At 43.3% G+C, this 288358-nt stretch overlaps 1 protein-coding gene across 2 annotated transcripts; it reads right to left on the minus strand.

The window, feature by feature from the left end:
• Nucleotides 1-16691: 16691 nt before the first annotated feature.
• TMEM164 (transmembrane protein 164) lies at nt 16692-178302 on the minus strand. 2 transcript variants are annotated; one of them, XM_060087409.1, is made up of 7 exons: nt 177853-177910; nt 176852-177521; nt 101845-101894; nt 76371-76437; nt 46390-46468; nt 19062-19162; nt 16692-17429 (listed from the first exon to the last, which is right to left on the minus strand). In XM_060087409.1, exons 2-7 carry the CDS (start codon nt 177239-177241, stop codon nt 17223-17225), a joined length of 894 nt encoding a protein of 297 aa, XP_059943392.1. In that variant the 5' UTR covers nt 177242-177521; nt 177853-177910; the 3' UTR covers nt 16692-17222. The 2 variants fall into 2 exon arrangements, with proteins under 2 accessions (XP_059943392.1, XP_059943393.1); XM_060087410.1 differs by lacking the exons at nt 176852-177521; nt 177853-177910 and adding an exon at nt 178243-178302.
• Nucleotides 178303-288358: the final 110056 nt, after the last annotated feature.

Raw genomic sequence — 288358 nt, forward strand, 5'->3', positions numbered from 1 at the left:
AGAAATCTTTTCAAGAATCGGAAAAGAAACTGCCTTAGGGCCCAAGCCAGTCCACCTCCTCATTCCAAGAACTTGGTTATAACCATGTTTAAAATGACACTTAATATATTATGTTCCGAGTAGATGGACTATGTATCTCAAATGGTTTCAATGGACCCACCCAGAGGGCTGGTGAGGGCATACGTGTTATATAAAGAAACACTGACCTGCACTTGCAGATTTCCATCATGACGGATGACCACATTAGCTCGATAGAGGTTAGATGTAGGATGCACTAAGTCTGGAGTGCGCGCTGGGTGGTGGCTGCATTACGTGCCTCTGTGCTCACAACTGCCCTGGCGTCCTTGAGTTCCTGCTCCCACTCTAAAAGGATGCAGCCAAGTCACAAGGGGCTGGTAATTTGTTTAGCCTTTAGTTTCCCTCCATGCTGGAAGAACCTCTTTGCTTTTTAATCAGAATCTTAGCTGGCACCTCATTAAGTTACAAGTACGAGACTAAAAACAGTATTTCACTGTTATAAAGTACGAATGCATACCAGTTACTTATAAAGTTAATGAGAATGACGAGGCTGTTTGGGTGACTAAAAATTTGTAATTGGGGTGACAGATGACAGTTGTAGTTATAGTCTCAGCGCTCCATTGATTGTTTTGGCTGTAGAGCAGCAAGAAGGTCCTGATTTGCAAAGAAAAAGAGGTGGTATCTTAATATAGTTTTATGAAAAGTGAGTACATATTGGCCTAAATTATAAAACCCCGGTGCAGTCACAACCTTCTGAACCAGGCCTGACAAGGGAGGCCTGCAAGAAGTTCAGGCAGGAGAAGCATCACGCCTGAGGTTTGAACAGAATGTGCCAACTTGATGGCTCCTGCTGACCCACTGGGTGGTCTTCAATTGCCATTCTGAATGTAACACATTAGATGTTTTGGTTAGGTGTTTTTTTTTTTTTCAGTTTTTATTACAGTGTTTAAATATTATACATTTAAACACACACGTTTTCTGAATCAAATGTTTATGGAAACTTCGATCAGTTCCAACAGAATGCCGGGTCCCGCGGGACAATCTGAAAACCACTGCTGCCGCCCCAACGTGCCCAGTTATTTTGAGAGCCTTTGGCAAAGCATCATTTCATCTCCTTTTTTCCATTTGGCCTTTTCCTCCCAAATGTCAGGCTCAACGTGATCCATCAATATTTACGGAGTGCCCGTCCCCCCAGAGGCATGGCACCGTGCTTGGTTTCAGAATAAAGATAGTATCATTTTGTAAGACAAATTAACAGTTCACTCTGAGCTAAGAGTTGTGAGTGGCGTACAAGTTTGGTCTAGCTGGCGAAAGTCATTCAGACTGGGGACCAGGTGACACTGGGCTGGATTTACAGTGTTTCCCTTAAATGGCTCCCACCTCAGAGTGGCATCAATGAGCAGAGCTGTAGCGGCCCTGTTGGGAAATGGCATTTCTTTGGCCCTCCAACGTGTTAGCAGCAGAGACCACCCAGAAACCGGGCACGGTCATGGTTCCTTGAGCGGAGGAGAGGATTTGTTCCCACAGTGAGGCTATCTTGCTCCCTAGCAGGAATGCCACGGTGGTTGGGAGAGAAATGATCAATACATGACCGTATAAGAAACAGGTCTGTGTACATGCAGAGTGGCATTTGGTGGCTCAAAGTTTTGTTTTTTTACCACAGATCTGCCCTCTGAAAGGTATCAGGCCCTTCCCATGACCAGGAGAGAGACCAGCACAGAGAGAGACTATGCTGTTTGCTCTACGAGGCTGCCCTGAGGCCTGAAGAAAGGTTATAGTATGCTGACTAATGGAAAAACCCATTCATGAGGCAGGAGGAGAGATAAGATAGTGAGGGTAACCCACCCAGAGAGGGAAATCAGAGTCACTTTCTGAATCACCCGCTACGTAGAAAGGGCAGGAAGGCAATATTAAATTTGGATATTATAAAACAGGAAACACAACTGGTACACAATAGAATGTTTAAATCACATTTTAACTGACAGGAAGCTGCGGAGACGCACAGTCATTGCCTGAACACCAGGCAGATTGGAAACTAGGAGTTGCTATCGTCACTTTTCATCAAACTAGCATTTCCATCTCCACCATATTCTGGAATGTTCCAACGTTAGCGTATGTGTCAACATGTGTAAGTGGATTTGTGTGCATCAGCACAGGAGACAGGGGCTGGCCAGACCATTGGATGGGGCAATCAGAGTCCCCACTCACACACAGCCTGGCAGGGTAGAAAGGGGGTCTTGGATTGGAAAGAGCAGAAAACCCCCATCTTGTTTGAAGGACAGTATTAGTGTGAGTAACGCAAACATTTCCCTTAACTTTCTCTACTCAAACATTCACATGAATTCCAGGAACTCTGCATGGAGATATTGCCGCCCCGCTGGCACAGGCCTCAGCAAAGGTCCCTTTCCCAGAATTGTGGTGGGGGACAGTGGTGGGTGGCCATAGTGACCTCTGTACATGAAGCCATGCCCCTCAGTGCCTAGCCTATGTGGTCCATGGTGCTCATGAATCATGGGTTGAGAAGAGGAACACGGGGTTAATCCAGTTGTTCAAATAGGTTGGGACTGCTCCTGCAGGGTATGTTGGGCCCCTCCTCCCCCCTTTGGTTTTGTACCACTCCAGAAGAATCTGTGGCCTTGGAGAAGATCAAATAGAAATTGCTAATGGTCAGCCCTAGGCTGGGAAATTGCAGGCAACACATTTGCTCTTGGGAAGGTTACCCAGTGAGTCCTGTGAGCAGGGTGCACAGGGCACTTGAGAGTTAAAAAGAAATTCTTTTCACCTTTTGTTGACTTTTTTTGAATTGCGGTGAAATCCACATGACACAATTAACCACTTGAAAGCACACAGTTCAGTGGTATTTAGTGTATTTGCAATGTTGTGCAACCACCGGCTCTCTCTAGTTTTAAAATTTTTTCATCACTCCATAAAACACTCCGTCTCTATTAAGAGGTCATTCCCCATCCTCCTTTGGCCATCACCTAAGTAACCTCTAATCTTCTCTCTGAATTTGCTTATTCTGGACATATCATATAAATGGAGTCATACAACGTGTGACCTTTTGTCACTGTCTTCTTTTACTTAGCATAATGTTTTCGAGGTTAATCCAAGTTGTTGCATGTTTCAGTACTTCGTTTCTTTTGATGGCTGAATAATATCTCATTGTATGTACAGACCACAATTTGTTTATCCATTCGTCCACTGATGGACATTTGGGCTGTTTCAATCATTTGGCTCTTACAAATAAAGCTGCTACAAACATGTGTGTCTAAGTTTCTGTGTGGACATTATGTTTTCATTTCTCTTGGGTAGATACTTAAGGATGGAATCACCAGGTCATACGGTAATTCTACGTTAAGCCTTTTGAGAAACAGTCAAACTGTTTTCCACAGTGGCTGTACCATTTTACATTCCCACCAGTATGAAGGTTCCAATTTCTCCACATCCTCACATATACCTGTTATTATCTGTCTTTTTGATTATAGCCACTCTAGTGGGTATGAAGTAGTATATCACTGTGGTTTTGATTTGCATTTCCTTAATGACCAGTGATGTTGAACACCTTTTCATGTGCTTATTGGTCATTTGTATATGTTCTTTGGAGAAATGTCTATTCGAGTCCTTTGCCCAATTTGTAATTGTGTTGTCTTTAAGCTTTAAGAGTTCTTCATGTATTCAGGATATTAAGCCCTTATCAGATATATGATTTGAAAATATTTTCTCCCATTTTGTAGGTTGTCTTTTTCACATTCTTGATAGTGCCCTTTGGTGGACAAAATTTTTTAAATTTTTATAAAGTCCAATTTATCTATTTTTAATTTAATTAATTTTAATTTTGTTGCTAATGTTTTTGGTGGCAAATCTATGAATCCATTGCCAAATCCTATGTCCTGAAGATTTATCCCTATGTTTTCTTCTAACAATTTTAGCCTTATATTTAGGTTGTTGGTCTATTTTGAGTTAATTTTCCTACATGGTGGTGTACTCCAATGGTTGATTTTCTTATGTTGAACCACCCTTGTATTCCTGGGGTAAATCCCGCTTGGTCATGGTGTATAATCCTCTCAATGTGTCATTGGATTTGCTTTGCTGGTATTTTGTTGAGGATTTTTGTGTCTGTATTCATAAGGATACTGGTCTGTGGTTTTCTTGTGGTATCTTTCCTTGCTTTGGTATCAGGGTAATGTCGGCCTTATAGAATGTGTCAGGAAGTGTTCCTTCCTCTTCTATTTTTTGAAAGAGTTTGTATAGGATTAGTGTTAAAGGTTTAAATGTTTGGAAGAATTCACCAATGAGGCCTGTTTTTTTTTTTCTTTTTTTTTAAGTTGGGAGGTTTTTGATTACTGATTCAATCATCTCTTTACTTGTTCTAGATCTGTTCATGTTTTCTATTTCTTCTTGAGTCAGTTTTGGTAATTTCCATGTTTCTAGGAACTTTTCCGTTTCATCAAGACTAATTTGTTGGCATACAACTGCTTATAGTATTCTCTTATAATCCTTTAAATTTTTGTAAGGTTGGTGGTAACATCCTTGCTTTCATTTCCAATTTTAGTTGTGTCTGTTTTTTCTTAATGAGTCTAGCTAAAGATTTGTCAATTTTGTTGATCTTTTTAAAGAACCAACTATTGGTTTCATTGATTCTATTTTTTTTCTATTCTCTATTTCATTTAACTCTGCTCTAACCTTTATTATTTCTTTCCTTCTGTTGGCTTTAGGTGTAGTTTGTTCCTTTTTCTAGTTCCTCAAGGTGTAAAGTTAGGACGTTGACTTCAGAGATCCCTTTTTAATACAGGTGTTTAAAGCTATAAACTTAACTCTGACCACTGCTCTCACTGTATCCCAAAGGTTTGGTACGTTGGGGAGATTGGGATTGACATATACGCACTACTATATATAAAATAGATAACTAATAAGAACCTACTGTAAGGGAACTCTACTCAATACTCTGTAATGACCTACATGGGAACAGAATCTAGGAAACAGTGGATATGTATAACTAATTCACTTTGCTGTACAGCAGAAACTAACACAACATCGTAAATCCACTATACTCTGATAAAAATTAATAAAAAATAAAAGTAAAAAAAGCATATTGCAAGAAATATATGCAGAAAAAGTTTTTAAATGGTACATTGTATTTCCCTTTTCATTGATCCCGAAGCATTTTCTAATCTCCCTAGTGATTTCTTCTTTAGCCCATTGGTTAAGTGTGTTGTTCGATTTCCACATACTTGCAATATTAACAGTTTTCCTTCTGTTTTTGATTTCTAGCTTTATTCCATTTGGTCAAAGAAGATACTTTGTTTAATTCCAATCTTTAAAAATTTAGTGATAATTGTTTTATGGCCTAAAGCATGATCTATCCTGCAGAATGTTCCAGGTACACTTGAGAAGAATGTGTGTTCTGCTCTTGTTGGGTAGAGTACTCTGTATGTGTCTTTTAGGTCTAACTGGTTTATAGTGTTGTTCAAGTCTTCTATTTCTTACATATGTATTGTCTAAGTGCTTTATCCGTTATTTAAAGTGGGATATAGAAGTCTCCACCTATTATTGTAGAACTGCCTGTTTCTCTTTTCAATTCTGTCAATGTTTCCTTCATATCTTATGGAGCTCCGTTGTTTGGTGTGTATATGTATATAATTGTTGTAGCTTCTTGATGAACTGATCCTTTTATCAATTTTATTTGTCTCTGGGTCCAAATTGAGTCTCTTGTAAGTAGCATATAGTTAGATCATGTCTTTTTAAAATCCATTTTGCCAGTATCTGTCTTGTATTTGGTGAGTTTAACCCATTTACATGTAAAGTGATTACTGATAATGAAGAATTTTTTTCCTGCCATTGTGCTATTTGTTTTCTACATGTCATATCTCTTTTTTTCCTCAATTCCTCCAGTACAGCTTTCATTTGTGTTTGATGGACTATTTTCTAGTGTACCATGTTGATTCCCTCTTCATTTCCTTTTCTGTATCTTTTATTTTCTTAGTGGTTACCATGGGGATAGAGTTAACATCCTAAATTTACAACAATCTAGTTTGATCAACTTTTTCTTTTCCTTTTAAATAGACTATAATTTTAGAGCAGTTTTAGGTTCACAGCGAAGTTGAGCAGAAAGTACAGAGACCACCCATATACTGCCTGCCCCACCTCCTCCGCCTCACACACACACAGCCTCTCCTACTATCAGCATCCCATACCAGGGTGGTACATTGGTTGCAAGTGACGAACCTGCATTGATACCAAAGTCCAGAGTTTACATTAGGGTTCACTCTTGATGCCGTACATTCTATGGGTTTTGACAAATGTCTAATGAAATGTATCTACCATTATAGTATCATACAGAGTAGTTTCACTGTCCTAAAAATCCTCTGTGCTTCACATATTCATCCCTCCCCCCAACTCCTCCTGGTAACCACTGATCTTGATCACTCCTTTTTAAGAATTATAATAGCCAATATTTATGGAGTGCTTACTGCACAAAAAGGACCAGGTTATACACTTTTCAACAGCCTTATGAATTTTCGATTTTACAGACTCTAGATCAAAGATGTTATCAGTTACCCAAGGCCACCTAGCTACAAAGTGGCAGAGCCAGGATTCAGACTATGTTTTTCAGGCTCCAGAGACAGCTTTCCATCATTCACTCTGCTGTCTTAATGAAGATGAAGATGATGGTGACAATGGTGGTGGCAGTAGTGGTGGAAATGGTAGTAATGATGGCATCTAACATTTATGGAAGTAGTGCTTACAGTGTGCCAGGCACCATGCCAAGTGTCTTATCTATTCACTCTTCACACCTGCTCTGTGAAGTAGTTATTATATTTATTATTATTATTATTGCCATTTTATAGACGAGCAAACTGAGGTTCAGGTTAAATAGCAATCTCCCTCAAATGCATAGAACCTACTAAGTAGAGGCTAGTGACTATGACTGAAGACTTCGTTTTGCCTATCCGCCATCTCTAGGGCTGAAGATGGCAAAAACATAGGACAAGGTCTTTCCCCGAAAATTGGTTGGCTTGGTCTTTGAAGTTCAAAATCCAGGGACTTAGACTTGACGTTCCTGGGCTCTTTCTTTTCCAAGGACACATGAGGTCTGACAGCACTGCTCTCCCGCGGGCAGGGCAGACTCTGCCCTTGGCTGTCCAGCCTTAGTTATTGTCTTTCTTGTCACAGGAGGACTGACCCCAGGCTTCTCGGTACACAACTAGGGCTCAGAAATAGCCCCCTAATCGGCCTCATCAGCTTTGAAGGAGGCCACTGCAGGAGAGGCCTAAGTAGGCCAACACTTTAACCCAGTTACATGAGGGCGGCTGTAATCCGGGCTGATCATGTCTTGCTGAGCTCCCTCGGGGGGCGGTGCAGGACGGGAATGTCCCAAAACTGCTTCCTGTGCCCAAGTATCCCTGGATCTCACTGCAGACACTCCTTCCCCTTCTGGAAGAGCCTGGCCTCAAGTCTACAAGGGCCGAGCTTAATCAGAGTGGCTGCCAGGACTTGAGGGAAGGCTGGTGGCAATTTCCAACCACAGTGAATGTGCATGGCTTAGGCTACCCTAGGTGCTGCTTTTCCCCAAAAGGCCCACCACCTAACCCTTGTTCCACCTTGTTGGACGAGGTGAGGAACTCATTGTCTCCCTCTGCGTGGGCCAGACAGCCGCTTACATCAACCCAGGGAGCTCAGGACAGGCTGCGCTCCCTTACCCTGCCCCAGCCCTACCAGCTCATCTCTGGCAATGAGCAGCCCTGGGAGCTCCCCAGGGCAGCAGGCTAAGCCTTCTGGCCAGGCTCTGGTTGGAAAATAAACCAGAGCTACTGGGGGCAGCTGGCCTGGCTTGTGTGGCTCCCTCCCTGTCAGTTGGCATGGTGGGCTTCCCTGCGCAGGTGCACTCGGCTTCCGTTCTCTCACATCCCACGGGACATCTGCCCCAAGAGACAGCCCAACAAAGGGGGCTCCCTCTGGTCAGGAAGCAGAAAGCTTGCCTGGCCTGGGTAGATGCCGGCAGGGAAGAAAGAGAGGACGAGTGTTAGAAGGAGACTACATGCTAAAAGTTTAGAAGTTTTTTCGAATGGCTGTTCTCTACCAGGAGGGTGACTCTCGTGGAGAAGAGGAAGAATCAAAATTAACAATGACGGCCCTTCAGTGGCTCTAAAACACCTCAGATTGGAAGATGTCTGCTATTTGATGTACTGCTGAAAAAGAAAAAGAAAGTTGTCGATTCAATTGTCATGCCACTGACTGGTAAGGTGCCTCTCAAATTTGGGGTTTTTTTTTATAACGCCTTTGTTGGAGTAGAATTGCTTTACAGTGGTGTGTTAGTTTCTGCTTTAGAACAAAGTGCATCAGCTATACATATACATATATCCCCATATCTCCTCCCTCTTGCGTCTCCCTCCCACCCTCGCTATCCAAATTTGGAGATACTAAAATCTTTTTATTTTTTTCTGCAGTACGTGGGCCTCTCACTGTTGTGGCCTCTCCCGTTGTGGGGCACAGGCTCCGGACGTGCAGGCTCAGCGGCCATGGCTCATGGGCCCAGCCGCTCTGCGGCATGTGGGATCTTCCCAGACTGGGGCACGAACCCGTGTCCCCTGCATCGGCAGGCGGACTCAACCACTGCGCCACCAGGGAAGCCCTAAAATCTTCTTTAAAAAGTGTCTTAGAGTCAATGAAATACAGAAAAATGCCTTAAATCTGAGGTTAGCACCTCTCTCACACACCTCAACCACACAGGGCACAGGAAGGCGCAGTGTGTGAGTGTAGTCAAAACCCCGACCAACTCCTGTGCTCGGAGAACAAGCCTAGTAACCACACTCTCTGGAAATAGGACCCCCTTACATTGGATAGGACTTCGCAGTTTATAAAGCCCTCTCACACCCATTTATCTCACTGGATGTCTCCCACTGCCCCAGAGTTCAGAGAGGTCTGACTTTGTCAAGCACACCTGGGACGTAAGAGCGGACGGAGGGCTGGGACCACGGGCCCCGTCTGCTGAGTCCTACCGCAAGGCTTTTCCAACGACTGCAGGATGACCACTATCTCAGAGAGGGTAGAGACAGACTAGTGAGGGTGGAATTCAGTGGCTTTTAAACCCTTTCCCCAATGAAACTATTTACAGAACCTCAGTGTACAAAGTGGAATAAAATTGGAGTTGTTTTGGGTGGAGCAAGGGGAAAGGCCGGAACCTCACCCACTCCGCCTCTACCCATCCCTCATCCTGAGGTGGCCCCTCAGACACCTCCCCAGACTCCCTGAAGCTCTGAGGAACAGTCTGGAATAAGGGGGCTTCAACTCTCTTGGTAACATTCTTTTCTCGAAGCTGGACTTAGATATTATTCTTCATACCTTTGGGTATGTCTTAAAATTTTCATTAGAAAACGGCACTTGGTGTAGATGGGCAGGTCAAAGACATGACTTCCAACCTGGAAGCTTAAAGTCAAAACAAAATCAAACAAGAAGTTTGCTTTGAACTATGAGCTGGGGTGAGGCCTGGGCATTGAGAGCCTTTGTAAAGTTCCCCAGGTGATTCTAATACGCAGGAAAATTTACAAGCCCCTGTATCAGCGGCGTCCTGTCATCTCCAACACTCTAGAAATCTCAGAGGGAGAAAAACTGGAGAGCCCAGGGTCTTTCTAAACATGTAAGGAGGCTGGGGACTCTTGGCGACTAGGGAAGGAGCAGCTGAAGGGACAGTACAGCAGGCAGCACCTCTTACTGGTCCCTGGATGGAGAGGGAAGGGGGAGGGGAACGGCGGCGGAGACCAGGGAGCACCAGCGGCTGGAACAGTGGTACAGCCGGGGATGGGTCGTTGGAAAGCAGAAAACCGACGCGGCCCATGCTATTGGCTATATCGCCTATCAGAGCTTTGTTAAGGAAGCATCTACCCTCCTTGCTATGACCTGCTGTGTAGTGAGACTCCGAGGCCACCGGCCGGCCGGCCGCGATGCAGGCAGAGCCCCACTGAAGCTAGGAAGCCAGCTGCGGAGGGCGGAGCCCTTTGGGTCATCCGTCAGCAACAGGAGTAGCCTTCGCTACTGCCTTCCTGGGAGACGCTTCAGCCCCTCCGTCGCACAGCTGAGACACCCCAGATATGCAGTGTAGATGCTAGGCGAACGCTGACTGGGAGAGAGGCAGGTACAGGCAGTAACAGAGTCCTTGACTTTGGACTAGGCTGGCCTTACTTGCTGCCAAGGTTAGTAAACCACATGGCCTTTGAGTAAGCCACTGCATTTGTCAGCCTGGCATCTGTGGATCTCTGTCCCCCCACTGGCCTTGGCAAACCAGGACAAGGGGAAAAGTCACTGGGGGATCAGGTTGTAACCATCAGCTGCTCCCTACGCCTCAGAAGGGGTAGGTGACACATTCCATGGGCTGGTGGGGCTTTTGCCACGTAAACACCAACTCTGCCTGTGTGCCCCCGGGGAGCGGAAGGGGGACCCTGGAGGGGATAAACAGCTACCAGGGATGCAGAAAAGCAGTTGGCTGCCTCACCCACACCCTGCCCAGAGGTCTAGGGAAGGGTCAGGCGGAACAGATGCTGTCTGTGTCTGTTCTCTTTCCTCACAACACGCCTCCTCACCCTGGATCCCAGCTACCCAGGGTCCCGCAGAGAAAGAGGATGGAGGCCCACCGGCTGGAGCTCGAGGTGCCCGGGCCATCAAAGGCACGGGGCCCCATGCAGGAGAACTCAGGGGATGGGCGACAGCTTGTGTGGCCTCCCACCATTTTGCAGGACTCTGGGATAAGAGCATCGTTCACCGAACACCTTCCAAGGACCAGGTCCTGGGCCAGGGGCTAAAGGATGCATCAGACCCCTCTCTGCCCTCAAACTGCTCAACGTCTACAGAGGGAGACAGCGCCCTGATGACTTCCTAGGAGGCAAATGGGGGCCCCAGAGTGAGCACCGGGGACAGTAGGAGCCGAGTGGAGGGGTACCTAACGCATACTGGGGCTCAGGGAAGACTGCGTGCAGGAGCTGACACTTGAGCTGAGACCTCCGGACAAGCAGGGGGAGCGGGGTAGCCGAGAAAACAGCGCGAAGAACGAGGCAAAGAAGCGGGAAATGGCAGGGCATGAACAAGTGGAGTTCAATATGGCTGGAGCAAACGGTCTGCTATGGATGGGTCTTTGTGGGACGTGAGGGGGAGGAGATGTTTACAAGCCCCCGGGGCAGTGAGGCAGTCAGGTCTCCACTGGAAACTGTTGCCTGCAGTAGAGGGTACAGACTGGAGCAGAGACCTTCAGCAGGGGCAGATACACAAGCCCAGGGGACAGGGGGCCGTGGCCTAGGTCATGGGTGTTTAGCTCCTTCTGAAACGGGAGACACACAGAAAGGCCACGGGACCAACTTGCCGCACATCCTTCCGGCAGCTTCTCCCCCCAGGGCCGGCCTTTGCCTGGCCCCTTGCAGCTCCATCCCGTTTACTTGTAGGCCTTTCAGCTCTGCTCTGCAGCTCACCAGGGTCAGGTTTGCTGGCAGCAGAAGAAAAGATGGGCTTGACGCCCTGCCTCGGCAGTCGCGGGGCCCACCCTCCTCTCTCTCGCCTTCCACCTCACTGCCCTGTCCTCCTCCCGTTCCCCTCAGGCCTGGGGGCCCTGGGCGAGGGTCTGCCCAGTCATGCCAGCACCCAGACAGGCAGCAGAGTCAAGGGGAAAGTGCTGAGCACCGAGGCTCTGGAGCCTCGCCAAGCTGGCTTCCCAGGCCAGCTCTTCCATTGATTGATTAGATCTGAGCCTCTTCTCACTTTCTGCCTGTTCCACAGGGACAGCATGAGCAATCAGCTCACCGTGTTTTTGAGGGGATTACATCCTGTAATGCACATGGAGGGACCTAGCACCATGCCTGGCACACGGCTGTAGCTATAGCTTTACTGATGGAGAAGCTGGGGTCACGGGCAAACGAGTGACTTGCCCAAGCTGGTGGTTTTGTGGCCCAGGATGGCAGGGCCCAGCCTCTCCGATAGCCTGGGTGCCCAACTACTGGCCAATGAGGAAATCCACCTGCACTGGGGACCGCTATGGCTAGCTGTATCCCTTCTAGAAGCAGCCACAGCGGCAAAAGTCTGAGTAGGGCCTCTTGTCTGGTGTAAAGGCGGGCTGGGCTGATCACAGTCACCACGGGCTGCTCAGTGGGGAGCCCTGGACAGCCGGGTCCGACTGTTCCCCAGGGGCAGGGTTACCTCCACACGGGACGGTCTGACCTGTGTCAGCCTCGCACCTCTGCTGAACAGAGCCCGCCCTCGGGAAACCTGGGATGAGCGAGCCTGATCACGTCTGGTTTTACAGCTGCCACCTCTAGCTCAGTCCTCCAGCCCGGCCCAGCGCACGTGGGGCCCCGCGAGCCCAGCAGATGCCCCCAGCAGACAAGCCCTGCTAAGAGCACAAGGCCCGCTCGGTCCCTGGCAGCACTGGTGGAAGCAGGCAACAGCGTGGGGGAATCCGTGGGGATTCGTGGCCTCACGTCCGGCCACGCGACTCCCAGGGCAGAGCTGTGCTGAGTGCGCCAGCTGCTCCTTGGTGGTCCTCCACGGCCTGGACGACCATCGGCCCCTTTTGTCTACTTTTCAAAGCAGAAGCCCTTCTGAGAGGGTTCTGGGAAGCAAGGCCAAGACTCCTGGGTTCTCATAAACCTTTTAATAGCAGTAAATGAAGGAAACATTTAACAGTGAGTCCCATGGTGAGGGTTCCTTTTCACTCAAGGATCTTCAACAACAGAAACGCCTCAGACTAAAATTCAGAGTGCTAAGTACACAAATTAATGACCATTTATTTCCAAAGGTGACGGCAGAAACCACTGTGGTACAATCAAAAGGTTTTACAAAACAGAGAAAACATTACAAAATGCCCCAAGAGGCAAGCAAACTGGTAGGGGCACGGAGCACCCAAGAACCAGCTTGGCAAAAATACTCATCCTGCAGCTATTTATGGGGATGACAAAGACCGGTTCTAAGGGGAGCCACTGCGGGGACGGGGGCCAGGGAGGGGTGTGCCCAGCGCATAGCAATCCCACCCTGGGCATGAGGAAGGATCGGGGTCGGGGCGACGACAGAGGCACTGCCAATTTCCCGGCAGAAAGAATTACAAGTCGGACTACCTTATTCTCTCTACCACAGTAACACCAATAGAAATGAAGACTTCCTCCAAATACAACACAACACTGACACTGAAAGAAAGCGGGTTTCCCGAACAACAGCTCGGCTTGAAATGACTTCTTTTGTTGTGTTTGTTTCGTGCCACGAGTAGCAAACCAGTGTACAAAAATGTCACAAGAGCAGCAACAAGCGACTAGGTTTTCCTGAGCACAAGTGGCTCGCTCTATATACAGAAGAGGAAGGTTCGCTCCCTCTCATGGACCCTACCCACCCACCCCCAGAGGGCAGGGCAGGGTATGCAGTGAGGACGCCCCTTCCCGGTAGTCCAAGGAGCATGCGAGGGCCTGCGGGACAGACATCCTCCCTTACGCCTGGCTCCCGATTTACCAAAACCTGCACCGGTGTCTTGTCTTGTAGGGGCCACACTGGCCCTTCTCCCCTGGCCCGCCTCCCCATCTCCCCTTCAGATGACTCGGGATCAACACGTACACAGCCATGGAAGTCTTTTTTTTTTTTTTTGGCCAAGGGAGGGGGAGGAAGGGTCTTCTGCCAGCCTCCCCCCAACACCAGCGCGCAGAGATGTGCTGCCAACCTGCTCTCCGTGGGCAGCTGTGCCCGCTCCACTAAACACTGAAGTATCGACGAGCACTAACAGCAAAACCCCGATGGAGGCTGCAGCCGAAGGCATGATCTGAGAGCCGGACGTGAGGTACCAGATGGGAAAGGGCCCCGACGCCCCACACATCCCGGCCACGCTGCAAGCAGCTTCTGTGAATGCTGAGAGGTCCCAGGAGAAAGAGAGAAGGCTGACTTTGGGGGACAGAAGCCGTGGCTTCCTCGCAAGCTGACAGAGAACACATCACTGGGCCTCCGGGAAGAAGATGGGCCAGATCATCTTTGGTGTATAGAAGCAAATACCACGGAGAATGGAGAAGAGATGGGGGCCTACGAGCAGGCATGACCATCTGTTATTCTGAGCTGATGCCCCAAGTTGGCCAGCTGAACACACTGATCTCACTGGGCCAATCCTTAGCCAAGGCTACCTGGGGGCTGGAGGGAACACTCCTTTGCCTTCCTGGGGCCATTTTAAAAGAAACTGTCCACTTCCACAAACACTCTCCCAGACACACACGGAGCTCTCACATGCTGGCAAACGGCATATGGAAACTTGGCCAGGATGGCTGGGGAAGCTCCTTGGCACTGACAGGAAAGCCCAGGGGATGTGCTGGGCAGCCTGGGCCCACCGCTGCAGGGGCCACCCTCCAAGGCAGGCCGCCGAGGGTCTGGCCAGGTAACCTCTCCGCATGGGCCTGGCCCAAGGAAAGAGTCAGGTAGAGACCAATTCAGATGCCCGCTGCTGCCCAACACTTCCAACACGGGCCATGACTCCCTGTGCAACCCGTGGACGGGACTTGCTCTCTGTTCCTTCCCCCTACATGTTTCTGAGCCAACCTGGCCCCCAGAAGCCCTGCATCTCCCCTTCTCATCCCCCTCCCCTGGACAGGTGCACCTGCGTCTGGCCTGGCCAAGCCAGGCACATAGCTTCCACTTTCTTTCCCTCTAAACAGCAGAAAGGTGCCAGCCAGCGTGGTGAACTTTTAGAGGCACGCCAGTGCGAGGGAAGCTCGAGCTGACTGGCACCCCGCACCAGACCACGGAGACAGGGAGGAAGAGAGCCCCTTACCTTTTGCAAAGAGGCCAAGGGGCACTGAGGTCTTGCCTCATCAGCCACGCCTACACGCAGCCAGTGGGCGGGGCGAATCCAGCCCCTCAAGAGCTGCCTCTTCCGGAGGGCAACCCAGGGCTGAGAGGCACTAAGAAAAATTCGGCCAAACCCTCAAAGATGGCAGAAAATGAAGGTCACGCATCTTGAGGAGCTCACGGGGAGCCAGAGCATTCGGTGTTCCCCCTTCCTGCAACCCCACACCCTGGGGACTGATGACCTCACTGCCAGCATACCTCTGCAAAGGGATGGGCCCCGCCGTGGTTGCTTCACTGGGCCTCGCCTTGCTAGGAGAGACTTCCCCATCCTGCTGCCTCCTGTAGTTCCACTTGCTAAAATTATGACCACTGAGTCACTGAAACTCAATCTAGGTCTGATACAGTAATACCTGAAATATTGAATGGGCCCAGGGCAACTGGGTTTTGCCTAGAGTGGGAGAGGGAGGGGGGCCCATCAGAGGAGGTCACAGAAATACCTTTTCTGTTATTAAGTAATCTATTCTTAGTAAGAGCCAACAAGGAGCCAGCAAATGGCACCACCTCCCTTCTTGAGGTCCATGTATGACTGAGGCTGCCTTGCAACAAAATGTCTCCCTTTCAGAGCACTTGAACCTCCACCCACGGGGACCTGATTTTTTGGTACCTCCCTTTCAACCCAGACGTGGGCTTTCGGGGTGGGGACCATGTGATGCCCCCCACGCTAAACAATTCAGCTCTGAGTCTGGCCACAGTGATGACACCTGGCCCTAGGGAAACAGCACTGCAGGATCTGTATCTTCCCAAACCTAGGATGCCAGTACATGCTGTAAAACCACGAAACGGATCGACAGGTGTCCCTCCAGAGACAGGCCCTAATGCAAGGATTCTCCGAACTCAAACATCCAAAAGCAAATGAACAGATGAATACACAAAACCCCAAGAGCCAAAAAACCCAACTCTAGCTCATCCTTCCCTGAAGCTGCCTTTAAAAAAGAGAGAGAGAACATTTAGGGGCACTCAAAATTAAAATGTCATCTATTATCAACATTAAACTAAAAAGCAAGCATGTGATTCAAATCACAGTTTTCTCAAGTTACCACTGCTGTTGACTAATTTCTATGCTCACTTCTGGTTGGGATATGGGTCAGTTCTCAGCTCTCAAGCAGAATTTACCCAAGGTCCTGCCTAGCATTAGTTGTGGACATTTCAACCTTGTGCACTTTGGATTTGCCATTGCAATAGTGGAATCTAGCCCCTGGGCTGGGTAGCGCCCCACACCTCCCACCTCTGGCAGCATCCTGGAGGGAGTGGCTGGTTGGCTGCTTGCTTTGAGTCATGGGACACCAGTGGGAAGAATCTGGCCAGCTCTCTTTTGGCCATGAACTGGGAAATCCCTTGGCTCTCGGCTTGCCGCTGGTATAGAAACAAGGCCTCAGTCCCCTTATGGTGAGGGCTGTGCTGGAGACAAAAGGGGACCCCAGCATAAGCCTGGAGGTCCCTGGCAGTGGAGGAATGAAACACAGCCCAATCTCATCGCTTCAATGCCAAAACAACTACTGCTTGTTGTTCCCTTTCTCCTCAACCAGACGTTGTTAAAGCAGCAACAAGCAGAGTGAAAGCCACTGACTACTGTCTCGCCATTTAAGGCCACGAGGAGCAGGGAGAGAGTGGCGAAGGGAAGGAGGAAACGTGCGGCCCTCAGCACTACAACCCATGCTCCAGGACTACAGCCCAGGCTCCAGCACTACCGCCCAGGCTCCAGGACTACCGCCCAGGCTCCAGGACTACCGCCCAGGCTCCAGGACTACCGCCCAGGCTCCAGCACTACCGCCAAGGCTCCAGGACTACAGCCCAGGCTCCAGAACTACAGCCCAGGCTCCAGCACTACAGCCCATGCTCCAGGACTACAGCCCATGCTCCAGGACTATAGCCCAGGCTCCAACACTACCGCCCAGGCTCCAGGACTACAGCCCAGGCTCCAGGACTACCGCCCAGGCTCCAGCACTACCGCCCAGGCTCCAGGACTACCGCCCAGGCTCCAGCACTACCGCCCAGGCTCCAGCACTACCGCCCAGGCTCCAGGACTACCGCCCAGGCTCCAGCACTACCGCCCAGGCTCCAGGACTACAGCCCATGCTCCAGGACTACAGCCCAGGCTCCAGCACTACAGCCCAGGCTCCAGGACTACAGCCCACGCTCCAGGAGCCATCCTGGGGGAAGAGCCAGGGAAGGAAGAGTGGTGGAAGAAAGGGACAGAGAGGAAGGAAAAAGAAACACACCAAACGTCCTCCTGCCCTCTCCCATGATGTCATCAAGAGCTGGGTGTCCTCCAAGTGGAGTCAGGACTTGTTTCCTCAGGGGCAGAAGAAAAAAAAAACCCCAAAACAAAACAAAACAAAAAAACACAAGCACCTTCAGTCTATTTTCTTGGCTGGAAGCCGGAGCAAATCCAGCAGATATTTACACAAGGGCCCAGCCATGTATGAGAACAGGATGACCAGCTTCCCGTGGGTCATGGTCATGAGAGTCTGGTGTCCCGAGGCCCAGATGCGATACCAGGGGCCGTAGAATGGGTCTGAGATGGCCGGACACAGCATGTTGTTCAAATTCACTTCGGTGACCTGCAGGGACAAGGGAGGCAGAGTGAGCGTTCACCATCCTTAGGCTTTCTCTGGCTTCTGCCAGTTCAGCCGTGTCTACCTAATGGGGACTAGACAAGGAGGGATTGACAAATCCCCACCTGTTCATAGTGGGATCTTTCTCCCCTAGGTTGTCTGAGTGGGTCAAGGCTAGAGCCCTTTGGAGGTGATGGGGGAGGCCGTCCAGTGGAAAAGCTGGTCGGTTTTGCTCAGTCTTGCCTTCCGGTGGGACCCAGTGGCCGTTGCCATTCCTAAGCATTTACTAGGTGCCTAGACCCGGAGGGGTGTCATGGGATAAAGGCAGTCCACGGCATGGCCCCTGCCTGCATCAAGGTGGGGTGATCGGTCTACCACGTGTGACCTCAAAGCAGACGGTGCTCACCAGCTCTTGCCCACCATGGGAACTGAGGGGTGTACAGGATGGGGGCTGAGTTCTCGGAGAAGATTTCACGAGGGCAGTGACACCTGAATGGACTCATGAAGGATGGATGGGGGTCATGGCGAGGAATGGAGTGAACAGAGCCTTTCCTTGTAGGAGGCCCAGAGGTGAGACCGAGCACGGTATGTATGGTGACATGAGCACACTGACTCCTCTGGAATTGAGGAGTCCTGGTGGAGAGCAGGTGTGAAGGTCATACTGCTCCCTCCCTAGAGCACAGGAAGCATTCATGCTATTGGCAAGGAGCTCAAACTAGCCCCCAGGCCAACCAGAGCAGAGCAACACGCCGGGATGGGGAAGACAAAATGACTGAGTGCTTCAACAAAGGCGCTGGTGACATCGGTTACACGCCCTAGTCCTGCCAGGTCCACGCGGCTAACGCTACATCAGTGCAGCTGGCACACAAAACCCGGCACGCCGCTCCAGCCTCGAGCACGGCCACGGTCCCTGCCTTCCAAAGCCCTTCAAGCACGTTCTCCTTAAAGACAAGTCCTCACCACCTCTCAGGGTCGGGGTTGCAGGCCTGTGCCGTGTCACGGAGGGTGGAGAGTGCACTGCACTCGAGAATGAGGTGACTCACCCAGAGCAGGGGCAAGGCCAGGACTTGAACTTGGGTCTCCCGACCCCAGCCCCAGTCCCAGCCCCAAGCTCTGGCTACTCACTTCGCCACCACTAGACACACCGCCCACACACTCAGCAACCCTGGGCTCTGGATAACTCGACTACTGAACATCCCAGAATGCCACGGGGATCACCCGACACCACACTTTCACTGGACACACAGCTCAGGGCCCGGTAGTAGACCCGGAATGGACCCAAGGTCAGAAGCCTCCCCCAGGCCCAAGGCCAGGGCTAGCATCCTGCCTCGCGTGGGGTCCACGGCAAACCACTTCCCAGCGCAGCTCTCTACCTCCGATCCAAGCGGCCGTGAGTGAAGGGCCTCCTTGCCTCCCCAGGGACGAAAGAAACAGTCATTACTGAAGGATTCAGAAAACTCTTTGGAGAGGCCAAGGCTGTGGATCATAAATCAGCAGCCCAGACACAACACTCTGACAGCCTGGCCTTTGGCATCTTGTATTTTCAAAACAAAACGATACACCAGCGCCAACCAGGATTATCAAGATTTATGAAGAACGCCAAACAGAAGGGATAGAAGGGGATAGAACCAAACTTACCAGGCCCAGGATCTGCAAGACGCTGAAGTGATAAAAGAACATGAGGCCAGTCGAGAGAAGGGCCCAGCGGAAACTGCTGAGGGGCTCCGGGGTATAAGCACCTGGAGGAAAAGTGGAGACAGTGAGACAGCATGTTTGGTGACCCACTTCTCCTCCTTTGTCCCACGAGGGTGCAGGCGCTGCGGCCACAGCTACCGCCTGCTGTTTACCCCCTTCTGCTGCCCTGCCATGGCTGCTCAAGAGACAGCCCCAACCGATTAGCTGGGTACTCCTATCACCCCTTCCAAAGTCTGTTCTGCCACGTAATGCTGGGGCCATTACAAAGAGGGATTTTTTTTTTTTACTGTTATTATAAAAGTAATACAGTTGGCCCTCTGTATCTGCAGGTTCCACATCCACGGGTTCAACTAACCGGATCGGTCCATGGTTAGTTGAACTTGTGGATGCGGAATCCACGGATCCGGATGGCGGACTGTACTACACCGTTTTCTATAAGGGGCTTGATCAGCCTCGGATTTTGGTCCCCGCAGGGGTCCTGGAACCAGTCCCCCCTCAGACAGTGAGGGATGACTGCACGTGCTCACTAAAGGAAATTTAGAAAATGTTAAAAGGTAGAAATGAGATGGAGGAAACGAAGAAAAACACCCCCAGCACTCTACTAGCTGAATGTGACCACTGCTAGCACGTGGGTGTGTCTCCTTGGTTGCTGTATGCCTTGGGAGTTTCTTTTCTTTCTTCTTTTGATTACTAATTGCAATCTTACCGTATATATAATTGTATAGCCTTCATTTCCACATTTATGTTAATCATTCCCTCATGTTTCTAAAGAGAAATGTCACTGAGGAAGTATGGCGTGGTGGTTGAGATGTCACACAGATTTGGTTTCAAACCTGGATTCTACCACTTACTGGCTGTGTGTGACCCTGGAAAAGTTGTTTCAACTCCCTGAACCTCAGCTTCCTTGTCTGTAAAATGGGGCTACTTCTGAGAGTTGTTGTGAGGAGTAAAGGAAAGAGTGTATTGAGAACTCTCAGTACAGGATCTGGTACAATCAAAGTGTTCAATGCGTGTCGGGTACTGTCGTCACCACATCGTTATCATCATTCAAGTAACTAAAGAATGTGCCATATCCAGTTGTTGTGCCATTTCCCAACCATTAGACAACTCTCTCCCCTTGGAACAGCAAGAATGATGTACTTTCCCTCTATCGTCACTCAGGAACTCCTATCCCAGTAGGCTTGGATGTATCCTAGACCGTGCAGAGCAGGGGAGTGGCTTATAGGATGCGATGGGTGCATACATCAATGGGGGTGCTCTGGAATGGAAGGAAGCTGGAACCCTCCCCCTCAAGCAAGCAGGCGGCAACGGGACATCCTGGAGTAGTGTTTTCCCAAGTCAGTCTTTCACAGATTCATCCATTCATTCACCAGTTATTAGGCACCTATTATATTCCAAGCCCTGTGCCAAACTTCGGGGATAGGAACATAAAGAAGACGGGCTCCCTGCAGCCTCAGATGCACAATCTGGCGGAGGAGGCAGGCAAGCTGCTAACAATGAGAACCGGTATGATGGGTGTGATGACCCAGGTCTGTGCCACATATTATGGGAAGACGGAACCCAGCTTGGGGGGCAGGGGGGGGAAGACTGATGATTTTTGGTGGAGGGGGCACCGAGCAGAGTCCTAAAGGACAAATGGGACTAAAAGAGGGGCCTAGGCATTCCAGAGCAGCAGCCTGCAGGAAGGCAGACATCCGTGGGAACGAGCCAATTCACAGAACTATGGGTAAGAGTTGAGACCACAGGGGACACTGTGATGGGGCAGTGAGCAGGAATAGGACTCTGAGGTTGGCAGGGCTACGCTGCTCCCAGCTGGGTCAGGTAGGACCTTAGGAGCCAGGCTGAGGGCTTTGGGCTTCATCTTGTGCCACAGGGTCATGACCCCAGATGCCTCAAGCCTCAGGCAGGCAGGTAACTGGGAGCAGGGGGTTGACCAGACAACAGGGATGCTGGAGATGGGCCAACTGGAAAGCCCAGGCCCCTTCTGAAGAGGTCAGCCACCACTCAGTTCCACCCAATCATTGCCCTATGGGGACGTGGGCCTAGAGTTGCCAGTGTTTTCACTTTTGCAAGAGAAGCCAGAAATGGGAACTTTCATATGGAATTTCCTGATTTTTGAACGTCGGCAAATAATTCAAATTGTTTTAAGAACGCTCAACGGACCACACAAAACATGTCTTCTTGGATGGCTTTCAGCTCATTGGTGGCCAGCTTCGAGCTCTGCCGCAGAGCCACAGAAAGCGGCAGAGGGGTCTGAAGTGGGAAAGTGATGTGATCAGACGTGTGCTTGAGAAAGATCAGCCTGGCCGGGGTGTGGGGTGTGGGCTGGAGCAGAGAGAGTCGAGGTGGGGGACTGAGACGGAGACTGCTTCAGGAACCCGATGACAGAGGAGGATGGATAGCTCTGAAGATAACGGCGGTGGCCCTGGGTTCTAGCTGGGCATCACTGGGTGGATGGTGCCATTTACTGAGATGGAGAAGAGAGGAAAAGGCAGATTTGGGACAGAAGGTGGAGAAAGGAGGCCAATTTTAGACATGTTGAAGTTGAGGTGTCCGCGAACTATCCAAGTAGAACCGTCTCTTAGGTCGCTGCCTGCACTCTGGGAAATACAGCGTGATGGGTGACAGTGTGGGCACTGGAGCCGGGCAGACACAGGTTCTCAAATCCTGGCTCTTGTTGCTTAGCGACCTCAGGGCCTTGGGCAAGCCTCAGTATCTCTTGAACTCAGTTTCACTCGTCTGCAGAATGGGGTGCCGCCGCCTACTTCACAAGGTCGTCGGGTAGATAAGATCATTTAAGCCATGATTGGAGTGCCATATCTGGGATCTAAGAAATGCTGATTATTTTCATTATTATATGAATCACAAACTCAGTGAAAAGGACGGGGCCGAGCGTCCATATATAGGTGTCATCGGCACAGGACAGTAACTGGAGTCACGGGAGCATATGCAGACCGAGTGAGGAAGAAGGCCAGAGGCAGAACAAGGAACACCATGGTGGGGAGTGTAGAGGGAAGGAGAGCAGTGAGATGGGGGTGACTGAAGCCCCCCTGGGTCTTCTGGGGGAGAAGCTCAGGCTTGCTCTGTGAACAAGAGGCGGGCTCACCGTACATCTGAGTCAGAAGGCCCTTTGCAGGGATTGGACTCATCCGTCCACTTTGTAGATGGACAAACCGAGGCTGGGAGATGGGCAGTACCACAGCCGAAGTCAATGGCAGAGCACTGGGCTCTCAGACACAATGCCAAAGGGCTCACTGCTCAATGCCCCCGCTGCCACTTGTCGCAGACCTCCATCACACCACGTTGTACCAGCTCTTTGTCTCTCTACCCGTCTAGACGAGTGCCTCGGGTCGAGGACTGCGTGGGATTCGTTTCTGTGTTCCTAGCAGGTATCTAGCACAGAACTTGGAATGCGCTTATACTGTGTGCACTTGCCTGTCTGCTGGATGAGTGGGAATTGGGTACCATGTTGTCACCCTGACTGCTGGGGACATAAAGGGGAAGAGGGCACCTGGAGGACCGACAGGTGCTTAGAGCCCTGAGCAGTTTTCCCCAGGTGTCCCTTCCCTCCAGCCTCTGCTTGGCTCCCCCTGGTGGCAGCCGGGCAGTAGTGACAGACCCCATGGGCCTGGTGGTGGCTGCAGGGGGAAAAAAGGACCAGAGGGGGAAGTATCCTCAGCCAGACTTCAGCAGCCCCCCCCCACCCTCCCCTAAAGCCCCTGAACCCTGTCCTGCCCTATATATGGGGGGAAAGGAACGCTCAGGCACTGCCAAGGGGCACATTTCTCTCACTGCCACCTCAGGACCATTCATTCTGTGTTACATCACCCGTCCCACGTCAAGACAATTAGTTCTCTGAGGGAGGGGCCATTTCTGAATCACCTCTTCACCTCCAGCACCGGATGCACGGTAGGCACTCAAAAAATCATCACTGCTTGGGAGATGAATGGGACAGGCTTTCTGGAGCATCTATAACACTATAACCCTCTGGCTCAACAATGCTACTTTGAGGACTACCGGCCAATACCTCAAACACCCAACACATGGCCCTTATTTGCACAAATATATTTACACCTGCACTACCTACTATATTGAAACACTGGAAACAAACCAATTGGGGAGATAAGTTAAGTAAACTCTGGTCCCTCAGTATTGTGCAACAGTCCACTGCCATTCAAATAACAACTAGACAAACTATATACCTGTGTGGCAAAGTCCCTGGCTCGTGATGGCAAGTGTAAATGACAGAACACCAAACAGTACATCAGTGATGGAAAATACAGCTTAGTGGTTTAAAACAAAGGCCTTGGGGTCAGACAGCCTTGGGTTTGAGTCCTGCCTCTGCCACTGCCTAGAGGGGTGACCTTGGGCAAATTGTGCCACCCCTCTAAGCCTGTTTCCTGTAGCAACGTCTATCTCTCAGGGCTGCTGAGTGGAATAAGAGATATAAAAAAAAGTAAATACAGCAGCTAGCCTGGCATACAGATGGCAGCTGCTATTTTTATCATGGCAACCACAGCCATCCAAAATCTCATAGAAGACTGGAAGATGACAAGGAATCTCATAAAGAGATGATCTTTTTCTATGAAAGGGGACTTTGTGGTTTCCTCTGCCTTTTCACTGCTGTTGGTTCTTTTCATTGCAAAGGTGATCAAATATTCAATCTCTTTGAAAAAATAAAGAAAAAAAAGAAAGCACCATGAGAATAGATGACCCAGTCTACACAGATATATGCAAATTGTATGCAAATGCACATCATTCTTTTTTTATATACCTGGATGTGGCCCTTGGGAAAATCTCAGTGAAAAACCAGCTTTCTTTTAAGAGAAAATAGAAACTTAAGCACTTTCAGAAAAATTAAACACATAAAACTTTTTTTTACTTTAAGAAAAAAATAAATGTGACATTTTCTGTTAGCATCTTCTACCCCAGGAGGATAGAAGCATTTCAGCTCTAAAGGTAGGGGGAAACCGAAATAATAGCTTTTTCTGAAATTGATTTCTGCCAGAAGGAAGTTTTATGAGTGCTGGGAGAGACATCAACTGTGCCACCAGCAGCCAAGACCGATCCCCAGAGGCCTCTCCCAAGGGCCCTTTCTCTCATCCTCTAATCCCACTCGAGAAGGGCTTACACCGAGGAGATGAGACTGGGCAGGACGGCATCCTATTCTCCAATCTTCTTCCTGCTCCCTTCAAGTCATTCACTTTTACATATTACCCATTCACTCAACACGGACTGGCTGCACGCTGGGCAGACTCCATGCTAGACAGTGGGGAGACGGAGGTCAAGACAGGCCCTGCCCTTCAGAACTACCCTGCAGCTTACCCGTGAGCAGTGAGATGGTGTGATAAGGTAAGCGCGCTAAGTAACGGAGACACTGAGGAAGGCGAGCTGAAGAACATGACAGTTTGGGTGAGTTTTGAAGAACAAGAAGGAGATGGCAGCAGGAGCTTAAAGGAAGGAAAGGCCATTCCGGGCGGCAGGGCACAGCCTGGGAAAAGGTGTGGAGGCATGAAACAGCATGCCATTTGCATGTAATCCCAAGCAGGTCTGTGTAACTGGAGCATCAAGTGGGAGGGGACACGTGCCCAGAGATGAAGCCGGAGAGACCGGCTCAGGTCATGAAGAGCCTTGTCTGCCGTGCCCGGGACCTTGGCCTTTATCCTCTTCACAACGAGAAGCCATTGAGAGGTTTGAAACAGGGGAGTGCAAGGTCAGGTTTCTGTTTCAGCTAGCTCGACTGCTCTGGCAGCAGTGTGGGTGATGGACAGGAGAGGGATAAGGTTGAAGACCAGTTCGGATGCTTCTGCAGAAGTGGATGACTTGGCAATTCGTAGGACACAGAGGAGGCACCTAGGGTGACTCCCAGGTCTATGAGTTCAGTGACTGAGGGCAGTCGATTCAGGGGAGAGGGGAGTTCAGGTTGGGGGTGTGCTGACACTGAAGGCCTATAGGATACCCACACGGACGTCTCCAATAGGCTGTGCAAGTCCAGGTCTAGAGCTCAGAAGAGGGAGATGTCCCAGAAACAGAGCTTGGGGTATGGATAAGATCAGCACAGAAGAGTCCACAGAATGAGCTTAAAGGACCAAGGACAGAGCCTGGAAAACAGCAATAGTTGCCAGGAGAAAGACGAGGTTGAAGACTGCCACGAGCCACACGTGGCAATTTACATTTAAATGGGTTAAGATGAAATAAAATTAGAAATCTGGTTCCTCAGTAGCCCATCACATCTCAAGTGTTCGATAACCACACACAGCTAGTGGCTACCATATTGGACAGGGCGGAGAAAGAACATTCCCATCATCACGGAAAACTCCACTGGGAACACGCTTCTTTGGAGAGGTACAGTAAAGACAAATACTTCCACTGGTTTTGGCAACATGCTGGTCACTGGTGATCTTTGCTGTAACAATTTCAGGAAAGTAGCGATGCAGGAGCTGGGTTGTAAACAACTGAAGAAAAGCTTTCCAGGTGCACAAGGTAAGGAAGGGAATGCCAGGAAAAGGGAACAGGATATGCAAAGTCACAGAGCAATCGTTAGCCAAATTCCCAATGTTTCGATCACTTCTCTGAATGTTCCCTTCATCCTTTATGCTCTTCCCTGACCTACCTCTCCCCACAAGGAGCCCTGCTTCACCTCTAGCCCTCTGAAGTAGTCACTGGTTTATTTCCCCCCTGGGCCCATATAGGGAGAGTAGGGAACTTCTTTCTTTGCCTTGCCATTTCCAACCTACTACCCCTCCGTTTCACAGTTGTCTACAGACTATGGGTCATGGTCCTTAATATTCCTCAGGGATATTAGTACCTGGCTCGGTACCTTTCTCTCCAAAAATACCCCCATCTTATCTCTTGATCTTTTCAACATATGCCTAACACGAACCCTCCAGTACCCTGGCCTCTCAGCTCCCTGGCCTCCTCTCCTCAATGATTTTGTCCCCGTCTCACTTCAGCCAGTCATTCTCAAGCTTGTGCCTGAGACCTTATAATTATGAATATCTGCAGCCCCTCGTTAAGTCAAGCATTCCCTCTTCACCCACCATGTCTATCTTTCCAGCTGACGCCCTCTAACCCTGACCCCAACACTTCTTTGACCCCCCCTGGAATCTGTGATCCATTGGTCCTCCCATCTTTTTTGCTGTCCCTCATGGCTCCCTCTTCTCTCCTTCAATTCCATGGCCCATCACTCGAATTATCCCTGGCATACACCGTTGACTTCATGGCATCTCTCATTATCCCCGTACTCATGTTGAAAAAACCCCAGCCCTGGTTAAGTCCCAACCTCCTCCCCCGCCTTGCTTGCAGTTGAACACGGCTGGAGAAAAACATCTGTGCTGACTGTTCTCACATCAGATTCGTGATGACAAACCTCAAGTGCATCTTTCATGTTGCCAGACAGTCATACTACACTTCCCCAGCCCGTTCACTCTCTCAGGCCACAATTTAATATTGTCTTCTGTCTTCTCAGATCTTTAACCCTTCTATCCCATCCTCACTCTCAGATGATGACCCTGATTCCTACTTCACTGAGAAAAAAGGAATCAAAAACTTCCAGGAGCTCTCATGATCACATCTAACCACTTATCTGCATCGGTGCCCAATGTGCTCTGCCTTCACCCTGTTCCCATGGATGAACTGCCCAGGACCCCAGCCAAGGCAGGCCTTCCCTTTTGTATCCCAATCCCATCCGCTCTCACCTACTCAATATCACTCCAGAAACGGTTTCTCTTTCTCTTACATCGAGGAGTTCTTCTTCTCTACTGGATTATTCCCATTAGCATATAAACTAAACATACTGTAACAGCTTCCATCGTGAAACAAACAAACACACACACTTGACCTCACTTCGCCCCTGCAAGCACCTCAGCCTCTGCTCATCTTCACAGCAAAACTCCTTGAGAGAAATGTCTATACCTGCCCTGTCTAATATGGTAGCCACTTCCATACGTGGCTGTTTAACATTGAGATGTGCTACTAGTGTAAACTATACTACTGTATTTCAAAGGATGTAAAATACCCTGGTAATAATTTTATATTATTTGGGGGTGATAATATTTTAAATATAGTGGGTTAAATATCAGAGATATTATTAAAATTAATTTCACCCCTTTCTTTTACCTTTTTTTTAGTGTGACTACCAGGACATTTGAAATTACATGTATGGCTTACATGTTTTTATTGGACAGCACTTGTCTATATTCCGCTGTCTACAATTCCTCTCTTCCCATTCTCTCTCAACACGAGCTAATCAGGCTTCCATGCCTACCTCCCCACCCCTCCCTCCACCAAAACAACTCCCATCAAGGTCACAAATAATCTTTTCATTGCTAAATCCAGTGGCCAATTCCCAGGCCTCATCTTATGCACCCTTTCTGTCTTGAAACGTTCTTTACTTGGCTTCTGGGATGCTGCTGTCTTAGTTCTCCTCCTGCCTCACAGCCTGCTTCTTCTCGGTCTCCTTTACTGCTTCCTCCTCATCTCCTTGACTGCTAAATGACGGAGAGGATCAGGTTGCAGAACTCAGAGCTTTTCTCTTCTCTAAATACTTTCATTCCCCAGGTGATTTCAACCAATCTCATGGCTTTAACACAATGTGCGTGCTGACGACTCCAACATTTACATCTCAGCCTGGACCTCTGCCTTGAACTCCAGGCTCACATAGCTCACAGTCTACTCAATATCTGCACTTGCATATCTAAGTGGGCATCTCATTCTTCAATGCAGCTTTTGATTTTGTCTCCTATGGTAGACTGTTACAGTACTGGCTCCCAGTGAATCACACCTTCCCAGTATCCACACCCTCATGTATTCCTCTCCCACGATGATTTGGCCATGTGGCCCATCTGGTTCAGCCAGGGAACTTGCTTTGGTCAATGGGACTTCATCAAAAAGATGCAATCAGAGGCTTCATAAGCACTTATGAATTGGGACTTGCCCTCTTGGAATGCTGCCCTGAGACCCCCATGCCATGAAAGGCCCTGTGGATAGAGAGGCCCAGCTATCCCAGCTGTACCAGTTGAACCCAAGCAGGACCAGTAAGTAGAAAAAAAAAATGTCTTAGCTCAGGCAGCCATAACAAAATACCATAAGCTGGGTGGCTTAAACAACAGAAACTTATTTCTCACAGTTCTGGGGGCTGGGAAGTCCAAGATCAAGGTACTGGTAGACTTGGTGTTGGGTGAGAACCCACGTCCTTGTCCATAGACAGACATCTTTTTGCCCTGTTCTCACATGGTAGAAGGGGCTAGGGAACTCTATGGCCTCTTCTTATAAGGGCACTAACCCCATTCACAAAAGCCCCACCCCCATGACCTCATCCAACCCTAATTACGTTCCAAAGACCCCACCTCCAAACATCATCACATGCGGTGGCGGGGGGCGGTTGTTAGGACTTCAACACAGGAATTTCAGGGGAGGAGACAAACATTCAGTCCACGACAAAGAATGACCCAGTCAACTGACACAACTGTGAAAAATAATAAGTCATTGTTTTAAGCTACTGAGTTTTGGGGATGTTATACAACATTAGATAACTGAAAGAGCACTTCCTCCCCCGACCCAACAAAAAAGCAATAAACAAGAACAAAACCCCTTCTCCTAGTCTTCCTTATCTCAGTAAATGGTAACTCATTTAAGTTACTAAGGTCAAAAACCTTAGAGTCATCCCTGACTCCTCTCTGTCACATCCCACATCTGATCCATCAGCAACTCCTGCTGGCTGTGCCTTCAGCATGTATCCAGAATCCAATGGCATTTCTCTGCTGCTACTGTTAGTACCCAAGCCCAAGCCACTAGCATCTCCTTCCTCTTTTATTGCAAACATTACTTATAGGTGTCCCTATTTCTATCCTGTGCCCGTACAGTCTAATTTCAGCATAGCAACTGGGTGATCCCTTGAAAGATTAACTCAGATCATGTCAGTCCTCCGCTCAAAAGCCTCCAGTGGCCTCCCATCTCCCTAAAAAGAAAATGTCAAGTCCTTACAATGGTCTATGAGGCCCTATATATGATCTGCCCCTCACCTATATCACACCTCTCTGACTTCATCTGCTACCACTTTCCCCTTCCTTCACATGGCTCTAGACACACTGACATACTTGCTATTGCTAGAATATTCTAGAAACACTTCTGTCTCAGGGCCTTTACACTCGTTATTTTCTCTGCTTGGCATATTCTTCCCCCAGATATCCAGAAGCCAGCAAGCATTCGCTCAGATGTCACATTCTCAGTGAGGCCTTCCTTTACTCTCTCCACCCATTCAGCAACACTATACCCGCTGCCCTGCTTTTTCTCTTCCTTTATACACTTAACATCATCTGACTTACTCTTACTCTTACTTATTTCTATGTACTTATTTCTTTACTGTCTCCTGCCACAAAAGAATGTAAGCTCCATGAAAGCAAAAATACATATCCGCTTTACTCGCTGCTTTATCCCCAGCAAGTGCCTGACACAAAGGAGGGGTTCAATACATATTTGCTGAAAGAATGAAGTGAGCAGCCCAGTATGTTTGAGAACTTTATACAGTTCAGTAGCAGTGGACTATCATGTGGGAGAAAGGGATAAACAAGAGACGAGGGCCAGTTCTTTAAGAAAACTGTTTGCAACATTAGATATTTTGGACTTTACAAATCATCTTGAGATCTTGTTAAAATGTGGGCTCTGATGCAGTAGGTCTGGGGTGGGGGCAAGAGCGTCTGCATTTCTAACTAGCTCCCAGGTGCTGGGGGTCCTCAGACCACACTTTACATTGTAAGGGATAAAGCTCCCCATCTGGCTGCTGATTGAAATAGGGCAAGACTAGAGGCAGGGAGGCCAGTGTTGAGGCTATTGGAGTAGACCAAGTCAGGGATGATCAGACGTGAGCTAAATAAAATAGGAGTAGTAGGAATGAATTTGAGAACTGATCAGGAGATCAGATTGACTGGATGTGGTGGGAGTGGTGAAGAGCCAATGGTTATCTTAAGATTTCTGGCCTGGATAATGAGTGAATGGTGGTACCAGTCAGTGGGATGGGGAGCATCGGAGAAGGTGCAGGTTTGGGTATGGGGGGAGAATGACAAGTCTAGTTCCTGACAACAATGCCATCCCATCTTTGGTGCCCTCTGAATGAGACACCCTCATTTACCCGGAAGACAGAGCTCTAGGTGGTGCAAGCCCAACACGACCACAGATGTGGTGATTTCCCATCCTCAGCTGTTGAGTGCAGGCCCAAGTCAGGCTGCTTTTCATCCAGGCATTGGATCAAATGAACTGTACCCTCTAGTCTGCTTAATGTACAAAGCTGTCCCAAGTTGGGTGTCCATGTGGAAGGTCCACCTGGTTGACCTTCTATCCTGAGCGGCTGGGGAGCCCACTCAGGCCAGGCTTCACCCTCGAACTTCCTGGTGGAGGCTGACTGGGCCACCCAGCCTATGGCTAAGGCAACGTAAAGACCCACCTTCATCCATGAGGATTGGAGAGCCAGTCCTCTGCCAAAAGCACACAGAGTGAGGACCCTGAGCTGGCAAAGACTCCAAGAGGTGGACCTGGCCTAGCAAACAAGCACTGCAGTCCAGAGACCCAGGTCCCAGCTTCTGCTCTTCTCAAGTTGCTGTGTGACCACCTTTGTGAATCAAAACCCCTCTAAGCGTCAGCGTCCTGCTGGCAGGGAATTCTCAGGCTCTCTGCTCCTTGCGGGAGCATTGTAGGGATAGAAGAGCTAAAGGAGCGCTGAGATACTCCAGGGGAAAGTGCTACTAAACATAACCCGCCCCGTGCCTCACACATGTTTTACAGTTAGTACTTGCTGGGTCTCTGGTGAGCTTTCAGCAAGGGGGAGCCAGCTCTTGGATCATTTGAGGCAATGAGGCTAAACCTTCAGTCTGTATCAGAATCCCCTGGCGGGTGGCTCGCAAGCATGAGCTGGCATCAGAATCCCCTGGAGGGCTTGTTAAAAGGCATCTTTGCTGGGTCCCACCCAAGAATTTCTGATTCAGTAGGTCTGAAGGGGGGCCTAGAATCAGGAATCCGAGAATTTTCATTTCTAACAGGTTCCCTGGTTAGGCTGCTGCCGCTGGTCCAAGGACCAGACTTTGAGAACCTTTACCCTAGAGAACCTATGGAAAATGTACATTCCTGGGCCCTGCACCAGAGACTAGAATCCAGGAGATCTGGGTGGACCCCGGAATTTCCATCTTAGTAACAAGCACCTCAGGTGATCGATGCGAGGTCCTCCAACCACACTGCCTTAGGGGGAATTCTGGAGTTGCAAGAGGTACCAAGAGGTACCAAGAGGTCCGGGGAAAGCTACCGGTAGAGGGGCAGATACTGCTCCTTGAATTAATTAATTCCCTGCTCCCACAAAGCACTCCTGAGCTCCAAATACTTCCTCTTCAGCAGCGAAAATCCCACAGTCTTCAGAAACTCGCCTACCCACCCTCCTGCACAGGGATCAGCCCTGGGCCAATTTCTCAAATTCCCCAGATTTTCCCTCTAACCCCCTAACCCAACAGGAGCCTTCAGAATCTACCTGAGTCCCTTATCCTTTCTCCTGCCCCTCGCCTGACCAGCAAAGTGGAACTGGGAAGCCAGTGAAAGAGAACCTTCCCAGCATCCTAAAGCTAGACAGACAAGTGGGTCAGTGGGCTAACATTGGGTGGGAGAGAAACAGGGGCACCACCTAGAACTGAGGTCGGTATGAAAACTTGGGGACATCACAGGCCAAAGTGCTCTGGCTTTAACTGTCCTAGAAGCTAGCACAGGGGCTGTATCCCAGCCCTCATTCTGCAGGAGATAAGTGTAAAGCCCACTCAAGAGAGAAGTGGCGGGCTTCCCTGGTGGTGCAGTGGTTGAGAGTCTGCCTGCCGATGCAGGGGACACGGGTTCGTGCCCTGGTCCGGGAGGACCCCACGTGCCGCGGAGCGGTTGGGCCCATGAGCCATGGCCGCTGAGCCTGCACCTCCAGAGCCTGTGCTCCGCAGCGGGAGAGGCCACAACAAGAGTGAGAGGCCCGCGTACCGCAAAAAAAAAAAAAAAAAAAAAAAAGAGAGAGAAGTGGCTTGCCCAGATCAAACAACACTGGGGTTCTTACACCCCAGTTTCCTGAGGTGTCCCCAAAGGACATATGATTTGCTTGGACTTCAAAACAACCTTGTCACCTGGGTCAAGCCTGAGAGTCCACTGTTCTCCAAGTCTGAAACAAGAGCGCCCTCTAGTGAAACCTAAAGGGGTTTCCAAGCAGCCTGGAGGTGGGGCTTGTTAGCCTTCCTGTGCCTGGCAGGGACCCCTCAGGAAACATGAGGACACTGGTGAATCCCTTCTTAGAACAAGGTTTTATATGCATAAAATAAAAGGCAAAGGGTTATAAATGAAGGCAATGACGTTAAAACACGGTTATCAAAATATTTAAACAGATTTGTAATATAGTACTTATGTTTCTTTATTAATGTGTTTAATAATAAGAGCTAGGCAACTACCGTAATTTCAAAGCAGTGATGAGCATAAACAGTATTCTGAGTTGTCTGCCACGACTGTAACGTGATAGGAAGCCATCTGCGATTGCTACTGACAACAAATCCGCAGGTATGGCTCATACCTACATTCATGTGCTGCGTTTCTGCTAGAGGTTAGTGAAAACAAACATGTGATTATTTTTCTCATCCAAGTTAATGGACCCCTTAATTCCTATTTGTGGACCCCAGATTAAGAAACCATGCTTAAATAAAAGCCAACCAAAAAAACCCCACAGGGATGGAGAAAAGGGAGTTCCCAGAGTGGGGAGTTGCACCACCAGCCCTACAGGTCCTCAAGTTGGCTGCCGTCCAAGCCATCCCGTTGGAAACCCACGATGGCGACCCTACCAGCAACAAATCCCTCTGTACCTGCTGCCCTTGCACAGAATGGCCCTTCCACCTCCTCACCCTAAGGAGACCTGACTCTCCTCTGAGGACACTGCTTCTCCCTCTGGCTGTTCTGAGCAGGGACTCTGCCTGCTGATCTGCGCCTCTACTAAACCTCGCTCCCCACAACTGGCTTCGGTCAACACCGCCAACTGCCCCACCTCACACAGGAGCATCTGACCACAGCTGCCCAGAGTTTCAGCTTTCACATCCTCATTCCTACCGTGCACGTGCCCGTGGACTTCCTCGTGACCTCCGACCCCTTGGTGCCCCTTTCCTCCCCCCAAGGATTTCTTCCCTGCTGGGCATAGGGCACTCTTCATCCCCCCCACCCCACACTTCTACCTCCCCACTCACTAGCTCATCCCCTGGCTTGCTAACGTGAGAAGAAACCGCGCAGACCACGTTTCATAGGTTTGTAGGCTGAGTCCTGACACATTAGCAAGAAAGAATCATGCTAACGACAGCAAACTTATGTAGTAAGAACTAAGGGGCAGGCACTTTTAGAAGCGCTTTACATACATTAAGACATTTAATGCGCATTACAACCCTCTGAGGAAGTACAGCCGAACCGGAAACAACACGGGTTTGAACTGTGCAGATCCACTTATACGTGGATTTGTTCAATAAATACGTATATACGCACTGTAAATGTATTTTCTCTTTCCTGATGATTTTCTTAATAACATTTTCTCTTCTCTAGCTTACTTTATTGTAAGAATACAGTATATCACATATATAACATATAAAATATGTGTTAATAGACTGTTATCGGTAAGGCTTCCAGTCAACAGCAGGCAATTAGCAGTTAAAGTATGGGGGGGAGTCAAAAATTATACATTTGACTGTGCAGGGCATCGGCACCCCTAACCTCCATGTTGTTCAACAGTCACCTGTACTATTATTCTTATTTTACAGATGAGGAGACTGAAGCAGAGAAGTTAAGGAACTTAGCCAAGGTCACACAGCTACTAAGCAACAGAACCAAGACTTGAAACCATGTAGTCTAGCTTCATAATGGGCAGCACGTACTTTTCATCATGCACATCTCAGAAGAACCTGTCTCTCTGGGCACCCAGGCCTATTCACCTTCCTCTCTACCCTAGCTTCTCAGCTCCTTTGACTGGGTGGGAAATAAGTTGAGGCCTGCTCTACAGACCTGGCCACCTTAGATTCTTAGGATCCAGAGGAGGAAGCTCACTTAGGTGTCCAGACCAAAGCTGCAAGCTCTAGCCCAGCCCTGCCTACACTGAGGTCCTGGGTGCGTACTCAGCTAATATGAAAGCGGCACTCTGTTTCTCATTCTTACTGTTCCTTGGGTGACCCACCCTTGGTCGGAAACCCAAAGGCACGGTTACTAAAACTCTGACCCGAACATCCCTTGCCTTCTGGATCTTCAACACCACTGACCTTACTTCCAAAGCCCCAACCTTGAATGGATCCCTCAAGCCAGATGTTCTGCTTCTGCACTCAGGCTGCTGAGCCCTCCTGGAGAAAATGGGGTAACCGGACAGACCAGTACTGGAAGAATGCAAGGAAATCTGTTTCAGGAGGGGTCCCCTCAGTGCTAGCCACCAACCAGAAGGTTGAAGAAGAGCTACGCTGTCCATCACAGCAGCGGCTATTTCAACTGCAATTCAAGTTCCTTAAAGTTAAATTCGAAATTCCCCAGTCCTAGTGCTTCGACCGCACGAGCCACATTTCATCTGCTCAGGAGCCACCTGGAGCTCATGGCTGCCATGATGAACAGAGCAGATATAGAATACCTCTGGCATCACAGAGCATTCCATTGGACAGCACTGGAACAGTCTAGACTTATCTCCTTCTCTCATTTCCCACAGCACTTACTCCTCTTGTCATTACCCTTCTCAGTCTACCATCAAGCCCTTTCACTCTCAGCGGTTGTCATCACCTAAGTCATTCACTCCCCTTTCTCCCAGTGCCTTCAATGTGCCCTCTCATGACCGGCCTTCATCTTAGCACATGAACGTGCCCCAAGCCATGGGCAGAGAGGGAGGGGGAAGAGGGGAAAGCAGGGGAGAGGAACCCCTCCCTGGACTCTGCAAGGCCCTTCACCCCTCCTTCCTTAATGCCCTTAAGTGCTTCCGTCCCATCCTCACATCTCCAATGACCTCACTTTCCTGGAACCCTCTGAAACAATGTGGCTGGCACTCTGTATCACTAGTCCTTTGATGACAACTTCTAGTGCCTTCGCTTCCAGAACAACTAGCCACTCCTCTGTTGCTCTGACCATTCCTACAATTTCCTTACCTTCTTCTTCCTGTCTATTATTTACAGGTTCATGTCCCATAAGGCCTTTTTCAAAGTTCTATTTCCTCCCCACCTACACAGTTACCCTGGATCATCTCATCATTTCCATGTTTATATCCATCACCTTTATACCAAAGCTATCAGAGTCAGCCTCTAGCCCAGAATCCCCTGAACAGCTCCAGAATATTCCATTCAATGGCCTCCTGGACATCTCAACCTGGAGAGCCTAGAATTGCCTTAAACTCAAGTAAACTCACCTTCCTCCTTAAAATTTGCTCCTTCCTTCTGTGCTCCCTATGCATTAGGGGCAGTCAATCCCCCCGCCCATGGCTACCCAGACCAAAATCGTGTGGCCTCAGAAGACTTCACCCTCTCCCTTGCTCCTATAGCATCTTAATTATAATAAAACACTATTATTAATTTAATGATTCATTATTAATTTAAATTACAATAAAATATGATTTTAATTCTACTGGGTTCGCCAAAAAGTTCGTTCAGGTTTTCCCCTAAGATGTTGTGGAAAAACCCGAACGAAACCTGAACACACCTTTTGGCCAACCCAATACAGCTTCATCTCCTGAAAAGATGAAAAGACGAGACTGCCACCTAGTGGCGAAGCACAGATAAACAATTAGATATGGAATATAAAAAGTATAAGGAACTTCCCGGAAAATATGCCTTAGGCTGCCTAGGAAAGTCAGACACAGATCCAGAGAGGAGGTAGCACCTTTGAGCTAACTTGTAGAGGAGGACGCTGAGTTTGCCAGGTTCAAGTAGAGAAGCTGGTTTGTGTATTGGGCGGGGGAAGGGGTGGGGGGGGCGCGGGTATGACTTTGAAGGTAAAAGCAATGGGAGTTGAACTCTTAAGTGATGGGAAATTGGGTCCAAGAGAAAGGCAAGGGTCAGATTGTGAACAGTCTTGAATGCCACATAAAGGAGTTTGGCCTTCATCCTGTATGGGAATTTTAAGCAGCAGAGTTAATTCTGATCAGATTTGCTTTCTTTAGAAAGGTATTTTGGAGACTGGATGCAGGAGAGACTGGGTGGGAGGTAGGGGCAATCAGGGGGCAGGGAGATGAGAGAAGAATCAAAGTACTAGTCCCAGCAATGGACGCTGAGAGCCTGGACTAGGACAGGGGGGTGGGGGCCAAACTGGCAAGCATTTTGAGAATTTGGATCCTGAGAACTTCTGAGCCGATTGGTATAGGGGATGAGGCAGAGGAAGGGGTCCACGAAGCTGCCTTGGATTTTGGCACTGGATGGTTGGTGGAGCCAGTAAGATAAGAAACAGAGGAAGAGGAAGAACAGCAGGTTGGAGGGAGGAGCATGGAATTGAGGAAGCTGATTGCAGATGTTTAATCTAAAGTACCTGTGGCGTTTCTCGGGCCTGCATCTATAGATGGGGAATGCCAGGATCTCGGGCAGGCAGGGCAGAGGAGCCCACGGAGAAACAGCCGGAGGAGGAGGAGAACCTGGAGACAGGGGTGTCATGGGGCTCGAAGGAGAAACGGGCGTCTAAGAGGAGGGGTGTCAGCAGTGTTAAATCCACTGACAAACATGCACTTTGTATCTGCAAGCCTGTGGCTTTAGAAGTCAGCAAGGTACAACCCTGACCCCAAGAGCCCACGGTCTAGTTGGAAGACAGATGTGAAATTAACGAGAAGCAGTATAAGTGGCGAATAATAAGAAAAACAATACACACCACTTACCATGCGTCAGGCACTGTTCTATATACTCTACATATATGAGCTCCCTGACCCCTCACAACACACCTACTAATCCTCATTTCACAAACAAGAAAACAGACACAGAGAGATGAAGGCACTAGCCCAAGTGCCAGAACCAGGATTCGAACCCATAGTCTGTCAAATCCAGCAACTACATGCAGTGTGGTCATGACGTCTGCCTGCCTGGTTTCAAATGCCAGTTTAAACTCTAGTGCAGGGGTGCCTAACCTTTGGGTACCTTGGATCCCTTGGGCTGTTTGGGGCCCTTTCTCAGAATAAAGCTTTTAAAATATAAATATATAAAATATATTACATATTAAATATATTATATTTATATATTAAGTAACTATATTTTAAATATAAATATCTAAAAAGATACAGGGTTATAAAAAATACTATCAAAATACAGTTAGTAGAATACTTTTAAATAATAAATGTCTTTAAATATTGAGGTGATGATGAAGTGAAAATGATTTTTCAAGATTATCTGTAGCAGCTGTAATCAGTAGAAAATATCTGTGATTTATATTAACGACAACATGCCAAGTACTGCAAATGCAACTGTGGGTTGCTGTCTGCGATTCAGAACTGAAGGAAATGCTGTATTTCAGTTGGAGTTAATGCAAATGAAAACGTGATTTTTTCCCCCACATCCAACGTCATGGGCCCCGTAAGTCTCGTGAACTTTGTGCGGATTCAGTGAGATCAAGATCACCTTGTAAAACTCTTACCCAGTGCCCACTTCATGGAAAGTGCACAATAAATGTTAGCTTGTAAGATGTATAACAGGATATGTGCAATGCATAGTGTGTGGATATATAGTCATTCATTCATTCATCCCTCAGATATCGAGGACAAAAGAAAAATTCCTGTCCTTAGAGTGACGGGCATGTAAACAGACACCTGCACTGCAGTGTGACAAGTTCAGCCACAGAATAGTTTCAGAGGGCTGCCTGGAGAAGGTGACTACAGAGGTGAGTTTTGAAGAAGGCATGCTTTCCTGGCCAACAAGCTAGACATGGGGATTCCTGCCAGAAGTCATGGCATTTTCAAGGGCACGGAGCCATGAAAGTTGCACAGTAAACTCAGGGGACCCTAAGGATTTGGGTATCACCAGAGTGCAGAGAACAAGGAAAGGAGGAACACGAAGGGAAAGGGGCAGGGCCAGGGCACACAGGGTCTTGTGTGCCCCTGGGAGGACGCACAGTGCTCTGGGGACAAGGGGGAATCACTGAAGGTTTCCGAACAGGGAAGTGCTATGAGCCAATGTGGGCTTTAGAAACAGCTTTGGGGGTTGCCAGGACCAAAGAGCTGTTAGGAGGAGCGGGGGAGGCTGGGGGCAGGGAGATCACACAGAGCCAACTGCCATGGTGTCTCAGCCCAAGGTTGTGGCCCTAGAGATGGCAGGAAGGGGATGGCCATGAGAGCCATCTAGGAGGTAAAAGTTTAGAACATGGTGGTCTCTGTACACAGCACCGGCACGATCTTTTCCACAAGCAGATCTGATCAGGCTGGACTATTTGATAAACAGTGTTGGGACAAATGAGAGACCATCTGGAAATAAAGCTGGTCCCTTTAATACCAGGATAAATTCCAAGTGGATAAAAGACTTAAAGGTAAAAAAATAATAATAAAAAATAAATAAGTGGAACTACTAACACAGCAGAAGAAAATATGGGATATATTTTTTATGACGTTGGAGTAGGGAAGGGCCTTCTACCCATGACTCAAAATTCAGATGCTGTAAAATAATAGATACATTACATGGAAATGTAAACCTCCTACCTGGCAAAAATAAATCATGAGCAAAGTTACAAAACAAATGACATAAGTGGGGAAGATATCTGCAGGTCATATCACAAAGGGCCAACTCCTATTTATAAAGAGCTCCCAGGATTTAATTTTGTAAAAAACAAAAACAACAGTGAGAAGAATGAGCACATGAGAGGAACACATAATTCAAGGACAAGGAAATCAAACGCCAATTTAAACATGTAAAAAGAGGCTCAGCCTCACTCAAAGTAAGATAAATTCAAATTAAAACTAGATCAATAAACCATTAGTTTTACCCATCAGATGGGCAAAAAGTGGAAAGGTTGGAAATAAGCCAAAAGCCTCTTTTGGTGAGGCTGTGTGGAAACAGACACTCTTCCACATTGCTAAGGAGCATTTAAATTGGTATAACTTTTCTGAGTTTGGAAATATCCATCAAATTTACAAATGCATATACTCTTTGATTCAGCAATTCCACTTAGGGGGATTTATCCTTTAGACACACTTGCACACCTGCAAAATGGCATAGGTTCAAGGTCGTTCAGTGCAGTGTTATTTATATTAGTGAGAGATTGGAAACAACCTAAATGTCTATCAAGAGGAGATGGGATAAATAAATTACAGTAGAGTGTTGTAGCCTTGTGTTGTGTCTAAAAGCTGCACCACCGAGTTCAAATCCTGGTTCAGCTACTTGCTACCTGAGCATCAGTTTCCTCATCTGTAAAACGGAGATGACAGTAACACCTACCTGAGAGGACTGTGGTGGGGATTCAATGAGTTAATGTATGGGAAGAGCTTGAAACAATGGCACATCACAGTGCTACATAAAGTGTTGCCATTTTTATTACCCTGTATCTTATCATCCACCCAACAGAACACATGCTGCTGTGAATGAGAAAGCTTCCTATGGGCTTACTTGGAAAGCTCTTTAAGACAGTGCTAAGCAAAATAGTAACAGCAACAAAACAGTTGTGTGGTATGCTATTTGGGGATGTGTGTGTTAAGAAGAAAATAAAATATTTTAAAAACTTACTTATATATACAAAAAAAGAGAAATTCTGGGAGGATATGCACAAAACAACAATGGTGGTAACCTGTGGACTTGTTGCTGTGAATGGGGGAAGGGGTGGGAAGGTGTTTTTTCACAGAATGGCTTTCTGTATCTTAGATACAGAGCTATATAAATGAATTACACAAGAAAAGAATCAATAGGAAAAACAAGCTGATGCTATGCCCCTTCTTAAAACTTTCACTGGCTTTCTACAGCTCTTAGAATAAAGGCCAAAGCCCTCCATATCTGCCCCTCAGGCCCAGGGTCATCTGCCCTCCCTCCAGTTCTCCCTCCTGCTGAGGTGCTGGCGTATCTGCCATTTTGTCCAGTTACAAGGGTTCACCTCCCTTAACCCTACACATACCTAGTAAACTCCTACTCATCCTTGAGATCGCAGTTGAAATGTCACTTCCTCAGGGAACTCTCCCCAGAACTTCCATACTAAGTCAGCTTGTTTTGTTCTAGGCTCTCATAAAAGCATGTTCCTTTCCTTCAGAGTACTTAGCTCAGTTCTAACTATACGTCCATTTGTGTGATTACTGAATTCACATCTGGCTCCCCCCACTACATTATGAATTCTATGAGGGAAGGGGTGGGGTCTGATTTTCACTCATCAGGGCCCCCCAATGACTAGCACAGAGGCTAGCAGAAAGAGGGCACGTGTAAATATGTCATATGGTTTGAATGTTTGTGTCCCCCAAAATTCATGTGGTAAAATTATAACCCCCAATGTGAACGTATTATGAGGTGGGGGCTTTGGGAGGTGCTTAGGCCATGAGGGTGAAGCCCTCATGAATGGGATTAGTGCCCTTATAAAAGACACTCTAGAGGGATCCCTCATCCCATCCACCATGTGAGGGCACAGTGAGAAGGAGCCAGCTAGGAACCAGGAAGAGGGGCCTCAGAAGAAGGTGACCATGCTGGTGACTTGATCTCAGAATTCCCAGCCTCCAGAACTGTGAGCAATACATTTCTGTTGTTTAAAAGCTACCCAGTCAGTAGTATCTGGCTATGGCAGCCCAAATGGATGAAGACGTATGTGTTAGATGAATGGATGAAATAGATGCGAGGGTAGGGATGATTCCCAGGTTCTACCTGGGGTGACTGGTGGTGCTACCTGTCAAAAGCCGCAGGAAGAGAAGCAGAGCTGATGGGGAAGATAATGAGTGTGCACAGACAAGATGAGCTTATGATATCTTGACTATCTTGATATGATATCTTGAGTATCAAGCATATCTTGAGTATGCTTGAGATATTCAGGTGGAGATGCTTGAGTTAACAACATGAAAAGGAATCTCCTAAGATTCCGGGCTGCAGAGGGCAATGTGGTGGCCATCGCTGCACAGACTGGTGGCTAAATTGTGTAAGCACGTGAGACCATGCCGGGAGTAGCAGAGCAAGAGGTGAGGCCAGAAGAGAACTCTGGGGGAAATAACAACTCGGAGGACAGAGGAAAAAGAACTTCTGCAGGAGACTTGGGAAGGCATGGCTGGTGAGGTGGGCAAGCCGGGAGAGGCGGGGGATGTTGGAAGCCCTGAGAGAAGAACATTCCAAAAAGGAGTGTTCAACAACATCCAGTGTAGCAAAGAGTGCGGGCAGGATGAAGCCTGAGAGACGGCCATTAGATTTGGTCACACAGTTGTTGGTAATCTTTAGAAGTGCTGTTTCCACGAAGAGGTGGGCAGTGTGGGTAGACATCAGATGGCAACATTCTGATGAATGAAACGTAACTAAAAAGAGGGCTCATCAGATGCAGACAAGAGTCACTCAAAGTTACGTCCTACAAAGTGAGAGAGTGGCATGGACATACATACACTACCACACGTAAAACCGATAGCTAGTGGGAAGCAGCCGCATAGCACAGGGAGATCAGCTGGGTGCTTTGTGACCACCTAGAGGGGTGGGATAGGGAGGGTGGGCGGGAGGGAGACGCAAGAGGGAAGAGATATGGGAACATATGTATATGTATAACTGATTCACTTTGTTATACAGCAGAAACTAACACACCATTGTAAAGCAATTATACTCCAATAAAGATGTTCAAAAAAAAAGTTATGTCCTATTCATGAGGTGATTTCGGGTAGTAAACAGATAAACATTTTGTTTTTAATTTGAACGTTATATATTTAAGGTGTATTAAAATAGATAACCAGTGTACTGAATCCAGGATTTCACAGAGAGTATAAGGCTTCTCTTAAAAACAAATATATCTTAGGGAAAAAAAATCAACAGATCAAATATTACATACATAATAATACAGGTGATTACAATGAATAAGGCAAAACTTATTATGTCCAAAGAACTGAAATTCAGGAAATATTGTTTGGACTATTTTTTAAAGATGCTTAGCTGACAGGGAGGATGAAAGATGGAGTTGTGTGGAGTTAAAGTTTTGTAGAATAGGGAAGACTGAAAAGCCAGTAGTGAAGCATTGAAAATCCAGATAAACAAGGGACTTATTGATGGGATGAGGTTCCAGAGGAGGTGGAAGGGATGCGAGGCAACCACACCAGGGTGTGGGACCAGCCATGTGCAGGAGGAACACCACTCCCTCCTAGACGGGAGGGAGGAACCTAAGGATGGGTGTGGTTAAAGAAGCTTATCAAGTGGAGAGAGGTAGTTGAGGGAAAATTCACATCAGCAAGTCTATTTCCCCAGTCATTTGTTGGGAGAACATCTACTGAAAGTGGCGAGGACTGGAAGTTTGAATAGACTGGACAGGAAGTTTGGGGAGGGCGGTAAAGCTTTCGCATATGACTTCTGAGGGTAGGGTGTGGAGGAGCCGGTGAAAGAAAATAAGTGAGCGATGCTGTTGACAGCACAATTGTGTAACAGAGACCATGGGATTTCTGCAGCCCAAATCTGAGTGATCTGAGAGATTTTCTCAGTAGACCAAGACTGGACACTGGGATTAGACACTAATCCCAGTGGATGGGACAAGGGAGTGAGACAGTCTCAGGAGCTGGTGAAGGGAAAGTTCCAGTAATTGGTCATAGTGGCACAAGCTGACTGGGGAAAAGGGGAGGTTGAAAGGAGTAGATATTTGGGTCAAAGAAAAGGACATAAAGGCTTATGATCTCAGATAGAAGAGCTTTAGTGGAAAGCAAGGGCCAGGTGGCTAAAGGGGATGCAGAAGTCACTGCAATTAAGAAGCCCAAACCTTGAGAAACTGGGGGTGGGATGAGTGCCCCTCACCGGAAGGCTCTCAGGATGCTGGCTAGAGTTGTAATGAAGACAGTGAGAGAGCCATGGGCCAAAGGCATGGCGGGATGTGGGAGAAGTGACCAAGAGGTTTAGGTGGTGGTGGTGGTAGTGAAAAAGAGAGATGGTAGAGGAGAAAGCACTGTCACAGAAGGCAGAGATGGAACAGTGGTCTGGAAGAGACAGTGGACAGCCAGGCGGCACACAGGGCCAAGCGGAGAGAACAGCCTCCATTAAAGGGAGTTTCAGGCAAGAGCTGGGAGGACTTTGTGTTCTGTGAAGAGCTCGGGGGAAGGGTGCAGTTGCCCACGGCCAAAGTCAGAGCTGGGAGGAAAGGAAAGAGAAATAAAGAGCCCGACTGGAGGAAGAAAAGAGCAGTGTGGACAGGGGAGGTCACGTTTACTGTGGTGGTGCCGAAGGGCTGCAGAAATGAGGGGGGAATGAGATTCCCACTCAGCACCCCCCAGGCACCCCCAAACCACAGGAGAAGCGGGACCTTGCCTTTCAGGGAAACAGGGTTCCCGGGCATGGGAGGTACCACAAGGAGAGCTGTCTGGCCTTGGGTAAAAACTCCTGAGCCAGCTATCTCTGGAAAATCACAAGACTTTTTTTTATTAGGGAAGAGAAGCCCCAAACTCTCAGCTTTTTGGTTTTCAGGGAATACTCTTCCCACTGTTCACTCCAGATCCACGCCCCCTCTGCAAGGCCTACATCCAAGGCTCACGTGAAGGTAAAACCAACCTCAGGAAATCCAGATTTTTTTTTTCCTCTATATGCTCATAATTTCCCCTAAGTGAACAGCAGATGACAGCAAAGAGCCGGAAAGGAAGTCACGAGCACACAAGAGCCCAGAAATGGTAAAGCAGGGAAGGCGAACAAGGCTTCGGAAATCCTATCACGCTCTCACAGTTGCACCTGTCACGCTGTATTACACCTCTCTGTCTTCTCTCTCAGACAGGGACTCCCTGTGGAAGGACTGGGCCTTTCTGGTTCATCTCTGATTCCCTAGCACAAATGCTCTGCACATAGTAGGTGTTGAACAAATCCCGGCACACCTCGGAGTTACTGCGGGTTTGGTTGCAGACCACGGCCATAAAGCGAATAGCGCAATAAAGTGAGCCACATGGTTTTTTTGGTTTCCCAGCACATATCAAAGTTACGTTTACATTATACTGTAGTCTATTAAGTGTGCAACAGCATTATGGCTAAAAAACCAAAGTACATACCTTCATTAGAAAATACTTTATTGCTAAAAAATGCTAACCATCCTCTGACAATGCAGGGTTGCCACAAACCTTTAATTTGTAAAAAAACAAAACAAAAACAAAAACAAAACACGATACAGCAAAGTGCAATAAAATGAGGTACGCCTGTCTGTGTTGAGTGACTGGCTGAAGCAGGGTGGGCTGGAGGGCTGATTCCCAGCCTGATGTGGTCAGGAGACACACCTGTCTTTTAGGACAACATGGTGTGTGAGAGAATCAAGGCCAGGCTTTGAATCCAAGCTGTGGGGCAAGGTACCTAACCTTCCTGAGCCTTGATTTTTTTTTTCCCTCTGTAGAAGGAGGATTTTTCACCAGGTTAGCTGTGATGGGGACATACACAAAACATGCCTAGCACAGTATCCTGCACAGAAAACGGTCAACAAAAAGTAGGCATTGATAGTTACACTGTGGTTGCCATTAGTGTTACTACTATTACAGCCTCTTTTCAAGGCCAGGCACCAGACGAGAGGGGAAAGAGTCACTCACAGTAAACAAATAAGTAAACTGGAACTAAGACTCTGGAATCCCTACTTCCTTAGCTCAGTTCCCCCAAACAGTGCAGCAACAGATTCAACAGAAGGCTGCAGTGGAATCAGCCACTTCTAGAAAGTGTAGCTTCCCAGATGGTGAGATTTTTTGAAGAGGCGGGGGACGTAGAGGCTCCTGGGTAATTTCCGTGTCAGACCACTCTGGCTCGGCCAACTGACAGACTTTTATGGCACCTCAGAGCACAGATAGGTTTAACTAACAGCCATGCACATTTGGCCAGAACTTGCATCCCACACCTCAGAAACCAGGAACCATGAGTGGTGGGGCTCTGGAGCCCTGGGACAGCTTCCTGCCTGGTTCCCTTCCGAATGAGTGTATCTCTGAGACTTAACCTATTATTAGGAAGCTATTTCCTGTGCCACAGGGGACAGACCTGAGAAATGGCACAGGTCACCTAGATATTGGAACGTCAGACCTCTCTTAAAGCTCAGTGGGGAAAAAGAGTGTGTTTAGTGCAAATTAAAAGGAAGTGCTCTTTGACAGTGTGCGACCCCAAGTGGCTATACAGGGTAAAGACAGCCTCAAAGAATATTTAGAGACAGGTCCTAAGAAGAGTCCTAACTGACAGAAACCAGGGACCCTTGACTGTAAGTAGACTCCATGGAGAGCAACAGTTCCCATCCTCCAGCATGTCCCCCGGTTGACTGGTCCTTGAGGCTCCCGTGTGCCAGAAGTTCTTAAGATTTGCTAGAATTCCTGAGTTAGAGGAAGCACAACTTCCAAACGACCTCCCAGTGGGTTTTAGGGTCCATGTGGCTTCACGTGATAGAAATGAAACTCTTGCTGCCTGGGGTGAGGTTGGTCTCCCAGAAAAGTCCCAGCAACCAAGATAGAGAGGCTGGTGGCTCTGACTAGAAGAGGATGGCACAGGGCCTTCCGGGAAGGTCAGAACATCGAGAAGGGGGCTCTCACAGCCAGTCTCCCCTTCTCGTTTGTCTCCTACACAGTAGAGGGAGGGGATAATTTAAGGGTCATTGTGAGGTCACAAAGAGATCAGCTTCCTGACCAGGTTGGTGGTCTCTCCCCTCATGATCAAATGAAGATTTTCGATGCTTTGTTTTACATGAAGGTCACTACTCTTTCACCTGCCTCTTCCCTCAATCCCATAATCCCAGTTTCTGGACTTCTTGCCCCTTTCAATACCTTTTTTAGTTCTGAGAGGATGGGTATAATGAGCAAAAGCACAAGGTCCTTCTCTTCTTCTACCCTATGCTGCACACTGAGGCCGGGAGAAGGCACAAGCAGAAGCGAGTGACAGAGTGTGTGAGGCTCCGCAAAAACCCAACGCCACCATGGACGAAGAGCCCGAGGCCTCGGCCCTAGGACAGGCCGTCAGTGGCACCGAGCTCACCCACACAAAGGATGGTTCTGGAAAGCCACCAGGCTCTTTGCGGGCCTCATCTGTGCCTGTTTTCCCACTGCCTGGTGTCTGCACAGACACAGCAAGGCAGCACCTCAAGATCCTGATAGGCACCCAAGAGGTTGTGAGGGCCCCAAACAGAAGGGTGAGGCTAGGTGTCGGGATGGCACAGGGGCGGGGCTTGCTGGCCTTACCTCCTTTCCAGAGCAGGTAGATGGGTACCACGTAGAGCATAACATGCTGAATGTAGTAAATCTCCAATTCAAAGGGGAGCTGTAAGGACAGGAGAGAGAGAGGTGTTTCAGAGCAGGAAGCACTCATTCCAACAGATTCTGAAGTTGAATGCGCTCGCTCCCAAGGACCCACATCTTAGCAACCCCATGCACTTCAACCAGTTCAACTCCCTTCGCAATTAGAGAAAAAAGAATGAAATGAATATACCTATGACCTACGCTGGCATCTTCCAAAGTGTATTTTGCAGAGATGGTACTTGAAAACTGCTCCACTGAGAAAGTTTGGTGAAAAATTTAAGAAACGTTACCTACAATCTATCCCCTTGGAGATTCACCATGTATATTAGTGGTAGATTAAGGACCTGTGGGGTCTGTGCAAAGAAGAAGGCTGCTTGGGCTTCTCTGGTGGCACAGTGGTTGAGAGTCCACCTGCCGATGCAGGGGACGTGGGTTCGTGCCCCGGTCTGGGAAGATCCCACATGCCGTGGAGCGGCTGGGCCCGTGAGCCATGGCCGCTGAGCCTGCGCGTCCGGAGCCTGTGCTCCACAACGGGAGAGGCCCCAACAGTGAGAGGCCCGCATACCGCCAAAAAAAAAAAAAAAGAAAAAAAAAAAACGCTGCTTAACACTGTTTATCCAAATAAGTGTGGCCCAAACTTATTTAGCCAGTGCCTTTGTAAAAAAATAGCACTTAATGTTCTGCAGAAATATACTTGAAGAAACACAAGCTTGCGTCACTTCCTGCTCCTGGTGAGTAGCTGATGGACTACTTAAAAGCTCATTTCTCATTTGACATGAAGAACATATGGGGTAGGATTTATTATTCCCATTTTGCAGATTAAAAAAAATTGATTGCCAGGTCTGGTTAGGTCTAGATCCAAGAATAAGAGTTTCTCCACTGGATACTTGGGGTCAGTCCAGGGTTAGCCCTAATTTTGGGTGAAGACCAAGCAGCTGGGCCAGTTCTGGCGTGGCTTGCCAAGAAGAATGTCCCCACCCTCCTTCCATCCAACGTGCCCACTCATTCACTCCTGTTTCCCATCTCTCTCAAAATGGAAGCTCTAAATTACCAAAGCAGAGCGCGCTTTCAACCTGGCACGGGGACCGTGCTGCAGCGCTTGGCAGTGGGGGGAGAGTGGAAACAGCTGAGCGTCTAACTCAATTTTGGGAAAAGAACTGCAGCTGCTGGCAAGAGGCCTGGCCTCCGGGGCTTACACAGCCCTACACAGACACACACACACAGATACACAGACGCACACCCACACACCTCCCCCCCCACACTGCCAAGGGGAAGCCCAGAGAAACAAGGACACCCAGGGCAAGGGTCAGCTGCCTCACTGTGCCCAGCAGGGTGAGCGCAGAACCAAACCTGTGAGCTCATGAGAGGACCCAGTTCTGGGCTCCCGACACCCAGGAACCCAAGGGCCCAAACCAAAAGATGGCACAGCTCCCAGAATGGGAGCTGAGATGACTGCAGACCCTGGACAGAGTCACCGGTTTGGCTCTTGAAAATAAAAACCCACGCAGAAGGAAAATTTCCCAAGGACCCAGATGATGCTTGACTATTAGTTTATGCTCGCAGAAGGAAATGTAAAATCCCAGAAAGAGAAATGAGGTTGCAAGCGTCTCTGTAGACCTCGCTGGAGTAGCTTTAAGGGGTCATGGGGTTTCACAGTGGAGGAAACCACCAGCAGGAGGTAACTTTGGAGGCCTGAGAGGCCCACGGGGACCCTCAGAGTAACGTGGTCTGGGACCACTCTACTATCTTAAATTAACTGACTGGACTGCGGTCACACAGAAAGCAGACAAGAAGGCAAAGGTCTCGGGAAGGCTCAGCTCTCTGGCGCCTAAGGGACTAGACCTCTCCTTGAAACGGGGCCTGGGGACCCAGGCTGCTCTCCCACAGCAGGGAGCAGAGAACTGGGCTCACCCGGGTCCCAGCCAGGTCCCCAAGCAGTATCCCCCTTGCTGAAGTCTCAGACTCCAGCCACTATTTACCCACCTAGACTCACGGTGCCCACTTGCTTTCCCTTCCCTCACAGCCCTTCTAGAAAGCAAACTCCCCACCAGGCAGGTCCAGGGAGGCAGTTCAGCATTGCGGCCCCAAGCAAGGACTTTCAAGTCTGCCAAATTCCTATTCTAGATTTGATTCTGTCCATTAATATCCCCGTGGCCTCGGGCAAGTCACTTAACCTCTCCATCCCAGTTTTGGCACCAGTAAAATTAAAACAGTTACGCTGTTATAAGATTGCTGTAAAAACATTTTAAAAAAATTTTACTAAAACAAACATTTGTAGAATCCTTATTGCACGCCAGGAACTATTAAGCATTTTGTTAACTATCAGTTCACCTATTAATTCACCTGTACTGTTCCCATTAACTCCACTTTACAGATGAGAAACTGAGGCACAGAGAAGTTAGATAACTTACCCAAGGGCACACGCCTCACCTGGTGACAGAGCCAGGATTCAAACCCAGGCAGTCTGGCTCTAGAGTTTATACTCTTAGCTTGTACCCTCCCCTACCCCATGCCCCGCTCCTTCCCTCCCACAAAATCCTGACACCTGGGAGATGCGCAGGGGAGATGCGCAGTGGAGCTGAGCCCCTGTTAACAAGGGAAGTGGTAACAGAAGCACATTAGCAACAACAGGATCAGCAATTGCCCTCCACCTGGGGACTGGGCCCAGTTCCTCCCTGTTTACATGATCCCCGCCCTCACAGTGGCCAAGCTTGGCCTGCAATACAGGTCTCTCAGCTCCCACCGGGACTCTGGAGGCACCTCAGTCACAGATCTCAGCTGGGGTGGCCAGGAGACGGGCCCCATCAGCAGCGTCTTTCCTCTGAGGGCGGCCTCTCCCCATATTCCAAGAGTTCTCTACCTCAGAAGGATACAGAGAGTGTTCAACTAGGTGTGGGCATCGCTGACAGCTAAGGCCAGGGAGAGGAAGGGAAAGGGATGAAGGAGAAGGAGGGCAATATAAGAAAACCACACAAGTGGCAGGGAAGGGAGCTGAACGCGAGCAAGAACCTACCAGTGGACATTTAATAACAAAGAATATTTAGAAGGTACTTATGTACCACGCATTGCGTTAAATACTTTCATGTGTCTTATCTCACTTAATTATTGCAAGATACCCGTTCCATAAACACTATCTGTAAAGTGTCTTACTTCCCCCAGAAGAAGTTCCACTTGGCTAATTCGTCTCTGCCCTCCAGAACGCGCGCATCTGGAACTCGAGTCTAATGTACATATCTGGGCTCCTTTTCAGCTGGGGGATTCCCGAGGCTTTAGACAGAAAGTCCTACATCACTGCAATTGAAAGCCAAAGGCAATAAAAACATTTTAAGCTACATAAGTCATAACTTCCTTCCCACGTCCAAGTCAACATCTTTTTTCAGAATCAAAAGAGTAGACTGGTAAAGTTCTCCAGGCCTCTGGAATCAGACTGGCTGAAATATGAAGCACACAGGTTCCATCCATGGCGAGATCCCCGACCTCCTTCCTACCGACCCTCCGCCCTCTGACAGCCACACCACCACACTCTGCTGTGAAGACCGCCTATCCCAGTGTGCCCTATGTCCCTGGTTACTTCCGTTACCATGAGAAGCCCAAGACTCCCAGGTCCCCGCCCAACAGCTGAACTCTAACCTCCATATGGCTCTCTACAAGCCCGAATCTGAGACCGCCTTCCACTGCTCCCCAACACTGGAAACCCTTCCCCTCTATCCTCTGGAACCCACTATCATTTGAAAAATCCCCTCCATCTTCAAACTCTTCTCTGAGTGGTCCCTTGACCTTCTTAATTTGATGAAAACCTGGTCACCCCTCTGAGGACACAGCTATCCCTACAGCCCTCTCAAGTGGTGGGTGCTTTCCCTCCCATGTCACCTTGTACCCCTGGGCCAGGAGGGGTCCTGTCTGCCCCTCAATGCTGTCTCCTTCCTAACTGCTGCCCTGATGTGAACCTTATGTTGTCAGTCCCTCCCACCCGCTACTCTCCTTGTAGAATTCTGGACCCTCCCTGTCACTGCCATCCAACATGCCTTTGTCGAAATTCCCGTGTTTTCAATATTTAGCACACACCGGTTTCTAATGCCTTGAACTCCATTCCCCGCGAGGGTCTCACCTCCATCTCACCTCAGCCCTTTATCCCCAGGTCATACCTGTCCTGCCAACACCTCCAACGCTTCCATAAACTCTGTCATGCACCCCACTCTCCAACCACCACCTCCTATCTACCCAATCACTCTGCGCCCCTCACATCTCGACTAATAAACCTCCACCTTCACTAGGACCCACATCTCCTGACCCTCCACTGTTTTGCTGGCCCTCACCTACCTCATGTCCTCACTTCTATACTTGCCCATCACTCCCTTCCATACATTTTCAACCCTTTTCCGTGCCTCTACCATGCAAGTAAGCACGGCTGGAGAAAAACGTGAAGCTATGCTGTTAACCCTTGAAATTCATGACTGCAAACTTTGAGCGGGCCCTTAATGCGACCTTATAATCCAACTACATTCAAGTCCGTTCACTCTCCTCTCTCCTGGACGACTCCTATCACTATTTCACAACTTCTCCTGTGTTCCTCAAACGTTCCCCCATCCTCCCCCTCGGCTGGTGGCATGGCTTTCTAGTTCATTGGGGAAAAGGGGGCAACCGGAAGAGAACATCAACAAGCTCCCACCTCCACATCGCCCTCCTCCCTGCACCGTCCCCACCCATGCTGCTGGCTAAGGCTAGTCCCCATTCTTGCACTAGATCTACTCGGGGATGCACCACCAGCAATTTGCCTCCTTTTTCACTGGATCATTCCCATCAGAAAACAAGCTACAAAGTCGTTCATCTAGAGACAAAAGTTCTTTTTTTTTTAACTTCTCTATTGGAGTATAATTGCTTTACAATGGTGTGTTAGTTTCTGCTGTATAACAAAGTGAATCAGCTATACATATACACATATCCCCATATCTCCTCCTTCTTACGTCTCCCTCCCACCCTCCCTAAGAGACAAAAATTCTTGATCCCACTGCACCCTCCAGCTATCACCCCCATATCTCTGCTTCCCTTTATAGAGAAACTCCTCAAATGGTTTGTCTCTCCTCACTGCCATCATTTCTTCTCCTCTGAGTTATCCTTCCATCTGCTCCAATCAAATTTTCATACCTACTACACCCCAACCCCCGAAATAGTTTTGATTGACGTTACCAATGACCTCCATGCTCCTAATTCCTCTACATATTGGAGGGGCCCAGAAACAAGTCCTTGGCTTTCTTTTCTATCTACTGTCACTCACTAGATAATCTTATCCAGGCTCCTGGCTCTAAATACCATCTATATACTGATGACTCCCAAATGAATATCTCCAGCCTAGAGTCAGGCTGTTAAGACTGAAATTCTAGCTCCATCATCTAGTTGCTATGCAACTTTGGGCAAATCACAATCTTGCTGAGCTTTGGTTGGCTCATTTGTAAAGTGGGAATGATAATAGAAGCTATCTCATCAAGTTGTGATGAAATTAGGTGAAATAATTCGTGTAGAGTTCCTGGCCCAGTGCTGGCATATAACATGTACTCAATAAATGCTAGCTGTTATTATCATCCTCCTCTTCAACATCAATGCAGCCAGTGAGTGGTAAAGCCAGGATTTCAACTCCAGCCATCAAGACTAATACCAGGTCTCTCTGGGTCAAAAGCTGGACCTCATTTCACCTCACTATTCTGCCCTAGCAAGAGCCTCCAGCAAGAGATGGTGGCACCTGGGCCTGCCCACAGCCCTAAGTCACAAATCACTATTTTATCAGACGACTACTAGGATAACTTTAGCTTCCCAGCTCAATCCAAGAGAGAGTTTCTCCTGGACACTTCTTTAGTTCTCAAAGGAGTATCAACACTGTTCTCCTCTTCTCACCCATGACAGTCTCATTCTTACTCTCGGCCAACCAATTAAAAAAATCATTTACTGAGACACTCCTAGGTGGCAGATAACGTGTCTGGCTCTGGGTACACGGCAGTGATGAAGACACAGTCCCTGCCCTACAAGAGCTCATAGTCTGGTTGAGAAAGCTAACAGATAAAGGGATAACATCAGCGCAGCAAAAGAGCATGGAAGGACCTGTATATCAAGCACTGGATTTGGTTTGATTCTTCTTTAAAAGTAGGGATGGTCCTGTACAATGTACAGTTGTGCAGAGCTCCAGCTGGTGGCTGTGTGTCAGGGACTGGGAATAGAAATGTCTAAATCAAGCTTGAAGGCAGAGGCAGAGAGAGAACAGAGGATGTGCAGGTTTGAGAGAACCTAAGGAAGTTGAATCACCAGGACTGAGTAACTGACACAGACGGGGGGGGGGTAAGCAGGAGTGACAGGACAGGTCAAAGATGACCCCCAGGCTGAAGGCCTAGCTGGCTGGTGGGATGTTGGGACTCCTCCCTAAGTTGGGGTCGACAGTCAAGGAAGCAGGTTGGAGGACGAGGGGCATAAGAAAAGCTGAGACCGGGCTGAGTTTGTGAGCCCTGTGTGAGAACCTCGCAGAGATGCCCATAAATCAGTGGGAATGGGGGTCTGGATCTCAAGGAGGCTGGAGAAGATGAGAAGAGTTGAAAGGCAAATGATATACATGTATATGAAATGCAAACAGAGAAAAGTAAATGGATGAAATTCTAAAAGGCTTAGAAATGCTGATATTCTCTTTATGCACCCAAATAGAACACCTTATGCAGCCCACTTTGCAGACCCCTGTCCATGGTACTCTTTCAAGAGTGAATGGATGGCGAGAGATGGAAGTCGTAGCTCAAGGAGAGTATTGATAGAATTGGGAGAGACTTGAACATAGTTATAGATGGAGGGAAGGAGCCAGTGGGGAGAGGGAGGCTGAAGAAGCAAGAGGGGCAGGAGGCACTGGATGGTGAGAGGTTGTGAAGCGGAGAGGAAGGCTGGGAGCCAGAGCACATAGAGAAGCATTAGCCTTGGGCTCCAGGAAATGAGGGAAGGACGAGCTGAAGTGAGAACAGCTGCATGGGGGAGGGGTGTGCTGGGAGTGGGGGAAGTTCACAACCCAGGAGCTTCCCCTAGCCAGCTGGGGACTTGTGTTACCAAAAGGGTCCACGGCTGCTGATGAAGTGCAAAGTAAGGATGGGTGGTTACAAAGAGAGGACCTTGCTCTCAGCTGAGCCCCAGACTGTAGCCTCTCCAAAGAAATCAGAGAATCAAAACAGATTATTGCTATGGTCTGAATGCTTGTGTCTCCCTCAAATTCATGTCCGATGGGATGGTATTAGGAGGTGGGGCCTTTAGGAGGAGATTAGGTCCTGATGAAATCGGAGGCCTCAGAGAGCTCCCTAGCCCCTCCTGCCCTGTGACCCGGAAAAGGGTCTGCACTTGACCCTGCTGGTACCCTGATCAGACTTCCAGCCTCCAGAAGTGTGAGAAATCGATTTCTGAGGTTTATAAGCCACACAGTTTATGGTATTTTTGTTATAGGAACCTGAACAGACTGAAACAATAATCTATCTCCCTTCAAGGGGAAAGGATGCAGCCTTTGGTAATCTCCTGCCAACCAAGTTTGGCTTTGGAACACTTTATTTTCATTAATTGACCACAGACTTCTACTGTGGCTACCGGTGCCTCAAACTCTTTGGGACTAAATACCACTTGTTAGAGGAGCCACAAAAGGAATGCCCGCAACCTAAAAATCAACCGCAATACATTCACAGACCAGAATACCATGCTGCCATGAAAAACAACAAGGTGCCACGGAAAACAGACAAATCCCGGATGTGGAACATTCTGCAAAACAACTGGCCTGGATTCACCAAAATGTCAATGTCATGAATGAGAGGGTGGGGGAACTGCTCCTAGCTTTTAAAAAGTGAATAAACAAAACCTGAAGACAGAGAACAAAAGCAATCTTGAAACCTGACTGGATCCTGATTTAAAAAAAAAAAAACAACTTAAAAACCACATTCCTGGGATAACTGGGAAAATTTGAATATAAACAGATTATTAGATAAAGGAGACAGTATTAGAGGATTGTTGATAATTATCTTGAGTGTGATTATGGTATTGTGGATATACAAGAGAATGTCCTTTTCCCTAGGAGCTGTAGGCCGGAAGTATTTAGAACTGAAGTGTCAAGATGTCTGCAACTTGAGGGGAAATGATTCAGCAAACTTAGAGAAAGAGAGAAAGAAAGTGAATAGGGAAAAACAGTAACTGTTGAATCTATATTGAGGGTATACAGTCATTGTTCACTATACTTTTATTTCAACTCTTCGGGATGTTTGAAAATTTTTATAAGAAGTTGGGAAGTTTTTAAAATGTAAATAAATTTAAAAAAGGTAAATCTATATGAACTAATATGGCAAAATCTTAAGGTATAATTAACTGGAAGAAAAAACAAGGTGCAATCATTTTGGTTTTTTTGCTTGTTTTTGTTTTTTTTAACATCTTTATTGGAGTACAATTGCTTTACAATGGTGTGTTAGTTTCTGCTTTATAACAAAGTGAATCAGTTATACATGTACATATATCCCCATATCTCTTCCCTCTTGTGTCTCCCTCCCACCTCCCTATCCCACCCTCCCTATCCCACCCCTCCAGGTGGTCCCAAAGCACCGAGCTGATCTCCCTGTGCTATGTGGCTGCTTCCCACTAGCTATCTCTTTTACATTTGGTAGTGTATATATGTCCATGGCACTCTCTCACTTCGTCCCAGCTTACCCTTCCCCCTCCCCGTGTCCTCAAGTCCATTCTCTACGTCTGCATCTTTATTCCTGTCCTGCCCCTAGGTTCTTCAGAACGATTTTTTTTTAAGACTCCATATATATGTGTGTTAGCATACGGTATTTGTCTTTCTCTTTCTGACTTACTTCACTCTGTATGACAGACTCTAGGTCCATCCACCTCACTATAAATAACTCACTTTCGTTTCTTTTTATGGCTGAGTAACATTCCATTGTATATATGTGCCACAGCTTCTTTATCCATTCATATGTCGATAGCCACTTAGGTGGTGCAATCATTTTGGAGAACAATTTGTCAATATTTATAAAAAATGTTAAATACCCGTTCACTTTGACTCACTAATTTCACTTCTAGAAATTTATACCAACAGAGACACTTGCATGTATGAACAAAGCTATATGTATAAAGATGTTCACTGCAACATTATTTGTAATAACAAAAAAATATCTAATAACAAAAAAGCTAGCTGAATGTCCACTGGCAGGAGAGTCATCAAAAAATACTCTGGAAGGTTATCTCTGCAACTATTTACAAAAAAGGAGGTACAACCATTTGTAGGTAAAACAGAACAAATCTATATCGAACACAGCATGATCCTTTTTGTAGAAGAAAAAGGCCAAATTAGTCTTTGTACTTTTAGATGACTATAAATGCACAGGAAAAGGACTGGAATGATATTTACCAAACTGGGTGGGGGAATAGGACTGGGGAGGACAGGTTGGGATAGGGAAGGGGAGAGTTGGATTCTATATATTTGTATAGTTGGATTTTTATGATAAATTAATGCATTAATTTATTAATCATGTAGCCGAAAGTTTAAAAGTAAAAAAAAAAAAAAAAGGTCACAAGAGGAATGTACACCTTAGCAGCAATTATCTCTGGGGAGTGGGTGGAGGAGAACTTTCGTGTTATATTCTTCTTATCTCTGTATTGCAGGCATCCTTAACCAAGAGGATGCATTAAGCTATTAAGAATGATTAGTGTGAATTTTTTCTAGTTTTTAATCTGAGCACATTACAGACCCCCTCCCAAGTCCCTTGTTCTCACTGTATCTTCCTTTGTGAGCCCACTCCCAAGCCCCAGTACAGACAGATGCCCACAGTCCTACCAGGCACATGGAATTCCATCTTACACTCAAGGTCTGATGTGGAGGGAGGGAGGGGTGGGCAACTGGCACGGGGGAACTGCTCCTTCCTTTTGGAGTCCAGATCCTATCAGGCCTACTCCTGACTTCCTCCTCGGTGCTCAGAGCCTTCCAGAAGGAGAGCAGGAGAGCAGAGTTGTGGCTGCTAGCCAGCTCCCTAATGTCAAACAAAATATTCTGAGCCCATGAAAGACGTTGTTTGCTCTGGTGGTGCAGTGACTTGTGTAAGTGTATTTCCTGGTACAGCAGCCCAGGCCTGGCAAGCCCACAGAACTTTACTGAGTGGCAATTTCGGGGCAGTCAGCCACTGGCTTGCCTGCAAGGCCTCCCTTTGCTTGGTTAGTTTCCTTTAACCAAGGTGACAATGAAACCTGGTAGCTCCTCTCCTCTCACCTCTAACAGACTTAGGAGCTGCTGTCTATCATCCTGGGAAACCACAAAGTGCCATTGTTTAGTACTGTTGCTGGTATCGAAAGTCATTTCTGAAAAGGCAGGGAAGAAAACTCCGGGCTTCTGACCAAATAATAATAATGATGATAATAATAGTAGCAGTAGTAGTAGTGAGAGCTAACTTTTGAGTACTGCCAGGGGTTATGTCATAACAAGTCTGTTGCATTTTCCTGAGCTGTAATGATGAGGAGGAGGATGGAGATAATGACAGTCATAATAGCTTATACTTACGGACCATTATGGGCTGAGTTGTGTCTCCCCAGAATCCATATGTTGAAGTCCCAACCCCCAGTACCTCAGAACTTGACTCTTTGGAGATCCTTTACAGAGGTAATTAAGATAAAATAAGGTTATATGGGACCTTATTACATATATATATATATATATATATATATATATATATATATATATATATATATATATACTGGTGTATATACATATACACCAGTCTGACTGGTGTCTTTATAAGAAGAGGAGGTTAGGACCAAAGAGGGAGGCCCTCAGAAGAAAGTAACACTGCTGAAACCTTGACCTTACACTTGTAGCCTCCAAAACTGTGAAGAAATGTTTCTGTTGTTTAAGCTTCTCAGTCTGTGGTATTGGCGATGGCAGCCCGAGGAAACGAATACACTGGCCAAATGCGTGCTATGAGCCAGGCACTGTTTTAAGCACTTCACAAGTATTAACTCCTTTCATCTTCATCACATACTTATGAGGTAGCTCCTATTTTTATTCTCCAATTTTAAGATGAGGAAATTGAGGACAGGCCAGTTTCTTGTAATAGCAAGATACTGGCAACAGCCAAATGCCCATCACAAAGGGAATGAAGAAAGACACTGTGGTATGTTTCTGCGATGGAATGTTATACCACAGTGAAAATATAACTACACTTATACTCAATAATAGGGATGCATCTTACAAATAGAATGTTGAATAAAATAGGCAAATCCCAGAAGACTACATACAACATAATACCCTTTTTATGAGGATCAAAAAGCAAGTACAATTAAATAATACCTTATTTAGGACTGTTTTACATATATAAAATATTACATATTTTATTATATATAATGTATATTATATATATATATATTTTTTTCTGTGTACATGAGAAGAGGGATAAGATTACTTTTAAAAAGAGAAAAAGAATAATAGCCAAAATTGAGGCTAGTGGTTCACAGTGGTGGGCATGGACGTAGGGAGCAGGGTGGGGGAAGCACACAGGCTTACATCTGTAAGTTATTATCAACGTGGCTAGTTGTTGGGTTGAGTTCATAGTTGTTTATAATACTCTCCATGAATAAATAAATGTACTCATGAACAAAATTAAAGCATGCCATGAATGGACCAATGCTGAAACTTGTTATGAATAGAGAATTATAAATATGATTTATGATTTAAACAGACCTTTGCACCAAAGGTCTGTTTAAAAAGAAAAAGCGATAGGGGTTTCACTCAATAACTTGCCCAAGGTCTCAAGGCTGAGCCAGGAATGTGAACCCAGGCAACCTGGCTCCAGAATGCATAATCTTAACCACTGTTGTCTATTATATATCAAAACACCAGGCTGTTCCCCTGATGGAACACAAATAGGGTCTACTATGAAGCCTGAAGGCCTGACCCTACACCCAGCTACCCCAATATGGGCCCTAGCCATCCAAGACCCCAGGGGGACTCCGAAGTCACCAAATCCAGATTTACTACTTCTTCAGACTGAGCCAAAGCTCGAATTTCATGTGGAAAAAGGAGAGAAGCTTTGAGTACACAAGAAGGTACTTCAGGACATAGAAGTCCAGCCCTGAACACGTTATTTGACTTTTTACTCGAGGAGGGAAAGTAAATATTTGTATGGCTCTCTCCACAGAACTCAGGGGAAAGCCTAATGACAGAGATTGTTCAAAAGACCTACAGAGGAACCAGGGCAGCTACAAGTCAAAAGACAATCAGCTTGTGTGTGGAGGCCAAACCACACCTGCGGAATGACTGAGCCACGGCTGGCCTCCCTGCTCAGGGTGTGTGACAAGGGGACCCATGAGGGCCTTTTGCACCACTGACAGGACCAAGGCCTCATTCTCCTCAGCCTTGGGTTACAGATTCCACACAGAAAATGTGAGCCATGTAGAGTGGAAGGGATGAGAGGAAAGGTACTAAACTTCCAGTCCCTCATCAGCCCAAGCAGTCTGTGATGCCATCTGGCTCGATTTTAGCACCTTCAAAGGACTTGAGCATCAGATGGCTTGAAATAAGGCCAACCCCACACTAGCACTAGAGCAAAGGGAGGGACAAACACATCTGAGATTTGGCTCTTAGCCCAGTCAAAACAGCTCAAGGGAACTCAGTAAACAGCCCACTTCCCTCAACCAACCAACCATGGAGTCTGGTTAATCTTCTACTCATTGGGGGCCCTTGCTTGAAGGCAACCATTGTACCAGGCAGCCATTTGTAAGGCAGGCCTCCCTACCCTGTTGTCTCCAACACCAGGCTACAAGCTACAAGCTGGAGCCAGGTTCAGGAATCCCTAAATCAAGGGGAGGCAAATGTCACATGTCCCCTTGAGGCATGACCCTTGAGAAGAGGCCAAAAGATGGTATTTGCCAACCTCCTGACATGAGTAGACTCTGCTCACTTCTCTTTCTACTTCTTTTCTTCTCTTCTGTTTAACTCTCCCATTCTCAATCTCTTACCAGTCTCCAAGCCTGCTCCCAGGTTTTCTACAAGCCCTGAAGTGTGATAAACTTAAGACTCACAGCAGCTCCTGGCTAATCCAACACACAGAGAATGTGCAGAATCTTTATTTTCATCACTAATTTTTAGAGAAAGAATCCTTTCGACCTACTAGGAGGATAGGGCCCAGCATTCTATATTTTAACATGGCTCCCTAAGGTAATGTGGATGCAGGAGTGCTTAACTTACACTTGGGGAAATACTACAGTAGGTCAGCCTCCAGAAGTCTAAATGGTAGGTGTGAGATTAGAATATTTTCTCACAGAAATGACAGGCAGTTCCCAGGAAAATGTACTGACAAGAATAATGATGTGACTAGTGTTCAAAACAACAATAAAGATAATAATAATCGTTAATAATTGCTGGTACATAGCACTTCTCGGCTAGGCATTGTCCTAAGTACTTGCATTAACTAACACTTAAAACAACTCTATAAGATAAATGCTATAATCTCCTTTTTTTGCATGAAGGAATTAAGACACAGAGAGAGTAATAACTGGCCCAAGGTTAGTTACAGAGCCTGGATATAAGCCAGGCAATGTGACTCCAGAGTCCATGTTCCTACCCACTGACCTACATTATAGTACCCTGATATGTGCTGAGGCCCTTTACAGTACAGAGGAAACCCTTGATTTACAAATGACTCAAATCCATGATGGTTTGATCCCCTGCTACTGAAATATTATCCTCTCTCTTCCATCCCCACTATGTGAACCCAGACCTGGAATCTTCTAACTATATTGCCAAGGGAACTAATCAACACTGGAATCTACCTCCATGACCTCCCAGACACCAACATATTCATTCATTCAATCAATCAATCAATCAACAAATATATATTAAGCACCTATTATGTGTCAACTATTATGAACAAGATACAAACGGTCACTGCCTTCATGTACTTACACCCACCTCACTCTAAATGCTGATTTCTAGGGTTTAGAGGGGCTAAGAAATCAAAAGATGGTTTAAATCAGTGCCCCAAGGGCTCATGACCTCTAATATTAATGTTTTGTTAGCTACATGACAGGTTAAATAGCTACCAGATACCTCATAGAACTTAGTACAATACTAGACAGACATATAGTAGGTATTTATCAACTTATATAGAGATATTTCAGGAGAGCACTGAGAACAGACAGATGGCCAAACCAACGAATAGAATTAGAACATCCTCCTGACTGCCCCCAACAGGAAGGAAACAGACATAAGAGGGCTGGGAAACAAAACCCGGACTTCCATTTCTGGTAATAACAAAAGCTAGTTAGTACTTAAAGAGATCTATGACCCCAAAAAGCCACACTTCAGTGTAAAGGTGTACTGGAAACACAAATTACCCCACCCCTAGAATGGTAAGGAAAATCCAGTCTCAAATCTTAACGATGAGTTGGGGTAGTAGGGGAAGAAACTAGTTAGTTCACTAAAATCTTGGAACCAGAAGCCAGTCCTCGTGTGGGTTTGCACTCTAAATTTATACTACTTGGGTAATCCAAAAATGTTAGGCTGAGAGTTTTATTTAGCATGATTCCAGACTGGTAGCCCTCAAGTGCCTGGCAAGAACAAAGACAAATCCTCTCTGGAGAAATCCAGGACTCAAAAAATTCCCACAAATAACATTTTAAAGAAAATAAGCAATGTACAATAAAAGAACAAAAACAACAGTATTATTTAAAACAAAACCTAAACACACAAGTAAATAAGCCAAGAGCCAGTAAAAACAGAGCTTTAAGGACCTCAGAATAGTTATAGACTATGTTTAGGTTTGGAAAAGGGAAAAATAATTGAAATTAAAAACTCTATTGATAGTTTTAACTGATATGTTTAGTTACTGATTAGACAGCTAAAGAGATAAGTGGAATATAGAGCTGAAGAAATTATCCAAAATGCAACATAGTAGACAAAGAAGTGGAAGACAGGAACAAAAAGGATTAAGAGATGTGGAAGACAGAGTAAGACGAACTAACATAACTCTAAACATAGTCCTAGAAGAAGAAGAGGAGACAGACAAAATAGCTGAAGGCATAATAGCTAAGAATGTTCAGAAACCTGAAGAACGACATGTACCCACAGACTCTCAAACAGAATAAGCCAGAACAAATAAACATTGAAACAAACCCTAGTAAAACTGCAGAACGCCAAAGACAAAGAGAAGATCTTAAAACCAATCAGAAAGAAAAGAGATTACTTTCCAAGGAGTGAAAGTTAAGACTGACCAATGACTTTTCAAGGCAACAGTGGAAGACAGAATATAGTAAAATTACATCTTCACTGTGTGGGGAGAAAAATAATTATGAACCAAGAATTTTATATCCAGTGAAAATATCTTTCAAGAATGAAGAAGGAATACAAACATTTTTAGGCAAAGAAAAACTAAGAGGGTTTGTCATCAGCAGATCATCTCTAAAGGGAATTCTAAAGGATATAATTCCAGCAAAGGCAAACTAATGTCAAATAGACACAATACAGGGCCTCCCTGGTGGCGCAAGTGGTTGGGGGTCCGCCTGCCGATGCAGGGGATACGGGTTCGTGCCCCGGTCTGGGAGGATCCCATATGCTGCGGAGCGGCTGGGCCCGTGGGCCATGGCCGCTGAGCCTGCGCGTCCGGAGCCTGCACGTCCGGAGCCTGTGCTCCGCAGCGGGGGAGGCCACAGCAGTGAGAGGCCCGCGTACCGCAAAAAAAAAAAAAAAAAAAAAAAAAAAATAGACACAATACAAATTAATGAGCAAAGAAAGTGGTAATTATGTAGGTAAATCTAAATGAACATTTTTTCATAAAATAATAATGTCTTATATTATTTTTAAAAGAAAAGCTAAAATAATACAGAATTAAAATGTATGACAACGTAAGCATATAAGTTGAGGGTGACGAATAGGGTTAAAATATTATAAGGTCCACATGCAAAAGAATCGGGTTGTAACCCCATTTCTCAGCGTATACACTCCTATGGATATACCCAAGAGTAAAAAAGAACAAAAACAAAAACATGTCTACACAAAAAGTTACACATCAATGTTCACAGCAGCATTATTCACAACAGCCATAAAGTGGAAACAATCCAAATGTCTACCAACAGGTGAATGGATAAAAAAAAATATGGCATATCCATACAATTGAATTTTATTAGCCAATATAAAGAAATGGAATATTAATAGATGCTACAACATGGATGAATCTTCAAAACATTATGCTAATGGATATATGTATAACTGATTCACTTTGCTGTACACCTGAAACTAACACAACATTGTAAATCAACTATGCTCCAATAAAAATTTTTAAAACATTATGCTAAGTGAAAGAATCCAGACACAGAAGGACAAATATTTTATGATTCCATTAATAGGAAATGTCCAGAACAGGCTAATCTATAGAGATAGGTATTAGATCAGTTGTTACTTAGGGCTGGGGGCGGGCAGGGGTTGGGGAGTGCTGTAAGGGGACAGAGAGATGATAGCTAAGCAGTTACACTTTCCTTTTGGGGTTGATAAAAATGTTCTAAAAATTAATTGTAGTGATGGTTGCACAACTCTATGAATATACTAAAAACCTTTACATTCTACACTTTAAATGAGTGAATTTTATGTTATGTGAATAAACTCAGTAAAACTATGACCAAAAAAATGTTATAAGATCCTTGTATTATCTGAGAGAAAAAGTCTGACTGACTCTAGATCTGGATATTTATGTTAACATTGGTAGGATAAACATTAAAAAAACAATAACTGAAATAGTGTGTATAACTTCTAAACTAGTAAAGGGAAAATATCCAATAAATCCCCCCAAAAAGGATAGACTGAAGGGAGAAAAAAAGACAGAATGCTCCAACCTGGAGTTTACAACCTGTATCAAATGGTGGCAGACCAAGTGACATCCAGCAGTCACATCTGTGCTAAGAAGCAGACTCTCCTCTGTGTGCTGGAGTTTGGGATGAGTGGAGGCTCTACCCAACCCCCGTCATCAGCAGGGTCCCTGGAGAAACAAACTCCTTATGGAAGGCCTGGACCCTCCCAGAAAATACCACCTCGGGATGAGACAGCTTCCTTTGGTCACCAGGGATCAAAATTATTCCTCCAATGAGTTGAGGCCCATAGGTCTTAGGTTCTAAAGGAGAATAAGTAATTCTGCGCTGAGAGGTCATCTGAATTGTGACACACAAACTAGTTTGAACTATTAAAAGAGTGTAATGGGTGGATGACTTGTACACGTAGCCCAGTAATCCCTGGCTGCTTCAGTAAGAGCCATGAGTGCACCTCGTGTATGCCATCATAGACAGGGTCCCTGCGTCTCCCTCTAGGTCAGCCTGTTGTCATAGGACACGTATTTGTGCTGTGGTTATTCCATGTATTGGAGCTGGCTGATGGGAATGCTATCTAGCCCCTGACCAGAGGAGGTGGGTGCTCCCCCAGTTCTGGCTGGAGAGTGGGGATCCTAGCTCTCCCGCTACCCTTGCCTCTCTGGTCCTTCTTCCCTCCTGCGCTGGCATTGCAGGGCAGGGGAAGTAAAACTGAAACACATGTGGAACGACTCTTCTTGCCTAAGGGCCTACTCAGCTAAAGGAAAAAGAATCTTCTCTGGTTCCACCTTTGGAACTAAGAGTTTAGTCTTTAACCACATGAAAGCAGCCTGCCAGGATAAAGTTCCAGGCCGTATTTTACAATGGACAGCTCTGGCCCTGCGTCTGCCAACAGCAACCCCCCTGGTCTCTGCTCCGCAGAGCAAGTCGCCATCCCTTTGCTCAAGATTGGAAACAGAACACGGCCCATCCCTTTGGCCCAAGTTGCAGCTGACTTCTGGCCTAGCTTGGAGAGCAGGAAAACAGCAGCTACATACAGTGAATGTGGTACAACACCCAAGTGGGAGTGGCCCAATTCTTCTGACACAGTCTAGATCACCTACAAACTAGCCCTCTTTGTCATCAGCTACACATGCGCACACACACACACATCCCTAAAGCCCTCTTCATCAATTACAGTATCCACTGGCTGCGTTTCAGTGTGCCTCAGGAAAATGGAAATCAGAAAGCTACGGATAAACCCCTTTCCCAGCCAAAGATGTCCTGGTGGCTCCTGGAGCCACCAGTCTGTACCTGTCACAGGGAAGGGAGCTGCTGTGAATCCGAGAGTTGAGGGTTTCTCCTGCTTTGAGACTCACTGCCCTCGAAGGAGGCAAGGGGTGGGCTCTGGATCAGCAGGGGGAGGGAAGCAGCATTCTCCCCACCCTCCTGTGAGCCAGACCTCTGCTCCCATGGGATGGTCCCCACAGAGGGCAGCCTGTGAGTCAGACCAGAAGCAGGGAGGAACCAGGCAGCTTCTGGAAGATTCATGGTCTTCTCTTCCTCTCCATTCACCCTCCAAATAGCCATTTCTAAGTGGCTGTCATCTTCAAAAAAACATACTCCTTGGTCTATATGGACATGTTCCGCTTCTTTAGAGCCCCCCTCTACATCTCCCCACCCCCGCCTATTTTGGGCCAACATAATTTACAATTCCCAGAAATGCGTGAGAAGCAGTGTATGCACTTCTGGTGCCAAGCCTGACCGGTTTTACAGATTTTCATTTAGCAGGTGTCTGTTGCTAAATCAGTAGCAGCTGCTAATTGCTTTTCCTCCCTCAAACCTTCAGACAGAATGAAACATCTGGCGTTCTCTCACTTTGGGTTAAAATCAGATACCTTATCATCCCTCCTTTGGGTTCCATTTTTATTAAAAAGCTGTCAGCTGATGCCTGGAACAGGCAGAAGAGAGCAAGCCCGCCCCAGAAGCAGGGGAATGATTCTAAGGGCAACCCAGCAGGATGAGGCTGCCTTCCATTCCCAGACCTCAGGCACAGACGCAGGGTAGCTTGGGCACCAGTCCCCACAAGGTGGAGCTTTAAGCCCGTGGCCGCCCAGGTTACTTGGGGCTTCATTTCTTGAGCAAGGAATCTGAGGACCTCACCCACCTCTTGCTGGCAGTGCCCCTCCCCTGCCCTGAACCTGTTCCAAAGCTGGCACCCTACATCCCAGCCCGCTCACCTCTCTCTTTAATATGCACATTCTTCTACCACCATGAATGGGAATCTCAGGGGGAATAAACTATATATGCCAGTGTTCTGTAGCTTTTTCAGCCACCTTTTGGTTTGGGTTTTTTTTTTTCCCCTAAAAAAAAATCTGTTGGCAAGGCCCCAAATCTGTTTCTTGATTCTAAGCCAAAACCATTCTTAAAGGTACCTTAATAGCAACTCAGATATGTTACATTATTAATAAATAATAATCTTAGCTAAACTTTATTGAGCACTTACTATTTTTTTTCAGGAAAACAAAGTTCATCATACTCATAGGTCAGAAATAGGAGGTGGGGCTTCCCTGGTGGCACAGTGGTTGAGAGTCCGCCTGCCGATGCAGGGGACACGGGTTCGTGCCCCGGTCCAGGAAGATCCCACATGCGGCGGAGTGGCTGGGCCCGTGAGCCGTGGCCGCTGAGCCTGCGCGTCCGGAGCCTGTGCTCCGTAACGGAAGAGGCCACAACAGTGAGAGGCCCGTGTGCCGCAAAAAAAAAAAAAAAAAAGAAAGAAAAAAGAAATAGGAGGCACCCACGCCATGCAGAGCCACATGAGGAAGCACCAGTGTTGGTCAGGAGGCAAAGGGTCAGGAGCGAGGGGAGAGCCTAGGCCATGGCCTTTATTAGTTTCTGCATTTCTGCAGGATAGTCAAGGCAGGGCAGGGTAACCAGTTAGGACTGGTTAGTTTGAATAATTACAGCAGGCTCTAAGCTATAGGACTGGTCTCTGGTTGCCTCGTACCTGGTCCTGGGATGATTAAGGCAGAGGAATATTGCTTCAAGGGGGGTAAGGGCCAGACAGTGCAGGTATGGCTCTGGATTGGTGAGTTTTGAGCACTTACTATTGTGCAGCAGGCATTGTGGTAAGCACTTTATATGCATTACCTTATTGAAGATTTAGGAATTATTATGACAGTCCTCATTTTACAATATGAAACAGGCTCAGAGAAGGGCTATTGATGTTGTGGAAGCAAGACTGGAACTGTGTTCTGGCTGGCTTAGAAACCCGTGCTCCGCTGACTGGGTATTTGATAATATTAAGGAATTACTGATAACGATTATAGATATAATGGAATTGTGATTATATATATACATATATATATATATGTCCTTATATTTTAAAGATGTATAATGAAATATCTATAGTTAAAATTACATGAAATTTCCCTAAAAATCATCCAGGTATAAGAGTGAGTGGTGGGAGGATGGGGGGGAAGCAGTTTGAGGTAGAATAAGGTCCACTGATTAAAAAAACATTGGCTATGAGTCGATAATTGTTGAAACTGGGTAATGGATGCACTCGGATAGTTTTCTTTTTCTACTTTACATATGTCTCCATTTTCTTTAATATAAAATTACAGATCTATAGAATTATACACATACTATCCACTACATTTTAGAACCTCCTGACTTAACATTTTCCCTGCCCCAAACTTCTTTGCTGGGTCAGCTCCTCTGGCCGGCTCCTATCATCAAAGTTTCCTCAACTGGTACCAGTGCAGTACTGGGACTCAGAAGTGACCACCCTCCCCTTGGACTTATAAACCCTCAGTTTGTCTTCAAGTCTCCAGTCACTTTACTCAAGGTCCTAGGTGCGTGGGACATAAAGGGAGGCTGGGAGGACAGCTGCTTTGGGAAATAGTTTGGCAGTTCCTCAAAAGGTTAAACATGGAGTTACCGTACGACCCAGCAATTCCACTTCTAGGTATATACCCCAAAGCAGTCAAACAGATACATTTACAGAAATATTGACGGCAGCACTATTCACAATAGCCAAAAGGTGGAAACAACCCAAATGTCCATCAGTGGATGAATGGATAAACAAAATGTGAGATAACCAACAGGACCTACAGTATAGCACAAGGAACTACACTCGATATTTTGTAATGACTGATAAAGGAAAAGAATCTGAAAAACGGAAGCACTGTACTGTACACTTGAAGCTAGCACAACATTGTAAATCATCTATACTCCAATCTTTTAAAAATGTGGTATATTGTACAAAGGAATATTATTCAGCCATAAAAAGGAACGAAGTACTGATACATGCAACAACCTGAATGCGCTTGAAAACTTTATGCTAGGTGAAATAAGTCAGTCAGAAAAGGCTACATATTATGTGATCCCATTTACATGAGATGTCCAGAACAGGAGATTAGTGGTTGAGAGAGAGAAAGGAGATTAGTGGTTGCCAGGGTCTAGGGAGGGGAGAGCAGAGAGATGTCACTAATGTTTTTGGGGGGAATGATGAAAATATTCTAAAATTAAATAGTGGTAATGGTTGACAACTCTGTAATACACTAAAATTAAACATTGAATTGTACACTTTAAAAGGATAAATTTGTATTATGTAAATTATATCTCAATTAAACCCCCCTCAAAAAATGATTAAAGGGAGAAAGAAATAGGCAAGCATTCATTTGTGGAGTGCTTTTAAATGTTCAAAGCTCTTTGCTAACTCTTCTTTGTTATCTTTTGTTGTCTGCTATCTTTTCTTCCATAACACATCTGTGAGGTAGAGAGAGCAGATGTCACTAAGCCCATTTGACACATGGGGAAACTGATGCTTGATGAGGTGAAATGAACTTGGTCAGAGCCTCAAATCCCAGTCAGCAGTAGCGTGGGAGTGGGACAGGGCACCGAGCAGCACTGCCCCAGCTGCATACTGGAATTGCCTGGGGTGCTTTTTGAAAAGCTTTACGTCTTGAAATTGGCTCTGGTCTTGAAATTGACTCTGGTGATTCTACGGTACAGCCACGGTTGACAACCACTGGTCCACAGACTGGAGAGAGTGAACTCACCCACTAGCTAAGACTTTTACTGCATAAAGAAACACTGCTTGGGGGAGTGGCTCAAGATTGAACGAGAAGTGTTGGTTGGACGAGCCAGAGGCTGTGCCTTCTAATCGCTTTTTAGGAATAGAACCAAGGCAAAGAACTATTAAGCTCTGGAGGCAGAGGCTACTGCCTGCCATTCTCATTCACGGCTGCCACCTTCCCCATGGGTTGGGGGGGCTTGGGCGTCACTGACAAACCCAAAGGTCTCGATGTTTCAGTCAAATGGGAAGAAACACCAGGAGTGGGCCTAATTCACCTGTCATGAAGGGAGGAGAGAGAGCTGGCCAGTTCCCTAATCAAACAGGCTGTCTGGGAAACAAATGCAAAAAAAAAAAAAAAAAAGCAAAGGCGCTGTTAGTCAATGTGGAAAAGAAATCCTGCCAGGGAATTTTAATCTCACTCGGCAAGGCTAATTCTGAAACAAAGCCCCCTTCACTTCACCATCACCCAACCAGGAAGCTGGGGCCAAGGCCCTGAAGGCTAACATCAAATAGCACATGCCAATAGGAACACGCCTCAACTTCTAAGATAACGTTAGGAATAGTAGTAACAACGACAGCATCTGATACTTACTAAACACTTACTATGTGCCGGACACTGGGCTACGTGCTTACCCCACATATCTCAATTCAGCTGAGCACCAATCTACACATAAAAAAATGAGGTCACAGAAATTTGTAACTTACCAAGTTACACATGAATAAAGGCAGAGGAGCCAGCCACAAAAGCAAGGACAGGCTGGCTCCAGGGCCAGCAACTTGACCACTACATTATGCTAACTCTTAACAACCAGGCAGAGACGAGAAGACCTTGAGAATACGCTGCAAACAATGTGAACAGTTGTTACTGCTCAATGTTTTCTGCTCTATTTTGGTGTTTTTTTGTATCTTCTTTTTTTTCCATTATGAATATATTACTTCTGTAAAGAAAACATTTATACAGTTGTAACGGCAGGGGCACAAAAGCCTCATGCTTTGTGGTGTTCTTTTTTTCTTGTTAATACGTTGAAAAACAACCACTTTTGCATTGGTGGTGATTATTTTTTTATTTCTACTTTTCTGTATTTCACAAATTTTCTTCAGTAAATATGTCTTCTGCTGTAATCAGGAAAACATCATGATTTTAAGTGGTTTAAGAAATAATTCACCTGTGAAAAATATCATCTATCATCCCTCTGTCTTCATACCTAAGATTTTATCCTGGACATGTGTGTGAAAGATCCCTGGAATTTCTCTGAGCAAGACACAGGTTCGAGTTGATTGACTAATTCACTTACACTCTCTGTGGATACCTACCATGTGCTGGGTGCCCTGCAGGGGACAGATACCACAAAAGACACTATCCTTGCCCAAAGACACAAGTTATGATGAAGTGCTGAGAGCCTGGCAACAGGCTGAATATACAGTCCAACCAAACTATGGAATGCTAAGCAGCTATTGGAAAAGAATGAGCTACAACCATACCTGAAGAGATTACAGATTCTAATGTTAGGTTAAAGGAAAATACTCTGGAGGGATGTTTATAGTGCAATGCCAGTTGTGTAAGAAACCTAGACCCAAACAAACCAACAACCCTAGAAATGTGAACATCTTTATCTGCATTTATGAGCAAAAGAAAAATGTGGCAACATATACAAACCCTTAATACAACTTACCCACGGGGGGACAGGACTGAAAGTTGATGGGGTTAAAAGATTGGCTTTCTCTTTATACTCATCTGTTTAAATGATATTTCAAGGAGCGTATATTATTTTTGCAAAAAAAATTCTTGAAAGTATAATCAATCCTCCAAATCTCTAATGGATATTGTATAAAATTTCTGCAAAGACTTGACTAGGCTTAATACTTGAAAATCAATCTAAACAATTAGGAAAGAGGAGGAAGGAAGCCCATGAGTTTTGGTATCAGAAAGACAGAAGTTCTCAGGCCAGTTCTGTCAATTCCTATGTGTCCCTGGGCAAGTTATTTAAACTTTCCAAGGCTTAGTCTGTAAAATGGAGACACTAATGAAACCGAGGGTGGTCATTAGCTAGATTCCTTAAACCGTAACTTGTTTAATAAATAATATCCTGTAACCTGCCTTCACCGACCAAGCTCGCCTTAACTGTTTTTACAAACTGTATACCCTCCAAGCTGCATGAAGCTTACAGATTATATCACAAGACTCCTTTAACCACCCCCTACAGAGGTATTAAGTTGTTTTTCAGGAACGTGGAACTAGTCTTGCCCAGTTCAAACTGGTCGAGACCACCAACCATTCAACTGGGCCTGAGAGTGCCTGATGCATAACCTTTTGATATCACAGGGCCCAAAACTTCACCCTCAGATCATGCTAAGGTCACCATTTTTCTGAACATGCAGTCCATGAAGAAGCATGTAACTCACATACACTTGCACAGAACACGGATTACTTCACCTTCTTGCCACCAATCATTTTACCCCAGGCCTCGGACCACCCTCCTTCCTTGTCCCATAAATATCCTGAGCCCCTCGCCTTGGGGGAGGTGGATTTGAGATTTGTTCTCCTTGCTTGGCTGCCTTGTGAATAAATTTTTCTCTGTGGCAAACCTCAGCATCTCAGCGTTTGGCTTGCTGTGCATCAGGCAAATGAAGCTGGCTCAGTTACACTAATACCCACCTCGCAGGGTTTCTGTGAAGATCAAAGACTAATAATTAACAACTAATGCTGCTTGAGGGCTTCCTATCTGCCAGGTGCTCTGCTACATGCTTTACACATATTAACTGATTTAATCCTTGGAACAGCTTTAGGAGGGAGGCACCCCCATATCATAGATGAGAGCACGGAAGCCCATTCAAGTTAAGTAACTTGGCCAAGTTCCCTTCCTCCCTCCCTCTCTCTTACACACACACACACACACACACACACAGGCACACACACACATATGAGTAGCACAGCCAGGGTATGAACCTACAGAATCTGATCCCTGAGTCCATACTGTTAACAACTACACTAGGGTGACATATTTATATTTGTGAAAGCTTTTGTGGTTGCAAGGTCCCATCTACTTGCAAGGGATTCTTAGTAGTGGTGGAAAAGATACGAAATACACATAAAATCTAAACACTACAAGAGCTAGAAGATGTGACAGAAGCAGTGTCACAGGATGTCTTCTGGTGATTGGCAAATAAGGGGCAAAGTCTATATATACGAACTGGAGTTCAGGACTCTCCATCCTGCTCTTCAGACTCTCAATGAGGAGTTTACTGGTTCCTACCTCCATGCCTCTGGCCCTGGCATTCCTTTGGTTGAACTACCTCCTTCCTCTGCAATTTGCACGCACATTCTAATAGCGCTTCAAGGTTTGGTTCAGACTTTACTTCTCCATGAAGCCTTTCTGGACCACTGCATCCAACAACCTCTCCAGGAGACAATGCATTAGAGTGTAAAGTCCTCGGGTTTAGCTTTAGCACCTACAAACCATGTGACCCTGAGCAAGTCATTTAGCTTCTTTGAACTTCAGTTTCCTCATAGGTAAAATCGGGTTCTTGTGAGAATTAAATAAGAACAACCATAAATTGCCTGGCACATGGTAGGTGCTCAAAAAATGCTGCTAATATTAATCCTCTTCCCATTTTCTTAAGAGGTCGGAACAACTGCAATTTAGCGATTGAGCCTGAATTGCCTTGCAATTTTCCTTTTTCACCATTTTGACTCTAACATTGCCATCACCTCTCAGGCATTTATGCCTCATCTTTCTAACTAAACTGCAAGTTCCTTGAAGGCCAGGAATGTATTCTGGTTGCTTTTGCATCTCCTGCAGCATACGGCACAGTACTTAACACAGAAAAGTGCTCAAAAAAAATCTGGATTGACTGGTATGGCTGGCCTGTATTCATGGAGGATGTAAGACCCTCAAAGGTTAATCTTGAAGTACAGGCAGCAATTAGACATATTCTAGGGTAGTCCCTAGAATTCGGTGGAAGCCCAGGCCTTCTCAACACCTTCCACATCCCTGCACACTTGGCATTCATCTGATCAGAAACACGCTGGTCTTTGTAGAAGGTTGAGGTGCAATTTTGCCCAAATCAATTCTTCAGAAAGCTAAGGCCTCTTTTGAAAACAAGCTTTTTCTATTTTAAGTACTATTAAGAAAGCAAAGGGAATTATAGTTTTACTTCTTTGAGCTTAACTAAGAAAAAGAAATCAGATAGCTAAAAATTACCTTAACTTATCGGTCACATTACTTTAAAAAAAAAACCCTCAAAATTATCCTAGAATGTCTTGTATTTGTAATGTACAAATTTTCTGTTTCAAAAATAAACTCTCAAAAATGCAAAAAAAAAAAAAAAGAAAGAAAGCAAAGGGACATTCTGTCCCTAGTTCAGGTCCAAAACCCAAACTATAACTTTTTAAAATAGCTCAATTTGCCACTCACAGAAATAACTTTTCTAGGTCAATTAGCATGTTTCAATATGCCAATCAGCAGAGTGAGAGCCGATTTGCATTGGTGACAGCAAAGTTTTCCCAGGAGCCCACATGGGTACAAGGTGTGCCGGTGGCAGTTACATCCCAAGAACATTGAGATAATAATGATTGTGGATGGGGAGTAGTCACCCCAGTAATGAAAAAATCATTACTAACCTCTTCCACTCAGTCTGAGAGTTAGGGACATTCAGGAGAACCATCTAACAGAGAAAAATAACTGGGTAAAAGGGGAGGGGTGGTAAAGGAGGAATAAAGGAACTAATGTAACAGAACAACATGGATACACAATAATGGGCAATTTTGATAATGAGATAATAATATACTTGAGGCTTTGAGCCTTGAAGAAGAAAGGAGCTTGATGAAAAGAATCATTATTCTTCTTCTCCTTATTATTCTAGTAGAAGACAGATGGCCGCAAACATAAATACTGGCCAGGCTAGAGTCTCTGGTCTGAGAAGGGGGCTGATACAGTGTCTTAAGTTTCTTTTCTGTTTCCAATCTCCCTTGCTCAGAACACATCACATTTATAAGAAACTGTCATGGGCATTTCAGGGCAAAAGGCACAGGTCTGGGGATGCAGCTTGGGCCCAGTGCCTCATTCTGAGGACCAGACCACCAGCTTTGCAAGGTAAGAGCTATAACTGAAAAGCTAATATGCAGCCGAGTTCCATGGGCACCCTACTTAACCCCCCCCCCCAACTCTTGGCTTGCACTTTCCAGAAGGTGGTTTAGCTTGGCATGGATGATATTCTTTGCAAAGTCCCAGGCATAGATAAGGAACCCCATCACCATCAGACCAAAAAGCCACTGGCTATAACAAGGAGCTCACAAAATAGGCAGCTCATCTATTCTCCAAGCCATGGACCACTGACAGCTTGGGCTGGGGGGATCTTAACATGGGATCCATGGATGGGCTTATGGGCGAAAGGGGCAGGAGGTGGCAGTCTGTATCCCCCCTGAAATTGTATGCAAACTTGTCTCTGCGCATCTGGGAAGAGGCTCTATGGTCCTCATCAACTTATCAAAGAAGACTATGACCCAACTCTTTTAGACGGAGAGAAGCTAAGCAGCATCTCCAGCATCTTGACTCACTAGTATTCAAACTCACACTGAATTTCAATCAGACAACAGGAAAAGGGCTCTGAAGTCTGAGTCAGGAGACCTGGGTTCGAGGGGCACCCACCTTGGCTTTTTAGGCAAGTCATTTATCCATCTAAGTTCCCCTCTAGAAGATTAGACCAGACAAGCTTTCAGCTCTCTGCTGATCTAATAATAGTTCCATGATGCATTTCCCCTCCTTCCCTCCAAGAAACAAAAGGGAAATCGCCCTTGAGACACTTCATCTGAAGCCAGAAAGAGACCTACTCTGAAATCCTGGAGGCAAAGAGCACTTACTTGTAATATGGGCCCTTGGAATACACGTTCCTTCTTCTAAGGTGTCAGCTTCTAAGATGAAGAACCAGGAGGAAGTTGGATCTGGGTATTCTCTAGCTGGTCTGCAAACCCCGGTGCCAATGAGGCACAGGACAGGGTACTACAGCACATGGAAATTCACTGATGACCCAAATCCTTTAGCTGACTGTGGCAACTTCCTCCAACTCCCTCACTCTCTGTCTTTATATGTGTAAGTGTATGTATGTCTGTGTTACTGGAATACACACCAATTAGTTCATTCTGCTTTCCTTGTTTCCTCATTATAGCTAATTAGAAAAAAAAAGGATTAAAAAGATCAAGGGCCAAGAAGGAAGGAAGGGCAAAAGAGAAGTCAAAAGCTGACTTCCTGCCTAACTGGATCATCAGGCTTGAAGAGTTGCCTACCTTCCTGTGTCTTATTTTAAGTCAAATAAGAGGTCTGAGTTCAAATAAGGGGTTGCAAAGCAAAAAGTCTGGAAAGCCAGGGTAACCCAGGAGGGGTCCCAACCACTTAAAATAACCAGACCAAGACCAAAGCCAATTGTCAAGACATATGCAAATGGAGCCACCACCTTGAGCTTTTATCAGCTTCATTTTAGAAAAAGAGGACCAAGATTATTTACCAGAGTGATTGGAATTGCTAGTTAAGAGAGAGCTCATCAAAGAAGTTTCAGTGTTAAGGAAAGTTACTTGGACATTCTTGATAAGCTGGCTGGCTATAGCTTGACATTTATTTGGAAAGTATTAGGTGTCATAACAAATAGAATAGCAAATCTGCCATTAGAGAGGGAAAGGGAGGGAGGGAAGGAAGGAAGGAAGGGAGGGAGGAAGAGAGGGAGGGAGGGAGGGAGGGAGGGAGGGAGGAAGGAAGGAAGGAAGGGTGGGAGGGAGGGAGGGAGGGAAGGAGGGAAGAATTTCTACTGATGTATATATAATATGCACCTAGAAAAGTATAACAATCATAAGGGTATACATGAGTATTTGTGGAGAGGGAGTGACTAAATCCTCAGAGAGAGTGAAGTGTAGCTGTGGTTGTAGGATCTGAGGCTTAGTCTCCACTCCCAACTCTGCCACTTAGAATTTGTGTGTCTCCCTGAATGTCAGTTTCTTCTTCTATAACCAGAGGCCATAATACTCACCCTCACCCAGCTTAATATCTAGGTTACACGACTGTTATTTGAAAAGACCTTGTAAACTATAAAATGCTATCCAAAGAGGAAGGGTTATCATTATGAAATTTAAACTATGATCTTAATGCATGAGGCAAATTTAAGTCATGAAAACAGAAAGCAGTAGGAAGGATTTCACAGGTGATTTCTTTCCCTGAGCTTTCTAACTCAGCCTGCTAATCCCTCTGCAGCCCCACATATGGGAGTCGGAGGACGGGGCCCAGCCACTCCTATAGCTTCTGCTTCCCTCTGCACTGGTTCATCACCCAGCCACCTGCCACAGGGGGATTCTACCTGCTAGCCACTGGGGGAATGTGTGGGCCAGACTGCCCTGTGGGTTTCGAGGAACAGGGAAGAAATCCAGTTCTTGCCCAAAGGGGCCTTTGGCAAAGCAGATTGGCTTTGAGGCTTCCCAGCAGATTATTCTGGACCAATGTGGCTGAGTCCACACTAGAGGCCCTTAGAACACCTAGAAGCCTCTGTCGAATGGGTGGGGCCCCTTTCTCTTCACCAAACCCTTCCAAGAGCCTCTGTAGGCTTTTTTGGTCTGTTTTGGTTCTGGCCTAAAATAAACCCTTATTAAAGCCCTAGAGTTCCATACAATAGTCTCGCCCCCATCAAGCTCCACTGCATCCAAACAGAGCTGCATCAAACCTCAACATTGAATGTGTAGGTATTTTAAAACTTACATGGAGGGGTAAGGGGTAAAAACTACTATGTGTAAAATAAATAAGCTATAAGGATACTTTGTACAGCACAGAGAATATAGCCAATATTTCGTAATAACTTTAAATGGAGATTAATCTATAAAAATATTGAATCACTATGTTGTACACCTGAAAGTGATATAATATCATAAATCAACTATACTTTAATAAAAAAACATAAAAAAATTAAAACTCACACGAGCACATGAGCTAAGGATGAGCAAGCAAATACCATTTTGTATGTTGCTGGTATGTTCCTAGAAGAGGTTACTTACCAGCCGCGTATTTACCACAGGAAACAGCAGGGCAAGAAGAGCTCCATTCAACATGTGCATCTGTAGCCTGGAGAGGAAAAGAGATAAAGTGCAGGTCATACCCTGACTCTGATGCAGAGGCAGACAAAACTGTCAGGTTATGCCATGCCAGATGGGAGAGCATGTAAACAAGTGGCTCTCTGTGTAAAACGGCACTGGAGTTGGCACACGTGCATAAAGAAATGAAAAGCAGTGTATTTTGCATTAACTGAAATATTCTGAAGAGCACCACCACCACCTCAAAATCCCCCAACCACTTTGTGAACACGCTTTGGTGACAACACTTCATTGCATAATGAGCTCTGGGTTCCCTAAACATGCGGTCAGTCCCAATCTCAGCTCCAACTGCTGCGGCTCAGGCAGCCTTACAAACGGGAACTGCGGGAGCCAGGTGTCATTACACTAGTGTGTTATTACAGTAGAGACCTGTTTCTTAGAGCAAGGCTGCTTATTTCCACAGCCATGCCCAAGGCTTCTCCCTAGACAGAGACCTGGGCATAAAAAGGCTATAGCTAATACAACCCAGGGAGCCAACTGCAGCATTTGCAAATGCGCTCTCCCACCTTAGAAACACCTTCAGGGGCTGCTGCGGGAGGTGGGGAGGGCAGAAGGGGCAGCCTTCCACACTTTCCTTCATCTATTTTACATACTGGGTTCTGTGCTTTAAAAGCAAAACACAAAAGAAAAAAGAGACAGAGACAAGAAAACCACGGGTCTCCAGCATCGGGCAGGGATACCGTTTCCCAAGTCCAGACTTGTTAAAACCCACACTAGGAACCCTTTGTAAGGGGGTTCCTGACTTGCTCAAGAACAAGCGAGTCAGGAACAAATTCTGCTTGTGCGAGCTGTGGGGAGGGATTTAAGCAGCTTCCTTCATCCAGGCAACTGGTCCTTTACTACTGAGGGGGAAGCAAAGAACGACAGTCTGATCCTCCTGGAGAAAAGCTAATTTGACGGGTCACGAACAACCATCGCTGAGTCAACGTGGCTTCTGGACCTCAAGCTCACTCTCGCGCTCTCTCACACCCACACTCACAGCAGCCTCGTGATACCAGGATCTCTGTGATGCCCTGACTGGGACCTAGAAGAAGTTAAGCTCTTCTCTTGGCGCTCACAGACGTGTGCCTAAGGCTAAGAGACAATGTTATAAGGAGCCCCAAGGGAACAGCACACAAGCCCCAAGGCTGCTGTTTGTTTCTTTCTGCTGCTTGTTGTTACCGATGCTGCGATGACGGTGATGATGTGCACTTAACATATTCCAGGCAAGTATCAAATTAACTGCTGTAAGTAAATTCTCTCGCCGAATTTTTACAGCAATCTTATGAGATGGGTACAATTAGTGTTTGCATTTTGCGGATGAGGAAACCAGGCTCAGAAAAGTGAAGTGACTTTGTCAGTGCCACACAGAGGACAGTAGAGCCACAATGCAAACCCAGGTTTATCTGACTCCAGACCCCTCTCACTGTCCTGTATCAGAGCCTGCCTCCCTTCCTCCATTGCAAATATGACCTCAGGTAGAGAGTCACACGGATGCTCCATTTTCTTTCCTTTTGGTTACAGGGGTCTCTCTTACCACCTCCTTGGAGGCACACCAATGCAATGTCCCTCCCCGGTTGGCCAGACTACCAGGCTTTTACAACAGCATCCTTCTAGGGGGCACCCCATGCTCTCAGAAAGTGACTGTTGAAAACTCTGGCTCGAGCCTCAATGCCTGGAGCAGGGCTCATTAGCAGACGTTCCAGGGCTGGGGTGAAGTAACGTGTGGCCTAACTCTGCCCCCAGACCCTCCTAAGTGACAGCCACAGCAGAAACACTCGCCCTGGGAGAGGAAACATCTCACTGATAGTTGAGGTAAAGCTGAACTCTAGTGCTAGGCTTTGCCACTGACCTTGAAAGAATGCTGGCATTTACACAAGGCCAAGTAGATATTTGGGCAATAAAAGTTAAATCTTGAGGATAATGGAACTGATCCCAAAGGCCCATGGAAGGCCAGAGATAAAGAAGGTAGAAGCCAACATCAAGATTCAAAATAACCAATAAATTCCTAGATAAAGACAAGCCTTGTTCTGGGTCCTCAAAATTCAGTTCCACAAGCTACATACAGGCCAAGGGGTGAATTATACTTAATATATAAAAGGGTCTTGCATATCACTAATTATAAAAAATATCTAACATATATTGAGCACTTTCATGTGCCAATCACTGGACTAAGTATTCAAATTCATCACCTTATTTAATCCTCACAGTTTTTATTATAATCAGTATCATTTTCAATTTCACAGCTGAGAAAACCAAAGCACTAAGTGATTAAGTGACTTGCCTAAGATCAAACAGATAATTAATAAGTGGCAGAGGGAGAAGTCACACTCACCAAGTTTCAAGACCGTGTTTTTGCTGCTGTACCCTGCACTTCAAATCCATGATATGAACATTACACGTTGCGTGCGTGCATGTGTGTGTGTGTGTGTGTGTCAGACAACAGACCAGGTAGGAAAAAAGGTTCTGGGATGCCCATGGGGCAGGGAAGGTCATGCCTAAGAGTGACGGAACACCTAATGTGTTCTGTTGCAAAATTACACAGCTTCACTGCCCTCTACAGACCCAGGCCACAGCCCAACAGGTAAATGACTGACCACATCAGAAGTAAAGGCTTTTGCTTTTGCTTTATACCACCTCCAGCCTGCCACTCAGATTTCTATTGGGTATTGCAAATAGAAAATGAGCCACTAGAAAATCCAGTGAGAGTTCCCTCATCTGTACAATGGGAATAATAACAGTACCAACTCACAGAATTATTATAAGGAGTTGATATGTATAAAGTGCTTAAAAAAGTACATGGCAGGGCTTCCCTGGTGGCACAGTGGTTGGGAGGCTGCCTGCCAATGCAGGGGACGCGGGTTCATGCCCCGGTCCGGGAGGATCCCACATGCCGCGGAGCGGCTGGGCCCGTGAGCCATGGCCGCTGAGCCTGCACGTCCGGAGCCTGTGCTCCACAACAGGAGAGGCCACAGCAGTGAGAGGCCCGCGTACCGAAAAAAAAAAAAAAAAAAAAAGTACATGGCATACAGTAAGACTCAGATACATGTTTCTTAAATACATGGTGAAGAGCTCACCTAAAAGCCTCATATTAAAAGGGGAGAGGGATCATGAACCATGTAGGAAAGTCGAACTGTTTTAAAAATTCAAAGTGTGAGAAGGAGATTGAGAGAGAGCAAAAGGACAGACTGAAGGCCAGAACCAAAGAGTAGAGCTTGGAGATGGATTCCAGGTCAGTTAGTCACACTTATAAATCTTCTTCTTGCCGGTTAGAACACTTGGCCATTACCACTGTCACAAATATTCTGTCAGCTTTTTTTGTTTCTGTGTAGGATACTGTACTAAGTTACCTTAGTTGGTAACAACCTGGGGCAATATGGCAAGTTTTATGGGTTTGATTCTCTTTCAGGTCAGTTAATTTCATTAAATTTAGTCCACACACATTAGTCCATTAGTGTGTGTTTAATATCGTTCCTGGTCCTATAGAGAAAAGGAGATCAATATAATTAAGACCTAGTATTTGCCTTCAAGAAGCTGACAAGCTTATTGAGAAGCCAAGAAATAAATTAACTAGAGGAAATGTAGTATAATGGTTAAGAACTTGGTTTGGAATCAAACCTACATTCAAATCCCAGCTCTACCACTTACTGGCTGAGTTGACTCTGGACAAATCACTTAAAATCTGTGATTCAGAGATTTCCCTGGTGGTCCAGTGGTTAAGACTCTGCGCTTCCACTGCAGGGGGCACGGGTTCAATCCCTGGTCAGGGAACTAAGGTCCTGCATGCCCCATGGCATGGCCAAATAAATAAATAATAAAATTTTCAAAAATAAAGAAAAAAATATGTGATTCTGTCTCCTCAGTAGTAAAATGGGGCTAATAACAGTACCAACTAAAAGAGTTGTTGAGAGAATTTAATGAGGTAAGACCATGTAAAGTGATCAACATAGTGCCTAGGACATAGTAAGCACTCAATACATGATAACTATTATAATCCTTAATAAAGCAAGGTAAACGAATATCACGTTATTATTCACAATGACAAATGAAGCTGTTAAAAAACCCTCATCAGATGACATATTTGAATTTAGCACTTGATTATAACCAAGAATCAAAAGACATGGAACAGATAAAGTTCTCTGAGTGCCTGGAAAGGAAAATTCATAGAACGAAATTCTCAAAGGAAATTATAAAATATTTTGAACTGGACAAAAATTAAAATACGATATGCCAAAATGGGTGAGATGCTTATAACATGAGATTCTTATATTAGGAAAGAAGTATGGTCTCAAAGCAGTAACCTAAGATTCCACCTTAAGAATCCAAAAAAAAGAAGAGCAAAATAAACCCAAAACAAGCAGAAAGAATGAAATAATAAAGAGCAGGAATCAATGAAAGTAAAAACAAAAACAATAGAGAAAAATCAATGAAACCAAAAGCTTGCCTTTGAAAAAGGCAATATAACTGAGAAACCACTAGGCAGAATGACATGGATAAAAAGAGAGAATGCAAAAGTTATCAATATCAGGAAGGAAAGAAGGGATATCACTACAGTCCCTCGGGAATTAAAAGGATAATAAGGATATACTATGAATATTTCTATGCACATAATTCAAGAACTTAGAACAAAATGGAGAATTTCCTCTAAAACCACAAACCACTAAAACTCACCAAAGATGAAATAGATAACCTGCACAGTCCAAACCTTGCCATTTGTGACAACATGGATGGACCTTGAGGGGATCATGCTGAATGAGGTAAGTCAGAAAGAGGAAGACAAATTACTGCATGATCTCAATTATATGTAGAATCTAAAACAAACAAATAAACAAAACAACAAACTCATAGATTCGAAGAACAGACTGGTGGTTGCCAGACGGCAGGGGGTTGGGGGTGCGTGAAATGGGTGAAGGTGGTCAAAAGGTACAAACTTCCAGTTATAAAATAAATAAGTCATGGGGATGTAATGTACAGCATGGTGATGATAGGTACTGTACTGTATTATTTGAAAGTTGCTAAGAGGGCATATCTTAAAAATTCTCATCATAAGAAAAAAATATGCAAATATCTGTGGTGATGGATATTAACCAGACTTATTGTGGTGATCATTTCACAACATATACGAATATCAAACCATTATGTTATATACCTGAAAGTAATATAATGTTATATGTCAAGTATATCTCAATAAAAAAGAATCTGTAGTCAAAAATCTTCTGAATAAGACTCAGATGGCTTCAGTGATCAATTCTACCAAGTATTTATACAACCTGGTCCAGAAAATACAACAGAAGCAAGCATTTCTCAACTCATTTTATGAGGCTATTATTACCCAGATACAAAACCTGGGGGGCACAGGGAGGGGAGGTGGGAGGAGGAGGAAAACTAAAACTAAACTAATATCCTTCATGAACACAGACCCTAAAATCCTCAATAAAATGTTAGCAAATCTAATGTAGCAGTATAAAAAGAACACTACTCTACAACTAAGTGGGGTTTGTCCTGGTAATGAAAGGTTGACTCAGTATCTGAAATTCAATTAATGAATTCTACCAAATTAACAGTGTAAAGAATAAAAAAGTATATGATCATATCAACTGATACAGAAAAGGCATTTGTCAAAAATCAACATCTATTTATGATAACAAAAATACCAACAAACTAGCAATAGGAGGGAACTTCCTCAACCTGATAAAGGACATCTAAAAATTACTATGCCCAAAATCATACTTAATGATACTGAATGCTCTCCCCATTAACATCAGGATCAAGACGAGGGTGCCCACTCTCAGCACTCCAATTCAACACCATGCCAGTAGTCTTAGCCAGTGAAATAAGGTAACAAAAATAATAGAGATTGGAAAGGAAGAAATAATACTATCTCTGTTTGCAAAGAATGATTATATTTGTAGAAAATCCCAAGGAATCATAAGAAAGTTCCTAAACCTAATATATGATTTTAGCAAGGTTGCAGGATTGCAAGGTCAACACACAAACATCATAACATTTCTACACAATAGTGGTGTAAAACTGGAAACCAAATTTTTTAAAATATATACTATTTACATTATCTTCCCCAAAACTGAAATACTTAGGTATAAATCTAACAATATATGTACAGAATCCGTACACTGAGAACTGCAAAAGGCTGATTAAGGAAATCAGAGATCTAACAAATAAAAAGACATACCATGTTCAAGGATTAAAGGGATCATCATAAGAAAGATGTCAATTCTCGCCAAAATTATCTATAGATTCAATGCAATTCTGATCAAAATCTCAGCAGGATATTTTGTAGATACAGGCAAACTGACTCTAAAATGTATATGAAAGGGCAAAGAAAGAATAGCTAAAATAATTTTGAAAAAGTAGAAGGTAGATGAAAGAATCACACTACCTGACTGTAAGCCTTACTATATAAAATTATAGCAATCAAAACAATGCAATCTGGCCAAGAAAAGACATATCAAACGACAAAACAGCATAGCCCAGAAATAGACCCACACTGATAGAGTAATTTGATTTTTCATCAGATTTGGAGGCCAGAAGGCAGTGGGGCAATGGGCAGATACATATTCAAAGTGCTAAACAGGTGTGTGTTGGGGGGGGTTGCCTGTCAACCAAGAATCCTATATCCAACAAAACTGTCCTTCAAAATTGAGAGAGAAATTAAGACATTTCCAGAAAAGCAAAAACTGAGGGAGTTTGTTATGACTTGACCTGCCCTGCAAGAAATGCTAAAGGGAGTCCTGCAGGTTGAAATGAAAGAACACCAGACAGTAACCCAAAGCTGTATGAAGAAATAAAGATCTCAGTAAAGAAAAATACATGGGCAATTATAAAAGCTAGTACTAGTGTAACAGCAGTTTGCAACTCTAATTTTCTCTACATGATTTAAGAGATTAATACATTTTTAAAAACACAATTATTAGTCTAAAAGCTAGTGTTACTGTAACTTTGGTTTGTAATTCCACATTTTGTTTTCTACATAATTTAAGAGACTAATGCATTTAAACAGATTAAGTTTGGGGGCATACATATATAAAGATATAATTTTGTGACATCACTGACAGGGGTAGGGATGAAACTGTAAAGGATCAGAGTTTTTGTATATTATTGAAATTAAGCTAATAAATTCAATGTAAAATGTTATAACTTTAGGATGCTAAATGTAATCCCTATGATAACCACCAAGAAAATTGTTGGAGAATATATGCAAAAATAAATGATTAGAGTATTAAATTGTTACACTACCAAAAAAAATCAGCTAAACACAAAAGAGGACAGTAATGCAGGAAATGAGTGACAGAAAGTTATAAAGCATATAGAAAACAAATAGCAAAATGACAGAAGCCCCTGCTTATCAGTACTAACTTTAAATGTAAATGGATTAAACTCTCCAATCGAAAGACAGAGATTGGCAGAAAGGATTAAAAATATATATATGATCCAACTGTATGCTGGCTACAAGAGACGCACTTTAGATCCAAAGACAGAAATAGGTTGAAAGTGAAAGGATAGAAAAAGATATTCCATGCAAATGGTAACCAAGAGAGCAGAGGTGGCTATACGAATATCAGACAAAATAAACCATCAATCAAAAGAGTTTACAGGACTTCCCTGATGGTGCAGTGGTTAACAATCTGCCTGCCAACGCAAGGGAAACAGGTTTGATCCCTGGTCTGGGAAGATCGCACATGCCACGGAGCAACTAAGCCCGTGTGCTACAACTACTAAGCCTGCACTCTAGAGCCCATGCACCAATACTACTGAAGCCCGCATGCTCTAGGGCCCGCACACCACAACTACTGAGCCTGCGTGCTGCAACTACTGAAGCCCGTGCACCTAGAGCCCATGCTCCGCAACAAGAGAAGCCACCACAATGAGAAGCCCATGCACCGCAACAAAGAGTAGCCCCCACTCGCCACAACTAGAGAAAGCCTGCATGCTGCAACGAAGACCCAACGCAGCCAAAAAATAAATTAAAATTTATAAATAAATAAATAAATAAATGTCTGCCCAAATAAAGAGTTTATAAGACGAAGAAGAAAATTATTTACTAGTAAAAGGTTCAATACAGCAAGAAGATATGACAATTATGAACATGTTGGTACCTGATAACAGACCATCAAAATATATGAAGAAAAAATGACCAAGTTGATGGGAGAAATAGACAGTTCTACAATAATAGTTGGAGACTTCAATATTCTACTCTCAGTAACAGATAGAACAGTCAGACAGAAGAAAAGCAAGAAATTAGAGGACTTGAACAGCACAATAAACCAACTAGATCTAACATATAGAGAACACTTTACCCAACAACAACAAAATTCACATTCTCTCAAGTGCATTTGGGACATTTCCCGGATAGACCATATGTTAGGTGGCAAACTAAGCTTCAACAGATGTTAAAAGATAGACATTACACAAAATATCTTCTTTAACCATAACAGGATGAAGTTAGAAATCATTAACAGAAGTACAGTTGACCCTTGAACAACATGGGCGGGGGCTGGTTTAGGAGCACCAATATCCCAAGCAGCGGAAATCTGCATATAACTCTATAGTTGGCCCTCCATATCCAAAGTTCCATGTTCACAGATTTAACCAACAGCAGATTGTACAGTACTGTAGTATTTATTGAAAAAAATCCATGTATAAGTGGACCCATGCAGTACAAACCCATGCTGTTCAAGGGTGAACTGAAAAATGGGAAAATTCACAAATTTGTGAAAATTAAATACATTCTTAAACAATCAATGGATCAAAGAAGAAACCACAAGGGAAAGTAGAAAATAAAATGCAAATCAAAATCATAATGAGATACTATCTCACACCATTAGAATGACTACTATCAAAAACAGAAAACAACAAATGTTGGCAAAGATATGGACAAATTGGAACTCTTATACACTGTTGGTGGGAATGTAAAATGGTACAGCTGCTGTGTAAAACAGTATGGCAGTTCTTCGAAAAATTAAAAATAGAATTACTATATGATCCAGCAATTCCAATTCTGGGCATATACCCAAAAGAATTGAAAGCAGGGGTTCTATGGGATATTTGTACACTGATGTTCATAGCAGCATTATTTACAATAGCTAAAACATGGAAGCAACCCAAGTGTCCATCAACAGGTGAATGGATAAACAAAATATGCTATATACATACAATGAAATATCATTCTGCCTTAGACATAGTGACACATGCTACAACATGGATGAACCTTGAGGACATTTTGCTAAGTGAAATAAGCCAGTCACAAAAGAACAAATACTGTATGATTCCACTTGTATGAGGTACCTATCTAGAGTAGTCAGAATCGTAAAGACAGAAAAGCTGGTTGCCAGGGACTGGGGATAGGAGGTAATGGGATTTATTGCTTAATGGGTACAGAGTTTCAGTCTTTGCAAAATGAAAAGAGTTCTGGAGATGGATGGTGGTGATGGTTACAGAGCAACATAGATGTACTTAATGCCACTGAACCATACACTTTAAAAAGGCTTAAGATGTTACATTTTATGTAAAGTGTATTTTATCATAATAAAAAAAGATCTCATAGAACTGTATGCCAAAAAGTCAACTCTACTGTATGATAATTAAATAAAATTCAAAAATATATGAGAAGCAAAACACTCAACTCTCCCAGCCTCAGCTTTTACACCTACAAAATAAGTGTTCCTAGATTCTAAGCCTTTTAAATGGTGCTTTTTCCATCTAGTTTTAACACTAAAGTTTTCCAACATACAGAAAAGTATAAAAATAATACAAAAGGAACCTTTGCATTCAGCATCCCACTTTAATAAGTTTGAACATTACTGATTTGGTTGAAGTTCCATGTAACCTTCCTGAATACCATTCATCTCCTCTACTCCCTAACCAGATGGAGCCTTTATTCTGAAGGAGTTGGAGTCCTTCCTATGTTTTTATACATTATTACATTTGTATATATCCACAAACCATATGCATTGTTGTTTCATGACTATCTCATTAAATAAACGATAAATGATATACTGTGCGTGTGTGTGTACATGCATATCCATTCCCTTCTGCAAATTACGTTTCATTCAACATGGCTTCTTCTAATTGTCCATGTTAACACACTTAGTCTGTTTTTCACTGCTGTATATTATTCAATTATATGGAAATATTAGAAGTTATTTATACATTGTCATCTTGATTGAAGTCTGGATAGACTTTTTTCCCTTCAGCTAGGAACTACATGAAGATTTGCTTTCTGTAATTTGTATTATAAAAACAATAAATATATTTCTATCATCTCAGACCCTAGGGTCCTTCTACTCTGAACTTCTGTTTCCGTAAGCCCTTGGTCTCAGAGTATATACGTTTTGCCCACTGTGTGAGGCCCCACAGCACAAGCCTGTCATGTAGCAGGGAATGCAGTTAGGATCTTACATCTTTGAACTCACTTATCAGAAAGCATGCCAAAACCCGCTGAATCTAGGTGGAGATCATAGCCATGCTTGATGTACCGCCCTGTTCACCTTTCCATAGGTTTGAAAAATTTCAGAATAAAAGTTGGAAAATAAAAAACAAGTAAAGAAAACCAAACAAGTACAACAGGAAGGCTTGGCTGGCTTTGCCTGTGGGCACGAAGATAAACTTCCTGGTTGCAACTGGTGGTTTCCCACTTCCTTGTTCTGGACCAAATGGGGCTATACAACTGCAGGGGCTCCAAAACCTTTCTTCCTGTGAATTTCATGAAGTTGGCCAAAGGCCCCATCTGGAAAGTGCTCAACTAATGAAAAGGGTTACTTCTCCAAAGGCAGTTTTCATCCTGAAATTCTACTTATCTGCATGAAAGCAATTTTCCTTCCCTGGGATCCTAATTCTAACAGTTAAGTTAGTACACAGATGGTGAAGCGTAACGACAAGGATAATTCTATATATTATTAACACCTATTGATTACTTAGTCTATGTTAGGTTTCACGCTAAGAGATTAACATGGATCATCTCTCATCTAATTGTCACCACCAAAGAAGTAGTTACTATTCATAGCCTTCTTTGACAAATGAGGAAATAGATGCTAAGATTTAAGCCTTGCTCCGAAGGCTTAAGAAATAGCAGAACTATAACCTAAAGCCATCTACTTCCACTGCTCTCAAGATTCCACAAATCATATCTATCCAACAAACCAAATGTCGAATAACAGGGCACGGTTTAAATACATATTATGTCCATTCAGATGATGAAATACTATGCAGTCATCAGAAATCATGTTCAGAAGAATATTTAATGACACTGGGAAACAATCATAGCATATTAACTTTTACTATATTACAAAGTAGCATGAATAAAATAATCCCAATTTTGTTTTTCATAATGGGCATATATACACAGAAGATTGGGAGGAAATTATACCAACATATTAATGGAGGAATTATCACTTATTCTTATTTTCTTCTTTATTGTTCTGTAATGCTTGATGTTTTCCTTATAGTGACTGGATTACTTTTATAATGAGAATGAAATGTCTATTTTTTTCTTTTCTTTTTTTTTCTCCTTTTTCTTTCTCTCTCTCTCTCTCTTTTTGGCCGCACCGTGCGGCATGCAGGATCTTAGTTCCCCGACCTGAGATTGAATCCGTGCCCCCAGCAGTGGAAGCACAGAATCCTAAGTACTAGACCGCTAGGGAATTCCCCCTACTTTTTCATTACCCACTGAACAGCTCCTACATAGCTTACCCAAACCTTATCTATTATCCTGTACTGTTTTTCCCTCCTGGAATTACTTTTGCCCAATAATTATTATTATTACTTTTTTGCCCAATAATTAGCACTGTAGATTCTGAACTTGGCTTCCAAAAGGATTAGGTGTGCTGACAAAGTACAAAGAGGCCCAAAACAATCAGTCCCCGCTCCTCTGCTGAGAACTCCTTTTCATGCTTCCCCAGATGGGAAAAGTCATCTGTATCTCCAGCCTTGCTTTTACCGGGAAATTGTGTACATTCAAGCACATGTTGAAAGCAGAACAGCCCAACAAGGGAGAAAAAAAAAAACAAAAGCAGTCCCTGCTCCAAAAACCTTCAGAGAGACTTCCAGGAGAGAATTTGGGGAGATGAAAATACTGAATCAGAATCCGTGGGCCAGGGACTTCCCTGGTGGCACAGTGGTTAAGAATCTGCCTGCCAATGCAGGGGACACAGGTTCAAGCCCTGGTCTGGGAAGATCCTGCATGCCGCGGAGCAACCAAGCCCATGTGCCACAACTACTGAGCCTGCGCGCTGCAACTACTGAAGCCTGTGCACTCTGGGGCCCATGCTCCACAACAAGAGAAACCACCACAATGAGAAGCTCGCACACCACAATGAAGAGTAGCCACTCGCCGCAACTAGAGAAAGCCCGCGTGCAGCAATGAAGACCCAACACAGCCAAAAATAAATAAATTTTTTTAAAAAAAGAAAGAAACTGTGGTCCAAGACTGTAGAAGTCAAAAATTCCCAGCAGAGAACAAAACTGAACATGTACACGTGGGGAGAAAGGCTGCTTCTGCTGTGTATGGAAGGGGAGGGGAGGCCTGTGAACAACCTGAAAGCTTCTTCCCTCTTCTATGCATTAAGGGAGAATACGTATAGTTGCAGGCAGCAACCTGGCAGTGGCTCAGAGGACCTCAGACACCAGAGCAGCTTCCGTATCAGAAAGGAAATTAGTGTCCTTGAATTGCTGTTTATTTACTACGGATTTTAGGTTCCCGGTGTCTTTCCCTTTGAAATCTACAGCATTCATATGTACAGCTTCCTCTCCCGTGCCAAGCACAGTCTTAATAAAGCTGCTCAGGTCACAGACAGTCTCCCAAATACCCTTTTCAGTAATGAGTCCAAAGCTAGACCAAAAAGCAGCTACCTCTGAGGTGAAGATGCCAAAAGGCTGCTCCTTTGGGGGTTCCAGAGCAGCTGGTCTGTTGAGCACTAGGAAAGGGGGTGCTGAGACAGTGAAACCATTAAGACACAGCAGCTTCAGCCTGAGCCCAGCTCATGAACTCAGGACAGTCCTAGAGATATGAGTCTCCCTGGGGAGAATACTGCTGTTTAAAAATTTGAGTGTATAAAAAAATTGAGTGTATAATAAATGGGATCTAGCAAAAGAGAGGGTCATGGGTCTACTGAACTCTCATAATACCATGTGGCCCCAAGGCCAACAGGGCATCAATCGTGCAATGCCAAGATCACATGTCAGGCTGTCCTAATTGCCCTCACACACCCCCATGCTTCCCTCACCTACCTTGGCTCACACCCGGCCTCCAGACCTCTTTCCATCCAGCAATGCACCCCTGCTCTCTGTAGCACAGGTGAAATTTCATCTCATCTCCTTCAAAAGCCTCTCCAGATTGAGTCAGCAGACACTCATGACCAAATAATACTGCTTGCATCACAGGTCCACTCCCTTCCATGGGTACATGAAAATAAGCAGATTTAAGGGGTTCAGCGTTGGGACGTGGGGGTCCCCGTACCCTACACTTCCTGTGGCACAGGATGTAAACCAGCTCTGGGCTATGCACTTTTCTTACCTGGGGTGGGGTAGGGGAGGAGTTCTCTGCCACGGGTGCTCACAAGACAGCTAAGCTGGCTGATCACAACCCAAAGCTAGTCACTCCCTTTTCCTCCATCTATTCCTTCAAAATACCCCAGCTCAGAGAGAGGAACGTCCCAAAAGGCTGGCTTCTCTAAGAGGTTCCTAGGCCCTTGTGAAACCAAGAATCCCATCCTTTTCTAAAGACAGTTTTCAGCTTGCTCTTCGGCATCTTGGCTGCTAAGAGGCTACTGGCACCCAGAGCCCTCTATGGTGGCGGGATCCATGGAGACAGAGAAGGGGGAGTGAAAGCTAGCTACCAAGTGATGATGACTTCTTCCTTCCAACAGAGAGCATGAAACTCCGAGCTACCCAGCGCTGCCCAAGGCTGCTCCTGGCCATGCCTGCAGTTCACATGACTGGTGGGCCTTCAGCACCAGCCCCGCCTTTCAGGTGCAATAGAGAGCTCTTAGCTCTTCAGATGGGGCACGATCATATAAATGGATCTGGATATGCTAACTCTGCTCTAAGAACAGCATGAAACACACCAGCGACCTGCTTCCCCCAGGGAGATGGGAGGCCACGGTTAGACTTCAGGCTCTTTCCAGGTCTTAGAAACACTGAGGGCTGCCAAGGCAAGAGCTGGGAAGTTGGAGGATGTTTTCCACACCACTGAGAGAAATGTGGCTTGGGGTCCTGAGAGCAGCATTGCTTCCAGAGGTGAAGGGCCCAGGTCTCCAGCGGACAAGTAAATCCTAATGGCACAAGAATCTTGGAAAGGAGTTGCAGCAACAGCTGACTCAGACTAGCGGCTGTTCCTTTTTGTCCAGTGAACCTGTTGTGGTTAATAACCAAAAAACTAGGAGTTTCTAGCCTTGCGAAGAGACCAGATCATCTACAGGAAGCATCACCAGTCACCAAGAAGGAGGGATTGGCTGGCTTTTCAGTTGCATCTGATATGAACACTTGTGACAGCTGCAGAGGTTCCCCAAGCCTCGGGAGGAGAAAATCCCTGCTCTGATCGTTATGCCAGAAAGTGTGACTATAAACTCTGGGTACCTCTATCCCTAAAGAGCATGGGATGATATCACCAGGATGAACTGCAGCTTTGCAGAACCCCACCCCACTCCAACTATGATATTCCTTTTAAATACTCGAGAAATCTGTCTCACTGCCTTTGAGCTTTGAGCAAAGTCCCTGTACACATGGAATTTCCTCCTCCCTCCTCCTCTCTCTGTGTGCTAGATCGAATGGCTCTAACCGCAGGGTCAGCAAAATATGGTCCTCCTGTTACGTTTGGGTCGGGAGGGGGGTGATTTGTGTGGTAAAATACACATAAGATAAAATTTACCCTCTTAACCATTTTGAAGTGTATAGTTCAGTGGCACTAAGTACCTTCACAGTGTTGGGCAACCATCACTGTCATCCGTCTCCAGAACTTTTTCGACCAGTCCTCCTGTTTTTGAAAAGTTTTATTGGAACACAGCCAAACTCATTTGTATACATACAGTACTGTCTATGCTGCTGTCATGCTACAACAACAGGTACGTAGTGAAAACACAGATCATATCACCTACAACATCTAAAACATTTATGGTCTGGCTCTTCATAGAAAAAGGTTGCCAACCACTGCTCTAAACCAAAGTATAGGGAATTCCTTGGCAGTCCAGTAGTTAGGACTCTGCGCTTTGACTCTCAAGGGTGTGGGTTCGATCCCTGGTCGGGGAACTAAGATCCCACAAGCTGCGCAGCGCAGCCAAAAATTAAAATACATATATATATATATATTTATATACACACACACATATATACATACATACACACACACTGGGTTTCTAGTTTAAAATAGCATTTGCTTAACCACCACTAACACAGCCTCTCCCAGCTTTCCACTAAAATACCTATCAAGATACAGAAAATGAGAAAACTCCCCCAAATTACTGAAAACTTAGACTGATGGTCATCCTGTTACAATAATCTGGAAGAAATCTCCATTAACAATAAACCTAAGGCTGAAATGAGAAAAAAACAACCTGGGGCCAATTCGTGCAGCAGAAACCTGAAACAAGATAGTAAAACACTGAGACCTTACACCACTGTCAGCCTCATGGCTTAGCAATGGAGAGTTCATCTAGTAACCAGCAAACTGGACAGCCGTGCCTCCACTACAGGGCTACTGTTTGCAAGGGAAACCAACAACTCCCAAAGCTGGTCTATATCCGTTTGGAGACTCCTCCCATAAAGCAAAAGGGCTGAAGTGATGGCTTTGGTACTGTCACACTGCATTCTGGGAGTGGGAGACTTCACAAGTAAAACTCAGGGACCAATGCATGTTGGAGGCTGTAGTTTTTCACATACTTTATATGTTCAGCGTGTCAGAGAATCTAGTAGTAGGACTAAGTGATTCCATATGCGTCTAGCAGAACCTACCAGATGAAGCTGCTGGACACTGGGAAATGGGTTGGAAGCTCTGTGCATCAACCTGGCCACCAGGAGTGGAGCTGAGAAGGGGTTCTAACCAATACCAAAGAGAATATAAGGATACTCAAATGAAATCCACATGCCCTGTGTCTTTAACAAAGAATAAATAAATCTTCCTTCTAATATGCATAAACATACCCCTAAAGACAGCATGCTTCCTATGAAAACCTCTAGCAGCAGAAGGGAAATGCGTATCATTCTGAAGACTTGGAGGAAGCACAAAAGTCTACATTTAGTGTCTGAACCAGAAGAAATATTTTAGAAAATGGCATCTCAAGAGAACACAAGAAAACGTGGACTCTGTGAAACAGGTATAGAAAGCCACTGGAATAAAAACATATTGAGAAGGAAAGACACCAAACTGGAGTGAAGAGAAAGCTCAGCAAACCAAGGAAGAATTACAAAGAAATATTGTAGCAGCAGAATCAAATTTCACATTGGAGATGGCAAAGAGAAGAATCTATCAAATTCATAGTATGGTGGTCAAATCTGAACCTCTTCCAAGTCTGCAGAGGAAAAGGAAAGCTGACCTTAGAAATCCAACAAAGGTTGTTATTAGGAAATCTATTAACGTAACGCACCAAATGGGGAGGTCAAAGGAGAAAACCCAAATGAACCTCTCAATAGATTCTCAAAAAGCATTAGCTAAATTCAGCAACTATTCCTGATTTTAAAAGGGGGGGGTTGATAATTTAAGAATAAATTCTTTAACATTATAAAGGATGTTTAATCTTAACCAACAACCAACATGAGAGTCAACAGAGAAAACACTAGGAACATTTCCACTAAAATCAGAAACAAGGCAAGAATTCCTGCCAGTACTACTATTATTTAACATTGTCCTGGAAGTTCTAGCTAATACAATCAGACTTGAAAAAAGTTTTGCTCTTTGAAGGGAGATAAAGTTATCATATGGGAGTTGATACTATTAATTTCCAAAATAACCCAAGTGAAGCAACTGAAAAACTACTAGAAGAGTTAAGCATGGTGGCCAAATATAAAATAAACATATAAAAAATCAAAATCTTTCCTATGTACCAGTAATAATTAATTTGAAAATATAATAAATAAATGATGCCATAAACTACAAACTGTCCAGGAATGACGTTGATGAGAAATCTGCAGGATACACAATCCACACACACCCCCTAGAATAAATTAAGAAATCTACCATATGTCTTTTCCTTGATAGAGAGACTCACTATGGTAATGACATTAATGAAATTTTAGATTTAAAGTAATTCCAATCAAAATAACAGTATTTGAAGGAAGAGTCTGACAAAAACATTTTAAGTTCATTTGGAAGGAAAAAAATGGTTTGGACTAGCTATGAAAAAAGTGTGAGTAAAGGAACAGTCTGGGAAGAATGGTGAAGAGAAATCTGGCCTGCTGGCTGTTACAAATACAAGAGTCTGAAATTGGTGGCAAATTCAACAGAGACATCGATGGGATAGTATAACAAGCCACCCAAATAAACCCTAGTGTTGAGGAGGAAGAAATTTTCCTCTGCCCTTCTAGGTTCTTCTGGCTGGTCTAAGAATTCAACTGACGTGAGACAGACTAACAGAAAATCATACGAAAGTTTAATAACATGTATACATGGGAGAGAGCCAGGAGAACTGAGTAACTTGCCAAAATGGCTGGAACCCTCAGCTTAAATACCATCTGCAGCTAAAGACAAAAGAGGATGTGGAGAGTAGATACTTGGGACTTCAAAGTTGAGGAGGGTAAGATGGGAAAACAAATGTTTGGTAAACAAATGTTTGCTGGGCCATGCAGAGACAATAGGACACAGAGAGGACTCTGACCTCTAGAGTCTGCCTAGAGCTTCCCCTGCCACACCTAGCCTATACTCGGCAGACAACTCTGGTGATAGCTTGGTTTCAGAAATAGGCCCTTTATCTAAATTCTTTAGGCAGCTAACGGGGAGGTAAAAAGAAAGATTTCCTGAGTCTTCTGTTCCTTAAAAATAATCAGCCGAAATTAATCCTCATGCCAAAGAGACACATTTAGGGGGTGGCAAATTTTGCTCCCCTATGCTAGCATATATAAGAATTTATGCTGGATAAAAATGTGACAGCAATAATCACAGGGAAATAGTTAATCAACAAACACTGCTCAAATAAATGACAATTCAGGGAAAAATGTTATATCCCTACCTCATACTATATACAAAATGAATTTCAGATAAACTGACAGCTAAATATTTACAAAACATTAAAAAACTAGATTGTCGATCTTATCTTAGAATGCTAAAAGTCTTCAAGCACAAAAGCACTTGAAGAAATCACCATGGTCTGTAGGTGGTGCAGAAACCAATCACCGTGACGGATAAAAATGTAAAATATACATCAAAAGCATCATCAACGAGTTAGAAGGCAGTCTGGGAAAAACATTTACTACAAAGGTGATAAAGGATTAATATTCTTTATATGGGGACAACTCATGCAGATCATCAAGAGGAGAAACACCTTTACATAAAAAAACTGAGAACACAAAAGTGACAATTCACAAATTAAAATATATAATGAGTAATAAAGCATAGTATGCATACATTTGGAATTTTCTATAATGAAATTTGAAGGGAAAAAAAAACTGAGGAGGGCCTCCCTGGTGGCGCAAGTGGTTGGGAGTCCGCCTGCCGATGCAGGGGATACGGGTTCGTGCCCCGGTCTGGGAGAATCCCATATGCCGCGGAGCGGCTGGGCCCGTGGGCCATGGCCGCTGAGCCTGCGCGTCCGGAGCCTGCGCGTCCGGAGCCTGTGCTCCGCAACGGGGGAGGCCACAGCAGTGAGAGGCCCGCATACCGCAAAAAAAAAAAAAAAACTGAGGAAAAGGGCAAGGAGAAAGCAAAAGAAAAGCAACCAGTGAGATGTGGCGGGGAGCTGGGGAGTACCTGCCCTCTTTCCTTTCCCTTGGGTTGCAAAAGGGAATCTTATTTATTAAGAATCCAAGAGGCAGGCTGGTTCATATTATGTGACGGGGTATTTTCCCTAAAGGTAACTGAGACAGGTACCTTTTTTTGAAATTAGTAGCAGGACAATAAGCACAGAATGTTCTCTTAAGGATATATTGGTTTTACTCAAACCTGAGTGACAGAAAGAATCTGTGGCTTGGATACTGAAGATGGTAGATAGCTCTTCAGATGAGAACCACTCAAAACAGCCAAATGAATAAAAAGGAAATGGCTCAGACTCAGAGACACCCAACAACACTGCCTGTACAGACACAACACAACGAGCAAGTCTGGTGCTGCTATATGAGCATCCACAGCACGAAGGAGCCAGGAACAGGAGACGGGGATAAGAGTCTAAAGGCTGCCAGGCCGGAATTCTAGGAGTTGGAGGTCAGAAGAGCACCATGCCCAAGTTGCTGCAGTGGTGGACCAGGTAGAAACCCCTTCCAATCTTAGCTCCACGTTCTAGATGCATGCCTTTCCTCTAGGCAGCCAGTTACAGCAGCAGACTTAGCAAGTCACATGTCAACTGTGGGCCACATAAATGAAGCACTCTGGGATCCAGCCAGAACACTGGGGAACCGTCATTCCCAACTGTCAAGTGCAGCGTGGGAACCCTGTGGACAGTCCCACCCCTTCCCCACCCTAAAGAGAACTGCCAGCCCTTGCCCAGCCATGGCGCACCATAGTCCTTTCCTGCAGTGACTGGGCATCCCTCCATGAAGAGCATGCCAGCCCCTGCTTAGCTGGGAAGCAGACAAACTCATATGTGGCTGGCACAGCAAAGGGCCGAAAGAAAAACAAGAGGTGGGTAAGACAGCGCTAGTCAATGAACCCACAGTAGTGCCTGTCTGTGTACACTGAAATTTATGAAATTTTAAATAGGATGTTGTCATGGTTTTTAACCCTTTCAATAGTACCAGAAGAGCCAAAAATATTCACTTCAGCGACATAAGGCAATGATTAGGAGCACTGGCTCTGTAGTCAGAGAGACATTGGATCAAATCCCACCTATACCACTTACATGCCACTTAAATCACATAAACTTTCAGAGCCTGTTATCTTGATCTAACTGAGGATACTATCTGTACCTCCCACATAGGTTTGTTGGAAGGATTAAATTAGATGATTCATGTTAAATGTTTCCCGCCTTGACTAGACACACAGTAAACCTGATTATGAGCATTAGCAGGAAAAGGAAGAAAGCCAATCCTGACTCTGCCACTGTGTAATTTTAGCTAAGTTATTTAAAATCTCTTGTCCCCAACTGCTTTATCTGTCGTGTGGATATAATGTATTCCTTATCTCATAACATTATTTGAAGGATTAGATAAGATCTTTTAAGACAAAGTACTTTGAAAACAGTAAACAGAGCTATACTAATATAACATGGAGTAATTCTTTTAAGAGCTGTCTACTTTCTAAAACACTGATTTTCAATTAAATTTTTATTTTTAAAAAGGCAATCCCATAGGTGACATACCGTATGATTCCATTTATATTGACATTCTTGAAATGACAAATTTATAGACGTGGAGAACAGATGAGTTGCCAGGGGTCAGGGACAGGGCACAGGTGGTAGGGTAGTGGATGTGGCTTTAAAAGGGCAACAGGAGAGATCCTCATGGTGATGAAACTATTCTTTGTCTTGACTGCACGGCTGTGATATCATACCACAGTTTTGCAGTAGTTTACAACTGGAGGAAACTAGTTAAAGGGTACATGGGATCTCTCTGTGTTTTTCTTACAAGTGTTTCTAAATTATAATGATATATTTATTATATAATATTTTATATTTATCTCAAAATACAAAATTTAATTGAAAAATTTTGTAGACAATGTGAGTTCATGATAAAATGGGGGAAAACCTGGGATATCAAGTGAACAAAGTAGAATAGAAAACTATAATTAAAGAAGACAAAAAGTAAAGAAATAAATTATATAAATCTTGAGAGATTAGGAAAAAACAGGAAAAGGAAATCAATAAAGATAAAAAGTTGAAAATTAAGTGTATATATATACACACACACACACAAATAAAATAAGGTAAAAAGGATAAATATATCCAAAACCAGGTTCTATAAAACAACCAAAAATAGATAAAAGTGCTTACTAACCTGACTAAAATATAAAATATAAGACAGAACACAAAACCAGACAAGGTTAAGCCCAAGAAAGAAAACATGACTACAATGAGGAGATAGCTTTTTAAAATTATAAAATAAGAGGGTAGCATATGCTCAATTAAATTCATGGCAACATTTTTGAAAACTTAAAAGAAATAGATATCTTCCTAGCAAAATACAAATGACCAAAACTGACCCAAAAAGATTTGAATAGATGAATTACCATATAAAACATTGGAAAGGTAATTAAGGATCTACCAACTGAAAAAGACATTGAGACTTCATATTTGGGCTTCACAGTTGAGTTTTATCTGACCTTAAAAAACACACACACACAATTTCTAAGGATGGTTAAAGTATTCCAGGCCAGAGAATAAGAAGGAAAATTCTGCAGTTCATTTTACATAATTTACATAATTTAATCCTTAAACTTGATGGAAAGAATCCAGTAAAAGATGACTCCAGGGACTTCCCTGGTGGTGCAGTGGTTAAGAATCCACCTGGCAATGCAGGGGACACGGGTTCAATCCCTGGTCTGGGAAAATCCCACATGCTGCGGAGCAACTAAGCCTGCGCACCACAACTACTGAAGCCTGTGCACCTAGAGCCCGTGCTCCGCAACAAGAGAAGCCACCACAACGAGAAGCCCGCACACCGCAACAAAGAGTAGCCCCCGTTGGCCACAACTAGAGAAAGTGCACATGCAGAACGAAGACCCAACGCAGCCAAAAATTTTAAAAAATAAATAAAATAAAAATTTAAAAAATGACTCCAATCTCACTTATCAATACTAAGGCCAAGTTCTAAATAAAAGACTGACAAATAGAATCCAACAATATATTACAAATAGTAATATTATTACATTATTTCAGCAATATAAGAGTAGTTCAAAACCAGAAAATCTAATGGCATAATTCACTATATCAAAAACTTAAATTAAAAACAGGATCAAAAACATTGAAAAAGCATTTGATAAAATACAGAACCATTTCCGTTTAAAATATCTCCAAGTAAATGTGGAAACTATTTAAATATAATAGACTATTTGACAAATACCAACAGCAAATATGGAGAAACACCATTTCTATTTGAAATTAGTTATAGACAGAGTGGCCCACCAGCATCATTTTTATTTAACATTGTCTTTGAGTTTCTAGCAAAAACAGAAGAAAATGAAATAAATGATATAACCATTGGAAAGAAAAGATAAAACTAAAATAAAAGTTACCAGAACTAACAAAACAATTAGGTAAGATAGCTAGATATAAAAACTATTTTTAAAATTAATAACCTTTTTCTATTCAAGCAAGAGGCATTTAGGAATGGAAAGGAGGATAGTATTCCACTCATAACAAACAAAAAAGTTCTTAATTCTTTTAGAATAAATGTATCAAGAAAGGCATAAAACAAGATCTGAGCAGATGGAAAGAAATGCCATTTCTTAGACAAAAAGAGCTATAGGTTTTAAAAGATCAATTCTTACAAAACTGAAATATAAATTTAATGCAATTCTAATTAGAATCCCAATAGGGTGGGGTTGGGAGGACTGAATAAGTGATATTAAAATGTGTAGAAAAGAAAAAATACCAAAGAATAGCCAAGAAAAATATTATTTAATCTAATGTAATCCAATCAACATGATTTAGGTACACAAATAAACACACAGATGAAACAGAACAGAGAATCCATAAATGGATCCTCGTATATAAAAAGTTTGATGACAAAGATAGCAGTTCAGTTCACAGGGGAGAGTAAGGATTATTTAACACATTATGCTACTGTCACTGGTTATCCATCTTTGAGAAAACAGTCTTAACAAAGACTGGGAACCCAGAAGCTATAAGAAAATAATCATATTTGGATATGAAAAAATTATGTGGAAATATATACCATCAGTAAAGTCAATCCATACAGATTTGGGAAAGATATCTATAATAAAGATGGTAGACCAAGGGCCAATATCCAAAATATACAAAGAGGCCTTACAGGTTAAGAAAAATATAAATAACCCCTAGGAAATGGGCAGATAATATGAACAGATAATTCAAAGAGAAAATCCAATTGGACCAAAAGAGAGAGAGAGAGAGAGAGAGAGAGAGAGACAAAACCAAAATGCATTAGTAGCCAAGGAAATACATCCATTAAGTTGTCAGAATTATAAAAGAACCATAAAACCTTATGCTAGCAGGGATGTGAAACAAACAATAATCTCATATGTTACATATAAAAGGGAAAAGTGAATTATAACAGCCTGCTTTTGTAAATCAATATGGTAACAAATATTTATTTATATATAAACACTTGTGTCTGTGTGTATAAATTGAAAGCACCAGTATATAAGGGCATAAGCACAATGATGTTTAATTCAGCATTGACTATAGTGGCCAAAATCTGGAAAGAATGTAAATGTTCATTAGTAGGGGAATAGCTAAATAAGCTGTGCATCCATGAAATATTTTCCAGTTTTTTTAAAAGAATAAGAGCCATACCAAGAGGCTTTGATAGATTTTCATGAGATGAAAAAAGTAGGATGTGTTAAAGTATATACAGAATTCTATTTTTGTAAAACAATTAACAAGGGGCTTCCCTGGTGGCGCAGTGGTTGAGAGTCCGCCTGCCAATGCAGGGGACACGGGTTCGTGCCCCGGTCCGGGAAGATCCCACATGCCGCGGAGCAGCTGAGCCCATGAGCCATGGCCGCTGAGCCTGTGTGTCCGGAGGCTGTGCTCCGCAAAGGGAGTGGCCACAGCAGTGAGAGGCCCGCGTACCGCCAAAAAAAAAAACAATTAACAAAAACAACAGAACATTCCAAAACCTGTGTGTGTGTGTGTGTGTGTGTGTGTGTGTGTGTGTCTGTGTGTGTGTATACCTGTGAGCATGGAGAAAAATATGGAAGGATACATACTGGTTTGGTAATATACAGGGATGATGTGGAAAGGTAGAGGCAAGGGACAAACTAAACAAGGAAAAGGACAGGGTAAAAAGACCACTATAAAAAAATAAATCCAGCAGTTATATTTATGTATTTTATATGTACAAACACACATAAATTGAATTAAATTTAGAAAAGATACAGTAAAAAAAAAAACCTAAATGTGGTCTCTGCTTGTTAAAATTTTTAAAAAAGCAAAAAAGAAAGGAAATAACCAAAATAATCTCTTGGTAGGATTAGGGGTGGTGTTTATTTTCTTCTTTATGTTTCTGCATTTTCTATAATGAGAACTGTTACTCTCATAATAATGAAATAAAACCAATAAATGTTACTTTGAAAACATTACACTGAAAAATTGAGCCCATTTTGGGAAATCAAGGGGGGAAAACAGGGTTAAATACACCTTCCGCTTAGGAGCTGTCCAAGTAAGAGCTTATGAAATCAGGATCCATTACCCCTCATCTACCAGAAAGTTATTCACCCTAGGCAAGAGACTAAGTGGCTATTCCAAGGAGCTATCTGAAGCAGCAAATAGGGTATATTTCCTCCTACCTAACACTTTAAAGACTTAACTAAATCAGAAAGCCATTTACGCCACTCTCAATGATCTAAGGATCTGCTGGACTCTACTTTTTGCCCCCTCTCTCTGGCTTGCAGCCATTTCCCTGCTCAGAAACAGCTCCAAAATGGGGGCCAGAAGGGGGAAAGAGACAAAATTAATTGGGTCGATTTAGCTTCTCATTAGCAACTCTAATAAAAGGTTTGATAAATGAGATGGTCACAACTCGTGGTTAAAATGAGGCTTCTGGGACTCTTGAGAATTTCATTTAAGCAAACTTGCCTTCAGACAAACATGATTTGCCTGCAATACACTTTAATGGATCTGATGCTTTCTATTTTAAAGAAAGTCAGGACTTGTAATAAGGCGATATTTTTCTCTCCTCACTTTAATTTGCACTTTAACAACAAAATAACCCCCATAAAAACACAAAGTCCTTCAAAGTATCCTCAGTGGAACAGCAGGACCACAGTACAAAGATTCGCTAAAGGAGGGGACCTGTCTGGCCCCCAGCAAACTCAAGAGAAACTTTACGAGGTCGGCTAACTTCCAAGGGGGAATGTCTTGGCCATAAAACACCACCACAAAGAATCGCTAAGAAGGATCTGTCAGGGCTTGACAAAAGCACAAAGGTCAAATCTCCACATACAACATTTGCCTGTTTCATTGGACCCTTGAAGACTTTTGTCCCTTGGGAAGCCCAGACACAAAGCATTGCAGGTTCAAGGTGGTCACAAGCAATGTGTTCATCATCCTTTGTTATCAAACAGACAAAGCAGTTCAGCAATGGCAACAGAAAAACAATCTCCCCTTACTTGAAGACGACGACAGCTCCCGGACACGGAGGGCAGGCCAGGAGAAAGATCTGCAATGGCAAAAAAATTAAGTATGGTTATCAAGAGAAATGCTGGACACAGTGAGACAGTGTTATTTTAATAATAATAATAAAAATAATAATAATAATAATAATTAATAACCAAACTCTTACACAGAAAATGTAACATAAAAGACTTTAAAAGACAAGCAAGTGGTGTTCCAAACATGTTTGCGTTTGCACATGCATCTATGTGTGCCTGTCTGTTCCGGCTGTGTGTGTGTGATGGGGAAGGGGTAGGTCGGGGAGAGAGGGAAAGAGATGGATGAAGAGCGGAAGAAGTAATTGGTGGAGGGGTAGGAGATGGGGAGAGCTTTTCTTAAGCCATTTCAGCCTCTAAAACACTTCCTCTTAACCTCTAGAAGACTCAATTTTTCAATCCTTCAAGTTCAGCATGACACGAGTAGCCAGTATGACAGGTTTCTAACTTAGGACAAGGAAAAATGGATTCTGAGATAGGACAAAGACACAAATGCCATCTGGTTTGCCTCCCATGGGGGAAGGTGGGTTAATCAATACCTAGCTTTGCCAGATTTAGAAAGAAAAATACAGGATGCCAAGTTAAATTTGAATTTCAAATAAACAATGAACAATGTTTTAGTATAAGTATATCCTGAATAGTGTATGGAACGTACATACACTAGAACATTATTCATTGTTTATCTGAAATTCAAATTTAACTGGACAGCTTGTATTTTATCTGGCAATCCTATCAATATTGCCACCCCCCAGGCTCTTAACCTCCCTTTGATTTTGAAGAGGAGCAGAATTTGCTACCCCGAAGTTTGTTTTTTTGGCATAAGAATTACTTTAGGCTGATTGTTTTTAAGAAACAACAGACATAGGAAAAGCTCTGAAAACTGTGTAGAAGTTACCCTTCTGTAAGAGACATCTACATTTATAAGGAAAATCTCTATTTGTTAAGGTGTCTCCCTCTAGGAAAAGAAGGAAGACTCTAAATCTCTAGAAACTCTCAACAATGGAGAAGGCAAGGACCTAAATCTGCCTAACAACCTTACCCTTGTTCACTGTGCTTTTCCTGGTCACCTCCAGGAAATGGCCTTCTCCTCCACCTCTACCCACCAACCGACACTCAACATCTTTCTTTTATCTTTGGCTGGAGATGGTATTTAAGGTGGTGGCTTGGGCCATTTCAGGGAGTTAGTCACTTTTCCTGGGTCTCCCTCATGTATACAGGAGGTATACATGTTTTTAAACTTCCATTGTTTTTCTTCTATTATTATTATTTTCCTCCCTCACATTTGATCGGTTTGTTTCGAAGCATGACTAAGTGGGTCCCCTTCTAGTTTCTCTGCTCAAACCAAACAAAAAGAACCTGGTCCTTCTAAGAGACCATCAGTTCCATGCTACTTGGTTTGAACTAGGCCTGGGTTACAGCCTTCAAAAACCTACAGCCGTGGCAGTCTGACTGCACCAAAGCACTGGTTCTCAAGAGGGACAAGGAAAGCCCTGCAGAGCACTTATAAAATGTGCAAATTCCTGGGCTCCCCCCATTAGGAATGCTGATTCCAGAAGTTCGGGGTTCCAGGAATCTGTGCATTTTAACAAATGCCCCAGGAGATTCAAACACTCCAGGCAGCCAGATGTGCTGAAGGTTTGATCAAAGACATTCAGAAAAAAAAAAAAAAAAAAAAAAACAGACATTCAGCAGGAGAAGGATTGACAAAAGAATGAAACTCATGTTTATGGAGTTACTTTACCTACAGTGACTTAATGGTGAGGATTTACAAAATCATTGACATGTGTCCCTCTCTTGTGGTGAGCATTTATGAGCAGACATTATTTGCATTATGGGCTAGTTTGGCTTTGTCATGAGTATATTCTTTATATTCTGTCCTTCAGTTCTCTCAGAATCTACACTTAAGAGAAAAGGGTACTATAAGGAAAATCACTATAAGTAGAGACACCTGCTTGAATCCCTGCCATGAAGAAGAGAAAGAATGGAAAAGAAAAAGGGTCTTGAAAGGAACACGGCCAGGAGTCCATTACCCACACAATACTTCATCAGAGAACCCCGCCAAGAAAATATCCATCGAGAAAATGCCTTTCCCCTGTGGATCAATTTGATTAAAACTGCAAAACCAATGACAATTGCAGGTCCACAATCCCTTATCTGCAATCGCCAAATCCAAAAAGCTCTAAAAACCAAAAGTCTGTCTTTTTTTTTCAAAACTAATTTGGTAGCAGATATGACTTGAACTGAGCTGAGGCTACTTACAGACTTCCTTTATTCCATTTATGGTGAGTACTCACACATTTTCCACAAAAAGAATGTATTTTGAATACGGGGTGCTGTCCCAGACCCCACTGGGAGTGTCTGTAAAACACGTTCACTGGGGTTTCCCTGGTGGCACAGTGGTTGAGAATCTGCCTGCCAGTGCAGGGGACGTGGGTTTAAGCCCTGGTCCAGGAAGGTCCCACATGCCACGGAGCAACTAAGCCCATGCACCACAACTACTGAGCCTGAGCTGTACAGCCCACGAGCCACAAGTACAGAGCCCGCATGCCACAACTACTGAAGCCCACGCACCTAGAGCCCGAGCTCCTCAACAAGGGAAGCCACCGCAATGAGAAGCCCGCGCACCGCAACAGAGAATAGCCCCCACTCGCCACAACTAGAGAAAAGAAAGCCTGCACACAGCAACGAAGACTCAGCGCAGCCAAAAAAAAACAAAAACAAAAAACACGTTCACTGTATTGCCTTTCTAAAATCCAAAAAAATTAGATTTATGAAATACATCTGACCTTAATGGTTTGGGACAAGGATTGTCAACTTGGAATTTCAATCATCCAGACATGAACTTAACCCCACTCCTCAACCCCACGTGTCAGGAGCAGTCCAAGAAAGAAACAAAGCTGGTATTCTTTACCACTGACCCAGCAGTAGAGTTACTCACCTTAGGCAAGGGACCAAGTTGGAGGCTGTACATAGTTACCCAGCATCAGGCCCATCAAAGGCTACATTCAGAAGCTACAGTATATAGAAAGCAGACAGGGGCCCCTAATCACCTTGGAAAGAATACTTCTGCAGTCACCTAAGAGCCATGCCAGCAGTCTTCCTGAGCTTCTGGTATACCCTAGATACTTCCAACATGCGAAAACAGAGAAGCAAAAATGCGACACTGGGCCCCACTGTTCACTCTTACTTTTCTATACCCACAGCCAAGAGGAGATAAGCATATTCTTGGGGGCCGATTTCCCTGTAACTGCTCCATTTGGCTGGTTCTGATCCATGACAGCCCTATGCCAGAGGCCCAGAAACCTACTGAAGAAAGCAAGCCTCCAGTCCCAACTCACTCATGCATCTGATTTCTCTTCAAGTAGCTCTGCTAGTCTTGACTGTAACTGAGTTTTCCAACAGTTACTTTCCTGCGGCCATGTCATTTCCAATCAGCATGTTGGCCTTCCTCGTCTTGCCTGTCTATTCCCAACACCAGGATAGAGGCTATCTTTTTCAAGCAACCTTTAAAGCAGATACATGTAGACACATCAAAAAATGAGATTTGAAAAATAATCCCAGAGACTTCCCTAGTGGCGCAGTGGTTAAGAATCCGCCTGCCACAGTGGTTAAGAATCTGCCTGCCAATGCAGGGGACACGGGTTCGAGCCCTGGTCCCGGAAGATCCCACATGCCACGGAGCAACTATGCCCGTGCGCCACAACTACTGAGCCTGCGCTCTAGAGCCCACGAGCCACAACTACCGAAGCCCGCGTGCCACAACTACTGCAGCCTGCGCGCCTAGAGCCCATGCTCCACAAGAAGAGAAGCCACCGCAATGAGAAGCCCACGCACCACAACGAAGAGTAGCCCCCGCTCACCGCAACCAGAGAAAGCCCACATGCAGCAACGAAGACCCAATGCAGCCAAAAATTAAAAAATAATTAATTAATTAATTATTTTTTAAAAAAGAATCTGCCTGCCAATGCAGGAGACACGGGTTCGAGCCCTGGTCCAGGAAGATCCCACATGCTGCAAAGCAACTAAGCCCATGCACCACAACTACTGAGCCTGTGTGCCACAACTACTGAAGCCCGCGCGCCTAGAGCCTGTGCTCTGCAACGACAAGCCACCGCAATGAGAAGCCCGCGCACCGCAACAAAGAGTAGCCCCAGCTCACCACAACTAGAGAAAGCCCGCACTCAGCAACGAAGACCCAACACAGCCAAAAATAAACAAAATTTAAAAAAAAAAATTTTTTTAGTTTATATGAAAAAGGATCCCAACTCCATCCTATTCCTTTTCCAGTAAACTCACAGTCTCCTGTGGCAACTTCATAGATTTATGACACTAAACCTCTCTGCTTTGTCATGCTGGAGCCACATCCATAATCACCATTAACCAAAGGAGAGGAGTGAAGATAACATGTTAATTCAGAGGCCCAAAGGCCCCCAGCCTTGGCCCCAATACGTCTGCTCTCTTCTTTGATTGGTTGCCAACTGCCTCCAAATTTTGTTGGCATTTGTTTCAGCCTAGCAGACTTCCACTTACCCATCGCCTGGGAGGTAAGCAGGGTGTTGCTATGAAATCCCATTTTACAGATGGAGAAACCCAGGAGGAAGGTTCTGACAAGGTTTCTGGCAAGAACCCAGGTCCCGTAACTCCCGGATCAACACACTTTCCACCTCACACCTGACATGGTCCCAGCCTCATGTGGGCTTCTCTTCTTTAGACTCTAGCCCTGCCCCTTGACCCCCCCAACAGAACACATGGTGCCACCGCAGGAGCCCCACACCTGTACCACCACACAAAAATCTACTCCTCACAAGGCGAGACATCTCAAAACACAAACCTGCCCGGGCAGCAAATTGTATTTACGCAGATGGATTTCAGAGTCCAGCGGTCTCTAAAGACAGGGTCATCTTAGCTCCAACCTGCTTCATTCCCAGATCTGCTGGGTGCTGGCAGTTCCTGAATCCTTACAAAACTGGACTCTTGTTTGGCTGTTTTTTCCTGGAAAAAACCTTCAGGTTCCATTCAAAAACCACTCTCTCAGCTTCCCCAGGAGACAGTGGCTCTCTAGCATCTTGCCCACAAACTCGAAAATTCAGGTTTTTCCTAAGCACCTAATCTAGGCACCAGCAGCTATTCCAGTTCATCCTCTACCTCTGAACAACTCTGGTTCCAGGTTCCCACCTTCCCTACCCAAGCTCTCGGCATCACTTGACCCACTCCTGTTCCTGTTTCTGTTCCACAGTCATATCAGCCCCAAGTTCATTGGCATCAATATCCAGCTCCCTGTCAAATTCTGCTCTACCCAAACACTAGATTCAGTAAACCCCCATGATCATAACGTGGAAAGAAGATAATTTTTGTTCACAGGAGGAAGTGGTAACACTATGAGAAATGTAGTTGGGAAGGACGGCCAGTCATCAAGACCATCCTAATTGAGGGGCTAGCCAGGTTAAGCAGTGAAGAGGGATGGGAAAACGAAATGAAAGGGAAAGTGAGTGAGAGAGGGACAGGAGAGTTGTATTTGGCCTGCAACACAATCTTCCGAGGCCCAGCCCTTGCAGTTCCAATTCTCCTGGCTCCACCGCCTATGAGGGCACCCGACTATTTGGGGGTTCCTAAAGAAGAATGCTTACAAACATTACCCACCATAGCAAAGATCCATTCCTTGGGCTGCCCAAAGTCTTTCCTAGGCTCTGTTCACCAATGTTTATACTCTCGGGTCCTCATCTTCTCTCTCCCTGGACCACTGAAATAATGTTCACTGGCCTCTTGCCTCCAGACACATTGCTGCAAGAGGGATCTATCTAAAATGCAGCTCTGATCTACCCTTTAAAATCCCTTAATGGCTGGCCAGTAACTACAGGAAAAGCTCAAGTTCCTTAGCATGGCAGGCAAGACTTTCTCTACTCCGGACCCTGTGGATCTCTCCAGCGTGGTGGCCTCATGCATTGTCCCAAACTGTATCCTGAAATACTCCATGTCATAAACATGCTTCTACAACCTCATTTTCTAATAGCTTCATTTTATTCAATTATATGGATATGCAACAATTTACTCAACCAATCTCCTCCTGTCGCACATGTAAGTTATGTCTAAATTTTCAGATCCTTCTCTATTTAGCCTCCATTTGTAGAATAAGAATTTCTAGGTCTTCAAAGGGAATATACATTTTAAGGCTTTTAACCGATAATTCTAAACTGCCTTCCAGAAAATGTCTTTGAATATATACTCCCGCCAGCAACATATGAGAATGTGTTTCTGCTACAGCCTGGCCAATAGGTCATTATCACTTTTTAAAAGGCAAAACGCTGAAGGGGAGCAGAATTTGCCACCCCCAAATATGTCTCTTTGGCATAAGGACTATTTTGAGCTGGTTTAAAACAACAACAACAAAATGCAGATACAGGAGAAGCCCTGAAAATCAAGTATACAAGACTCTTTCTGTAAGAGACATTTACATTTATAAAAGAAATCTCTATTTGTAAGGGTGTCTCTCACTCTGTAGAAGAGAAGGATGACTCTGAATCTCTAGAAACTCTTATCAATAGAAAAGGCAGCAACTTAAACCTGCATAACAACCTTACCCTTGTTTACTGTGCTTTTCCTGGTCACCTTCAGGAACTGGCTCCCTCCACCCTTTTGTCTTTAGCTGCAGTTGATATTTGAGGTGGTGGCTTGGGCCCTTTGACAGAGTTACTCAGTTTTCCTGGGTCTCTCCCATGAACACAGGAGGTATACAAGTTATTAAATGTCTGTTTGTTTTCCTCTTGTTATTCTGTCTTTTATTACAGGGGGATCTCAGCCAAGAATTTAGAAGGGTAGAAGGAAAATTAATTTTCCTCCACTACAACACACACACACACACACACACTCTTTAGTGCTTTAATTTGCATGTCTCAGATTGCCAGAAATATTAAACTATTTTCTAACATGTTTTTTGGCCAGCCATATTTCTTCTTTGGGGATGTGACCATCTGTGGCCTTGCCTATTTTTCAACTAGTATGTTCTTTTTCTTATTGGGTTATAAGAGCTATTTACATTTTAATGACATTGAATACAGACTATTTGACATTTACTGCAAATATTTTTCCCATGTTGCCATTGTAGTAGCTCTGGTTATGGTAGTTTCGTATGGAAATTTTTATATCTTTATGTAATCAGATATACTCGTTATTCCCTTGATGGCTTCTATCTTTGATGCCATGCTTTGAGTCTTTTACAACCCTGGGACTAAAAAAAGAGTACCCGATTGTTTTCATAATATTTTAAAATTCTAAATCTCCAAATCAAGAAATTGTATCACTGCTAATCCTAGTCACTCTTCCATGAGAATGGCCTTCTCATCTTTCTTCTTTTAGCTACCTCTTTTTTACCCTTCAAATAACAAAAGAAAGCATCATTTCCTCGATCCTCCCATTAATTCCTTCTGTTTACCTCTTTCTGAGAAATTACCATTTTTGTCAGTATAAGGAGCTGACAAAGAGCCTTCTCTCAAGAATTTAGACAAAAGGGAAATTGGAGTACCTACTAACAAACTCTCAGGCTTCAAAAATCAACATAGATAGATTTAAAAGATTGAAAATTCATTTTAAAGCCAGAATGTTCCCAGACTTGAAAGACTTGAAAGACCACATTGTAACCTGTTTGAATTATACCCAAAGAAAGAACGGGGTTGGCCAACAAATGAGGTATAGAAAAAGGAGAGTCACAAAGGCATATATACTTGGCAATGTCCACATCCAAGCACTATCCAGGGACCAGAGAACCTTAGCTTAAAAACATCAAGTTTTCTGGTCCCATTGCCAAATTCATCCCTATTAAGAGAGTGGAAGCAGGATAGGGAGCGTTGCTAAGTGGTTAAGATTATGGGCTTTAGAGTTAAGACAGACTTGGGTCCACATGCTGGCTCTGCCACTCACCAGCACTGTAACCTTGGACAAGAGACTGGAGGAATTTTCATCTCTAAAATAGGGATAAAAATAGCACCTATGTCTCACGAGGTTTTGGAGAGGATCAAATGAGATAAAGCAAGCAACGCACTTGGCACAATGTCTAGCACATAGCTAGCACTCAATACATAGTAGCTATAATTATTCTGATCTCAAAAGAAAATCCATCCCTACTGTGAGCTGCATCAGCAAGAGCTTAGATTAAACTTCCAGTTCATCTAACTACACTTGTTCTATGTCCATGCTTGTACTATAATGTGCTAATATATTACTTGGCTTCCCTTGTCCAGCTGCCTACAAGGAGAGAATCCTTAAACACTCGAGGCTCAGTTTCCTCGTCTGTCAGATGAGAATTACATTAGTACTATCTCATAGGGTAGAGGGGAACATTAAAGCACTTAGTTTGAAGCACTTAGTTCAGTGCCTGGCACATTGTAAGGAATAAAATAAGTATGAGCTATTGGTAGCATCATCCTTCTTGGATGCCCTTTCTGTTCTCTGCTCACTGCAAATTCCATCCAGGCCCATAGCAAGTTCTAGTTCCCGCACAAAGCCTTCTCCAATAACTCCAGATAACACCTCTTTTTTCCCAACGGCCTATACAACTCATTAGGTACTTAGACTTTATTTAATTGGGGATATTAAGCGGCTCCCTATGGCTGCACACAGTGCTATCCAGAGCTAGGATCTGATTATCAATTGTTCCCTCCTGGCAAATTTTAAATTGGCACTGGTGAGTCACTGAACAAAGTCCAAAGTCATCTGTCGGGTAATTAAGGCTCTAGAAAATGTGGCCCTCAGCTGCCTTGCCAGTTTTATTTCCCACTATGCCTCAGGTTTTCACCCTGAACCTCAGTTTCTACATTCTAAAACAGAAAATAATAATAGTGCTTGCCTCCAACATCTTAAACTCAACTGTTGTTTGATGCAGATAACAAATGCTTTCTGGATATTTCCATCTGTATGTTATACAGGTATCTCATGCCTACCATGCCTAAATCTGAACTTGCCGTCTTCTTTCCCTAACCTCTTCCCTCGCTTAACTGCTCCCACAAAAAAATGGGAGAGAAGGGACAGCTCTTCCAACAATAGAATTCCCACTGATAAAGGCAGAAGGCATGAGGGAAGCAAAATTAACATTAGGCAAACACTGCAGCAATAATTGTAGGCAAAAACCATTGACAGATGCTGATTAGTAGTGAAAGATGATCATTTTTGTACGGAAAGTACTTGTTAATTACAAAGGGAAAATAGTAACTTTATGGTGGAAAAATCTGGCAAATGACCAAGGTTAACATCACCAGAAATAACATATATCATCATGTACCCCCTGATATGATACACCAAGAAGGGGAGAACATCACTTCTGTGGTATTTTTGCCAAAATTATTCAAATCTAATCATGAAAAAAAAAAGCAAGTTAAGCCCAAATAAGGAACACTTTACAAAGTAACTGACAAGTACTCTTCAATACTGACAAGGTAATAAAAGACAGAGACTAAGGAATTGTCATGGATGGAGGAGACTAAGAAGACCTAACAACCAAATGCAATGTGGGATCCTGGACTGGATCCTGGAACAGACAAAGGACGTGTGTGGAAAAACTGGTGAAATCGGAATAAAGTCTATAGTTTAGTTCAAGCACCAATGCTAATTTCTCAGTTTTCAGGATTTTACCATAGTTATACAAGATGTTAACACTAGGGGAAGGTGAAGGAAGGGTATATAGAAATTCTCTGTAGTATCTTTACAACTCTTCTATAAATTGAAAATCATTTTAACATACAAAGTTTTTGCAAACTACTACATATAAAATAGATAAACAACAAGGTCCTACTGTATAGCACAGGGAATTATATTCAACACCTTGTAATAACCTATAATGGAAAAGAATCTGAATATATATATATATATATATATATATATATATATATATATATACACATGAATCACTTTGTTGTACAACTCAATCTAACAAAACATTGCAAATCAACTACACTTCAATAAAAAAATTTTAATAAAAATAAAATAAAATACAAAGTTCTAAAAAACAGCACTGTTATCCAATCAATTAGCCTATCTTCAAGCCTCAGAGCTATCTTTGATGCCACCCCTCTTTCTCAGGCCCCATATGTAGGTCAGTCCCCAAGTCCTGTCATCTTGACATTTAACCTTTTCATATATCTCAAATCCACCCTCATTATCTTTTCCTAGTCCACTCCCTCTCGTTTTCTTCAACTACTATAACAGATTCCAATCTGATCTCAAGGCCTCCAGTGTCTTCCCTTCTTCACTCTAGTTCATACAGTACTGCCAGGTTCCTCTTCTTAAAACAGATCTCTGATCATGTTATACAACTCACAAATTCTGGACGATAGATTCAACACAATCTCTATCAAAATCCAACTGATGAGGACTTCCCAGGTGGCACAGTGGTTAAGAATCCGCCTGCCACTGCAGGGGACAGGGGTTTGAGCCATGGTCCGGGAAGATCCCACATGCCGCAGAGCAACTAAGCCCGTGCGCCACAACTACTTAAGCCCATGTGCCTAGAGCCCATGCTCTGCAACAAGAGAAGCCACTGAAATGAGAAGCCCACGCACTGCAATGAAGAGTAGCCCCCACTTGCCACAACTAGAGAAAGCCTGCGCACAGCAACAAAGACCCAATGTACACATAAATAAATAAATAAATAAATAAATAATTTTTAAAAATCCAACAGATGTCTTTATACAAACTGGCAAGCTAATAATTCTAAAGTTCATATGGATTTGCAAGGTACCCCAAAGAGCCAGAAAAATCTTGAAAAGAAGAATAAGTAGGAAGATCCACACTGCCACATTTCAAAACTTACTACAAAGCAACAGTAATAAAGATAAAGTGGTGCTGGCATAAGTATAGGCATATAGGCTAATGGAAAGAATTCGAAGTACAAAAATAAACCCTCCCAACTGATTTTCAACAAGGGGAGCAAGACCATTCAAAGAAAAAAGTTTCTTCAACAAACAGTGTGTCGCCTCGTAGAGAGCCTCATCCACCAGAGGGCAGACAGCAGAAGGAAGAAGAACTACAATCCTGCAGCCTGAGGAACGAAAACCACATTCACAGAAAGATAGACAAAATGAAAAGGTAGATGACAATGTCTCAGATGAAGGAACAAGATAAAACCCAAGAAAAACAACTAAATGAAGTGGAGATAGGTAACCATCCAAAAAATAATTCAGAAATAATGACAGTGAAGATGATCCAGGCCCTTGGAAAAAGAATGGAGGCAAAGATGGAGAAGATGCAAGAAATATTTAACAAAGAACTAGAAGAATTAAAAAACAAACAAACAGAGATGAACAATACAATAACTAAAATTAAAAATACATTAGAAGGAATCAATAGCAGAATAACTGAGGCAGAAGAACAGATAAGTGACCTGGAAGACAGAATGGTGGAAACCACAGCCACGGAACAGAATAAAGAAAAATGAATGAAAAGAAATGAAGACAGCCTAACAGACCTCTGGGACAACATTAAACGCACCAACATTCACATTATATGGGTCTGAGAAGGAGGAGAGAAACAGAAAGGACCCGAGAAAATATTTGAAGAGATTATAGTCCGAAACTTCCTTAACATGGGAAAGGAAATAGTCACCCAAGTCCAGGAAGCACAGAGAGTCACAGGCAGGATAAACCCAAGGAGAAACATGCTGAGACACATAGTAATCAAGTTGACAGAAACTAAAGACAAAGAAAAATTATTAAAAGCAACAGGGAAAAACAACAAATAACATACAAGGGAACTCCCATAAGGTTAACAGCAGATTTCTCAGCAGAAACTCTACAAGCCAGAAGGGAGTAGCATGATATATTTAAAGTGATGAAAGGGAAGAACCTACAACCAAGATTACTCTACCCGACAAAGATCTCATTAAGAGTCGATGGAGAAATCAAAAGCTTTACAGACAAGCAGAACCTAAGAGAATTCAGCACCACCTAACCAGCTCTATAACAGATGCTAAAGGAACTTCTCTCAGTGGGAAACACAAGAGAAGAAAAGGCCCTACAAAAACAAACCCAAAACAATTAAGAAAATGGTAATAGGAACTACATATTGATAATTACCTTAAATGTGAATGGATTAAACGCTTCAACCAAGAGGCAGAGACTGGCTGAATGGATACAAAAACAAGACCCATATATATGCTGTCTACAAGAGACCCACTTCAGACCTAGGGACACATACAGACTGAAAGTGAAGGGATGGAAAAAGATATTCCATGCAAATGGAAATCAAAAGAAAGCTGAAGTAGCAATACTCATATCAGATAAAACAGACTTTAAAATAAAGAATGTTACAAGAGACAAGGAAGGATACTACATAATGATCAAGGGATAAATCCAAGAAGTTATAACAATCATAAATATATATGCACCCAACACAGGAGCACCTCAATACATAAGGCAACAGCTATAAAAGACGAAATCAACAGTAACACAATAATAATGGGGGACTTTAACACCTCACTTATACCAATGGACAGATCATCCAGACAGAAAATTAATAAGGAAAAACAACCATTAAATGACACAATATATCTCACATATTTAATTGATATTTATAGGACATCCATCTGAAAACAGCAGATTACACTTTCTTCTCAAGTGTGCATGGAACATTCTCCAGGATAGATCACATCTTGGGTCACAAATCAAGCCTCGGTCAACATAAGAAAATTGAAATCATAACAAGAATCTTTTCTGACCAGAACGCTATGAGATTAGACATAAATTACAGGAAAAAAATGTAAAAAACACAAACACATGGAGGTTAAACAATACGTTACTAAATAACCAAGAGATCAATGCAGAAATCGAAGAGGAAATGAAGAAATACCTAGAGAAAATGACAATGAAAACACGACAATCCAAAACCTATGGGATGCAGCAAAAGCAGTTCTAAGAGGGAAGTTTCTAGCAATACAGTCCAACTTCAAGAAACAGGAAAAATCCCAAATAAACAATCTAAACTTACACCTAAAGGAGCCAGAGAAAGAAGAACACACAAAACCCAAAGTTAGCAGAAGGAAAGAAATCATAAAGACCAGAGGAGAAATAAATAGAAACAAAGAAAACAATAGCAAAGATCAATAAAACTAAAATCTGGTTCTTTGAGAAGATAAAAAAAATTGATAAACCTTCAGCCAGACTCATCAAGAAAAAGAGGGAGAGGACTCAAATCAATAAAATTAGAAATGAAAAAGGAGAAGTTACAACAGACACCGCAGAAATACAAAGCATCATAAGTGACTACTACAAGGAACTCTATGCCAATAAAATGGACAACCTGGAAGAAATGGACAAACCTTAGAAAGGTATAACCTTCCAAGACTGAACCAGGAAGAAATAGAAAATATGAACAGATCAATCACAAGTAATGAAATTAAAACTGTGATTAGAAATCTTCCAACAAACAAAAGTCCAGGACCAGATGGCTTCACAGGTGAATTCTATCAAACATTTAGAGAAGAGCTAACACCCATCCTTCTCAAACTCTTCCAAAATACTGTGGGGGAAGGAACACTCCCAAACTCATTCTATGAGGCCACCATCACCCTGATACCAAAACCAGACAAAGATACTACAAAAAAGAAAATTACAGACCAATATCACTGATGAATATTGATGCAAAAATCCTCAACAAAATACTAGCAAACAGAATCCAACAACACATTAAAAGGATCATACACCATGATCAAGTGGGATTTATCCCAGGAATGCAAGGATTCTTCAATATATGCAAATCAATCAATGTGATACACCATATTAACAAATTGAAGAATAAAAACCATATGATCATCTCAATAGGTACAGAAAAAGCTTTGGACAAAATTCAACACCCATTTATGACAAAAACTCTCCAGAAAGTGGGCACAGAGGGAACCTACCTCAACATAATAAAGGCCATATATGACAAACCCACAGTAAACATCATTCTCAATGGTGAAAAACTGAAAGCATTTCCCCTAAGATGAGGAACTAGACAAGGATGCCCACTCTCGCCACTTTATTCAACATACTTTTGGAAGTCCTAGCCACGGCAACCAGAGGAGAAAAAGAAATAAAATGAATCCAAATTGGAAAAGAAGTAAAACTGTCACTGTTCGCAGATGACATGATACTATACATAGATAATCCTAAAAGATGCTAAAAGAAAACTACTGGAGCTAATAAATGAATTTGGTAAAGCTGCAGGACACAAAATTAATGCACAGAAATCTGTGGCATTCCTATAAACTAACAATGAAAAATCAGAAAGAGAAATTAAGGAAACAATCCCATTCACCACTGCAACAAAAAGAATAAAATACCTAGGAATAAACCTACGTAAGGAGGCACAAGACCTCTACTCAGAAAACTATAAGACACTGATGAAAGAAATCAAAGGTGACACAAACAGATGGAGAGATTGGATTGGAAGAATCAATATTGTGAAAATGACTATGCTACCCAAAGCAGTCTACAGATTCAATGAAATCCCTATCAAATTACCAATGGCATTTTTTACAGAACTAGAATAAAAAATCTTAAAACTTGTATGACGACACAAAAGACCATGAATAGCCAAAGGAATCTTGAGAAAAAAACAAAACAAAAACAAAAAACAGAGCTGGAGGAATCAGACTCCCTTACTTCTGACTATACTACAAAGCTACAGTAATCAAGAGAATATGGTACTGGCACAGAAACAGAAATATAGATCAATGGAAGAGGATGGAAAGCCCAGCGATAAACCCATGCACTTATGGTCAACTAATCTATGACAAAGGAGGGAAGGTTATACAACGGAGAAAAGACAGTCTCTTCAATAAGTGGCACTGGGAAAACTGGACAGCTACATGCAAAAGAATGAAATTAGAACACTAACACCATACACAAAAATAAGCTCAAAATGGATTAAAGACCTAAATGTAAGACAGGACACTATAAATCTCTTAGAGGAAAACATAGAAAGAACACCCTTTGACATAAATCACGGCAAGATCTTTTTTGACCCACCTAATAGAGTAATGGAAATAAAAACAAAAATAAACAAATGGGACCTAATGAAACTTCAAAGCTTTTGCACAGCAAAAGAAACCATAAACAAGATGAAAAGACAACCCTCAGAATGGTTAAAATATTTGCAAATGAATCAACGGACAAGGGATTAATCCCCAAAATATATAAATAGCTCATGCAGCTCAATATCAAAAAAACAAACAACCCAATCAAAAAATGGGCAGAAGGCCTAAATAGACATTTCTCCAAAGAAGAGATACAGATGGCCAAGAAGCACATGAAAAGCTGCTGAACATCACTAATTATTAGAGAAATGCAAATCAAAACTCCAATGAGGTATCACCTCACACCAGTTAGAATGGGCATCATCAGAAAATCTACAAACAACAAATGCTGGAGAGGGTGTGGAGAAAAGGGAACCCTCTTGCACTGTTGGTGGGAATGTAAACTGATACAGCCACTATGGAGCACAGTATGGAGGTTCCCTAGAAAACTAAAAATAGAATTACCATATGACCCAGCAATCCCACTACTGGGCATATACCCAGAGAAGACCATAATTCAAAAAGACAGAGGCACCTCGATGTTCATTGCAGCACTATTTATAATAGCCAGGTCATGGAAGCAACCTAAATGTCCATCAACAGATGAATGGATAAAGAAGATGTGGTACATATATACAATGGAATATTACTCAGCCATAAAAAGGAACGAAATTGGGTCATTTGTAGAGATGTGGATGGACCTAGAGACTGTCATACAGAGTGTAGTAAGTCAGAAAGAGAAAAACAGATATCGTATATTAACGCATATATGTGGAATCTAGAAAAATGGTACAGATTAACCAGTTTGCAAGGCAGAAATAGCTACACAGATATATGGACACCAAGGGGGGAAAGGGGGGGCAGGATGAACCGGGAGATTGGGACTGACATATATACAATAATATGTATAAAATAGATAACTAATAAGAACCTGCTGTATGACAGGGAGCTCCACTGTACAGTAGAAACTAACACAGCATTGTAAAACAACTATATCCCAGTTTAAAAAAAATTGTGCTGGGACAACTGGATTTCCACATGTATAAGAATGACATTTGGACCCCTACCTCACAATTGTGTTCAGAAATTAACTCAAAATGAATCAAAGACCTAAATATAAAAGCAAGAAGTATAAAACTCTTAAAAGTAAACATAATGGTAAATCTTCATGATCCCAATTTGGCAATGGATTCTTAGATGTGACACCAAAAGCACGAGCAACAAAAGAAAATATAGGTAAATTGGACTTCATGAAAATTAAAATATTTTCTGCCTCAAAGTATATTATCAAGAAAGTAAAAAGACAACCCAAAGAATGGGAAAAAAATTTTGCAAATCTTCTCTGATACGGGTCCAGTATGCAGAATACATAAGTGGCTCTCAAAACTCAATAATAAAAAGACGATAGTTAAACAGTGGGCTAAGGATTTGAATAGACATTTTTTCCAAAAAGAAATATGAATGGCCAATACGCACATGAAAAGGTATTCAATATCATTAGTCATTGGGAAATGCAAATCAAATATACAATGAGATACCACTTCACACCCACAAGCAAGGCTGAAATAAAATGACAATCTCAAGTATTCATTCTGATGCGGAGAAATTGGAAGCCTCATACACTGCTAGTAGGGATGTAAAATGGTGCTGCAATGTGGGAAAACAGTTTGGCAGTTCCCCTAAAGTTAACACAGAGTTATCATATGACCCAGTAATTCCATTCCTATGTATATATCCAAGAGAAATGCTCATAAAAACTTATACATGGATGTTCATAGTAGCATTATTCCTAATAGCCAGAAGGTGGAAACAACCCAAATACTCATCAATGGACGAATGGATAAACAAATGTGGTATACCTATACAATGGGATATTATTTGGCCATAAAAAGGCATGAAGTTCTTGTACACACTATGACATGAATGAACCTTAAAAACATTATACTAAGCAAAAGAAGTCAGTCAAAATAGGCTATATATTATATGACTCCATTTCTGAAATGTCCAGAATAGGCAAGTCTATAGAAGCAGAAAGCAGAGCAGTCAGTGCTTAGAGCTAGGGGAATGGGAGGACAGGTAGAAGAATGTTAGCTAAATGGTATGGAGCTTCTTTTTGAGGTGATGAAAATGTTCTAAACTGACTGTGGTCATGGCTACACATACCTGTGAATACACTAAAAACCAATGATTGAACACTAAGTGGGTGAATTGTACGGTAATGAATTATATCTCAATAAACTATTTTTAAAAAAAACCCAAACTTCAGATGGCTCCTTATTGCTTGTTGAATAAAGTTCAAACTCTTTAATTTGGCATCCAAATCCCTTCCCTCCCCCATCATCATTTGATCTTCCCCACCAGTGTTATCACTCACTACCCTTTTTCATAAACCAAACTGAATTATTTACCATTACCCATATACCCCATGCAGTTTCCTATCTTTGTCTTTCCTCTTGCTAGTCCTTTCCCCTGGAACTCTCTCCTCACAATTCATCTTTACATGTTTATACTCTGCTTCTCTTACAAGGCCCCGTTCAAATGCTCCCTCCTATGCAAATCCTTCCTGTTCTTCAACCCTCTATGAGGGCCTCAAAAATTTATTTACTAAAAGAATGAACATAAGTAGTCCTCCCATGTGATGGTTCCCACTGCCAGATGATAATCCTCTCAAAGCCATAACTGCACTTCTCTCTTCCTTTCCTAGCTACAGCAGCAGCTCACAGCTTCAAGCCCCACCCCCCTTAATAAGTCCCTGAGAATGGTTCCAAACTGCTAGTCTCTACCTCTCCCAGAAACCTGCTCAAGATGAAGAAAACTGACATTACATTATGCCAGGGCCGCCGATTATAGTTGTGTAGGTTGTGCACTGCACAACCCTAGTGGCGCCATTCATTTATAGTCTATGTGAATGGCACCCTTTCCTAGGGTTGTGCAGTGCATAGCCATTCGTGGCGGCCCTGCTTGGAAACATCAGAATTTGGGAACAAAGCCAAAAAGAGCACTCAATGAGAAGAAATCACTCTAACTATATTGTTGTTGAGAGGTATTTTCCAAATCTTATGAAGAAGATGGAAAAGAAACTCAGGAGAATAACATGGTCTTAACACACACAGTGTTTGCATGGAAACAGAAAACAGAAACATCCAAGAGAAGAACTGTCATTGATGTTTTTTCCAGCAGTGGAGACGGAAAAGGACCCATGTTCTTGTCAATACAAAGGTGTGTTATACCTATATGGTCTCTTTCATAAGACCCTTCAATTCCATTAGGTTCTGATTTTAGGTTATCAAATAAGCCCCTGTTTAATTTGGCTTCAGAAATCTTGCTATCAGGAAAGGTATGGCCTGACATAGACACAAGTGTTATGTGTCTATACAGATCTCTCTCCCATCATTGATCCATTCATATCCACCTTGTGGTTAATCAAGCAGTCTTTTGTAAGGTTGGGAGTGTGAAACCAACATCCCTAGGCAAGCTGATAAAAATTAGGCTTTGAACCCACAAACCACATTGCAGAGTTAGGACCCACGTCAACTCTACTATGGCACAGACACCTTCTAAGTCCCAGCCAGAGCAGCCAACAACAAGTACCCCTCTGACTACCACATCTAAACCACAAGCAGTAATGTAGGGCTCCTATGAGGAGCCATACATAGCTGGAAAGATGGGCTGTGAAGACAGGTGAGCTAGTAACAGGGTCCAAATATGCCAGATGTTGGGTTTGTTACTTTTCGTCCCCACTCCAGTTCAGTTCGGCCTCCTACTTTCATATTTGCTCTACCCGGCATATTTCATTCCACTTCTACCTCCTGTGGACGGTTCCTGGATAACACTTCCCCAATTGATCATTCCTTTTCTGAACGCCATCTGCACGTATTGCTACTATACACTTATCGCATCTTACTGCTGTAAATAATAACAGTAGTAGTAGTGATGATGATGAGATTAATGTTAATAATAATAACAGCAGCAACTATTATTTATTGAGTGCTTCACTAGGTGCCTGGCACTATATTCATGTATTCCTCATAGCAATCCTATGAGATAAGTGTTATTCCCCACCCCAACTCACCTCCGTTTACATATGAGGAAACTGAGCTAAGGAAAGGTTAAGTAACTTGCCTAAGGTCACACGACTAAGTAAGTCAGGCCTTGAACACAGAACTGTCTGATTGCAAAGACGTGTTTGTAGCCAATACTACCTGTTGTCTCCCCCATTTGTCTTTTGAGAAGCTTCCTCTGCCTCCACGCCCCATAGTCCCTAACATAGGGTTAGACAAAGAAACGCTCCCCAGGAAACCTGTGCAAGTGTGACTCTGTTCCCTGGCTACAGCCCAGCCCAAGATACAAGCTGGAAGAGGAGGGAAGAGGGGCAGTGAGTACAGAGACACATGACCTTTTGGGGAGCCACGGGAGTCCTCCTCCTCTGGCCCATTTAGGACAGGATCATGCTGCTACCTTGACCTGAATCCCAGAAAAATATTTAGAACAGGATAGATAACCTGGTTGTCTTAAAACTCTTCCAGACAACTCTGAAGGAACAGAGCCTGGGCCAACCCGTGGGAGGGATGGATGGTATCCAGTTCCCTGCAGGAAGGGAACCAACTGTGTCAGGGTCACAGCCACGTGGGCCAACAAATGTTTGCAGAGCTCTGCCACCGAGAAGCTTTATGACTACGGTCATGGAATTGGGGCGGGGGAGGGGAACAGGAGTATTTTTTAAAAAGGGAGCTATAGGGCTTCCCTGGTGGCGCAGTGGTTGAGAATCTGCCTGCCAATGCAGGGGACACGGGTTCGAGCCCTGGTCTGGGAGGATCCCACATGCCGCAGAGCAGCTAGGCCCGTGAGCCACAACTACTGAGCCTGCGCGTCTGGAGCCTGTGCTCCGCAACAAGAGAGGCCACGTTAGTGAGAGGCCCGCGAACCGCGACGAAGAGTGGCCCCCGCTTCCCACAATTAGAGAAAGCCCTCACACAGAAACGAAGACCCAACACAGCAAACACAGCAAAAATGCCAGCACTCTGTCAACCAAGTACAAAGCTGGCTGGTAGATTATTACCCCAACTCTCAGCAGGCCGTTTTGTCGGATGAAAATTCTGGCAGAAAAGAAAACTGCTGGCAAGAATAAAGGTTGCAGTTTATGTCTTTGCCTCCAATCTCCCATGCACACCTCCATGTTAGAAAATTGGGGAAGGGGACTCTACCAACCACTGTTTTGGAAGTGACACATGTAAACTCCATTCTTTTCCTTCACAACACTCATCACCATTTCTCATTTGACAGTAGCTGTGTCTTTGTTAAATGTCAATCTTCCCTGCTAGACTGTAAGCTCCTGGAGGGCAGTGGCTGTGCACTGGTCCTTATTAGAGATCCAGAAGCTGACGTAATGCCTGGAACATTCAAGATGCTCAGATACTTGTTGAACGAATAAATGAAACAAACAGATGTCTCTTGTAGGTGGATAGATGTGATTACCTAATCAAAAAGTCACTTAAAAATATTCAAGCCTTCCCTGGTGGCTCAGTGGTTGAGAACCTACCTGCTAAGGTAGGGGACACGGGTTCGAGCCCTGGTCTGGGAGGATCCCACATGCTGTGGAACAACTGGGCCCGTGAGCCACAACTACTGAGCCTGCACACCTGGAGCCTGTGCTCCACAACAAGAGAGGCCACGATAGTGAGAGGCCCGTGCACAGCGATGAAGAGTGGCCCCCGCTCGCCACAACTAGAGAAAGCCCTCGCACAGAAACGAAGACCCAACACAGCAAAAAATAAATTAATTAATTAATAAACTCCTACCCCAACATCTTCTTTAAAATATATATATATATATATATATATATATATATATATATATATATATATATATATATATATATATATATTCAAGCCTTGTTTATGCATAGAATGCCTCTCAAGATTTCCAAGAAACTGGTAATGCTGATTTGTTTCTGGGGAGAAAAAAATAACAGATTAGGGGTAAGGGGTTGGAGAGAATTATACATGCCCTTCTATTCCTTTCAAATTGTTTGAGTTTTTCAGTAACAACCAATCAAACATAAAACCTGAAGGAAAAACACACTGATGGTGAGAGACAGACTTGTAGGGGACTTTTATTTGCTACATGTCATATTCTTGTAATGTTTCAGGTTTGGATCATAGGCTTGGCGTTGCCTCTATGTTACAAAAACAATTAAAAAGGAAATTTCACAAAGAATAAAAATATTGGGCCCGACCCTGCTAACTTTCTGCAGTATGAGAAGAGACAGATTCAAACACCCGGAAAGCTCTGTCCAAAGTGGGGCAAGTGAAATTGCTGTGACTCCCCATAGATAAGCTCCTTCTTCAAGCAACTGGAAGATTTATTTTAATCCCTGAGACTGCCTCAAGCCACTGTTACGGCCCAGACACCAAGCCAGCTGGATACTTGGATATTTTTTTTGAAGGGAAGGTGCCACTCTTTTGTATGTGACATCCATGACAGGGCAGTCACAGTGAGACTCTGTAGCTCCTCAAGCTTTGCTGGCTGCATCTTCTAGGCAGGAAAAACTAAGGTACAAAAAGGTTGATTCTATTTTCCTCACCTGTCTCAAAGAGCTCGGAACCCAACCGTTTGGCTTTGCTGTTAAACCTCAATGGTTCTGTGAGGGAGGTTCAAGAGGGAGGGGATATGGGGACCTACGTATGCATATGACCGATTCACTTTGTTGTACAACAGAAACTAACACAGTATTGTGAAGCAATTATACTCCAATAAAGATCTATTAAAAAAAAAACTCAGTGGTTCCAATGATACAAATGAACTTATTTACAACACAGAAATAGATGCACAGACATAGAAAACAAACTTATGGTTACCAAAGGGGAATGGGCAAGAGAGGAATAAATTAGGAGTTTGGGATTAAAATGTATACACTACTATATATAAAATAGATCACCAACAAGGACCTACTATATAACACAAGGAACTACATTCAATATCTTGTAATAACCTATAATGGAAAACAATCTGAAAAATACGTACATATGTATAACTGAATCACTTTGCTGTACACCTGAAACACTGGAAATCAATTATACTTCAATAAAAAAACCCTCAATGGCTCTAAATGCTGAATGCACATTAGAATCACCTAGCCAGTTAATTTAAAATAAAATCCCAATTCCTGGGGCCCATTCCCCCAAATCCTGACTCAACTGGTTGAGCCTGGGGCCTGGGCAGCAGTATTTTAGAGCATTCCAGGCGATTTCAAACTACAGCCAAGTTTGCAAACCCTAGTTCTACCCACTGCTGAATACCCCAGTATCCTTTGAGAAAGAGCCCTCAGTTGCTATTTTTACAACTCTTCTTTAAGGAGTATATTCCCCTCAAAAAAAAAAAAAAAAAAGGCAGGCCAAAGAAGTCTGTAACCAAGACAACAAGCTAGGATCACAAAAGACATAGGTCTTCTGTGATTTTCAACCAAAGGCAGCAGAAGAGGAAAAGTAGACACTGAAGAATGGACAGGAAACTAGAGAACAAAAGGCACAGTGGCTGAACGAGCGCCCAAACGCCAGCACATCAAACTCCTGCTTCATCTTCTGGGCTGGGTACCTTGACACACATGCCCTCAAGATGGAGAGCAGCCCTGGATTAGCGAATGAATCCCTTAAGAACACGCTTTCTTCTGAATTGAACTTCTGACCCCCAAAATGGGAATGTCTGTTTTGGCGAACTAATTTTTTTCCTCTAAGCCCTCTCTACCTTCCCTACCCGCAGCTGACCCTGTATCGCAAAGCAGTATGACAATGAAACATGAAATCCGTGTGGGCTTAGAGTTTGAAAAAGCGCTCTTCCTCCATATGTGTTCTGACCCTGGAGCTTGGGTTTTGTTCCCAACTAGAGGAGCACTGAGATAGATGAAAGGGCTGGGGATGCTGCAAATTGAAAGCCAAGGAGTTGGCCTTTTGTTCCCTTTTTACAGTCGAGGACTATTCTGGAAAGCAGACATCAAAAGGAAAATTCAGCCTGTGATGAGCTGAAATTGGACAAAATGTGATAAGGCATAAATGAAAAAAAAAAAAAAAAGAAAGAATAAGGAAAAGGAGCCTTTATTTACCAGAAGAGGCTCTTTTCTGAGAACTGCTTCAAATTACACTTTTCACATTTGGTTCACTCCAGGAAGCTTTGTATTGTTACTTAGAACCAAAATGCTTTTTGTCACGTTACAAGGAGAAACTGAGGCAGATGCAAACAGCCCAGAATTTGGTGGTGCGTGACTTCAAGGATAGCCCTTCTAGGTTCATTCTGTTTCCCTCAATGCAGACAGACAGACAGATGAGAGTTTATTCAGTGATATTAAAGAAGTGGCATAGGGGCTTCCCTGGTGGCACAGTGGTTGAGAGTCCGCCTGCCAATGCAGGGGACACGGGTTCGTGCCCTGGTCCGGGAAGATCCCACATGCTGCGGAGTGGCTGGGCCCGTGAGCCATGGCCACTGAGCCTGCGCGTCTGGAGCCTGTGCTCCGCAACGGGAGAGGCCACAACAGTGAGAGGCCCGCGTACCACAAAAAAAAAAAAAAAAAAAAAAGTGGCATGGAAGCAAAACTGGGATGGAGCAAAATACTGGCAGTTTGAAGGACTACAAAACCATAGGTTACCTTTTCTAAAAGGGGAGTAGGGAATGGTGCTTTCCATTCTCACTCATTATGCTATTGGCCTACCAGTCTCCGAGGACCTTGGGTGGCCTGGTGGAAGGAGGCTTAGCTCTCGCAAGCCCTTGAGGTTGGCTTTGGGGCTTATGATCCTTTTAATTAGCCACCTGTGGGCTGTCTTCTTCACCACAGGGAGAAAGACCCAGCCTGATATGAGACTCGTGGAGTGTGTCCTACAGAAAGGCAGGTGAGAAGTGAGCTATGCTGTCCTCTCCAGCCAACCACATACCTTCCACAAGAATCCGACCTTGGGTCACAGGCTTACACCTGGAAAAGCCCTGCTTTCCCTTCCTCTCCAGGGACCAGCAGATCGGCGCTTCTCCTAAATGCCTGTGAACTTTACTTAGGTAAAGTTTACTTAGTGTGACCCATTAGGCTGTCTCCTTTCATTCAGTCCTATGGCAGATTCTGTTGTGAGCAGAAGAAACACATAAGAATCATAACCAGAAGTACAAATAACATTAAGCAACGGGTATTTAAGTTCCCCATGTACTTTTTGTTTGTTTGTTTGTTTGTTTGTTTTGTGGTACACGGGCCTCTCACTGCTGTGGCCTCTCCCATTGAGGAGCACGTGCTCCGGACGCGCAGGCCCAGAGGCCACGGCCCACGGGCCCAGCCGCTCCGTGGCACGTGGGATCCTCCCGGATCGGGGCACAAACCCGTGTCCCCTGCATCGGCAGGCGGACTCTCAACCACTGCGCCACCAGGGAAGCCCCCCCATGTACTTTTTAATAGCTGATGCAAGGTCCCAAACCAAATGGCAGAAAGGTCCTCCTAACTCTATAGGAGCTCCTTAAAAGTAATAATAGTAATAACAGCCACCACTTCATTTATCAAATCACATGCTTACCAATTAAATGATCAATGGAATAAAAAATTCTAACTGGTATTATCATCACACCAGAGGAGTGATTTCTGTAAATTGCATAATCAAGAAATACCCACTGAGCATTCAGTCACGCTCTACACTCCGTGCAGATGTGGAATCCTAGCGTAATGAAGAGCCATCTGTTAAGTCTCAATTCCATAAGCAGTGCCTTGGGTTAGCTGGACTCCCTGTGCTCTGCCCCCAGGCCTTGCATTAATGAACCAAACCTAAATGAGAGAACGTACTTTTTCATTACTTCACCCTCCTGTTGCCCTCAATCTATCACCAGTAGTGACCCTGGTCAAGTGATCTGAGACTGCCTTGAATATCCACGGAAGGATTAAGTTGTTTTCAATGCATGCTGACTTTATTTATAAAACGTATAACCTCTGGAAGAAAGTACAATGGCCTGGGAGTTAAAAGCCTTAGACTGTGTTCCCGGAACAGCTGTTCACTAAAGTATGGACTCGGGCAAAAGACTTGTCCTTTCTAAATCTCAAAGCCCACATCAGGACTGGACCAGATTTGTGCTTCTCAGAACCATGTAGCAGCCCACGGGTAGGTCTCTCATCAGGCGAGAGAGGTGAGGCAAGTGATTTATTTTTTGGTGTTGTTGTTGTTGTTGTTGTTTTGTGGTATGTGGGCCTCTCACTGTTGTGGCCTCTCCCGTTGCGGAGCACAGGCTCCGGACATGCAGGCTCAGCGGCCATGTCTCACGGGCCCAGCCGCTCCGCGGCATGTGGGATCTTCCCGGACCGGGGCACGAACCCGTGTCCCCTGCATCGGCAGGCAGACTCTCAACCACTGTGCCACCAGGGAAGCCTGAGGCAAGTGATTTATGATGAATAATAGTTAGAGGACTGAAGTTTGCAAATTATTTACACATCTATTCATTTTTATCTTATCCCTCCGATAGCTCACTCTTTCTCGCTTGCAAAATGCTTTTTTGCCACATGTTATGAGGAGAAATTGAATCAGATGTAGATGCTTTCATATGCTTTCTTGAGTCGGAGAGCAGAGGTGAGTCACAGATACAGCGGTTGGGAATTCTATGTAACTCAAATATTACCTTTTTATTGACGCAGCGCTCAGCTTAGTCTGTTGAGCACACGAAGACCATGATGTGTACAGCAGCTACGAAAATGTTAAGAACCCCTGGGCTAAATCATTCATTCACTTGCCGTATTATGAAGAACCTACCTCCTGCCAGACACCATGCTAAGTGCTGGGGAAACAACAGCGAGTTAACACAGACATGGTCTTGGCTTTTGTGGAGCATTTAGTCTGGCAAGAGGAAAGAGAAATGACATAAAACCCACAAATCACAGCATAATAAAACCTATGATCAGAGCTTTGAGAGCCTGTAACAGAGCCACCAGTTGGGCAGCAGGGAAGGAGGTCGCCGGCAGAGGGAATAGCAATGGGTAAAGGCTTCAATGGCCCAGAGGTTACAAAGACACGTTCAGGGAACTCAAAGTAGCTCCTTTTGCCTAGATAATATAGAGTGCCAGGGGAAACCCGTAAGAAACAATGCTGGAGAGGTGAGCACACAAGGTCTAGGAAGCCATGTGAAGGAGTTTGAATTGTTCCCTCTAAGTCTCTGATTCTGCTCAGAGAGTGAAACTCGGATGTGTAACGAGGACCACAGGTCTGAAACTCTGGTGCTTTTTTCCCCATAAAAACACTGTTAGGAATCCTGGCTAGGGGCTGAGGAACTGCACTTCCATTCCATTTCAGATTAAATAGGCTTTTGCCAGTTGGTCTGGGAACCAGACCCCCAAGAATATTGTGTCCATGGGACAATGCAGTCTGAATTCTAAATAGACTTCCAAAGAAACTTTTGGAACAAAACCCATTCAACAGTTGTTGGGGAATGCTTGGAAAGCAATGAAACACAGGACCTTGTTTTCCTCCATGGAGCCAGTGTTTGAAAAAAAAAAAAGACTGAACGCTACAACCACTGTCTTAAAATAAACACAATATCCTCATTTCGATTAGTAGGGTGATATTTAGGTACAGCCATTGAGCGGCACCATGTAGTATCTATTTATACATTTAAATTACCACAAAACCCCAAATATGTTGGAGATGACCAGCTACTTTCATTCTAGATAAAGACAATGCAGAAATGGAGAAGAGGGTGGTCTCTTTAGAAGGAAACATAGATGCAAACCAAGTTTGTAACTTATACACAACATTCCTGTGTCTCTGCTCAATCAACAGTCAATTATTCAGGGAGTAATTCAACAAATATTTGAATGCTAAGTGCCATCTAATTTTGCATGGTGGAGTCTCCATTTTTCTTCACTTTCATTTCAGTAGAGAAGCCCTATCTATTTGCACTCAGAAAAATACTCTCTGACACCAGGGATGCGCCATTTTTCCCCACCCACTCACTTGGTCTACTAACAGTGAGGGAAATGGAAGTGGTGGTAATTTTCCAGGACTACCCTCCGAATCCCCTCAGGTCATTTTACAGTGTAGTCATTCTCAAAGTTCAGTATGCACAAATATCACCTGGAGAGGAGTAGAGTAAAATTCATGTTCCCAGGTCAATTCCTCTCCCCCTTACCTGGACTCACTAGGTCTGCAGTATGGCCCAGGAATCAACATTTTTAAGAAACGCCCAAGGTAACTCTGATGCAAATGGCTCGAGGAACAAACCTTGGGAAACTCCACTGTGGAAATTTTAGCTGGCTGAGTCCCAAACCTTGAACTGAGAATATCAGTTGCCAGTCAGAAAGCTGGGTGATCTGACGTGAGACACTGACAGAGGGTGAAACAGATGCAAGAGAAAGAACGGCATCTTGGTCAACTTGCCCCCAACTGTATTTTCGCTTTTCAAAATCCCGTGTTTTTACTTTAATCCAAGCAGATGGCATTGGCTTTCCAGCAATCTCCTACTGGCACCAGAAAAGGAACTCAACAGAGACAGCCTCCTTACCTCTCCTGCAGGTTGGTTTCCATTTTTGGAACTTAATGCTGCTGTGGCAGAGAAGAGAGGCCAAGGTGGGGCGGTCTTCTATTACTCCCATTAATGTTCTCCCCAATTACATGAATAATCAAGATTTGACTGGAAAGAGGAATAAATGAAAGGCAAATATCCTACTGAGAGGTTAAATAAGATAAAGAAGGCCCCCTGTTGGTTGAGAGCTGTGAGGTGATAAATGAACAGTCAGAATCCCTGCCTCTTTTCATTCTCAGTTTGCCAGGAACACAGATTTAAAGCCCATAACATCGGCATTGAGCCTGAAAGAAATAATCAGGTATCTGTGTTTTTTCACTGATCCCCCATAATACCCAGAAGAGTCTTCAACACTTAATGTTAACCCTAAATGTTAAACGACTGCTGTCAATTGAGCCCCAAAGCCTACAATTGTGGACCTAGATCTCGTCTGACAATTTATTTGATTTTATTGATAAGATGATAAGAACATTTAATGATAAGAACATTTAACATGAGATCTACCCTCTAAACAAATTTGTAAGTGTACAATAAAGTACTGTTAACTTTAGGCCCATTGATTAGCAATTTCCCAGCCCCTGGTAACCCTTCCGTCCCAGCTTCTATCAACCTTCATGCTACTCTGATTCTATGAAGTTGACTATTTAAATACCTCATATAAGTGGAATCATGCAGTATTTGTCCGTCTGTGACTGGCTTATTTCACTTACCATAATATCCTCAAGGTTCATCCATGTCATAGCATATGACAGGATTTCCTCCTTCTTAAGGCTGAATAATATTCCACGGTGCATATATACATTTTCTTTATCCATTCATCCATCCTTGGATGGCATTTGGATTGTTCCTACATCTTGGCTATTGTGAATAGTGCTACAATGAACCCTGGAGTGCTAATATCTATTTGATTTTCTGATTTCAATTCCTTCGGCTAAATACCCAGAAGTGGAATTACTGATCATATGGTAGTTCTATTTTTGAGGAATCTCCATACTGTTTTCCATAGCAGCTGCACCATTTTGCATTCCTATCAACAGTGTACAAGGGTTCTGATTTCTCTACATCTTCACCAACACTTACATTTTTTGTTCTTGCTATTATCAAGAAATCGAAAGACACGTGTTGGACTGACAATTTTTATTGAAAGAAAGCAGTCCTATTCAAGCTGGCTCAACAAAAGGGAGGTTTATGGTAAGAAAACAGGTATCCCATGAGAATCCTAGTGCGGGATAAAGCTTGGCCTCAGGAGAACTGGAAGGGGGCTCTGGGTTCAAGGTGGCTGTAAGGAACAGCTACACTGTCTCTCAGGGCATCTCTCCTTCTCTCTTACTAGCTTCTCGGTTTCCTCATGGCTTCTGTCTCCTCCTAGCACCAGCTTGGACTTGGCCTGACATGACTGCCCTCCTCCCCATCATCTTTTGGCTCTTGTCCCGGCTGCAAACTGTCTTCTTTAGTCTCTCAGCTTCCCAATTCTAATTTCCTAGGAGAGGAAAATGAATGGCCCAGCTCATCTTATCAAGCCCATACTGCTCACCAGGTGATCAACGGGCTGTTTTGGGGACAGGGGGCCACTCCCAGTCCAATCAACCTAAGCCAGGGAGGCAGGGTCTCTGGCACAGTTCATGACTACTGCCCCCCAGCACAGCTGGCATGAAGCAGTTTGCCTTTGAAGGGGATATGGACCAGAAGGCACAGTAAAATATATATACACAAACCTGAGCTTCACCTGTAATTTGAAAGTTAATGACATTCAGGAGCTTCAAACACCCATAGTTTTACCTCTGTAATTAAGAAAAAAGATAGCATCTGACCCCAACACAGACCTCTTAGCCCTCCACCTCTACTATAAACTAACCTCTTTAAACTGGTAAAAGAATGCAAATATGTTGTATTAAAGGGAAAAACAGCATGCTGCCAGCTCCTTGAGACAAAGAGAAAGAGAAGAAACCATGAGATAGACAAATCCTGATAAATGGATACCTCTGGCCTTTAGCCCATCTCTCTTGACAGGCCTTCTGTCAGCTTGCTTTACACCCTATGATCATCTTAGCTTCCTCGAGGTTTCTCCAAGTGGCATGTGAGGTCAGTGTTCAATGTTAACTAGAACAAGCAAGCAGCATCACAAACCGACAGATGGCAACTGAGAGCTTACCATTCTTGGATTATTTCATTCCCTGGAGTGATACGTGCCAGAGAGTAAAGCACTCTATTTTGACAGCCACCTAATAATGGCTGTCAGACACTTCTACTACTCCCAGGCTAAACCTTCCCCTCCATAACCGTCTTTCTTCCCATGAATTCCCAGTTGCAAAAATCATAAGTGCCACGTCTGCTAAAGTCAATAGGAGCTTTGCCAGTGACAAGTGCGTGGACCAAGGAGAAAAAAAAAACACTGACAACCATGGAGGATATCATTGAACCAACAGGTCAGAATGAGAAAATCTGGTGGTGGCCATCTTGAAAAATGAGCAGGAGATGAAGAGAAATTAAAAGTTTGTGTTGCTTTGAAAACAATGTTTCTCAAATTCAGAGCAGGTCCTACTGGAGTTGAAGAAAAAGATTCCAAATAGGGTTTCTAAGACCAGAGCTGCAAAGCCCTAAAGACCTGTGGAAGATTTTCATACGTAGTCTTATCTCACATTTATGCCCAAGTCGCTTAGTTTATTGAAGAGTTTTCCTAGAACTCTTAACAACATTAATTGATTTGTATCTTATCACTCCAGGTAAGTAAGTTATGGTAGCTCTGGAGGAGGGAGCAGACAGAATGGTGCTGTTTCTGGTACCCAACAGTGGTTATCAACCTTCTTGGCCCATGTGCCACCTATTATCCCTTCTTCAAAACAGCCCTTCAAATTCCCTTACGCTTCTTTCTCACCAGAGACATTATGTAGGTATTAAAAGGAATGAAGTTGTGCTACATGCACTGGCATCCAACTCTACTGTCCAATGAGAAAAATTTCAGATTGTAAGGAATCATCTCAGTTTTGTTAAAAAAAAAAGTACAGAAAAAGATAAAAGATCTGAGAGAATAAATGCAAGCTGTTAATAATGATTATCTCTGATAGATGGGATTATGGAGGATTTTCACTTTCTATTTTTGACATTTTTCTTACAAAACTTGGGAGGTTGTTTTGCAATCAGGAAAAGGATATTTTTAACCCTCTACAGTTCACTGATAGGTAGTGCCAACATGGCTTTGGTTTTCACCTCTAATTTGTAGGTTTTGGAGAGACTGAAGGTGAAACAGTAACACAGAAGGGTCTCTGAGGTTAGAAGAAAGCCATTCACTCTGTTTATGGGAGTCAACACTCAGTAAGTAAATTCCATGAATGGGATAGAAGGTAGTGTAAACAGAGGTCAAATGCAGTGGCTCTGGAGTCCAGGTTCAAGTCTCAGGCTACTCTGAACTTGCTTCAAGCTTCCTCCTCTGTTGACTGATAATATGCATCCAACACTTGGAACATGTCTAGCATATGATGAGCTCAACAAATAGTAGATATTCCTAAAGAGTTGTTAATTGAAAATCTATTTCATTTAATTTTAGTTATAATATCTGCAATTCAATTTAAAACACTTTCAGCATAGACACTGTGATATGTATGTGTATATTAGTTTTCTACACTGTAGGGCAGTTCATTACCATTTAGTGCTGTGCTGGAAACCCAGTAGCACTGGCTAGCAAGAGTCGATTCTGTGCATCCCTTCACAATGCCTTTGTTACTTTAGTGAGGACAGACTGGTAATTTGAAATGGACCACACGAATTGGCAAATGCTATAAATCAGGGCTTTCAATGTTTATCAGTACACCACTGTTAACATCTGAAGAATCCTAACTGAGAATACACACTCCAGGGGTGATTAGTTAGCAACTGAAATCTCATCAAAGCCCACAGTCAAGAACTCAAGAACAAAAAGACATACTATCCAGTTTAAAAAAATGGGCAAAGGACTTGAACAGACATTTCTCTAAAGAAGATATGCAAATGGCCAATGAGCACAACATTGGTTATTAGGAAAATGTAACACAAAACCACAGTGAGATACCACTTCATGCCTACTAGGATGGCTATAATTTTTTAAAAGGAAATAAGTGCTGGCAAGAATGTGGAGAAATTGGAACCCTCGTGCGTTACTGGTGGGAATGTAAAATGGCTCATCTGCTGTGGAACAGTTCTGCAGTTCCTCAAAAAGCTAAACACAGAATTACCATGTGACCCAGCAATTCTACTCCTAGGTACATACCCCAAAGAATTGAAAAGAGACTAAAAGAATTGAATTTCAAAGAAAAGAATTTCAAAGAATTGAAACTGAATTGAAAAATTCAATTCAAAGAATTGAAAAGAGACTAAACAGATACTTGTTAATCACAGCATTATTCACAATAGCCAAAGGAAAACAACTCAGGTGTCCACAGACAGATGAACAAACAAAATGTGGTGTATCTATAAAACAGAATATTATTCAGCCTTTTTTTGGTGCGGGGGGCGGGCACTGCGTGGCATGTGGGATGTTAGTTCCCTGACCAGGGATCAGGGATTGAACCCGTGCCCTCTGCAGTGGAAGCACAGAGTCTTAACCACTGGACCGCCAGGGAAGTCCCTATCATTCAGCCTTAAAAAGGAATGACACGTGTTACAACATGGGTGAACCTTAAAAACACTGTGCTAAGTGAAATAAGCCAGACACAAAAGGACAAATACTGTATGATTCCACTTATATGAGGTAGCTAGATAGGCATATTCATAGAGATAGAACAGTGGTTCCTAGGGCCTGGGGGAGGGGAAAATAGGGAGTTACTGCTTAATGCCTAATGGGTACAGAGTTTATATTCGGAGTGATAAAAACGTTTTGGAAATAGTGGTAATGGTTGCAGAACACTGTGAACATAATTAGTGTCACTGAATTGTGCACTTAAAAATGGTTAAAATGGCAAATTTCATTATATATATACATTTACCACGATTTAAAAAATTAATAATGTAACATAACAAAAATCATTAATTATACACTTAAAACGGGTGAACAGTATGGTACATAAATTATATCTCAATAAAGCTTTTTTAATCTCACAAGCAAGTCATAAGGGAATTTTTGGGAGGGGGGTGATGAAAGCATTCTCTATCTCGATTATGGTATATATTTGTCAAAACTCGTAGAACTCTAGCCTAAAAAGGGTGAATTTTACTGTATGTAAAGCACACCTTAATTTTTTTAATGGATAAAAAGCCACACTCAAATGTTTCAGCTATGAAATCTTCAAGTGGTTTGTTAATTAGAGCAATGGATACTAGAAATGATATTTCATTAGAGAACTCCTTGGTGTTCAAGACAAGTGGCTCAGTTAGAACTATTCAGGCACTCCCACCCTTGCATAAATTGGATATAAGACTAGGCTGGCCCAGTGACCTTCACCTCTTGGGAATGACACATTAGGCTCAGGAGTCCCAACAAATCTTATGTTCAGACACTTAATGGAGGATTTGGATGTGCCCTTTAATTAGAAGGTAAGCTGAATCCTATAGCTAGACTATTGTCACATCTACCTCCAGTGAACCTTTCACACAAGATAGTGGTTGGCAACAGTAAGAGATGGAATGTCTCTGGGCATACAGATCAGGCTGTATGACTTTTTTTGTGCCTGATTATTAATAAATGTTTGTGTGGTAGAATGTGATCTGGATTGCTTTCACTGTAATATACTGGTTGCAGGGAGGAAACCTTTATAGCCCTCACCTACCTCTAACTATTGAAGATGAATGACACCCACCAAAATAGAGTCGAATAACTGTAGACAACCAAATTGGTTTATTAGATCAATTTGCAACAAATATTTTGTGGACTTCTGGACAATCAGGGATGTGTCTGATTTTGATAACTTAACTTACTTCAAGTAAAATCAAAACTGAAGAAACAAAAAACTGATCAACTTTCCCATTCAGGCTGTATGGCTAGCAGGGGTGAGGGGATGGAAGCTGTTCATGTTTGTTACGTATTTATAATGTAATACTACTTTTTTTAAATTGAAGTGCAACTGACTTATAATATTATGTTAGTTTCAATTGACAACATAGTGATTCGATATTTTGATACATCACAAAAGGATCAGCACGATAAGTCTAGTTACCATCTGTCATACAAGGCAATACTATTAAATGAATTTGTTTCATGGAAAGATTTCCCATTTAATCCATTGCTCACCTAGGTGTTTTATCCAAAGGGTCAAACTTTACCATAAGGATCCAGGAAAAAAGATGACATTCAACAGTAGCAACTCTTTAAATCGAGCTGAAAGTTAGGACCCAAATATCAGTGTTTGGGCATGTCCACTAGCCTCAGAGGCAACGTGGTTATGAGCCCAACCAGTAGGTAACCTCAGAGGATGGCTGAGCGTAGAGGGAGGGAGGTTCAGTGAAACAAGGGAAGGCAAAGACCAGCAGAAAGAAGTAGAGGCTTCATTCTGTTCTTTTTCTTTTCTTTTTAATTATATTACCCTGTATTCTGTCATCATGAAGTGACTGTAGACAACTCCTTAAAATACAGACAGATAAAGGCTGCTGGGAAGTCACATTCTAACAGAACTAACAGTTGCAGTTACAGCTCTGAGGTCTTAAGTCTCTAGGGACCTAGATCAACGGGGACCATGACATAGTTCCATTTCCCTGAGTATTTTATAAAGGGGACATACCTCGTCATTTCACTAAAAGGAGGTTGTAGCCTACAGCATAGGCAAACTGCTTGAAGCAAACCCAACACATTAAAAATCAAGATTTCACAACCAAGAAATTCAAAGGTTATAATTCACATTACCAAAGGATTTTTTCTAAATGGGTATCTGTGGAAGTCCTTACTTTTGCAAGCTGCCCCTCTGCACGTGAAGCAGGACTTAACGTAAAGATTTGTATCACAAGCAGTTTTTTCTCATTCTTACAGAAGAGACAGCAACAGAGATGAATGAATTTGAAGGAGAGAACATTTGTAGCTCTTAGAGGGACGTCCTCTTAACATTTAATTTTGATATCTGTGAATATATCTGCGAGCTGGTGGCAATGATCCAGTCTTGTTCCTGTTCGCTAGGGTCTCCCGTTAGGGCAGTAGATGTGGACAACCCCTCAGTCTTGCTGAGGGATTTCAGTGTTACTCTTACACAACCCTCACCCTCTGAAGCACACCTGGCCACTCATCCACACACCATGTGCATCACTCTTAGAAAGTTTGACCCAGATAGTACAGAAAACCAAAATCTAGACCCACTGAATCCCTAGAACACAACTCTGCATAGTTTTCTATGGAAGGTGATAGCCTAAGTGACTTCCAGTGTTATTTCTGAAGATTAAGAGGTCAACTGGAAAGCTTCCCTTAAAGCCAAACCAACAGAGCATCCTAAGGTGGGGAGAGCATGACCACTCAAGTATGGAACAAAAGGTGTCCCTCACTCAAAAACAGTATCCCCTATCCATCCACCCATTCAACTTCCTGGGAAAGTGGCCTCTACTTTGTGCACTTACTCTTGAAAAGGCCAGGAGGAGGCGCTGTCATCAATATCCTGCCCCCTGGCCTTCAGACAGGTGGCAATTACCTTAGGTTTCCTTAGAGAAGGCAACTCTAGAGCTTTCCCCAGCTCAGTCATCTGGTACCTAGGAACCTTCTTTCCATCAAGAAAATCATATTAAATCCACCACACCCAATGTCTCTTATTCTGAGTATGTAGCTTCAGAAAGGTAAAAGCCAGGATGCTGAAGGATAAGGAGACAGGACGTTGGATCAACAGGCTTAACCTTGAGGTTATTACAAAGTGAAATGGACACCTTAATAATAACAACAGTTACCTTTTATTGAGTCCTTACTAGGTCCCAGCAACTGTACTGTACAGATACTCTCTAATCCTTACAATAACCATACAAGGTAATAAGCATTATTACTCCCATTTTACAGGCAGGTAAACTGAAGTTCAAAGAAGTTAAACTCACCTAAGCTCAAATAGCTAACAACTGGCAGAACACAAATTCTAGCCCACTAGTGTCAGATTCTAGTACCAAGCAGACTTGCTTGGCAAACAGCACATTCTCAGTAAATGTGTGTTACAAGAATCCATGCCCTTCCTTCATAAACTATACCACCTCCATGATCAGGATAGAAACCATTAAAAGACCACTGATCTTTGCAAAAATCTTACATTGTGTAGCTCAACTTTTTCCTTTAATTGGGCAACTATGAGGAAGCTGCTTTCCTCTGCCGAGGGGAGTGGTACTCACAGTTATTCTAGCTGTATCTCGAGAGCAGGAGGTGAGCTGAGGCGCACCCAGACCACCTTTACTCTCAGCAACTAGCCCCTGTTTGCGGGAATGACGTGGACAGGGCACTCTGGTCTCAGTAGCAAAGCCTGCTGACACATGGAGATTTAACTGTCAGACATCTCCAGGGCCTGCTCAGGTCAATGGTTTCTGCAGGCTTGTGGGTTTGACTTTGCTAAACCACCTTTTCCCTAAAGGGAGGGCGCTTCTGAGCTAGGCTGTGTCCCTGGGCCAAGCTGGGTTTGGAGGTTGGGAGGCAGATGGGAACAGCTGCCTTAGCTGAGCACAATGGGGAGGGTGAAGACGCAGAGTCTTTTTTTTTTTTTTGCAGTACGCGGGCCCCTCACTGCCGTAGCCTCTCCCGTCGCGGAGCACAGGCCCCGGACGCACAGGCTCAGCGGCCATGGCTCACGGGTCCAGCCGCTCCGCGGCATGTGAGATCTTCCCAGACCGGGGCATGAACCCGTGTCCCCTGCATCAGCAGGTGGACTCTCAACCACTGCGCCACCCGGGAAGCCCTAAAGTTACTTATTGATGCTTAATCTCATGACACAGTCATACACCAACAGTTTGGTTTTTTGTTTGTTTGTTTGTTTGTTTTGCGGTACGTGGGCCTCTCACTGTTGTGGCCTCTCCCGCTGCGGAGCACAGGCTCCGGACGCGCAGGCTCAGCGGCCATGGCTCACGGGCCTAGTTGCTCCGCAGCATGTGGGATCTTCCCGGACCGGGGCACAAACCCGTGTCCCCCACATCGGCAGGCAGACTCCCAACCACTGCGCCACCAGGGAAGCCTGGCGGAGTCCTTTTGATAGTGGTTTTCCTTTCCCTAAAAATGAGTCCAGAGGCAGATCTTTAGAACAGTGCCAGGCAATCATCAAGCCTGTGTGCTAAAGTCAGGACAGGGTTATGAAAATATAAGCAAAGTAGTCAGGGACATGGTAGGAGCAAAAGAGCAGATAGAAGGAAGAAACACAAATGTTCAACCGAACTGAAAAGTAGGAAGTGGGGAAAGCAATGAGATTCAAAATATTCTAACAAAAAAACATGAGAAATTTTCCACTGGTCCTTAAAGGAAGCGGGCCAGTGGGAGCAGAATGAGTGGGCTGCCAGGTTGTTTTGAAGGCTCAGGGAGCCATCCAAGACACACCTTTCAAGGCACCAGGACCACACAGGCAGCCTTTCTCTCCCACCTCCCAACTCCGAGCCTCCCTTGCTAGATGCTGGCGTGGATCTGAGCCACAGGAAGGCACACAATAACTGGAAGCTAATGCAAAAATAAATCATTTGTGTTTTCTGATGGGACTGGGTTTTGAGGGCCTTGGTGAATCATTACTGCCCAGCCCTACCCAATAAAGGAGGAGCTAATAACTCACATCCTCTCCCAGTAGCTTGCATGCCCCTGGCAGATGCGACCTTGCAACACCACTCTCTCCCATCTCTCCTCTTCTCATGAATTGTTAATGGCTCCCTATTACCGACCATATCAAGTCCACATGTCTCCTCTGGATGTTCCAGCTCTTCATGCTCTGCCTCCACTCTATACCAATCTGGCACCATCTCCCTCCTCTCCCAACACAGATCTGCCACTGGAGGCAGTTTCCATTTTGAACCAAACTCACAGCCTCTTCTCTCACCACAGTTCTATCAGGATCTGGGCTGCCTCACCAAAATTCTGGGCAGCCACAACGTCAAGGTTACATTAGATTACTATAAACACTGAGCTTCTCTTACCCATACAAAAAAGGGGCTGTACCTTTAAATATTTTGTATGATTTTGCACTTTCCAATATGGTAACCACTATTACCCGTGGCTATTTCAATTTAAAGTACTTAAAATTAAATAAGGGACTTGCCTGGTGGCACAGTGGTTAAGAATCTTCCTGCAGGGGACACAGGTTTGAGCCCTGGTCCAGGAAGATCCCACATGCAACTAAGCCCGTGTGCCACAACTACTGAGCCTGTGCTCTAGAGCCCGTGAGCCACAACTACTGAGCCTGCGTGCCACAACTACTGAAGCCCGCGTGCCTAGAGCCTGTGCTCTGTGACGAGAAGCCACCACAATGAGAAGCCCATGCACGGCAACGAAGAGTAGCCCCCACTCACCGCAACTAGAGAAAGCCTACACGCAGCAACGAAGACCCAAAGCAGCCAAAAATAAATAAAATTTTAAAAAATAAATAAATGTTTAAAAGACACCTTATTAAAAAAAATTAAATGAAATGAAAAAATCAGTTCCTCAGTTGCCGTAACCACGTGTCAAGTGCACAGTAGTTGCACCTGGCTAGTGGCTACTATATTGGAGAGTACAAATATAAAACATTTCCATCATCATGGAAACTTCTATTCGATAGTGCAGTATTACACTACACATGCAAGAGAGGAGTAGCCTAATGTGTGTGAAAATTGTTGCTTACCACCCCTTGGAAAACTTGAGGATCCAGATTTAACATAAAGGAATGCATAGGACTTAGGGATACAGCCCATCTTAAGTAACCAGGAAAACATTCTTATTACTGATCCCAACCAGCTCTGTAGACATCACAGGTAATTATAACATCTTTTTTTTTAAATCACATGTAGCAGACCTCAGGAAACCTTCAACAAAGCATTCATAGACTAGCCAGGCCTCTGTATCCTAAGCTCTTTGCTAGGTTCTGGAAGCCAGTACAGAGTACATGACCCAGTCCCTGCCCTGGGAAGAAAGTCCATATACAGAAAACTACAGAAGGAGGCAGAATGGGATAAAGGCCGTAAGAGAGGGACTATGGGGCAGAGAGATCAAATGAATGGGAGGAACAAGGGAGGACTGCATGGACAGGGAGATGATTTCAGATCTGGGTTGGGCCCTAAAGGATGACTACAATTTTGAAAAGGAGCTTGGAGGATGAAAGGAGAAAACTGCATAAGCAAAAGGGGGAGCGAGTTAGGGCCCAGGGTACATTTATGGCCAAGTGAGCAAAGGAAGAAATACGATAGCTGATCAACAATTCTTTGAAATTTTCCCTGATCACCCTAATAATCAAAGAATACATTAACTTAGATTCCATTTTCACAAAGATTTTGCTTTAGTGAGAATTTCTGTTGGCAAGGACAAGGTGAAAAGGGGTCTTTTGGACACTGATGGTGGGAAGTAAATGGGTACTACTTTTTTTGAAGAGCCCATATTAAGCTCCTTAAAAACATTCATCCCCCCTGATCCAACAATTCCACAAGAAGGAAAATGGCCTACAAAATAATCTGAAATACAGAGATTTCTGCACAAAGCAGTTTTTTGCAACGTTATTTATAACTAAGAAAATAGCAAATGATTAAGTAAATTATGATCTAGTTATAGAATGGAGTATGATATAGCCATTAAGAATTATATTTCTGACAAGTTTTAAATGACATGGAAAATGTTTATGAGAATGTTACGTGAAAAAAAATCAGGGTATAAGTTTGGTAGTATACAAAACTTAGTCACAACCATGTAGAACAATATGAGTAGTCAATAGCCTCATCCACCAGAGGGCAGACCGCAGAAGCAAGAAGAACTACAATTCTGCAGCCTGTGGAAGGAAAACCACATTCACAGAAAGATAGACAAAATGAAAAGGCAGAGAACTTTGTACCAGATGAATGAACAAGATAAAACGCCAGAAAAGCAACTAAATGAAGTGCATATAGGCAACCTTCCAGAAAAAGAATGCAGAATGATACTGAAGATGATACAGGACCTCAGAAAAAGAATGGAGGCAAAGATCAAGAAGATGTAAGAAAGGTTTAACAAACACCTAGAAGAATTAAAGAACAAACGAACAGAGATGAAAACTACAATAACTGAAATGGAAAATACACTAGAAGGAATCAATAGAATAACTGAGGCAGAAGAATGGATAAGTGACCTAGAAGACAGAAGGGTGGAATTCACTGCTGTGGAAGAGAATAAAGAAAAAAGAATGAAAAGAAATGAAGACAGCCTAAGAGACCTCTGGGATAACATTAAATGCAACAACATTCGCATTATAGGGGTCCCAGAAGGAGAAGAGAGAGAGAAAGAACCCGAGAAAATATTTGAAGAGATTAGGGTAGAAAACTTCTCTAACATGGGAAAGGAAATAGCCACCCAAGTCCAGGAAGCACAGAGAGTCCCAGGCAGGGTAAACCCAAGGAGAAACATGCCAAGACACATAGTAATCAAATTGACAAAATTAAAGAAAAAGAAAAATTATTAAAAGCAAAAAGGGAAAAACAACAAATAACATGCAAGGGAATTCCCATAAGGTTAACAGCTGATTTCTCAGCAGAAACTCTACAAGCAAGAAGGGAGTGGCATGATATATTTAAAGTGATGAAAGGGAAAAACCTACAACCAAGATTACTCTACCCAGCAAAGATCACATTCAGAGTCGATGGAGAAATCAAAAGCTTTACAGACAAGCAAAAGCTAGGAGAATTCAGCACTACCATACCAGATGTACAACAAATGCTAAAGGAACTTCTCTAAGTGGGAAACACAAGAGAATAAAAGGACCTACTAAAACAAACCCAAAACATTAAGAAAATGGTAATAGGAACATACATATCAATAATTACCTTAAATGTGAATGGATTAAATGCTCCAACCAAAAGACACAGGCTCGCTGAATAGATACAAAAACAAGACCCTTATATATGCTGTCTACAAGAGACCCACTTCAGACCTAGGGACACATACAGACTGAAAGTGAGGGGATGGAAAAAGATATTATATGCAAATGGAAATCAAAAGAAAGCTGGAGGAGCAATTCTCATATCAGACAGAATATACACTTTAAAATAAAGACTATTGGGCCTCCCTGGTGACGCAGTGGTTGAGAGTCCGCCTGCCGATGCAGGGGATACGGGTTCGTGCCCCGGTCTGGGAGGATCCCATATGCCGCGGAGCGGCTGGGCCCGTGAGCCATGGCCGCTGGGCCTGCGCATCCGGAGCCTGTGCTCCGCAACGGGAGAGGCCACAACAGTGAGAGGCCCGCATACCGCAAAAAAAAGAAAAAAATAAAATAAAATAAAATAAAGACTATTACAAGAGAAAAAGGACACTACATAAATATCAAGGGATCAATCCAAGAAGAAGATATAACAATTATAAATATGTATGCACCCAACATAGGAGCACCTCAATACATAAGGCAACTGCAAACAGATATAAAAGAGGAAATCAACATTAACACAATAATACTGGGGGACATTAACACCTCACTTACACCAAAGGACAGATCATCTAGACAGACAGTAAGGAAACACAAGCTTTAAATGACACAATAGACCAAATAGATTTAGTTGATATTTATAGGACATTCCATCCAAAAACAGCAGATTACACATTCTTCTCAAGTGCACATGGAACATTCTCCAGTATAGATCACACCTTGGGTCACAAATCAAGCCTCAGTAACCTTAAAATTGAAATGATATCAAGCACCTTTTCCAACCACAACGCTATGAGATTAGAAGTCAATTACAGAGGGACTTCCCGGGTGGTGCAGTGGTTAAGAATCTGCCTACAAATGCAGGGGACACAGGTCCGAGCCCTGGTCCAGAAAGATCCCACATGCCACAGAGAAACTAAGCCCGTGCATCACAACAACTGAGCCTGCACCCTAGAGCCCGTGGGCCACAACTATTGAGCCGGCAGGCCACAACTACTGAAAGCCCATGCACCTAGAGCCCATGCTCCACAACAAGAGAAGCCACCACAATGAGAAGCCCGTGCACCGCAAGGAAGAGGGGCCCCCGCTTGCCGCAACTATAAAGAGCCCATGCACAGCAATGAAGACCCAATGCAGCCGAAAATAAATAAATAAAATAAAATAAATAAATTTATTTAAAAAAAGAAAAAGAAATTAACTAGAGTGAAAAAAACGTAAAAAACACAAACACATGGAGGCTAAACAATACATTACTAAATAACCAAGTGATCACTGAAGAAATCAAAGAGGAAATAGAAAGATATCTAGAGACAAATTACAATGAAAACACGACAATCCAAAACCTAGGGGAGGCAGCCAAAGCAGTCCTAAGAGGGAAGTTTCTAGCAATACAGTCCAACTTCAAGAAACAAGAAAAATATCAAATAAACAATCTAACCTTACACCTAAAGGAATTAGAGTAAGAAGGACAAACAAAACCCAAAGTTAGTAGAAGGAAAGAAATCATAAAGATCAGAGCAGAAATAAATGAAATAGAAACAAAGAAAACAATAGCAAAGATCAATAAAACCAAAAGCTGGTTCAAGAAGATAACACTGATAAACCTTCAGCCAGACTCATCAAGAAAAAGAGGGAGAGGACTCAAATCAATAAAATTAGAAATGAAAAAGGAGAAGTTACAACAGACACCGCAGAAATACAAAGCATCCTAAGAGACTACTACAAGCCACTTCTATGCCAATAAAATGGACAACCTGGAAGAAATGGACAAATCCTTAGAAAGGTATAACCTTCCAAGACTGAACCAGGAAGAAATAGAAAATATGAGCAGACCAATCACAAGTAATGAAATTAAAACTGTGATTAGAAATCTTCCAACAAACAAAAGTCCAGGACCAGATGGCTTCACAGGTGAATTCTATCAAACATTTAGAGAAGAGCTAATACCCATCCTTCTCAAACTCTTCCAAAAAATTGCAGAGGAAGGAACACTCCCAAACTCATTCTATGAGGCCACCATCACCCTGATACCAAAACCAGACAATGATACTACAAAAAAAGAAAATGACATACCAATATCACTGATGAATATAGATGCAAAAATCCTCAAAAAAATACTAGCAAGCAGAATCCAACAACACATTAAATGGATCATACACCATGATCAAGTGGGACTTATCCCAGGGATGCAGGATTCTTCAATAGACACAAATCAATCAATGTGATACACCATATTAACAAATTGAAGGAGAAAAACCATATGATCATCTCAACAGATGCAGAAAAGGCTTTGGACAAAATACAACACCCATTTATGATAAAAACTCTCCAGAAAGTGGGCACAGAGGGAACCTACCTCAACATAATAAAGGCCATATATGACAAACCCACAGCAAACATCATTCTCAATGGTGAAAAACTGAAAGCATTTCCTCTAAGATGAGGAACTAAACAAGGATGTCCACTCTCGCCACCTTATTCAACATAGTTTGGAAGTCCTAGCCACGGCAACCAGAGAAGAAAAAGAAATAAAAGGAATACAAACTGGAAAAGAAGAAGTAAAACTGTCACTGTTTGCAGATGACATGATACTATACACAGATAAACCTAAAGATGCCAACAGAAAACTACTAGAGATAATCAATGAATCTGGTAAAGTTGCAGGACACAAAATTAATGCACAGAAATATCTGGCATTCCTATACACTAACAACAAAAAATCAGAAAGAGAAATTAAGGAAACAATCCCATTCACCACTGCAACAAAAAGAATAAAATACCTAGGAATAAACCTTCCTAAGGAGGTAAAGGACCTCTATGCAGAAAACTATAAGACACTGATGAAAGAAATCAAAGGTGACACAAACAGATGGAGAGATATACCTTGTTCTTGATTGGAAGAATCAATATTGTGAAAATGACTATGCTACCCAAAGCAATCTACAGATTGCTATCAAATTACCAATGGCATTTTCTACAGAACTAGAATAAAATATCTTAAAATTTGTATGAAGACACAAAAGACCCCGAATAGCCAAAGCAATCTTGAGAAAAAAAACAAAACAAAAACAAAAAACAGAGCTGGAGGAATCAGACTCCCTTACTTCTGACTATACTACAAAGCTACAGTAATCAAGACAATATGGTACTGGCACAAAAACAGAAATACAGATCAATGAAAGAGGATGGAAAGCCCAGAGATAAACCCATGCACCTATGGTCAACTCATCTATGACAAAGGAGACAAGGATATACAACGGAGAAAAGACAGTATCTTCAATAAGTGGTGCTGAGAAAACTGGACAGCTACATGCAAAAGAATGAAATTAGAACATTCCCTAACACCATACACAAAAATAAACTCAAAATGGATTAGAGACCTAAATGTAAGTCCAGACACTATAAAACTCTTAGAGGAAAACATAGGAAGAACACTCTTTGACATAAATCACAGCAAGATTTTTTTTTGACCCACCTACTAGAGTAATGGAAATAAAAACAAAAATAAACAAATGGTACCTAGTGAAACTTAAAAGCTTTTGCACAGCAAAGGAAACCATAAACAAGATGAAAAGACAACCCTCACAATGGTTAAAATATTTGCAAACGGATCAACGGACAAGGGATTAATCTCCAAAATATATAAATAGCTCATGCAGGTCAATATCAGAAAAACAAACAACCCAATCAAAACATGGGCAGAAGACCAAAATAGACATTTCTCCAAAGAAGAGATACAGATGGCCAAGAAGCACATGAAAAGCTGCTGAACATCACTAATTATTAGAGAAATGCAAATCAAAACTTCAATGAGGTATCAACTCACACCAGTTAGAATGGGCATCAACAAAATCTACAAACAACATGTGCTGAGAGGGTGTAGAGAAAAGGGAACCTTCTTGCACTGTTGGTGGGAATGTAAATTGATACAGCCACTATGGAGAACAGTACGGAGGTTCCTTAAAAAACTAAAAATAGAATTACCATATGACCCAGCAATCCCACCACTAGGCATATACCCAGAGAAAACCATAATTCAAAAGACACATGCACCCCAATGTTCATTGCAGCACTACTTACAATAGCCTGGTCATGGAAGCAACCTAAATGCCCATCGACAGATGAATGGATAAAGAAGAAGTGGTACATATATACAATGGAATATTACTCAGCCATAAAAAGGAACAAAATTGTGCCATTAGCAGATACATGGATGGAACTCGAGACTGTCATATAGAGTGAAGTAAGTCAGAACAAGAAAAACAAATATTATATAATATCACTTATATGTGGGATCTAGAAAAATGATACAGATGAACGTATTTGCAAAGCAAAACAGAGACACAGACATACAGAACAAACGTATGGATACCAAGCAGGGGAAGGTGGGGTGGGATGAACTGGGAGATTGGGATTGACATATATACACTACAGTGTATGAAATAGAGAATAAGAACCTGCTGTATAAAAAATAAATTAATTTAAATTTTAAAAAACAATATGAGTAGGAAGAGGAAAGTTAAGCAAAAATGTTAACACTCTGGTAACAAGATTATGGGCGATTTTTATTCTCCATTCCAGGGCTCAGCAAACTATGGCCCACAAACCAAATCTGACCCACTGACTGACTTGTATATCGTTTTATTGGAACACAAACACACGTGTTTATTTCTGCATTGTCATGTCTGTGGCTGATTCTGTGCTACAATGGCAGAGTTGAGTAGTAGTGACAAAGACAAAATTATTTACTATCTGGCCCTTTACATAAAAAGGTTGCCAACCCTTGTATCTTCAAAATTTTCTAAAATGAGTAGGTATTACGTTTGCAAGCTTTTTCTAAAATGTCTATTTCCACATTGTGAAAGGCCAGAGGAACAGGCTAACAACTTCAGATTTTATTCTACATGTTACTGGGAGCACTAGAAGTTTCTGAGGAGGACAGGACATGATCTGACATGATGTCCACCAGTAAAACACAGAACACCAGATCATTTAAGAGGATGGAATTTAAACTGTATGCCAGGCAAAATCTGTGATTCATCAGCAGCTGTGACTCTGGGCCACTCCTCATTTAAAGGGGAAAGTTAACTTAAGGTGTGGCTTGTCATTGTTTTCAAACTTCCTCCTCTGAATAAACCCCACGAAATGGTCTCTTCCCTGTAGTAATGACCAATCAAATTTTTTCCGAGACAGAAAGGCAGAGGCCATATGCAAATTTGTGACTTTTGCCTGGAGAGACAGTTTGAAAGTTCAGGGTGGTAATCCTGTATTCATGAAGTCAGTTCTCCATCTTCCAAGCTTTTTCCTGTCTCTTACTTTTCTTTTCTTTTCTAGAAGGACACAGGGAGATGACATTGGGTAAAGCGGGGGAGGAGGGAAAGGCACAAAAGGAAAGAATAAAAAGTATTAGAAGCCCTCAAGGAGTCCCTAGATCTACCCACCCTTAGAATGTGGCCAAGGCCCTAAATCCTATCTCCTGGGAATATGGTCCACCTGATTTTATCTTTAGAAAGAGGAAAGACCTGTTTCTCTAAGAGAAAGCCTCCTGTCTACAGGCTTTCTCCAGGTTCTCTGTGCCCTCACCACCTGCCTCAGGCCTACTTCCCCAGATGTACTGCAAATAACCAGTTCATACAAACCACTGTTTACACATTCTCTCAGGAATGAACACAGTGAAAGGATGGTAATGGTCTGAAGACTAGTTTCCTTGCAAATAAGCACACAAGCAATCACAAAGAAAATTAATCATCTACAGAATGAGAAACTCCAAACTACCATAATTTCAGGTCTGGATGCGATAAAAACACAGTAAATAGGTCTCTGGGTTTTGGTTGTTTTTTTTTTTTTTTTTTTCCCTTTTAAACACATGATAATTTTTGGATTTCAGCATATTAAAGTTGGGAATTTCATTTGGGGCACTTTATAAAACAGAACAATTTGCATGTAACTCTGCTAGCAGTTTTTTAAAATTTGAATTATGTTGTATTTTATTGGTTCATAAGAGAGACTGGATACAGAATGCACTGAGGTGATCAATTATTTAACAGATCATACTTAACATTTTACATTTTAACATATACCCGGTGCCAACAATTGTTGTCACGAGCTTTCTGAACCATTAAGCTGCACTGCTCTCCTTCTTCTAAATCAAATATAAGTAATTTGTTGTCATAGCAATGCTTCTTCCCACTCCAAGATAGTTCAATACAGGCTTTATTTCTGCAGACAACTATCTGTCTACCAAAAATTGGTCATTATCTGCCATCTTCTTGACAAATGTCTTATTAAATTTAGCTGCCTGGCTTTTACAGTCATCAGGAGCCTGTATTTCTGTGGCACTTTCTAGCACCTGTATAGGAAAGGGGCTTATAAGACCCCTGTGGAATTGCCTGGAAGCATATCACAGTCGCTGGGTGACAGCCAATCTCCCCAGTCATGATGACAACAATCCTTTGCATTATTACCCAGCTTTACGGTTTATAGAGTGCTGTCACCCACTTTACTGTATTTGAGGCAGTACTAGGTGACGCTTTCTTCTATGCTTCTTCAACTCCCTACAAAGAGTGGGTTATTTAACTGTGCACATCAGTAGTAAGTTACACTTGTTCTGATCTTTCTCCTCTAAGGCCAAGTTCTGCTTCTCTACCCTATTGATGAGGTATATATTAAGCTGCTGAGGGCGATTAAATAAGCTTTGGAATTGCAAATAGAAGGAACAACTGAGGCACAGGATACCATTTTGCTAGTTGCTTGTGCAATGGCCCACTGACAGATATTAACTGTTTAGATAAACACACAAGACTGCCCCTCCCAGAGTCAGCAACAACATTCATGCTAATCTCATATTTGTAGAGCATGTTAGTTTACAAAGCCGTTTTGCAGAAATGGTCTAATTTGGACTGTACCTCTTGTCCACCCATCCCCTGAGACACATAAACACAGCTAGATCAGGATGTGGGTACCTAAAATCTTATTCCCTGCCTTACAGTTTACCCATTTTTAAATAAGGATGAATAACTGGTGCTTCCAAATCCAGTTCGTAAGCCCTGGCCTTTATTTCATACAGCCATATTCCGTAGAAGCTAGAGCCTCCCTTCCCCCTGCCCCCGCAATTAGGTTGAAATTTCTTTTGCACTAAACTTCAGTAATAAAAGCACATTGGAAGGAAAGGACCAGAGGGTGGGGAGGAGGGATTCTTTGACATTAGCCAAAGACTTTAAAAAGAAAAAAATGGGGTTGAGGAGATGGATTCCCAGGAAATTTCCCTTTTTCTTTATCCATTCCTATGTTTTTAAGGTTTTTTATTTATGATATGTTACTTCTATAATCAAAAGATCATAATAATGAAAGTTGGTCCTAAATGGTTCACCTGCTCCCCCTTCTTTGAAACTCTCTGGGAGGGAAGGAGGCATTAGTGAAGAGGACCAGCTCAGAGTGTTTATTTCAGGAATACGATCGGAATACGGGGCTGCCCTAACAGAGCCTGAAAATGAGATTTCACAGAACTACACCGGCTCAAGAGCTGGAGCTGAAAAGTTCTATTCCCACCCAAATGTGACCAAATGTAATTTGTCTCTCTGTATGACTTCCGGCTTCATGTGGTCTGATTCTATTCGAAAATCTAATAAAAGGTGTAGTCATCGCCATCATTTCTGTTGCTTGGTCCTCATGAGCACTTGTCTCCCACAGACTTGATTTTCTTTCTGCAGAGTGAGCGGAGGAGCTGATTAATTATTTAGAATCCCTATACAACTATTATCTCAATTTCTGCACACCTCACCTCTGTCAAGTGGAAGGGGAATGAGTACTACCCACATAATTACCACTGAAACTAAAAGGCAGAGAGGTTAACGGGATTTGAACCAGGTCCCACAGAAAACGCTAGGCAATAAGAAGCAGAATGCCTAAGGGTCTGAAAACTGTCTGACCAACCAATAGCAATGTCTATAAGGCCCAAGAGAAATAAAGCTCTCCTTCCCAACCTCTCGCCCAACCCAAAAGGATTACAGCTTTCAAAACTGTTTTAATGATGACAAAAAGCCTCTGGCACTTGAGGATATGAGGGTGTTAATTTTGTTTGGCAAAGTCAAATTGCTTTAAGAATTTAATTCTATAACTGGGAAGGTGCAATTCTGATTTTAAATGTCTTTCTTCCCTGGAGCTCAAAATCCAATTTACCCAGCCCACCTAGAGGGATGCTTCTGCTTTCACCAAGTCACCCTTACTAATCTATCTACAGGCTAAGTTGCAATGGGAACGTCTATATTGAACATTTGGTCAATGGACCTAACAAAGAAATGTAAAAGGTAACTAACTACCCCTAATAACATAGCTTCAAAATATATAAAGTAAAAGTTGACAGAACTAAAAGAAGAACTAGATAAATCCACCTTTGTGGTGGTAAATTTTAAAAACTCTCCCAACAATTGATAGAGTAAGCAGATGAAAAATTGGGTAAGGCTGTCAAAGAGCAGCAAAATTAACAAGGTTGATCTAATGGACACTGGCCTCATGCTGGGCCACAAAGCAAGTCTCATCAAATTTCAAAGAACCAGACCAGGGAGACCACACTCCCTGATCACAGTGTTATTAAGTTAGAAATCAGCAACAAAATAACTTTAGAAATGTTTAGAAAAATTTTTTTAAATCCTTCAAAACATCCCATGGGTTAAGAAATCACAATGGAAATTATAAAATACTTGGAACTGAACAACACAACAAAATACTACATACCAAAATGTGCGGGATCTAGCTAAAGTAGTAGGTAGCTCAAAATTATTAGCCTTGGGCTTCCCTGGTGGCGCAGTGGTTGAGAGTCCGCCGGCCAATGCAGGGGACACGGGTTCGTGCCCCGGTCCGGGAGGATCCCACGTGTCGCGGAGTGGCTGGGCCCATGAGCCATGGCCGCTGGGCCTGCGTGTCCGGAGTCCGTGCTCCCAACAGGAGAGACCACAACAGTGAGACGCCCACGTACCGCAAAAAAATAAAAAATAAAAAAATAAAAAATATAAACTCAAAGAAAATATAAAGTATTTTAAATTGGTTTAAAAAAACAATTTTTAAATTAGCATAAATTAACAAAACAGAAGACTAACACACTATAGAGAGGACTGACAAAGCCCAAATTGCTTCCTACAACACATAGTAAATAAAACCTATAAATTTCTGTTGAGATTCATTTCTCAAAAATAAGTAATGTTATGAATGAAAAGGGGGTTATCTTTTTAACATCTGCAGTTTTTATAGTTAAGAGGCTATTAACAATTTTTAACCAATAAATGTGAAAGTTTAGGCAAAATGGTCACATTCTTAGAAAAACAAACTACCAACACTAATTAAAGAAGACAGAATACTTGAAAATTCCTATCATCATGAAAGAAACTGAATCAGTAGTCCAAAATCTTTCCACAGGAAGACACCAAAGCCCTGATAGTTTTACTGGCAAGTTCTAGCAAGCACTCAAGAAACAAATAACTCCAATCTCATGCAAACTATTCCAGAGTTTAGAAAGAAGAGGAAGCACTACCCAACCCAGTTTATGAAGCTAGCATAAATACCAAAACCTGACAGGGACAGTATGAGAAAGGAAAACCAGAACCATATTCATTCATGAACATAGCTGTAAAAACACCAAATCAGATACTAGCAAACCATATCCAGGAACAAGAAATATAATGCATCATGATCAAGGTCATCCGATTTCAGGAATGCAAAGTTGGTTTAATATTAGAAAATCAACATAATTTACCATACTGAAAGATTAAAGAACAAAAGCAATATGATCATCTCAAAAGCCTTTGATAAAAAGCAACATCCATTCATGATTAACAAAAAACAACTCAGCAAACTCAGGATAGAAGGGAATTTCTATTGTCTGATAAAAGATGCCAAAATGATTTACACCAAACACCATACTTACCCGTGAAACACTGAAAGCATATCCTTTAAGACAGGGGAAAAGACAAGGGTACCCACTATTGCCACTTCTATTGAACATTATACTAGTGGTCTTAACCAGAACAGTAAGGCACAAAAATGAGGGGTCGGATAGGGAGGGTGGGAGGGAGGGAGACGCAAGAGGGAAGAGATATGGGAACATATGTATATGTATAACTGATTCACTCTGTTATAAAGCAGAAACTAACACACCATTGTAAAGCAATTATACTCCAATAAAGATGTTTAAAAAAAAGAAAATGAAAATGAAAACAACAGAACAGAATGAATAGTTCAAGACATAATTCAAGAAGAAAAAAAAAGAAAGAAAATGATATTAAAAATAAAATGACTGCAAAGGAAGAGACAAAAGTCTCATTCACTGTAGATTATGATTACCAACATAGAGAACCCAAAAGAATCCTCAGATAAATTAATTATAATTAATTTAAAAGCATTCAGCAATGTTGCTGGGTACAAAAAAATGAGCAAAAATCAACTGCATTTCTGGACACCGCAACTAACAATTACAACGTGTAAGTTACAAAAGAGAAAGAAAAAAAAACACTAGAGACTTTACAGGAGAGTTGGTGAAGGCCCTGGTTCTGGTGTCAGACTGCCTAGTTTCTAAAAGCAGCTCCACCACCAGCTGTGAGACTTTGGCAAGCTCTCAGTATTCAACTGTTCTGTGCCCTACCTTTTAGACTTCTTTGTGAGGATTAAATGAGTTAACACACGTAAAGCACTTAGACCTGGTGCCTGGAACAAAGTAAGAGCTAAATAAATGCAAGCTGTTATTATCACTGTGAAGAAGTAGTTAACAGGCCTGTTACCAAGAGCCCCAAGGTTCAAACTATTGGATTCCAAGACATGTCAAGAGTAAAAAATCAGGGAGCCACCTGTCATAGGAGCCAATGAAACTCACCCATGTTGTCCCTTAGGCTGGGCACTGAACTCCCACATACAACATACAGCTCATTACTCATACTCCCTGCTGTCTACAGCTCAATTAGCAAAAGCATACACGTTTTCTCTGGAGATTTCCACCCCAATCTTCCCAACTCTTTTAACTGGCAGCAAAAGTCAACAACTTCAAGCTTCCTGTGAGGTTGAAATCCAGAGTTCTGGTTGGTTACTCTTCATCATCAAAAGACAAGGCAAACCTCAGCCCCTTAGGGCAGACTAATGCCAGGAGAGCTTCTGGAGATAGTCGAAGAAAGGCTGTCATTTGTTACTGGCTCCACTTCTTGGGGGGAAGGGGATAGACAGTAACTAATATTTTTTGAGCACCTATTATGTTCCATGCACTCTTCTTAGGGCTTCACCAATATTAACTCATTTAAATTCTTTCTATAACCTGATGACATAGAATTCTTAGCCCCATTTTACAAATGAGACAGTGATTAGGTGACTTACTTAAAGCACAGAGCTCATGAGTGACAGAAATTAGCTTCAAACCCAGATCTGTCTGCAAAGCCCTGCACCAAGCTAGAAGAGAAAGAAATAAAGGAGGGAAGTGGGTACTATGTGTATGAAGCTATAGATTTCAATTCTCCTTCTGACACCAGAGACCACAATTCCAATGGGAATGCAAATTATCATTATGTGAATAGAAGACTGAAAAATCAGCAAAACAGAAGGATATCCAAGTTAGTGTTTATATAAAGTGGCAGCAGATAATATGCTGCTGCCATTTTGTGGCATGACTGAGCAATATTTTTTCTAAAACCCACAGAAAGGGACTTCCCTGGTGGCACAGTGGTTAAGAATCCACCTGCCAATGCAGGGGACACGGGTTCGAGCCCTGGTCTGAGAAGACCTTATATGCCGTGGAGCAACTAAGCCTGTGCGCCACAACTACTGAGCCTGCATGCCACAACTACTGAAGCCCACACACCTAGAACCCGTGCTCCACAACGAGAAGCCACAGCAATGAGTAGTCCACGCGCCACAACGAAGAGTAGCCCCCGCTCGCTGCAACTAGAGAAAGCCTGCACACAGCAACGAAGACCCAACACAGCCAAAAAATTAATTAATTAATTAATTTAAAAAATAATGTTTGTAACTCTTTAAAACACACACACACAGTAATACTGCCCCTGTGTGGCTTCATTTTACCCATTCTTTCTCTGAAAACCAAGATATTCATGGCCGGAACATACACTCCTATGAGCATATGCAGACCCAGGTGATCATGAATAAGGTAAAATTGGGTTGGTAGCTGAAGAATACGATGTGCCTGCAGCTTGGGTTTTGATGCCACCCGGTTTTTAACTCCTTTTTCTTTTTTTTTTAACTTAATAGTATCTTTTTTTTTGGTAAGTCTTTTTGATTTTATTCATTCTAATGAGTGACACTGTACCTTACTGTAGTTTTTTTAATAGATCTTTTTTAAAATTTATTTGTTTTATTCATTTTTATTTTTGGCTGCGTTGGGTCTTCGCTGCTGTGTGCGGGCTTTTTCTACTTGTAGCGAGCGGGGGCTACTCTTCGTTGCGGTGCGCGGGCTTCTCACTGCAGTGGCTTCCCTTGCTGCAGAGCACGGGCTCTAGGTGCATGGGCTTCAGTAGTTGTGGCTAGCAGGCTCTGTAGTTGTGGTACACGGTCTTCGTTGCTCTGCAGCATGTGGGATCTTCCCGGACCAGGGCTCAAACCTGTGTCCCCTGAACTGGCAGGTGGATTCTTAACCACTGTGCCACCAGGGAAGCCCCTAACTCCTTCTGTATGGCAACACTGCCAGGCTAACCGACCTGATGGCCCACAAGTGATGAATATCCCAAGGGCTTTGTCCTGGAACCAGTGAGCAGAAGGCTAACATCTGTGCCACACTATGCACCAAGCACCAGTGCCATCACAGCCCACCTGTCAGGGCTTCCCCTTCCTGTCCCCAAGTAAATAATTTTGTTCCTCCTAATGGCAGTACCTAATCTTAATGGGCAGAAGAGGAGACCAGAGCCTGGCTTTGGGGGCAGCCCCTCAGAGCCCTGCCTGATGCAAGCTGATTGATATACCCGTACGATCCAAAATAAGAGCCCCCAGGTTCAAGAACACATGTGCCCACACACCCCAAGGATAACATAAAAATACTTTCTAAGATCAAAGTTACCATTCTAACTGCAGCATCACATAGGTTTTATAGATTATTAACCTTAAGTGTTCTTGAATACAAGATGATTTTTGATGACGAAACAGATAAATGCAAGGTCAACTACACTAGACCTAGTTATGGATCTACCTGCTCTTAAACTCTGAAGGGAGATAAAAGTTGCACGTACAACCTTCTGTTTAGATTGCTTCTCTTCTAGAAACCACCGTCTCCCAAAGCCCTCTTGCTAAACAGAACACAAATCCTAGTAATTCTAACTCAGACCAGTAAAATATGAGCACCCCAGATTTAGGTGCCCTGCTACCCTTTCAGTCTTTACTTGATCTTTAGAAATACTTTCAGCGACTACAAAGGGCTGAAATTAAATAACAGCCACTTTGGGCTTCCCTGGTGGCGCAGTGGTTGAGAGTCCGCCTGCCGATGCAGGGGACACGGGTTCGTGCCCCGGTCCGGGAAGATCCCACATGCCGCGGAGCAGCTGGGCCCGTGAGCCATGGCCGCTGAGCCTGCGCGTCCGGAGCCTGTGCTCCGCAACGGGAGAGGCCACAACAGTGAGAGGCCCGCGTACCGCAAAAAAAAATAATAATAATAATAACAGCCACTTTAAGAAAGCTGGTAATTTTTGATGTGGGGAAGTAGCTAACTGAAAAGGAACTATTTCTTTATAAATTCCTGAGGAAAACCAGAACCAAAGTGTAACTGCCTAAGCATGATAAAGCCATCTGAGGTTAACTGACCCATCCAGGAAGCTCCTGGGCGCACTATGAGATTCTCCCCACGTTTACAGTTCTGATGCATTCTATCCCACATCCAATTCCTAGACTTTTCCATTCTGCCAGGAAGTGAGAAATGAACCCAAGTCTCATTAAATGTATAAGCTGGGAGGGATCTAACACATCATCTGGTCCAACTCTCATTTACAGATGTGGAAAGTGAATCCCAGAGATGGGAGGTGACTTTCTTGACCCTGCAGTGCCGGTGACTGGCAGGTCGCCCAATACGGTCCGCCCCACAGTGGAACAGAACTCTACTACATGGGACTCTTCCCATCTGACTAGTTCTTTAAATGGGCTTGCAGAAAACTGGCAGATAGTTCTTCATCGATATGAAGAATGTCATCGGTAATCTCTTTCAATGACAAACTCTACTAGCCTAATAGTTAACAAGACCAGCCTTGGAGTCAGGCAGACGTAGCTGTCCATACCAGCTTGGCCACTTTCTAGCTGTGTGACCTTGGGCATGTTACCTAACCTCTCTGAATCTTATTATCTTCACCTGTAAAACAGAAATGCCAATAATAGCATTGATCCCACAGGGTGCTCAATCACTATTAGTTGTGACTATTACCACAACCCGGCACAGCGGAAGGCAGAGCTGTCAGCTCCCTAAACCCTGTCTGTATGGGAAAGGGGCTCGGGGAAGAGCAACCCAGAATCTCTACCTTGAATTACACCTGACTCTTCAGAGAAAGCCCCAGACTTGAAACTGAATTTTGGACTTGGGAACCAGCAGGGAACAGGGCTAAAAGAAACAGCCTGATGCTGGCACCACTAGGAACCCGCCCCACTGCACTAATTCTCAGGACCGTACGTAACACCTCCTTCCTCTAAGGTAAGGTTCACACACACACAGACACCAAAAAAAAAAAAAAAAAAAAAAAGGAGTGACTGAGGCAGAAAAGTCATAAACCTACTAAGCTTGGGAAAGCCCCTTACAAAGAGTAGAAAAAGTACCATAATTAGACATAGGGGGTTAGTCAGTGGCTGTTTCAGTAAAGGGAAAATGCACCATCTTTAAGGCCTCTTGGGCCTGAGCTATAATTCCAGTGGTAACCAGTGCTGGCCCTCTCCAGGCAAGGTTTTAAGAAAGACTAAAATGCAACTCCCCTCCCTCAACCATAAGGAAGCTGGGAGCATAAAGCACAAAGTGGAATTCTAGTTAAAGTTTTAACATGGGCCATTAGGTTCACTTGTCCTTCAGCTGATCAACAGAACACTGTAACAGGACCTCAAAGAGAGACAGCCCGGCACACCAGCCCTGGCTCTAACCCATCCCAAGTGGTGTGACCTTGGGAAAGTAGCTTCTTGCTCTGGGCTTCTTTTCCTCACTGTAAAATGAAGGGTTTGAACTACAGGATCTTCAAAGTCCCTCTGACCTCTATCATTTTCCTGATGTAAGTTCTACACATAAAAATGCAGTAATTAGGGGCTTCCCTGGTGGCGCAGTGGTTGAGAGTCTGCCTGCCGATGCAGGGGACATGGGTTCGTGCCCCGGTCTGGGAAGATCCCACATGCCGCGAAGCGGCTAGGCCCGTGAGCCATGGCCGCTGAGCCTGCACGTCCAGAACTGCGCTCCGCAATGGGAGAGGCCACAACAGTGAGAGGCCTGCATACCGCAAAAAAAAAAAAAAATGTAGTAATTAGACTATAAATGAGCCTTGATAATAAGCTCCCTGGGGAGCAGAAACCATATCTGATATTCCTTGTGTATCTCACGGTCCCAAGTATGATGCTCGGCTCAGAGTAATTGCATAATAGATGCTGAGTGATACAGATACACCGCACAGTGCCTGGCATATCATGAGCTTTTCACATGCCAGGCAGTTCGCAAGTCTCTCTCCCACCAGACTTTTCAAATATGTCAGATTTTACCATTCCCGTGCTTTTAATAAAAAGCAGCATTGCACAAGAAAACAAAGCTCCTAGTCACTTCACGTGACAATGATTGAACACGTAGGTGCCAGGCACTCTGCTCTGTACTGCAAAAGGGGCAGACCTGGGCCTAGTGCTGGCACTCGTCCTATAAGCTTTATGAGTCAGGGGGAGTCAGTTAACCTGACCCAGTGCGAGGCCCAGTAAGCACAGTTACTATTATTGAGTAACTCCTGAATTTTACATCTTAGATCTTAGATCTCCCGATAGGCCAGCAACTAACTAGCACACAGTGGGATGAGTGATTTACTAGTGATACACCAACAGGCTTTGGGAATACACAGGACAAAATATGTGTATTGAAATAGTGTTAAATATACACACACACACACACACACACACACACACACAAACACACAAGCTTCCGAGGGCCAGTCTAGGCTCAGAACACATTTAATCCCATCTTCTACACTTGTGGCTTCTAATCCTAGTTGCATACTAAAATCACTTGAGGAGCCTGAAAAATTGCTGGTGTCCAGGCCCCCAGCCCATACAATTAGATAAGAATGGGGTGAGGGGAAGGTATTGGTATTTTTAAATGCTTGCTTAATGACTGGAGGTGCAGCCAGGGTTGAGGACCCCTGGCCTCCGCCTTCTCCATCTCCACCTTTAGTCCCAAGCTTAGTGACAGGTCCAGCAGATAACTCAACTCGGAGGCCCGCAAAGCCAGAGAAATCCCATTTTGGTCACTCACCAGACTATTCTCTGAGCCATTAAGATAACTCTGCCACTGCCAAAACATTTTTGGCCATCAAAACTTAAAGAGGGGCTTTCTTAACCCTCGGTTAGTCAGAGAAGGCAATTAGCTAGTCCAGCCTCTGCCCCAAGCACTCTACTGGAGGCTTAACTGGCCTGAGATCTCATCCTTTTGGGGGAAGCTTCTCTACTCCTCAAATTGATATTTAATTTGTCCCTTCTCAACTGTGCTACTCTTTGCCTCAAGTGGATGTTTCCTTACAGCTATGAGTGTGCTCCGCTCCCACTGCAGCTGGGCCCCCCACCAGTCTCTCCCCCGACCCCATCCTCTCCCTTGCCCCCCTTATATACACACGCCCACTTTGGTTTGCTCTTTTTTTTTTTTTTTTTTGCGGTACGCGGGCCTCTCACTGTTGTGGCCTCTCCCGTTGCGGAGCACAGGCTCCGGATGCACAGGCTCAACGGCCATGGTCACGGGCCCAGCTGCTCCCCGGCATGTGGGATCTTCCCAGACCAGGGCACGAACCCATGTCCCTTGCATCGGCAGGCCAACTCTCAACCACTGCGCCACCAGGGAAGCCCTGGTTTGCTTTTTTAATTCCTTCTTAATCAGCCTCCGCCTGCCTCTAGGCCACCTTGTTACTCTTCTACTTGATCCGTCCCCTTTCAGCTGAACCTCCTGGCCATGGGGTTGCTTCCTTACTCTGGCGTCTCTCTGTGCCCCCTGCTCCTTTCCCGCCAGCCACACAGGCAGCAAGGCCCCTGTGGGCACAGTCTCCCAAACACATGATGCTTTCTCAGTTGCCAGATCTTCTCTCGTGAGTTGGCTTCCTTCATCCGCTGACTCTCTTCTACTGAAACTGCTCTCCCAGGCTGCCAACCAACTCCTTTCTTTCTTTACAAAAATATTTCTTCTTAATTACTCAAGAAATTTGTACTCACACCAAATTCAAACAATACAGAAATGCGTTAAGTATAAAGTGAGGGTGTCCCCCCTTTCCCTAATCACTCAGGAGTAAACACTACTGGGTACACATTCTTCTAGGCTTTTACAACGTGATTAGAAACATGCACATATACAAGGGCTTGTGGTTTGTTTTCTTATCATACATACTGTTCTGCAGTTTATCTTTTTCTTTTTAATTTTAACAATATACTGTGAATATCTTTCAAAGGGAACACAGAGATCAGCCTCCCTTTTAAAAGCTGCACATTGGCTGGATTTACTATTCTGCCACTGGCGGGCTGTCTCCCAGTCTTCTCTGATGCCATAACATCCGTGCCCACAACTCTTCACACACAAACATTTCTAAGGTAACTATTTAGAAATGGGTGGATGGCTGCCCACAGGACCAGCCTGTACTCACCAATTCCAAGTGCCTTTTCTCAAGTCCTCCTTGGTCTCAACCTCTTTGCCTCACATGACAGTAGAGGACCTGCTTCATGAAACTCCTTCCTCTCTTGGGTGTCTTTCTACTTTTGCTTCACTGAGTCTTTTCTTCTGCCCACAAAAGTAGGCATTTCACAGAATCCTTTTCTTCTTTCTCTCCCCTGGCTTGCATGTTTGCATCTTCTGCCCCTCCATCTTCTCTAAATCACGTTGCTAGCCCAACCACATCTCAGTTGCCTGCTGTTCACTCCAGCCTCGACGTCTCAAACATCTGAGGCTCAACAAATCCCCGAATGAACATCTGACCTCTTCCTCTAAGCCTCCGTTTCCTCATCCAAAAAACAAAGGGAATGGACTAGACTCGATTAAATTTTCTTTAAAAATTAGGAGGGCTTCCCTGGTGGCGCAGCGGTTGAGAGTCTGCCTGCTAGTGCAGGGGACTCGGGTTCGAGCCCTGGTCTGGGAGGATCCCACATGCCGCGGAGCGGCTGGGCCCGTGAGCCACAACTACTGAGCCTGTGCGTCTGGAGCCTGTGCTCCGCAACGGGAGAGGCCACGATAGTGAGAGGCCCGCGCACCGTGATGAAGAGTGGCCCCCACTTGCCACGACTAGAGAAAGCCCTCGCACAGAAACGAAGACCCAACGCAGCAAAAATAAATAAATAACTTAATAAACTCCTACCCCCCCAAAAAAAAAAAAATTAGGAGTCTAGTATGTACTAGATGCTGTGCAGGATAGAAAAAAATATCAATAAAACACAGATCTTGTATTCAGAGAACACACAAACTAAGGAGTGGGGGAGAGACATAAACGATTATGTAATATCAGGCAGAATAAAATGCTAAAATAGACAAGAATGGCTAAATCTGGCATGAAGGCTTGAAAAAAGCTTCACAAGAGGGAATGTTTAGGCTGAGTCTTGAATGATGACTGGCATCTCAACAGGAAGAGAAAAGAAAGTACTTCTGGCTGAGCGTACAACATGAACAAAGTATAAACTCAGAGTCAAAGAAGCATGGAAGTTCATGGTACATGTGGCTGGATCAGAGCACATATGAAAGAATGTATCAATACTAGAGGACAGGGACTTCCCTGGCGGCACAGTGGTTAAGAATCCGCCTGCCAATATAGGGGACACGGGTTCGAGCCTTGGTCCGGGAAGATCCCACATGCCGCGGAACAACTAAGCCTGTGCACCACAACTACTGAGCCTACTCTCTGGAGCCCGTGTGCCACAACTACTGAGCCTGCGCGCCACAACTACTGAAGCCCATGCGCCTAGAGCCTGTGCTCCACAACAAAGAGAAGCCACCGCAATGAGAAGCCCGCACACCACAACAAAGAGTAGCCCCCACTCGCCGCAACTAGAGAAAGCCCGCGCGCAGCAATGAAGATCCAATGCAGCCGAAAATAAATAAATGAATAAATTTATTTAAAAAAATACTAGAGGACAAAGCTGGGAAGAAGGTTGAAACCAAGATCATAGAAGATCCTGAATCCTATCATAAGGAGTTCCAGCTGCCACTCTCTGACTGAGTAATAGCTGCTGCCTAAAATACTATGCTAAAGGCAATTCTGAACTTACATAGAGACACATGTTGGGAAAGCATGCTCATGTTTTGATTAGCACGGTTGGCCTGGGGCACCGTAAGGTGTATTTATCTAGCTATATCTACTACCCTTGCCGAAGGCAATAGGGAGCTATTGAAGGCTTTTGAGTAAGGGAATGGCAGGACCCAACATGAATTTTCCTTGTATCATTTCTGGCAGCAGTGTAAGGGATGGACAGAGCAGAAAGACCCCTAAAGAAGGGAAGATCAGTCAGGAAGCTGCTGTTAATAAGCCAGATGGTGGTGATGATGATGATGATGATAAACAACCAGACGAATTAGGGCAGAGAAATCAAAGAAGAAAAGGAAGAGACAGATGGGAGAAATAATGGAAGATGGAATCAAAATGACTCAAGAGACTATGATGATGGAAGAGAGGAATGGAAATGTGTCAAGGTTTCAAGGGACTTAACCTTGGGTCACTGATGGACTGCAGTGCCATTAACTAAGATAGGGGCCATGAGGGAAAAGTATCATAATCCTTGCTTTTCATTCCAAATCCTCCAACCACTTTACTTGGCTTTTAAGCACTCTTAAGTACACTAGGAGGGAAAAAGCAGGACATACATTGCTTGATGGCCCCAGCATTTATATAACCCCACACATAAACCTACTATTCTTCCTTTTGCCAGATCATCAAAGAAATATCCACCATTATCTGATCCTAAAAACAATGGGCTAATAATCCTTTGAATGTTCATGCCCTCAAAAGATGATTTTTCCTATTTAGATAGTGCTTTCTAGTTACAAGACATGTTCAACATATCTTATTTTACTTGACTGTGACGTATGAAGGGCAAAGATCATCCCTATCTTACAGATACAACTGCCACAACTCATATTTATCATATTTACTCTACACTTGCTATGCACCAGACACTGATCTAAATACTTTACATGTAGCCATGTATTGAATTCTTACAAGAAAACCACAAAGTAGATACTATTATCCCCATTTTACAGAGAAGGAAAACACGCCCAGAGATGTCAAGTAACTTACCCAAAGCGACACAGCTAGAAAGCAGCAGAGCCAAGATTTGAACCTGGCCAGTCTGACTTCAGAGCCTGAACTCTTAACTACCACACTTTGTATCATATAAGAAGATCAGGCACAGAGAGGCTACCTGACTGGTCAAAACTATTAGGTTCTGTCAACCAGAAACCTACATCCAAGGCCCAGGTCTGTCTAATACTTAATCCTGTGCTCTATTACTCTACATTGTTTACCAAGATGAACTGCCCTCTCCCACTGGGTTGGCAGATTACTTTGACCTTTTTCCTCTTTGACCTTTGTCACTCACTTCTACCAGACAAAGTTTCTGATTTTGCTCCCCTGCCGTGGAGCCTCATACAACTGTTCACTAGGATAGGATGCAGGTCTCTATTTAGAGGAAAGAAATGATGACCTCAGTTATAGTCCCAAGTGAATGGGTCCCATTTCCAAACAACCAGTTATCTCAGAGCAGATCACACTGGCTTGACATACAGGCTCACTGAGCGTACACAACTCCCTGGACTACCTGCCCAGGACAAGCAGCAAGCAATGGTGGCACTACAGCCTGGCTCCTCTGTGGAAGAGAGGCAGCCAGGGCAGAAAAACACATTGAAAAAGCAGTTGCTATAGCAGTCAGGCAGAGAGGTGGCCTGCAGCCGTGAGATCCTCACTTTCAAGGCTGTAAGACAATGATGCTCAAAAAACACAGGATTTCTGTTTCTCTACTAGCTGGCAAGAACAAAAGTCCATCTCCCTTTACGCTAGAATGGTTAGGGGTGGAAGGAGGCCATGTATGGTACTAGAGAGAGACAGTGAACCGGGAGGCAGGAGATCTACCTCTGCTTCTATTGAGCTGTGTGACTTTGGGCAAGTCACTTCACCTCTCTGGGTCTCAGTTTGCTCATCTGGAAAAATGAGGGAGGAGATGATCTCTGAGGTTTTTTTTCAGCTCCGACCTGGCATCACTCTGCCATTTCAACCCAGGAAAGTATTGCTCGAATATTTTCTCCAGTATCTATAAGTCGACCAAAGGAGAAATCAGCTAGAACCGAGAGAAAGAAGGATTAGATAAAACAAAAATGACCTTTTTGTGGAAGGCTGCAAATTAGGTAATATATAGGCAATACACTTAAGCACAGTGCCTGGAGCATAATACAGGCTCAAAATGTTACAAGTATTATTATCACTACTACTCCTAACTTTCAAAGTGTACAGAGATAGCCAAAAATTATAACGAGCTCTTTCTCTTAAATTTAACTCCTTTTTGTCCATCTGACCCTATTCCAGGTTTATGGTGTTTAAAAGGTCTGGGTGAGGGAGGACCCTAAATGAGCAGCGGCACCAACTGTCCTTAATGTCGATGGACAGTTATGACTGGAAAGTGAGAACCCAACCCCAAGGGAAACTAAAGAGAAAATGTAAGTGGGAGGAGCCAGGCTTAATCCTCAGTTTGCTGCAAACTGGCCGTGGAAAGGGGGATTAAAAAAAAAAAACAGCAACAGGTGTGGACCACAGTGTACTTTGCAAATTGTTTTTCAGTTCAGACCCAAAGCGGGGAGTAAGAAACTTGGGAAGATGATCCCAGCCTGGTTTCCACATGTGTCCATCTGAGCAAACACAGCCCTGACTGTGAGGTATGGCCAAACACCGTTCAGCCAGGCAGGAGACCCTGTGACCCGGCACGCTTTGCATTCTTCCCCAGGAAGCGAAAGCAGCCTTGGCCTAAAGGTCACCCCTGACTTCCCAGGGCCAAGACAGCACCCCTCCCCGCCGACAGCCCCGCCCGGGGAAGGACAGCCACAGGGCTGGGGGGGTCAATCTGTTTCTCTTTGCTCACTGGCCAGAAACCCCACCAGCAAACAGGGAAACATGAACTTGGCTTGGTGCTAGCTTGCAGGGCTATGCTGAGGAGAGCTGAACTGCACAGTCCAGTGCGGGGCCGGGAGGGGAATGGAAATCCAAAGGTAAAACCGGGCGCCCTTTCCTCAAGGGGACCTGTGAGTCCTCCTGCGACTGGGGGCCCGGGAAATGGGGAGAAAGGCCTACGTGAAGCAGCAGCGGGCAGCAGCGGCAGCCCAAGGGGCCAAGTGTAGAAGTGCTGAAGATAATAAGGCACTTAAGCACATGACCCCGAGCAACATTCCTGCAGGGCGCAGGGAATAAAGCGCAGCAACGGGCAGGCGCACATGCTCAAGTGCCTGGGACTTAAAAAAGGAAACTCTTGACAAATGCAAAGCGACAAAGAACAAGTGGTGATATGAAGGAGACCCTTTGGTACAGTCTCCCCTAATTTCTCAGGGTTGCTCTTTGTTTTAGGAATGCCCTCCAAGCCAGCTCCAACCAGGGAACCAGGATTATTACATTATTAAAACATGACCTTAACCTAAGGAACTGCCTATTTACCCACAATGCTTGGGAACATGCCTGGGGGTCTTCCAATGGCCTTGCTGGGTGGGGTAGGGCACTCCAACCCCAAGGCTGTGAAATCACATGACCCAGGCCTTGGCCCTGGAAGGCTACACTTAATTAAAGGGGGCCTACCTTTAGTGACTCGTGGCTGAGGTCCCGGTTCTGAAAGAGTAGCTGTTCTTCAAAACTGAGAGAGGTTTCCCATATCCGGGAGATACTGATTTGTCTTTTTTTGGTCCATTTGCTGACATGTCAGGCAAAGCACTGGTCTACTTTTAACCTGCCTTTCTCCTAGCAGCTCTGGGAGCAGCCCTTTCTCCTCCAATAATTTCTTTCTTTTTTTTTTTTTTTGCTGTATGCGGGCCTCTCACTGTTGTGGCCTCTCCCGTTGCGGAGCACAGGCTCCGGACGCACAGGCTCAGTGGCCATGGCTCATGGGCCCAGCCGCTCCGCGGCATGTGGGATCTTCCCGGACCGGGGCACGAACCCGTGTCCCCTGCATCGGCAGGCGGACTCTCAACCACTGCGCCACCAGGGAAGACCCAATAATTTCTTAACCCTGGGAACAGGCGGCACTTGAGCAAGTTGCACTCCCCTCAGTCAAAAGAAATTAACGAAAAAGGAAAAAGTAAATCCACGCACCTGTCTCTGCCCACACCCAAACCACTCCTTTCCTAGTTCTGTCATGTACTTGTTGGTTTCCTAGGCTACCAATCCCAAGATAGCTGGCACCAGAGAGCCAGCCCATTGATGAAGAGCAGCAGTAAATAAGCCCAGAGGTCCCTGGAAAGCCAAGCTTCCTACCAATGACAGCCATCCTCCAAATGCTTCAGGAAGGGCTGGGTGATTTACAGTAACATCCAAATTCCCCAGAAAACTGTCCTTAGGCCTCCAACAGTTGAGGCACCCTGCCCTGCAGAGATTATGTGGGTGCCACCTTCATGGAACCAATATTGTTGCCTACCACATGAAACAAAGATGCTAGGGAAGCTGCTCTAGGGTGAGATTTTTTTTGGGGGGGTGAGATTCTTAAAGCTGCCCTCCTGTATCTAATCTCTATCATCTTATCCCAGCATCAGGCATCCAAGCTCACAGCAGCAGCAGCCATAATAAGGATAACGAAGCTCGTGATCATCATCACACATCACATCCCAGCAAAAAATGTATTGACTGTCTACTATCTTAAGTGCTTTATTAGTATTGTCTCATTTTTTCTCATTTAATTCTTACAACAGCTCTGCAGGGTAGGTATAATTATTATTCCATTTTACAAATGTGGAAACTAGGGCTTGGAGAGGTTAAGTAACTTGCCCAGGGCTACACAGTTAGTGGTAGGATTTGAACCCAGGCCTTTACCACCCTACAGCCGGCTTCTACCCAGTATGCCCTGAAATATATTGTACTGCTACTACTACAATAGTCCCTTGCTATCCACAGGGGATTGGTTCCAGGACCCACCACAGATACCAAAATCTGTGGATGCTCAAGTCCCTTGTATAAAATGGTATAGTATTTGCATGTAACCTCGCACATGCTCCTACACACTTTAAATCATCTCTAGGTGACTTATAATATCTAATATAACGTAAATGCTATGTAAATAGTTGCAAATACAATGTAAAAGAAATCCAATGTATAAAAAGACATAATACCTAATACAATGTAAATGCTATATAAATAGTTGGAAATACAATGTAAAAGAAATGTAAATAGTCGCCAGTGCACAGCAGATTCAAGTTTTGTGTTTTCAAACTTTCTGGAATTTTTTTTTCCCAAATATTTTCAATCTGTAGTTGGTTGAATCTGCAGAAGTAGAACCCACAGTTACAGATGGCCAACTGTACTATGAAAAACTGCTAACATTTATTGAGTGCTGACAATGAGCCAGAACTTCTGCTAAATGCTTGATTTAAATTATTTCATTTAATCCTCACAACAGCCCCATTAGGTCGGTACTATTATTACTCCCATTTTACAGATGAGTGAAACTGAAGTTGATAGCAGTTAAGTTAACCTAAGGAACTGCCTATTTACCCACAATGCTTGGGAACATGCCTAAGGTCACATGACGATGGAGCTCAAATACATACCCAGGAAATATGGTCCAAAAGCTCAATCCACTAAGCTGAATTTGCATTAGGAAAAGGAGGCATTTCTAGTGCCCTACTTAACTTAGCCACTCTCCTTGCTGTGTCCCAATCCAAACCTACTGGGTCCCAGTGAGAACTTCACAAGTAAATGCCAATGAGGAAAACTGTCTAGCCCTTCCATGTATATGCCAGCAGCTTGGACCTGACGAGTCTAGGAAAAGAGGAGCAAGACCCCTTCTAGACACTGTCTCTCCTAGCCAATTTCCCCTAACTTGATTTCTGAAGAAAGCACCTCATGTCCAGCAGCCTCTGCTAATACTCTGCCCAGAACATCTAATAAGTGTTTACCCAGGGGCTCCCAGAGCCGTAGTTAAGGGCCTTAATGTGCAACCTGGCTCTGCGCCTTATTTAATCAGCACCTGAATGAAATGTCTCTTTGCTAGCAACAGCCTGAGCACAGAGTCTTTCTGCAAACACAGCTGGTCGACTGGCAAAGGCGATTCTATTCACAGGCAAAATACACCCTGAGTTTACACCACTACTCTGTGATGGAGACAGGGAGACTGGAGGCACCTGGATGGAATTAGAATGGGCTCATGCCTCCTTTCTCCTCCAGATAATCCCCTTCTCGCTCTTCTACCCACCTAAACACCTGCCCACAGGACACGGCTTGAACTGTTTCTGCCCAACAGGCCAGTCCTCTCTAACTTCCCGTCTATTCCCTTTCCGCAGAGCCACAGGCCCAGGACCAGACTCATCCCACCCTTCCTCCTCTGGCATTTGCTCCAACAGCTACTGTTAAGGAAGCACAGCCAACAGAGAGATCCCCCCAACCCTCCCGTTCAGGATCTCAGGCTCGCAACAGGTCTGCCTCCCTGGACACACCACACGCTGACGGACATGCAAGCCGTGCCCTATTTAGCTGGCAGCTCTTTCCCTGGCAAAGAGCTGAGTAAACAGAAAGGACCATACCCAGAAGAGGAGGAATCCTCGCCAGGCCTTCAGATTTAACTGCTGCATCCAAGCACCCTGGAGGGAGACTTACCCTGGGGGTCCAGCAAGTAGGGTAGCAAGACACTGATAACCCCAGTTCTTGGGGGGATGGTGGGGTGTGGAGCGGGAAGGAGGCCAAAAACTAGGTAAGGAACACAGGAAAGGCCACCTGCTCAAAAACACTGGGACACACCCTACCATTTAGAGTAAGGGTAACAAGGCCCTTTAAAAAAGTCCTGCCCTCCCCCAGCCCAGTTGAGTCTATGAGCCATTCGCACTTCAGTGTGAACCTCCTAAATGGAACTGATTTCTTCCTGATTTCCTCAGCGATATGACCTCCTCTGATGAAACGGGCATTTTGAAATGTATCAATACAAGGGGTTGATTCGGAGTTTTGAGCACTCTGGAAAGAGGCAAACCTGGATGGAGTGAGTCGGGGGGGAAAGACTTGGAAACAGGGAAGAGAACAGAAAAGAGAAAGGTAGAAGGATAGCATCACATTCCATCAGTTCTGTGGTGGAATCCGTGGGGACAGCAAGCACCCCATGAGCCGCTAAAAATCATCTTCTGGTGGGATGCCTGCTATCTCATTTCCTGTATTTAATGTCAGCTCACTCTCCTCAGTGTCCTGTGCGTCTGTCCTTGACCGTGTGAGCCCTCCTTGGGACAGCACAGAGAACACAATTGTCTCGCAAGCCCCCTATCAAGGATTCGTAGGCAACTGCAGCTGTCTTATCAACGGGCCAGAAATGACAGAGCATTCCTTGGTTTGCCAAGGGAGAAATATGAAAAACTGTATTCCCCTGATAATAACAATCAGATGACTCCAGGTAAGAGTTGAGAAGCTTTCCTGTGACCCAGGAAGCAACTCTGGGCCTTTATATGTATTGTTTCCTATGCCTGGAATCCCCTTCCTTCCTGCAACACCCCTTCCTTCCTATTCATTCATTCACACGTGTTTACTGAGCACCTACTATGAGGCAGGCCCTGTCTGAGGCGCTAGAATAGAAAACAAGGGCCTCTGCTCTCAAGGAGCTAACATGCCTCCTTTGTGAATCAAATGTCACCTCTTCTAGGAAGCTTTCCTTAATTGCACTAGGAAAAAAAAAAGACCCTCTGTCCTCTATGCTTTGTTCAAATCTGTTACCGTACATGTCATGTTATAATTTAGTTGATCTTTTTTCTTGCCTGTCTCACCTCAACTGTGAGCAACATGAAGGCAAAGAATGTTTCTTATTTATCTTTGAATCTCCAGTGCCTGGCACAATGTTTGACACACAACAGGCACTGGATAAATGTTTGCTGAATGGATACATGAATGAATACATTCCCAGGAGCATTTAAAACAAAAGTCCTGCACGCAGAAAATTAGCATGCAATAACTCTGTGCCAGTATTTCCTCTCATTAGTTCCCCAAAATCGCAGACACTGGAAGGATGGGAAGGGAGTGTAGGAGGACTGGAAATCCTCCACTGACATAACCCCTAGGGACCTAACAAGCCACTGGAACTCTAAAGCTACCCTAAAATCCACCTCACAGTAACTCGGAGCCCTCAACCTCTAATTTCAGCCACATTATTGAACACCCACACAAATACTGAGGTCCTACCAGAAGACTAAAGGCCCGCCCAAAGGCCACCAGATTCACACCAGTCAGGAGGAGCATTTGAACCGACAGCCCACCTCATACTTTAGCCGCTACAGAATGTCTCTCCAAGTGGGGTCCAATGCTCACCAGCATCAGAATCACTCGGGAGCTTGTAATAAATGCAGATTCCCATCCTCACCCTATAGGCCCTAGACCTAGAGTCTACTCCCTGAGTAGAGAGCCAGGCATCTGCATTAGAACAAGCTCCCAAGGGAATTTTTCACAAAGAAAGTTCGAGAAGCACTGCACTCCACACCCACAGTCTCTTCAGGTCCACTCATCCAGTGACTGGCAGAAGATGCTCTCAATTCAACAAAAGATATGAAAGACCATGGATCTCCATGGGGGGTGGGGAATCCTTTCACAACGTATACGTACATCAAATCATCATGTTGTGCACTTTAAATATCTTAAAATTTTCTTTGTCAATTATACCTCCCAAAGCTGAAAAAAAAAATAAAGTAAAAAAAAAGATATGAAAGACCAGAAGTTGAGAAGCCTGGCTCTTCTTGCAGAGGGTGTTCCAGTGAGGTATGATGACAGTGAGCTACCTACTGAAAAATACAAAAGGGGAGAGAAAGAGATGGAAAGTGAGTCACCAGACTAATAACGTTTTTTTAATGTGTCTGATATTAAAGAAGGAAAAGAAGAAAGTAGACACTTCCAGATGTCGAACTGAGGGATTTCAGACCAAGATCCAACAGCGTAATTTCCTCACAGCAATGAAAGGGAGCAGATACTTGGGGCAGAGAATGGGCTGCAGTTCCTAATAACCAGCTCTTTGTGATGGAACCAAAAGATGTGTGAGCTGGAGGCAAAACCACCTCTCTCCTCTGGCTATTTCAAAAAACAGACAGGAGATTCTCTTAATGGGTACAGGAGACATAGGAACAGTGCCCAGGAGACCGCAAGGGAACACAGACAGAACCACCAGAGGGAAAATGAAAAAGCAGAAGAAAACAGTCAGCTCTGTCAGTCAGTCAGTCAGCCAGCATTATCCAGGCACACATTAAAAAATTAATGTGCATGTATTGTATTAAGCTCTGCAGGGAGTTACAGAGGGAAGAAACAAAACAAAACAAAACACTACTCCTTTCCTTAAAGAAAAGTGTTTACACTAATGGTGGAGAATGAACAGACATGCAAAAACAAGCAACCCAGTCGAACACTCACTGAATTACCTACATGTATACAAAGACATATGTTAAAGAGCCAAATAGTCTGAGGAATATTCAGAGGGTCAGGAAAAGAGGACAAAAACTGTTACTGGAATGAGTGGAATAACTGTGGAGTCAAGGTCAACAGGAAAGTTTCACAGAGGAGACTCTTCAGGGGTGCAGAGGGGAGGAACTCACGACGGATCCCACGAAGAAAGCGATGAAGGAGACACATCTATGGCAAAGGGACAAAAATCCAGGGATCCTGTGGATCACCCCAAGTAGGAGCCAGCCACATACTGTTACTTAATAGCAAGCTCCACGCTGGGTTGTATTAACAAGTGCATGGTGAGAAAAGGCTGAGAAGGAAAGCTTTCCCCTCTGCTGGGTGTAGGCTGGACCTCTGGTCACAGCACCCAGTTTTATAGGCTGTGCATGAGAAGGGTATGCAGGCACGGGCAAGGATCCAGAGAAAAGCAGCAGAAATGATTAGAGGAATGGATTCTAATAGCTATCAAGAAAGGTGAAAAGGTGTTGAGGTTTGTCAGTTTCTGAGCCGGAGGTAAAAATCTATTGGTCATCGTCCAGCTCTGATCACCTGTACCTGGAATCTCTGTTTAAGTGACCACAGAGTTATTCAGAGGATTAAAATGCTTTGTTTCCATGTGGCCCATTTCATGAAGAAGATGGAGTTAGGAAAAGGTTAAATAATTTGCTCAGGTTCCCTGGCAAGCCACGAACAAAACTAGCATCATAATTTTAAATCCCAGGGCTGTCTGTGGGTTGTTTAATCCACCAATCCACACCACTTCCCTTTATAATGGACACCCCCCCCAAAGACTGTAATTATGAAAGATGGAAAAATTCTCTGCAAATTTCCTTGGGGGAAAAATACAACAAACTAAAAAGGAATGTCATGCCTCACCGCTGGGGCCCATATAAACATTATCCCCTTGTGTCCCCCTGGACTGATGACACAGGACACAGTCCATCTGATAACCCGTCAGCAGATGGCTGGATCCCTCATTGTACCCATTCCCCACCAACGTCAGTTGCAAGCAGGAGCAGTTATCAGCACTCCAGACAACAGATGGGGATGAGGAGGTGTGGTTGGTCTGAAGTCAAGGAGGCGGGGGACAAAAAGCCTAGTTCTCAAATCGATCAGGTTTTCTATAAAACAAATCCATCACAGAGCAAATGGAATACACCCGTGTATATTCCGTGAGCTCCAAAAGGTGTCACGAAAAGCTCAGGGCCATTTTGAATATGTGCCATTCTACGCTTTCAGCAAAGAGGGAAGAAGTAGGAAAATAAACAGTGAGCCAAAAGCAGGTTAGCCATATTTGGTGGAAGTCAGCCTTCTAATATATCGTAAAGACAGAAAAATAAAATAGCAATGGCAACTCTGAAAAAAGGATGGGGCTCACTAGGTATTACAGGCTAAAAACCAGAGGCTTGGCGCTCTGGGGTCAATAGCATCAATTATTATTTGGCAAATGTCCAGCTGAGATCCAGCCTGCCTTATGCACAGAGACACGGAGGGTTAAACACCATATGCTGTGCCCCACTCAGTTCAGCGCCCAATAAGGAGATATTGACACAGACACATACAGAACCAACCGCAAGTGGACAATTAGACAAGACATCCAAAATTTGATCTTTTCGTTAAGTTCCTAAGACAGAGACAATATAACTGGATGCAAAGGAGATAAAAGGCCACCAGTCTTTATGGACACAATCGGTCAAACTGTCTGGCATTTTAACCCTTCTGCTAAGAACCTGTAGATTTTCGGACTTAAATAGCTATGAGAATCTCTTCCTGCTAAAGCCCCAATTCCCACTGTGGCAGCTTGGTTCTAAAGCCACCTCTGCCACTAACTTGCTGGGTGATTTTTTTGGTAAACAGCATAATCAGTCAGTAAATTCATTCCCTGTAACCCATACCTGCCAAAATAATATGCACAAGGGGACTAGCCACACTTGAAGAAATACTTACTGGTGCAATGGGTAAACACCACTGATATTCAGCAAGGGGTTTAATAACAGTGCGTTAATCCTGGTGCTTGCTGATCCCGAGAACGCTCAAGCATCACCGGCTTGAGTTCAGATGTGAGAAGGTGCTGCTGTAATCATACAAACCTCCGCCAGACCCCAGTTCCAGGGCCCTTGAGGTATCAGATGAGGCCAAAAAGAAACCAGACAGCAGGAATATTAATCCAGAACAGACCTCAGATACAAGAACTGCCCTTCCTTATGCTTCTAAAGCTGGCGGTGACCCAAAGGCAGCATGGCTATGATGAGGGTCTGTGTAACAAGGCCTTGGAAATAAATATTTTACAGACTGAAAAATGGGAGATAAGGAGACTAACCACTTTCCCTCCAACTCTTCCATTTCCTGGCCTAAAGCAATACTGTCCTTGTTACAAACTTACACTGGCTCTGAGGAACAAGGCCTTTCTATAAAGCCATAATTGAGTCGGCCTGTTGAGAGACACACATCAGAAATGTCTCTGCTAAGCTCCCGCTTTCATTTCAGCTAATGTCTCCCTTTCCTTATTGGGACCTCTGAACTCCACAGAATTCACTGCCATAATATGGCCTAACTCAGCTAATTCCCTTGCCAAAGCATTTCTTTGTACTCAACATCTCCCCTGTGGAATACACACAGTCACAGGAAACATTTTAACAACCTCTCTCCAGGCTCAAGCTTATCTAGCATAACCCTAAAGAAGATAATGCATGTGAAAGTGTCTCATAAACAGTTAAGAGCTAGATAAATGTAAAGTATTACTAACCATACTCACTATCATTAGTCATTGCTGTAACCGAGTCAGAAAAGTGTTTCCAACCATCTGTTGTTAAATTTCTTTTAAGGACTCACATGAACTTTTAAAAATCCATACGTCTCTGCTTCCCAGGAAGAGCCACAGGTAAGGTATAGAATGTTGGATTCATCACAGGCTAAGTCCCCCACTAGGCCGGAAATTACTATTTAAATGACAGAAAGCAGTGACTTAGGAGTAAAGAACAAAGCAGTACAACCCTGCTCTGGCTCAAGAATTCCTCAGCCTGACTCTGTTCTTTCTCCCCACCCTCTAGCTTCAGAGTTTAAGCTAAGCAGAGGACAACAGCAAAAGCACAAGTAACAGGAATAAGTCCCTAGTTCCCCAAACATCTATCTCTCTGCAGCTGTCAGCCCCGAGTGCCAACATCATCTACGTGTGTCCCTAAGGGTGGCCTGGTCATGTGTACTTTACAGGGAAGACACAGGAAGCAGAAGATGAGAAGATGAACAAGGCCACCTGAAATCGTAAAGGAGGCCAAAAGCATTTCTAGAATAGCTCTCTGTGGCATCCCCGGACTCTGCTTATGGAGAAAAGAATCACAGAACACAGGCTGTCAAGAGCTAGGAATGCAACTCTGCCTCGTTTTGCAGCTGGGAGAACTGAGACCCAGGAAAAGTACCTTCCCCAAAGTCACACAACTAATTAATGCCAGAACGAAGTCTCCAGCGTCTTCTAAAAGCCTCTAAAACCCTCTGCACTAAAAACCGTGGTGCTGTCCTTCCCTGGTGGCACAGTGGTTAAGAATTCGCCTGTCAATGCAGGGGACACAGGTTCGAGACCTGGTCTGGGAAGATCCCACATGCCGTGGAGCAACTAAGCCCGTGCACCACAACTACTGAGCCTGCACTCTAGAGCCCATGAGCCACAACTACTGAGCCCGCGTGCCACAGCTACTGAAGCCTGCGCGCCTAGAGCCCGTGCTCCACAACAAGAGAAGCCACCGCAGTGAGAAGCCCGCGCACTGCAACGAAGAGTAGCCCCCGCTCGCCGCAACTAGAGGAAAGCCCATGCGCAGCAACGAAGACCCAACACCGCCCTAAATAAATAAATAAATAAATAAATAACTTTATAAAAAAAAAAAAAACATGGTGCTGCCAGGTTTGATGTAATCACACCAGCAGCAGCCCCAGTCAGGCTGAATTTAGTTCTTTGTTGACCTTCTACGTATGTGGTTGTCAGAGGCCTCAAGACCCCTTTGTGGAAAAGGCACCCTCTGACCCTCACCACCTGCCAACCAAAAAAAAGCTCTCCTGTCCCAAGAGCCTCACATAGCAGCGGCTGAGATGCGTTGTTTCCTTTCATTAACAAAAAGCCCATTCATCAAAAAAAAGAAAGAAAGAGGACAGGCTCAAATTTACACAGAAGTTCTAGCTGGGAGAGCCCTGGGTTTCCTGTGAATGGCATCACTTCCCAAGAAGTCCTCTTTGGAAAATGCTACCCACTCCAACCCTGCTGGATGCTTATAGCCATCCCATCCATAACAGATGCTTTATTCCAAAGTTGTCTACACCTCCTTGCCACATCTGCAAGACTGGAAGGGGTTTGTGGTCATTCACATTTTACAGACTGGGAAACTGAGGCCAGGAACCTGCCATCAAAGGAGTCCTGGAACACAGAGCTAGCAAGCATGCCAGCCACAAGTAGGCGGTGCCATGCCGATCAGCATCGGCTTCTCCCCAGAGACTGCCCTGCCATTCCTCAACCCCAAAGAGGGTGGATTACCTTTCCAACCCGGAAAGCTAATTCATCTTTTGGCTGCAGGCGAGCGACCTCCTATCCTTGGGCTCCACCAGGCCTTTAAAACGGAGATAAGCATCTCGACCTCCTGCCCCACACAGGGTTATCACAAGGCTCCTGAGAGTAACTTTCTACAAATATAAAAGCATGAAGATGCTAATGACAGGTTTCAAAACTGTCCCTGGATAAAACACACCAGGTTTTCCACAGCCTGAAATATAAAAAAGATTTTTTTTCCCTTTCTCCTCTTCCTCCTCCTCCATGATTTTATAGTTTTAGAACATCTCTCTACACAGGCTGAGTACAGAAAGACAGTCTCGCTCTTGGTCCTCACCCAGATTATTTTTATGCATCTGGCAACTTTCCTTTTCAATCTCATTTGTTTTTCTTAGCGCCACTAATGGGAGGTAAAGAAATCAGCTGCCTGGGCACCCCTGGACCGTGACCTCAGGACAGAGAATAAAAGTGGTAAGACGGAGAGGTCTGCAGGAAATAAATACCCTCTCACCATGGACAGAGAAAAGTTCATGAGTCTGCCTGGGGTCGGCTTCAGAGTGCAGTTAGTAGGAGCTTGGTGCCGCTCCAACACCGCAGAACTCAAAGGCAGACCTCACCCTAAGAGCGTAAACTCCCAAATGAAAGAGTCATTAAGAGAAACCCATAAAAGGATTTCCCCAAAGTACGACAGTGGAGACCAGTAACCTTATGCGACCACCTCCAGGAAAGAATGTCACCAGGCCTCTGGGAAATTAACTGTGGCAGAGGTAATGGGGGACTGGGCCATGGTCCCCCACAGGTGATTCAGAAAGGGCACCTGGCTGGGGCTGGACTTCCTGCTTGTGAAAGACCAGGGCAGGCCTGGGAGGGGAGGGGTCGTGGCCTGAGTGCTAGTCTTTCCTAGTGCCCACCTCCACCGTGGAGCTGACGCATTGTGCAAAGGTAGAAGAGAGCCACATCTGAAATCCGCACACAAACTGCCTCGTTGGAAAATCATTTGTGAGGGTCCCACGTCCCACAGGGATGACGTGCTCTACACTGCCAAGTGTCCTGAGCACAAAAATGACTCTGATGGCTCAGGCTGCCCGGGGTGGGGTGGGGGGGAAGTCAACAGACTCACATGCATCATGGTGACCAGGTGACAGGGGTTGAGCAGGTAGATGACGGTCTTGGTGGCGAACTTAAAGCCCACCTCCACCCCGAAGGTCAGGCACAGGGCTACTAAGAGCAGATTCTTGCTCAGGCTCTCTTTGCCTTCCTCTGGCCGCTGGGTCACCTGCTCTGGCTGGCAGCCACGGCCACCCCTACCGTCCTCCTTCGTCTGCCTCAGGATGTGCCGCAGGGCCACCAGGATCTCCAACAGGGCCAGGGTCAGGACCACCACACTTTCCAGCAGCCGCTGCTGCCAAGAGAGGAAGGCAGCACAGTCGGGGCCCCCATTGCCTGCAAAGCTGGGGTCCACGCCCCCATAGAGCCAGTCCAGGAGACTTTGGTAGCTATACCGGGACATGATGCAAAGTGGTTCCCCTCGACCACCGTGTAGGAAGCAAGAGCGAGATGGAACACAAGCCCAGAGGGTGGCCCAGGTGGTGGGACATGTACGGAGGGCACACCCCCGCACCCGCACCCCCCTCCGGACACCAGGGCACCTAGAGCAGGGGACGGGAAGCTACACGCGAGGCCCGGGGCAAAGTGCTGGCTCTAACTTCTCCCCACGGCTGTCTGGGGAGCCCCCCGCGCTTCTCCAGTGGCCACCAACGAGGCAGGGTGGAAACGAGCCGTTGGCCAATCTAAAAGGAAGGAGAGGAAAAAAAAAAGGTCTCAAAGAGGCAATTGCATCGGGAATTTACGAGGCGGGGAGGGGTAACTAGCGAGGGAAGAAAAGGAGAACAGGGGCAGTGGCGAAGCAAGCAGGGGTCAGGGGAAGTCGGAGGCCGGGAGGGTCAGGGAGAGGGCCGAGGGTACCCGGCAGCGCGGCGGGAGCGAACCGGGGGCGACGGCGAGGGGACACGCGGAGGCCAGGAGGGGAGCTGGCGGGGCCGGGCAGGCGGGGAGGGCGACGGGGCTGGCGGGGACGCCGGACTCCTCGTCTCAAGCACTCGGCACAGGGGGATCGCTTACTCCTGCAACCGCGTGGCCGTCTCTGCCCGCAGCGAGCAACTTCGCCGCCGACTGGCCCCTCCGAGCCAATTTAGAGCCGTCCCTGTCCAGCCTCCCGCCCCCGGGTACACCCCCGAGCCCCCAGCTCCACCCCCCGACCCAGACGCCCGCCCTCCGGGCAGCACCTCCCCCAGCCCGCGGCCCGCCCGGGACCTGCCCCCTTCACGCGGGCAGCGGCGGGAGGAAGCCGGGAGGGAGGGAGGAAGGGAGGGAGGGAAGGCGGGCGGGAGGCCGGGCCAGCCGGGGGCTGGGCTCCAGCCGGCCCCCTCCCTCCATCCCGGCGCCGCATCTTCCCGCGCCTCCCGCCCGGCTCCAGGGACTGACAGCCGCGCCCTTCTGGGCTCCACTCACCGGCAGTCGGCCTGCGGCTCCAGCTGGGCACCCGCTTGGATCCCCGCGCTCCCCGCGCCCCGGCACTCGGCTCCCCCGGCGGCTGCCGCGGCTGCCGCGCACGGCTCCTCCTCCCCGTCTTCCTCCCCCTGCAGCCGCCGCGCTTGCTTCCTCCTTCTTCCCCTCCCTCTCTCCTCCCCCTCGCCGCCGCCGCCGCCACCGCCGCCACCTCCCCCTCCGGTTCGGCTCGGCCCCTCGGGCCGCGGCCACCCCGCCTCGCCTCCTCCCCTCTCCCGCCTCCCTCGTTCCCCCTGCCGCTCCCACCCTTCACACCTCCCACCCTCCCTCTTTGCGCCTCTCCCTCCCCTCCCTCCCCCGGGCTCAATCCCCGCCTCCTTCCCCTCCTCCCCGGCCTGCCTCGCGTCCGGCACTCGCCGAGCCTGCACGCGTGCACGGCCACCTTCTTTCACCACCGTCTACGGAATTCGTCTCCTCCGCGAAGCCGTTTGGACCGACTCCACCTCCTGCGGCCCGGTTCTCCAGGGCATTTCTTTGTACACCGGGCACCTAGTAGGCGCTTAGCCGGCCCTCGCTAAGTTCTTGGGGGAATGGACGAGCCTGTCTAGTGATGAGCAGCTGGTTAAGCTTGGCTTTGGGGGGGGTCTGCTGGGTGTGACCTTCTACTGTTCGCCTCTCCTCCAGTCCGCCCTGAAATAGCAGACTCGGGCGGAGCCAGGAAGGCGTCTTCTCCCACCTTTCTAGCCACAGCCCTACTCTCCAATACTAGGACGAGGCTTCTTTTTCTACTTTGCCCGGCCCTTCCCCCTCCTGCTCCGCTCCAGCGTTTCTCCTTCTAACCTCCGGACACACGGCCCACCGCTGCCACTCCCTCTCCAGGCCCTCTGTCTCCCCTTTCTCCTGCCACGCCTTCGAGCTCAATCGTATTCTAGCTGGAGGAAAAGAAGCTTCCCCTGACCTCTTTCCCTCCTCCCTCTCTGCGACGGAGCAGCTGTTTCCCAACCTGCACTTGGCTGAGAGACCTGCCACGGAAAGGCCTGCCAGGACGGTGTGGGTGTGCAGGGGCCCCAGAACTGGATAAGGGCTGCTGATTGAAACAGGAGCCCCTCTTCCTTGCTGCTTCCTACCCATAGACTGTGGTTTGCTTTTCTTTGGGCAAGGAAACGGGAAAAAAGATCTTTTAAGAGTCTACCTCGTGTTGGTTTAATATTTATTGAAAACTCAAAAAAAGAGAATATCCAGAAAAACACAGTTAGGCACCTCGCCTGGGAAACACTTTCTGGTGTTGGCTGCAAGCCAGACTCAAAACATAAAATACAATCTACTGTATTATCAGGCCACTGTCCTCCCATCCCTTCCAAGTCTGGTTTTCCCCACGTAGCCTCAGAGCCAGGTAACCTTGTCTAATTCCAAGCTTTGTACAGCACCAACCATAGACCTGATGCTCTTCAAGTGCTAATTAATAAAGAACAACAACAAATGAGGATTGACTCAGCGGCTCACTCGTTCACTCGCCGTAGGTGTTTGGTTAAATCCTCTGCTCCATAACATTAAGGATAAAGCTGTGGATATCCTGGCAATGACTGCAGCCTGAGACCTCAAGTTCCTATCTTCAAGGAAGTAAGAATGAGGTTATAGCACTCAGCAAAAGGCTTCACTAATCCATGCAGAACTTCCTTGGGAATTTGGCCTAGAGGGTCCTGTGTTTGCCAGATGACTGTCTTTAGTGACTGTAGCCAGGCCAACTTCCTCACCTGAGGCACAAATTCCTCTCTTGCCAAGTGTAGAATAGCCAAGTGTTTGGACGACCAGGATTCTCATTCTAAGTATGCCATTTACTTGCTATGTCACCTTGGGCAATTTACCTCTCTGGGCCTCAGTTTCCACCTCTCAACCGAAGGGTTATCAGTGATCTATTATCTAATTCCTAGGATTATGCACGTTTAAAATGAGTTGAATTATGCAGCACATTATGTAGTATCTGGTGCATAAAAAGTGCTCGATAAATGCTATTCGTTAGTTATCCTCATCCAGGTCTGCATCTGCGCTGGCAGGCCTGCATGGGTGCAGACACACTCACATTCAGTGCCCTCCCCTACATCTGCATAAACAATCCTACCCAGCCTTCAAAGCCCACGTGAAATTGCACTCTCCCTACCCCCCACCTCCAGCTCCCAGAGCTCTCTCCCTCCTCTGAACTTCAGCAGCCGTTATTGCCTGCACTACTCATTTTATTCTGAATCACATACTGCCTTCCATTGTTCTCTCATTGTTAGTTCTGTCTCCCTCACTCAGATCTTTGACAGCAGGGATGGGTCTTCATCTTTTCTAACCCCCCCTCAGCACCTAGCAGAGTGGCAAACATAGTAGGCACTACGCACAGACACTGGGGGAGTGTTGTCCCCATAGGTAAAAGGCAAACAATGATTGAGCTGAAATGGTGGGTCAGATTTTGGAAACTCATAAGCTCCAGACAAATGTCCTGATCACTTCCTTGCTGGGACAACAGGCCATTGGCTTCTTGTCTCCAAACCATAACAAGAGCACATGAACTTGGTTTTTTAAGTAGAACCTTGAAGCGCAGTGAAAAGGGAACTGGGACCTTGGGGAAAGTCACCTCTCCGTGACTCCATGTACTCAGGTAAAATGAGTGGGGTGGACTGGAATGGTTTCTAAGATGCCTGTCGGCTCTAAGATTCTATGATTCTGGGAACTCAGCCTTGCTGCCTTTCATCCAAGTCATGTTTGAACCTTAAGGCAGAAATCTGATCTAACTGGCTTGGTGATCCTAGCCACCTTTCTGCCTGTTGAGACGGTACCCTAAATTCTTTTGTCCAAAGTACCTTCCCAGCTATAAACTCAGCTGACCTCCTATGGAATGCAAAGAGTCAAATTATTACCTCTGTCATACCACGGACGAGCAGCTCAGAAAGGTGTAGTGACTTGCCTAAGATCACACAAGTTTGTGGCAGAGCGAGGGCTAGAATTGGGGGTTCAACAGCACGGGCCAGAGCAAGCTTACTCATTGACTTGGCCATCTGACCCTTTCTCCTCCTGCACTTCATATTCTTTGAATCCACTCCTGTCCTTCTACGCACAATCTAACCTGAAAGTCAAATGCGTGCATGATCGCCCACAAGCAAAAAACAATGCACAATCCCCATATTATATAAAATGTGATCAGTAAAAATAAACTGTGTGTATGGGGGAGAATGAAGAGAGAAGCCTTTGTCTTGATCTGACTGTCTGCTTACTGCTTCTTTTTTCCCGCTCATTCATTCAACACTAACGTTCATTCCACAAATATTTACTGAGCCTCTATTACAAAATTACATATTGCATAGTAATATCCTAGACTTGTAGGCCATCTCTGCCTTCAAGGAGCTTAAGATCTAGCTAGGGAGACATGACAAATAAACAAAGAAGGCTGGATAACAATACAGGAGGGAGGTATAAATACAAACCAAGCAGGTAAGAGCTGCTACCACCAGAGCAAATCTTGCGTATTTCAAGTGAGCTGCACAGGCAACGAGGGTAAGAATTCAGTAGTTCAACACCAGGCAAAACTCACAGCGGTAAAGGGGAACAGAATCTGTCACCCCAGAATATGCCTAGCTGGCATAAGGATTATTGTAGACTGATTATTTTTAAGAAACAGCTGACATAGGAGAACTTACCCTTTTGTAAGAGATATTTACATTTATAAGGGAAATCTCCATTTTTAAGTGTGTCTCCCTCTCTGTACAAGGAAGAGAAGAAAACTCTAGAAGCTCTCTAGAAACTCTTATCAGCAGAGGAGGCTACAATTTAAATCTGCATAACAACTTTACCCTTGTTTACTGTGGTTTTCCTGGTCACTCACCTTGAATAGCTGGCTCCCTCCACCCTCAACATCACTTGTCTTTATAAGATGGTAGTTAAGGTGGTGGCTTGTGCCCTTTCAGGGAGTTACTCAGTTTTCCTGGGTCTCTCCCATGTACTGTATACAAAACTGAGTCTCCCTAAAACCGTTTCCATGCTGAGTTTATGATTATCCTTTCTATCCAAAACTTTATTCCCTTTCCTGTCCTGCCCCCTGTTCCCCTCAGGATTGAGGAGTATCAAAGAAATGGGGGTACTGAAACTGAGCAGGGCCCTGCGGGGCCCTCCCCAGTACAAAAGTCCCTCCGTGTCCCCATTTCTTGTTTGTGGAAAAGGGCTTTAGTCTCCTAGGCCTTCCCTGAGTTCCAAAGAGCAGACTCAAGCAGTTACTAACAAGTTCATGCGCCCAGCACACAGTGAGGCCAAACAAACAGAAATGTCAGAGTTTGGAGCAGAGAAAGGTTTATTGCAGGGCCAAGCAAGGAGAACAGGTGGCTCATGTTCAAAAAAACTCAAAGTCCCTGAAGATTTTGGGGAGAAGTTTTTAATAGGCAAAATTTGGGGTCAGGGCTGCAGGGTGTGTGGCTTTCTTCTAGATTGGTTGGTGGTGAAGTAACAGGGTGGTGCTCCAGAAATCTTGTGCTCAGCCTGAAGTTACCATCCTCCACCTGGGCGGGGGGCCTTAGTTCCTGCAGAAGAACTCAAAGAAACGCAAAGATATTGTTATGTATGTTCCTTGAGGAGGAACAAGGACCCTGCACTATTGTTCCTTAATTGCTCCTCCTTTGTTTATACATTCCCTTACTTCTCTGATTAGCAACTGTTTAAACCTGCCCTTTGGTACTCAGGGAAGTTATAAAGGCTGAAGTCTTTTACCAACAAATAAGAAATGGGAGACACAGAAAGGATTTGTACCCAGGAGGGCCTCAAAGGGTCCTGCTCGGTTTCAGTGAGGGAATGCAGAAACAAAGAAAAAGCAGGTAAACAAGAAAAGTAATGACAATAGTTCAGTGATAAAACAGAGTCCTAGTTCCTCCTCAAGAGATATACATAACAATCTGACATATATCTTTGAGTTTTCTGCAGGAACTAAGACACACACACACACACACACACACACACACACATACACACACACACTCAGGTGGAGGATGGTGACTACTTACTGAATACAAGCACATAGACTCCAGACTGGTTGGAACCAGAAGGTTGATGATTAAGATTCCAGAAACATCACCCTGTTATCTCATCACCAACCAATCAGAAGAAAGTCATGCATCCTGCAGCCTTCCCCTCAAATGTTGCCTTTGAGGCAACCCTTTCCTTAAAATCCCTTCTCTGAAAGCCTTTGGGCAGTTCAGGTCTTTTGAGCATGAGCCACCCATACTCCTTGCTTGTTGCCTGCAATAAAAGCTGGACTTTCTTTCACAACCTGGTGTCAGTAAATTGGCTTTGCTGTGCAGCGGGTGAGCAGACCCAAAGTTCAGTCCAGAAACATATACAGGAGGTATACATGCTATTAAATGTCTGTTTGTTTTTCTCCTGTTGATCTGTCTTATTGCAAGGGAATCTCAGACAGGAACCTAGAAGGGGAGAGGGAACATTATTTTTCCTCTCCTACAGCAGTTCTTCTTGGGGGGCACTGACAGGGAAGGTGAAGGAAGTCTTCCAGAGTGTAGGCAATGCTTGTTTCTTGATCTGGGTGCTGTTACATGGGTGCACACATATGTGAACATTCATAGACCCCCAAACTTGAGAGTTTTGCACTTTACCACATACCAGTTATACCTCAGTTTTGAAAAAAATTCAGAGAAGAGAGAAAACATCTAGAGCAGGAATTGACAGGAAGTTCTTCATGGAGGAAGTGGTGGTGTTTAATTGGAGCTGTGAATGAATCTAGGCCAGTGGTTGTCAGCTCTGTCCATGAAACCAAGCAGGACCCTGTGGGGCTCTCCAAGGTACAGAAGCCTTTCCGTGTTCCCTGTTTCTTGTTTGCAGGAAAAAGTCTTCAGCCTCCTAGACCTTCATGAATACCAAAGGGCAGATTTAAATAGTTGCTAATCAGTGAAGGGAGGGGATGCAGAAACTAAAGAGGAACAATCAAGAAACTATAGTGCAGCCTCCTGGCTCCTCCCCAAGGGATACACATGACAATATCTTTGAGCTCTTGTGCAGGAACTAAGGCCCCCACCCAGGTGGAGGATGGTAACTTCAGGCTGAGCACAAGATTCCTGGAGCACCGCCCTGTTACCTCACCACCAACCAATCAGAAGAAAGTCACATACCCTGCGGTCCTCACCTCAAATTTTGCCTATTAAAAACTTCTCCCCATAAGCCATTGAGGAGTTTGGGTTTTTTGAGCATGAGCCACCTGCTCTCCTTGCTTGGCCCTGCAATAAATTTTCTCTGCTCAAAACCCAATGTTTCAGTTTGTTTGGCTTCACTGTGCATTGTGCACATGAACTTGAGTTCAGTAACAGCTACACTTAAGAATCAACTGAGTAGCTTTTTAAAAATACTGAATCTGGGGGCCTACTCCAGACCAATGCAATCAGAAGTTCTGGAAATAGGGCCTTAGTATGTTTTTTTTTTCTTTTTTTTTAATTAAAGTGGAGAACTACTATGCATCTGGTCACTACAGCAAGAATATCTAACTAAGGCTGATGAAACACCAGTAAGTGGTATACAGTATCTCATTTAAGCCTCATGATAGACAAACCTGAGAGACAGGTACTATTATTATGATCCTCATTTTACAGATGAGAAACTAGAGTCTCAAGTCATACTGCCTATAAGTGTCAAAGCTGGATTTCACCCTAAATCTGTTCACCCCAAAGCCTGAACCCATATACACTATTGCCTGGCAGCCAGTCATGTCACTGGGGAAGCATAGGCAAATGCTCTTGATAGACGAGCTGGTTGTCCATGAAGAGATCATTGCTTTTGAAATGTTCTCTTTTTTTTATTGAGAGTTAACTTACATACACTAAGATGCATTATTAGTCTTAAGTGTACAGCTCCATGAGTTTGACAAATGTATACACCCCTATAATCACCACTCAGATCTTGATGTCCCACACCCAGTCAATCCCCACCCTCAGAGGCAACCATTGTTGTTATTTCTATCATCATAGATTAGTTTTGCTTAAATTTGAATGCCATATAAGTAGAATCATAAACATGTACTTTATTGTATCTGGCTTATTTTGCTTACCCTTCTGTCTGTGAGGTTCATCAGATCGCTTCTTATGTCAGGAAATAAATACTAAGAGTATAGGAGATACCAAACCAATTACACTTGGGACCCACCAGGGCTCACGGCTTTCATTGCCAAGCTGGGAACTGTTGTAACTGGGAAGCCCCTTCTCTACCCCTGTCACTATAGTTCCCAGCCATCTTCACACTGCTGATATTAACAGTGGGGCCCCCGTGTTGTATTTCTACTGAACTGTTCAAGACACATTAACCTCATACAATCTGGGAAGCAGTAGAAGCCAGCTTCCTGGAGTCAGAGAGAGGTATATACTACAAAGAAATTGGCCTCTGGACTCCAGGAGCCGCAGGAAGATTTCCAGTCCTCCCAGTTTTGGAAAGGTCTCAAATAACATTAATTAACATTTGGTGGGAGGTGGGGAGGGAATTTCTGATGCAACCCCACCTTAGGAAAGTTTAATAAAGTCCTTATATTCCCCTCTACTCCCCATCAGAACTGAGCCCAGAATGCCATGGCTGATCCCCAAATAACACAAATTGGACACAGCTACTCTCTCTCTCCTTCCGTCATCCTTCCACCCCAAGTTAATGCCAGCCTCTTGTGTTCAGCTACTTTATTTTTGTAGGCAATTCCAAATTTCTAGATTTTCTAAGTCCATTTCTATGTGCTAGCCCTTCTTCTCATGGTAGAAACAATACAACTATTTTGAATGGGTTTAGTCATATGGACACAGCTTTACTCTCTATCTGTTCAGGGTCCCCAGCATGAGGCAACAATAACTCCAACTCTCACAATGTGCAGAGTTCTTTCATCAGGGCTGTGAAAGGCAGAGAATCACAATCCTTGCACTCTATTTCCTGGCTTTATTTTAAGGGTTTCCTTTCTATAACCTTGAACTTTGACCTTTGGACTTTATTTGTAAGTCTCCTGGAGTCTCCAGACATCAAGCTAACTTTTTGATACGGTTCCTTAGTATCTGATGGATTTTTTTCTTTGATTGTTTGCTTTGTTGTTTGGCTCCCTAACTTCTAACCTACTTTGATCCCTCTAGCAGCAATTTTCACTTGCTCTCCACTGGATCGCTTCATAAGAGACCTGACCCACTAGTTGAGAAAAACACTGTGTTCAGAGACAAAAATGATCTAGGTTCTAGCCTTGTGTCCTTGACTTCCTACCTAACCGACTTCACCCTTTGGTTTCCTCATATTTGGCAGAAAGGTACAAACTCCAAACTCTCCTTCTTTCACAAGTATATGTACAGGACAAATAAGAATATACACCTGAGGGGACTTCCCTGGTGGTCCCGTGGCTAAGACACTGTGCTTCCAATGCAGGGGGCAAGGGTTTGATCTTCGGTCAGGGAACTAAGATCCTGCATGCGGCACAGCATGGGCTAAATTAATTAATTAATTAATTAATTTAAAAAAGAATATACACCTGAAGTGTTCTGCAATCTGGCTGATCTATAAATTCAAAAGATTATTGCCATCATTAAATCTTAAATAATGGGAAAGTCATGTTTTTACAAGGGAAGCCAGTTAGAAGTACATATATCAGGTACACACCAAGAAAAGATAGAAAAATTTTAGGAACAGCACACACGAAAAAGGTCTTTGCTTTGGGGTAAACTAAATGAACAGAAGTGACATTCTTAAACCTTTTATTTATCATCTAGAAAGCCCAAGCCAAGCTGAAGAAAAAGTTCAAGATTAACAAATTACTCCTCCAGCTTCCAAATTTAAACTTTGCCTTAATTCCTTTAATTGGCTATCAGTGGAAAAAAATGTTTTCTTGGCTTGTAGTCCTAAGTTACCACTTACTGTGTCATCCGAAATTCAATTTGGCATTATTCGGCTATTTAAATCATGAAGCAGTCAGGTAGTTGTCTTTTTTCCAGGGGTTCCAAGTAAGGTCTGTGGTTAAATGTCACAGGCTCAGGCAGAGCCAAAAACTTGCTGTGGCATACTGGGCAGAGCAGGGAACTCTTCAGGACTTGGGTTGCTTGCTCTGTCCTTGACACAGTCTGGGAAAGGCTGGCTGGCAGAAATGTCATATAGTTCAAAGCACAGGAGAGAACTAGCAGCCAGGAAACCTGGATTGAATTTGATGAGCTTGGGCTAGTCACTCCTTCTCTTTGGGGTTCTACTTTCTCTTTTGGAATCCGAAAGGATTTCAGTCACTCATCGCTAAATTCCCTTCTAGCTTTAATAGTCCTTAAAAAAAATCAGGAATGTTGGTGTGAAAAAACAGGCCTTAAAAATATGGGCTGCAGTTTGGAATCCTGACTATCTAGCTCATTTGTCTCTTTCTATGCCACGATGCAGGAAAGAAGAAATTGCTCCATTGAATAGAGACATAAGCTGGTTGATTCCAGGCTAAGCTAGTCCCAGGTGCATGGAAGATGGCAGACCCAGCATCTTCCTGAGGGAGGCTCATATCTACTGGTTGTATTTCCTCACATCCTTTGTTATACGTTTTTTTAAGCATCATTATTGGAGTATAAATGCTTTACATTGCTGTGTTACTTGCTGCTGTATAACGAAGTGAATCAGCTGTACGTATACATTATCCCCCTATCCTCTCCCCCTTGAGCTTCCCTCCCACCCTCCCTATCCCACCCCTCTAGGTGGTCAACAAGCACTGAGCTGATCTCCCTGTGCTATGTGGCTGCTTCCCACTAGCTATCTATTTTACATTTAGTAGTGTATATATGTCCATGCCACTCTCTCATTTCATCTCAGATTACCCTTGCCCCTCCCTGTGTCCTCAAGTCCATTATCAAAGTCTGCATCTTTATTCCTGTCCTGCCCCTGCTTCAGAACTTTTTTTTTTAGATTCCATGTATATGTGTTAGCATACAGTATTTATTTTTCTCTTTCTGACTTACTTCACTCTGTATGACAGACTCTAGGTCCATCCACCTCACTACAAATAACTCAACTTTGTTTCTTTTTATGGCTGAGTAATATTCCATTGTATATCTGTGCCATATCTTCTTTATCCATTCATCTGTCAAAGGACACTTAGGTTGCTTCCATGTCCTGGCTATTGTAAATAGTGCTGCAATGAACATTGTGGTATATGACTCTTTTTGAATTATGGTTTTCTCAGGGTATATGCCCAGTAGTGGGATTGCTGGCTCATAGGGTAGTTCTGTTTTTAGTTTTTTAAGGAACCTCCATACTGTTCTCCATAGTGGCTGTATCAATTTACATTCCCACCAACAGTGCAAGAGGGTTCCCTTTTCTCCACACCCTCTCCAGAATATATTGTTTGTAGACTTTTTGATGATGGCCATTTGGACAGGTATGAGGTGATACCTCATTGTAGTTTTGATTTGCATTTCTCTAATGATTAGTGATGTTGAACATCCTTTCATGTGTTTGTTAGCAACCTGTATCTCTTCTTTGGAGAAATGTCTATTTAGGTCTTCTGCTGATTTTTGGATTGGGTTTTTTTTTTTTTTTGATATTGAGCTGCATGGGCTGCTTGCATATTTTGGAGATTAATCCATTGTCCGTTGCTTCATTTGCAAATATTTTCTCCCATTCTGAGGGTTGTCTTTTTGTCTTGTTTATGGTTTCCTTTGCTGTGAAAAAGCTTTTAAGCTTCATTAGGTCCCATTTGTATATTTTAGGGTTTTTTTTCCATTTCTCTAGGAGGTGGGTCAAAAAGGATCTTGCTGTGATTTATGTCATAGAGTATTCGGCCTATGTTTTCCTCTAAGAGTTTTATTGTGCCTGGCCTTACATTTAGGTCTTTATCCATTTTGAGTTTATTTTTGTGTACGGTGTTAGGAAGTGTTCTAATTTCATTCTTTTACATGTAGCTGTCCAGTTTTCCCAGCAACATTTATTGAAGAGACTGTCTTTTCTCTACTATACATCCTTGCTTCCTTTGTCATAGATTAGTTGACCTTAGCTGCATGGGTTTATCTCTGGGCTTTCTATCCTGTTCCATTGATCTATATTTCTGTTTTTGTGCCAGTACCATACTCTCTTGATTACTGTAGCTTTGTAGTATGGTCTGAAGTTCAGGAGCCTGATTCCTCGAGCTTCGTTTTTCTTTCGCAAGATTGCTTTGGCTAGTCAGGGTCTTTTGTGTTTCCACACAAATTGTGAAATTTTTTGTTCTAGTTCTGTGAAAAATGCCATTGGTGGTTTGATAGGGATTGCATTGAATCTGTAGATTGCTTTGGGTAGTACAGTCATTTTCACAATGCTGATTCTTCCAGTCCAAGAACATGGTGTATCTCTCCATCTGTCTGTATTATCTTTAATTTCTTTCATCAGTGTCTTATAGTTTTCTGCATACAGGTCTTTTGTCTCCTTAGGTAGGTTTATTCCTGGGTATTTTATTCTTTTTGTTGCAATGGTAAATGGGAGTGTTTACTTAATTTCTATTTCAAATTTTTCATCATTCATGTATAGGAAGGCAAGAGCTTTTGGTGCATTAATTTTGTATCCGACTACTTTACCAAATTCACTGATTAGCTCTAGTAGTTTTCTGGTAGCATCTTTAGGATTCTCTATGTATAATATCATGTCATCTGCAAACAGTGACAGCTTTACTTCTTCTTTTCCGATTTGGATTCCTTTTAGTTCTTTTTCGTCTCTGATAGCGGTGGCTAAAACTTCCAAAACTCTTTTGAATAATAGTGGTGAGCGTGGACAACCTTTTCTCGTTCCTGATCTTAGTGGAAATGGTTTCAGTTTTTCACCATTGAAAATGATGTTGCCTGTGGGTTTGTCATATATGGCCTTTATAATCTTGAGGTAAGTCCCCTCTATGCCTGCTTTCTGAAGAGTTTTTTTTAATCATAAATGGGTGTTGAATTTTGTTGAAAGATTTTTCTGCATCTAATGAGATGATCGTATGGTTTTCTCCTTCAGTTTGTTAATATGGTGTACCACATTGATTGATTTGCATATACTGAAGAATCCTTGCATTCCTGGGATAAACCCCACTTGATCATGATGTATGATCCTTTTAATGTGCTGATGGATTCTGTTTGCTAGTATTTTGTTGAGGATTTTTGCATCTGTGTTCATCAGTGATATTGGTCTGTCATTTTCTCTTTTTGTAACACCTTTGGTTTTGGTACCAGTGTGATGGTGGCCTCGTAGAATGAGTTTGGGAGTGTTCCTCCCTCTGCTATATTTTGGAGGAAGTTGAGAAGGATAGGTGTTAGCTCTTCTCTAAATGTTTGATAGAATTCGCCTGTGAAGCCATCTGGTCCTGGGCGTTTGTTTGTTGGAAGATTTTTAATCACAGTTTCAATTTCAGTGCTTGTGATTGGTCTGTTTATATTTTCTATTTCTTCCTGGTTCAATCTCTGAAGGTTGTGATTTTCTAAGAATTTGTCCATTTCTCCAGTTTGTCCATTTTATTGGCATATAGCTGCTTGTAGTAATCGCTCATGATACTTGTATTTCTGCAGTGTCAGTTGTTACTTCTCCTTTTCCATTTCTAATTCTAATGATTTCAGTCTTCTCCCTTTTTTTCTTGATGAGTCTGGCTAATAATTTATCAATTTTGTTTATCTTCTCAAAGAACCAGCTTTTAGTTTTATTGATCTTTGCTATCGTTTCCTTCATTTCTTTTTCATTTATTTCTGATCTGATCTTCATGATTTCTTTCCTTCTGCTAGCTTGGGGTTCTTTTGTTCTTCTTTCTCTAATTGCTTTAGGTGTAAGGTTCGGTTGTTTATTTGAGGTTTTTCTTGTTTCTTGAGGTAGGATTGTATTGCTATAAACTTCTCTCTTAAAAGTGCTTTTGCTGCATCCCATAGGTTTCGGGTCGTCGTGTTTTCATTGTCATTTGTTTCTAGGTATTTTTTGATTTCCTCAATGCTCTCTTGGTTATTAAGTAATGTATTGTTTAGCCTCCATGTGTTTGTATTTTTTACAGTTTTTTTCCTGTAATTGGTATCTAGTCTTATAGAGTTGAGGTCAGAGAAGATACTTGATATGATTTCAATTTTCTTAAATTTACCATGGCTTGACTTGTGACCCAAGATATGATTTATTCTGGAGAATGTTTCATGAGCACATAAGAAGAGAGTGTATTCTGTTGTTTTTGGATGGAATGTCCTTTAAATATCAATTAAGTCTATCTTGTTTAATGCTTTGTTTTAATGCTTAAAGCTTATGTTTGAAGCTTATGTTTCCTTATTTATTTTCATTTTGGATGATCTTTCCATTGGTGAAAGTGGGGTGCTAAAGTCCCCTACTATGATTTTGTTACTGTTGATTTCCTCTTTTATGGCTGTTAGCATTTGACTTATGTATTGAGGTGCTCCTATACTGGGTGCATACATATTTACAATTGTTATATCTTCTTGGTTTGATCCCATGATCATTATGTAGTGTGCTTCTTTGGCTCTTGTAATAGTCTTTATTTTAAAGTCTATTTTGTCTGATCTGAGAATTGCTACTCCAGCTTTATTTTGATTTCCATTTGCATGGAATATCTTTTTCCATCCCCTCACTTTCAGTCTGTAGGTGTCCCTAGGTCTGAAGTGGGTCTCTTGTAGACAGCATAAATATGAGTCTTGTTTTTGTATCCATTCAGCCAGTCTATGTCTTTTGGTTGGAGCATTTGACCCATTCACATTTAAGGTAATTATTGATATATATGTTCCTACTACCATTTTCTCAATTGTTTTGGGTTTGTTATTGTAGGTCTTTTCCTTCTCTTGTGTTTCCTGCCTAGAGAAGTTCCTTTAGCATTTGTTGTAAAGCTGGTTTGGTGGTGCTGAATTCTCTTAGCTTTTGTTTGTCTCTAAAGGTTTTAATTTCTCTGTCGAATCTGAGATCCTTGCCGGGTAGTGTAGTCTTGGTTGTAGGTTTTTCCCTTTCTTCACTTTAAATATGTCTTGCCACTCCCTTCTGGCTTGCAGATTTTCTGCTGAAAGTTCAGCTGTTAACCTTATGGGGATTTCCTTGTATGTTACTTGTTGGTTTTCCCTTGCTGCTTTTAATATTTTTTCTTTGTATTTAATATTTGATAATTTGATTGATATGTGTCTTGGCATTGTTTCTCCTTGGATTTATCCTGTATGCAACTCTTTGTGCTTCCTGGACTTGATTGACTATTTCCTTCCCCATATTAGGGAAGTTTTCAACTATAATCTCCTCAAATATTTTCTCACTCCCTTTCTTTTTCTCTTCTTCTTCTGGGACCCATATAATTCGAATGTTCGTATGTTTAATGTTGTCCCAGATGTCTCTGAGACTGTCCTCAATTCTTTTCATTCTTTTTTTCTTTTTTCTGCTCTGTGGTAGGTATTTCTACTCTTTTATTTTCCAAGCCACTTATCCGTTCTTCTGCTTCAGTTATTCTGCTATTGATTCCTTCTAGAGAATTTTTAATTTCATTTATTGTGTTGTTCATCATTGTTTGTTTGCCCTTTAGTTCTTCTAGGTCCTTGTTAAATATTTCTTGTATTTTCTCCATTCTATTTCCAAGATCTTGGATCATCTTCACTATCATTTCTCTGAATTCTTTTTTTCTGGTAGACTGCCCATTTCCTCTTCATTTGTTTGGTCTGGTGGGTTTTTCCCTTGTTCCTTCATCTTCTGCTTATTTCTCTGTCTTCTCATTTTCCTTAACTTACTGTGTTTGGGGTCTCCTTTTCATAGGCTGCTGATTTGTAGTTCCCATTGTTTTTGGTGTTTGCCCCCAGTGGGTAAGGTTTGTTCAGTGGGTTGTATAGGCTTCCTGGTGGAGGGGATGGCTGCTTGTGTTCTGGTAGATGAGGCTGGATCTTGTCTTTCTGGTAGGTAGGACTGCGTCCAGTGCTGTGTTTTGGAGTGTCTGTGAACTTAGTATGATTTTAGGCAGCCTCTCTGCTAATGGGTGGGGTTGTGTTCCTGTCTTGCTAGATTTTTGGCATAGGGTGTCCAGCAATGTAGCTTGCTGGTGGTTGAGTGGAACCAGGTCTAAGTGGTGAGACGGAGAGCTCTGGGAGAGCTCTTGCCAATTGACATTACGTGGATCTGGGAGGTCTCTGGTTGTCCAATGTCCTGAACTCGGCTCTCCCGCTCAGAGGCTCAGGCCTGACACCCGGCTGGAGCACCAAGACCCTGTCAGCCACATGACTTCAAAACTTCTTCAGTCTGTTCTTTGAGTTAGTTTTCCAGTCTGTTGGATCAAGGAGTTTTCCTTCTTCATATTTTACAAAAAATTCTCCCTTTTCTTTCCCTTTGTGTTTTCTAGTTTCACTCGCTCATTTGGTGCCGGGGGCAGAGGCCTCACACCTGGCTCTTCAGACCAGAATCCATAGTGTAAAATGGCTGCTGACCCCTCAGCCAGGTGGGCTCTCTTATCATTCTTTTTAGTAAACATGTATTGAGGGCCACTCTGTGTGAGGTAATATGTACGAACACGTAATTTACAGCTAACATTTCACAATGTATATTTCGGACATTAGAATGCATAAACGCACTTCCCTTTTTTTTTTGCAGAAGTTGAATACTGCGAGAAATATTTTAAGTCCCTGATGCTGAAATTAATATAAAAATAAGTATTGACTTTATTTCATGAATCGATATTTGAATAATCAAGTAAACAAACAAATCAGGCTTGAAATCAGAGAGACATGGGTTCAATTCCTTGCCATCGTTCCTTGATGAGCCTTTGCAACTCCAGGCAAGTGACTTAACCTCTCAGAGCCTTTTTCCTCATATGTGTTATGCTATTCAAAGTATCTACCTTGCAGGGTGGTTGTGAGGATCAATGAGGTAATGCATATGGAAAGTAGCTAACATGCTGTCTGGTAAGTAAGCCACTCAATAACTGTTTGCTTTAGGGTTTTTCCCCTTTTTCAATTCCAGATATTCATGTTTTAATCCTAAAGCAGAAATCAAATCTATCCCAAGTTGGTCAAGTGGGCCGATTTTCTGTGGACTAGAATACTCTTTTACTTCTGTAGCCTCAGGTGAAACTGACATCCTGTCCCACCACAACATTGCAGGAGTGTTATTAGAAACCACACACTTTGCTGCAGGGGAGGAAGACAAAAGGAAAGAAAGAAAATCAAGCATGTGTGATTGATTTGGAGATGTGGGCAAGCTGGCAGTTTGTAGTTGCTCTTTTCCTGAAGTGCAGAGCTGTCAGAAATCAATATGCTAAAAGCAGTTTTGGAAAGCAATCTCAGGAACCTCCGGGGGATTCTGAGAGCTGTTGCTGCATTCATCCTAGCTCTATGCAATCCCCTACCCTAACCTGGTACTCTGTAAGATAAGCAATCAGTGCACTATCTCCTCCCTCCATGTTACAGAGAAGATAAAGCTATTCTGTCCATCTCTCCTGGGTAGGCCCACGAGCTTTGAATCACTGTTCCAGCAGTGGGGTCAGATTAAGGATAGGAGATTGATTTCATTTTACTTGAAATTACTAAGGGGTACTGATAAGAGCACCCTCTCTTGGAGCAGGTTAAACAGTGACCAGGGCCAGGTGAATTTGCATCTCTTCTGAGAATTCTTGAGGAGAAGTGTGGCAGTAGCAATCAACTTCCTAATTTACACTTAGATCTCAATCTACACTGAGAATTGTAATGCTACTGGTGATAATAAAAATAGTAGCAGCCATCATTTATTGAGTAGTTATGTGCTAAATTATCACAACCCTGTGGGGAAACCAAGGCTTAGAGAGAGAGAGAGGATAAGTAATTGGCTTAAGTTTCCACTGGTAATAAGGAGGAAATAAGAAGGGCAAGTTTGCAAGCCAGCTCTGTCGAAATGCAGAGCCTGACCAGCTACACTCCACACCACCCTGCCTCTTGCCCAGAGTTTTATAGGACCTGTGGCTTGTTCTTGCAAAATGACTGTCTAGGTCTGGAGGACTCATTTTTGGACAGGGGCACAGTCACTACTGTTTGGAACTGGGGAGTCAAGAAGCAAATGAGTCACATAGGGTTTGAGCCCAGGACCTCAGCCTCATGATCACAATATTTTAATCTTCTGAGCACTTGGTAATACCTTCTACCATTAAAGATGGGTAGGCTTTTTACTTGCTGCTTCAAATCAGGAAGTGATTTAGCTCTTTCAAGGACTCATTTGGCATAACTGGCATCTGCTTTCAAAACACTTGGGGATTGAATATCTTCAGAGCAGTTCCCTCTTGGATGGGGTTCTCCAGATATTGATGGATTTGTTTCTAAGGAAACAGACAGACAGAAAGAACAAAGGAATAAGAGACAGGAGACCCCATTTTGCCCTTGGATTGGCCCCTAGCATGCTAATTGCTTATCTACACCAGGGGTTCCAAAAATGAACGTTTTATACTCAAATTCTTAGTTTATCCCCATGCAGCCCAGCCTCTTTCCAGAGCCTCTCCCATTTGGAGCTACCCTTTGTGGCAGAGCCTTAATTTCAGGGCCACCTCCTGCTCCTTTCCTCCATCCCTTCTCTTCATCAACTCTCCACCTATTCTTTCATTCAGATTTCACCTCCAGATGCCCTCCTTCCCCTGTTAGAGATACCCAGCATGATGTGCATGTGACCCGTACAACTCATGATACACTATTAGTCCACAGCACAAGTATGGATTCTCTTCCTTTCCATATTTGATATTTCCTTTACTCTGGCTTAGAAATTTACAGGAACTATATGTAGAGAAAAGTACAATTTGTCATTAAGGCAGGTGAATAATAAGATGCAGTGACCTCATGAGACTCAGATGGAAGCTTTCTGTTTTCCCCTTTGGAATGGGCCATCTCTAACTTAGCATTTCCTGGTTCTTCAGAGGTGTGTACAGCACAATGTTATATGAACTTAATCATGCAGATGAAGAGTGAAGGGATCCACTAAAGAAAAATCTAATCGGACTTTTAAAAATGAATATAGTACAGCATAGTGCCTACAGTTAATACATAGTGCCTGTATTGTATATGTGAACATTTGCCAAAAGGGTAGGTCTTGGGACTTCCCTGGTGGCACAGTGGTTAAGAATCTGCCTTCCAATGCAGGGGACATGGGTTCAAGCCCTGGTCTGGGAAGATCCCATATGCTGGGGAGCAACTAAGCCCGTGTGCCACAACTACTGAGCCTGTGCTCTAGAGCCCGCGAGCCACAACTACTGAGCCCACGCACCACAACTACTGAAGCCCGTGCACCCTAGAGTCCATGCTTTGCAACAAGAGAAGCCGCCGCAATGAGAAGCCCGCGTACTGCAACAAAGAGTAGCCCCCTCTCACCACAACTAGAGAAAGCCCGTGCACAGCAACAAAGACCCAACACAGCCCAAAAATAAATAAATAATAAATTTATTTAAAAAAGAAAGGGTAGGTCTTATGTTGTGTTCTTATCTCCCCCAAAATAAATAAATCAAGAGGGTAGGAGGAAGCTTTTGGAGGTGATGGTTATATTTATGGCATTGATCGTGGTGATGATTTCACAAGTGTGTACTTATCTCCAAAGTCATCAAATTGCATACATTAAATATGTACAGTTTTTTTGTATGTCAATCATATCTCAATAAAGTTTTTTTCAAAAAGCAAACATAACTGGATAGAGGGTACCCAGGGTCTCTCTGTATCATTTCTTACAACTGCATGTGAATCTGCAATTATCCCAAAATAAAGTGTAACTTTTAAAAAGAAAAGAAAAGAAGACCTTAATATATAGGATTCAGTCTGGAGCTCCTAAGAGAAAGAGATCAGTGGAAAATCAGGTCCAAACACTTCTGTTTCCCTCAAAGATCAAAGAAACTCTGATTCTGAGTGCAGAAACAAAGACCTTATTAATATTCAATTGATTAAAGGTAAAAGAAGAAAAATGAAAACAAAAAATATAGAGAGAAGAATGAGCTACTTCTCATGGTGTTGCTTATTCTCTTTTGTGACCCTCAATGTGATGTTTTCCCCTCAGTTGTGTCCACCGCAATAACTAAAGCAGTCATATAATCTGATTGGGATGGTCAGGTCAACCCTAAACAGAAGGGATATCCCCCAAATGGTGATTCTTTAAAAAAAATAAAAATAAAAAGGATCTATCAGCCTTCTAGGGCCATTTGCGTCCTTTGGGCCTCTCCCAGCCCTATCGGCCTCTCTCCCTCTCTCTCTCTTTCTCCCTCTCTCTCTCTTTCTCCCTCTCTCTCTCTTTCCATCCCCATCACGTCATCCAAAGATTGGATTTCATCCTGTTTTCTATAGAAGACAGACCAGGCTTGCCTGGAAAGAAAGCATCCCTGGAGAGATTAAAGTCTGACTAGTTCTCATTTCCAGCATCTAAAGGCAGAGGATTAGATTAGAAAATAAATAACATAATACTGTGCTGCAACCGCACTACACAAGGTCCCTAATATATGGCATTTTTAGTGGCGACCGGCCAAGGTGGTTCTTAGAAGCAGATGGTTGGTACTATATTGGATCAAAGGCCCCACACACCTAGGAAGAGGACAAGAGGAATAACTTAGATTTAGAGCAGAAAAATGACTTCTGGTTTTTCTTCCTGTTCTGATATAAACATTCAAAGTCATAAGCTTCACATTGAAGTGTGTGTTTGTGCAAGCTGGGGGGAGGAGGGAGGGCAGAAATGCTATTTTGTTATAGCCAGCACCTGTGGCTAAAGGGGCCCAATAACTACTATTAAGCAGGACAAGCCTGGGTTTTCACTTCCTATTCCTCCTGACGCCCCTCCAGAGGTCTTTCACTGCTCCTCCCTTCTTACTTTTATCTTCTTTCTCTTCCTTACCCTGTCTCCTTCCATCTCTCCTTTTCCCCTGGCCCAGAAAATCATACTAACTTTAAAACTCATCCTAAAAATGTTCAACTAGTGTCACCTGACTTGGAAACTCAGCAGATATCATCATCAATCTCTCATCTTTGTCACCTCCCGCTCTGGGTTGGCTTCCATCTCTGGGGTGACACATCCCAGCCACCCAAATAGCCCACAGAGTAACACATCTGAATATGGCTGCCTTGTGGCTAGTGGATGGGGAGCTTGACTGTGTTAAGGGGACTTCCTTGGCTATTCTCCAACCCTACAGAGAAGCACAGTTGCTCTGCCATTTCCCTGCTTCCCACCCTCCTCAGGCTCATCTGACAGGATTCTTGCCTATTCCTCTGGGCAGGTGAAAAAGCACCTACAAAAATGACTATTGCTTCTTAGATTGCTATAACCACCAGTGAGAGCAACGTTAGAGGTCTGTAGAGGATGAGAGAGGAACAATGGAAGGGAGAGAAATGGTCTTCTCTGCCCATTAGGCCAGTATTACACGTAAGACTGAGCTGTCAAGTGGCTGCTTTTATGGAGTCCCTTTCCTTTCTGTAGTGACAAATGGAATCAGAAGGGGGAAGGGAGGGCTTTTAGGCAATCAGAAAAGAAGCTGAAGCTATCATGCTTCATAGATTTAATTGTTTCCCTTATCAAAGGCAAGTCGGAATGGTGGCTTGAATCCCAAGTAAGGCAGTTGCCTGAGTATGTGATGAAAAGAACAGAGCCAAGTGCCTGGCGCTACCTAATGGGTGTTGTCTGAGTAGCACTGTAGCATGATGGTTGAGTGTAAGAGACTCTGAAGTAAGGGACAGCTGGTTAATCCTGGCTCCTTCCCTTACTAGCTCCACTCGTGCCCTTAAACTCATCTCTCACCTGCTTAAGAAGACCACTCCAGGAATTCTCACCTCTCGCATCAATAATATCTTCCTCTCTACATGCTGCTGTATCTACCAAGTAAAGTCCTCCATTCACCCCACATCCCTCTCCAGCTTCCGTCCCACCTCTCCTCTTCCAATTACAACAAAATTCCTTGAAAGAGCTGTCTATATTCACTGTCTCTAATTCCTCTCTGCTTCTCTCTCGAATCATCTTCAACTAGACATTTATCTCTATCACTCCATCAAAATAGCTCCTCTCAAGGTCACAAATGAACTTCTGTGTTGTCAAATCAAATGGTCAGTTCTCAGTCCTCATTTTGCTTGACGTTTCATCAGCATTCTAAAGAGATGAACCCTCCCTCCACCTTCATGCCACACATGTTCCCACTTTTGGGCCATTGCACTGGCTGCCCCTCTGCCTGGAAAACTCTCTCCCTGGACCACCACATGGATCGCCCCCTTGTTTCCTGAAGGTATCTGCACAAATGCTATCTCCTCAGAGAATGCTTACTCACTGTTTCTCTCAACAAATATGACCATCTGCTACATTACAATTTTATTTGATTCATGTCTGTCTCTTCCCAATGTAAACTTCTTGGGAGCAGGGACTTTGCTTTATCCACTGCTCTACACATTAGCACTAGGAATGAAGCCTGGCACATAATATTCAATGAATATTTTCTTTTTTTCTTTTCTTTTTTAAACATCTTTTTTGGAGTATAATTGCTTTACAATGGTGTGTTAGTTTCCGCTTTATAACAAAGTGAATCACCTATACACATACATATATCCCCATATCTCCTCCCTCTTGCGTCTCCCTCACACCCTCCCTATCCCACCTCTCTAGGTGGTCACAAAGCAGGAGCTGGATCACCCTGTGCTATGTGGCTGCTTCTCACCAGCTATCTATTTTACACTTGGTAGTGTATATATGTCCATGTCACTCTCTCACTTCATCCCAGCTTACGTTTCCCCCTCCCTGTGTCCTCAAGTCCATTCTCTACGTCTGTGTCTTTATTCCTGTCCTGACCCTAGGTGCTTCAGAAGCTTTTTGTTTTTAGATGTGTTAGCATACTATATTTGTTTTTCTCTTTCTGACTTACTTCACTCTGTATGACAGTCTCTAGGCCCATCCACCTCACTACAAATAACTCAATTTCGTTACTTTTTATGGCTGAGTAATATTCCATTGTATATCTGTGTCACATCTTCTTTATCCATTCATCTGTCAATGGGCACTTAGGTTGCTTCCATGTCCTGACTATTGTCAGTAGAGCTGCAAGGAACATTTTGGTACATGACACTTTTGACTTATGGTTTTCTCAGGGTATATGCCCAGTAGTGGGATTGCTGGGTCATATGGTAGTTCTATTTTTAGTGTTTTAAGGAACCTCCATACTGTTCTCCATAGTGGCTGTATCAATTTACATTCCCACCAACAGTGCAAGAGGGTTCCCTTTTCTCCACATCCTCTCCAGCATTTATTGTTTGTAGACTTTTTGATGATGGCCATTCGGACAGGTGTGAGGTGATACCTCACTGTAGTTTTGATTTGCATTCCTCTAATGATTAGTGATGTTGAGCATCCTGTCATCTGTTTGTTGGCAATCTGTATCTCTTCTTTGGAGAAATGTCTATTTAGGTCTTCTGCTCATTTTTGGATTGGGTTGTTTGTTTTTTGGATATTGAGCTGCATGAGCTGCTTGAAATTTTTGGAGATTAATCCTCTGTCAGTTGCTTCATTAGCAAATATTTTCTCCCACTCTGAGGGTTGTCTTTTTGTCTTGTTTATGGTTTCCGTTGCTGTGCAAAAGCTTTTAAGCTTCATTAGGTCCCAGTTGTTTATTTTTGTTTTTATTTCCATTTCTCTAGGAGGTGGGTCAAAAAAATCTTCCTCTGATTTGTGTCAAAGAGTGTTCTTCCTATGTTTTCCTCTAAGAGTTTTATAGTGTCCAGTCTTACATTTAGGCCTTTAATCCATTTTGAGTTTATTTTTGTGTACGGTGTTAGGGAGTGTTCTAATTTCATTCTTTTACATGTAGCTGTCCAGTTTTCCCAGCAACACTTACTGAAGAGACTGTCTTTTCTCTACTGTATATCCTTGCCTCCTTTGTCATAGATTAGTTGACCATAGGTACATGGGTTTATCTCTGGGCTTTCTACCCTGTTCCATCGATCTATATTTCTGTTTTTGTGCCAGTGCCATACTGTCTTGATTACTGTAGCTTTGTACTATAGTCTAAAGTCCAGGAGCCTGATTCCGCCAGCTCAATTTTTCTTTCTCAACATTGCTTTGGCTATTAGGGGTCTTTTGTGTTTCCATATAAATTGTGAAAAATTTTTGATCTAGTTCTGTGAAAAATGCCATTGGTAGTTTGATAGGGATTGCATTGAATCTGTAGATTGCTTTAGGTAGTACAGTCATTTTCACAATGTTGATTCTTCCAATACAAGAACATGGTATATCTCTCCATCTGTTTGTATCAACTTTAACTACTTTCATCAGTGTCTTACAGTTTTCTTCATACAAGTCTTTTTTCTCCTTAGGTAGGTTTATTCCTGGGTATTTTATTCTTTTTGTTGCATGGTAAATGGGAGTGTTTCCTTAATTTCTCTTTCAGATTTACATCTTTCATGTATAGGAATGCAAGAGATTCTGTGCATTAACTTTGTATTCTGCTACTTTACTAAATTCATTGATTAGCATTAGTAGTTTTCTGGTAGCATCTTTAGGGTTCTCTATGTATAGTATCATGTCATCTGCAAACGGTGACAGCATTATTTCTTCTTTTCCGATTTGGATTCCTTTTGTTTCTTTTTCTCCTCTGATTGCTGTGGCTAAATCTTCCAAAACTATGTTGAATAATAGTGGTGAGAGTGGACCTCCTTGTCTTGTTCCGGATCTTAGAGGAAATGGTTTCAGTTTTTCACCACTGAGAACGATGTTGATTGTGGGTTTGTCATACATGGTCTTTATTATGTTGAGGTAAGTTCCCTCTATGCCTACTTTCTGGAGGGTTTTTATCATAAATGGGTGTTGAGTTTTGTCTAAAGCTTTTTCGGCATGTATTGAGATCATCATATGGTTTTTCTCCTTCAGTTTGTTAATATGGTGTATCACATTGATTGATTTGCATATACTGAAGAATCCTTGCATTCCTGGGGTAAACCCCACCTGATCATGGCGCATGATCCTTTTAATGTGCTGTTGGATTCTGTTTGTTAGTATTTTGTTGAGGTATTTTTGGGGGGTGGTACACGGACCTCTCACTGTTGAGTCCTCTCCCGTTGTGGAGGTCAGGTTCTGGACACGCAGGCTCAGTGGCCATGGCTCATGAGCCCAGCCGCTCTGTGGGATATGGCATCCTCCCGGAGCGGGGCTCGAACCCACGTCCCCTGCATCGGCAGGCAGACACTCAACCACCGTGCCACAAGGGAAGCCCCTGTTGAGGATTTTTGCATCTGTGTTCTTCAGTGATATTGGCCTGTAGTTTTCTTTCTTTGTGGCATCTTTATCTGGTTTTGTTATCAGGGTGATGGTGGCCTCATAGAATGAGTTTGGGAATGTTCCTCCCTCTGCTATATTTTGGAAGTGTTTGAGAAGGATAGGTGTTAGCTCTTCTCTAAATGTTTGATAGAATTCGCCTGTGAAGCCATCTAGTCCTGGGCTTTTGTTTGTTGGAAGATTTTTAATCACAGTCTCAATTTCAGTGTTTGTGATTGGTCCGTTTATATTTTCTATTTCTTTGTGGTTCAGTCTCGGAAGGTTGTGTTTTTCTAAGAATTTGTCCATTTCTTCCAGGTTGTCCATTTTATTGGCATAGAGGTGCTTGTAGTAATCTCTCATGATCCTTTGCATTTCTGCAGTGTCAGTTGTTACTTCTCCTTTTTCATTTCTAATTCCATTGATTTGAGTCTTCTCCCTTTTTTTCTTGATGAGTTTGGCTAATAATTTATCAATTTTGTATATCTTCTCAAAGAACCAGCTTTTAGTTTTATTGATCTTTGCTGTCATTTCCTTCATTTCTTTTTCTTTTATTTCTGATCTGATCTTTATGATTTCTTTCCTTCTGCTAACTTGAGGTTTTTCTGTTCTTCTTTCTCTAATTGCTTTAGGTATAAGTTTAGGTTTTTTATTTGAGATGCTTCTTGTTTCTTGAGGTAGGGTTGTATTGCTATAAACTTCCCTCTTAGAACTGCTTTTGCTGAATCCCATAGGTTTTGGGTCATCCTGTTTTCATTGTCATTTGTCTCTAGGTATTTTTTGATTTCCTCTTTGATTTCTTCAGTGATCTCTTGATTATTAAGTAGTGCATTGTTTAGCCTCCATGTGTTTATATTTTTTAGAGATTTTTTTCCTGTAATTGCTAGCGAGTCTCATAGCCTTGTGGTCGGAAAGGATGCTTGATATGATTTCAATTTTCTTAAATTTACCAAGGCTTGATTTGTGACCCAGGATATGATCCGTCCTGGAGAATGTCCCATGAGCACTTGAGAAGAAAGTGTATTCTGTTGTTTTGGGATGGAATGTCCTATAAATATCAATTAAGTCCATCTTGTTTAATGTATCACTTAAAGCTTGTGTTTCCTTATTTATTTTCATTTTGGATGATCTGTCCATTGGTGAGAGTGGGGTGTTCAAGTCCCCTACCACGACTGTGTTACTGTCGATTTCCCCTTTTATGGCTGTTAACATTTGCCTTATGTATTGAGGTACTCCCATATTGGGTGCATAAATATTTACAATCGTTATATCTTGTTCTTGGATTCATCCCTTGATCATTATGTAGTGTCCTTCTTTGTCTCTTGTTGTAGTCTTTATGTTAAAGTCTATTTTGTCTGATCTGAGAATTTCTACTCCAGCTTTATTGTGATTTTGATTTACATGGAATATCTTTTTCCATCCCTTCACTTTCAGTCTGTATGTGTTCCTAGGTCTGAAGTGGGTCTCTTGTAGACAGAATATATACGGTTATTGTTTTTGTATCCATTCAGCTAGTCTGTGTCTTTTGGTTGGAACATTTAATCCATTCACATTTAAGGTAGTTATTGATATGTATGTTCCTATTACCATTTTCTTAATTGTTTTGGGTTTGTTATTGTAGGCCTTTTCCTTCTCTTGTGTTTCCTGCCTAGAGAAGTTCCTTTAGCATTTGTTGTAAAGCTGGTTTGGTGGTACTGAATTTTCTTAGCTTTTGGTTGTTTCTAAAGGTGTTAATTTCTCCGTCGAATCTGAATGAGATCCTTGCTGGGTAGAGTCATCTTGGTTGTAGGTTTTTCCTTTTCATCATTTTAAATATGCCTTGCCACTCCCTTCTGGCTTGAAGAGTTTCTGCTGAAAGATCAGCTGTTAACCTTATGGGGATTCCCTTGTGTGTTATTTGTTGTTTTTCCCTTGCTGCTTTGAATATTTTTTCTTTGTATTGAATTTTTCGTAGTTTAATTAATACGTGTCTTTGCGTGTTTTTCCTTGTATTTATCCTGTATGGGACTCTCTGCACTTCCTGGACTTGATTAACTATTTCCTTTCCCATATTAGGGAAGTTTTCAATATAATCTCTTCAAATATTTTCTCAGTCCCTTTCTTTTTCTCTTCTTCTTCTGGGACCCCTATAATTTGAATGTTGCTGCATTTAATGTTGTCCCAGAGGTCTCTGAGACTGTCCTCTATTCTTTTCATTCTTTTTTCTTTATTCTGCTCTGCAGTAGTTATTTTCACTATTTTATCTTCCAGGTCACTTATCCGTTCTTCTGCCTCAGTTATTCTGCTATTGATTCCTTCTAGAGTATTTTTAATTTCATTTATTGTGCTGTTCCTCATTGTTTGTTTGCTCTTTAGTTCTTCTAGGTCCTTGTTAAATGTTTCTTCTGTTTTCTCCATTCTATTTCCAAGATTTTAGATCATGTTTACTATCATTACTCTGAATTCTTTTTCAGGTATACTGCCGATTTCCTCTTCATTTATTTGGTCTGGTGGGTTTTTACCTTGTTCCTTCCTCTGCTGCATATTTCTCTGTCTTCTCATTTTGCTTAACTTACTGTGTTTGCAGTCTCCTTTTCGCAGGCTGCAGGTTCATAGTTACCATTTTTTATGGTGTTTTCCACCAGTGGGTATGATTTGGTCAGTGGGTTGTGTAGGCTTCCTGGTGGAGGAGACTGGTGCTTGTGTTCTGGTGGATGAGACTGGATCTTGTCTTTCTGGTCGGCAGGACTGCATCTGGTGGTGTGTTTTGGAGTGTCTGTGAACTTAGTATGATTTTAGGCAGCCTCTCTGCTAATGGGTGGCATTGTGTTCCTGTCTTGCTAGTTTTTTGGCATAGGGTGTCCAGTACTGTAGCTTGCTGGTTGTTGAGTGGAGCTGGGTCTTAACGTTGAGATGGAGATCACTGGGAGAGCTTTTGCCATTTGGTATTATGTGGAGCTGGGAGGTCTCTGGCGGACCAATGTCCTGAACTTTGCTCTTGCACCTCAGAGGCACAGGCCTGACACCCAGCTGGAGCACCAAGACCCTGTCAGCCACACGCCTCAGAAGAAAAGGGAGAAAAAATGAAAGAAAGAAAGAAAAAAAGAAAAGAAAAGAAATAAAGTTATTAAAATAAAAGGTTAAAAAATGTATTAAAAATAAAAAAATTAAAAAGGAATAAAAAAAAGAAAGAAATAAGATAGCAACCAGACCAAAAAACAAATCCACCTATGATAAAAGTGCTAAAAACTATACTGAAAAAAAGAAAAAAAAAAAGGACAGACAGAAGCTTAAGACAAATGGTAAAAGCAAAGCTATACGGATAAAATCACACAAACAAGCATACACATACACACTCACAAAAAGTGAAAAAGGAAAAAAATATATCTGTATATATATATATAAAAAGGAAGAGAGTAACCAAATCAATAAATAAATCCACCAATGATAATAAACTCTAAATACTAAACTAAGATAAATATAAAACCAGAAACCAGTCAGTTGCGTACAGCAAACCCCAAGTCTACAGTTGCTCCCAAAGTCCACTGCCTCAATTTTGGGATGATTTGTTGTCTATTCATGTATTCCACAGATGCAGGGTACATCAAGTTGATTGTGAAGCTTTAATCTGCTGCTTCTGAGGCTGCTGGGAGAGATTTCCCTTTCCCTTCTTTGTTCTCACAGCTCCCGCATCTCAGCTTTGGATTTGGCCCCGCCTCTGCGTGTAGGTCGCCGGAGGGCGTCTGTTCTTCGCTCAGATAGGAGCAGCCGCTTCAGGGGCTCTGGCTCACTCAGGCCGGGGGGAGGGAGGGGTACAGATGCGGGGTGAGCCTGCAGAAGCAGAGGCCGGCGTGACATTGCACCAGCCCGAGGCATGCCATGTGCTCTCCCGGGGAAGTTGTCCCTGGATCACGGGACCCTGGCAGTGGCGGGCTGCACAGGCTCTCAGGATGGAAGGTGTGGATAGTGACCTGTGCTTGTGCACAGGCTTCTTGGTGGCGGCAGCAGCAGCCTTAGTGTCTCATGCCCGTCTCTGGGGTCCATGCTGATAGCCGCGGCTCGTGCCCATCTCTGGAGCTCCTTTAGGTGGTGCTCTGAATCCCCTTTCCTCGTGCACCCCAAAGCAATGCTCTCTTGTCTCTTTTGCAGTTCCAGACTTTTTCCTGGACTCCCTCCCAGCTAGCTGTGGCGCACTAGCCCCCTTCAGGCTGTGTTCACACGGCCAACCCCAATCCTCTCCCTGGGATCTAAGCTCTGAAGCCCGAGCCTCAGCTCCCATCCCCCGCCCGCCCAGGCGGGTGAGTAGACAAGCCTCTCAGGCTGGTGAGTGCTGGTCGGCACCGATCCTCTGTGCGGGAATCTCTCCACTTTGCCCTCCACACCCCTGTTGCTGCGCTCTCCTCCGTGGCTCCGAAGCTTTCCCCCTCCGCCACCCACAGTCTCCGCCCACGAAGGGGCTTCCTAGTGTGTGGAAACCTTCCTCCTTCAAGGCTCCCTCTCACTGGTGCAGGTCCCATCCCTATTCTTTCGTCTCTGCTTTTTCTTTTGCCCTACCCAGGTATGTGGGGAGTTTCTTGCCTTTTGGGAGGTCTGAGGTCTTCTGCCAGTGTTCAGTTGGTGTTCTGTAGGAGTTGTTCCACATGCAGATGTATTTCTGATGTATTTGTGGGGAGGGAGGTGATCTCCACCTCTTACGTCTCCACCATCTTGAAGGTCTCGGATGATTTGTTTTGTGCTTCTGTGATTCTGACTATGAGCCAATGGATGGAAAAGCAGCCCACAGCGATTGTTGCTCTCTGCTGTCCTGATGCAGCTGCCACTCGAGAGTTATTTACATTTTTCTTTCCTTTGTGCTTAGTCTAGTTTCACTGGCTCACAGGATGCTGCATGCAGAGGCCTCACACCTGGCCCTTCAGACCAGAGTTCCCCATGCAAAAGCTCAATGAATATTTTCTAAATGAATGAGTGACTGGATGAATAAATCTCTCTACCAAGACTCTTCCATATAGAACAAGTTCTCAATAATGCTTAGGCAAAGCAGCTGAAAAGAAATGCTCACCCCAAAACAAAACAGATCCACATCTCAGGGAAGAATAGCCTTTTGTGTCAGAAGAAATATTGACAGTTCTGCACTTGCTTTTTATGCCTGATCCTCATACCTGGAAGCAGGGATATGAATCAATTTTCAGATGAATAAAATGATGAGGCTCAGAGAATTTAAGCAACATTTTCAAGGCCACCTAGTTGGTAAAAATTCATCCTCTCATCCATTCATTTGTTCATTCCTTCAACATTTATTGAGCACTTACCCTCTGCCAAGCACAGTTCTAGACACTGGAAATACAGCAGTGAACAAGAGACATGGATTTTCTGCCCTTCCTGGAACTTAACCTCCATTGGAGTAAATGATCCTATGAGTAAAAGACACTTAAATGTTGTTTCATTGATTTGATTTATTGCTAGTGGATCAGCTGATAGCCCTAGGACAAATCTTTTTTTAAAAATGCAGATTCCCACCTAGTACGCCTGGGGTACCGAGACCCTGTTGGTATTGCTGGTCTAGGGACCACACGTTGAACAAAGTCTTAGTGTGAACACAGTCTCTCAAGGAAGTAGGAACATCTACTTGGCCCCTGTCCTTTCATATAACAGTCTAGACAGAAGGGCTAATTACAGCATGCAGAGAAAATTTCAAGTTACCAAGGCTTGGGATTTCCTGACAGGTGTGTTCAACAGGGCACTGGGAACTCTAGAAGGAGCTGGTATTCAGAGATGCAGCTGGGCAGGCAATATCAGGGAAGTAAGTCACAAGGTTTCAAGGCCACAGCCATTGGAGCATTCCAATTCCCGTGAGGGGGGAGGAAACGTACTTGAAAGAACAGAACAGATTCCCAGTTACAGAGGATTATCAAGGCCCAAACAGAAGCTCAAGACCAATAGGCCAGAATCAGAACCGAGAAAGACAATGGAGGCTTGAACTCAGGACGAAGGTAAAAGTCATCACCACAGTGTTATGGCAGGACTTTTCTTCAACTTGAGCTTTGAATTAGAGGCCCTTAAATCACTGGAGGGCAAGATTGGCCCCATAGATGGGGCAGAGCTCACTGGGCCTATAGATTGTGGTTCAAGTGGCTCCAGGGGGAACTATGGAAAGAGGAGGGCTTTGGGAATGGGAAACCAAGCAGATTCCACACTGTTCCTATCAGTAATTCTTAGAACTCACCAAGAGATGGAAAGTGTGTTGGACTTTGTTTTGAATGGCATGGCCCAAAGGGGGAAATTTAATATTGATTATTGGCCAGAGATAATAATAATTAAAAAAACCCAACACTGATTTCTCTCTTATCTGTCAGGATAGAAAGTCCTTGGATGTGAAAAATATTAAACTAATATTGGGAAGGAAGAGATAGCAGAGAGCTCTGTTGAGAGAGAACTGATGGGAGAGACTGACAAAAGAGGACAAAGGGAATCTGGTGTTTATAAAACTATGCCCTTGATGAGATAAGAGGAAATGTAGGAGGGACCCGAGGAAGCCAGAACCTAACACTGCGAATGTCACACCAGTCTGTGTGCTCCAAGTGAACTCAGCAAAGAAGGGTGACTAAGCCCCAATTTCCTGGAAACTCACTGAGTGAGTGGCCAGGGAAGTCTGCCATCTCCCCTTCAAAAGGAGCCAGAAAGGCCGTGTAGCCCCACTGACTCAGAGATGGATACTGGGAGCAGTACTGATTATGAATGTGGCTTCTAGAGCCAAACAAGCTTGGGTCCAAATTCCTTCTCTGCCACTTTACTTCTCTGGGTCTCAGTTTCCTCATTTGTAAATAGGGATGACAATAAAATCACATACATCACAGAAGTATGGTGAGAATTCAATTACTTGATGCACAGAAAGGTTTTTCTTTAATATTTATTTATTTATTTATTTATTTATTTATTTATGGCTATGTTGGGTCTTAGTTGTGGCAAGAGGGATCTTCCGCTGGGTGCAGAGGCTTCTCTCTAGTTGTGGTGTGTGGGCTCAGTAGTTGTGGTGCATGGGCTTAGTTGCTCCATGGAATGTGGAATCTTAGTTCCTTGACCAGGGATCGAACCCGCATCCACTGTATTGGAAGGTGGATTCTTAACTACTGGACCACCAGGGAAGTCCCCACAGAAAGTATTTAGAACAGTGCCTGGCACACTGTAAGTGTTTGCTGGGGGTTAGCTGTTACTGTTGTCGCAAAAAGGAAGAGCTGGAAGGAACGTGAGAGTCCAATGCCCTTATTGGCTTGGAAAGGAGCATGAGGTGCAGAGAGAAGCAGGCAGGTGCTCCAGGTCCCCAGCAAGCTCAGAGCAGGGCTCAGAGCAGAAACTCAGTGCTCTCCTCTTCCCACCACACAAGATGAACTTTTCAGAAGAATGGCTTCCCAACTTCTTAGATCACACATACTTTTTTTTTTTTTTTTTTTTTTTTTGCAGTACGCGGGCCTCTCACTGTTGTGGCCTCTCCCGTTGCGGAGCACAGGCTCCGGACTCGCAGGCTCAGCGGCCATGGCTCACGGGCCCAGCCGCTCCGCGGCATGTGGGATCCTCCCGGACCGGGGCACGAACCCACGTCCCCTGCATTGGCAGGCGGACTCTCAACCACTGCGCCACCAGGGAAGCCCAATCACACATACTTTTTACACTGTAATCCATCCATACACGCACACCGACACAAGATTTGTGTGAAATAATCCTTCGACATTCTACATTCATTCATTCTAATATTTCCTATTCTATGAACAACAACAATAACAATAATAATAATTGGAAAAAGACCCATTAGGGTCAGGAGGCAAAAGTAAGAACTGAGCGAAGCCAGCTGGAGAACATTACACTTGTGAGGGGTGACACGTGTAAGAGCCTATGAGGCACTTGGATGGCTATCAGACAGAGGACAGAAGAGGCCAAATCTGCCCCACTAACACTATATCACCATATCCCTTTCCTCTAATCACCACATCACACTGCCCCTATTCTGGAGAAATCAGAAGCATTAGGGGAGAAGGATTGAAGGACAGACAGAGTTCAAGACCCACTGGCCACCGGATATGCCTGAGCTGAGGGGCAAGGGAAAACGTGCTCTGAATCTGAAATGGGATTGAAGATTGCAAGTAGGACAAGACTGGATTGAACATGATATGATATAAAATTGGCTAGAAAACCAGTGATGATGCCCACGTGATATCATGTAAGGGAAGGGAAGGAGACTGGAGTTAATCAAAAACATTAAATGTAGAAGGAAACATTTCATGTTGGTCCCCCTGTGTTCAGATTGCTCAATAACCTCTTCACATTTGTAGAGGTACACAAAAATATACACTCACACACAGGGAGAAACCATGTTTTTATTAATAGAGAACTGATTATATAAATTACCACAGAGCTGTATAATGGATTGCCATGTCACCGTTGAAAAGTATGAAGTATATCGATAATGCTGATGGGAAATCTCAAACATGCATATTCTTCTTGACAAAAAAAAATACAGAGGTGTGTCTATGGATTTGGCTATTCTGGATATTTCATATGAATGGAACCATGCAATATGTGATATATTATGTCTGGCTTCTTTCACTTAACATAATGTTTTTCAAGGTTCACCCATGTTGTAGTGAATCAGTATTTCATTCCATTTTATGGCCAAATAATATTCCATTGTATGGATATATCACATTTTGTTTGCCCATTCATAAGTTGATGGAAATCTGGTTTATTTCTAATTTTTGGCAATTTTGAATACTACTGCTATGAACATTCATGTACAAGTTTTTGTGTAGACATATATTTTCAGTTCTCTTGGTACATACCTAGGAGTGGACTCGTTGGGTCATATGATAACTCTATATTTAGCTTTTTGAGGAACTGCCGAGCTGTTATACAAAGTGGCTGCACATTCCCACCAGCAATGTATGAAGATTCCAATTTCTCTACATCCTCATCAAAACTTGTTCTTATCTGTCTTTTTAATTATAGCCATCTTCGTAAATGTGAAGGGGTATCTCATTATGGTTTTGATTTGTATTTCCCTAATGATTAGTGATGTTGAGCACCTTTTTTTTGTGCTTATTTATCACTGGTATATCTTCTTTGGAGGAATCTTTATTCAAACTCTTTGCTCAAAGGAAACCATAAACAAGACAAAAGGACAACCCTCAGAATGGAAGAAAATATTTGCAAATGAAGCAACTGACAAAGGATTAATCTCCAAAATTTACAAACAGCTCAATATCCAAAAAACAAACAACCCAATCCAAAAATGGGCAGAAGACCTAAATAGACATTTCTCCAAAGAAGAGATACAGATTTCCAACAAACACATGTAAGGATGCTCAACATCACTAATCATTAGAGGAATGCAAATCAAAACTACAATGAGGTATCATACCAGTCATAATGGCCATCATCAAAAAATCTACAAACAATAAATGCTGGAGCAGGTGTGGAGAAAAGGGAACCCTCTTGCACTGTTGGTGGGAATGTAAATTGATACAGCCACTATGGAGAACAGTATGGAGGTTCCTTAAAACACTAAAAATAGAACTACCATATGACCCAGCAATCCCACTACTGGGCATATACCCTGAGAAGCCCATAGTTCAAAAAGAGTCATGTACCACAATGTTCATTGCAGCTCTATTTACAATAGCCAGGGCATGGAAGAAACCTAAGCGTCCATTGACAGATGAATGCATAAAGATGATGTGACACAGATATACAATGGAATATTACTCAGCCATAAAAAGAAACGAAACTGAGTTACTTATAGTGAGGTGGATGGACCTAGAGTCTGTCATACAGAGTGAAGTAAGTCAGAAAGAGAAAAACAAATACTGTATGCTAACACATATATATGGAATCTTAAAAAAATAGGTTCTGAAGAACATAGGGGCAGGACAGGAATAAAGACACAGATGTGGAGAAAGGACTTGAGGATATGGGGAGGGGGAAGGGTAAGCTGGGATGAAGTGAGAGAGTGGCATGGAAATATATACACTACCAAATGTAAAATAGATAGCTAGTGGGAAGCAGCCACAGAGCACAGGGAGATCAGCTTGGTGCTTTGTGACCACCTAGAGGGGTGGGATAGGGAGGGTGGGAGGGAGACGCAAGAGGGAGGAGATATGAGGATACATGTATACATATAGCTGATTCACTTTGTTATAAAGCAGAAACTAACACATCAATGTAAAGCAATTATACTCCAATAAAGATGTTAAAAATATTCTTAGCTCATTTTCAACATTGAATTATACACATTTGAGATGGCAAAATATAAAAGCATTTATAAAGTCTCACCTTGTGGGCAAAATTTTATGTAATATAATCTCCAAATAAAAATTGTTAAGGATGACATAATTTTAAAGATGGCGGGTAGAGGGAATTTCAAAGTGTACTTAACCATTGCCACATGATTTCTGACTCTAACTGGTAAACTGAGATTGCTACTAGACTTTCTCAGAATATTCTTGATTGATTAGAGTTCTGAATGTTTCAAAATCTTCAGGAAGACTCTGTAATAAAATACATCCACCTTCTATAAACAGAACATGCTTCTGAAAAGAAACATGGTGGTTGGCTTTTAAAAAAATGTCCTAATCATAAGTGAACAGCTTGATGAATTTTTAAGTATGTATGTACTTGTGTACTCAGTGCCTGGATTGAGACATGGAACACTTGCATAATTCCTCAGGCCACTTCCCAGCCTACACCCTGACCCCAGAAGTAACATTATTCTGACTTGTATCACCATTATGTCCTATTCTTGAGCTGCATTTAAAAGGAATCAAGCCATTTATATTCTTTGGTATCTGATTTCTTTTGTTCAACATATTGTTCGTGAGATTCATCCACATTGTTATGTGTGGGTTGAGAAAGGAATCTGTTCAGAAAGAAATGGTTATAGCAGAGAGTGCATTTGGCTATGTACAGGAAGATTAAGGATGAAGGGAGTGAGGTTTCTCACAGTCAGAGAAGGGAGTTAAAAACAAGGAAAAGGATAAGACTAGAATGAATCTTGTGGCACTGGATTTGACTTGGACATATTGATATGAACTTGTAGTGTATTAATTTCCTGCTGCAACAAATTACCACAAACTTAATGGATTTAAAACAACATATATTTATTCTCTTATAGCTCTGGAGGTCAAAAGTCTAAAATCAAGGTGTCAGCAGGGCTGCATTCCTTTGGGAGACTTCAGGGGAAAAATCTTTTTCCTTGCTTTTTTCAGCTTCTAGAGGCTGCCTACTTTCCTTGATTCTTGGTCTCATTCTTCCATCTTCAAAGTGCATCACCCTGACCTCTGGTTCCATTATCACATCTCTTTTTTCTGTAGTCAAATCTCCCTCTGTTACCCTCTTGTAAAAACATTTGTGCTTATATTGGGTCTACCCAAATAATCCAAGAAATATCCTTATCTCAACATCCTTAACTTAATGACATCAGCAAATTTCCTTTTACAAGGTAAGGGAACATATTCAGAATATCTGGAGTCAATATTCAACCTACCACACAGAGTGTAAATATATACATGGCTAGGTATAGAAATAAATATAGAAATAAGTGTGTGTGTGTGTGTGTGTGTGTGTGTGTGTGTATACCTGTGCACATACAGATCTTGGCTTCTAAATACCATTGTCCAGTAAAAGAGCTGGGGCTCCTTCAAGAAATGGTTGATTCCAACGCTGTGGCAAGAAAAGAACAAGATAAGCCTGAAAAATCTTATTGTGCTTTTGAAAAGCAATGAAGTAGGGACTTCCCTGGGGACACAGTGGTTAAGAATCTGCCTGCCAATGCAAGGGACACGGGTTGTAGCCCTGGTCCTGGAAGATCCCACATGCTGCAGAGCAACTAAGCCTGTGCACCACAACTACTGAACCTGTGCTCTAGATCCTGTGAGCCACGACTACTGAAGCCCACGAGCCACAACTACTGAAGCCCGTGCACCTAGAGCCCATGCTCCACAACAAGGGAAGCCACCACGATGAGAAGCCTGCGCACTGCAACAGGAGTAGCACCCGCTTGCCGCAACTAGAGAAAGCCCAAGCACAGCAAGGAAGACCCAACGCATCCAAAAAATAAGAAATAAATTTATTTTAAAAAAGGCAATGAAGTACTAAAAAAAAATAATAATAATAGAGGAATGTCAAAAGAAATATAAGCCAGCTGGAAGGGGCTCCCATTGGCCAAAGTGGGACATTTTTTGCATTAGAATAAACAGTGAAAGTAACTGATTGTAACACATTGATTTATAGGGGAAATGAGTTTGTACTCATATAAGGAAATATATGAGAAACTAGAAAAATACACTGAATGGAATTAATAGCAGAAGAGACACTGCAGAAGAAAAAAATTTGCAAACTTGAAGACATAATAATTGTATGTCTGGCAAGAAGGGCCAGAGAGAGAGAGTGAGAGCAAGACAGAAGTCAGTCTTCTATAATCTAACCTTAGGAAAGACATCCCACCACTTTTGCCTTATTCTATTCATTAAATGCAAACCATTAGTTCTAGCCCACACTCAAGGGGAAGTGATTACACCAAAATATAAAAGCAGGAAGTGGGAATCATTGGGAGCCACTTTAGAAGCTGACTATCACAGCAATAGAAACTATTCAGAATTAAACACAAAGAGAGTAAGGAATTTTTAAAAAATGACAGTGCATCAGTAAGCTGTGGGACTACTTCAGGTGGCCTAATACACATGTAATTGGATAGGTGAAGGAGAATAGACGTGGGAAGAGAAAAAACATTTGAAGAAATAATGGCCCCAAATTTTCCAAATTTGATTAAAACTATAAGCTTACAGATACAAAAACTCTACTAACCTCAATCACAAGAAAGACAAAGATAACTACACCAAGGTACTACATCATAATCAAATTGCTCAAAACCAGTGATAAAGAGAAAATCTTAAACATAACCAGAGGGAAAAAAAGACATGTTGTATATGGAAAAACAAAAAATAAGGAAGACAACAGGTTTTTTGGGTTTTTTTGCGGTATGTGGGCCTCTCACTGTTGCAGCCTCTCCCGTTGCAGAGTACAGGCTCCGGATGCGCAGGCTCAGCTGCCATGGCTCACGGGCCCAGCCGCTCCACAGCATGTGGGATCTTCCCGGACCGGGGCACAAACCTGTGTCCCCTGCATCGGCAGGCTCTCAACCACTGCGCCACCAGGGAAGCCCGACAACAGGTTTTTCATGAGAAACATTGCAAGTGAGAAGACAGTAGAGGAACATCTTTAATGTACTGGAAAAAAATGTCAACTTAGATTCCATACCAAGTGAAAATATCTTTCAAAACAAAACGCTGCTTCTCATCAAAAGAAAAAAGAATTTTGTAACTATGTATGGCAACAGTTGGTAACTAGACTTATTGTGGTAATCATTTCACAGTATATACAAATATTGAGTCATTATTTATACAAATATACAATTTACAATATACATTACATAAATATTGTCATTATGTATACAAATGTGTATATATGTACACATTATGTATATAAATATGCAAAATACAATATACAAATATTGAATTCATTACATGTGAAACTAATATAATGTCATATGTCAATTATACCTCAATTAAAAAAAAAAGAAACACAACAAAAGTTAAAACATTGCTGAAAGAAATTGAAGAAAACATAAATAGAAACATATCCTGTGTTCATGGACTGGAAGACAATATATTTTTTTTCTTTAGATATTTATTTGAAAAAATGGGCGTCCTAAATTTGAGAATAGTTAACTACCATATTAACTCTTCACTGAACATTTTTGGATGTCTTCTTTTTTCTGTATCTGAAATGCTTTTTTTTTTTCATTTTCTTCTCTCATTTGCAGATTTCCCCTAAGAAATATTGAAATTTTTCTGCCTATTCTCTGCAAGGCAGCAATTCTCTTTTCATGAAGTTCTCTCTTTCATGAAGTTCTCTCTTTCATGAAGTCATGCAAGTCAAAGCACATTATGTAAGAAGAATCTCAGCATTGTGTAAATAAGTCCAATTTCCATCACTTGAAATGTGGAATCATGGAATTCTCAAAGTGAGAGATACCTTACAGATCATTTGAATAGCTGGCAACTTTTCAGAAATTCCTTCTGGTCACATTTGAAAGAAACCCCATCCAGTCACCAAATACATGTTGGAGTCCTCAAGCTACCACTGGGGATCCCATCCTTCATTCCAGGAATATTTACTAAGGTTCTATCAAGTATTGGCACTGAGATTTAACAGATCCAATCTCCAGGTGTCAGCTCTTTTCTTCCCCCTTTCCAGCTTTATTGAGGTATAATTGACAAATGAATTTGTATATATTTAAAGTGTACAACGTGATGATTTGATACAAGTACACATTGTGAAATTATTACCAAACTCAAGTTTATTAACAAATCCATCACCTCACATAGTTACTTTTTTTTTCCATTTGGTGAGAATGCTTTAGGAGCCACTCTCTTAGCAAATATCAATTATACCATACATTATTATTAACTATAGTCACCATGCTGAATATTAGATCCTCAAAACTTACTCATCTTGTAACTGAAAGTTTGTATCCTTTGACCAACACGTCCCCATTTCCCCCATCTCCCACCTCTGGCAAACACCATTCTACTCTCTGTTTTTGAGTTTGACTTTCTTTTCTTTTCTTTTTTTAGATTTCACATATAAGTGAGATCATACAGTATGTCTTTCTTCCTTTGTGTGATGCATTTAACGTAGCATACCTAATGCTCTCTGGGTTCATCCATGTTGCCCCAAATGGCAGAATTTCCTTTTTCCTTCTTTTATGGCTGAATAATATTCATATACCTATGATATATATAACACCTTTATCCATTCATCTGATGATGGACACTTAGGTTGTTTACATATCTTGGTTATTGTGAATAATGCTGCATTGAACATGGGGTTAAGATATCTCTTCAAGACATTAATTTTATTTCCTATGGATATATACCCAGAAATGGGATTGCTAGATCATCTGGTAGTTCTATTTTTAAATTTTTGAGGAACTTTCATACTACTTTCCATAATGGCTGCACCAATTTATATTCCCACCAGCAGGGTAAAAGTGTTCCCTTTTCTCCACATCCTTACCAATATTTGTTATCTCTTATCTTTTTTATGATAACCATTCTAACAGGTGTGGGGTGATATCTCATTGTGGTTTTGATTTGCATTTCTCTGATGATTAGTAATGTTGAGCACATTTTTGTGTACTTGTTGCCCATTTGTATATCTTCTTTGGAAAAATAGCCTGTTCAGATCCTTTGCCTATTTTTTTTTTTTTGGCTGCATTGGGTCTTTGTTGCTGTGTGTGGGCTTTCTCTAGTTATGGTGAGCAGGGGCTACTCTTCATTGCGGAGCACAGGCTGTAGGAGGTCAGGCTTCAGTAGTTGTGGCTCACAGACTCTAGGGCACAGGCTCAGTAGTTGTGGTGCATGGGCTTAGTTGCTCCGCGGCATGTGGGATCTTCCCGGACCAGGGCTCGAACCCGTGTCCCCTGCATTGGCAAGCAGATTCTTAACCACTGTGCCACCAGGGAAGCCCCCTTTTGCCTATTTTTAATCAGATTATTTGTTTTTTTGCTATTGAGTTGTATGAGTTCTTTATATATTTTAGATATTAACCCCTTATCAGATATATGGTTTGCAAATATTTTCTCCCATTTTGTAAGGTACCTTTTCATTTTGTTGATGGTTTCTTTTGCTGCCTAGAGGATTTTTATTTTGATGTAGTACTGCTTGTTTACTTTTGCTTTTTTGCCTATGTTTTTGGTGTCATATCCAAAAAAATAATTGCCAAACCAATGTCAAGGAGCTTTTCCTCTATGGCTTTTTGTTGTTGTTTTGGCTGCACTGCATGGTTGTACTGCATATGGGATCTCATTTCCCTGACCAGCAATTGAACCAGTGCCCCCTGCATTGGAAGCATGGAATCTTAACTGCTGGACCACTGGGGAAGTCTCCTCTATGTTTTTTTCTAGCCATTTTATAGTTTCAGGTCTTCCATTTATTTCTTTAATCCATCTTGAGTTACTTTTTGTGAATGGTATAAAATGGGGGTCCAGTTTCACTGCTTTGCATGTTGTTATCCAATTTTCCCAACATGATTGGAAGACTTAATATTCTTAAGATGTTAATACTACCCAGAGAGGATCTAGAGATTTTTTTAAAAGTCCTAAAATTCATATGGAATCTCAAGGGACCCAAATAGCTAAAACAATGTTGAAAAAGTGGAACAAAGCTAGAGGACTCACAGTTCCTGATTTCAAATTTTACTACAAAGCTATAGTAATCAAAACAGTGTGGTACTAAAAATATAAAATATTAGGATATTAAAAGACTTTTCAGCAATTATTCCAAAATATTTACCCAAGTTCATAACAATTTCTAGTCCATAATCATAAGGCAAAAAAACAAAAACAAAAGCAGTGTGGTACTGCCATAAGACAGACATAGAGATCAATTGAATAGAATAGAGAGATCCCAAAAATAAATCCTTGTATACATGGTCAAAAGATTATTGCCAAGATCAATCAACGGGGAAAGGACAGTCTTTTCAATAAATGCTGCTAGGAAAACTGCATATCTACAGGCAAAAGTTGGATCTAACACCAAATTACCAATTAATTACCAATTGAGACAAATTACCAATTAATGAAAGAGTTGACATCAATATAGATATTAAAAGGAAAGTAAGGGAATGTTATGAACAACTTTATTCCTAAAAAGTCAACACCTTAGATGAAAGACACATTCTGTGAAAACTCACTCAAGAAGAAATAGATAACATGAATAGCACTATATCTATTAACAAAATTGTATTTGTGGTTAAAACCCTTCCCACAAGGAAATTCTAAGCCCAGATTGCTTTGCTGGTGAATTCTACCAAACATTTAAAGAAGAAATAACATATATTCTACCCAAACCCTTCCAGAATATTGAAGAGGAGGGAAACCTTCTAAACTTATTTTATGAGAACAGCACTACTAAAGTTGGTACAAGGGGAGAAAGCTACAGAACAATATCCCTCATGAACCTAGATGCAAAGATTCCAAACCAAATTTTAACAATTTGAGTCCAATAATATGAAAAAAAGGATAATACATTATGAACAGCTAGACTTTATCTCAGAAATGTAAGACTTGTCTAATATTTGAAAATCAGTCAATGTAATTCAACATCCATGAAATTAATCTCACAACTCAATAATGTGTTATCAACTGCCGTTTGAAAAACATTGTGTGGGAGAAGCTATAGACCATTGCTTTGCTTGTTAGCTTACTTGTTGGCTGACCACCATTCATTCTCTTCCTATTTGAAGGGAGATCTCCTAAGATGGAGATACTGGTACAAAGTATCTTGCCTCAACTAGAGAAGTTGAAGAATAGAGATCTTCTCCCCCTCTACTCCCATTCCTAGGACGAAGAATCTGGAGCAACTGACCAAGAGACAGGGATGATTAGTATCTCGTCACTGTAGTCTTGACAATGCTTAGCCTCACCCACAGTGTCCAAGCCATACTGTTTCCGCTGGAAGAACGTTGCATGTTTCTTGGTGGCCCCTGGAACCCTTATCATATTGGAAGATTGAAGAAGATTCATATAATCTTCCAAGCCTGGTCCTCTAACCTCCTCTTGATTTGGGGAGCTCCCCCTGCCACACCAACATCCTTTCAATAAATTTTCTTTTGGTTTTTTTGTTTGATTAGGTTAGCTGTAGTTGGTTTCTTCTACTTACAATCAAGAACCCTGATAAAACAGAGAAGAAAGGGGAGAGTTATGGAGAAAAAAAAAATCTGGAAAGCCCACCAAACTTCAATCAAGCAGGAACTAAATACCTATTTTGTTTAATAAAATTCAAAACCACTGACGTGAAACCCTAGGGTAGCTTTACTTAGGGTTAAGGAAAAGAAAAGTATGTTCAGCAATTTTTATACAATAAATAGAGCCTCCTAGTTTGCTCCAGATGTCCGGACTGCAATCTCATTTTCAAAGACACTTCCCACAGGGCTAGCTTGGGTGGGTGGGCATTGAGTTTTCTTTTTCCTTTTTCTTGTCAGTAGAGACAAGGTTGGGTTTATAGAGAGTGGACAGAGTGGTAGTGGCTGTTTGCCATTGTTAGGTAGTGGGAAAGATGGCTAAGAGACCCTGGATTTGGACCTTCCCCAAAGCAGTCAAGACCAAATTCTCTGAGCATATCAAGGCCTTCATGACCTGTCCCAGCCTGCTGTTCTTCCATTACTACCTGTCCCTTCCCCTCTATATAACCACATCTTATTCACTCTCATCCACTGGTTTTCAAATTGTGACCTGATAAAAAGGCTCTAAGGTTTGATGGAAATTAAACTCAAGCCAGGAAAGTTTAAAAAATACTGCTCTGGGCCACAGTTACCTCTTCCTCCTCTGACCCTGTCTTTTTATTTTTTAATTTATTTTTTTTTCTTTATTTTTTGGCTGTGCCAGTTCTTAGTTTTGGCATGCGGGATCTTTGTTGCAGGTGGGCTTCTCTTTAGTTGTGGCATGAAGGTTTTCTCTCTCTAGTTGTGGCATGTGGGCTCCAGGGCACGGAGGCTCTGTAGTCTGTGGCACACGGGCTCTCTCGCTGAGGCGCATGAGCGCAGTAGTTGTGGTGGCTTAGTGTGGCTTAGTTGTCCCACGGCATGTGGGATCTTAGTTCCCAGACCAGGGATTGCACCCGTGTCCCCTACATTGGACCACCAGGGAAGTCCCCTCTGATCTTGTCTTGTTTTGTTTGTCATGGATCACATTCAGCTTTTTATTTAACATTTCATAAGTTATATCTTTTTCTTAAATTGAGGTAATGTTGGTTTATAACATTGTATACGTTTCATCTGTACAACATTATATTTCTACTTCTGTATACACTATATCATGCTTTCCACCAAAAGTTTAGTTTCCATCCATCACCATACAGTTGACCTTCTTTACCCATTTTGCCGTCCCCCCACCCCCTTCCCAATGGTAACCATTACACTGGTCTCTGTATCTATGTGCTTGCTTTTGTTTAGTTTGGCTTGCTCATTTATTATTATTATTTTTTAATATATCCCACATATGAGTAAAATCATATGGTATTTGTCTTTCTCTGTCTGACTTATTTCACTTAGCGTAATACCCTCAAGGTCCATCCATGTTGTCCCAAATGGCAAAATTTCATGTTTTTATGACTGAATAGTATTCCATGATATATATACATATACACACACCACCTCTCTTTATCCATCTATTGATGGGCATTTAGGTTGCTTCCTTATTTGGCTACTGTAAATAATGCTGCAATGAACATAGGAATGCATATATCTTTTTGAATTAGTGTTTTGTTTTCTTCAGTTAAATAACCAGAAGTGGAATTGCTGGATTGTATGGTAGTTATATTTTTAATTTTTTGAGGAATCTCCATACTGTTTTCCAACTTAAATTCCCATCAACAGTATATGAGGGTTCTCACAGGTTATATATTGTCTTGGTTTCCCAGCGAAATTGGAAGATTTTGGAAAGCACAGTGCCAAGCTTATTTCTAGCACTTAATAAACACCCACTGAATGAATGAATTAATGAAAATAGTTAACATGTATTGATTACTATGTGCCAGATACCATGTTAAACAATTTGCGTGCATTGTCTCATTCAATCCTCACAACAAACCTATGAAGTGGGTTTTGTTAATATACTCATTTCATAAATGAGGAAAGTGAAGTTTAGAAGATGGAAGTGACTTATTCAAGGTCACACAGCCAGTAACTGGCTGGCTGGCATTTAAACTACTACTAGTCTCAAAGGTAGCATGATTCAGAGAGGGAGAATGTTAAGGACTTTCAAGATTTACAGTTCTGAGATACCAGATGTTCTCAGACAGAGTTGGCAGGTAAAGTATGAAAAAGGTGGAGAAAACTCATTAAATTGAATTTTAATGAAGAAAGAAGGAAATGGAAACCATCACCAAATTAGGGCCATTGATTCACTTTCTGCTGGCACTCTCCCCCCATCCAAGCCCTTTGCCAGACATCAGCAAGTTTCTATTAAGTGGGAAAAGTAGCCCACATTCATTCACAAAGCCAGAATTAAGCATCTATTTGTAAAGATGTTTTCCGTGGTTCTCAGATACTAAAACATGGACACGTGAACAGCTGTTTATGTAGAAGCTAGCACAGCGCCTGGCACATACACAATAGGCACTTAATAAATGAATCATTCGTGTTATTGTTGGTGTTAATAAAATAAATAGAATGTGTATTGAGTGCCTAATATGCAGAATATTCTGGGTAATTTCATAGTTCCTGACTCACATAATCCTCACAACCATCGCTTGAATTAGATGATTTTACTTCAGTTTAACAAATGAAGAAACTAAAGCACAAAGTGGCTACAATTCCCTCAAAGCCACACTGATCTGATACCAAAACCCATGCTCTTTATAATACCCAGTACCAATAAATAATGTGTATGCTGATACAAATAAATGGACCAAAAAGGAACATGGCAACCAGTTCTTACCAACACCCTAGAAACAATGCCTATGGTTTGAATTCAACTGAAGGATGAAATTCATTAAAAGTTGTTGGTGGCCCCTTCCAGCAGCTCGATCAGATTTTATAGATGATAGCAGCTTGGAGAACAGATATTCTGTCCCTCCAGGAGTCAAAGTCCACTTGAGGCTGGCATAAGGCCCATTTCAGAGCAGACCACAGGACTTTGTCCTACCCCTTTCATCAAGAACCTTCTTGCTTAATCAAAACTACAATGAGGTATCACCTCACACCTGTCAGAATGGCTGTCATGAAAAAGTCTACAAATAACAAATGCTGGAGAGGGCATGGAGAAAAGGGAAACTTCTTGCACTGTTGGTGGGAATGTAAATTGTTACAGCCACTATGGAGAACAATTACAGCCAGTATGGAGTTTCCTTAAAAAACTAAAAATAGAGTTACCATGGGACTTCCCTGGCAGTCCAGTGGTTAAGACTCCACATTTCCACTGCAAGGGGCACTGATTCGATCCCTGGTCAGGGAACTAAGATCCTGCAAGCCAAGCTGTGCAGCGTGTGAAAAAAAAATAGAGTTACCATATGATCCTGCAATCCCACTCCTGGGGATATACCTGGAGAAAACTCTAATTCAAAAAGATACATGCACTCCTATGTTTGTTGCAGCACTATTTACAATAGCCAAGACATGGAAGCAACCTAAATGCCCATCAACAGAGGAATGGATAAAGAAGATGTGTGTGTATATATATATATATATATATATATATATATATATATATATATATATATATATATAAATGGAATATCACTCTGCCATACAAAGGAATGAAATAATGCCATTTGCAGCAACATGGATGGGCCTAGAGATTATCATACTAAGTGAAGTAAGTCAGAAAGAGAAAGACAAATATGATATCGCTTATATGTGGAATCTTTTAAAAATGATACAAATAAACTTATTTACAAAACAGAAACAGACCCACAGACCTGGAAAAGAAACTTATGGTTACCAAAGGGGAAAGGGAGGGAGGGATAAATCAGAAGGTTGGGATTAATATATATACACTACTATATATAATATAGATAACCAACAAGGACCTACTTTATAGCACAGCGATCCATACACAATATTTTGTAATAGTCTATAAGGGAAAATAACCCGAAAAAGAAAATGTGTGTGTGTGTGTGTGTAAATGAATCACTGTGCTATACACCTGAAACTAACATAACATTGTCAATCAACCATATTTCATCAAAAATAAAATAAAATAAAAATAAAACAGAAAGAACCTTCTTGCTTGGTTACAGCCATGGGGAACAAGCCAGTGAACCAAGGAGTCTTTGGGGGAAAAGAGATAAGCAAGGTTATTCATTCATAATATAGTGCTCTGCCACAGACTGCTTGCTGACTCCCCATGATATTTATCCTCATGTTTTTCAATAGAAATAGGAGCTTTATAAATTTATTTATGGCTGCATTGGATCTTCATTGCTGGGTGCGGACTTTCTCTAGTTGCAGCGAGCAGGGGCTACTCTTCGTTGCAGTGCGTGGGCTTCTCGTTGTGGTGGTTTCTCTTGTTGCAGAGCACAGACTCTAGGTGTGCAAGCTTCAGTAGTTGTGGCTCGCAGGCTCTAGAGCACAGGCTCAGTAGTCGTGGCACGGGATTAGTTGCTCCGCGGCATGTGGGATCTTCCCGGACCAGGGCTTGAACCCGTGTCCCCTGCATTGGCAGGCGGATTCTTAACCACTGTGCCACCAGGGAAGTCTGTAATAGGAGATTTAACTGCATATGCTAGGCCAGGTAAAGATTTCATTTTCCAACAACCCAGGCAGGTAGATGTGGCCGAGTTACTGGGTTCTTAGCCAATCAGACTCAAGTAGAATGGATATTTGCAATTTCTGAGTTGTGTCCTTAAAAGAAAGACGCATATATTCCATTCCTCTCCATAGGTGAGGGAGATTAAGAGGTACAAACTTCCAGCTGCAAAATAAAATGAGTCACAGGTATGAAATGTACAGTGTGGGGAGTACAGTCAACAACTATGTAATATCTTTGTATGGTGGTATATTGTAACTTGACTTATCTTGGTGATTATTTTCAAATGTATAGAAATACCAAATCACTATGTTGTGTAACATAGTGTTGTAGGTCAATTACAGTTCAAAAAACAAGCAAACAGGGGATTCCCTTGTGGCGCAGTGGATAAGACTCCACGCTCCCAATGCAGGGGGCCCGAGTTCAATCTCTGGGATCATGTGAACTAGATCCCACATGCATGCTGCAACTGAGAGCTCGCATGCCACAACTAAGGAGGCCACCTGCCACAACTAAGACCTGGCGCAACCAAATAAATAAATAAATATTAAAAACAAAAAACACCCAAGCAAACAAACAAACAGAAAAAGGGATGAGATCTGTGGTTACCAGAGGCGGGGTTGGGGGTGGGAAGTCAGCGGGGAGGGGGAATTGGGTGAAGGCAGTCAAAAGGTACAAACTTCCTGCTATAAGATAAATAAGTACTAGGGATGTAATGTACAACACAATAAAGATAACAATGCTGTATGTTATATATGAAATTTGTTAAGAGGGTAAATCCTAACAGTTCTCATCACAAGGAAAAATATTTTTTCTATTTCTTTAATTTTGTATCTACATGAGATGATAGATGCTCACTAAACTTATTGCGATGATCATTTCATGATGTATGTAAGTCAAATCATTATGCTGTACACCTTAAACTTACACAGTGCTGTATGTCAATTATATCTCCATAAAACTGGAAGAAAGAAAGAATGAAGTGTGCCTTTCACTGTCCATGTGCTCTGTCTCTATGAGCTGGAATGTTAACAAGGTGGGGAGAAACAAGATAGAAGGAGCCTGTGCCCTTAACATCTCCAAACCTCCATGTCAGCCCTGGACCACCTCCTTGTATTCTTAAGTGAGTGAAAACAAAAAACTTCTGTCTTGTTTCAACTACAATATTTTGGGGTCTCTTATTAGAGAAGTTGAGCATGTAGGTAACTAATAGAAATACTAATGTGAAGATTGTTCTGGAAGATTGGCTACTTTGGGTGTTTTGCTCTAAGTGATTAGAGGTAGAAGGACATTTGTCTGTCATCTAATCCAAGGCCTTGCTATTTCAGATGGGACCCAGAGAGGAGGAAAGAACTTGTTAAAGAGTCCCCATTTAATTGGGGTTACCATCTGTTGCCTTCCAGGGAGGTTCTCCTCTTTATTTATGTACTTGGCATTATTAGAGGCCAACAACAAGGGCACTTTCTAAAAATAACAAACTCAATTTGCCCTCATTTCCAGATAGGCCAGTTTCTAAAGGCAGGTCTGTTTCAGCCCCTTGAAGGCCAGCCTGCTGGTAGACTGAGGTGGACTGAGGTTTATAAAAGCAACGCATTATGAAGTGATGGGGTAAACTGTAAATTAGTGCCACCCATTTTTTAAAATAATTATTATTTTTTTCATCGCCTTTTTCCCTGGGAATCAACATAAATGCACAACCAGATATCCAGCACTGACTGTAAAAGTGGAAGTTAGAAAACTTGGCAGAAGTAAACACTGAGTTGGCCAGGTTGGCAGTTGAATGACAAGCGTTTAGAGTGTACCTCAAGCAACTGTTACATGGAAAGCAGGCTTTGGATTCACTCACTTTTGTAACAGAGCATCAACCCAAACAAATATCAAGTGTCCAGAATGCTGAAAAGTCAAGTAAGCAAAGGAGTCCGATTTACCTTCAGCAAGTAGGAGTGAGCACCAAAGATGGTACATGAGGACAGAGAAAGAAGATTTGAATAAAAGATCTGGTGGCAAAATGATGTTACAAAGAGGCAGCATTAGAATGATTGTTTGAGGCAGGGTATAGTAAAGGCTCAGATCATGGCCTTTGGAGATGGGTAGACTTCAGTTCGAATCCCAGCTCTGCCACTTACTAGCTGTTTTTCCTTCACTTCTTCAAGCCTTGATCTTCTTTTTTTTAAACATTTTTGAAATGGCATAATGTTATTTTATTTTTTTAATTTATTTTATTGAAGTATAATTGATATACCATGTTGTATTAGTTTCTGGTGTACAATGAAGTGATTCAGTTATACATATATATAATAGTTTGCATCTGCTAATCTCAAACTCCCAATCCATCCCTCCCACACACCCCTTTCCCTTTGGCAACCACAAGTTTGTTCTCTACATCTGTGAGTCTGTTTTGGTTTCATAGATAAGTTCATTTGTGTCATATTTTAGATTCCACATATAAGTGATATCATATGGTATTTGTCTTTCTCTGTCTGGCTTACTTCACTTAGTATGATAATCTCTAGATCCATCCATGTTGCTGCAAATGGCATCATTTCATTCTTTTTTGTGGCTGAGTAGTATTCCATTCTAGGTACATGTGTATATATATATACCACATCTTCTTTATCCATTCCTCTGTCGATGGACAGTTAGGTTGCTTCCATGTGTTAAACCTCAATCTTCTTATCTGTGAGATACAGATAATATCCCTTGCCACACTTGGCAATTGCAAGGATTATATATGCAATAGTAATGTCCAAAGCACTTAGCACAGTGGCTGGCATAGAGTAAGTGCTCAGTTAACATGCTCTGCCATTATCATGGTGTTTATACGTGATTATGACCCTGAAATCTGTTTGGGCAGAAGGAGTAGGAACCCCTAAACAAAGGCTCCTCATAGTAAGGGCAGCAGTTGTTGTCTTTCACAGTATCACAGATTTAAGCAGTAAACATGAGGAAAATGCAGATACCTGGGTCCTACTACCAGAGATTCTGATTCAGCGGTCTGAGGTGAAGTTGTTTTTTTTTTTTAAACTAGATTACCTGTTTATTAGAAAAGAATATGGGCTTCCCTGGTGGCGCAGCGGTTGAGAGTCCACCTGCCGATGCAGGGGACACGGGTTCATGTCCCGGTCTGGGAAGATCCCACATGCCGCAGAGCGGCTAGGCCCGTGAGCCATGGCCACTGAGCCTGCACGTCCGGAGCCTGTGCTCCACAACGGGAGAGGCACAACAGTGAGAGGCCCGCGTACTGCAAAAAAATAATAATAATAATAATAGAAAATAATATAACAGTAAGATGGAACAGTAAGACGTAAGTAACAGTAAGATGGAAGAGATTCAAAGGGCAAGGTATGGGGAAAGGGCATGGATCTTCCATGCCGTCTCAGAGAGCTCCACTCTCCCCAAATCTCCACATGTTCACCAGCCCAGAAGCCCCCAAGGTGAAGCGTTTTCTCACAAGCTTTCCACATGATTCTCGTAGATGTGTTCCAAGAACTCTACTTTGAGAAAGAGAGGCCTATGGTCCTAGAATGCCTATATAGAACCTGGGGAAAGGCTGTCAGATGATTTCAACAGTCAAGCAGGTCTCGGCTAAGCACCGTGAGACTGACAAAATCCTACTTCACCCTCTTGCTTGGGAATGGGGGCGGGGTGAAGGTCTCCAAGCTCTGGGAGCTCTTGGTTCCATTAGGTCATCGATGTTTCAGAGTTGAAAAACTTACAGTTTAATTTCCTTCAGCTGCTTTTACCTGTTACTTTCCGAAGGCCCTCTCTCCCACTCCCCTCTCTCGGGAGACACAGAGATTGCTGACCAGACAAAGGGGAGGCTGTTATAGCTAATGGTTCATTAAGCTGTTAAGTGAGGAGCTCCACTTAACAATGTCTTGTTCTCATTAAAATTAGAACTGGAGAGTGGCTGATAATGGGATAAAGAAGGCATCTTCTCAGACTGGAGCACACAGTCCCTGCAGTTCAAAATCCCAGGCTCCCCTGATGCCTGTCTGAACTCTTCAGCTAGGATATTTGCTCCTTTTATGTTGAAATCAGACATAAGGACAACAGACAGGCTGTCCTGCTACTTTGTGTAAGACCTCCCCCCCAAAACGATTAGCCTGGTTTAAAACACACTCGTACGCGTGCACGCGCGCACACACACGTCTTCTTTATTTGGCTAAGATAGTGAGAAAAGAATCTATAAGGCTTTAAGATTAACAAGGTTTCCTTTTTTTTTTTTTTTTTTTTTTGGCCACTCGGCTTGTGGGATCTTAGTTACCTGACCAGGGATTGAAGCCAAGCCCTCGGCAGTGAAAGCGTGGAGTCCTAACCACTGGACCACCAGGGAATTCCCAACAAGATTTGCTTTGACACCATCCCACCTTACCTTTGTGATGGATACGAGGTGACAGAGACAGCAAGCCTCTCATAGAGGCCATAACTGAAAAACATGAATCTCTAATGTTGGGCAAGAGAGTCTGGGGTAGGAGGACTTTGAGAGGGAACTTGTTCCTTCTAGAAGATCTTGGTTTTCTCAACGAGGCTTTCTATACATTGTGAAATGGATGTACAGAATAAGAATGGCACCTCCATTGAGATTTACCAACCCCAAATCATCTCCCTTAGGAGTTTGGTCTTCAGTAACAAGTCACTAGCTACACCTTCCTTTCCCCAGCAAGCCCATTAAAGAAGCTGCACAGAAACCCAAAGCTTTTACTTTTTCCAGAATTCGGACTCAATTAGTTGCATAGAGAACCATTGGCCTTTCTCCATCCTGTGGAAAGAGGTCAGTGGCTCACAATAGCTTATAGAACAGTTTGCTTAATTCTGATATCGTCTGAAAGTCTGCCATCCCAAGACCGCATAGACCTGGTGTTTCACACCAGCTACGATGCATTATCTTTCCCGTGTGTGTGCCCTATCTGCTGCAGCTAGAGACCATCGTACACCTTTCTGGGCACTCCACATTTGCTTGTTGATGATCATCACAGGTAGCAGAACACCGGCCTGAGTGGGGAGACCTGCATTCCTGTTTCAGCTCTGCTACCAGCATGCTGTGTAACCATGAGCATGTCCCTTCCCTATCTGAGAATCGATTTCCTCATCTGTAAAATGAGGAAGAAGGTCTCTAAGAGTCCCTCCAGCTCTGCCATTCTCTGAGTCTTAACATAAAGGCTTAATCAAATGTAAATTAGTCCTATCACATCAGCAACCCCTAAGCCGGTGGTTCCTAAATTCCAGTGTGCATCAGAATCAGCCAGGGAAGCAACTCTAGTTTTGGAAATGTATCTCACATCTGAAAATGCTGCATGTACAAGGTAATTCATTACATCCATTGATTGTATTAGTTAGCAGAGGATTGGAAACAACCCAAGTGTCCATCAAAAAGTGACTGGTGAGGGAATTCCCCGGCGGTCCAGTGGTTAGGACTCTGTGCATTCACTGCCGAGGGCTCGGGTTGGGGAACTAAGATCCGGCAAGCAGCATGGCACTGCCAAAAAAAAAAAGTGACTGGTGAATTAAAGTCTCCTCCTTCCATATAATGGAATAGTATACAGTTGTGAAAACTAGTAAGGAAGTACTCTATGTCAGTTATGGAAAGATCTTTAAGTTATATAGGTAATTATTTTATTTTTTTATTGCAGTATAGTTGATTTACAATGTTGTGTTAGTTTCTGGTGTATAGCAAAGTGATTCATTTATATATATGAACATATATACATATTCTTTTTCAGGTTCTTTGTCGTTATATGTTATTGCAAGATATTGAATATAGTTCCCTGTGCTATACAGTAAGACCTTGTTTTTTATCTCTCTCTATATATATTTAAAGATAAAGAACAGTATGTAAAGCATTCTAACTTTTTTGGGGGGGCAAGTGAAAAATGTATTTTCTCTTTTACTTGATATCTGATAAAGAACCTGGGAAAGGATTCCTAAGACTAGAATAGCAGTGGTTACCTAGGTTTGTTGGCAGGTGAGGCTGGGGAAAAGTCAGAACTGGTCAGCTGAGGACAGGGATGGGAGTGACACTTTCACTCTATACATTTTTTATATTTTTAAAGTTTTATGCCATATGAATGTGTTGTCTGTTCAAAAATTACATAATAGAATAACAATCCACTTGAAAACTAGTTAAAAATGCTGAGCTTCATGAGTCAGAACTCCAGGGGTTCAGAACCTGTATTTTTAGCTAGTTCCCCCCTGTAGATTCTGATGTAAGTGGTGCGTGAAATATACTTAAAAAACACTGGGCTAAACACTTTGCAGAACAAGAAGGACAGCAAAGATGCCTGCAGTGTAAGTAAGGGCCTTCTCATTAACGATTTCCCTACCAAGCACGCCCACATCACAATGAAATTCTAAGACTTCCAGATCCATACCTTCCCTTTCTACTTTCCTACATCTTCCAGTGATGTGATCAAGCCTTCTTTGGGAAAGCCTGATATTTCTTGACAGTGGAGAATATTAAGTCTCTGGCACTTTTGTTTGTGTGGCTTTTCTCTTTCAGGCTGGCAGGACTTGCTCATTTGGAGGAATAAGGGTTGTTGGTAAAGAGAAAATCCCCTCCAAAAGATGAGATCAAAGCATGATTTCACTTGCCCTGCCCTTCTGCTGCCAGCAGCAGTAGGGCAACCCCTGCCTCCTAGTGAGGAGACCTGTTTGTGGATTTTGAGTCAGGGTGTGGGCAATACGTAGATTTTGCCTGGAATTGATTTACACCGATACTTTGTCTGAGCCAAATTGATGTGCTTTTAAAAATAATATTAAGCAACATTTATTGCTCATGTGTGTTAAGCACTTGCCATGTTATCTTACTTATGTTTTCAACCTTGCTCTATTTCACAGATGTGGAAGCCAAGGCTGGAGTAAGTGAAGTGGCTAGCCACAGGCTACACAGCTAATAGGCAGCATGGTTGAGATGTACATTCAGGCAGTCTGCTGCTAGAGTGTGCTCCTAACCACTTGACTATACTGCCTCTCTTTGCTGGTGGTAGGAGGGTCATCCCTACTCAAAGACAAGGCCCAGTCACCCAATAAGAAGTTTCTGCAACTCTGTCCCAAGAGCTCAGGGAATGTCCATAGGCTGCCTTTGACTCACAGTCCAGATCTCTCTTGCGCTGGTCTGCTGTGCCTGGTCTTCTCACTAACGTTGAAGAGCCCAGATTCTCTCCCTTTGGTCTGCCCATGGGATTGGCACTTCAGTTGGACTGTCTGATGGGATTTAATGTTCAGCTTTTCCCTTGATCACTGGCTTTCAGGTCACCTTTGGCTCCAAGCTCTGATGCCCCCAGGCGGGTCTAACCTGAAGCTCAATCCTGGTTCCCAGCCCAGGCCCCCAGCATGGATGCAGAATCCTGGCATCCTACTTGTCCTACCAGGAAGAGAAGAACAGACTTTCTTGGGCTCTCTCAGACTGTTCTATCTTAACTAGCTGCTTCTGCTGACCCCTCACCCTCAGTCACATGCAGCAAGGTCTCCCAAGCCTTGTCAACAAGTTGACTTCCTCTAGCAAACCACAAAGAAGTCAAGCTACCAGGAATGACTTATTGGTGGCCCAGCATTGTACCTTAGAGCTATAACTTCATTTGAGGGCATTTGTTGCCCCTTCCTACTAACAACTGGCATACAGCCCAGGCAGTGTGGAGACAGGAAGAGGAAATATCTCATACAACAACCATATAGTTCATGCACTTCTTGTTTTCTCAGGATTCGGGATGAATTTGCACCAAACCAATCATTTGTTATCGCCTTGTTCTATGGTGGGGTGCATTTGAAGATAGCTGGCTACAGTGGGGGAGAGGTGGAGTGTTTGGACACGTGATAGAGTAAAACAAACTGGTTCAGCCTCAGGGTGCTCTGAAAGCTTTAATCAATGGTGTTAACTAGTCCCTGGTAAGGTGACAGTAACTACACCAGCTCACTTTTGGAGAATGTGTGCTTGGTTCTGTTAGCCATGGTGAGAGCCAAATGATGCTGTGCTAATTTGTCCTTTTTAGCATGTCCTTGTCATCAACCAAGTCCTAGGGGCTACGTGGAGTAAGACCACTTTATCTCCTTTTGCTGCTTTGACCGCATCCTTCCCCTTCTCAAAACCATTCAGCAGTTCTCTCATCGGAACACCAGAAAAACTAGATCCCACCCATGGTCCATTAACATGGCATAGATAGCCTGGGTTTGGGAGCCTGAAAGCCTGAGTTTTGAATCCTAGCCCGGCTACCTACAACCTGTTTAATTTGGGGCAAGATACTGAACCTCTCTGGTTCCCAGTGTTTTCCTTTGTAAAATGAGAATAAGAATGCCTCCTATCTTACCGGGTTGTTATGAGGAATAAATGAGTTAATATTCGTAAAGCGCTTGGAATGGTGTCTGACTATAGTAAATGCGATGTAAACGTTAAATAAATAAATAATAAGTATATCCATCCATTAAACAGATATCTGTTGAGTATCCACGAGCTAGCCAGGGATTGGCAAATTTTGCTGTGGAGGGCCACATACTAAATATTTTTTTAGGCTTTGCAGGCCACGTGATCCCTTGCAACTACTCAACTCTGCCATTTTAATGTGAAAGAAGTCATAGATAGTATGTAAATGAGATGGTGTGGCTGTGCGTCAATTTCAATTTATTAAAAAAAACCCAACAGACTTTGGACTAGATTTGGCCCACAGGCCATAGATTGGTGACCCTACGCTAGGGAATGGGGATCCAGTGGTATGCAAAACAGACCCACTCGATCATTCAGTCTAGTGTGGGAGACAGGTATGAACGAAATAATTATGCACTGTGTCAATTATGATAAGTATGGGAAAGGAGTAGGGATGGGAGTAGGGGTAACGCACTCTGGAGGACCAGCCAAAGTTTCTGAGGAAGTGGCTTCCAACAGAGATGAAGGTCAGACTTAAAACAGGTGAATGGGAGTGTGTGGAGGGGCATGTGTGAGATGCCCTCCATTGACATCACCCTCAAAGACTACGGATGTCCTAAACACCTTAAATTTCTCCATCGTTACCCTTCATTGAGTCTATGGAGAAATAATCGAGATTTGTATTCAGTCCTTTCCTAAAGCTGTTTTTAACTTTGGCATGTCTAATGTATTGTGAGAACAGCAGAACTGTTAAAAGCACAGACTGGGCTTCCCTGGTGGCGCAGTGGTTGAGAGTCCACCTGCCGATGCAGGGGACACGGGTTCGTGCCCCAGTCCGGGAGGATCCCACGTGCCGCGGAGCGGCTGGGCCCGTGAGCCATGGCCACTGAGCCTGCACGTCTGGAGCCTGTGCTCCGCAATGGGAGAGGCCACAACAGTGAGAGGCCCGCGTACCGCAAAAAAAAAAAAAAGTCTGACCCACAACCTGAAGCAAATGCCTAGGAAACCACCTCCTTATCTACAATAACCAGCCCAGGAAGGCAGCCTGCTGTGTCAGACTCACACGAAGTCAGATTGCTACCTCTGGTAACAGTCCAAGAAGCCAAACACTGACCCCTGTAACAATCAGCCCCAAATGGTCAGGACCTGATTAGTAATTGACAGCTCCCCTAAGTTTTGTCCCAGCTTCCAACTTGGGACCAACCAAAGAAAGCCAAATATGCCCCTCTCGTCAATCGCATAGGATGCCCTGCTTCTAGTTAGCTTGCCTACAGTGTTCCTATGCCAACAGCCTCCAATCAGGGCATACCCAAAGCCTTTCCTTTTTCCACTATGAAACTTTTCCACTCCTCTGCCTGCCTTTGAGTGTCTGCCTAATCCTAAGTGACAGTGACTGACTCTTTTGTTGTAGCAAGCTCAAAATAAATAGCCTTTGCTTGCTCTTCCTTGGTTGGTCTTCATTTTGTCACACTGACATCCTAAGGGTCACAAAGCTAATAAGTGGCAGAGCTAGGATTCAAACCCTGGTCTATCAGTCTGCAGAGTCCCAAGTCCTTAACTTCTATACTATACTGTCTTCCCACACTTGCTTTTGGGATGTTCTTGAATTATACGTTTTGATGGCCTCCTCTTCACCTTTTCCCACTGAGAAGAGGTAATCTGTTTAGGATTACCTTATGCAACAGCCCCTGCCTCCAAGAAAATTGGAGGCTCCCTCTCTGTACTTTCTCTAGCTCACTGCGCAGTTGGACGTGCAACCTACATATAATAATTACAGGGCTGACATCACCCAGTGTAATATGTATTTTTTTTCAGGGCTGGCACTATGAATAGGTAGTGTAATCAAGACAAAGATATAATAGTTGTTGAGTTCTTATGATGTACCATGCACTGTGCTAAATACTTTATATACATTAATTATCTCATTGAATCCTCAGAACAACTCTAGCAAGCAAATAATGCTATAATGCCCATGGTGGGGATGATGAATCAGAAGCAGAGAGAGCTCCAGCAATATTGCTGTGACTTCAGGAGATGGAGAAAACTTCTTCATTCCCCATAACACTTCTGGGTAGCTCCTACCTGAATTCCCATTATTAACAACCATTGGTTTTATCAAAATGCAAATCTCCCTGGAAGAGGTAATGCAGTCAGCCTTCCCAACCCTTTACACTTCACTTGGAATGAACATATCACAGTCCCATTTCTGATTTCTGACAGCTGGCTTTGACAGGCAGAAAAATGGAGAGAGCAAGGACATACTCAGTGAGGTGACAGACTTTGGGACATTTACTATCATATAATGCAATCAAGGGCCAAAGAGCTGGTCCTAGCTTCTGTTTCATTTCTGCTACGCTTCCTGACTAAGAACACCATCAGAACTTCCCATTCCTGTTCTCCAAGCTTTCTTTAAGCTCTGGACCAGACCATTCCTTCCCTTTGATATCTTTTTCTGCTTCATGAAAATCAGGTTATCAAACCTCTCCCTTAAAGCTCCTTTATATCATCACTTCCTCCAAGCAGCCTTCTTTGATTAAGATTAGATCTGTTTTCCTGAGGAACCAGAGCAAACTATTGCCAAAGTTTCCAGTTCAGCCTGACCATCCGGTGGTTATCATCCAAGGACCACTGCCTGTTCCAATCTGTGTATTAACGAACTTTCACAAAGCCCACAAGCTGATTAGATAGACCTGATTTTTTTAAAATAAATTTATTTATTTTATTTATTTATTTTTGGCTGCATTGGGTCTTCATTGCTCTGTGCAGGCCCTCTCCAGCTGTAGAGAGCAGGAGCCACTCCCCGTTGCAGGTCATGGGCCTCTCACTGCCCTGGCCTCCCTTGCTGCAGAGCACGGGCTCTAGGCATGCGGTTTCAGCAGTTGCAGCACGTGGGCTCAGTCGTTGTGGCTTGTGGGCTCTAGAGAGCAGGCTCAGCAGTTGTGGCGAACGGGCTCATTTGCTCCGCGGCACATGGGATCCTCCCGGACCAGGGCTTGAACCCGTGTCCCCTGCATTGGCAGGTGGATTCTCAACCACTGCGCCACCAGGGAAGCCCACTGATTTTTTTTGAAGTTGATTTACAATGTTGTATTAGTTTCTGGTGTACAGCAAAGTGATTCAGTTATACATACATACATATTCTTTTCCATTATGGTTTATTACAAGATATTGTATATAGTTCCCTGTGCTATACAGTAGGTCCTTGCTGTTTATCCATTTTATATATAGTAGTTTGTATTTGCTAATCCCAAACTCCTAGTTTATCCCTCCCCAACCTTCCCCTTTGGTAACCATAAGTTTGTTTTCTGTATCTGTGAGTCTGTTTCTGTTTTGTAAATAAGGTCATTTGTATCATATTTTAGATTCCACATATAAGTGATATCATATGATATTTGTGGATAGATCTGGTTTTAATACAATCTGGTTGTCCCATGTAGTCAGAGTGTAAATCACTGCCCTGTCTTCAGCCCTCAGTCCATTCCATCTCCATTCCTCTTTTTAGGAAGTTTCCAAATTGGTGATTTGGAGAAATTGGCTGTCATCCACTCAAAGCAATGGAAAGGAGAGAAAAAAACTGATAAATCAATATTCTGTGTCCACTATTAGCTAAGCTTTTGATCTATGGTCCAGAAATCATGCCTGAATTGGTGTTTTCATAATAGCTGCCTTCCCCGTGTTGCTGCCTAAACTAGCTGAGGGAGAGAGAGAGAGATGGAGAGAGAGAGAGAGAGAGAAAGAGGAGGCCGGAAAGAGAGGAAAGGGAAGAGAAGAGATGTCTAAAGAAAGTCTGCCTGTATGTCCCATTCCACACCATCCTTAGCCCAAACCCCATCCCCTAAGTGAGAATGGGACTAGACAGTTGAAGGAGGCTCTGTGTTGGAAGGGAGCAGGTGGTTGGTTCTCCCAGTTCAGCCTGAGATTTAGTGACATTCTTATAGACCACGTACCCTCTGTTACATGTGCATAAGAACACCATTTCCAACAATGCTTTCTCACCTTGACTTTAACCTCCACCCACACAAATATACACGCAGACTTCCACAGTTCTCTGGCTCTGTGTACCAAGTAGAGGTGGCTAAGCTTAGGAAGAGCATTTAAGTCTGCTTGTCCACACTCCTGCCCCTTTTGCCCAGCCAGTACTGCCTTCCCTTCAGCAGTGTGTGTGTGCGTGTGCGTGTTGGTGTGTGTGTACCGGGGTGGTCGGTGGAGGGAAGGCAGGAGAAGAGAAGAGGAGGAAGAAGGAGGAAGCGTCCCCCACTGGTTTAGGACCAGCTCCAAGAGTGGTCTAAACCAGTGGTCTGCAAACGTTTTCTATATGTGGCCAGATAGTAAATATTTTCAGTTTTGTGAGCCATACAGCTTCTGTTGCGGCTCTCCAACTCTGCCATTGTAGCGTGAGCGCAGCCATAGACAATATGTAAATGAATGTGCAAGGATATGTTCCAATAAAACTTTATTTATAAAAACAGGTGGTGAGCTGGATTTGGCCTTTGGGCTGTAGTTTGCAGACTCCTGATCTAAACTAATGCGAATGCTGGAGATCATGAATGGACAACCATTGCCTAAGCCTCTGCTGAGTTGAGTGTTTGCAGTCTCACAGGTCATAATTGTCAACATCTCTGGTTACTATCCAGACACGGAAGTGGAAATCATGCTGGAGATGGATGCAGGGGATTAAGCCTAGTGTGGCCTGACCTCAAGACATATTCTGGTAGTGCTGTTTTATTTATTTATTTACTTTTAATTTTTTTTTGCGGGGGTGGGGGACGTGCCTCCTGGCTTGCAGGATCTTAGTTCACCCACCAGGGATTGAATCCGGGCCCTCGGCGGTGAAAGCACAGAGTACTAACCACTGGACCGCCAGGGAATTCCCTGGTAGTGCTGTTTTATTTTTATTTTTTAAATTTTTATTTTATTTAATTTTTTTTATTTATTTATTTTTGGCTGTGTTGGGTCTTCGTTGCTGCACACCGGCTTCCTCTAGTTGCAGCAAGCGGGGGCTACTCTTCGTTGTGTTGCCCGGGCTTCTCATTGCGGTGGCTTCTCTTGCTGCGGAGCATGGGCTCTAGGTGCGCAGGCTTCAGTAGCTGTGGCACACGGGCTCAGTAGATGGGGCGCACGGGCTTAGTTGCTCCGCGGCACGTGGGATCTTCCCGGACCAGAGCTCAAACCTGTAACCCCCGCATTGGCAGGCAGACTTTTAACCACTGTGCCACCAGGGAAGTCCCGGTAGTGCTGTCTTAAAACAGGAATCCTGATAGGAGCTTACTTTCTTTCTATTTCTTCTACTTCCTGAAAGTGTAATGTGCTTTTTGTTTGGGGAGGGGAGTAGAAGAAATGAGGATGATGGAGAGGTTTTCTGTGACTTGAGGGTCTGATGAACTGGATTCCACTTAACTGAGGTCTGTCTGCCTCCCAATTAGCAGCAGCGCAAGCTTGCTCTCCAGTCAGGGCTTAGCACTACCAGGGCCGGTGGACTTGCCCATCAGTGTTCGAGTTTCACAAGTGGCTTGATCATAACTCTTGCAGGCCTAGAATATCCCTGGATCTCCATGCCCCTGGGCAGGATCTGTGACATGCTGGCAGTGCACTGTGCCCCAGAAGGTTTGAATCTGCTCAAGACCTGGGATGGCAAATAAGCCATGCCAGCTGATTGGTAGGTAGCTGCTGTCTTTTGAGGGGGATTTTGAGGCTACATCTGCAGAAAACGGGAAAGTGAGTCTGCTTGATTAATGAGGGCTGCTGTGGGCATGGGAGGAGCAAGGGGAAACATAAGGGCACCAGCTCTGCTGCAGGTCTAGAGAATTGAAAATGATATCTAGAAATGCAGATTATTTGCTGAGTCCTATCTGTTAGTGCCTGGCTGGCTGGTGAGAAATATTCCTTCAAACATCCGAGTGAATCAAGTGACTCATTGGGAAGATGGCCCAGTTAAGGCCTATATTTGTGGCCATTATCACCTACCATGCTGTTGTCTCCTGTAATATAGTCTAGAGCACATGCCTGCTCAGGGTGTCCTGTAAGGAGGGTTGGGTTCCCTTTACTGTGGATCATCTGTATTCATTGTGACCGCACTGAAGGATGCAGACAGAGATGGGGATGAGAGAGTCTTAAGCACTAAGGTTAAGACTGATATGCAAATTAGCATCTAAACCATAAAGCAGATTGAAATACATCCTAGAAGAACAGATTAAGGAAAATGCTTTTGGAGCAGAGGAATGAAATGAGCTTTAACCCATAGGAGATGGGATTGGGGCCTCAGAGACAGAGGGCATGGAAGTCCCTTTGGAGGAGTTAGCCTATGAACCAGGCCTTGAAGCTGAAGTCAATTTTAAGGTGTGGAGAAGATGTTGAGGAACTACTTTCTTAAAGGTCTCCTGTCTGTGGTCCAGTGGTTCTCAATCTTATTTACACCCCAGCCTCCCTGAGGAATATGATGTGTCCCATCCATTCACCTGTCAAAATTTTCAAGCACCTCCAGCATGCCAGGTTGTGAGCCAGAGGCTGTGGTAGTGTGGGCTAGCCTCCCTCCTAAGGGACCATGCTTCTCAGTGGGAGAATCTCCACTCCAGTCTCCCATTCTGCCAACCCACCCTTCCCACTGCAACCACAGTCTGCCTGCTTGCTTTAGTTTCAATTTTTTAGCATTTTATTTATTTTAAATAAGAAATACAAGCAAATCATCCAAAAAATGCAAAAGAGTATAACTAAAAAGGAAGGTTTTTCCCCCAAACCCTGTCTTGTCTAACCACTGTTAACTGTTCCTTATGTACTCTGCAGGAGAGAGTCCAGATAAATACAAGCAAATAGGCATAGACTTTTACAAATGGCAGCATATCATACACATTGTTCAGCATCTTGCTTTTTTCACAGAACTATGCATCTTGAAGATGCTTTCCATAAGCACATAAAACAACTAGCCATTTTATAGCTGCATACTATTCCTTTGTATCGATTGCTGTGACTTATTTAACCCACCTCCTATTGACAGATATTTAGGTTTTCTGCAACCTTTTTTTTTCACAGTCTTTTGCTAATGAATGATCTTTACACATGTGGGAGTATGTTTGTATGATAAATTCTTAAAAGTGGAACGGCTCCATCAAATGGTGCGGGCATTTGTAACTATTATACATATCACCAAATTGCCCTCCATAGAGATATTGCAATCTACACACTCACCAGCTCAGTGTATTGTCACACTTTTTCATATCCCTCAATCTGATAGATGAAAAATGAGATCTCATTGCAATATTAAATTGCATTTCTCTTATTATAGCAACACTGGGAAACTTTTCATATGTTTAGGAGCCATTTGTGTTTCCTTTTCTGTAAACTGTTTACATCCATTGCCCATTTTTCTATTTCCTTAGTGGTCTTTTCTTTTCTTTTTAAATTATATTTTATTGAAATATAGTTGATGTACAATATTATATAAGTTACAGTTACAATATTATATATGTACAATATTTTTAAATTTTATTTCAATTTCCTATAATATTATATTTATTCTTTTTATACAGCAGGTTCTTATTAGTTACCTACTTTATACATATTTGTGTATATATGTCAATCCCAATCTCCCAATTCATCCCACCATCAACCCCCCCACCCCACTTTCCCCACCTGGCGTCCACACGTCTCTTCTCCACATCTGTGTCTCCATCTCTGGCCTGCAAACTGGTTCATCTGCATCATTTTTCTAGATTCCACATATATGCGTTCATACGATATTTGTTTTTCCCTTTCTGACTTACTTCACCCTGTATGACTGTCTCTAAGTCCATCCACGTCTCTACAAATGACCCAATTTCGTTCCTTTTTATGGCTGAGTAATATTCCTTTGTATATAAGTACCACATCCTCTTTATCCATTTGTCTGTTGATGGGCATTTAGGTTGCTCCCATGACCTGGCTATTGTAAATAGTGCTGCAATGAACATTGGGGTGTGTGTGTCATTTTGAATTGTGGTTTTCTCTGGGTATATGCCCAGTAGTGGGATTGCTGGGTCATATGGTAGTTTTAGTTTTAGTTTTTTAAGGAGCCTCCATATTCTTCTCCATAGTGGCTGTACCAATTTATATTCCCACCAACAGTGCAAGAGGGTTCCCTTTTCTTCACACCCTCTCCAGCATTTACTGTTTGTAGATATTTTGATGATGGAGATTCTGACCTGTGAGAGGTGATACCTCATAGTAGTTTTGATTTACATTTCTCTAATTATTAGTGATGTTGAGCATCCTTTCAAGTGTTTGTTGGCAATCTGTATCTCTTCTTTGAAGAAATGTCTATTTAGGTCTTCTGCCCATTTTTGGATTGGGTTGTTTGTTTTTTTGATATTGAGCTACATGAGCTGCTTGTAAATTTTGGAGATTAATACTTTGTCAGTTGCGTCATTAGCAAATATTTTCTCCCATTCTGAGGGTTGTCTTTTCATCTTGTTTATGGTTTCCTTTGCTGTGCAAAAGCTTTGAAGTTTCACTAGGTCCCATTTGTTTATTTTTGTTTTTATTTCCATTTCTCTAGGAGGTGGGTCAAAAAGAACCTTGCTGTGATTTGTGTCATAGAGTGTTCTGCCTATGTTTTCCTCTACGAGTTTTATAGTGTCTGGCCTTACATTTAGGTCTTTAATCCATTTTGAGTTTATTTTTGTGTATGGTGTTAGGGAGTGTTCTAATTTCATTCTTTTACATGTAGCTGTCCAGTTTTCCCAGCACCCCTTATTGAAGAGGCTATCTTTTCTCCATTGTATATTCTTGCTTCCTTTATCAAAAATAAGGTGACCATTTGTGCATGGGTTTATCTCTGGGCTTTCTATCCTGTTCCATTGATCTATATTTCTGTTTTTGTGCCAGTAGCATACTGTCTTAATTACTGTAGCTTTGTAGTATAGTCTGAAGTCCAGGAGCCTGATTCCTCCAGCTCCGTTTTTCTTTTTCAAGATTGCTTTGACTATTTGGGGTCTTTTGTGTCTCTGTGTAAATTTTAAGATTTTTTGTTCTAGTGCTATAAAAAATGCCATTGGTAATTTGATAAGGATTGCACTGAATATGTAGATTACTTTGGGTAATATAGTCATTTTCATAATATTGATTCTTCCAATCCAAGAACATGGTATATCTCTCCATCTGTTTGTTATCTTGATTTCTTTCATCAGTGTCTTAGAGTTTTCTGATTACAGGTATTTAACCTGCTTAGGTAGGTTTATTCCTAGGGATTTTATTCTTTTTGTTGCAATGGTGAATGGGATTGTTTCCTTAATTTCTCTTTCTGATCTTTCATTGTTAGTGTATAGGAATGCAAGAGATTTCTGTGCGTTAATTTTGTATCCTCCTTCTTTACCAAATTCATTGATTAGCTCTAGTCATTTTCTGGTGACATCTTTATGGTTATCTATGTATAGTATCATGTCACCTGCAAACAGTGACAGTTTTACTTCTTTTCCAATTTGTATTCCTTTTATTTCTTTTGTTTTTTCTCGGATTGCCATAGCTAGGACTTCCAAAACTATGTTGAATAATAGTGGCAAGGATGGACATCCTTGTCTTGTTCCTGATCTTAGAGGAAATGCTTTCAGTTTTTTGCCATTGAGAATGATGTTTGCTGTGGGTTTGTCATATATGGCCTTTATTATGTTGAGGTAGGTTCTCTCCATACCCACTTTCTGGAGAGTTATTATCAGAAATGGGTGTTGAATTTTGTCCAAAGCTTTTTCTGCATCTATTGAGATGATCGTATGGTTTTTATTCTTCAGTTTGTTGATATGGTGTATCACACTGATTGAGTTGCATATATTGAAGAGTCCTTGCATCCTGGAATAAATCCCACTTGATCATGGTGTAAGATCCTTTTAATGTGTTGTTGAATTCTGTTTGCTAGTATTTTGTTGAGGATTTTTGCATCTATATTCATCAGGGATATTGGTCTGCAATTTTTTTTTTGTAGTATCTTTGTCTGGTTTTGGTATCAGGGTGATGGTGACCTCATAGAATGAGTTTGGGTGTGTTCCTTCCTCTGCCATATTTTGGAAGTGTTTGAGAAGGACGGGTGTTAGCTCTTCTCTAAATGTTTGATAGAATTCACCTGTGAAGCGATCTGGTCCTGGGCTTTTGTTTGTTGGAAGATTTTTAATTCCGGTTTCAATTTCATTACTTGTGATTGGTCTGTTCATATTTTCTATTTCTTCCTGGTTCAGTCTTGGAAGGTTATACCTTTCTAAGAATTTGTCCTTTTCTACCAAGTTGTCCATTTTATTGGCATGGAGTTGCTTGTAGTAGTCTCTTATGATGCTTTGCATTTCTGCTGTGCCCATTGTAACTTCTCCTGTTTCATTTCTAATTTTACTGATTTGAATCCTCTCCCTCTTTTTCTTGATGAGTCATGCTTAGGGTTTGTCAATGTTGTTTATCTTCTCAAATAACCAGCTTTTGGTTTTATTGATCTTTGCTATTGTTTTATTTGTTTCTATTTCATTTATTTGTGCTCTGATCTTTATGATTTCTCTCCTTCTACTAAGTTTGGGTTTTGTTTGCTCTTCTTTCTCTAGTTCCTTTAGGTGTAAGGTTAGATCATTTATTTGAGATTTTTCTTGTTTCTTGAGGTAGGATTGTATTCTATAAACTTCCCTCTTAGAACTGCTTTTTCTACATCCCATAAGTTTTGGATCATTGTGTTTTCATTGTCATTTGTCCCTAGGTATTTCCTGATTTCCTCTTCAATTTTTTCAGTGATCTCTTAGTTATTTAATAGCGTATTGTTTAGCCTCCACGTGTTTGTGGGGTTTTTTCCCTGTAATTTATTTCTAATCTCATAGCGTTGTGTTTGGAAAAGATGCTTGATATCATTTCAATTTTATTAAATTTACTGAGGCTTGATCTGTGACCTAAGATGTGATCTATCTTGGAGAATGTTCCATGTGCACTTGAGAAGAAAGTGTAATCTGCTGTTGTCGGATGGAATGTCCTATAAATATCAATTCAATCTATCTGGTCTATTGTGTCATTTAAAGCTTGTGTTTCCTTATTAATTTTCTGTCAGGATGATCTGTCCATTGGTGTAAGTGAGGTGTTAAAGTCCCCCACTATTATTGTGTTATTGTCGATTTTGTCTTTTAGAGCTGTTAGCATTTGCCTTATGTCTTGAGGTGCTCCTATGTTGGATGCATATATATATTTATAATTGTTATATCTTTTTCTTGGATTGATCCCTTGATCATTATGTAGTGTCCTTCCTTGTCTCTTGTAACATTCTTTGTTTTAGGGTCTATTTTATCTGACATGAGTATTGCTACTGCAGCTTTCTTTTGATTTCTACTTGCATGGAATATCTTTTTCCATCCCCTCACTCTCAGTCTGTATGTGTCCCTAGGTCTGAAGTGGGTCTCTTGTAGACAGCATATATATGGGTCTTGTTTTTGTATCCATTCAGCAAGCCTGTTTCTTTTGCTTGGAGCATTTAATCCATTCACATTTAAGGTAATTATCTATATGTATGTTCCTATGACCATTCTCTTAATTGTTTTGGGTTTGTTTTAGTAGGTCCTTTTCTTCTCTTGTGTTTCCCACTTACAGAAGTTCCTTTGCATTTGTTGTAGAGCTGGTTTGGTGGTGCTGAGCTCTCTTAGCTTTTGCTTGTCTGTAAAGCTTTTGATTTTTCCATTGAATGAGATCCTTGTCAGGTAGAGTAGTCTTGGTTGTAGGTTCTTCCCTTTCATCACTTTAAATATATTGTGCCACTCCATTCTGGCTTGTAGAGTTTCTGCTGAGAAATCAGCTGTTAACCTTCTGGGAGTTCCCATGTATGTTATTTGTTGTTTTTCCCTTGTTGGTTTTAATAATTTTTCTTTGTATTTAATTTTTGTCAATTTGATTATTATGTGTATTGGTGTGTTTCTCCTCTGGTTTATCCTGCCTGGGACTCTCTGTGCTTCCTGGACTTGGGTGGCTATTTCCTTTCCCATGTTAGGGAATTTTTCAAGTATTATCTCTTCCAATATTTTCTTGGGTACTTTCTTTCTCTCTCCTCCTTCTGGGACCCCTATAATGTGAATGTTGGTGCATTTAATGTTGTCACAGAGGTCTCTTAGGCTGTCTTCATTTCTTTTCATTCTTTTTTCTTTATTCTGTTCCATGGCAGTGAATTCCACCCTTCTGTCTTCCAGGTCACTTACCCAGGTTCTTATTCCAGGTTCTTCTGCCTCAGTTATTCTGCTACTGATTCCTTCTAGTGTATTTTTCATTTCAGTTATTGTATTAGTCATCTCTGTTTCTTTGTTCTTTAATTCTTCTAGGTGTTTGTTCTTTAATTCTTCTAGGTCTTTGTTAAACATTTCATGCATCTTCTTGATCTTTGTCTCCATTCTTTTTCTGAGATCCTGGATCATCTTCACTATCTTTATTCTGAACTCTTTTTCTGGAAGGTTGTCTATCTGCACTTCATTTAGTTGTTTTTCTGGGCTTTTATCTTGTTCCTTAATCTAGTACATAGTCCTCTGCCTTCTCATTTTGTGTATCTTTCTGTGAATGTGTTTTTCAGTCCACAGACTGCAGGATTGTAGTCCTTCTTGCTTCTGCTGTCTACCCTCTGTTGGATGAGGCTATCTAAGAGGCTTGTGCAAGCTTTCTGATGGGTGGGGCTGGTGGTGGGTAGAGCTCAGTAAAACTTTAGTCTCCTTGTCTGCTGATGGGTGGGGCTGAGTTCCCTCCCTGTTGTTTGTTTGGCCTGGGTTGACCCAGCACTGGAAGCTACAGGCTCTTTGGTGGGGCTAATGGTAGACTCTGGGAGGGCTCATGCCAAGGAGTACTTCCCAGACCTTCTGCTGCCAGTGTCCTTGTCCCTGCAGTGAGCCACAGCCACCCCCTCGCCTCTGCAGGAGACCATCCAACACTAGCAGGTAGGTCTGGTTCAGTCTCCTATGGGATCACTGCTCCTTCCCCTGGGTCCCAATGCACACACTACTTTGTGTGTGCCCTGCAAGTGTGGAATCCCTGTTTCCCCCAGTCCTGTCAAAGTCCTGCAATCAAATCCTGCTAGCCTTCAAAGTCTGATTCTTTTGGAATTCCTCCTCCCGTTGCCAGATGCCAAGGTTGGGAAGCCTGACATGGGGCTCAGAACCTTCACTCCAGTGGGTGGACTTCTGTGGTATAAGAGTTCTCCAGTTTGTGAGTCACCCACCCAGCAGTTATGGGATTTGATTTTATTGTGATTGCGCCCCTCCTACCATCTCGTTGCAGCTTCTCCTTTGTCTTTGGATGTGGGGTATCTTTTTTGGTAAGTTCCAGTGTCTTCCTGTTGATGATTGTTCAGCAGTTAGTTGTGATCCTGGTGTTCTCTCAAGAGGGAGTGAGTGCACGTCCTTCTACTCCACCATCTTGAGCCAATCTGTGTACAATACTATACACTGTCTTTTCTTTATTAATTTGCAGCAGTTTTTTATATAGTAAGGAAATGAACTCTTTGGATGTAAATTGCAAATATTTTTTTTCACAGGTTAAAGATCCTTCATCTTAGTTATGATATGTATGATTTCTCCCATTTCTCAGTCAGAGCAGGTAGCAAGGCGACTTTTTTTGAGGATCTTTTCCTGCTTCGATATTGTATACATTCTAGGGACATTTCTTCCCTCCTTGCCCTACCGCTTATATTCTGGATCCTATTGTTGCTATTTCTTGCTAAAATATTTCCTGGTTAGTGATTATCTGCCTTTTCAATTCAAGGAGCCTTTCAGAATCTGATTAAAGCTCTGTTCCCAATGCCCAGAAATATACTCACATATAACACACCCACAATTTTGCATTTACTTTCAGGGAGTTCACAGTCCTTCTGCAAAGTAGTGTTTCTTGAAGTGTTGCCTAAGGACAACCTGTATAGCAATCTCTTGAGAGCCTTGTTTAAAATACAGTCTTCTGGGCTTCCCTGGTGGTGCAGTGGTTGAGAGTCTGCCTGTCGATGCGGGGGTCACGGGGTTCATGCCCCGGTCCGGGAGGATCCCGCGTGCCGCGGAGCGGCTGGGCCCGTGAGCCATGGCCGCTGGGCCTGCGCGTCTGGAGCCTGTGCTCTGCGGCGGGAGAGGCCACAACAGTGAGAGGCCCGCGTACCACACACACACACACAAAAATACAGTCTTCTGCGTACCTCTCTAGGGTGAAGGAATCAGATTCTTTGCAAGTGGATGGGGACATGGAATTTGCATGTAAACACATTCTGGTAATTTTGATGCACACTAAAGCATCCCACAGCCTAAGGACATCCATGGATCCTGGTTAAGAACCCCTGGTTGAAGTCTCAGTCCCCAACTAGAGTACAGTTGGCCCTCTGTATCCACAGTTTCTGCATCCACCTATTCAACCAAATCAGATTGAAAATATTTGGGAAAAAAATTCCAGAAATTTCCAAAAAGAAAAATCTGAATTTGCCATACACAGACAACTATTTACACAGCATTTACATTGTATTGGGTATTATAAATAATCTAGAGAAGATTTGACATATACAGGAGGATATGCATAGGTTATATGCAATACTCTGCAATTTTATACAAGAGACTTGAGCATCTGCAGATTTTGCTATCCACAGGAGTGCTGGAACCAATCCCCCTCGGATACTGAGGGACGACTATATCTGAATTCTGATAGGAAAATTTGAAAGGGGAAAAACCCTCAAGATTCAAGACTCAAACGAAGCTATAAAGGAGGAGTGACTGATGGGGAAAATGATACTTTTGTGCAGAGGTCTCTCAAATTGTACCATGTGGTCAGTCAATTATAATAGCATCCCACTGTGTGTGTGTGTGTGTGTGTGTGTAGAGAGAGAGAGAGAGAGGAAGAATCGCACCTGGAATTCTTTATCTTTTTTGATATGTAAATAAAGAATGACCTTTTCAATATTTCTCCCTCTTTCTCCCTCTCTCCTCCCCCTTCTCTCTCTTTCTCTTTTCTTTTATTAAAGTACCAACAGGGACTTCCCTGGTGGTCCAGTGGCTAAGACGCTGCACTCCCAATGCAGGGGGCCCAGGTTCCATCCTTGGTCAGGGAACTAGATCTCACATACCTCACCTAAGTGCCCGCATGATCCCGCCTACCGCAACGAAGATCCCATGTGCCGCAACTAATACCCAGCACAGCCAAATAAATAAATAAATATTTTTTAAAAAGAATTAAAGTACAAACAAAGCACATCCTTACTCCAAGAGGAGAAGGTGCTGGTGAAGGGGGAAGTAAGTGCTTCCTGTACAAAGCAGGCTTTAGTAGAGGCCTGAGTCTTGCTGGAACAGGCCATGGGTAAGGATGATTTGACTATCATTTGACTTTTTCACAGAAGAGTGTGCTAAGAGGAAACAGTTACTTGGTTGTCACTGGGGGCCCCAGGGCCATTCTCCTGGTACTTTCTCCTCCTGTAAGCAGTCTCCCCCAGGGACCCAATGGCCTCCTTTGTTGATCAATGTCTGCTTCTTCCCAAGAAATATATATTATGTTCTGACTACTCTCTTAGAACAGTGTCTTTTAATTGTATGTGCCTCTATCTGGATGAAAGCACCAAATACACAATTTGCATAGAGTTCCAGGGGTCAATGAAGTTCCTGAAGCCCAACCAAGAGCTCTCAAAGCACTATTTCCCAAACTCTAGACCTGGACAGCTGAGCATCTGTGTTCCTCGGGAGCTTGTTAGAAATCCCTGGGCCCACACCTCACTCCACACCTAGTGAACCAGAAAATCTGGGGCCTCTGTCTGGTCCAGCTCTCCAGGTGGTTCTGATACATACTAAAGTGTGAGACCCACTCTGTCAGAGGTAAGAAATCTGCCCGAGGATTCCTTCCTGTGTTGACTGGTGGAGGGTGCAGTCTTTCAGTCCCCATGGGAGTCTTCTCTGAGGGAAATCAGTGAGCCCAGGGGAATGCAAGGCACTGGGGGCCATCACATGGACCTCACATGCCCATCTCCAAGAAATGAGACGAACTCACCAATTTTGTTTTATTCCCAGATCAGGCTGTATCGGGGAGCATGCTGAGAGGCCAGGTTTCCTTGGGAGATGAGAAAATAGAATAGTCCAACCTAAGAGCTCTTCAGTGATTCTCTCTATAGATACAGTCTATCTCAGCCCTCTCTATTGTAAACATGGGCTTGGAAATTGAGGTGGACAGCCGCCTGCTGCTCAGTGGGGAGAAGAGGCTCAGGTGAACCAAAGCCCGGGTAATAACAGAGTGTCTGGCCATGGCAGTCTGCCTAAGCTTCCGGCAGCCTGAGAGCAAGAGAGGGCGGGGGCAGGGAGGCACGCTCTCCCCAGCTCCACTGCCCAGGTGTAGCACCCCCAGCTCCCTCAATGTAGCTCAGAGAGAGGCTGCTCTCTGGGGAGCTGTCTGACTTTCCAGGGCAGCCTCCCTGCCCCAGCCCTCCCTGCTACCTTCCAGCTAATAAGGAGTCTTTGAGAAGCTGGGAAAGGCAGCCCTCCTGGAGGGCGGCACACGCTCCTCCTGTCAGATGTCTGGAGGAACCACAGCGCGGGGAGGGAGGGAGGGATGTGTGCAGGCTGCTTAGAACGCACACAGAAGATGGAAGATTCCACCGAACAACCATTGCTGGGTCTTGCTGCAAGAGAAGTCTTACTGAGTCCAAGCTCGCTCTGCTCGCCACACGACAGGCCAATAAATTGGAGATGAGGTGTTGAGGCAAGGAATGTGACTTTATTAGGAAAGCCGGCAGATGGAGAAGATGGCGGACTAGTGCCTTAAAAGAACCATCTTATCGGGGTCTAGATGCCAGTTTCTTTGATAGAATCAGAGAGGGAATTAAAGTAAAAAGGCAAAATAGAGAGGGAGAGGCGGTGAGGATGTAAAGTAAAAAGGGCAATCAGTCTTGCAAAACATCTCCTGGAATGGCCAGCCTTGGTGAGGGCATGTGTTCATTTCAGCCATTTACAGGTGGGCAGGGTCAGATTGTCTCCCTGTGAGCTGAACGAAGGCACTTTAGTTCAACATTCAGGCAGAGGGGCAGGGTTCCCTGAGGCCAGCCATTATGTACGATTATAATAACAAAAGCAGCGAGAAGCAAAGGTTAAGGTCAAAGAAACAGATCCAACATGGATTCCGATTTAGCTCTTCCCTTTTATGGAAGCACATAGATGTTTGTTTCATGGAACAATGATGTACTTCCAGGTGGTCCCCTTTGGTGTGGGGTTTACTCTGCCATCCGGAGGAACCCAACTCAGCTCTCAGTCCCAAGAAGAACCATTGGGTTCCAATGGAACCAACCAAGGATAAATAAACAAGTGCAAAAGACTGATTCCCAAACTTGACCTCTGACTTATGAAGTATCAGTGACGGTTCTATCTGCAGTGGACATATGTTCCCTGCTTGATGTGGTTTGGGTTGGGGGGCTAATTCCTCCCAGCTCCCAACTCTCAAAAGTCTCATAATGGGCTCTACCCTTGTGTCTAAAATCTTCACCATCAGGGGTGCTTGTTTGCATTAGGGGGATGCATTCTCAATAGGAGTGATATCACCCCCTAGGGGGAAAAAAATTGGTCCTTGGTGGGGGGGCAGGAACACTGGTCCAGGGGAAAGGTAAAGAACTTCCAAACCCAGGGCCAGATCTGGTTCTTGGCCTGCTTATTTGCAGCTTGGCCTGCTGTTTCTCTGGTCATTGCTATAGGAAGTCAGAAAATAATGTTTTCCTAGGCAGACTGCCCTAGCTGAGTCATTTGGAAGGAAGCAGTAGGTTGAAGGATGAAGAGCAGTTGAAGATTTGTGACTAAAAACTTAACTGGAATTTCAAAGGCTGAAGCCTAAATCCTAAATTATTTTCAAAAAGCAGCTTATCTTGCTCACACTCACCTCAGAATCCTCAGAATTTATAGTGTCTCCTTCTGACTTGAGTTAGATGAGGGTGCTCTAAATCAGAGAAGGGCCCTGAATGATCTTTGTTGTGGGTCGGTGACGCCAGATGACAAAAGGCCTCCCAACCACTTGGTTGAGGCATGGATCTCCTCACTGAATGTTCTTTACTCCTGATGCCTTAACTGATGCGTGGCTTCCTGAGCGGGCCTCACTTATGAAACTGGGGTAGGTGTCCTCCTTGTTCTGAAGTGCTGCTTCCAGACCACTCCCCCTTCACCCTCAGGTCAAAACCTCTGCTGCTTTGAAGCTCCTTCAAGCCAGCAATACCACATTTACCCCTTGTGAACCATGGTCATCTGCTAAAGTCCCCATCATTCAATGAATACATAGGCACCTACCTCTCTGTCTTCCTCTCCATCCCAAGTCCTGCCATCTCTCTGGACCTCCATTCAGCCCTTCAAAAAGTCAGTCTATGTTCTCCTTACAGCAAAGAAATCTTTTTAAAACCTAAATTGGGGCTTCCCTGGTGGCTCAGTGTTTAAGAATCCGCCTGCCAATGCAGGGGACACGGGTTTGTTCCCTGGTCTGGGAAGATCCTACATGCCGTGGAGCAACTAAACCCATACACCACAACTACTGAGCCTGTGCTCTAGAGCCCGCCAGCCACAACTACTGAGCCTGCATGCCACAACTACTGAAGTTCGTGCGCCTAGAGTCGGTGCTCCACAACAAGAGAAGCCACCGCAATGAGAAGCCCTCGCACCGCAACAAAGAGTAGCCCATGCTCGCTGCAACTAGAGGAAGCCTGTGCACAGCAACGAAGACCCAACGCAGGCAAAAATAAATAAATAAATAAATAAATAAATAAATAATAAAATAAAAACCAAATTTGATCCTGTCCCCCATTTGCCTAAACCCCCAGTGGCTTCCCATTGTTCTTAGGATAAAGTCTATATGGATTACAAGGCCCTGCATGATTGGCTCCCACCTACTTCTGCTCTCTCTTCTTGGGTTTTCTCACTCTGCTCTAGCCACATGAACTCACCAAGCTCATTCCCTAACGTTCCTTACATTTGCTTTTCCCTCTGCCCTGGCAAGTTTTTCTCCCAAATTTTTGCATGGATAACTACTTCTCATCCATCCAGTTCACAGCTGAAATGTCACTTCAGAGAAGTATTCCATGGCCACCCGATCTATAAATAACCCCCTACCTCCACCCCACCCACTTGCTCTCTTCTACATTATCCTATTTTATTATTTTCATAGCACATACCATGTTCTTAAATGATCATCTGTTTACTTGTTTTTGTCTGTCTCCTGCCAACTTGAAGGTGTTAAGAAAAAAGGCTTTTGTCTGCCTCAATTCACTGCTGAATCTCAAGCACTTAGAATAGTGCCCTGTACAGAGTAGGTGTTGTAGGCAGCCTCTAAAATGGCTCCCATGACCCTCACCTCCTCTTATTCACACCCTTGTGTAATCCTCTCCCCTTCCAGAAGCAGAGGTGACAGATGTCACTTCAGATATGAGATTACAAAATATTATGGCTTCTTTCTTGAATGCCCTCTCACTCTTTTGCTTACTGACTCTGAGGGAAGCCAGCTGCCATGTTGGGGGCTGCTCTATGGAAAGGCGCACATAGTAAGGAACTGATACCTCTGGTCAACAGCCAGAGAGGGCCCAAGGCCTGTCAGCAGACATCTGAGTGAGCTTGGAGGGGAATTGAAAGTGGATTTTTCCCCAGTCAAGCCTTGAGATGTAGCCCTGGTCAACACCTTGATTGCAGCCTGGTGAGAGACGCTGAGATAGAGACATCTAACTAAGCCACACTCAGATTCCTGATTCACAGACAATGTGAGATAACAAATGTTTGTGGTTTTAAGCCTCTAGATTTGGGAGTAATTTATTGCACAGAAATAACTAGCTAATACAGTAGATCTTTAATAAAGTAAATACCTATTGACAGTGAAGTCTTGGTGACTTCCACATGCATGTGAGTTTCTCATCCTCAATGATCCTGCCTTTCATCCCACTTTAGCCACTCACTCTCTTGGCCACACCCATGTCCTTTGTCATCATCCAGAATTGTTTCACCTCTGAAATCATAAGACATTCTACCCTATGACCACACATTTCCATCCTTTCACCTCATTTACTCCCAGTACAGTGGCTCCATACACAGACACCATGTCACAGATTGGTTTCCCCAGGAAGCAAATTCTCAGAGGGAGTTTAGTGTGCAAGATGTTTTTTAAGAAGTGCCCTTGGCAGGACAGGAATAAAGACGCAGATGTAGAGAATGGACTTGAGGACACAGGTAGAGGGAGGGGTAAGCTGGGACGAAGTGAGAGACTGACATGGACATATATATACTACCAAATGTAAAATAGCTAGTGGGAAGCAGACGCATAGCACAGGGAGATCAGCTCGGTGCTTTTTGACCACCTAGAGGGGTGGGATAGGGAGGGTGGGAGGGAGACTCAAGAGGAAGGGGATATGGGGATATAGGTATACGTATAGCTGATTCACTTTGTTATACAGCAGAAAGTAACACACCACTGTAAAGCAATTATTCTTCAATAAAGATGTTTTTATTCAAAAAAAAAGGAAGTGCCCTTGGGATTAATACCTGTAGAAAGGAAGAGAAAGAAGCAGAATTGGGCAGAATTTGGGATGTAATACAGGCCTAGTGACTGTATTGGTCAATCCCATAGGGAAGTTCTGAAACTACCATGGTCCTTAAGTGTTGTTCTGAGTTGGGCCAAGATGACCTGGCTTTTAATTCATGTCTTGGTCAGTCATTGAATGTGGTACACTGGGGAAGGGGTGTGACTTCTTTGTGAAAGGCAGCTATCTCTCTGCAGCTATGAAGTAATCCTTGAAGGCCCTGGCAGCACAGCTGAAGACATTCCCAACAACTGAGGCAACAAGACCTTCGATGAAAGGTGGTCTGGGTGGTACATCACAGTGTGTATCACACTTCAATCTAACAGCCTCCTTCCTTTCCTCATTTCTTTCCTTACTCAGCTTATATGCCATTGTTCATCACTCCAATTACACTCAAGTAAGTACTCTCAAATGCTCGTTCCATTGTCTTTTTGTGTTACCTGCTCAGGCAAAACCTCCAGTCTTAAGTGAATTCAAGTAATCCTCCCCATTCCTGCACCTGAGCTGCTGAACATAGATAGAGAAAATCAAATAATTGTGAGATATCACCACACACCTGTTTGAATGGCTATTATCAAGAAGGCAAGTATTGGCTAGGATGTGGAGAAAAGGAAACCCTAGCACACTATTGGTGGGAAAGTAAATTGGTTCAACCACTATGGAAAACAGTATGGAGCTTCCCCAAAAAATTAAAAATAGAACTACCATATGATCCAGCAATCCCACTTCTGGGTATACATCCAAAGAGAATGAAATCACTATCTCAGAGAGATATCTGCACCCCCATGTTCATTGCAGCATTATACACAATAGTCAAGATATGGAAATAACCTAAGTGTTCATCGATGGATAAATGGATAAAGAAATTGTGGTGCATTTATATACAATGGAATATTACTGGGCCATAAAAAGAAGGAAATCCTGTCTCTTGTGACAACATGGATGGGCCTTGAGGGCATTATGCTAAGTGAAATAAGTCAAACAGAGATAGACAAATACTGTACGATCTCATCTATATGTGGAATCTAAAAAAAAAAACAACAAAGCTCAAATTCGTAGAAATGGAAAGTAGAATGGTGGGTGCCAGGGGTGAAGAGGTGGGGGGAGGAAAGGGGATATACTGGTCAAAGGGTACAAACGCCCAGTTAGAAAATAAATAAATTCTGGAGATCTAATACACAGCATGGTGACTATAGTTAACAATAATGTATTATATACTTGAAAGTTGCCAATAGAGTATAGGTGTGTTAGCTAACTTTATTGTGGTAATCATTTTGCAACATATATGTGTATAAAATCATCATGTTGTACACCTTAAACTTACACAATGTTTTTGGTTTTGCTTTTTTACATTCCACATAAAAGAGGTCATATGGTATTTCTCTTTCTTTGTCTGGCTTGTTTCACTTAACATAATGCCCTCAAGGTCCATCCATCTTGTCACAAATGTAAAGATTTCATTCTTTTTTTCCGGCCAAATTCTGTTATGTATGTGTATGTGTGTATATATATAATGAAAATATTATATACATATATATATATCAAATATCATCTATCAGTGGACATTTGGGTTGTTTTCATACATTGCCTATTATAAATAACGTTGCAGTGAACACAAGGGTGCATGTAACTTTTCAAGTTAGTAGTTTCATTATCTTGGGGTAATACCCAGAAGTGGAATTACTGGATCATATGGTAGTTCTGTTTCTTTCTTTTTTTTTTTTTGGCTGCTCCATGTGCCCCCTGCAATGGAAAGGTGGAGTCTTAACCACTGGAGAGCGAGGGAAGTCCCACATATGGTAGTTCTATTTAATTAATTTATTTATTTATTTATTTATTTATTTATTTATTTATTTATTCTTGGCTGCGTTGGGTCTTCGTTGCTGCGTGCGGGCTTTCTCTAGTTGCGGCAAGCATGGGCTACTGTTCGTTGTGGTGCACGGGCTTCTCATTGCGGTGGTGTCTCTTGTTGCGGAGCACGGGCTCTAGGCGCACGGGCTTCAGTAGTTGTGGCACATGGGCTCTGTAGTTGTGGCTCGCGGGCTCTAGAGTGCAGGCTCAGTAGCTGTGGCACACGGACTTAGTTGCTCTGAGGCATGTGGGATCTTCCCGGAAAAGGGCTTGAAACCAAGTCCCCTGCATTGGCAGGCAGATTTTTTTTTAATTATTTATTTATTTTTTATTTATTTATTTTTTTAATAACAAATTTAATCAGTTATACATATACATATGTTTCCATATCCCCTCCCTTTTGCGTCTCCCTCCCACCCTCCCTATCCCACCCCTCCAGGCGGTCACAAAGCACCGAGCTGATCTCCCTGTGCTATGCGGCTGCTTCCCACTAGCTATCTACCTTACGTTTGGTAGTGTATATATGTCCATGCTGCTCTTTCACTTTGCCACAGCTTACCCTTCCCCCTCCCCATATCCTCAAGTCCATTCTCTAGTAGGTCTGTGTCTTTATTCCTGTCTTACCCTTATGTTCTTCATGACATTTTTTTTCTTAAATTCCATATATATGTGTTAGCATACGGTATTTGTCTTTCTCTTTCTGACTTACTTCACTCTGTATGACACACTCTAGGTCTAGCCACCTCATTACAAATAGCTCAATTTCATTTCTTTTTATGGCTGAGTAATATTCCATTGTATATATGTGCCACATCTTCTTTACCCATTCATCCGATGATGGACACTTAGGTTGTTTCCATCTCCGGGCTATTGTAAATAGGGCTGCTATGAACATTTTGGTACATGTCTCTTTTTGAATTATGGTTTTCTCAGGGTATATGCCCAGTAGTGGGATTGCTGGGTCATATGGTAGTTCTATTTGCAGTTTTTTAAGGAACCTCCATACCGTCTGTACCAATTCACATTCCCACCAGCAGTGCAAGAGTGTTCCCTGTTTTTTCCACACCCTCTCCAGCATTTATTGTTTCTAGATTTTTTGATGATGGCCATTCTGACTGGTGTGAGATGATATCTCATTGTAGTTTTGATTTACATTTCTCTAATGAGTAAAGATGTTGAGCATCTTTTCATGTGTTTGTTGGCAGTCTGTATATCTTCTGTGGCAGGCAGATTCTTAACCACTGTGGCACCAGGGAAGTCCCTGGTAGTTCTATTTTTAATGTTTTGAGAAACGTCTATACTGTTTTCCATATAGGCTGCACCAATTTACATTCCAACCAACTGTTCACAAGAGTACCCTTTTCTCCACATCCTCACCAACACTTGTTATTTTTTCTCTTTCTGCTAATAGCCATCCTAACACGTGTGAGGTGATAGCTCCTTGTGGTTTTGATCTTCATTTCCCTGATGATTAATGATGTTGAGCACCTTTTCATGTACCTGTTGGCCATCTGTATGTCTTCTCTGGAAACATATCTGTTCAATTCCTCTGTCCATTTTTTAATCAGATTTTTTTTTTGCTATTGAGCTCTATGAGTTCTTTATATATTTTAGATATTAACCCCTATCAGACATACGATTTTCAAATATTTTCTCCCATTCCATAGGTTGTCTTTTCATTTTTTGAAGTACACAAAGTTATATATCAATTATATCTTAATAAAGCTGGGGAAAAAAGAAGTCTTGGAAATGTTAAAAGAAAAAAAAAGAGACATCAACTAATTGCAATGTATAGATCTTATTTTTCCTGATTCAGAATACTTAAAAAGGGAATTCCCTGGCTGTCCAGTGGTTAGGGCTCTGCGATTCCACTGCAGGGAGCATGGGTTCAATCCCTGGTCAGGGAGCTAAGATCCCACATGCCGTTCAGTGTGGCCAAAAATAAATAAATAAATAAAGTTTGCTACAAAAACACACAAATTAATAATATGTACCCTGGATATTTAATGATATTAAGGAATTTCTGTTAATGTTTTTAGTGAGATGATGGTATAGTTATTTTTTAAGGAGTTCTTATCTTACAGAGGTACACAGTGAAATAATTATAGTTGATATAATTATATATATATATATAATGATATAATGACTGGGATTTGCTTCAAAATGATAGCAAGGGAGTGGAACATTAAGGGAAACAAGATTGGCCTTGAGTTGATAATGTCTTAATCTGGATGATGGATAAATTGGGTTCATTGTACTATTCTTTCAACTTCTGTAACTATTCTTTCAACTTCTGTGATTATGTTACATAAGATTTTAACTGTCTTGCTGGCTGATTCTTTCTAGTCTCTTCATGGTTAGCATGCTTCCATGAAGAAAGCAACCTGTTGGAGAGACCCAGATGGCAAAGAATTCAGGGAGGCCTCTAGTCAGCAGTGAGAAGGGAACTGAGGCTCTCAATCCAACAACCCACGAAGAACAGAACCACACCAACAACCACATGAACTTGGAACGAGACCCTTAACCAGTCGAACCTTCCAATGAGACCCCAGCCCTGGCTGACACTTTGATTGCAGCCTTGTGAAAGACCCTGAAACAAAGGACCCAGTTAAGCTATATCCAAATTCCCAATTCACAGAAACTGCGAGATAATAAATGTGTGTTGCTTTTAGCCACTAATTTTATGGTAATTTTTTATGCAGTGATAGATAACTCATATAGTAATATTTCCTCAATTCTCGTCACCTCTCCTTAGGCTCCTGCCTCCTCCACCCCCAAAATCTCCACCATGTGTATCAACTTACACAAATATATGTCTTCAGGGATCACCAGCCCACTGGTTCTGCAATCACAGAGTTTTGGCATCTTATTTTGGGCCACAATCTGGAAAATAAATAATCTAACATAAGGGTTTATCATTCCTTTACTTGTACAGCACAGCTTAATTTAACTCTAGATTCACCTTCTGGCTTCTCATATTTTTTCATCTTGATGTGTTCAATTTCTCCTAAAGTTGTCCTGGGTTCTGAGGCTCCACAGAAGATCAATTATGAAGTCTCTAGATCCTTGCAGATGCCTCTCTCAGAGCCTCAACTGGTTTATTCAGTCGGCTTCAGTTCATAGAGCTATTTAGTGTTTAGTTTGATTTTCCAGCCTCCAGGAAAGAGTATTCCACTCTGGGTCTTTCAGACTATCCATGTCTCCATTCTTCTTCTGGGCTAAGTTTTCCCATTCTGAAGGTATTTATAAAAACTTCTATGCTCTGCCCAAGTCTGCCTCCATTTCTGATTCATCCTTTACTTTCATGTGCTTTAGTAACCTATAACTTTCTCAACTGGTCACCCTCCATTGAAGGCACATGTACTTTTCCACAATTTTTTTTTTTTTAATTTAACATTTTTCATAAAACTCTATATTTTGGAAATATGTTTATTTTTGATATGTTAACTTTTTTTCTATCTCTTCCTAATAGCTATGCCATTTCCTTTCATCTATCTGCACAGTGCAAAAAAAAAAGAAAAACAGTTATTTGTGCTGTATGCCTCTTGTTTTCATTTGTAGGTGACACTGAATATCCTGTTATTCATTGTCATTCAGTATTTGTAATCCATGTTTACCACCTGTATGTAAACTCTATGGAAACATCTTTCTCAGGATTTTTTTCTAGTCTAAATTCAATTAATACAACAACAAACATCGTACAGAAAACATGGGCAATGCATCTACCATGAGTTGGATGCTGGGGATACAAAGATGACTAAGACATGAATTTTAACCTCAAGGAGCTCACAAACAAGAGCTCTCACTTGTCTGTATGAAGGACAGATAATAAACCAATATTTGTAATACCATGTGTTAAGTGCTATATTCCAAGTGTATAAAGGGCTACGGGAGCACACCGGTGGAAGTGAATAGTCTCCCTAGGTGGGAGAGAGAAATTTTATCTAGAAGGTAGCTTCTGAGATGAACCTTGAAGCCTGAGTAGCATTTTCACATGTGGTGAGGGACAATAGTGCATTCTAGGCAGAGAGAACATAATATGCATGTTCAGGAAGGTGTTTATTGAAAACCACTTTTAAATAGAGCTTTAAAAGATTTTAAAATTGATTTCAAGTGGTTTCATTATGCCCTCTCCAAATGTTTCGGAGCTACTTCAGATGATGAAAAAAATATCTTAGGATTTGAAGTAGGTGGTGAGTATATTTTTCAACACCCAGATTAGGACACATGATCTGAAAAATACAACTGTAATTTTGGGAGTAATAGAACCAAATGTTTGAATTTGGATCTGTCTGGGAAAATCAGGTCAGAACACACGTTCTCTTAGAAACTAGTATATAGAAATGCCAGGTAGAAAAATTCATGATTACAACCCTTGACAATCAGGCAACTAAATCAGAATGTCTGAAGACTGCTTCATGAAATTTGCTGGCTCTTTGGAACCAGTGACATTAGAGGCTCTACCATGGGAGTCCAGCCATTCTGATAGTCTTTTATCTTTTGGCTGCAAGTAACAGACACTCCAGGTAGCTCAGAGGAGTACAAAGTATTGAGTGGAATGCTTTGTGGGATTCTGGGGTATCTCACAGGACCAAAGATAGAGTGAAATAATCAAGGCCCAGGAACAGCAGAAACGAAGGTATGCCAGTAGCATGCCCTTGAGGAGCAAGGATCACAAATTCGGAGGGTCAAGTAAGGTTGAAGTGTGCTATAGTGATCTGGAGCAGTTGTTACTTCCTTCTAGCCAGTTGTTGCCATGTAAAAATTTGGCACAGTGCCACCAGATCCAGTAAAGTCAGAATTGTGGATTGTTATTTGACATTCCCTGTTTTAAAATGTTCACTAGTAATCCACATTAAAACACAAGACATTGTAAGTGCCAAAAAAAAACATGTCTTCAGTGTCTGCTCCAAAGCACTGTCATTAAAGTGACTCAACTCCAACATCTTGTCCTCTCTGACTTGCTCCATTCACAGTTCATGTTTCCTGGAGAGAGAATTCCATTGACCCAATCTGTGCCAAGGATCTGTTCAGACTTATTCAGCTATGATGGGAGGGCAGAGTCACTTAGCATAGGCAGGCTACTGGGGGTGTGTGGGGGGAGTTCCACCTTTACGTATAAAAAGGATCATCCTCAAGGAAAAATAATCATGAGTAGCACATATTCAGTGCTTACCATGTGCCAAAAAGTGATCTAAGTATTTAATGGACATTATTTCACTTAAGCTGCACAGCAAGCGAATGAGGGGACACTCTCATTCCCATATTACAGATGAGGAAACTGAGGCTCAGAGAGGTTATAAGGGATTTGCCCAAAATCACACAGCCAGGGGTGGGAAAGTCTGCTCCCTGATCCCGTGCTCTTAACTACTTCACCAAGATTTCTCCCTAACAGAAGGGGGGATTCTGAACCAGGAGGCCACTCCACTTGCTTGATTGGCGAGAAGTTTCAGGAAGTACGTGCATGACAGAGTTAGAAATGAAAGGATCACAGGTCTGCCAGATTCTGACATCCAGGTAAGTGATTCTCAAGCTGGAAAAGTGGCTTGTCCAAGGTTACACAGCTCATAGCAGGATAGGGGTCCTCCAAATCCTCTGCCTTTCCACCACAGCCTCTCATTCTCAGCCAATCAGCCACAATAGTCACGCCCCCTATCACCTCATTCATATTTGTGGGGTCCCCTAAAAGCACCCTTCCATTTTTTTCATTCAGTTCAGCCTCTTAGCTGCAATTCTGTATATCCACCCTTTTATCCCAGATCAGCCTGTTTATTTATGAAAATCAAGGGAAACCCTAGAATGCCTTCCAGGGCAGGAAGCACATTATTTCCCATCTGCATTACTTTTTCCGCTTGTCAGAGCTTACCAGTCACGGAGAAGAATCAGCAGCTTTCCGACACTGGCCAGGAGAAGTCCAAAACTGTAAATAAGTGCTCAGAGGTTAAACTCTACAGGCCAGTGTCCACTGCCGTCATTGCCGCACTGTCAGGCTAACCTTGGGGTGAAAGCACATGCTTCTCACAGATCTCAGAAATGAAAAGAATGGGTTCAGTGAAAGTGCTGGTGCTTGGGCCAGCCTTGTCCACTGGCCTGGAACTTCAAAACATGTGGCAACTCTCAGGCCTGGTAGTCCATCCTGCGTGCTTTGGGGAGCCGCCCTTGGGCATCAGGTCCTCTGAGAGACGACTGTAGTGAGGAAAGAGCCTGAGAGTGGGTCAGATGGTGGACAGCAGAGAGTAGGAGAGAGGCAGAATTGAAGTTAGGCAAACTTCTTAAAAAGTTTTCGGCCATGCTGTGCAGCATGTGGGATCCTAGTTCCCCAACCAGGGATGGAACCCGTGCCCCCTGCATTGGAAGCACAGTCTTAACCACTGGACCGCCAGGGAAGTCCTGGAGTTTGCCTGCATTCTTATGTTGCCCTCTTTGTTAAAGCCTCCGGAATGAATCTGTTATACTCATTCCCACCTATAGATGCTGACCTTCCCAGGGGGATTGGTGTTGTCATCAACTAACCTCACCTGGGACTCTTGTACCCCTAGACAGGTGGTGCGTGAATAGACTTTAGAAAATCCAAGAATCTTCTGAAATTGTATGTAAAATGTTGTGGGTATGTGCATTTTTCTAAGGAAAGCACTCATACATCTGATCAGATAATTAATGGGTCCGTGATACGTTTTAAAAGAATGTATAAACCACTTGGCCTGGAAGCTTTAAGATGAAGGAATGCACTACGATTTGTGTCATTTCAGGAGCTATGAGCTAGGGTTGGGGGTCAGGGATTCCTCCCAAAGTCTTTAAAAGCCTCATGGAATGCATGAATAAATTCACAGAGAGTTGGCCTGGGAGAGGTAGGCCGTCTTGAAATGGACCAATAGAAACTGGAAGGTAAGGCAGTCACAGAGGCAGCAGAGATGTTGCGAGATTTGAGGGGGGTTGGAATCAAATCAAAGCCTGACATTTTGAAATAACTCGAGCAAAGGAACCAATCTGAAAGTGCTCTGCAGAACTCAGCTGAATGAGAGGGATGGGATCTGAATGGCTGGAAGCAGAAGCTGTCTTGAAGAAGACTTGTGTTTAACTGTGATATTTAATATTCCTTTGCAAGGCAAAACAGTAGCAATCAATGTGAAAGTAAGGGAGCAGCTGCTGCTTCCCAAATACTGTCAACAAGACAGAAAATGTGTGAGGTATTGTGAATAATGGCTGTAATTAAAGCAGTGCAGCAATTCTGGTAGGATAAGCAGGGCTCCCAGGGTTATGATTATCAAGTTCAGTCTCCAAAGCACTGCCTCTGGGTGTTGTGTCTCCATGTGTGCAAGTGTATGTGAGTGTACACATATGTGCACATATACCTATGTATAGAAATGTGGAGAGTTGAAAGAAAAGAAAAACAGAATCTGGAGAAAGTATCATGGGGAGGAAGATGAGATAGATGAGACTTGACTTTATGGTAGGGAATGATAAGAAAAGAGGAAAAGGGAGAAGATGGAGAAGCGAGAAAGAGAGAGGAAGAGTTGGCTTTTTGCTCTGTGGTTCAAGAGTCAGCAATCTACCTTACCTGACCACCTATGTAAAGTAGGTACACACACACACACACACCCAGGTAGTCATTTTCACTACATACTATTTCTTGCAATAATTTCCCTCTCTTTCTCTTATTTTTCTTACTTATTTACTGCTTTCTTCATTGATTTGTACATTCCGTGAGGGCAATGACCACATCTGTCCCATTTACAACTCAGTAGTAGTCAGTTTAGGCTACGTCATGCTGCAGTAACAAAGGACTGCCCAAGACAAAGATGTATTTCTTGCTCATATTTTTACATGTTGACCATGGGTTGATAATGGTTGTGCTCCGTGCATCTTCACCCTGGGACCCAGGTTCACAGAGTAGCCCTTATCTGGGATATTGGTGTTCACATAGCAGAGAGAAGACAGACCATAGTGTTATCGTGCTAGGGCTCTGAAAGCTTCTGCTTGGAAGTGGCATAGTCACTTCCACTCACATTTCATTGGCCAAAGCAAGTCTCATGGCTACTCCTGAGTTGAACTGGATGGGGAGGTATAATATACCCTCAGGCATGGGTGACAATAAATTTAGACAGTAATACAATCTGCTGAATCACTGCACTCTCAGCACCTAGCACCTTGGAGCAAAGTAGATTGTCCTATCAATGGTGCTCTGTGGTCCTTGGCTATTGGGAGGTTTCGTTCTAATTTGTGATGTGAGATTGGCCATAAGAACTTCCTCCTGGTCTGCATTATTTCATATAGAAAAGTGATATTTTCTCAAGCTTATGTAATATGTAAACAAAAGCATCTTTAGAAAAAAAATTGCTCTTTTCATTGCTTTGTAGCACACAAGCTAAGTGAAAACCATGTGCTTTTTGTGCAAAGGCAGCATCAAGAAAAGCCCCCTAGCTCCCTTTTAAACAGATTGCATTCTTTAAGCTCCTTCGATGCAAAAAATCTCAAAACCACCACTAGGTATGGTAATGGAGTGAAGGGCCAGTGGCGGGGGTGTGGGGGGCTCTGGAGCTTTCCAAACAATTCAGGGAGATGGAGGTATTGTTATTCTTTCAAAGTATAAAACTTAGGACAGTCTGTGGGGAAACGCTGAACTATGAATTATCTAATAGGCCTGCCAAGCTCATTATGTCCAAAGCTGAATTTCTGATATCACCCCTCCCCCCAAACCTGCTCCACCTTAAGCCTTTTCCATTTTATTAAATGATAACTCTGTCTTTCCAGTTGCTCAAGCCAAATTGTGTGGAGTTGTCCTCGAATGTTCTTTCTGTCGCTGCTTCTCTTTCATACCCCACATCTAATTCATCAGCAAATAGTCAGTTGTGTCTTCAAAATATATCCAGAATCTGATCATTTTCTGTCATCTTCACTGCTATCACCTTGGTCTTAAGCATCGTCATCTCTTAGATGGATTATTGCATGACCTCCTCTATCAGTCAGCTATTGCTATGATGATACTGCCAAACAACCCCCAAATGTTAATTGCCTACAACATTTATTTTGCTTGCTCAGTGGTCTGTGGGTTGGCTGGAATGGCTCTGCTTCAGGCTGAGAGTCAAGTTCACATCCTCTCCATGAATCTCTTTATTCTAGGACCAGGAGCCAGCTGGGGCATGTTCTCCTCACAGCAGATGGCAGGTGTACAAGAGGCCAAGCTAAATCAGGCAGGCACATTTAAAATCTCTTCTAGCATCATGTCCATTGACGCTCCACTGGACATAGCAAGTCATGTGGCCATGTTCAGCGGCAATGTGGTGGTGAAATATAGTCTACTTGTTCTAGGAGGAAGTACTGCAAAGTCACATGATGAAAGGATGCATAAAGATTCTGTAACAGGAAGGGAGTGGAAAATTAAGAACACTAATCCAATCTGCCATGCCTCCTAACTGTTCTCTTTGCTTCTGTCTTTTTCTTCCTGGAGTCTATTCTCAAGGTAATTCCCTCCCTCACCTCTTTCTGGTCTTTGCTCAGGTGTCACTTTCTCAGAGAGGCCTTTCAAATTGTCCCCCACCCACCCCGCAAAACCATCCCAGCATCTCTACCTTCCTTTCCTGTTTCATTTTCCTCTAATATCACTCAACAGCTAACTTGCTGTGTATTTTGCCTATTCGTTTATTGTCTGTTTCATTTCAGTGGAACGTAGGCTCCCCGAGGGCACGTATTTTGGTCTGATGTGTTCACTGCTGTATCTTGAGTGCCTAGAGCAGTGCCTAGCACATATTAACCCTCAATAAATGTTGAATGAATGAATGAGCTATCAGTAGCTAGGCTAAGAGTGGGAAGAGGCTGGGTATGACAGTGGAGTGACACTTTATGCCAAAGTCCCTGCCTATTTTGAGGAGGGGAAAGGAGGTAACAAAAGCACCTCTGGGAGAAGGGAGACAATAAAGTACCACTTTATTCCTGGCCATTTGGGGTCCACAGGCTAGGTGGTGAGGTGACATAATAATGCACAAATAGCTTCCACACCGTTCTGCTACCTCCTTCACGTCTGCCCCCTACTCACACGGAAAGAAGCAGAACCAGGATTACAAATTCATGTTTCCTGAGTTCCTTTGGTCCATTAGTTTCCCTTGGCACCACACAGCCAGGAATTTTCAGTGGCTGAAGCTTCACTTAAAGCAATGAGTTCTGCCAGCCTGGCTGGTTTTTCCCGTGTGAGTCCCAGGGGGTTACTGCCTTGGGATAGAACCTTATTTGAGAAGACCCCTGGTTCCTGTCTCAGAAGAAACAAGCGATTTCATGCAAGTAGGGGCCAGGCTTAACCCTAGAATCATGGTCCTCTAAGTCACTGGGCTCTGGGAGAGCTGGCTGAACTACTGGAAAAGGCACTAAAACACTTGATAGAATCCAGGCCTCGGAATGAATTCCAACACTCACGAAGCATCGTGAAGTGGGGTCGATGGTTGCAGAGTATTGGTCAAATATCTGCAATTTTTGGCTTTTCTGATCCAATTTTTTTTTGTGTATATGTACAAACATATGAGGTAATGAATTAACATGTATATATAAAACATAATATAAATAGTGTGTATATAAATAGTAGGGTAGTCTCCAAAGATGGCCACTATTATTATTTCTTTCCATGTACCAGCATGCTATTCCAGTCATCAGAGTGGAGTCTCTTTTTTCTCCTCTTGGAGATGGTTCGGTCTCACGTCTTATTTGACTAGTAGAATGTGGTAGAAGTAATACTGTGCCCAGTTCCTGGTCTAGCTTTTTCAGAGGCCTAAAAGCATCTGCATTTTCTCAGGGGCAGCCAGCTACCATGTAAGAAGTCTGACTATTCTAAGACCACCATGCTGTGAGGATGCCTGAGCTAGGCACATGGAAAGGCCATGTAGAGGAGAATCCAGTGTCCCAGTAGACAGCGAGAACTGAGGGCCCAGGTCCAGGAGCCCAGTCAGAACATCCTGACCAGTCCCCAGCTGTTTGAGTCATGCCAGCTGAGGCCCCGGAGATCATGGAGCAGTGACAAGTCATCCATACTGTGTTGGGATTCCTGACCCACAGAATCACAAGCAAGGAAAATGATGGTTGTTTTAAGCCATTAAGGTTGAGGGTGGTTCTGTAACACTGGAAAACAGAAACAACAGAATGTGTGGCAGTGAGAGATATAGTGTGGTGTCAGGCCCATGGAGCCTGGATAAAGGCTGCCCAGGTACCAGCTGCATGACCTTAAGCATGTCACTGAATGTCTCTGTATTTCAGTTTCCTTTCCTCCAAAACAGGGTCAATAATATGTCAAATCAGAAATGTGATGATTGAGGCCATGCGTGTAAAGCCCTTTGAACTGTGCCTGGCACATAATAAGTTCTCTGTAAGTGTTAGCTATCTTTGTCCTGATGATGATGATGATGAATAATTTGCATTATGGGTCAATCTGTTTCATGCATATTTAACTCTCTTTTGTCCCTGGGACCGCTGAGAAACAAAAAGAAGCCACGTAGGACAAAGAAAAGTACTGCCTCTCTAGCTACCAACATAAGGCTTTTGCACGTGGTGTGCAGTTGGAATTTGGGGATTTAATTGAAGGCCCCAAATCATTTCTGGCTGACATAGGAAAGAATCAAAGGATTGTGTGTGCCCCTTTTCCCCATCGAATTTTCCTCTGTATTTCCATTTGCGTAGGCAAATGTTCAACTTTGCATTCCTTAAGCACACAGCCACAGGCTGTCATGGGAGTGGGGGGAGGGACAGCTCAGAAACCAGCTGGAAGGCAGGGGAAACCAACTTAGAGAAAGGCATCATCCTCAGATAATCCGTGCAGTGGATAAATCACAGGAGGAATCAAGGGTTGACTTGAGTAAATTACCACTTCCCAAGCACTCCCAGTGGCCTGAAAAGTTCATGCATCCTCTCCAAGTACCTACCTCTGCTGGAGAGGAGTAGTGTGGGCCCTGGGAGGATTGGCTTCAATATAAAATAGATAATAAGTATTTCCACCCTTCTTGTCACTATCATGGAAATGTAAGCTGCCAAGGCTGAGGGGAGGTGGGTGTTAAGCGTTCATCTGACTAAGCTGTAAATCAGCATGATGCAGCCTGGGCCCAGGTAGTAGGAGGCAAGTTGGAGGAAAGAGCTGGGGCCCTGAACAACACTTGCAAGTGGAGGTTGGGAGGCTCCCCAAGAGGCACAGGGGACATGGCCGGAGCTGGAGGTCAGTAAGAGGGAGAGAGGTGGAGTAAGATGTTAAGGTAGGCAAAGTCCTCCCCCCGACTTTTCCGTCCCCTCTTACCACCTGCATCCGTTCCTCTCATTTCCCCACCGCCTCCTCACTTCCCATGCAGATTGCACAGACCTCTGGTTGGTGCTCCTGAAACACCAAAATAATCAGCCCCCCAACTTGGGCCAGCCCCCTCCCCATGTATTCAAAACTGCCCTTTCCCTGAATTGCTGAGCCCCTTCTAATCGAAGCCCCGAGAGAACGGTCAGGTCAGAGAAGCATGAAAGAGCTAGCTGCCTGTGAGGGAGGCCTGTGAGCGGGGAGAGGCGATGGAAGCAGGAGAGTCCTGGCACCCAGCTGCTGCCGGGAGTGGTAGGGCAGGGAGTGGTGGACGGGATAGTTTGGGCAGCTGCCTGGCTACTGAATCCCACCCGACTTTCCACAGACCGCCCAGGGCTTCAGGGAGCCGGGGAGGGGTTGTTGCTAGTACATGCCAGGCTTGCAGGATGGGAAGGGGGAAGGGGCAGTGCAGAGTGTGCCCGAACGGAAAAAACCAACAGAAAGCCCTCTCCCTAGGGGAGCTGCCAATTGCTGGGTCGCTTGACTCTGCTTTCCAACAGGGGCACTGTCTGCCGGGCATATGATGTTGCAAGGATCAAAAATAGCCTCTGGTAACTGCAAGAGGATCTGTTTATAGAGCTCCAGCCTTCACACCACCTGTGAGTTACAGCCAACCAAGCCCTCTTTTCTAAAGAACGGATTCGTTCTTTCTCTGAAGGGCCCACTGGCCACAATAGGCGGATGCTTTTCTGCACTCCCCATCCCTCCCTCACCCGCGGGGTCACCAGCGCCTGCCTGTCCTGGGTGTGCCCTCAGGCTCTGCTGAGCACTTCTTCTTGGCCTCCTCTCAGCAAAGTTTACTTTTTCTGTGTCCCATTCTCTCCCGTGCTCTCTCTCTTTTGCTGGAGACTAGCTAAGTAACTTGAACAATGTTAGCCATCCTGAATTCCTTCCAAAGTCCTTCCGCTGCAGACCCTCTCCCCTTCGTGTTCCTGGAAACCATTAGAACGGATTGCCCCTCCCAAGTTAACACGTTTTCATTTTGAAAGGGGAAGGCTACTTTCCTTAACCTAAGAAGTGACTGATAGTGTGAATTTCAGACAGGCAGGCCCCAGGAAAGCTATTTTTGAGGCATACGGGTTTCTGTTGGCAATCTGTCTCACCCATCAGTGCTGGCAGCTACAAACCCTGCCTATGTCGAAGACCAGCCTTGTGCCCTTAGGGTAGAGGTCAGAGACACAGACCTAGTGACTACAGGAGCCTGGTAGGCAACTGAAATAAATCTAGTGGGTGTGGTACACTAGTGTTTGTGGCAAACTAGAGAGCACATACCCATCTGAATTATGAAAATAGCAGTGCAAAGGGAGATAACAAACTGCAAATGACAGCCTGCCTCCTTGCCTGGCAGAGAAGAGGAAGTGGTGGGTCGGAGGTGCCCACGTGGCTGCAGGTCAGACTGCGCGCCTAGAGTTGGCAGAGCTTCTGCATTTTCAAGAGAAACTGAAACAGCTGATGTTTTGAAATGCAAAATATCCTTGTTTTTTTAAAATATTTTCCAATTGCCAAAAAATAATCCTGAAATATTGAGCATGCCAAACAAAACACATCTTTGGGATGCATGCAGTCTGCAGGCCTCCTCTCGTGGAGACCACCCCAATATACGACCCCAGGCATTGAATCAGAACAGAATATTTAAGTTTGGGTGACCTTTGGCCTGGCGCTGATTATATGTTCAGGAATAAGAAGGAGAGAGAGAGAGAGGGAGAGAGAAACCAACCTAGAGATAACTTCTTTATCTTTCTTGTTTGTTTGTTTTTGTTTTGTTGGGTTTTTTTACATCTTTATTAGAGTATAATTGCTTTACAATGGTGTGTTAGTTTCTGCTTTATAACAAAGTGAATCAGTTATACATATACATATATCCCCATATCTCTTCCCTCTTGTGTCTCCCTCCCTCCCACCCCTCTAGGTGGTCACAAAGCACCGAGCTGATCTCCCTGTGCTTTATCTTTTAAAAAAATCTCACAAAAGGTGTTTGGGTAAAGCTCCGGAGTGGAAGAATCCTGAAATTTAGCTAGTAACTGGAATTCAGTGACTATTCAATTATCCACTGGAGAATTGCCTGCTCTAGGGATTAGTCATGGCAATTGTGAAGCCCTGTGCCCGTTTCCTGTGACATGCAGTGACATCCCTGGGTGCTGCCTGCCAATCCCCCGCACTGGAGTGGTCACGAAAGAATACTGACCCTTGCCCACAACAGTTAGGAAAGCAAATCTGCAGTAAAGATAATCTCAGAATCTATACCCCCAATTCCACGCTCCTGTGAATCTCTGGCAAAAGAGATAAAGCAGGACTCCACTGCAGGCTTTAACTTCATCTAATTAGTAGAAGTTGGAAAGAGGAATTTGCCTGGGGCTATCTGTGCAAATGTCTTGCCTAAAGTCTTCTCAAGTAATTCAGAAACACAAATAGTATCCATGGGACAAAAATTCCTTCCTTTCTCCCGTTTACTTCCTTTCTTCTTTTTATTCCTTTCATCTTTAGACATTATTTATTGAATAAGGTCTATGCTCCAGGCACTGTGCTTGTCACTGAATACAGAAAACCAGACAGCTGCAACCACTGTCCTCGAGCTAGTGGAAGCTTGTGTAGATGGGGAGAAGGGAATTCACCTGTGATACATGCCTGGGCCTACGGAAGCTTCTCAGTATATACCTGTGGAGATCTCACCATATTCTGAAGCCATAGCACCCTATCATGCTATGCAGAGAAAACACATGGGCCTTGGAATCTAACAAGCTTCTCTTTGAATCTTGGCTCTGCCTCTTGCTACATGTGTCACCTTGGCCAAGTTATTTATCATCTTTTAAAAAAATTTTTATTGGAGAATAGTTGCTATTTATCACCTTTATGCTTCAGTTGCCTCATCTGTATAATGGGGGTAATAGTAGTATCTACTTTATCCGATTGTGTGCTTAGCAGAGGGACTGGCTCATAGATTTGCTAGATTTGCTCCTTTCATCCCTCATAATTTGAAAGTGATGCCACTGGCCCTCCATTCGGGATATGCACTTCTGGACAATTTTTTTAGTGGTGGCCGATCCACCCATCGTTTTTAATTTCTCTTTGTCATCATTCATGCTGGCCCTGGTTGCATTTAGTAAAGGTCCGAGAATCCTGGCCAGTGGTGTGCAGAAGTCAACTTGCACCAGCTCACAAGAGTGGTTTGGGCACATTTCCCTGCTCTGTGTTCAGAGACAACTCATTGATAGCTTGAAATGGGCCATTATGGGATTATTTACACCACAGAAACTGGCAAACATTATAAATCACAGCTCGCCCTGCCAAAGAGCTGGTTGGTAAGCATTTATCAGCATTCCACTGCCCAGGACTAGATGGAACCCCACTAGCTCATCTGGTCCATTCCCTGCTTCAGGACTGGTACTGGGGTGAATAAGCAAAGTGCCTAGGCTGAAACTGTAAGGTGTCACTTTCTTAAGGTCATGGAAAGGCAGGCTTGGCCCACTGTCCTGAGAATGAGTGCCTCCTTAAATATGCCCTGGGCACCTTGCTTGTCTCATCCTAGCCCCACTTTACCTCATTTCCATACAATTATGCTTTCAATCAATATTTATTGATCATCTACTATTTGCCACGTTCTTGTCTAGAAACAAACAGCATCCCTAGCTTTATATAAGGAGCTTACATTCTACTGGGAAAGGACAGGAATAAAAATGATAAATAAACATATAGTATGTTAGACAGTGTGAAGTGCTAAAAATGAAGCAGGGAAGGGGATATAGGAAATGTTTTGAGGTGAGTTGTAATTTTAGATAGCGGGGTCAGGGTAGAGCCTCACTGAAAAGTGACCTTTGAATAAAGACCTAAAGAGGGTAAACAAATTAAGACAAATGGTTTTTGGGACTTCCCTGATGGTCCAGTGGTTAAGAATCCACCTTCCAATGCAGGGGACGTGGGTTCGATCCCTGGTCGGGGAACTAAGATCCCCCATGCTGCAGGGCAACTAAACCCATGCACCGCAACTAATAAGCCCATGCACTCTGGAGACCGTGTGCCACAACTAGAAAGAAGGCTGCGTGTGGCAACAAAGAGCCCACGAGCCATAACAAAAATCCCATGTGCTGCAACTAAGACCCGACGCAGCCAAAAAAAAGAAAAAGAAAAAGAGACTAATGGTATTCTTCCATAGTTTGAGAGCTCTCTAGGCGAAGAGAATCCACATGCTGGTGGACTGAGCTATTTATGCATTCATCCACTGCTTATTGATTGAATGTCTTGTGCCTGGCATTGTAGATGTTGAGGATAAAATAATAGCTAATGCTTATCTGTGGGTTCACCCAGGGCCAGGCACTGTTCTAAGCATTTTGCACTAACTCATTTCTTCATCATAACAACTCCAGGAGGTAAGTATTATCTCCATTTTACAGATAAGGAAATTGAGGCACAGGTATGGGGGTAACCAAAGCATGCTACCTGTTCCCCAAAAGCTGTCACTCTGATGAAGAATATAGATATTTAAATAATTATAATGTAATTTGATCAAAGGAAGGACAAGATGCTATGGGAACATAGAAGGGCCCTATTTCAGCCTTGAGAAGTTGGGGGTGGTAGCCAGGAAAGACTTCTCAGAGGAAGCCATTGTTTTGCAAAGAGGGATATTAAAATAAGCAGTTTCCTATCAAATTCATCATAGGAATGTTGTGGAGAATTCCATCCAATACATCTTACAGTATCTTCTTTTCTGAGTATCCTCAGAGGATGTTTCTCTCCAATCCCAGAAAAAAACTGAGTTTCTTTTAAAAATGAAGGGGGCAGGTATTTTTTTTTAACTTATGGAAACTATGAATCCTGTAACTAATCAGGTTTCTATCCTTGCCTTGGCTGCTAGCAAGCTTAGAAGTAGATTTGTGGCCCACCTCTCCAGAAACAGAAGACTCTTTTAGCAAGCATTTTTTCTAGGTGAATCTTGCCTTCCTGGGTTTTTGTTTTTGCTTTAATATTTATTTATTTATTTTTGGCTGCGTTGGGTCTTCGTTGCTGAGCGCGGGCTTTCTCTAGGTGCAGTGGGCAGGGGCTACTCTTCATTGTGGTGCACGGGCTTCTCATTGCGGTGGCTTCTCTTGTTGCAGAGCACAGGCTCTAGGCACACGGGCTCAGTCGTTGTGGCACGTGGGCTCTAGAGCGCAGGCTCAGTAGTTGTGGCACACTGGCTTAGGGGCACCACGGTACCAGGGATCCTCCCAGACTGGGGCTCGAACCCGTGTGCCCTGCATTGGCAGGTGGTTTCTTTACCACTGCGCCACCAGGGAAGTCCCACCTCCCTCGGTTTTTGTTTCCGTTTCTAATTATAATTTTCTTTTGGCTATGATTTTTAACACTTACTTGGTATTTTTCCCATTTTATACATTATGAAAGCCATCTCAAATAATTATCAGAATAAAGTAGAATATAAAAAGTAGAGTAATTATAAAAGACAAATGACACAAAGTGAGTCTTAAAGGATGAGTTTATCAGATGGACAAAGAGAAAAGGACAGGGCAGGCAGCAGGAGAAGAGGAATGAAGGCATGAAAATTAATGGTGCGCATTGGGGAGAGTGAGTTGGGCAAGACAGTGGCTGCAAGCAGAGCCGGTGGAGTCAGACAAACTTGGGTTGGAGTCTCAGCTCCACAACTTTTATGACTTTTTTTTTTTTTTTTTTTTTTGTGGTACGCAGGCCTCTCACTGCTGTGACCTCTCCCGTTGCGGAGCAAGGCTCCGGACGCGCAGTCTCAGCAGCCATGGCTCACGGGCCCAGCCGCTCCGCGGCATGTGGGATCCTCCCGGACCGGGTCACGAACCCACGTCCCCTGCACTGGCAGGGGGACTCTCAACCACTGTGCTGCCAGGGAAGCCCTGACTTTTATTTAATATAGCTGAGCCTTGGTTTCTTATCTATAAAATGGGGATAATAGTTATACCCATCTGATAGAGTTGTTGTGAGAGTTAGATTCATCCAGGCATCAAGAAACATTTATTGAGGGCCCCCCATGTGCCAGGCACTGTGCTGGACAGTGTGGGTAGAGGGGTAGATCGATGGCGATGGTGGCCTTAATCCTCATGGAGCTGACAGTCCGCTGGGAATAACACATGTAAGGTACTTAGCATATGGCAAGGGCTCAACAAATAGTCTGAATAATCATATGAATAACAAATAATAATAGTAACAATAACAGTATAAATAGCGTTGCATGCTCAGGGCATGAGAACTATGGGACTTCTTTTCTGAGCTGCAGTGTAGAGGAAGGGGACAGGAAGACGATGACGCTGGAAAAATATAAAGGGGACAGAGATCTTAAAAGGCTTTGTATGCGCTGTTAAGCAGTTTGGAGTCATATAGAGTTTTTAAGTGTGTGTGTGTGTGTGTGTGTGTGTGTGTGTGTGTGTGTGTGTGGTGGGGGTGGGAGGAGGAGTGAGATGATTTTTCTTTTAACTTAGAGTCACTCCATAGAGAACAAACTTATGGTTACCAAAGGGGAAAGGCGGGGGGAAGGGATAAATTAGGGATTTGGGATTAACAGATACACACTACTATATATAATATAGACAACAAGGATTTACTGTATAGCACAGGGAACTATATACAATATCTTGTAATAACCTATAATGGATAATAATCTAAAAAAGAATACATACGTATATATGTATAACTGAGTCACTTTGCTGTACACCTGAAACATAGTACATCAACTATACTTCAAGAAAAAAATTTAGAGTCACTACGTTCTCACGTCTGAGCCAAATCTCTCTTCCTGAACTTCTTATATACATTTCTATCCTCTTCCTCCTCTTCCACCTCTTACTATTCCTACCATTACTACTAACTCTCATTTCTTTTTTTTTTCTTTTTTTCTTTTTTTTGCCATATGCAGGCGTCTCACTGTTGTGGCCTTTCCCGTTGCAGAGCACAGCCTCCGGACGCACAGGCTCAGCGGCCACGGCTCACGGGTCCAGCCGCTCTGCGGCATGTGGGATCCTCCCGGACCGGGGCACGAACCCGTGTCCCCTGCATCGGCAGGCGGACTCTCAACCACTGTGCCACCAGGGAAGCTCTAACTCTCATTTCTTGAATGATTACTATGCCAGGCACTGTGCTAAGTTCTTTTTTTTTTTTTACATGTGCTAAGTTCTTAACCTGTGTTTCATGGCGCTTACTCATTGGGCTGTGAAGATTATTGTCTCCATTTTAGAGATGTGAAAACTGAAGTTTAGAGAGGTTAGGGAACTCGCCCAAAGTCACATGGTTAATAAGTGGTGGAGTTAACTTCTGAACCCTGGGTATCTGCCATAATGGCACATAATGTAAAACTTTATCTCATTTCATCTTCACAACCACCTTGTTAAATAATATTATTATCTTCATTTTATACATAGAGTCTCAGAGAGGTTAAGTAACTTTTCCAGAGTCACACAGCTTATATGTAGTATAGCTCTACATGCAAATTTTGGCTGGTACTACTATTTAAATGGGCAGATTTACAACATTTGTACTTAAATTCTAGGTGCTATAGCTTAAATATTTTGGGTCAATAGATCAACGGAACAGTTGTTCTTGTTTTAAATGGGTCACCTTTTCCGTGTGCCTTGGGAAAGAGCTATAAGCAACTCTTGAACTTGGCCTCCCATTGAAACAGCTTTACAGCCGTTCCTGAGGCTTCTGCCTTTTAACAGAGGTTGGAATCCAGGGCTCATACCCAAGTCAACCTTGTCCCCTGCCCTCACACACACGTACCACCCTCTCCCACATAACCTGATGCTGCAAAAACCACTGGAGAAGGGTGGGGCAGGGTTGTGCACAGGGAGATTTAGCCTGTCTACTGAAGAAGCCAACAGTGGCAGAAGCTAATTAATCTGGGCTTGACAGGTCTCTTTCTGCAAAAAAAAAAAAAAAATCATTATAAAATGTCGCTGTCTCTTGAAGCCTCTCAGCGCAGCTCCTGATTCATGGGAGATAAGCTGAGAGTTGCAAGCCTGCCACACAAAACATTAATCTTTTGGGTTTTTTCACCCTCCTGACAGCACAGGGTAATCAGACAGAATTGCAGCTCTGAGACATTCATGATCATAGGATTTGCACCAAATAAACTGCCCAGGCTTTGATGTCAATGGCTTGTTATAGCTTTTTCTCTTCCTATCTTTTTTTTCCATTTCTGCAAAGCCAAGGGCACCTTTCTACATTTCTATTCCACATACATTTCTTCAAAAAGCCTTGATTCTCCATTAGCAAAAGAAATTCATTTATGCTACCCAAGGCTAACATTTGCAGATATACAACCAGGAGCCTGATATTAGCCTTGGTTTCTAGGAGTCTACTTTCTGCTCTCTGTTTCCTGAATGTGTGGGCAGGGTGTTGAGCAGGGGATGAGAACAGAGGCTGCGCTTAGGAACGGCAAGGTCTGTGTAAAGGTACAGTAGGGGATATGACTGCGGGGCAGGCTGGGGTGGTCCTCCTTCCCCTCTTCCTCAGTGGACCGCTGCTACTGCCTGAAATTTCCCCATGTGTGTTCGATTTCTTTGGCTTCAGGTTCGAGTCCCTGTTTGAAGGCACATATCTTTGGGAGAAGCACATTAATATGCTTCAGGGAATGAGTTTGTGTCTTTCAACGTGTAACTAGCTGAAAGTGATGCTGCTTTTCAGGTAATTTAATGTTTTCAAATAGGTAGTAAGTACATTCACACGATTCAAATTTCAAAACTATTTAAAGGAGATACATTAAGAAGTCTTCTTCCCACCCTGGCTTAACTTACCCCAGTCTTTGCCCAATCCTCTTGCCTCTAATAGGTAACCACTTTTATCCACCTCTTGTATAACCTTTAATATTTGTGCAAATATGTGTATGTGTTTCATCTTTTCCACCTTTCTTCCATGCAGGTAGCATACTATATAGCCTCCTCTGTATTTGCCTTCTTTGCTGTAGTATATATCATAAAGATACAGTTGTCCCTTGGTATCTGCAGGGAATTGATTCCAGGACCCCACACAGAAACCAAAATCTGGGGATGCTCAAGTCCCTTATATAAAATGACGTAGTACAGTCGGCCTCTGTATCCATGGGTTCCATATCCACAGATATGGAGGGCTGATTGTACTTCAGTATCAGTACAGAGACAGCTTCCTCAATCATCTTTTTAAACAAGTGCACGATACTACATTCTGCAGATGAACCACAGTTTATTTATCTAGTTCTCTGTAGACATTTAGGCTGTTTCTAACCTTTCACCATTCTGAACAAGGAATAACCCTATACATGAGTTGTATCATAAGTGTTAAAGTCTACCTGTAAGATAAATACCCAGAAGGGTAAAAGTTTTAAATGTTGATAGATATTGCCCAGTTGCCCTCTCTGGAGGTTGGATCATTTTGTATCCCTAACAGCAATGCATGAGAGTGCTCATTTCCCCACTACTTTACAATGGAGTGTTGTCAAACGTTCAGATTTTGGTAAATTGAATAAGAAGGAAATAGTTTGCAACTTTAGTTTTAATTTACACTTATTATGAGTGGGGTTGAGCACCTTTTCATGTGTTACAGGGCTGTGTGCTTTGTATTCATTCATTTGTTTCTTCATTACACCTTCTGCAACATTCAACAGATACTTATTGAGCACTTACTTATGTAGCAGGCACTGTGCTAGGCATTTGGGATACATCAGTGAACAAAGAAAAGATCCCTGCCCTCCCTAGAACTTACATTTATTCATTCATTGGTTCATTCATTCTCAAAACCCTCCAGCAGGCACTGGGGATGTGCAGATGAGTAAGACATAGTTTCTCCCTCAAGGTTCAGTTTGGTCGGACAAGGAAAGGGTCTATTATGCTATGGAGAGGTAATTGCGATGAGAGAGGTGTGTACAGAGTGCTAACAGAGCACAAAAAGGAAACATGCTCTCAGACTGAGAGCAATACAGGAACACAGCTTTGAGGAAGATTGACAGGTGGCCAGGCTAATAAAGAAGCAAAGGACAGCTTGGGCAGCACAAAAGCATGAAAACTCATGTCACTGTCATGGGGGAGAGACAAAGGTAAGGGAGCATGGCAAAGAAAGAGTTTTCATATTTGGTGCTCATATTTTTCATATTCAGTACTCATTATGTAGTTATTGGTTGGTTGAATGAGCAATGAATGAATAAAGTTTGAGGTCATATACTAGAGTGATAAATGAGTTATCTATCCCTGTGTAACAAATTTCCCCCAAACTTGGCAGCTTAAAACAACAACCACTTATTATCTCACATCGTTTCTAAGGGTCAGGAATGTGGGAGTGATTTATGTAGGTAATTCGGGCTCAGGTTGCTATTAAACTGTTGGCTGGGGCAGCCATCTCAAGGCTTGACTGGGGCTGGATAATCCAGTTTCAAGCTCACTGACATAGTTGCTAGGCCTTGGTTCTTCATTGGATGTTGGCAATATATGTCTCAGAGAAATGCCCGGCACATATTAGGTACTATATAAATACAAGCTATTATTATTATTACCTAAAACTCTGAGGGATTGTGGAAAGATTTTAAGCAGATGAATGAAATGATCATCTTTGCTGTTTCAGAACACTCCTTCCAGCTTTGGAGTGGGGAATGGACTGGAGAAGGAGGAAAGCAGGAGAGAAGGAGACCCATTAGAAAGCTGTTATAGGTGAGAGATGACAGTGGCCTAGATTAGGGTGGTGCTAATGGAAACGGAGAACAATAGATTCATGCGGGGTACATTCTAGAAATAGAGCTATCTACACATGGATTAGATATAGGTGATGACGGAGAGGGAGCTAGGGAACATAGGAGGAGGGGCAAGGTTCTTTGTTTGTGGAGGTGAGGTGAGGATGGTGAGTTGAATTAGGACCACATGGAGTTTGAGGTTCTTGTAAGACATCCATGAGGACATGTCCAGTTGGCAGTCGGATCTATGGGTGTGGAGCTCAGAAGAGCGATCTGGGCTAGAGGTTTAGCAGTCATCAGCATATGGGTCACTGAAGCATGGGTGTAGATAGGATTATCCAAGGGAGAATATGTAGAGTGAGAAGAGAAGGCTGCCTAGGAAAGAACCCTGAGGGTCACCAGCAATGAAGAGATGGCCAGAAGAAGAAGTGTCTGCAAAGGAGAGTCAGAAGGAGTGGCCGGAGAGAAGGAGGAAAACCCGAAGGGTGTGGTGGCATATAAGCCGACACCACACCTCATGGAGAGAAGGAAGACTCAACAGTGCCAGTGCTGCTTGCCGAAAGACAAAGGTCACAGAAAATAAGGGTTGAAAATGATCCACTGAACTGACCAAGAAAGAGGTCATTGGTGATCTTCGCGAGAGTCATATCCCTGGAATAGTGTGGGGCTGGGGGTCCATGCCCTAGCCTCCTTCTCTAAGCTATGAATGCACCCATTATGGGATGTCTAGACCTCAGTGTTGAGTACCAGTTCCTCTTCCCAAACAGAACCTTTGATCCCACAGGTGTCAGCTTCTTGGAGATGTAGATTCTTGGGTGGAATTTACTGGAACTGGGGCACTCCTTGACGAGGATGGTAATAATAAATAATAGGAACTAACGTTTATTGAGTACTAATCACTTTACATGGATAATCTGATTTAATCCTGACACCAACACTATGAGGTAGGTACATGGCTACAGCATTTATTAGGTGCCTAGTACTGTGTTAAGTACTTCACATACATCAACTTCTTTATCATCCCCAGGTAAGAATCTGGTGGCCCACATCGCCGTATAGAAGACCCGAGCTGAGCTGAGTTTGGCCAGGATCAAGGAAGACGTAAACCAAGGTCCTCAGTCCCTGGAGAACTTCTGCAGCCTCTGGGCTTCAGGAAGAGTCTTTTCTGAGGAATGTCGAGTTAGGAGGGCATTTTCTTGTGTGAATTATTGGAGCGGGTCTGTCTGGAGCACAGGGTGTCAGATAAGGGAATGTTTTAGAATATCATCCAGGAGACCATAATAAATTGCCCTAGGGGCCACCTAAGATGATACTCAGTGAGCACTGGAAGGCCTTTAACCACAGTCTTCCATTGCTCTCCTTCTTGGGTACAGAGGAAGCTCTGGGAACCTCAGAAATCTAATTTCATGAAGACCCAAGTCCCCAAGGGAGCAGAGAAAGCAGATTGCCATTTTAGATTGTAGCAGTGTGGGGACTGCAGTAATCCCAGATCCTCTATTAAGATCTCCAGGCACGTACAGGTGTCCATATGCCAGGCAGAGGGCACATCTGCTTGGAGCTTTCATTGCCCATGGTGCCTCTCCAGTGGCGCTAGCCCATTAAATCACAGGAAGGTGGGAACAGCTCGTCTCCTCTATCAGGCCCTGAATTTCTCAATAGTGGAGAGGAAATACAGTTTGCCTGGTGCTGCCCATGTCTTTTCAGCCTCTAACATGGTGCTAGATTCACAGTGATCCTCAATAAATATTTGTTGAATTATTGAATAAAAGAATGAATGAAGGGCTTCCCTGGTGGCGCAGTGGTTGAGAGTCCGCCTGCTGATGCAGGGGACACAGGTTCATGCCCCGGTCCGGGAAGATCCCACATGCCGCAGAACAGCTGGGCCCGTGAGCCATGGCTGCTGAGCCTGCGCGTCCGGAGCCTGTGCTCCACAACGGGAGAGGCCACAGCAGTGAGAGGCCCGCATAACGCAAAAAAAAAAAAAAAAAAAAAAGAATGAATGAATTCCTCCTAGGGCCAGCCCTTGTTCCAGCTTCTTATTTGTATTCAAAACCAGACTAACGTCCCTAACCAGCAGAGCATCTGTTGCTTTCTCTAAGGCAGGGATAACAAACGGTAGTGTGGGAGGGGCTAGGTCAAGTTGATTGAGTTCAACAAGTATTTAGTAAGCCTGCTATGAACCTAGGACTGTGTTACATGCCCTCTCAGAACAGACACAAGCCTATGTAATACAAAGGCTTTTGAAGGTAATATTTCATTTAAAAATTGTGAATCACTATGTTGTACACCTGAAACATATAATATTGTAAATCAACTGTACCTCAATTTAAAAAAAGAAAAAAATGAGTGACAGAGGGACAAGCTAAATTATGGCATACTCCTTCTTAATATGTATCATTTTTAAAGAGTGCCATGGCTACATTCATACTAATAGATAAAACCGTCTAATGCATTAAGTGAAAAAGGCAATTGCTGTGATATGCTATCAATTATAATTACGTTTCTGTTATCAATGTCTCATTTAAATGCACTACCATCAGAGAAAAGATATGATACCAATTCTTGAAATTTGAGGTTTACTTTAATAAAATGTTATTTGCATTAAAGTCTACATTTGCCCCCCCAAATTAATATTTCAGACATACAAAAAGGTATAAATTAATATGACAAACACCCAGGTACCCATCACCCAGCTTCAAAATTAAAACATAAGCAGTTTGCATCGTCCAAAAGGCTCTAAAAGTCAAGAGGCTTTTAAAATTTTTTTTAAAGTTTGGCATCAAAATTCTTCTGGCAACAAAACCTAACCTAGACTGACCTGACGCTATTTCACAATCTTCATGTATCCCACCACTCTCTCCCTGCAGAAACAGTAATATGTTTGGTTTATGAGGTGTTGCCCCACACCACACTGGTTTTGTTACTTAAGGTCGGGTACATACCTGTATTGCTTTTCTAAAATCCAAACAATTCTGAACTCCCAAACACACATGGTCACAGGCTTGTAGGTAAGGCATTTGTAAGTTTGTGGTCTACTGGGCCACAATTTGGGGCTTCGTTCCTGAATAGTGTTTCCCAATGTCCCCCAAAAGAAGTGGGAATAGAAACTAGGTAGGCAGCCCGGAGTGTCCAGTACACTCCTCAGCCCCTGAGCCTCCACTGCTCCACCTGTTTCTTAGGCTTCACCTTTCTTTCGGCCTCTGACTTGCCTGACTCAGTGGCAGCCTCCTCTTATATAAACTTCTTATGCCAACATTTTTGTATGGGTCTCAGTTCCCCCCCAGATTCTATGCCTTCCTCTTCCTATCTCTCGCCCAGCTTTTCCCTCTCAGTTTTGAGATCCCATTTGTCTCACCTGCCCCCTCCATCTTTCTGCTGTCTATTGATCTGGGTCCCTTGATTCATCAGCTTCAGACCCATTTTCCCTTCCCATTAATCTCTGGTGCAGATCTTTCTTTCTCTCTGGGGCCACTGTGTTTTTCATTTATGCATACCTCTCTCTTTTTTCTGCCCCTCATGTTCCAGTTTACTTCTAAAATAAGTACATTTAAGTTAAAAATTAAGCCAGTGTAAGGGAAAATATTTAAAAATATATAGTAGTATGCTATGCTATGGCTAAAATTCATGATGGCAGTACTCAAATGATTGTGGGAAACTTGTTCAGTAAACCTTTTTCCGAATGAAGGGTTGATTTTTATTATTGATGCGCCATCTAGTGGCGAATGGAGGATGACAATCCTTCCAGTCTGAGAAAATACAGTGGATCTTTCCAAGAAAAGCCACCCAGTTTCAACACTCAACCACCCTAACAGGTGCAAAGCACTATCCTACGAAAATATGTGTACACCAAAAGTCAAGTCCAACCTGGAACATAGCCGCGTGTGATATATGACTTTAGCTTGGCATTGTTGAAGGATGTAATATGTATGATATGTATGTGTTCATATATATGTACATGTTTATGTTTACATATACGCATCTCAGATAACTTGATGGCGAAATTCAGAAACTCCACAAATGCACTTTACAGTCATCCCAAGGACGTTTTGACTACGGCAATGTATGTGACTGCCTTGTATCCGACCTTTATTCTGGGAAGCCACATTAAGAGAGAATTAGTGCTGTGCAAGGGAGGAAATTGCTGTTTGAGAAGGGGATGACTTTCAAATCGTATCTCCGCATTTCATAAATCAAGTCTGCAAAACACCCAAGTCAAGACATTTTGATTGGTAGTTATTCAACCAGCTAACATTTATTGAGCTACCAAATAGCATCGTAACACTACTCCAGTCCTGTTAACATATGCCTGCAAGTTTACAAAAATAAATATATCACCTAATCAAGAAATATATACAGTAGAGCTTGGGCACATTCCAGATACAGGGAATTCCTGCAAGCCTAGAAACGTGTTCCCTCCCATGCGCTTCTTTCTGGTCGCCCAAGTTAGAAATTTTAGCTAGAGTAGCTAATACATATGTAGACTCTCAAACAACCTTCAGCAATTATTCCTGGTTGAATTACTAAAGCCTCTGAGGCTTATAGCTTACTGTTTACCAAAATAATGTATATAAATAAGTACTTGAAGAGTTTCATAAAGGTCTCCCTTTAGAGTAACTGACCATTGCGAGTTTCCCAGGACTGTCTCGGTTTTTAGCACTGAAAGTCATGCGTCCCAGGAAACCTCTCAGTGCTGGGCAAATGGGTACAGCTGGTCACTCTGGCTCCCTTAGAATCTTCAGAGGATTAAGCCTGAGCAAAGGATCAACCATCCAAACAACCCTGAAAAAATAATAATTTAAGCTGCGTCTGAGTGGTTACTAAATGCTATTTATGTACCACCTTCAAAACAATCTTATGAGGCAAGAATAGAGGAAAATGGATGAAGTGAATTTCTTTGTGGATGAGCAGACTGAGGCTCAGAGAGGAAAAGAGCTTAGAACTTGCCTGAGATGACTTAGTGAGCAAGTAGCAGAGACAGGATTCGGACCCAGACCAGTGCAGCTCTAAATCCTGCATCGTTAAGCAGCATGCCATACTTCTGCTACCCAGACAGAGCACTCCACCCCAGCAGTGGATGGGCTGTCAGACTCCACCCCTGGCCCCAAGTCATTGACTAAGGGGAATCAGGAGTTATCAATGACTTCAATATTTCTTTAAAACATCTTGGCAGCAAACCTTCAAGAGCTTAGAAGGTGAGACAAGTGTTTTTCCAAGTGTGATTTTTCAACAGCTTTTTCATTTTTCATTTAATTCTGAATCACCTTAGGCGTCTACTTAAAAAAGAAATAATACAGAAACTTCAGCCCTAACTCAGATCCACTAAATCAGAATGTCTGGGGATCTACACTTTTAACAAGTGCCCAGATTGACCCAGGTGTATGGTCTTTTGAGAAATGCTGGGCTAGAAGGTTCTGAAGAGAAAAGCCAAGATTCAAGAAGTTCACTTCATCCATTTTCTCTATTCTTGTTGTGTTTTCCCACCCCACCTACTGTGGACACACCCCAAGTTCCATGATTCTGTCCTCTGTCTGGTCTTCTCTCTCTCTCCACTCTTCCTCAGAGGGCTCCATTATTGCCTCTGCCTGGTACATTATATGAGGAACTGCAGACCTAGGTCCCACCTCCATTCTACCATGAGTTTTGTGACACTGAACAGATCAGTTTTCCTCCCTGGACCTCAGCTTTTTCACCTGTAAAATCACATCAAGATCACATGATACCTGATCCTCACGTAAAGGCTTTTCCAGGCTTAAGGTTTATGATCTACATCATTATTCTCAAGTTGTGGTATGAGGTCCAGCTATAACAATCACCCAGGGTGTTTATTGGAAAAGCACATCCATCAACAGATGAGTGGATAAAGAAAATGTGGTATATCCATACAAAGGAATATTATTCAGCCTTAAAAAGGAAGGAAATCCTGTCATATCTACAACATGGATGAAACTCGAGGACATTATGCCAAGTGAAATAGTCAGTCACAAAAGGACAAATGTTGTGTGATTCCACTCACATGAAGTATCTAAAGTAGTCAAAATAATAAAAACAGAAAATAGAAAGGTAGTTGCCAAGGGCTGGGGAAGGAGAGGAGGGGAAATTAATGTTGAATGGGTGTTGAATTATAGTTTTGCAAGATGAAAACGTTCTCGAGATCTATTGCACAACAATGTGAATATATTCAACACTACTGAAGTGTACACATAAAAAAGTGTTAAGATGGTAAATTTAATGCTCTGTATTTTTTACCACAATAAATAAGAAAGAAGAGCACAGTTCTGAGTCCCACCCCAGAGCTATTGAATCAAAATTTCAAGGGTCGGGGCTGTGACTGTGCATTTTAACAAGTTCCTCATGTGATTTTTATCTCTTCTAAAGTTTGAGAACCACTGAGCAAAATGTATAGTATATCTTCTCTTCACTGAGACAAATTTGATACCATGATCTCAGCTTCCCCTTTTCCCCAGGAATATTTATGTGCATTTTCACTTGCTGCCAACTAGTGTGCGTAGAGAATGTAAATTCATTTTATTATTAGCCAAAGCAGAAAAGAATCCAAAAGGCAAATGTGCTGCAGAAGAAGTGCATCCAGTCCATTTCCAAGCCAGAGATGACTTTGGATCTGGCACAGTTTTGGATTACACATGACTCTGATCTTGTCCATTAGAGTGAGTAATTGAAAGCTGGCTCTGTGTGTGCTTACAGAAATCATTATTTTAACTTGTTCACATTAGATAAATCTCAGCCTCTGATGCTGTCTGTAAGAAAAGGTGGTCAGAATATTAATGAGCACTTTCCCTAGAATGAGATTTTGTAACTTCTAAGCAACCATGAAGGCTTCTGTTTTCATTGCCACCAGTTAGGGAGCTGCTGAGAAGGGGCTTGCATTATTCAAGGTCAGTGTCAGGCAAGGGATAAGATATTTAGTTCATATTTGTTTGGTGCTTACCGTGCGCTGGGCACTGGGCTCAATTCTTTCCATAGAAATCTCATTCTATCCTTACCCTTGGTGTTATTATTATCTTCTTCTTTGCAGAAATGGGGGCTCAGAGAGCCTCAGCAATTTGCTGAAGACCACACAGCAAGACATAGAGCTTTCTGGCTTTAGAGCCCATCCTTTTAACCCATGTCACTATGACCCTCCTTACACACAGTCTTCCTCTTCCCATACTTCCTGCCTACTAATAGATTCTGCCCCAGACCAGTAGTGCTGTTGGATGAGGGGCACTGGATAAGAAGCTTTATTTAGCTGCGTAGAGGCTAACTTTTCACCCTGTCTCCAGTACCTGGGCTTTGTTCCTAAGATAACTACACTTTGAAGCCCAGACCTGATACCTGGGTCCCTGTCTTATTATTGATACCTACCCTGCCCTGTGCCTCAACTCCTAAGGCTAGAAGCCTGTCTTTCTCTTGCTAGTCCTTGCCTGACTCTCTTTCCTGGATGTTCCTGTTCACCTGCTTCAACATGCCTAGATTCCTTGCTGCTGCTCTGCTCGTGGGGTGGATGCCTTATTACTCCAAATGGACCTTTCTGATGCTGACTTCATAGACTCTGAAAATTAAACTACCATTGGACTCACAGCCCACAATAGTATGCTAAGACCTGTGTGCTAAACCTAAACAGGGTAATTGCCTGACAAACTAGAAGATTTACATAGGCTTTAGTGTCTCCTAATATAACAGGCAAAATGTTCGGTTGCCATTGAAAATCACCTATCATACTAAGAACAAAAATACATACCTTGAATTAGAAAAGACAATTACCTGACAACAGTATTGAGATTAATCAGATATTGGAATTATCTGACCAAGATTTTAAAGCAACCATCATAAAAGTGCTTCAAAAGTGCAAATTCTCCTGAAACAAATGAAAAAATAGAAAACTGTAGCAAAGAAGCGGAAGTTACCAAAAATCAAATGGAAATTATAGAACTGAAAAGTACATAGCAGAAATGAAAAACTCACTGGATAGACTCAGTAGTTGAGTGGAGATGACAGAGGATAGAACCAGTGAACTTGAGGACAGATCAACAGAATTTATCCATTATGAATAACAGAACAAAGACTGAAAAAAATGAGATCTTCAGGAAGCCGTGAGACAGTAACAAAAGATCGAACATTCATATCCCCAGAGTCCCAGAAGGAGAGGAGAAGTTCTTTTCATCTTCTCATTTAAGAGCTGAAAAAGTATTTGCAAAAATAATGGCTAAAGACTCCTCAAATTTGGTGAAAGATACAAACCTTCAGATTCGAGAAGCTGAGCAAACCCCAGATAAGATAAACCCAAAGAAGTCCCTGCCAAGACACATCATAATTAAACTTTTGAAACTAAAGACAAAGAAGAAACCTTGAGAGCAGCCAGAAAAAAACAATACATTACTTATAGGAGAAGGCCAATTCAAATTATATCAATTTCTCATTGGAAACCACAAAGACAGGAATGAAGTGACACATTTTTCAAGAGCTGGCAGGAAAGAACTGTCAACTTCAAATTCTATACCTGCAAAAATATCCTTCAGGAATGAAGAAGAAATGAAAGCAATTTCAGACAAAAGATAACCAAGAGAATTGTTTGCTAGCAGACCCACTTCTGAATAACGGCTAAAGGAAGTTTTTTAAACAGTAAGAAAATTATAAAAGAAGGAATATTGGAGCATCAGGAAAGAAGAAAAAAACAACAGCTAGAGCAGAAATATGGACACATATAACATATTGTCATTTTCCTCATGAGTTTTATACATCATTTTTGATAGTTAAAAAGTATAACACATTCTGATACTAAGGACAATGATAATTAAAAGAAGGAAAGGTGAAGGAACCTAGTCACATGTGGCAGAGACTGCTCATTAAAATCTATTCCTTTTCCTCTAAGACAATAGATTTGTCACTGGAACATGGCCGCCCAGCTAGTAATTCCCTTTCCTAGTCCTTAACCCTTTTGCAATTGGAGTGGCAGTATGACTAAGTTTTCACCAATGATATACGAGTGGAAGTGATGTGTGCTACTTCCAGGCCTGAGCTAAGCAGAGGCCAGGTTATTAGGGTCTAATAATCCATGGAAGGAGTCTTGATTTTATTATATTTGTGGTGGGAGTATAAAATGATACAGTCACTCTGGAAAACAATTTGGCAATTTCTTTAAAAATTAAACATGTCCTTAAAATAAGACGTAGCAATTGTACTTTTGAGCATTTATTCCATAGAAATGGAAACTTATATTTACATAGGACCTGTACATGAATGTTCGGAAACAACACAAATGCTCTTCAATAGGTGAATAGTTAAACTGAGACACATCCATATCATGGCGTACAACTCAACAATAAAAAGGAACAAATTACGGATACGTGCAACAGCCTAGATGAATCTCCAGAAAATTATGTTCAGTGATAAAAGCCAGTCTCAAAAGTGACATACTGTACGATTCCATCTATATAATGTCTTTGAAATGACAAAATTAGAGAAATGGAGAACAGATTAGAGGTTGCCCAGGATTAATGAGGTGGGTAGGAGAGGGAAATGAGTGTGGTTATAAAAGTGCAACACACGAGGGATCCTTGTAGAAATGGTACTACTTTTCAGTATCTTCACTGTGATGGTGGATACACGAGTGTTCACAGGGAACTGAACACACACATGCATACACATACAAACACAAATACAAGTAAAACTGGGAAATCTTAATAATATTAGTGGATTGTATCAATGTGTCAATATCCTGCTTGTGATATTATAGTTTTGCACAATGTTACCATTGGGGGAAATTGGGCTGAGTGTGCAGGGATCTTTCTGTATTATTTTTACCACTGCATGTGATTCTGCAGGGAACTCAATAAAAAATTCAATTTTTAAAAAGGCCAGTATTTCTGGAGCTTAGTGGATGAACCCTTAGTGGAAGCCATAGGAGGGGAGTCACATGAACTGATGTGTATTCTAACCAATCATTGTGATTGCCGTGTGGAGGC

The sequence above is a fragment of the Mesoplodon densirostris genome, chromosome X (genome assembly GCF_025265405.1).
Source record: "Mesoplodon densirostris isolate mMesDen1 chromosome X, mMesDen1 primary haplotype, whole genome shotgun sequence".
Classification (NCBI taxonomy): Eukaryota; Metazoa; Chordata; class Mammalia; order Artiodactyla; family Ziphiidae; genus Mesoplodon; species Mesoplodon densirostris.

Bases quoted from the DNA above. Each gene is read 5' to 3' on its own strand.
- TMEM164 (XM_060087409.1), bottom strand. From the start codon at position 177,241: ATGTCCCGGTATAGCTACCAAAGTCTCCTGGACTGGCTCTATGGGGGC. The intron at 19,163-46,389 runs GTAAGGCCAGCA...CTTTTCCTCCAG, and splicing joins CTACCTGCTCTGGAAAGGAG to GTGCTTATACCCCGGAGCCC. The intron at 17,430-19,061 runs GTAAGTTTGGTT...TTGTCCCTGCAG, and splicing joins TCTTGCAGATCCTGGGCCTG to GTCACCGAAGTGAATTTGAA.